Here is a 288,358-nt window from a genome sequence, read left to right as displayed (position 1 = left end):
GACAAGAGGATTGCAGCCAGCCGGGGAACCAGGGCTGAGGCGGGACCTGCAGCTGGAAGCGGGAGTGTTAAGGACGGCCTAGGGGCGACTGCGCAAGATGACGACCATATGCATATTCCTAGTGGTTAGCAATTTTTTGAATAGTCTTCTACTCTTGGCAAGTGTTAGGGGGATAGTATCTAACTTAAGACAACAGACTGCATGTTGTAAGGGGCTACTGAAAGGTAGAACAACTAAAGAATATGTACCTTGTCCGCCTCTATAGCAGTGCAACTTCCTATTGCTAGGGCCTAGATAGCGGCTATACATAGGCTCTTATGAAATGGGCTAGGGGCGATTGCGCAAGATGGGGACAATATGAATCTTCCTAGTGGTTAGGATATTTTCGGAGAAGTCTTCTCCTCTAGGCAAATGCTGGGGAAATAGTATCTAACTTAAGGACGGTCTAGGAGCGATTGTACAAGACGGCGACCATATGCATCTTCCTAGTGGTTAGGAATTTTTCTTAATAGTCTTCTCCTGCTGTACCGAGCGAGTTGGTCACGTGGTATGGGCTAGTTCATGAGGTCGGTTTCGATTTCCACACGCAACCTTCCTGTCAATAATTACAGCGTTGTGCTTGCACAACTAAGTAAGAATTCACGTGTCCGATTCCCGGGATTTTCTTGTAACAATATTCGCTAGAAGATGGTATCATTATACAAATAGGCTGTTGCGCTTGCCGGAATATTTTGAATTATAAACGAATATCGATAGAAGATTCAGTGGCAGCATTTACTATGCGCTAGTTCGTGAGGCCAGCAGAAGATGGTATCATCAATAAGGCGAGCAGCGTCTAGCGTAACAGAGTAAGTATATACCATTCTGTAAAAAAAAATCCTCTCAGCAGCGAGGAAACACTGTTCATAGTTATTTGTGTGTCAGATGGAGACGTCTTTATGCTAACCTCACTATGGTATTCGATAGATATGTGTTACTACCACCTCCCTTCCTTTCTCACATGTAAGTATCTAAGATAATCAAAATTGCTAAATGAAGTCTGATTTTGCACCTAGATGGGTAGCTGCAGTCGCTTAAGTGCGGCCAGTATCCAGTAATCGGGAGATAGTGGGTTCGAGACGCACTGTCGGCAGCCCTGATGATGTTTTTCCGTGGTTTCCCATTTTCACACCAGGCAAATGCCGGGGCTGTACCTTAATTAAGGCCACGGCCGTTTCCTTCCAATTCCTAGGCCTTTCCTATCCCATCGTTGCCGTAAGACATATCTGTGTCGGTGCGACGTAAAGCAAATAGCAAACAAATAGCGTGTTTTTGCGCGTGGTGATGTGTGTAAGGGCTACCTCAGATCATTTGCTTGTCCTACCATCAGTTCTATACATTTGTGTGTGTTCAGTTTTACGATAGAGTGTTGTGTGCGTATGACATTAAAGAAGTAGTGCGTTTTTCATGTATAGACTGTTGTTATCTTACACATCAGAGAATTTCAGTGTTCTTTTCCATGTATGTAATTCTTTTACGCTACCTGTATTATGAATCATGTGTAGACAGTATACAAAATTCGGAGTGAGGTATTTTTATTCTTGCATTAATTCAGTGAGATTCCGTGTATAAGCCATTTTTTATTCTGACGATGAACTGAGAGAACAGGGTTCAAAATTGATGTGAAGCTTGTATTATTCTAATGCTGAACACAGAGAGATCAGTTTGGATAATGATTTTTTCTGTTTGCATCATCAAAAGTTGATGTTTTATAGGAGAGAGATGTAGTTTTATTCCATGCACTCATCATCTGCCTGCGTGTCAATTTCTCTTATTTTTTATCAACAAGATACCGCGCGTTTTCCTCCTCCTATTATATAATCAAGGTAAGTTCTTTCTGTTCAGAACACGATAGGAATATATGCTGACTATTCAAATCTTTAGTGTGAGATAACAACAGACTATACATGTGTTATAAACAAAAAATTGTGGCTCTTAGTAGAGGGCCACATCATTTCCAGTCCTCTGTAACAAACATGTTTTATCTTGTGCAGGAGGGGAGGTCACTCGTCGGATGGTGACATAAAGCCTTAGCGATGGTGTAGTTTTGAGCTTCCTTCGATTAATAACATGTTTTATCTTGTTTAGGAATGGAAGTTAGTGTCGGATAGAGACGTAAAACCTTAGGAACGGTATAGTTGAGCTTCATCCGAGGGGAAGGGCATCAGTTCGTAAAACTGTAAGTAGGAGGAGGTGGGATTGAGCTAACCTCTGTAACTGAGAGGAGGAGGAGGAGTAGGAAGAACGCGGCTAGGTCCCGTCGGAGGAGGGGGAGGGATTCAGCTAACCTCCTGGACGTTACACTGTCGAGAAGGGCAGCTAGCCCAGAGACCTTAGGCCACCACTCTAAGATAGTGTCGAGAAGGGCATCTTACTATAAAACTATAACACAGGAAGGTTAGACCCCTCCAAGATAGTGTCGGGGAAGGGTCATGTCAAGAATGCAACTAGCCTTAATCATCTGACGTTAGGACCCTCCAAGGTGGTGTCATGTCGAGAAGGGCAGCTAGCGTTAAAACTATAATCCACTAAGGTTAGACCCTCCTCTAAGGTGGCGTTATCGAAGTGGATATCGAGAAGGGCAGCTACCCTTAATCCAGCCCACTCTACGATAGTGTCATGCAGAGAAGAGCAGCTTGCTTTAAAATTATAATCATTTCTGCAAAATGGTGTCAGGAAGGGTCAAGTCGAGAATGGCAGCTTGCAATAAAAATATAATCCACTGAGGGTATTTCAAAATTTCGCGGCAAAAAAGTGAACATGATTAGGACCTGTCAAGATAACAGCAGTGAGGTTAACCACACGTTCAAAACAAGTGCATGTGGTTAAAGATGGCAGTTGTCATCTTAACAGCTGTTCAAATCCGCGCCTCAACATGGTTAAGGTGGGAACAGTGAGTTTAGGGTCTGTTAAGGTTGTAGTAGTGAGGTTGTCCGCGTTCATTTATTCAAAATCCGCCCCCACGTGGATAAAACCTTTCAACAGGGCAGATGTCAAAAGCACGTGGATTTTAAATTCTGCGCCCTCTACGTCGTTAAGATGGCAGCAGTGGAGTTAGGCCCTGTTGATATGGCAGCAGTTAGGTTAGCGACGTTGACTTGTTCAATTTTCCGCGCCCACGTAGTTAGAACCTGTCAAGATGGCTGCTGTCAAAAGCACGTGGATTTTAAATTCTGCGCCCTCTACGTCGTTAATATGGCAGCAGTGATTTTAGGCCCTATTAAGATGGCAGCAGTGAGGTTATCCACGTTCACTTGTTCAAAATCCACGCCGACGTGCTTAGGACCTGTCAAGATGACAGCTGTCAAAAGCACGTGGATTTTAAATTCCGCGCTCCACGTAGAAAGCTGGCAGCAGTGAGTTTAGGGTCTGTTAAGATGGCAGCAGTGAGTTTAGCGATGTTCTCTTGTATGAAATGTGAGGTTAGGGCCCGTGAAAATGACAGCTGGTAAGAGCAGGTGGATTTTGTTTACAAACAATGTGACGTAACGGTCACGTGGTCATGGCGTCATGGGATCAATGACCTTGGCCGGGGTCAATGATTTCGGGTGCTGACTCAGCAGAAAAAATGCTGACGCCATGGTCCAGAACATGCATAACTCTACTACTGGTGTAGTGGCTATTTTCGTTCTGTCTTTATTACCTGTAAATCTATGGTGGGAATTAAAGATATGTATGTAATACTTGAATATGATGTTCTGATATGGGAATAAAATAAAGCAGAAGCACAGGAGAAACTATATATCTGGAATGACAATTTTAAATAATATGGACTAAACATCAGTAAAACAAAAACTGTTGAAAGCGCTATCAACAGGAAAGGCACAGATTCAAACATTTTGTTACAGTCTGTTTCTAACTTCAAACACCTTGGAACTATCATTTCAAAAGGTAATTTAGTAAACCAAGAAATACTTAATAGGACTCAGAAAGCTTCTCAGTTTTATTTTCAAGTGAATAATCTACTCTTGGTTGCTGAAATACCTCAGAAAGCAAAACTGGCCATGTTTTATACCTACTTCATTCCAATTCTCACAAATGGACTCGAAACTTGTACATTGCATAATAAGGCAAATAGTAAAATTCAGTCAACAGGAATGAAATTCATTAAAACCATGAACCAAAAGAGCAGGAAGGACAAGATTAGAAATGAAGCAAACAGAAAGGAGGCTGGCATCAAAAAATCTGTTACCGAGCTTTTATGAAGACGCAAGCTACAATGTGTTGGACATGTTATGAGGATGGACAGAACGAGAACAGCAAGGAATTTATTTGACAGAGAAGTGAAAGGGGAAAGGCCAGTTGGGAAACCAAGGAATACATAGATAGACACAGTGATATCGAAGGTCAGCAAGTAGAATGCCAAGCAGGAGGACATAGAGGAACATAAACCATACTTTAATAGGAAAAAGTGGAGAGCGCTTGTACACCACACACGGGAAACTGGAGCTGGACGGCAACTGGCACTTACGGGTCGAAAATTTTCAAAGAAATGTTTCATGCCGATAAAATAAATATAACAGACACAAAATCTGTGAAAATGGGAATAAAGGTATTAAAGTATTGGTTTAAAGAATCCTTCCTCCCATTCGCAGATGACAAGTGTTTGCTACTTTTATATTTATAGACTACTTGTAGTGATAAAGGCTGTCTTGAAAACATTCCTCCATGCATCAATGTAGATATTCTCCAAATTTCTCCCGGCACTACAGGGAAAATACATCCCTTTTACTTTTTTCGCCATTTGACAGTCATTGCGCTGGCTTGTGAAAACTTCCAGTTTAATGTTTATCAGAGAAACAGCGTAGTAAAAATGCAATCCTTCATTTATTTTCGATTTTCTTCCCCACGGTTCAAGGGCATGATTAAAAAATTCGTTGATCGCAATCAATTGCACAACGGAGAGATTTACCGAGTTCGAAGTGCTTGCAAAATATTGCTTTCAAACAAACTGTGAAGAACTATGTGGCATTAAGCCGTATATTTGTTGTACATGGTGCCAAAAAAGAGTTGTGTTTATATCATGCGATAAATGCGCCTATTTTAATTTTCACATCCGTTCCCTAACATTAAGGTGACCTGGGCGTGCAGTAGCCAGCCAGTTCGTTCTATTACTCTCCAGCACAACTGCAACTCCATCTTCTGTGTGCCGTGTCAACCAACTAGATGCAAGGGTTGTACAGTAGTTGCGTTGTCACACATATTACGTTTCAAGACTTCGAAACCTTCCAATTAGAAATGAGAGATAAATTTTTGTACCTCGCTATTTTATGGTCTCCTAATCCTCTCAGTGATATTTCATTCTCGGTTTCGATTTGAAACCCTACATTAAAATAAAGTACCGTGGCACATCATTAACCGCTGCATGCTAGACGGGAACGCTAGTACCTTCCCGTCGCCACACGCAAGTAAGTTCACACGTTAGGATAAGTTTTTAGCTACCTACCTTAGATGCTGCCCCAGCTCAAGTGCTGCCGTTTGAGAGGAAGATCCTCACTAGTCCGTGCACCAAACCAAATAGATATAAGGTCAGCCCTATTTATAATGAGCTGGGCTATGGATGGTTGACTTAAATTTGAAATTACAGCTTCCCGTATAATCTATAACTGTAGTGTTTAGTGTGGGCAGGAGCTCGAACAACTTAGAACACGACGTCATTACACGTCGATAGGGCGTGCTCAGCTATTACCGTACTGACTTGTCTGGCTGGTTGAGACGGATACTTAGTTGACGTTCCTTGATGCACGTACCAAAGAACCGACATGTTTGTCCAATGTATACCTTGCGGCAAGTACAGGGAATTTTATACACCCCAGAGTGTAATAATGGGGACTAGGATTATTACAGGAAGCTGTGGAAATACGTAAAAATCTTACCAATTTAAACAGGGACACTGGCTATCAATTTAGTAATACGTGGTTGCTAGCCGTTAAGGATTTACGTAGGTAGTTCTCTTCCCTGTCCTTTCAGTATTGTTATCTGATTCGATGTTTTTGAAATCCGTTCGTTCCTCATCATCAGATGGTTTATACCAGGCTATGTATTAAGTGTAATAACGTGCGTACACCTGTTATGCCTCCCGCCACACCAACCGATTCACATACAGTATCCTCTGTTTTTCTATGCGCATTCGTTCCATTCTTCAACTTTGTTCTATTATTCTGTCCTGTGAGACTTTCGTTGCATTTTAGTTTTTTATTATTATTATTTTAACTTATTTATTCTACCACATTCGTCCCTGAAACATACAGTGACCTGGCTGTTACTTCGCAACGCATATATGTTGTAACAAGATACACCTTACTAGAAGCTTAGTTTGCGTCACCATTTCTCACTTGGAAAGCTAGCGAATAGTGAGCCAACTGGTGACGAATGAGATTACCACTTATTATAGACCAACGATAAAGCATTCTTAAATTCAAATCATTATTGGAGAAGTCTTCCTCGTGAACAGTTGAGATCTCCTGAAGACGTAGAGAAAATTTCTCTGCGAAACGTAAAGTATTTCACCTTGTTTTTTGACACGGCAAAAGTCGAAATGCTTATTATCGCGTCTACAATTACGGGCCATGATTTATTTATTTATTTATTTATTTATTTATTTATTTATTTATTTATTTATTTATGTATTTATTTATTTATTTATTTATTTATTTATTTATTTATTTATTTATATCCTGATTCGGTATCATTTGTAGTTCTATAAACTCTCCACCTCCACTTGTTTCGTTTCGTGGACAATGTTCATGAAATTCTCACGGTACTAAACAGATATTTGCTTTCAATGTTTTAAAGTTTAGGTTTAGGGGTTTTGTTTTAGCCATAGTTGACTACAGTTACAAGCCGGAATCATGTAAGTTTTACCACGTCCAACAGAGGCCAAGGTGAAAGCGCGGGAGCTATCCGTGTATTCCTACGAGCTAGCTCGTTGGCGTATTCCGATGTGTGAGAACTTCATCTTGTGTTCCGTTTTATTTCCCGCGGATATTTTCGAGTATATTATCAACGTAATTGATCGAGTAAGAATACGTACAACCTGAGAAGTTTGATAGATTCAATCCTGACTCAGTCCGGTGATATTTTGAAGATGCTGAAGTACGTCAGCCTCGTGTCGGTAAATTTACTGGCACGTAAAAGAACTCGTACCGGACAAAATTTCGGCATCTCGGCGTCTTCCAAAAACTGTAAAAGTAGTTACTGGGACTTTAAATCTATAACATTATTATTTGTGAAGGCGCAGACTGAATTTGTATCGTAGCGACTATAGCATAAACAAGAAGGTTTTGTTACCTCGTTTCAGTTCCTTCAGACTAGGAATTAAAACAAAAATTTATTTTCCACTTTAAACGGGATAATTGGAGAACCTGGGAAGGATTCAGTAGTGTGAATAAAACATTTCACAGACGAACGTTTTTCCAAAGGGGTAACAATTTGTGATAGTAAAGGCACCGTAACTATCTACCACCCAAAACTAATTAGCTTCTTCCTGATGCATGCCCAATTATTTTCCCTAATTTGCCAATATATTTGTCATAAAAAAATTAAAAGAAAAGATCCTGAAGGTAGGAGACTGGAAATGAAGAGTTAGGAAAACAAGACGTTTGGATGATTTGCCAAATGTAAGCCATTTACTCAAAATTCACAAATTACAAACTCGTAGGCCAAAACCATCTTGAAGCTGTTCAGCTCGCCGCACATCTCATCATGAATGTGGCACCTCTAGCACAATATACTGAATATGTTGATAGTTATCAGGTGATAGTAAAAGAAATGACACTTTTAGCTGATGGTAAAATATCGAAGTGCTCTTAACTAAATATTTATTAAATTATGCATGAGCTACTGCTAGTCGTGTTAGTGTTGAATGTGTACGAAGAAATGTATTAAAAATGCTTTACACACCCTTAGGCCAAAACATCTTGAAGCTGTTCACCTCGCCGCACACCTCATCATGAATGTGGCACCTCTAGCACAACATACTGAAACATTTCTCCTTGCCACACTTCCAGCCGTTTAATAATTGAGTAATAATATTTAGTCAAACAGCGAACTATGAAATTGGAGCATATACAAAACAGAGCAATGGTGGAACTTTATGGAGCTGAGTAATTTACAAATTAGTGGAATATCTCACACTAAATATTCCTGCTGAAGAATTTCTCTCACGTTCGAATACGAGAAATTGTTGAAACCATATGCGCCCAAACATCTAGATGAAGAGAAGAAGCTATTTAATAAGAAACTGCCGGTGGCGCGAAAAACAGCGGAATGCAACTACGGAATTCTCTCCACGAAATGAGAATATTGCACAGAGCAACAGAAACGTCCTAGAACTGCAGAAGCTATTGTTAAAGCTACCTATTTGATTTATCCAAAATGCAGTAACTGATAGGAGAATAAAAAAATGGCATTGCAGAGATCCCATCCACCAGAATGATGTCCGAGTTCGAGATTCAGAGAGGTGGGTTAGGGGTTCCATCAGATTGCGCTGTGTGTTTGCGTTAAAATGACAGGAATATTTACCTTATTGGTATCTGAAGACTACAAGAAAGACTGCCTGGATTGTGAAAATCATAAAGAACTTCTCTCCTCTCTATCCAGAGCTGCTTTAGGAAGAGATGAAAATCAACAGTTCTGTTTTGAACGTGGTCATTGTGGGTGGGCAAATAATGGTCCGATAGATTGTTTATTGTCTATATTTTCCTATGTCGTATTAAATAATTATGGAAAATAGATGAACAACAAGTGTTATATCAGCAGTGCGGACAATAACATTAAGCGGAATAAGCTGTCAACCCTCCACAGTAATCGAGTCTGTGAGTACTGTTCTTAAAGAGTTTTGTTTTTATTAATGAAAATGTGTATTTTTAACTTCAGTGAATACATTTACTGATGTGTGTGTTTCTTACTATCATTTTACGAAGAGTGTGAATTTATCATAATCACCATATTGGTCTAAATGTAGTGAATATAGATGAAGTCATTCAAAGTCGGACACGCCCCCTTTTATCTTGACCTCCGCTCGACTGATAGGTACAGCGTTGCCAAGCATACCTTCCGGCTTAAACTGTAGATGCCTCTAGTTTTAGCCGTTGGCTGTACTGTATTTGGTTATGTTTGTTGATGCTTTTGTTTGCATTGTGCGCATCTACACAGGATATATAAGATGCAAAATATAACAGATATCTTGGATTCAAAAGGTCAAATGGTCTGCATCGCGATTGACTTAAGGCAACTGATAGGGTAGATCATGGGATACTATTGGCATAAATGAATGCAATTGGACTAGAGAAAATGGCACGTGAGTGGTGGCTATATTTTTAGAAAATAGATCTCAGAGAATTTAGAGTAGGTGAATCTTTATCTGACCCTGTAATAATTAGGAGGGATATTCCTCTAGTCAGTATTATTGGACCTTTATGTTTTCTTATATATACTTGGTAATGCTTGTTGTTTTAAGGGGCCTAACATCGAAGGTCATGGGCCCCTCTTATATATATAAATGATACGAGTAAAGAAGTGGAATCAGAGATAAGACGTTCTGCGGATGATGTTATTCTGGATAGGGTAATAAATCAGTTATAAGATTGTGAAAAACTGATTAATGACATCGATAATGTTGTGAGATGGACAGTAGGCAATGGTATGATGATAAACCGGATTAAAAGTCAGCTTGTGAGTTTCAAAAATTGATGGGGTGAAATTTCCTTTTGGGGATCATTGTGAGTACCTAGGTGTTAATGTAAGGAAACACCTGCTCTGGGGTAATCACATTAAATTTGATTGTAAATAAAGGGTACCGGTACAGATCTCTGCAAATGGCTATGAGGACTTTCATGGGCTGTAGTAAGGATGTAAAGGAGACAGCATATAAGGAGCAAACTTTTCGATCACATGCTTTACATGTATATCAACCAGAAACTCCACGACTAAAATCAAGGAACAGCTTCCTAAGAACAACAGAGGATCTTATCGGGACACCACAACATTCCCGAACTGATCTCTGGCGTGCAAGGCTTAACAGCCCTGAGGGTTGGCTCACATCCTGTAAAAAAAGTGTCCGCTGGATACACAGAAAAATGGACCACATGGAGATGACTCAAGAGATTACGGTCAGATATGCTAAATGCAAGAATAACTTAATGAAATGGGGTTTCCGTAAGGAGTCGCCGCTATGTGAATGTGGTGAAATGCAGACGTCCTCCCACCTGCTCCAATGTAGACAGTGTCCAGCATCATGTATTCTGGAAGACCTGATTTGTGTTACACCAAATGCAAACGACGTTGCTAACTTCTGGGTGGAAAAGTGTAAACGAACTGCCAATTTAATGTTATATTGTTCATGTATCATGTACATATGATACATTATTATTAATAATAATGTTATTTGCGTTACGTCCCACTAACTACTGTTACGGTCTTCGGAGACGCCGAGGTGCCGGAATTTAGTCCCGCAGGTGTTCTTTTACGTGCCAGTAAATCTACCGACACGGGGCTGTCGTATTTGAGCACCTTCAAATACCACCGGACTGAGCCAGGATCGAACCTGCCAAGTTGGGGTTAGAAGGCCAGCGCCTTAACCGTCTGAGCCACTCAGCCCGGCCATTATTATTATTATTATTATTATTATATCAACTTCAATCATTGTACGTGATTCTGACACGCATAAAAAGCATCTGATAAGACTCCAGCTAGAGTATGGTTGCATTGTATGGGACCCTCACCAGGTTTACTTGATTCAAGAACTTGGAAACATCCAAAGGAAAGTTGCTTGATTTGTCCTTGGTGATTTCCGACAAAAAAGGTAGCGTTACGTAAATGTTGCAAAGTTTGGTCTGGGAACACTTGAGAGAAAGGAGACGAGCTACTCGACCAAGTGGTATGTTCCGAACTGTCAGTAGAGAGATGGCGTGGAATGACATTAGTAGACGAATTAGTTTGAGTTTGAGCGGTTGGAATTCAAGAGGACAAATTGGGGCAAATATTCATTTGTAAGAAGGGGAGTCAGGGATTGGAATAACTGACCAAGGGAGATATTCAATAAATTTCCAATTTCTTTGCAAGCATTTAAGAAAAGCTAGGAAAACAACAGGTAGGGAGTCTGCCACCTGGGCGACTGCCCTAAATGCAGATCAGTAATGACTGAATGCTTACACGAACTTGAGTGACAATGCATTATCTTTGTGGGACTTGAATTAAAGCAGTGATTTGCCTACTAATAGCAATAGTACAGTATATTCACCAGCTGAATATTGCTCCTCTGTACGGCTCAATAGCTCCCACACTAGTCTGGTTGATGTCCAACTCCATCGCACAATGAGAACTATATCTGGTACATTGCGCTCTACTCCTATTCAATGGTTACCATTACTGAGCAACATTCAGCCTCCTTACATCAGACGGCAAAGCGCCCTTGTTAGACTGTGGACCAGGATAGCGAAGAATAGTTACCTCCCTATAGACCTACATCAGGATACAGACGAAAATGCCGTAATGAGACTCAAGTCACGGAAACCTGCCTGAGAGACGGTAAAATAATTAGTTAATTCACATTTCAAGCCTGATGAAATATGGAAACGCGAATGGTTTCAATCGCACCCTCATGATATTGTCAACATCAGGGATCCAACTATAAAGTTGCCTGGGTTCAACCTTCCTCGCTACACCTGGACCACAGTCAACAGCATACGCTGCGGGGTAGGAAGAAGTGCTTCTGCCCTGCATCACTGGGGCTGGGAAGACTCTCCAGCTTGTGACTGTGGCAGGCCCGGAACTAGGGCGGGGCAGGGGGAGCACGTGCCCCGGGCGGCAGATTTCAGGGGTGGCAAAAATTGAAAAGTTTATTAAAAATAATAAGAAGTTATTTAATTTTTCAAAATAATAATACCACAATTAATATTGTTTTATTTTATTTAATTGTGTTGCCCTATTCATCAACTTTATTACGCTGACACTGTATACTAAATTATTTTCTTCATTATAAGACACGACACAAGAATGAACGTAATTCATAGGTCTGGAGTGAATCTTATACTGTTATGCCTACTACTGATATGAATAATGAGTAGCCTGCGTACCCTGTTGTCTGCGTGTGTTGATACGAACCGACAGTTGTTTTATTTTATTTACATTTAGTATTTAGTTAGTATTAGTGTTCGGAGTGTTGATTATTTATTCGTGTTACCGTTTATCAGCGTTTGGAAAACGGAATTGTTTAGTACACTTTGAGCTGCGTTTTTATCAGTTTCCAAATTATGGATGGCAGAAAACGACTCAGTCGAGCCGCGTATAGAAAACTTGCCGAAGAGAAGGAGGAAAGAAAGAAAGCGATGTGCTGTCACAAACACCAAAATTAGAAGCATTTTTAAAAACCCTAATGTTAATGAAGATGAAAGCTCAAAAGAAAAATCAGGTAAATATTAATTTTTATTTCAATAATTAAATTATAGCACATTAGGGAAGAGACGAATTAATTGTGCCTTATCGGACAATTTACTACAATTTTTTAATACTTCATTTTGTAATATACCATATTACTGATTTAATTTTAACCCCGGCTTTTAATATTTTAGATGACTTTGAAGCTGGAAAGGAAGGCACGCAACATGTCGAACTTTGCAAGAAACTCAGTCCTAGTGGTGAAGCGAATGAAGATGAATTATTATCTCGTCCAGACCCTACAACTGGTATTCAAGAAACGTCCGATTTTTCCTTTGATTTTAGGGATCCTAGTTCATGGCCACAGAGTTTTTCAGATTCTGAAATGGGTTACATAACAAAAATGAGCTTTGAAAATCTGATTGAGCAACATTTAAGTAATAGCAGCAGAGAAGGACGTAACTTAACCAAAGATTGGTTTTATAAAGTTCTCAAAAATGGAGCAAAAGTAAAGAGATCATGGTTAGGCTATAGTGAAAGTAAGAAAGCTCTATATTGTGTTCCCTGTAGGCTGTTTCCACACTTAGCATCAAATCAAATGCCTTCCATAGCTAAAGAAAAAGGACATACTAATTGGAGAAAACTCAGTGAAAAATTGCTTGAACATGAAAATTCATCCAACCACACTTTTCTTGTGTTTGTGGAAAGCTTTAGAATCTTGTTTAGGAAAGGGAGGTATTGATGCAGAACTCCAAAACCAGATCCATCAAGAGTCTCACTGGAAGGCGGTATTGCGCTGCATCATCGATGCTATTCTATTCCTAGCAAAGCAAGGGAGTACATTCCAAGTAACTAAAGAAGACTGCGATTTTAGCGACCCATCCAGTGGAAAGTTCTTGAACAGTAGAACTTATATTGCATTACAATGTCCCTCTTCTACAATATATTGAGCGGCATAAGAAAGGGAAGATCTCGTATTTCTCACATAAAATACAAGATGAGTTCCTTGAAATTATTACCAATAACATAAGGCAAAAGATTATACAAGACATTTTGGATGCGAAATATTATTCTTTAATATTTGACTGCACTCCAGATATCAGCCACAGTGAGCAAATGACTCAAGTAGTTCGTTACGTCAAAACTAATACATCGGAGGTAGAAGAAAGTTTTATGGATATTTTTCCAGTCAGTGACAAAATAGGTGAAGTTCTCAGCCAAGAAATCCTAAAAAATTAGACAAAGATGGACTAAACTTAGAGAACTGTAGAGGCCAATCCTACGATAATGGGGCAAATATGGCCGGGAAGTATAAATGAGTTCAGTTCAGACCATTTCAGGAGAAAGAGCTAGCATATTTTGTCCCATGTGCTGCTCACACCCTCAATTTAGTTGGTGCTAATGCGGCCAGTTCTACTATTGAGGCTCAGAATTTTTTCGGAACTTGAACGGTATGTATTCTTTCTTTGCGGCTTCAACTTCACGCTGGGAAGTTCTCCGAAAATATGTGCCACTGACATTGAAACCTGAAAGCAATACAAGATGGTCTGCAGGATTAGATGCGATCGAAGCTGTGTATAAACATTACGGTAAAGTTGTGCAGGCTCTAGAGGATCTTAAAAACCACGATCTCTTAATCAATCAATCAATCAATCAATCAATCAATCAATCAATCAATCAATCAATCAATCAATCAATCAATCAATCAATCAATCAATCAATCAATCAATCAATCAATCAATCAATCAATCAATCAATCAATCAATCAATCAATCAATCAATCAATCAACCAATCAATCAATCAATCAATCAATCAATCAATCAATCAATCAATCAATCAATACTGATCTGCATTTAGGGCAGTCGCCCAGGTGGCAGATTTCCTATCTGTTGCTTTCCTAGACTTTTCCGAAATGATTTCAAAGAAATTGGAAATTTATTGAACATCTCCCTTGGTAAGTTATTCCAATCCCTAACTCCCCTTCCTATAAATGAATATTTGCCCCAGTTTGTCCTCTTGAATTCCAACTTTATCTTCATATTGTGATCTTTCCTACTTTTATAAACGCCATTCAAACTTATTCACACCTCAAACCAAGAGTGAGGCCAGCTCCCTTTTTAAAAATATTGGGAAATTTGACTTCATCGTTTTCACATGTTTTTGGCATGCTTTCTTCAAAAAGATCAATCATGTCAATGAGTTTTTGCAAAGAAGAGATGTAACAGTAAATTTGGCTGCCCAGAACCTTCAAGGCCTTTTAACGCTCTTGAAGTCTTGCAGAGAGTTTGCTCCATCTGAGGCCATTACTGAGGGTAAATTCTTAGCAAGCATGAGTGATCTACCGTCTGAGTTCTCGGAAAAAAGACAAACAAAAAACGAAAAAAATGTCTGATGAGCTATGTGGCGATGAAGCTCCGACAAGTACTCAGAATGTGTACCAAGTAACTATGTTAGAGGTTATTGACCAGATGATTACGGAACTCAGTGACAGGTTTAAGGCTTTGGACAACAAATTCAGCAAGTTTTGATTTTTGAATGGAGTTCGAATTAAATAAATGCAAACAAAAGATCTAAAAATGAAAGCAGAATAATTGGCAAATATCCACACTGCTGATCTCAACATTGAAGAATTCAAATTTGAAATAGAAAGTTTCAAGCACCACGCTTTATCAGTTGACGAAAATTTAAAGGAAGCCACATCAAAAAAATGGTAAGTCTTATTTATAAAAATAAACTAGAGGAAGGTTACCCTAACATTACTACTGCACTGAGAATGTTTCTCACGTTGCCGGTTAGTGTCATCTGGAGAACGAAGTTTTAGCAAACTCAGAATCATCAAAAACTACATGAGAAGTACAATGGGACAGGAGAGACTCTCTAATCTAAGTATAATATGAATTGAACACAAACGAGCATCCCTTATCAACTTTGACGACATCATCAGTACATTTGCAGTTAAAAAAGCTCGAAGAATTCAATTTTGAGGTACAATACATAATACATTTTTGCGTAGTTACAATTGAGTTACACTATAAACAAATTATTTGTATTAGTCATGTATAAGTGTTTTTTCAAGTGTCATGTATATATTAATATGTGTAAGTGTATAAATATAAGCGTTTTTTCATAAATAAAACTTCTTAATAGTATACCTGTACATATGGTGTGTAATTTCAAACGTCGCGTCTAAAAGAATAGTTTACGGAGGTATTATATTTTAGCGGTAGGGGGTGGGGTAGGGAGGCGGATCGGGGGATGGGGACGGCAAAATTTTCTTTGCCCCGCCTGACAAATCTCCTAGTTCCGGCCCTGCACTGTGGTGCTGAAGTGCAAACCATCCTGCACATTCTGAAGGAATGCCCTCTGCGAGCTTTTCACCAAGTGACCCCTGAGGCACCCTCTTGGCAGTCTCTAAGAGACTGAAAGACCCCCACATTAACCTTTTATAATGTGGAGTATATATATAACCTTCCAATGTATGTCAGGATGAGGTTGGTGAATACATTGGAAGTTTATGTTGAGAAATAATGTCAATGAAATCTTATGTCCGATCATCATACGTCCAGGAGAATCTGAACTCAGATGACTTGTCTAATTATGTGAACAGCATCGCTGAATTGAAGATATAGGCGGATTGATAATAAGTTCTAAACCCCGTGGTGCCTCGCAAATATTAGTAAATAATAAGATATCGTGAAACATAAGGCAGAACTAAATGAATATTACACATTCCTCAAGTAAAGTTACTGAAATGCGTATGAACGGCAAAAAATGTCAATGACAGAATGTTACTGAGGGCCATGAAATGTGTTGAATAATTTGGATTAAGCAAAGTTTATATGATAGGGCCATACCTTGTGCATCTAGTCTCGCACGATTCGACGATCGAGATGGAGAATAAAACTGTCGATTACTAACCTAAATACGAGGCAGCAAATTGTTAAACAAGTTCCTTTGCCGGTACAGCTGATTTATACGAGATCGTTACGCATTATGTGTCAAATGTTTTCAATTGTCAAGAACACATGGGAGCTGAAAGTACAGAAGAATTCTGAAAAGCAAACCGTCTGCGATTATTATATTGATGTAGAATTTGTTTTTTTTCTGAGGAAGTTGACTTTCAACCTGTGTGCCTTAGAAGGATCGGAATCGTAAAATTCGTGGAGAGAATGTTTTAAAGATATATATAACGTGATATTGGCATAATATAAACAAATATTATATTGTAAAACAAGATATCTTGTTATCAAAACGTAAAGGCAAGTGTGTTGGTTGAACTGTGAAATTGTATTAATGTGTATGACCCCGTCCTAATAGACATTTCTGAGTTTTCAGGTAACATGGAACCGATGATCATTGAATATAAATATGAGATGACAACATGTATTACCATGAACAACTAAAAATAGAGGGACCTCGAAGGATCTGGCCAGGAATGTGATGGACACTAATGGATAAATATTAATAATTTGAGAGCTGAACATGGAAGGTGACACCGTCGTGGAGCAACAACCCAGGATGAGTACTTAAATATCGTCTACCTATTCCGCCATGTAGTTGCTTTATTTTTAGATGGAGAGTAGTACTCATTTTTATGTCGATTTATGACATGTATAATTTTTCAACTTGAAGGCGACCGTTATTTATTAATCATTGCGTTGTGTTGAATATGATCGTTGCGTCTGGTATGGCGATTCATTCTATGTTGTGATAATATGCGGTGGGTCGTGTGAGTTTCTTTAACGTCTTCTAGCAAGGTTTTACGGAATCATTTTTGGCATCGATGGTACTTGTGTCGCAATAGTGTTATTGTGATGATCGTTAACCTAACTCATGGCTCAAAATACCTCGGAGGAGCTCAGTATTTGCGACGTGCGATTCTATGGTCTTCAGATATTATGTGCTTTACAGAATACGGTGTTTGATAATGAAATTGCGATATTATTGTGGTGATATGGTGTTAATGCGGCAACATATTTAGTAGTCTTTGATGTGAAATGCCTGAATAGATTGTTTCCTAGGTATTGTGAATTCGCCGTGCATGACGTTTTGAGTGACGTGATAAGGTGTTTGATACGGTAGGATCTTTGAAAATATGTATACGGATAATGAAATGTGGATGGTTATAGACGTGTCATTGGGATTGCGTATTTTGAGATGATGCGATGTGAAGGTCCTGATGAAGGTCTTGACGTTAGGAATTGTGTTGGTCATGCGTGAATTTTAATGTCGTTATGATGAATGATTTATTTAGGCACGATGCCGTATTTGGGATAATGTTATAGGATTTCGTACTCGTGAACACTGATAGATGGTCGTCACATTTATCCTATTTAAATACAATATAGACCAGAGCGCATAGTATCAAGGGGATGTTAGGATCTTCACAAAATGAACAGTAACATAAGAATATTGGGTCATGTCTTAAAGGGAATACGATCTCCAACGGTAAGTAAATCATTTCTTTGCTAGTTGAATATTTTTTGTAGATCATTTGAGTTGGTGCCTAGTGCTGATGTAGTTATTTCAGGCCGAACTTCGCAGTGGAATCCGGTGGCGCAGAATCAACGTAGTTAGAGAAGGTTATTGTAGATGTTGCAGATATCCATTATCTAGGTGCAGACTTCGATGAATGTCCGAGAGGATCGAGTTTGTCTCGTAAGTGCATGATATTGATGGATGATATATTATGCTACAATCCTGTGTCTTTCGTACATTTCTCTTGCATGTGCGATGATTTATGAATTTAGAATAACGGTGTTTTCAAGTTTACCGATAAATAATGCGATGATTTAAATGGGAATGACGGAATGCTATGACATATTTAAGTAGGAACAGCACTTCGACGTGGATGATTCAGCAGTTCCCAGTTATTTATTTTAAAATGTGTGATGGATGATAGATCTTTCACTGTAAGCCTTCAGCAGTGAGACACTTTGTCTCTTTCGTTTTCGATTTTTCTTGATTGACGATGTTGTAATTCCCTTTGTAACAAGAGCAAGATGTTAGGTATTTATTTCGAATTAACGTAACATTCATTTTTTTCTCCTATATCCGTTTGTGTTGCTGTTATTTTGTTCATTATGTAGCTGTTATTCGAAGTCATTTAGTAGTCATTAAACGGAAAATCCTTCCATAAATGAAACATTTTCTCAGAGTTCTCATTTGATGTAGTGTAGGAATACTAGGATAATTATTTAATTTAGGATGAAATGAAATAATGATCAATGTATCTTGATGAATATGCCAATATCTTAAATCTCTTGACATTCTGCTGCGGAATAATTACTTAATTTTGGGTAGGAAATGATGATTATTTTCTTCGTTTAAACTATACTGATACCAGTCCACTATATAAACCTGTGACCCAACTCGTCGAACTTGCACGTCCCTAGAGTGGAGGCTTCATGGATCACCGACTGTTTTGCTTTGCCGTGGCGTAACCCAACACTGAGATTCAGAATTGAGATGTGCGAAATGGTCACAGGGAGTGCTGTCAGGGCTCAATATATATATTGTATGTATATAAAGTCACTTTTTGTGCCTGTTAAGATCTTGTACATAGTCGATTGCCAACTGTAGCTTTATACGCTAAATAATAATAAGCCCACTAATATACCAGAATCATCCTCAAATTAGAATATACAAAAGTCCTTCGGACTTAGCTAAATTTATAAGCTATGATGAGTTTGTAGCAAACGCGTAGCGTGTGCATTTAGTGGAAATACAATATAATTTGTTGCTTCACTGGAGTAGGTGCCGTCTGCGCCATGAGGACGGAAAAAATACAGCAAAGCGTAAAAGCATAAAATTAAAAAGAACAAACCAGAAAAACACAATTATTTGAATATTAGGCGTTTTTATTTTTTATGCTTATTTCAAATAAAATTAAAAACCCAGCCGCAAGGACGAGTCGGATAAATAGGACTACTTTTGAACTATAGATTTCTTAAACCAAATAAAATTGCAGGTATATGAGAAACAGGATAACGGTATCCCAACAAGTTATTAACGGTCAGTTCAAATCTGAATCAGAGCAGTTCACATGGCTGAATACGAATCGTGCCAAAAAATATCACCAAGAGAATTACAAAGGGTTGATGACTTTCTTTCACATTATTTCGCGGCTGAAAATGGAAAATTTAATGTATTTTATGTCCAGAGAGTATTAATTTTGAAAAGAAGTTCATTGTGCAAACTTTCCTTCTTATGCATTGTTTGGTGCTACTAAGTGAGTTATTTGTACAAGTTTTAGAATGACATTCCAGTATACAATTTGGTTAAAGTTTGAATATAAAATAAACATTTATTCCTAAAATTCAAATAATTAATAAAGAGTTAAATGAGCTCTTTAAAACAATTACATCCCAATATGTATATGAATCGAAAGAAAATAAGGCACAACTTGTGAAGAGACAAAATAATAAAAATATAAAGAATTTTGTTGTTTGCTTTTATCTAAATATAGACAACGGAATCACGAAGTATGTAGGGATATAAAGAGTAATATCACTTCAATTTATCTACGGAGTTTTAAATAAGCGCTGACGTACGAACATTATTTATATGTGATCTTCCGATGATTCCTCGTAAACGGTCGAGTGAGTCCTATCAGGAAATTCAACTTGATCAAAACTGACTATATGATGGTCTTTGTTTACTATTAGAAAGTCGTCTGGGAGATATTCACCTATGACATCCAAAAGTTCATAGTGTTTGTACCGGTTTGCAAGCTGCAAAGGCGTTTGTCTGAAGCAGTTGCGAAGAAATGGGTCTGCACCAGAGTCCAAGAGCCGACGAGCTACCTCCTTGTTGTTGATTATAACGGCGAAGTGAAGGGGCGTGCGCATCCCAACCAGGTCCCTCATATTCACGTCCATGCCATAGCGGATCTGCACACACAGCATTTCCTCTTACTGGTCACTGAAGTAATCCAGCCAGTTGTTTGTTTAAAATAAAATTGAGTGGAATAGAGAGTGTTGGAAAATGAGGTGCTACAATGACAAAACTATACATCATTCCATGTTAAGAGAACATTATTGCTGTTATGGCCTGGAAGGAGTTAAAAAAAAACCCTCTTACACACCCATACTTCCTCGTGAATAAGGAATATCATAATGTATTTTAGTTTGTACACTGACTGACAGAGCAAATGCAACACCAAGAAGGAGTGGTTCGAAAGGGATGAAAGTTGGGGAAAAAACAGAGACGGCACGGACGAATAATTGATGTTTATTTCAAACCGATATGCAGGTTACACAATGCGCACGGCATCGACTCAGTAGGATGTAGGACCACCGCGAGCGGCGATGCACGCAGAAACACGTCGAGGTACAGAGTCAATAAGAGTGCGGATGGTGTCCTGAGGGATGGTTCTCCATTCTCTGTCAACCATTTGCCACAGTTGATCGTCCGTACGAGGCTGGGGCAGAGTTTGCAAACGGCGTCCAATGAGATCCCACACGTGTTCGATTGGTGAGAGATCCGGAGAGTACGATGGCCACGGAAGCATCTGTACACCTCGTAGAGCCTGATGGGAGATGCGAGCAGTGTGTGGGCGGGCATTATCCTGCTGAAACAGAGCATTGGGCAGCTCCTGAAGGTACGGGAGTGCCACCGGCCGCAGCACATGCTGCACGTAGCGGTGGGCATTTAACGTGCCTTGAATACGCACTAGAGGTGACGTGGAATCATACGCAATAGCGCCCCAAACCATGATGCCGCGTTGTCTAGCGGTAGGGCGCTCCACAGTTACTGCCGGATTTGACCTTTCTCCACGCCGACGCCACACTCGTCTGCGGTGACTATCACTGACAGAACAGAAGCGTGACTCATCGGAGAGCACAACGTTCCGCCATTCCCTCATCCAAGTCGCTCTAGCCCGGCACCATGCCAGGCGTGCACGTCTATGCTGTGGAGTCAATGGTAGTCTTCTGAGCGGGCGCCGGGAGTGCAGGCCTCCTTCAACCAATCGACGGGAAATTGCTCTGGTCGATATTGGAACAGCACATGCTGAAGAATGGCGGTTGACGTGGCGTGCGGGGCTGCCACCGCTTGGCGGCGGATGCGCCGATCCTCGCGTGCTGACGTCACTCGCACCCCTCGCACGTGCCACATGTCCCTGCGCCAACCATCTTCGCCACAGGCGCTGCACCGTGGACACATCCCTATGGGTATCGGCTGCGATTTGACGAAGCGACCAACCTGCCCTTCTCAGCCCGATCACCATACCCCTCGTAAAGTCGTCTGTCTGCTGGAAATGCCTCCGTTGACGGCGGCCTGGCATTCTTAGCTATACACGTGTCCTGTGGCACACGACAACACGTTCTACAATGACTGTCGGCTGAGAAATCACGGTACGAAGTGGGCCATTCGCCAACGCCGTGTCCCATTTATCGTTCGCTACGTGCGCAGCACAGTGGCGCATTTCACATCATGAGCATACCTCAGTGACGTCAGTCTACCCTGCAATTGGCATAAAGTTCTGACCACTCCTTCTTGGTGTTGCATTTGCTCTGTCAGTCAGTGTATATATTGTATAATATTATGAAAGAAAGCAAGAAAGATGATGCAGTTTATGTCTGTGAGTTATGAAAATAACTAGTTAAACTCTTCTATTTCATATCTACACTAGCAGGGAGGAAGCACAATAGCCATCTCTCTGTTGCCTTCGTTTGTTTTCCTTCTGAGTTTCTCTGGTGTATGTAATGCGTAATCCGTTACTTTGTGAATCGCCGGCAGCTTTTCACTGTTGAAGAAGACGTGCGTGATTCTTTCTTCAATATTAATACTGTCATCTATTTGCGTTGTGGCTGAGTCTGTTCATACAAATGAGCAGCGACTGTTACTTTGGAAGAAAGAAAATCTAACAGTGCTTAATGTACTTAATTATCTTTCTCTAAAGTATCCAGATAAAAGTCTCAGCTGGGTGATTACAAGAAACTGCTGAAGCAACAGATATTTCTGAGAGGAACCTTGTTGCTCCGAAATCCCTCTAAGCCCCCTGTACCCTACTGTGAGCATTTTCAGCATAGATTCCTCCCACTTTTATCTTGAAATGAAATAGTGTATTTCGCAAATATATGTAGGCCTACCGGTACCAATTTTCTCGTTATGCTATGAAAACCAATGAGAGGCCCCTCTAAACCCCCAGCACCCGTGAGTTCTTAAAAAAAATCAGCTTAGTTTCTGCCTCCTTTCAGCTTGTCATTAAATACTGAGTTTCACAAATTTATCTGCCACCACTCCCGTGACGTTGTTGAGCAAAGCCGTTCGAGATGGCAACCTTGTTGTCATAAGAGCAATGCTGTTTTCTTAACATGGAATGACCTATACGGATACTCATATTTTTGAACAATAATTTTAGTGTCCTTAAATAATATTGCAATCGACGAAGTCGATCACGTAGTAGAATATTTAAATATTTTCTGTACACTTGCGGGCGGAAAATGTGGCGATTTTAAGTTGGTAATTAAATACGTACAGTGTCGACCTCATTTGAGGGGTGTAGAATCAAAACTCACATTCTCCATTTTTCATTATTGAGTTCTGTGTGAAGGCATGTTCTCTACCTTAATGGGCATCATTTCCAATGAAACACTGTAGCGAAACTAACATTTTACTTGTACAAAATCATTCTGAAATTCAGAGTTAGTTGCAAAACTAACATTATCCACTTCCCAGCACGAAGCAAAAGTCACACTTTCTGGTTACACCAATCATGTTGCTACACTTGTTTCCGAGTGCATTGTGGGTATCCCATTTTACATTAGGTTACAGGTTATGTCATATTGTTAGGTGAAGGCTTCAGCAGTACATCAGATGAATCACAGTCAGGGAAACTTCTTATGTCGTACAATTGGAGCTCAAGGCCTCCGCAGGTTTCATGAGAGATTCTGTTTTCATAAGGACGAACTTTCCCAAGACAGCTATGTTTTAAAATTTACGGAGTCTGTAGGCACGAAAAGAAAGAGGTCCGCCACAGGAAGATACAATATTCAGTCTTACGGGACAAAATATTTCATTCCAACCCATAAGGGAGACAGCATTCCTGTATGTTTGAAGACATTTATGAATGCGGTTAACATTTCAAAATTTCGCATTAACATAGTGTTAAAACATTTTAGAGATACTGGCTGCTTGGCTAAAGAAAATCGAGGTGCCCGCGTAAGTTTTAAGTATACAGCAAATAGAAATAATATTATGAAGTTTCTGAATTCATTGACATGTTCAAAGCCTCATTACTGTTCTGGGTGTTCATCGCCAGAAATGATTCGGAACTGATTTAATTTGTGGGAATGTAGGTCAATCATGTTAACATCATGAGGTACATGTACTGCATTATCACTATGCATTAATGTTTTAATAAACTGTGTCTTTAATATTACTCTCCTCCCAGTGTCCGTTTTTCTTTTATTTATTTGCTTTTGTTCACTGTTTGAATCCTATTAGCTTCATATAGCCTACTAAACATAAGAATGTTTGTACCAAAACTTACAATATCCACAGCCTTGTGATGCATAACTCACATTATCCATAATCGTGGAGCAAAACTCACATTCTCCAAACTTAAAATGTAATTTGCCGTCTTCACGTTTATTTTCCACAAGAAAAGATGCTCTCCGGCATTTATTATCACATTCAAGATGTAAATAGAAACGTATATAGCGAGATTCATACAGGTGTGCACATCTGAGAGTTTTTTCAGCTTTGCCGTAAATCATGAAAAGTGGACAATGTGAGTTTTGCTTCTACACCCCTCATTTTCACTCTTGCAATCTTCCAGCAACATGATTGCCGAGTTACTTACCTCGCGCAATGGATGATATGACCACCTCCCTCTACAATGACGAGTCTCTAATAACTAGATCCCGGATTCATATGCACTAAAAACTACAAAAATATGCATGTAGATATGCACTAAAAATGTTGAAAATATGCACTAAAAATACAACAAAATGCACTTACCAAACGCATTGTTTAATTTTAACTCAGTGTTAAAGTGATACACATGTTTCATTCCTTGTAAAATGATGCATTGCAGTACATTATCTAGAGTTTTTTCAATGTTTTCAGGGATCAGTGGCTTTCTGTTGTCGGATAGATTAATTTATACGCTGAAAATGATTGTTCTACGTCGACGGACGTAACTGGGCAATACTTGTACACTGGCACTGACTGCCTGATTCCACTTAAAGTATGTATAGGGACTGAACCTTCTTCAGTCCTGGGTTTGAGTCCAACACCGCACTGAGTTTCCTTTTAACTTTTTCTTCAGTTTTACCAGGGACACCATTTAAAGAACTGGTGGTGTTTTGAATTAACTTAAAGGAATCGTGTAGGGATGCACCGCGAGTACCTAGGCCCTTAATCGCTTTGCAAAGTGACGAATAATGCACATGGATGAAACCGATATGTTTATAATACAGTTTCAGGTACAAATGCGCACTTTCCTTCACGAACACACGCAGCATGGTTATCATAAATACTTTTAACTACATAGTTCAGTTGATTAAAGTTCTCCTGGTAGAACGCTATTGCGGATAACCTAGATCCCCATCTTGTGAGAACAGGTTCCGGCGGAAGAGAAACCCGAGGCAAGTGAGTTCTATACAACTGTACATGAGCCGGTGCTTTTAGGAACAGTATTTTCCCCAGTTGAAATTGCTGTGTTGAAAGATAATAATAATGGCGTGTGGCCTCCCGAGAGACCTGCTGCAGGTCTTTCAATTTGACACCGTACAGACGACCTGCACGTCTGTGAGGGTGGGGCACTACCTTTGATGAATTCTAATGCTGAAGGCGGCACACACATACATCCCCCAAGCCATCGGAATTAACCAAATATGGTTAAAATCCCCGACCTGGCCGGGAATCGAACCCGGACGCTAACCATTCAGCCATTGAGCCGGACTGTTGACAGATGGAAAGAAGGTACTTATACTTTTCTGCAAAACGAGGCAATCCATGGGTCAAACATGTGACACTGGCGCGATTTGGAAGAAAAATGCTCGAAGAGACTGACAAGCTTTCATCATACACGAAGCTGCTACTGTGACTAACAGGTGCACTTTGTAACAATTACTCTCCGATTCACTAGGCCACATAAGTCGCAGGTTTTTTTAAACAAATCTTGCAACTGTAGCGTGGTGGGATTTTTCTAGCAATTTGCACGAAAGTAAATGAGGTTTACCGGGTTCTTTCGGACATAATTTACCCACTATGAAATTCGCAATGTATCGACCATACGAACAGGTTGCTTGATCTACCGATATGCAAACACAGTTCCTTGCTATTTTACAATCAATCAATACTGATCTGCATTTAGGGCAGTCGCCCAGGTGGCAGATTCCCTATCTGTTGCTTTCCTAGCCTCTTCCTAAATGATTTCAAAGAAATTGGAAATTTATTGAACGTCTCCCTTGGTAATTTATTCCAGTCCCTAACTCCCCTTCCTATAAATGAATATTTGCCCCAGTTTGTCCTCTTGAATTCCAACTTTATCTTCATATTGTGATCTTTCCTACTTTTATAAACACCATTCAAACTTATTCGTCTACTAATGTCATTCCACGCCAACTCTCCGCTGACAGATCGGAACATACCACTTAGTCGAGCAGCTCTTCTTCTTTCTCTCAATTCTTCCCAACCCAGATCGTATCGAATCCACGACAGAAGGGTGGAGTGAAAGTAAATAGTTCTTCCTAAGGGTAGATTCATCTGGTATCCTTTGACTGGCACAATGCTTTTAAAGAAACGTGCGTAGATGTGGATTAATCTATCTTCATACAAATGTTTTAGAAATATCGACGAAAATGTATTAACTTCACGCCGTGCTTCAACGTCGGTTTAAAAGTAGTGTTGCGTATTTTTACCCTGTTCTTTTGATCTAAGATGTGAAGTTGTTTCCGAATGCTGTTCAATTTTAAATTTTTTATCGCATTTTACACTCTTGTCGCGCACTTGACCGAACACTACATTGCCGCCACTTGTATAGTCACTATTGCCTGATATCCACAGTTTAATTAAAATTAATTTGGCAAAACTCTGAAAAAGACGTAGAGCAAGTTAATACTGTAGTTGAACGCCCTTGTTCAAGCAAATCTTGCGAGGCTACTGTAAGGAGGAAGGAATCTGAGGAAAAAAAGAAATAGCTGGTGAGAAAAGGAACATTATCCGTCTACCTGCTTCCATTGCGACACGAAAAGCGCTTTCCTTGCTCAGGGAGGGCTTATCGTGTTGCCACGGGGTGTACAACATATAGAGTTCATTAGATATTTCATTTCGTTCAGAAATCTTAGATAATTGATCACACATAAGAGAAAAATATATCTGTATATCCAATAACATTCAAAATATGCATCTGCATGTTCGCATATGAACTTTTAAATAATCCTGGCCCTGCTAACAACATTAGTGTGCTAGCCCTTTCCCCGCGAGTTAGGGATTGGAATAACCAAGGGTGATGTTCAGTAAATTTCCAATTTCTTTGAAATCATTTAAGAAAAGGCTAGGAAAACAACAGATAGACGTCGGCGACTGCCCTAAATGCAGATCAGTATTGATTGATTGGTTGATTGGTTGATACTCCAATCAGAGCAACTTTCATTACAGAAGACCGTGCCTGACTCCCCTTCATTTCACATCAGGGAATAAGTCCGTTCATTTGTTTATTTTTTCGGGTTTAATTAAAGCCAGCCGTGGAGTGAATCACTAAGGGCTGAATGGATTCAAGTGTTTAGATAAACGCGGAAATCTTATGGAAGAAAACTCATTATTGTAACCTACAGAAATGGGTCAGATTTTCTGCATGCAAAAGTAAATATAAATTAATTACACTATGTCCAAAATTACTGGATTTTCTGGCTAGTCGTTTAACATCGAAGGATTCTGGCGAAGAAAGGATGGGAAAGCGTTAAAATTGGGAAGGTAGCGGCAGTGGCCTTAATTAAGGTACAGCCCCAGCATTTGCCTTGTGTAAAAAGTGAGGAAAAAGGAAAGACTTCTTCAGGGCTGCCAACGGTGGGATTCGAACCCACCATTTCCTGATTGCAAAGACACAGCTATGTACCCTAGTCGCACCACGAACCCGCTCGATCTAGCTAAATTGTTCTAAAATCATTAGATGTACGGTCAGCTTAAATGTAATGGATGGAATAATGAACAAACAATTCACAACGGTACTGGTTTTTGATTAAATTTTGATTTTAGGAAGGGGTGTGACAAAGTCCAGGGAAGGACTAATGCAGCAAATGAGAAGTTGAAAGAGTAGAGAATTAGAAACTATGTGAAGAATAGGTACACACAAGTGATGGCAAGCGGAGAGTGAGAAAAAAATACTGGAGGAAATTTACTTTGTACAGTTCGCATATTTGCTGGGAGATCTTTAGAAGATAGGTCCAGCAGCCAATGTTGTTGCTTCCTTAGCACCATCCAGGGGTCAGGTGTAGGGCTTTTTAAGTTTTAACCTACGGACGTGTATTATTTCAGGTGTAATAAGATCAGCTCCTACCCACTGGCTTCCTGTCTTGAGCAACATCGTGCCTCCTTCATTCCGTAGAGCACAAGCACTGTTGAGAGAATATTCCAAGATAAATGAGAACCCTGACTTGCCCATCCACTCCAATATTCCTGACCTTCAGAGGAACCGGTTGAATTCTAGACATCCGCCAGTTAAGTTCGCTCAGAAGCTCACAGAAGACAATTTCAACCCCTATGCCCAATGGAAGGAAGATTGGATCTCAAAAACAGGTGAACACCTCTGGCCTTTCTTCCCACCTAATTCGAGGTCTGATCTCCCAAGAAGAACTTGGACCATCCTTAATAGGATTCGATGTGGTCATGGTGTCTGTGCTGCGTCCCTGTATAAATGGGGAAAGATACAATCCCCCGAGTGTGACTGTGGTGCTCCTTTTCAAACCATCGAACACATTGTAAAGGAGTGTAGCAGAAGAGCCTACCCTGGAGATTGGTTTGAATTTCTGGAGGCCAATACAGAGGCTCTAGAATGGATAACATCTTTGGACATTAAAATATAATGTACTTGCTTTCTTGTTTCTGTATATATGCCATACGATAAATAATAAATAATACTGGAGGAAAATGATATCCCAGCACCAAGAAGACATTAGTTTAGAGGAAAGCAATTTAGGCTAAGCTGTTATCTAGGTATTTTGTTTAAATTTCCAGGCCACGGGTTCAAATATGCGCTAGAAGACAAGTGACACAGTGATACATTAATAACCTCTGCAGTCACCATGAATTTGAATACTAGCATGCAAAAGTGCATGCATAGTTTCGGGGGGGCATCACGTATGCCATGTGTTGGGATGGAGTACCACGCTTGTTCCACTTGATCATTCAAATCAACAACGGTTATGGCTGGTATTGTATGGTGCTGGACTTGTCGTCCCACAATGTCCCATACGTGCTCAATGGATGAAATATCTGATGATCTCGCAGACCAAGGCAACAGTTTGACACTCTGTAGAGCACGTTGGGTGACAGTAGCGGTACCAGTCTGATGTACACATCTGCTGACCAAGTTCTTGGGATAACGACGAGAATGCTCTTGCTGTCAAAGGAAATCGCTCCCTAGACCATAATTTCTGGTTTAGATCTAGTGTGTCGACGCCAGAGTGGGCTTGGTTCCAAGCGCTCACCTGACCTCCTTCATACCAACCTACGGCCATCACTGGCACCAGATAGAAATGACTCTCATCTGAGAACATAAGAGATCTTCACTCCGTCCTCCAATGAACTCTAGCCTGACCCCACTGAAGCCGTTATTTTCAGTAATTTGGACTTAGTGACATGAACAGTACAGGAGATCTCGCTCGGAGCTGTCCCTTAAGTAACTGATTTGTTACAATTCACTGTGTAAACCTAGTGATAACTGAAGCTCTAATGGCTGCTGCAGATGCAGTACATTCACCACAGTCATGCGGCGAATACGGCGGTCTTTGCAATCCATACCGACCCGTGTTCGGTCAGACTCCGGTCTTCCTGAGGCAGTACCTTCCCGTGACCGTTGTTTCCAACACCGATACACTATGGGTACATCGTTGGCTAATGCGAACATTTGAATAGGCATCATCTTTGAGATGTGCATACCTGCCTCTCGAATTTCGTTTATCTTGCACTACTCCTTCCTGGTGTTTCGCCAGTGTATAAGCAACTGAAACTCAAGAGAAAGATAGTAAGTCGTGGAGAGCTTCAAGTACATACAAAGTGAAATTCAGAGTGAATTAAAGGTTAAATATGGGAATCATCTGGAGAAGACAAAGGTTGTCTCTTGTTGCAGAGTTTTAAGCTAATGTAGAAGCAAAACCAACGAATGGTAAATACTGTGAGTTAATCTGAGAAGAGCGTCAAACTCGGTTACGACTTAACCGTGGTAAAATGGATAGTTTACCATGGTTAAGTTGAATTTCTATTGCATCAAGCCCTATTTTGAAATTTTTGACGGTTAAAAGTATACCTGTCGTGTGCGAGCGGTTAAGCACCTACCTGAGCGTTTGAGGCCTACGTCCTCTACTTAACCTTACAAGTTAGTTGTATATTGTGTACATCGAAAGTGTCGCTTACCGGAAGTGAGTGAGGGATATAACCTCACATTGCGAGCATCCAAAGTGCCATGATTTTATCGTTAATATGGATTTGGCACCACATCTCGTAAATCTACATTATCTAGAGGATGATGAGCGGAGAAAAAGACGGGACAATCCATTTGAACATTGTACGGAATCCTCGTTTCAAAAACAGTTTTTGGCTCGAGAAAGAGCCTATGACATCCTTGTTACAATTAATAGTTGACCGACTTAAGTTCTCTACTCGTAGAAATAATCCTGCTTCGCCAAGAAATGTCTAACAAATAAATGAGCATTTCAGTTTCAAATGCACTAAAATTTGGCGCTCTTGTTCGTCCTTCGTTTTCCACATCGACTGATACTGATAACCTAACCTAACATAACCTAACGAAACAAAATTAACTTATTTTAGAAATAAGGGCCTGTAATGGAAGAGACGATAAAACTGACTACAATGATTCTGATAAGTAGAACATTGAACATTTTAATAAAAGTGTAAATACTATTCGTCCCAGAAATAGTAAGAAAAGACGGTACCATACAAAACGTAAACAACTTGATAAACTGGAGACACGTGTATTGCATTTTGGTTGGTATATATTATTACAGTTTGATGGTAACTGGGTAATTCAAAAGCTATAGTAGTCATATCTCATCGATCCCTCAAATGACAACAAGTATACCGACACCTTATAGAAACAAAAATTTGAAAGTATCCTTTTTTCTTTTTTCCAAATACCACGCCTCCGAAAAAAGCTGAGGCGAGGCTAAGAAAATGGTCTCGTAACACAGTATCCGTTTCAACACCATTCTCATAATATGAATCCACACCATGAAAGGGAAAAGCTAAATACAACGGTAACGAGCAGAGTGACAGGAAGCTATACTGGGATGGATAGGAATAGGTCCGTGGTAGGTATACAATAAAGAAAAGTGGGCACCATTTGATAACAATGATTAACAACTGTATTAGATGAAGTATAAATGACTTTCGACAATGTACATATGTATATAAAAGATTTGATTTATCACAGATAAACATAGACGTAGTCTATTTGTATTTCTATTTTCCCTCTTTGAAAAAATAGGAGTTACAACATTCACCTTGAAGGTGGAAGTATAATAGAGAATGCAATGAAACAACAAACTAGCCAAGTTAACAATTTAAAAACCGTGCATACATTATTCTTTTTTATTTTACGGGACGCACGAAACTCTTTCAAGGATAACTTTCCAACAACACTATTATAATAGGCCACGTATGAAATGCATCACCTCCAGGGTGTTTTATAAAAGCCTAAAAATATAAAGCTAAAGGCATCAAAACGGAGAAGTAAGGGTGAAAGTAACAGCTGAGGATAGCAAGGGAGAGTAGAAGTTCGAACACGACTGAGTAATTTAAAAAAAATTCTTTTACCCGTTTCTGCCAGTATCATCTCCACGAAGGTCACTCTCAGTCTACATTTAAAATTTCCGAAACTCGAGTCGTGAAATTATGAGTAACCTGCCGAAGGTAAAAAAAAATCCAATAGTGGAAAAGCTATTAAGGCACAGATCAAGGCCTCAGAAACTTGAATCTATGAAAAGCATGCCTGAAGGGTAAAATTAAGGTTCTCGAGGATTATGAGCAGTTTTTAACCCACCCAGATCCCATGTGGACGATTTAGAGTTCCAGTTGGACGAAAAAGTTTCGCATCGTACGGCCAAGTCGCACGAGGTCATTGCTCCCTCCACCCACACACACACACACACACACACACACACACACACACACACACACACACACACACACACACACACACACACACACACACACACACACACACACACACACACACACACTGTACGTAAGTCGATGTCAGATTGACAGGCGGAGGTTGGCTGTCCCTTATATATGCAAGAGGAAGCGCAGACTAGCTGTTTCCAGAAGTTTTGATGACGTAACTGGTGACGTAGGTAGAACCAAGGCCCCACACCGCTGGCTGCGCAGAAGCGTGTGACGGGGGAAGTCATGTCCATGCGCGTACCGCCATGTTGCGGGCGCTCTTCAGCTTGACGAGGAGATCGTGTGGAATTCATTCATGAAGTTACATTTCGCACATATGAAAACACCCGCCTTAGTAAATTAATGACAGCCTATACCGACTACCGTGTACACACGCAATAAATATACATAATGTCAAGGCAGTGGTAATATTAAAAGGTACTTCTGTATAAAAAACTGAACAATCTATACAAATCCTTTAGATAGCCCATAGGTGGCGCACATAGAAATGTAAAAAAAAAACCTTTCGAGACTGAATAAGAAGACTAAAAAATACACTACTACAAATATATATATATAAACACATATCTATTTGAATTTCAGTCCCCGAAAACAGAAAGAACAGTATACAGGCCTACGGGTACCTCATAAATGATAATGTCGCTCATTTTAATATAAGGGTCATGTTGTAACTGTTTTGTTTGAACATTCGGAACAGAAACATGTAATTGAAATCCAGACTCTACACTTTTGATTTATTGAAAATATGAAGACATGTTCAAATGACAGCAGTCTACAACTAAAGTACGATTACATACCGTGAGATAAAAATTGCCTGTCTGTTAGCGGACTGGAGGGCACATTAAATATTTACAAACTCCTGTACCGATAGCAATAATCTTCAATATCAACAAAAAGGAAACTTGTGAAATAACATCTTTCTATGAAAGGTACATAGCTTATGATTCCTCTTTTATAAGTCATTACAGCAAGTTTTACTCAATTCTCTGAACATATTGTTTAAAACGTACACGACTGCAGAAATCTTTCTAAAACGATCGGATACATTTTTTTGTCATTTTCTCAATATGAAATGTCGGCTCCGCTGTGTAGGGGTAGCGTGTCTACCTCTTACCCTGTGGCCCGGGATTCAATCACCGGTCAGGTCAGAGAGTTTTACCTGGATCTGAGAGCTGGTTCGAATTCCACTCAGCCTACGTGATTACAATTGCGGTACTTTTTTTTTTGCTATAGGCTTGACGTCGCACCGACACAGATATGTCTTATGGCGACGATGGGACAGGAAAGGGCTAGTACTGGGAAGGAGGCAGCCGTGGCCTTAATTAAGGTACAGCCCCAACATTTGCCTGGTGTGAAAATGGGAAACCACAGAAAACCATCTTCAGGGCTGTCGACAGTGGGGTTCGAACCTACTATCTCCCGAATACTGGCCGTACTTAAGCGACTGCAGCTATCGAGCTGGTGCGGTACTATCTGACGGTAAGATAACGGCCGAGAGGATTAGTCGTGATGACCACACGACACCTCGTGCAGGCCTTCAGGATGAGCAGCGGTTGCTTCATAGGCCATGGGGTTTGGTTTGGTTCGGATATGAAATAACATAATTGGATTAGTAGAAGTTAAATTGTCATTTCTATGTGATTTGGACTTAGGTAAATGCTGCCTGACATTCATTACACTGGCGCTAGTCTGCCTCTATTGTGTATTTCTTAAAATTAAATAAATGTCTGGGGTTAGTCTGAGTTTCTCTGAGTCGTTTAGGCTTAAGTAAGAAAGTTATAATTTAAGATGTGAAACCCTCCTCATAATATTATATTTTTAAATACCGGTATTACTGCTTTTACAAACTCAATCTGAATTAACATTATCTGAGCACAAATAAAAATTGAAAGTGCATTCTAATTTTTCTCGAATATGGGCACCATGATTTACACCAGAAAAAAATGAAGTTGAATGTTAAACACTTGCAAGAAGATTAATATCATAGTTAAACAGTTATTCTGATTAGCGTTTTCTAATACAGACTAGGATTGACAAGTTTATAATGAGCCTTATTTAGACTTTATATTGTCATTCCATTCCTGAACCGGTCGAATGACTGGAAACAGACTGTCGATTTTCATGTTTATTTTCATTGTCAAATTTTTATGGAACACCGTATTAACAATTGTATTCTTTTATTATAAAGCAAGTGTAAAAAAAAAACTGAGAACTTAAGACATACGATAATAATACATCATTTTTCAGATAATTGATATTAATTTGAAGCAGTACTTTACCCTAATATTAAAAGCGTTATATCAATAATAATAATAATAATAATAATAATAATAATAATAATAATAATAATAATAATAATAATAATAATAATAATAATAATAATGTTATATTCTTTACGTCCCACTAACTACTTTTTAAGGTCTTCGGGGAACCCGAGGTGCCGGAATTTAGTCCCGCAGGAGTTCTTTTTACGTGCCAGTAAATCTACCGACACGGGGCTGTCGTATTTGAGCACCTTCAAATACCACCGGACTGAGCCAGGATCGAACCTGCCAAGTTGGGGTTAGAAGGCCAGCGCCTTAACCGTCTGAGCCACTCAGCCCGGCAAGCGTTATATCAAGCTTTATCAATCATGTCTTACGGATTCTAGGCCCAGGTTTATCAAATTTGTAATAACGGTAGGTCTACACAGTCTGTATGAAAATCACATAATATTTTCCAGAACAGCTGTTTGGTTCCAAACAATTATCCCTGATGAATTGGAAAAGGGCAAACAAGAAAAAGAAAAAGTCTAAAAATTCTAAATTTCATGTCCTTCTGCTCTCTGAATCATCCACCCTATAACCTGTTCAGTTCTCGATTATGGCAATTAAAAGTTATTTTATAACAGTTCAATTTCTACTCGTATGTGAAAAGAAATACCAGATCCCTTCTGATAACAATCTGTACAAATGAAGGCTGCACACGAATTCACATTCGTGAATACCTTTCTATTTCAAACGTAAGGCCTAACTTAATGCCTAATATTACCGATCAATTTAACTACCGTAATGTATCAGCTCCCACATTTCTTGAAAATATTTGACAATATATTATCACTCCGTCGCATATAATACTACAACAGATCCACTAACACACATGATTAAAATCGAAAACATGCACGGGACTGTAAACATTATCACGTGCTACCCATGCATTCGAAGCTGAAGCGCCCGCAACATGGCGATGCGCGAAAGTGTTCAATATTCCGCATAGCATCAGCGCGCTCTGTGAGTCTAGATAAGTAATATTAAAGTCTTTGGGTAGAACAGGGTAGATAGCAGACAAGCAGTCAGTATACAGTAAGTTGCAGGAGCAGACGGAGAGACGGGAGATAGGTGAGCACACAATGCTCAGTATAAAAAGAATTGAATAACATCAAATGTTTAATATGTTGACGAAGTACGCAGTTGAACACGTAGAGGCGTAGTTGGCAGAAGCAGGTTGGAATATTAACGTAGACAGTAGATGATCTAGATGATCACGTAGAGGCGTAGATACGAAGATTATAGCAGGAGCACGTTACACGTGACTGTCGAATGTTTCACAGCTTTTGGATAAATTAAAGACAAGTGACTGTCGAACTAATCACTGAATTATGAATTCTACTTTATATTACTTCCAAGGGGAATGTAAACGAGAAAAACGAGCGTCAAGAAACAGCGGTCTCGAAATGAGGGGTTAGCACGCAACGTGTTAGTGACAATACCATGGTACTGGTCGGTTTCTGTATTGACAGTTATCTGTAGATGCATAGTATCAGTGACTTAACATGGTGAAACGTTTAAAATGAGTTTCCGAAACAACAGTTATAGGCTTCTTCGCAGTTACCTGCGCAACGACTGGTAACTGAAACTAGTGCTGTAGTTACCTCTATATTACAACGGATTCCAACAAATACCGATATGAGGCGCCACTTCATTACTGTTTCGTACATGGTCTTATATTAGTTTCGTTAACATTAGTAAGTGACAATGAACTGATTACAGTATATATACAGCCATTCATTATAGTTTAATGTGCTTTGGTGTGCTGGAGTTGACAATATTTTAGGCAGTACGTTTACTCCCACGTTATTACTTGCATCCGTAGTTACTGATTCCACTTGTATGGGGTCATCTGTCCCAGTTGTGTAGGTTACAATCTCCTCGGAGCATGACGCCTCTACTGTAGATATTTCTTCTAATACGGGAACTGAATATTGTTAAATAAAATAGAACTCAAATCAAACGGATTTTTATCGGGCTCAAATTGATCTTTTAACGCAGCTATAATGTTAAGATCTCTTTTGTCAGACTTTGAATCATGAGTCCCACCAAGCAGTTACGGTATCGGTAGTGAAAACCCAATCTGAAATTATGGAATATTTGCCGTTAATATTTACATTTGTACTAAATAATAAACATATTAGGTACTGGTATGCATTTAATATAAGCCTGCTGAATAATAAATAACGGTTTTCATTGTTTTTCAAATTTAATTATATCCTTTAACCAGTGACGAGTCTCATAAACTCCCAAGAAACATAAAAATCTGGACTCATTTAATTAAAAATCTTGCAGGGAGCTGTAGTTTAAGTTACCTTCTTATCTGTGTCAACACACTTCACACCCTGGGTCAGGGTTAGCTCGCTACTTCGATTGATATTTTCACGTCAGCAGTTACGAGAGTATTTATGCCAATGCATGTTGCGTGGTGAGCGTATGTAAAACATATCAAATGACTGGTCTGTTGCAGTTATTAAGAACTACAAAACCTCAGTTCGAGGAGTACATTAGGGAACTGCTAATGTAAAATGTAGTGATACGGCTATTTTCTTATAGCTATTGGAAATCGGAGTTTGTAACGCTTTCGTGTTGTTCAAGTTATATCCTGAAAGACCGGGTAACAAGAATTGAATTCTTAAAGGGTTTGGCAAATGATAAGGTGAAATTACATGTGAAAGAAGAATGATAAATGGGCGGTTTCGCAGAGAGATACGAGCAGGAATAAGCAACATTTTTCTCGCTGGACTCGGCGACGAGATACGGAAGAAAAACTGAAGAAAGAGCAATCTTGCCATACGTGTCCAGCCTGCTTAAAGAGGAGAACAGCATGTACGTATTTTAAGTGGGAGCTTCCGATTTTGTTTGCGGTCCACTAAAAAAAACTTCTACAGTTGCATCGAGGACGAATGAATATCACACCATCAGTGCAGAACTTCAGTGCCGGAATGATAGGTTCCTAAGTATACTGCACGTTTTCATTTGTATGATTATTTTTGTTTACGCTAGTTGTGTTCTGGAATACTGAAAAGTTATATGTTTGGTAATTGCTGTGTATTTGTATAATTTTGGTGACGACAACCATCCAGGTGAAATTTAAGACGATGCCTGCGCACGGTGAATAGGAAGAAGCGAAAATGTATCTAATTTTTGCATTATTAGATGCTACATACAGTACATGCATATTATGAGAGAATATTGCATGCTGAATCAGATTGACTGAGATGACTGTGCAAGTGATTGACAATCATTTTTTATTATATAACATTTCTGCTAGTAAACGTAAGTAGATATACGTAGCTATATGTTAATAAAACAACAATAAAAAATTTGAGTAGAAATATCTATTGGAGGACGAGAGATACTAAACATACGATAACTGTACTGTTTATTTCCAGGGCTTATAAATCTGGATTTAAGTTTCCGAAAACTCGTTAAAGTTAAAAGTTGAGTTAAAGTTACAAGCGAATTTAGGTAACACACAGGTAAGTGTGGTGTACCAGAAATCGTCCATTTTAAGAGTTTTACTATGGTTTCGTAACTCTTGATATTTACTGAGAATAGTGCACCCGCGCATAGATGTGATATTGATAAAACCTGCTGATATCTATAGAGAAACTGAAGTCATAGATGATAGAATTGTTCACGAAGCTGTTCTAGTCATAGTTAAAAATAAATGTGATAGAAAGGAAGGTTGTAAATGTAGGACTATGTGATTGATGAGAGAGGCACCAGGGACTTAAAAGTAATTATGATCGGTGGAAAATGTTGAAGCTAAAATGTAAACAGCCTATGGGACGGATTTGAAGCTATTGTTGCAGCGTGGGATAACAGGTAGGTATGTACATTTAAATGTGATAAGGTAGGCAAAGTCCAACTATGTTATTACAAAGAATTCAGGGGTTTGAGGAGGAGATACACATTAGAAAGAATATCAATAGGAATGATCGTGGAAGTAGCTATAGACTGAATTAATTTTCTAGTAAATTTAAGTGGAGATGCTATACGAACAATAAGAATAATTTATTTCTAACTGATGATGAACTTTACAGGCTTTCGGCCCAAATACACGTTCCCGTTACAAAGTAAAAATTCAAAATAAAAATGAACTAAATCCACTATGTGGACGCTCACAGGGGCGGAAAACCGAGCCACATGTAGGCGCCATCCTTATAACTACCTTGTTCTCGTTACAAAGAAAAAGATACAAAATAAAAATTAAACTAAGTCTACTATGTGGACGCTCACATGGGCGGAAAACCGAGCCACATGTAAGCGCCACCCTTATATCTACCTTGTTCCCGTTACAAAGAAAAGAATACACATTAAAATTAAACTAAGTCCACTATGTGGACGCTCATATGGGTGGAAAACCTATCCACATGTGGGCGCCACCCTTATAACTACCTTACTGACCAACCGTGCTGCCCCTCCTGGTGATGAAAGAAAGGAGTAGCTCTCCCTGGAATGACACGTCCGGCCCTCTACACAGTTGACAAAGCTATATCCTCACCATTCTGTTTGATTACAGGCCACACGCGTGCTGGAATCCAGCACAGCATGCACCCCTTCTCCCTCTAGACCTCCCTCTGTTAACCTTTGCCAACATTTGGGATAGGACCACCCTATCCCTCTCTCTTATGTCGTTCCCTCCCTCCTGTCCTTCCTAAAAACAACAAAAATTAAAAATAGAAGTATACAAAGTCTACTATCTGGACGCTCACATGGGCGGAAACCAAGCCTCATGTAAGCGACACCTCTATAACTAACTTATTCTAAACTCCTCTCCGTTAACTCTTACACACACTTATTTACTCAAGAAGTCAAGACCTGCCCGTGTTTACTCAATCCTCTTAAAATAAACATTTCGTCCTCAGCAGCATACTGTTTTCGAGCTCCGCTTTTTTAGCATTCCATAATCTGTAGCGCATGTGCCTTCATTCTTATTATCTAATTACCTTATTCACTTACTGATTTAGCAGTTCTTAATATTACATATGGATTAACCTAGAGTGTAAATTCCAGTTCACATGTGAGTCAACAGTTAAGTTATGAGTTTCATTCCAGTTCACATGTGAGTCAACAGTTAAGTTATGAGTTTCATTATCTAAATTACTTAACATTACTATTTCACTCATATGTCCATGTCTTGCCATATCAATATAAACACGACCTATCTTTACCACTTACATCTTTCAAATTACAGTATCTTGCCACTTTCTTAATCTTAATTACACTTCACAAAACTTCTCACATTTACCATGTAACTCCACGTTTTACAATGAGATATAACAGAACCCACTAACTTTTTGTCCTTAAATATCTTTCACTCACTCTTCACCTACACTTGTAACCATACTTTTCCTACTTAACCGCACTAATCAACCCTACTTCCTACTAATCCTTACATCTAAATATTTTGCTTATCACTTATACACACTCCTCTAATTCATTCTCATTTACACCCTTAGCTCTTTAAACTTTCTTTCTATGAACTTACCTCTTTTAGCTTTATTTCACAAACTCTCCTTACCGCACATAAATACCTGCTTAATTCTCTCCGCTCTCCCGGTCTTGGATTATCCACCCTACGATTTTTGCTCATCCCCCTTTTCTAATAATTCCCGATTTTTGGCACACAAAAGTTTATTTATTACCTTTTCCACATCTTTACAATAACCTATTAGGTGTAGATCATTGCCTGATATCCCACATAATACGCATAATGACTTATATTTACCCCTTCTCCAACCCTTATTATTGTATAACCCCATCAGCCACCATAGTAATTCTCCTCTGTTCAACCTATCTACATTCCTAATATTTAACACTGTTACTTGCATTACTTTATTAGAAACACTAAGCGATCCTCTGTTCCTGCGCTCTTCTATCAATTTCTGCCTTTGAATATTTCTAATCCTTCTCGAAAGTACCCCCCCCCTCTATCTTCGCTCTTCTTCCAAACCTCTTCCCACGTGTACCCTAGTCCCACGTTCTCCAAATGTAGGTTAATTTTTTCTAGCCAGCAGCAGTTGCTAGTTGCTTTACGTTGCACCGACACAGATATGTCTTATGGCGACGATGGGACAGGGAGGGGCTATGAGTAGGAAGGAAGCGGCCGTGGCCTTAATTAAGGTACAGCCCCAGCATTTGCCTGGTGTGTAAATGGAAAACCACCGAAAAAACATTTTTAGGGCTGCCGACAGTTGGGTTCGAACCTGCTATCTCCCAAATACTGGATACTGGCCGCACTTAAGCGGCTGCAGCTATCGAGCTCGGTATACATTCAATATCCTGCCGAATACTACTGATCTTAAGGCTAGCCTCAAGGTTTTATAGGTAATTCCCGGAAATATAGTCAATAAAATTTTGACTGAAGCTAAAGCAGACTTTACATGGTCAATAAAACTGTCAGTCCTGTAGAGTGGTCCGTATACTGACAGTTATACTGACCGTGTGAGTGCCCCGTCATTATTTTTGTAAGAATTAACGGAGCAGCGATGGACGAGAAATGCGTTTTTCATCAAGGCCAAGTAGAGGTGCCTGTGGAACTGCCAAGTAGGCGTGCTTGTGGAACCGCCAAGTAGGCCTATTACAAAAGTTTATCAAGCTATATGAAACGCTGCCAGAATAAACGTAACACAATACTTGACATGTTTCCACAACTGTTGTACTGATGTAAACTGGTGACATTATAGCGAAGAAATTTAAATCTTCAAATTTTCACCAGTTGCAAAGTACCTCAATGTCACCGCTGATCTCTCTGCCAGCGATAAACAGGTCCGAATGTTTGTATCTTTCCTTATCAGAAAATGCTCTACCATTCCTAGTAATTTCGCAAAAATGCCCTCACTCATTCGGAGATAGTTTCTTCTGATTCGGTGTATTGTATCTCCCTCAACAACTTCATAGGAGTTGAGCCGATCTTCAACCCATCATTTACGTTTAACACTGCGTTTCGTGCAAAGTGTTAATATGATAGCTACACATGCCCGTCATTTACGATCCATTTTGATAGAATACCGCAATTGCATGTTATAAATCTCATTCCGTATTGACGGTTATTGACTTCCTATTTGTAAAGTGAGAATGCCACAATGGTAAGCAAGTGCACTAGTACTGACCAAAATATTGACAGTAATAATGATCATGTAAGGTCGCTACAATATTGATGCGTACTGTCAGTATTATTGACTCAGTATTACTGATCAGTATTATTGACCGTGTAGGGTCTGCTTAAAAGAATACTGCTATTGTTCCTTGGTTGTGCTGGAAGCCATGTTTTATGCTTTCAGTTACGCGGATCAGTTGTTGTGCGGTGGAATGGTTGTTCTGAACCCGAAATGTTCGTGTATTAGGTTATTATACATTGTGTTTTAATGCGTGTGTATTGTGCCGTTTCCATGTGGAACGAGCGCCACAGCGCGAGTGACAATAGCGAACACGAGGTCCGGAAACATGGCGCCGGAACAGTCTGGACATGAACTCAACTACATACGACGAAAACGCGAGAAAGTGAGCGTGAAGATAAAGATTTTACATTCATTTTTGAGAGGAAATATGTGTAAAATCATGTATATAATGTTAGATTTAAGCTAAGTGTAAAATATAGAATGTATTAAGACGAAACCAAAGATCATGCAAACTGGGTTATGTTATGTAATGTAAAACAGCGAAAGTTGGTAAGAGTGACGGTGGCGACATCTATGTATCGATAGACATAAGTATGTACTTAAGATGAACTTCCACATCTAGTATGATACACTTCTGTTCCATGTCTTTGTTTGGATGAAAAAGGCGGAGTATGAATCTTTTCCATTGTTGTTGATGTAGTGGTAGTGTGCACTCGATATATGTGAAGCTCAAGGAAGGTTGTTGTTAAATAAGCAAATTAATGGTATATATTAATAGAAGTCGAAGCGTATGCAAGTTGAGTGTATAAAGAGAGTTGTAATATATAACGTACACAGTAAAGGGGTGTCAGTAGTGATAAATAGCAACGAAATATTGGAAGTTATGCAATGCCAAGCCATTGTAGGAAAATTAACGTGGTACTTGGAAAAGAATGTCGGTATCTTATGAATAGTTATATATAGCTGGAAGTATATGCATTGTTGAACTTAATGTGTGTACTTGATAATCTAATGTCAGCCTTTTTCAGGAGTGATCTACATGAGAGTGAGATAAAAATTACAATGATGTACCCAGGTAACAAATAAGCCCGCCTGGTGGCTATGATCGTTAAGGCGTTGAAGTCTAAAAACGGTCTAACACCGAGGTTAGCCGGTTCGAGTCCCGTTGGTCGAAAAAATTTTCACCATCAGAATGTTGGCCGGCAGGGTAGGGGAGGTGGTGGTATACAATTTCTAATCACTAGATTGCGTGCCAAAAGCCTGGATTAAATTCCAAACCTCTCCGCAGTGCTCATATGGAGTGAGGGCATATGACGCTGTTGATGGTGATTCGTCCGTCGGATGGGGACGTTAAGCCTTGAGCAGACCCATTGGTGCTATTCGACAGGAGTAGGCTATGTGCCGGCACCGGGTTTCACCCTCTCCCTACTATCATATATCACGTCATTCATTTCATCTCTCATTAACTCTTCTGATGAGGTTGACATCAGGAAGGGCATCCGGTCTTAAAAAACCGCCACGACAAATTCATCTCGCCTCATACCCGACCCCGCAGGGAAACGGGACAAGGATTGGACAAACAACAAACAACCCAGGTAACAAATACGAAAACATGGAGAGCTAAATTGTAAAAGCGGGTCCAGCTGAGACTATGGCGTGGTTACGGGGAAGGATCACATAGACCATGCACTTCCTCCACCCTGGTCTCCAAGTCAGTAATTTTCTTCTTAATAATAATGCTTTTTCATGTTTCATTCTATTGCATTACTTAGTAGTCATGATGTAGATAGTAGTGTAAATACATGTCCTGAAGTAGTTCATAAGACGCGAGAATGAGCGCACAATGAGCGATTTGATATTCAGTTAGTTGGCCTGTAGTAATTTATATACGCGTTTGGCGACACGGTGTTAGAAATCTTGTGAGTGTATGATTGTTTATGGTAGGAGTCGACGTCGGCATTGTTTACATTGTGTTGCATCGTAATTACTGAAAGGTACGAGCTTATGCGTGCATATGTGACATGTGTTAGAGCAGAATTTTAGCATATTTATTATGAAGTAAATACCGGTAACGCAAGGATACGAGATGTGATTTGTTTCCAGTAGCGAGATGGTGAACTTAGTGAATTCAAGGGCGAATTATTCTTAGAATGATTAAATGCAGCATGTTTACTATGATTATGATAATGAGGAGGAGGCTATGGCATATCGTGATATCAAAGAAGATATTGTACAGGTAAGTAATACAATAAATAATGAAGCTACGAGTGATAATAAGAATATGAGTCGATGTGAAGTGAATATAGTAATGATGATGCGAGTGCCAAGCGTGTATTGAGTACCTGCAATGGTGATGGTTATTGTGGTGATAAATAATTCAGTGCAGTGTGATATCGAGGTATGCTAATGAGGCGTGGGTGAGCTCACGTGTATTTAAGTGATTCATGTATTGAAATGTGCTGCGAAATGAAAGTTGTGAAATAATTTGAGATGTGGTAGTGAAAGTTCAGCGTGCAGTTCGTCACGAAGAGCGTGCCATTCAAATGTGTTATGGTTATTATGGAATTAGATCATGTAAATGGATGCGTAATGCTCATATATAAGTGTATGCTAAGATTGTAATGTTCATATATAAGTGTACGTTAAGAATGTAATGTAATAAGTGTATGCTAAGATTGTATAATAATTTCGTGTGGCTATTTCTAGCCGAGTGCAGCCCTTGTAAGGCAGACCCGCCGATGAGGGTGGGCAGCATCCGCCATGTATTGGTAACTGCGTGTTATTGTGGTGGAGGATAGTGTTATATGTGTTGCGTGAGTTGCAGGGATGTTGGGGACAGCACAAACACCCAGCCCCCGGTCCATTGGAATTAACCAATGAAGGTTAAAATCCCCGACCCGACTGGGAATCGAACCCGGGCCCCTCTGATCCAAAGGCCAGTACGCTGACCATTCAGCTCATATATAAGTGTATACTAAGATCGTAATGCTCATACTATATTGCGATGCGATGTTCGTTACTGTGATTACATGTATTACAACGACACTACGGATGCCGTATTTGAATTTTCACGTTCCGTTTTACGATTGTCGGCCGGTACGATAGCGATACGCTTGCGGATTAAGGAGCTTACCACACACATGGCTGCGAGGATACGTACCATGATATCAGCTAGGTTAAATGTAGAACTTCATTGGCATAGTAATTAATTTTAAGTAGTAGGGATATCATATGATGTTGATTGACACATGAGTGTAAATGTTTCTTGTTGTTCCATATGTTGTTTTCCTATCATTCATTTTATGCAATAGGGTTAAGTCAAGGTGATCCTCGAAGGTATGTGTGAGGATGAGCGTGCAGTTGCTGTTACGTTGAGACGAGCATCCTCAGGACAATATAATTTAATTACGATATAGTAATGATCCTTGATTTCAGTTAGGGTAATTAACACATGAAAAGGCATTATTGGCTAGACTCGTTCGACGCAAATAAAAGCAAAACTTCCTATAATGTATGCCTTGCACAAAATATGACATGAAGGTACCCATGTCAATGAAATTAAGCATCGAATATTATCTGATAGGTTGATTCATTCAGACGGAACAGGTTAAATGAGATCTCAAACATGGTTATCAATTCCAAGGTTAATGTAAGTTAATAAATAATTGTAAACTTGTGTTCGTGTTCACGACTAGCTCTTGGAGAATAAGAATTCCTTAAACCAATATCACTGCATTATGTTGAGATAGGGACAAATCAATTAACTGGTTTCGATGGAAACGATTTCATAAGTTAAAAGATTACACTATGGTTTCGTCTTAGTTAGCTAAGGTTTTTCAATGAGTAAACGGAATCCAACCCAGAATATCTCCATGCTTTCATTAATAATTAGCCGTAAATAACCTTACCTGTAAACCAAATCAAGGTCTAACCTCATGGTCACAATGAATTATGCGAAACTCTAACCAAAAAAAAAAGAGAACAAATTCAATTTTGCTACACGCATTGTATAACAACATGGAAATAGGAAATCCACACAGAAGAGCGACGAACTGGAAACCTCAATGCATAGACATGTCACGAAATTGAAGAGATACTCTGCGAATTAGACTCGGGAACTAGGTAGCCCGATATGATTCCCAATCCGACCTCCTATGACAGGCGCGATTCGCTACCACTAGAGCGTAGACACCTGAACCAACCAAAGTTACGCGCCAATCCAGACACTTTAGCTAGCCGAGGTACTGAGACTCTCTGAAATAGCCCCACAACGAGAAGAACTCGTCAAGACCCTGAGTGTAGACAGGACTCATCCATCCAAGGGGCGATGATGTTGCAGTATATTAGTTTTCAAACCTTGAGAGATAATACTTCGTAGACTGATTGGTCGGTAGTTGGCAAGGTTTTTGGTGTCTTGTCCAGGCTTGGGGAAACATATTATTTTAGCTACTTTCCACTAGCATAGCGTTAAATATCTGCGTAAAGAAGTTTACCATTTGTGTATTTAAATGTTTTAGCAGTGGTGGCCGGGGGCTTTGTTATTTACAGTTTTTAATGATATTCTTAATTTCGATCGGTTTAAATGGGGGAGCTGCGGATTAGTTTGGGGTGTGTAAAAATTTTATATTGTTGTTTACTTTATTGTCGTGTTGAGGATTTGTTCTGTTATTATTAGGTTTAAAGTTTTCTTTTAATGTATCTGCAAGTAGTTCGTATTTTTCTTGGTCAGAAGTACTTTTTGAGCCATCAGGTTTATTTAGTGGGGGAGTGGGGAGATCAGATTTAGTAAATTTTTTGGTAAGTTTCCAAAGATTAGTTTCATTGTGGTTATGTCTGAGTTTTTTTAGTCCAGGTGCTATTTTTATGTTTTATTAGTTCCTTTTTAGTTTTTGAGTGTAAACGTTTCTAGTTTATTTTATTTCGGAGTGTTTGAGTACGTTGAAATGCATTTCGGGCTCTGCTTTTCTCTTGTATTAGTTGTGTGGGGTGTGGTGGGAGGTTACTTGGAGTGGTTTATCGTGGGGTGGTACTGGCTTTGGCTGCGGTGAGTAAGTTGTTTGTGAATAGATTGATGGCTGCGTCTATGTCTTGTGTAGTTATGAGTGGGGGTGTGAGGTTGAGTTCTTTGATTAGTTCAAGTTGTGTGCTGTAGGTGTCCCAGTTGATGTATTTGGAGTTTATTTTTTGTGTGTGTTGCGAAGGTGTTCTTAATGCCTAAATCAAGTAGTATTGGTCTGTGGTCTGATTGTAACTGTTGCATTGTGTCAATTTTAGCATTGTAGGGAATATTTTTGAGGAGGGCAATGTCATTTGTGTCTGAGTGTAGTAGGTATGTTGTTGCGGGTCCAATAGAAGGTGGCTCTAGTGGGGCGATCAGGAAGTAATTGTGCTGGATGCTGTGATTCCGTAGTTTGGTGCCGTGCGTGTTGATTGTTTTGTTGTTGCAGTTTGTATGTTCACTGTTTAAGTCGCCACCCAGTTTTACATCTTGGAAATCTAGTAGTAAGTCGAAGTCTGAAGTGCAAATTCTTTTTCCCGCAGATAAGTAGGCTGATATAATTGTCATGAGTTCGGGTCCGTCGTCGAGTTGTATTGCAGTGACTTCCAGTGTACGTGTGACGGGGAGATAGATCTGGGAGTGAGAAATGCGCCTTTTGATGGTGATCATAGTCCCACCTCCATCTCCACCTCTGTCTGTTCTGTATGCAATATATTGGGGCAGTGAGAAACGTTTGGTGGGTTTGAAGTTTGTTTCCTGTATGAGTAGTATGTCAATGCCATGTTCTGTGAGATAGTGCTTTAGTTCGGCCTTTTTGCCCGGTTTTCTAGGTCATTAACGTTCCATGCGGTTATTCTGAGGGGTCGTCTAGCCATACATTTTGTTTCTGATTGTGAGTGTTAGCTGTAAGGGTGTGTTAAGTATCGAGTGTATTGCTGTTACTGTTGTAGATATGAGAAGGTTCATGTGTGCTTGTGTTTCTTCTATGTAGTATTTTATGTCAGGGGGAGTTTCAGGGGGGATTTTTAGTTTTGTAAACTGGTGTGTGATGGAAGGTGTGGTTGTGTTTGTGGGTGTGGGTGGGGCAGTGGATGTGAATTTTGGGGGGGTGGTGGTGGTGGTTGGTTGTGGTGATGTAGTATGCATGTTTGGTGTTCTAACTATGCATGGGGGAGTTGATGTTTACCTGTTCGTTTGGCGGCTTTACTGTAATTTCGAGATGTGGTGGCGGATTGAGTTGTGGTGTTGGCTTGAGGTGAGATGGTAGTTTTGTGAGTTGATTTACTGGTTAGTGCTGGGAAATCTTTTTCGGAGAAGTGAATCCCTGGAGCTGTGTTTGTGCCTGCAGGTTCATTTGCTTCATTTGGGTCTTCTGTTTCAAGTGCAGCAAACCTATTTTGGAGGGTGATGGGGGGGAGGGCGTGAAGTGGTTTTTTCCCGTGTGGGTGAATTGGGGTTCTGTGTGTTGGGATTAGTTTCTGTTACAGTTTCAGTTGTGTTTGTGCCTTGTGATGTTGCTGGGAAGCGTTTTTTAATGTAGTTGTTGTATGCAGGTCATTGTCTGTGTGACGCTGGATGTTGCTCTCCGCAGTTCGCGCATTTTAGTTCCTCGGTTTTCGTTATGGGGCATTCTTTCGGTTTGTGTGGTCCAGCGCACTTCATGCATTTCGGGGTCATGTGACACCCTACACGTAACCGAACCCTTGGCAGTTGAAACATTGTACGACTCTGTTTCCTTCTGTTGGTGGTTTTCTGTCCTTAATGCATATGAGTATTTTGAGGATGTGGGTGAGGTCTGTGTGCCCTGTGTTCACTTGTGTAGGTGAGTATGAGACTATGAATTGTGGGAAAGTGGTCTTTTTGGGTCGTCCTTCGCTCCGTGGGTGTAAAAACTTTGTCTATTAGATCTTCGGTTTTCTTCTCTGCGGTAGTGTCTATGGGTAGTCCTTTGATGATTATCTGATTCATGATGGGTTCCTTTTTGGTGGGGAAAGTGTAGTAGTTGATTTTTTGCAAGTTGCTTTACGTCGCACCGACACAGATAGTTCAGTTTTTCAGTTAGTTGAAAATGGTTCTTGAAAGTTTGAACCTTTACATTGGCTCCTTTCCTGGAAAGGGTGATCTCATAGTTCTGGTTTGTTACATGTTTGTGAATAAGTTCACTTAATTCCCTCCATCGTTTGTCCGCAGGGGCTTTCGAGATGCACTTCGTCTTGTTGGTGATTATCTGTTTGGTTGTGTGTCAGTATTATGTATTCGTGTCAGAGGTACCAATATATAAGAAATCAATTCAAATACAATTCAAAAAATTAAATAATAAAAATATGAAGTATGTTAATTACACAAAATGAAAGACATATGAACAAATTTATTATAAAAAAATAAAAAAAAGGAGAAAGGAAGTATTACATGAAAATATCTACACTATATATACATTATTTACACAAGTTGTGACCAGTATTTGGCTACATTGATGGTATTGTTTCCGGCCAGTGCCAATTCCAACCCTGTACATGTATCTGGGCATAGACGACAGTGCAAGAGGTGCGTAGAAGTCTGTTCCTCTCCACATTCGCATAATGAGTCCCCACCATGCACGATGCCCCATTTCACAAGATTGTCCTTAGATCTTGCAACGCCGGTCCGCAGTCTGTTTAATGTCTTCCATATACACCATCCCTCTTCGTGACAGGTGGCAACTTCTCTTCAATTTCAACACGTTCCGGATGATCTGGGTACCTTTGTTTCCATAGCTTAACCCTGGCCTTTTTTGGGGTCAGAATCAAGTGGAGCAGAAGACTGTGGAAAACTCTTCCTAGATTTCAGTCGAGCTGGAGGTGGCTGATGTTCATGAAGGGGGTGGGCTGAGATGCTGCAAACCTTTTGTCTCTCGATATTAGCGGCCACCTCACGTCTAATATCAGGTGGGGCTATACCTGCAAGTGAATACAACTTCTGTGTGGGTGTTGGTTTTAAACAGCCTGTAATTAGCCTGCAGGTTTCATTCAAGGCAATATAGACTTTCTTTGCGTGAGCTGATTTATACCACACGGGACTAGCATATTCAGCAGCAGAGTAGCAGAGTGCTAGGGCAGTTGTCCTTACTGTCTGGGGGTGGGCACCCCATCCAGAACCAGTTACCTTACGCAGTAGGCAGTTTCGAGATGAAACTTTTGCCTTGAGTTTGGTGCAGTGTGTGGTGAAGGTCAGCGAACGATCCAGGGTAACACCAAGGTAAACTGGAGTATTGCTATGTTCCAGCTCTATTCCTTTCCATTTCACACGCAGCTTCCGCCGGGCTTCTTTGTTCTTTAAATGAAAGGCGCACACACTAGTTTTCGATGGGTTTGACTTGAGGTGATTTTCCTCGTAATAATCTGAGAGCATCTTCAAAGCAGCAGTAAGGTTTTGTTCCACTTGCTCAAAGTTTTTACTCTGAGTTGCCAGGGCCAGGTCATCTGCGTACAGAAAGCTCCTTGTGTGAGGTGGAAGAGGTTGGTCGTTGGTATAAATGTTAAATAGCATTGGTGCTAGGACACTGCCTTGTGGAGACCGTTCTTCTGTATTCTCCATCTACTCCGCTGTCCTTGAAATTCAACGAAGAAGCGTCGGTTCTGCAACAACGTGGCAATAATCGTTGTGAGCCTGAAATCCATAGTAAGATGGTAAAACTTCCTTAGTACTATCTGGTGTTGTACAGTATCATATGCTGAAGAGAGATCAACAAAAGCCACTCCAGTAATATCACCACGTTGAAATCCATCTTCTATGTGCTGTGTCAGATTAAGGATCTGTGTACAGCAGTTCCTTCCTGGTCTAAATCCAGCCTGCTCTGGGATTAGAAAAGGTTCGACCACTGGTGTTATACGGTTCAGAAGTATTCTTTCAAAGTTTTTATATAGATGGCACAGGAGTGATATTGGTCTGAAATTCTTCGGATCCGTAGGCTGCTTACCAGGTTTCAGGATTGCAACCACCTTAGTCTTCCTCCAGATTTTAGGGATTTGACATCGTTCCAGACAGTTATTGAAAAACTGTAGGATCCAATGTTTGGTAGTATTCCCAAAGTGCTGTATCTGCTCCATACGCATGTCATCTAGACCGGCTGCCTTGCCAGTTTTGCTCATTTTTATGGCGTTTTCCAGCTCGTTCATAGTGAAGGGATTGGACAGACTGGATGTTTCTTGTTCGATATTTCTTTGAAGTTTTGGTGGTCTTTTTCGCTTATCTGTTTTGCCATTTATTAGGAGCTGATGAGCTATCTGGTTGGAAGTAATGTTGCTATGTAGAGGACTTTTCGTGGGGTCATTGTCAGACGTCTAAGTAGCTTCCAAGCTTCTGTGCTGTTTCTTGCCATGTCTAGTTCTTCCATCAGCTTAACCCAACGTTCTCTCTTTATTTCGCCCATGGACTGGATTAGTTGTTGACCAGCCTGATTTTCTTCACAGAGCAGTAGGTACTCATTTAATTTATCTACTGTACTGGCATCTAGACCCTATATGTACTGAGACCTACAGCCTCTTGGGATTGATGTGCGAGAGCATTCTTGCACGGCATCGATGAACACATCGTATACCTCTGGAACAGGTTCGATGTCTGCTACCATTTCATCTAAGCGCTTTGTGTACTTCAACCAGTCAGCTTTCTTAAAGTTGTACCGCCTTCTGAATGGCACAGATTGTGGGTGAACTGCTGAGAGAACTTGGCACATAATGGGTCTATGTTGTGTGTTGGGTATAGGTTCGCAGACAGACTTCACACACTGCTGTGATATAGCATCGCTTACAAAGATGAGATGTGGGTTGTATCCACGTCTCCATCGACGACTGTTGAAAGAAGCGGGAAGTTTACTGTCGTGTATTAAGGACAGTTGACTAGATTCTGACCACGTAATCACAGCTTCGCCGTCGTCATTGTCTTCTCTATATCCCCATAAGCAGCTATGGCTGTTGAAATCTCCCACGATGACACGAACCTTCTCCTCTAGTCCTACAGCTGAATCAGTAAAGTGGAATGGAACGCTCTGTGGTTTATAGACAGATGTTATGATACAGTTCGATAGCTCCACTGTTAAGATTTCTACATCACTGTTGTCTGCAGATGAGGTAGATATTACGTTCAGCTCTGGCCTTGTGAATATAGCACTACCACAGATTTCATGTGGTCTCTCGGCTACCAAACGCATTCCTAATACTCTTGGTCGTCTTTGGTCGCTACTTCTGTGAGTTTCTTGAACACAGAGAACGTCACACCTGTGTTTTTGGCAGAGTTGTTGTAACAGGGTTTCCTTGTTTGATGTTATGCCTTCTATGTTAACTGATACAACTGTCAGCTTTGGTCCTGAAAAGGACCAATTGTGGGGTTTATTAACCATTGAAATTGATCTTGGTACTTCTGGAGTGAGAGAATCAGCCGTCTAGGAAAAGTCCTAGTCCGTTGCCCAGGAGACACCCGGATGTATAACAATATCACATGCAAATACACCCTACTAGGAGGTTTCTCTCGTGTCCCCCTGTGTGTCAGTATACGTGTTATTAACATTGGCATTGCTGCTGCGCCTCGGGCGGCCCTAAGCCACGAGTTGGGCGCTGTGTCGGACCAGGTAAGGTTTTTAAAAGTGGTTTCCCCACGACAAGGTCCGAGACAGAGCTCCGCGTGGGTGGTAGAAGTCTGAAGATTAAAATAGAGTTGGCGGAGCCAGGAACGAGGCAGATCCTTCTGTACGGCAGTTGTAATTTGAATATCTCTGCAACAATGGACGTCGGGATTGTTGTAGCGTACACAGGGGCAACGGCAGGTTATAACTGGGCTAAGAAACCAAGGTGCTCATAGAGGAAGAAACAGTCGAGGTCTACTACACCTCTCCCAGTGACCTCAAACAGGGTAGGGCGAACACTCAGGTTCTAGATACCTAAAGGCTTCCAAAAGGCGATACAGTTAGTCAGGTTAGCAACGAGTCAAAAAGCACGCCCGTCCTGCTCAGCTCCAGAAGTACGGTAAAGAAGAAAATTTAAAGGAATTTAAATGAGAGTCCTCATAAAAGAATAAACTTAAAACGACAGTAAGTCAGGTGGTAACCCAAAATCGTTGCCCGGTAAAATAAATTCATAATTTCCTCCACCATTTTACCAAAACACTTCTCCCCAATTATCACAGAATATAACAGAGGGAGAAAAAGGAAGAATTTTGAGGTCGGAGTCCTACAGCCCCCTTGCGGTTGAGAGGGGAAATGCACATCGACACTCAAGAAACATGTGACTGCCATGGTTTCCCATATGACAGTTTGTAGGGGTGGGGGGAGCTAGACCTGTGGGTTTGTAGTATTTTTAAAGTTTTGGAAGATGAATGGCGATAGAATAACACCCACGGTATCCTGCCTGCCGGTTTGTGGGGAGCCGTACTACCACCTCTACGTAATACCGACTTTTAAATCATTTTCTTGAAAGAAAAACACATGACTACATTAGATTTTTGAGCCAAATACCAGAAAACAAAACATAAATGAACTGGGAGTTCTGGGTTTGGCTCAGTACGCCAAACCAATAGTTTGTTATGCCCCCAAAAGTTAAACCTAATATGACGCCGGTTGGATTGTACAATAGTAATGCTGTTACCTAATGAGGTATAATCCGTACTGAAATCGATAACGTTCGAAAGATCAATTATTGTGAATTTTTGTGTACAATATAATATGTGTAACTATACGTGTGTTTAGTGAAAATATACGAGTAGTCAGTGATAGTATTAGCTTTATTTGATTACGTCGCCGACATACCACAAATAAATTAGCGATCATGACAGGACGATTGTATTATTATTATTATTATTATTATTATTATTATTATTATTATTATTATTATTATTATTATTCAACTAGATAATCGTATCAGGCGCACAATATTTTGGATCAGAAACATTTTTTCAAACTCTAAGGTCCATCATCAATAATTCCATTTTCTTTAAAACATGCTCATTCATCTCGGGAATAGAACCAGCTTTTGTGTGGTTATGCGTTAGCCGAGTTTCGCCCACACGTGCCATTTGGGCTCATCAGTTGGACTGGTACAATCCTCCAAGATTTTGAGGCAGTGAAAGCCATTTTTGAAAATGCTAAATAATTTAGGTGTGTCATCGAGATAATATACAGCCAAGATTAAATAAACGTACAATCAATTAGAGAAACGAATGAAAAAGACCCTAAGTAACGCTATGCTATGCTATTCTTTTTAATGGATACCTGCGTGATTAAATTTTATGTTAGTGGTAATAACTAAATAATGCCTCTTAATTCCTAATTCTTACCAAGAGGTCCAAAACATCCATATCAATGTCAGTAGTCGCACCTAATAAGGCATCTATGAGGACACTTGTGCCACGGGCGTTCATTCTCTCTTTATTTGCACCTTGGCGAAGGAGAAAACGTGCTATTTCAGGACTCGGCCGATCCAGAATCGAAATGGCGAGAGGAGTGTCTCCAAATACGTCTGCTGCACTCACCTGTGAGGACAAGTGTTCATTTCATTATGAGACCGTCTTAGATAGAAAAGTGTTTCTAGATTAGTTATCATTAAAAAACGAAAAGCTCATAATAAAGCGGGTGAGTCAGACATCCCCACAGTGTGGGGAAGAATCATTTATCGCAATGTCACAAGCCTGCTTCCATGAAATCTCTTTCTCTCCCTTCTCTCTCTCCTGCGACGCTAAGCTTTTCGCTTGCGCAAGAGTGACTATGAAGAAGGTGACCTTGTAATTTGCACTTTACAAGTTTTGTAGTTTTACGGTACTTAATATATTCTTAGCAGAAGTTATGGGGTCTAGAGTTAACGCGAAACTAGAATAACAGACCGCAGTTTCCTCTTCAAAATCTCATTTGTATTAACGGCTAAGCCATTTGACTACCAACTCATTGAATCTGACCATGGCCAGACTACGCAAAATATTATGATACACCGCGTTAGACTTGTTTACAAATTACGAACACAGAAGACACAAGCTTGACTCCAAGCGACGTTGTCGGATCTCCAATGTCATAGCCTTATAGTGTACTCCGGCCATGCTCTGACACAAGTGTCATGATGCAATGAAGTGTATTTGTGGGAAGTTAAACAATGACTACCCCGATAATTTCTACGATTAACGATAACTAGAGGACACATGCTGCTCTGCAGAATTCGTTAAATAGATAACACGTCTTGATATGTCTATTGTAGTCATATTGATTTTCCTGCCTTATTCAGTAGCTTTATGAACATTTAATAAGAAGTGCGTTATGGTACGACGCATTTCGTAGTCAGAATTAATCCAATCTGACGCTATCATGCCGTCTATTTGGTAAAATATATATCTATAATTTCGTCTTTTATCTTGCAGTTCTTGGTTTAAAGCTTGGTATTGTGTCGCAGAAAGTAGTTCTTCTATATAGAATGGCTGTCTTGTGAGCTCATAGGCTAGCCTCGAAAAAGCGTTTTCCTGGCAGGCAGAGTACTTTTTTAAAGTATCGGTACATGGCCTTCACTCTTCTAATGTAGCTAGGTTATCCTTCGATAGGTGTTCCCAGATAATATCTAAGACAGTGACGCGCGGTGAACACATTCCTTAACCCAACTGCAAAATTTTAGGAAAAAAGTCACAGCCCCACCAGTCTCTCCAAAGCCAACATTAAAATTTTATAAACTCACTCGATAACTAAGTGGAAATATAGTTTTATTACACTCGATTTCATAAAATGCTATCTTTATTAAAAAAAAACCATGTGCAAGTAGCTATAGCATTTTTTCTTGTAGCCTTTGACATGTGGCGCTCAACACTTCAAGTGTTAACTGTTACAACTAACATTTACCCAAACTAGCTGCGCGGCCGCCGTAAGATGCTGTGAATCTGGACCGAGGGAGAGGGAAATAGCTATCGCCCCGCCTCCCGAAGAGCAAGAGGCTTAAAGTGCATCCGTCAACCAAGCGACTCGAATTTCGCTGGGGTAGCTCTCTATCGCGCCGGCATAGAAACCCAGCTCGCTGGAGAGACATACACTGCGGTAGAGCGAATGTGTTTTCAAGATAGCTGTGCTTGCCTTGACTTATCTCTTTGCGGTTTTTAACTCGATAAAGAAATCTTTTTTGGAATAATAAGAAAGTGTAAATACAAAATTATTTGCCCAGCAGCGCTTAGTAATAGCTACACGCGCTCTGTATTCCCCACGAATAGCTTTTCTGCAGCCTTTACATCATCTTTCCATCCAACAGTTTTAGTTTTCTCCTTCATTTAGTTAGGATATCTTTGTTTCACCATTCTGTACACGACTTTACTCGTGAAGAATAAGTTACTTGTTGCTTCGTTTGATATTATATACACTGACTGACAGAGCAAATGCAACACCAAGAAGGAGTGGTTCGAAAGGGATGAAAGTTGGGGAAAAAACAGAGACGGCACGGACGAATAATTGATGTTTATTTCAAACCGATATGCAGGTTACACAATGCGCACGGCATCGACTCAGTAGGATGTAGGACCACCGCGAGCGGCGATGCACGCAGAAACACGTCGAGGTACAGAGTCAATAAGAGTGCGGATGGTGTCCTGAGGGATGGTTCTCCATTCTCTGTCAACCATTTGCCACAGTTGATCGTCCGTACGAGGCTGGGGCAGAGTTTGCAAACGGCGTCCAATGAGATCCCACACGTGTTCGATTGGTGAGAGATCCGGAGAGTACGCTGGCCACGGAAGCATCTGTACACCTCGTAGAGCCTGATGGGAGATGCGAGCAGTGTGTGGGCGGGCATTATCCTGCTGAAACAGAGCATTGGGCAGCCCCTGAAGGTACGGGAGTGCCACCGGCCGCAGCACATGCTGCACGTAGCGGTGGGCATTTAACGTGCCTTGAATACGCACTAGAGGTGACGTGGAATCATACGCAATAGCGCCCCAAACCATGATGCCGCGTTGTCTAGCGGTAGGGCGCTCCACAGTTACTGCCGGATTTGACCTTTCTCCACGCCGACGCCACACTCGTCTGCGGTGACTATCACTGACAGAACAGAAGCGTGACTTATCGGAGAACACGACGTTCCGCCATTCCCTCATCCAAGTCGCTCTAGCCCGGCACCATGCCAGGCGTGCACGTCTATGCTGTGGAGTCAATGGTAGTCTTCTGAGCGGACGCCGGGAGTGCAGGCCTCCTTCAACCAATCGACGGGAAATTGCTCTGGTCGATATTGGAACAGCACATGCTGAAGAATGGCGGTTGACGTGGCGTGCGGGGCTGCCACCGCTTGGCGGCGGATGCGCCGATCCTCGCGTGCTGACGTCACTCGCACCCCTCGCACGTGCCACATGTCCCTGCGCCAACCATCTTCGCCACAGGCGCTGCACCGTGGACACATCCCTATGGGTATCGGCTGCGATTTGACGAAGCGACCAACCTGCCCTTCTCAGCCCGATCACCATACCCCTCGTAAAGTCGTCTGTCTGCTGGAAATGCCTCCGTTGACGGCGGCCTGGCATTCTTAGCTATACACGTGTCCTGTGGCACACGACAACACGTTCTACAATGACTGTCGGCTGAGAAATCACGGTACGAAGTGGGCCATTCGCCAACGCCGTGTCCCATTTATCGTTCGCTACGTGCGCAGCACAGTGGCGCATTTCACATCATGAGCATACCTCAGTGACGTCAGTCTACCCTGCAATTGGCATAAAGTTCTGACCACTCCTTCTTGGTGTTGCATTTGCTCTGTCAGTCAGTGTATAATATATAAGTTTCCCGCTGCACACATATCTGAAAGTTTACAGTCATAACTATTACTGACTATATCTTCACTTCTTCTACTTATCCTCATTTCCCACCCGTCTTCTTTGCGATACATTGGACTTTGCACCCCTATCCTCGCATTCCAATCCCCAAATAGCAACATACCGTCTTCTTCAAACTTCTCCCTTACAGTAGCGTAGCCAGGATTTCAGTTTGGGGGGGGGGCAATTCATTCAGAATTTTATTTTGATAGGTGTCCTAACTTCCAGAGTTTAGGTGGTGTAGAATAGCTAAAAAGGAAATTAGTGTCCTTCGATCCAAGTAAAAGTGGTGGATTCTTCTTCTTCTCTTCCCCGCTTTTCCCACATAGGTGGGTTCCGTGTGCAAACTGTACCGCACATGGGGATTTGCCCCTGTTTTACGGCCGATTTCCTTGCCGACGCCAACCCTATATGGAGGGATGTAATCACTGTTGTATGTTTCTTGGTAGTTGGTAGTGTAGTGTGTTGTCTGAATATGAAGAGGAAGTGTTGGAAAAACGCCTAGTCCCGGAGCCAGAAGAATTATCCAGGCGCGATTAAAATCCCCGACCCGGCCGGGAATCGAACCCGGGACCCTCTGAACCGAAGGACTCAACACTGATCATTCAGCCAATGAGTCGGACTCCGGAAGGTAATATTAATATACGTGATATATAAAATGCTTAATAAAAGTAGATTCGTTAAAACTCCTGGGGTGTCTGGACTCCTTGGACAACAAACCTTCCCCCCTCCCCGGCTATCTCTGTTACTCCTATCCAACATAACTGCAGCATTTCATATATTCTGAATACAAGTGAAATGAATGTAAGAATAAACAGTGTGTGTAAAGATGCAATATTCTGGTTTAGAATAAATACGGTAATGTTATTATAATAATGGTCATGAGATAAGCAATAATGAAGTGACATTTAATACAAATAATGCGGCAAAGATACACACACACACACACACACACACACACACACACACACACACAACACACACACGCGTGCGCGCGCGTCGAATACAGGTTTCTCGCCCTTCTTGTCCATGGCTAGATGATGAAGCCAAGAGAATGATGGCCCATCGTGACTCGCTATTTCGACATTATAAGCAAACCCTAGATGACACAGACTTCGAATATTACCGCATCTTAAAACATCGCACAAAGAAGTTAATCAGAAATAAAAGATGTATATATTTCCGGAATTTAGCTAACAAGTTTAATTCGAATCGCGCATGGGACCAACTTAGAGCTCTGGGAATAGGAAAACATCAACAGAGACAGACGACTTCTGACATTCCACTTGACGAACTGAACGATTACTTTAGTAGAATAAATATTCAACCTACCCCAATTAACTGCACCGACCCACCGCCCTCCCCTCCAGCCAATCCACCATTCACATGTCACAGCGTCACAGAAAATCAGGTTGAAAAGGCTTTGCATTCCATTTAATCAAAGGCTACAGGTGTAGATGATATTCCTATTACTTTTTATACATACCATTATGGGTGCTGTCCTGCCTATACTACTGACGCACATACTGAATTACTGTTTACTAAACGGAACTTTCCCTACTGTTTAACAGCCAACATTATACCGGAACCTAAGAGTTTAGACCACCGGGCGAGTTGGCCGTGCGGTTAGGAGCGCGCGGCTGTGAGGTCACATCCGGGAGATAGTGGGTTCGAACCCCACTGTCGGCAGCCCTGAAGAAGGTTTTCCGTGGTTTCCCGTTTTCACACCAGGCAAATGCTGAGGCTGAACCTTAATTAAGACCACGGCCGCTTCCTTCCCATTCCTAGGCCTTTCCTGTCCCATCGTCGCCATAAGACTTATCTGTGTCGGTGGGACGTAAAGCAACTAGCAAGAAAAGGGATTAGACCCACAATCACCCTCTGATTATCGTCCTATGTCTATACAACCTGCGCTTTCTAAAGACTTTGAACGCTTAGTATACGAGCAAGTTCTGGAATACCTAAATCAGAATGCTCTTTTGGACCCTTTGCAATCTGTATTTAAGAATGATCACAGTAACGCGACAGCACTTTTCAAGGTTACTGAATACATTAGAAACGCTATGGACAAACGACTGCTCACTATACTTATCCTTCTTGTTTTCAGTTACGCCTTTTACACTATAGTAATTCCGACTATGACAAAGACAATGAAACTGCTAAATATCGACCTGGCTGCGCTTAAGGTTTTTAGTTCTTGTTTGAGGAACCGCCAACAGTGTGTAACAGTAATAGACAAGGCCTCTAAATGGAAAATTAAACTTAAGTCTCGCCCCACAGTGCAGTATTCCAGGGTCTCTGTTTTTCTGTATTTATATCAATGACATACCATCTGTGCCAGGAAATAACACACACCACCTCTATGCTGAGGATCTTCAAATATATCGACACTGCAAGACAAGATATTAACAATGACCTCCGACGACTCAATACATATGCACAACGAAACACTCTTATATTAAACTGCACAAAATCTCAGGCAATCATAATTGGATCACGAAAATTACTGAGCTGCTCAAACATGTCGCAATCCCGCCTATCCTACTGACTGGTAATATTATTCCCTACAGTAAAACGGATAAAAATCTCGGCGTAATGATGAATGAAACAGTTGATTGGTCTATTCACACGAAAGAAGTATGTAAAAAGATTTTTGGAGTCCTTAACCCTCTAAATGGCAGAGGGATGTATTTCCATTTGAGCAACAGGCCAAACTCATACAGACACTCATTCTCCCTATTCTTGATTGTTGTGACGTTGTTTTAGTTGACATGACGAGAGAAGAAACACTTAAACTTCAACGAATACAATTCCTGTCTGCGATTTATTTACAATATCGTGTACGATGTTCATATCAGCCCATACTATCCGGTTGTCTCATGGTGATGTCTGATAAACGTCGGCAGCTACACACTTTAACGATGGTGTTTAGAATGGTAGCTGAAAGTCAGCCACTGTATATTTATTCTAAATTAATCTTTTTATCATCATTTCATAACTTAAATACACGTTCAAGATTCATTCTTTCTATTCCACTGCACCCCACAAATAAAATTCATAGAATATTTGTGGCTACTGTCGCCAGATTATGGAATTCCCTGCCAAGTCAGGTCGGAGAAACTAGCATTTTAAAATCACGATTTAAGGTCACCTGACGAGACTACCTGCTGAGGACGGCTGAGTTAATGGTTGAAGTATAAATGTGTGCGTGCCTGAGGATTAGTCATTTTTAACAGTTTTTAATATTAATTAGTTTTGATATTTAGTTAGTAATATATCTAAATTTATTTTCAATTCTATTTATTTTCAATTCTATTAATTTATCTAGGTTTAACTATTTTAAGTATCTCAGTATTTTATTTAATATTCTGACTAGTATGTGGTTAAGTATACGAGAGGGCCTGGAGCCCTAACTTCGCCACTGTACAGAAGGCACTAATAAATAAATCAATATAGAATGCAAAGCGTATGAGTATAGATATTTTGTTAGTTGTTAAAAAAAATACACGTCACAACATATGCTAGGTAGGGTTTACCTTGTCCTATTAGTTTCCCTCGCGGATAGTGTCGCGCAGCTGTGAGCTTACATACGGGAGATAGTGGATTCGAAACCCACTGTCGGCAAACCTGAAAACGGCTCCCAGTGGTTTCCCATTTTCACACCAAGCAAATGCTGGGCTGTACCTTAATTAAGGCCATGGCCGGTTCCTTCCCACTCCTAAGCCTTTCCTATCTCACCGTCACCATAAGACCTATCTGTGTCGGTGCGACGTAAAGCAAATTGTTAATTAGTTTCCTGCACAAGCCTGGGATGCAGAATATAGTAGTATAAAGTTACAGTTTTGTGACGCTTTTATTAACGCGCCAGAAACCAACGGCACGGAGCCGTTGCCATTTCAACACCGTTTTAAGGGCCTCCGGCCCAAGCCGGGATTTGAACTTGCGAACGCGGATTCAGAAGGACAGCAACTCAACCAACTGAGCCACATGAAATGGAGGCGTTTGTGATTATTGTTATAGATGCAGTTAGTATTTTTATAAAAGTTTTATGAGGAGCATTTATTACGGCGTACGTTTTCCAACTGTCCGAAATGCACGAGGCCGGACAGAAGAACTAGCTGGAAGCTAAAGAGCCTTTCAGAGTTGTCGCTTCCTTCTCTGTTCACTTTTCCAAACCAAACTCCATGATGTAATAGCCCCGACGGGCCATCGCCTACCAAGCGACCGCTCTTCAGCCCGGAGGTCTGCAGATTACGAGTTGTCGTGTGGCCAGCACGATGAATCCTCTCCTCCGTTTTACATGGCTTTCTATACCGGGTCCGCCATCTCACCCTCAGATAGCTCCTCAATTATAAACACGTGGGCTGAGTGTACCTCGAACCAGCCCTCAGATCCAGGTAAAAATCCCTGGCCTGGCCTGGAATTAAACGCGGGGCATCCGGTAAGACGCAGTTTCGCTACCCCTACACCGCGGAGCCGTCTGGTTACTTTTAGCTCTCCTTATTTTAGAATTTAACTTAAGGCATCCTGCATTCGATTCCCGGCACTGAAAGAGTTAAGAAAGGCACGGGATGAGGAAGACACAGCCTTATTTGTGGGTGCAGTAGAGTTGGCCTTGAGTCTCCCGTAATCGAAATATCTACGACCTGGGCACCAAAGTGGTTCCTTTTTATAAGAAGACAAATCAAATGAAAATTCTACTTCCTCACAAACGAAGAACGATATTATCAATTTTACGAACAGTTTCAATAAAGCAGCCGGTTTATTTTAAGAGTACAGAAGCTATGATTGTACATGGTAACAATCAAAACCATCAATATCTACTGAAGATCCGTCACCGCATTCCGTAGGACCGGCATTTTTATATCCACCAGACGAGTTGGCCGTGCGGTTAGGGGAGCACAGCTGTGTGCTTGCATGCGGGAGATAGTGGGTTCAAATTCCACTGTCGGCAGCCCTAAAGATGGTTTTCCGTGGTTTAAAATTGTCACACCAGGCAAATGCTGGGGCTGTACCTTAATTAGGTCCACGGCCTCTTCCTTCCTACTCCTAGCCCTCTCCTTTTGTCGCCAAAAGACGTACGGTGCGACGTAAAGCAAATTCTAAATAAAAAAATCTTTTCACAACCCCTTCCAAGGAAAGGTTGTATCCACGCTACTGGCCTCGACTTGACATGATTTTGTGGGTGCGCCATTGCATTCACTAACCATTTAAGGCACAAGGTAAGCCCGAAAAATAATTGGATACTCAAAATACACCACCATAAATGACGCGGTTATGGCTCAAAAGTATAAAGAAAGGTATTAATGGAACGTGACTTCCCATTTTAAAAATGATTCATGCATCGACTGCGATTCAAGCCTGGGCCGTCCTGATGAGAAGATAGGACCATTGGAACTGAGTTATCACGCCCGGCAATTACAAAATATTTACCCGCACTTTTGATGGTGCAATTTGAGGTTCCGATCAGTCGCCGGGCATTTGACAACTTAGGCGCGCATCCGCGATTGTCTTGCTACTGTTAGAACTTAAAAAACCTATTTCATAACTTACCGAGGATGTTCATAGTTTTGGCTTCTCAGTGACGAAACGGCCCTCTTCAAAGAAAGTTACGTATATGGCACAAAATGCGGGAAAAACGTGCAGCTCAAAATCGTGTCACAGTCTTCCCAACGTTGCAACTTAAACACAGCACATCTCTCAACCACGGTACCACCAGAGGATCCCTAGGACATTGTTGTTTCCTAGAACCGATGTGCAAAAGCTGACACCATGTTGTAAGCTTGCAACTGTTTCTGGCCGTGGCCCCAGTTATCTCGGTGGTCACGTTCCAGCCCCCAACTGAGTAATCCCTTGGTAATTGCCCTTTTACTGTCCGGCTCCATGGCTAAATAGATAGCAATTTTGCCACGGGGATCCCGGATTCTATTCCCGGCAGGGTTGGGATTTTTAACCTTAATTGGTTAATTTCGCTGGCACGGGGCTGGGTGTATGTGTCGTCTTCACCATAATTTCAACCTCATTACGACGCGCAGGTTGCCTACGGGAGTCAAATCAAAAGACCTGCATCTGGCGAGCCGAACTTGTCCTCGGACACTCCCGGCACTAAAAGCCATGCGCCATTTCATTTCATTTTTTCCCCTTTTCCTCATGTTTTGACATTAGTCAACACGCGGTTAAATTCCCAATATTGAGGCCTCTACAGAGAAATATCCCAGCGCATCACAATTCTAAGTGCTTTCCTTTCATTCAAGCAGTACAAATATGGAGAATTATGATTAGCCCTATTGAGCCTTGTTAGTAGATTCTTTTTCGCTGCGTTAATTTAACGTTTCGGCGTAAGTTTTTAAGTTGTTCGTACCGTACGTAAAACAACGGCTTATACTCACTCTAGTTTCAGGACATATTTGGGGAGGGGCGGCCCCACTGCCCCCCCCCCTTGGCTACGCCAGTGCCTTATAATACTAGTTTCCAACAATTACTCCTCCAAAAATTTATCATTTGCGTATAATGAGCTCTTCGGGTGGCAATACGCAGACGCTAAACTTACATTCTTTACCCTCCTTTCCGCCCTCCCCATCTTAAACCTAATCTAAATTACTTCTTCCAACTCGTTTTCAATATACTCTATTAGATCACTAACTCTTCTCTTATTAGCACCATTATTCCTCCCGGCGATCTCCCCTTATTTCGCTCCTTTCCTTTCGATTTATGCTTAACCACAACCGCTCCCCCTTCATGTTATTCCCTTCCCTAGTTCAAGCCACGTCTCTAAGAGTGCCACAATATAAAACAATTTCCACTACTTCTTTAACCTTTCTATTACTTAATTTATCTAACAGTCCCTCAATATTGACAAACCCTATCTTCCAGTTTAGCTGTAATTTACCCTCTCCCCTTCCACACTTCCTCCCTTATTTTTTCTCCCGTTTCCATAGCCCTCTCCCCTTCTAACTCCACCCCTTTTTTCCTTGACATATTGTGTCGCTCTCTTCCTTCTTTTTCCTCCGCTGCTTTATTCTTTTTAGCCGACAAGTCTTTTAGACTCATACTTCTCCCTTTGTTCATAATTTCTCTTCCTTTCGACTCACTCTTTGATCCTTCACCTTTGGTATTCACTTGTCCACTGCACCCTTCATTTGAAGATTCTTGAGACTCACCCTCAACCATCACCTCCCGGCTCCTCGTATCTATTCCCGCACTGCAGTGTCCACTTCCCCCTGGGTTGAGCTCCTCTCTTACCTCAGCTTGTTCCACCAATCGCTCTCCATCCTTACTTTCATCTTGCTTTGCCGTCAAGTCCTTCTCCCTCTTGAAATTCTCGTCCATTGCTTTCAGTTTTGACACTGGCCACACTCGAACCCAGCTTCCATTTGAAACCACTAGCTGTTGCCCCCTTATATGGGCCTTCAACCCCTGGTGTCTGGCCCTCCCTAGATGCCTCTTCAGAGTTTTCAGATTCCCATTCCCTTCTCTGCCTATATCTCTCTTTACATATTTTTGTCCTTGTAGTTTGCTCGCGTTCCTTATCACTATATCGGCCATTAAGGACGATAGTAACTTCACTCTGATTGGTCTACGCCCTTTTGTTCTACCCACTGTGCCACACCCACACCTAATTGTCTTCATATTTTATTCTCTGATATCGATGTCATAAGTCACATAATTGAAAATGGTAAATGTTCTCTAAGTTGACGTCTACTTCTTCCCGATGAGACAGATGGCACCACATGTAATTACGAATTGCCAAAGCATTTCTTTCAATATAAAACTTGCTTTGTATGCTCTCTGATTATAATATAAGAAGAAGGCTTGGGTAAAAAGGTGAAGATCGAAGGCTACGAGATGATTCTCGTTTATTTTAAATGGTACTACAAAAATATTTATGATTTTCCCTACGTGACTCTGCTTGGAGTCAACGTACATGATTACTTAATATGTTTGGACTCTTATCCTTCGAACTCCAGGTATTTGTTTAAATTTCCTTTTCCTTGGCTTGCCAGAGTTATGTTAGGTTAGTGTACTATGTGATCCCTGTTCTGTATTTTCTCCTTTATGTTTATTGTCGCGGACCTATTTACGTGTCTTCCCTTTTCCTTTATGTTTACTTGATATATATTCGTTCCTACATAGGGACGAAAGGTAACAATGATCCTTTTTGATAGGTGTGTGTGTGTGTGTGTGTGTGTGTATGCGCGCGCGGTGTGGTTGTTTGTGGATTCTTTTACACTTGAGATCTATTCACATCCTCTTCGACTGCGACGTCTGGCTTAAGCCCATGTTGTGTAATATGTTTGACACGCTAGTGCTCTACGGTTCATGTTCGCCATTTCATGAGATATGAATATGTTTCATAGCTTATGTGTTGTTTGGTTATTGTGGTGATTGGGGGAGCCTTTCCTACGTAGCGGCCACCCAGGTAATCTGATCTGTACTCTCGGATCAAGCTCATAAGCCTTCGACTGACTTTTATCATGCTTTTACGGTCATTATTCTAACGTGCCTTGATACTACATTTTATTCTACTTTGCACATTTGGTCTCTATGTCTTTGTGTGTATGTGCGTTGTGTGATTCTCGGATCGGTGTTATTTTTCGGTGCCTTATGAATGTGTGCCTTTAGCTTTATTATTATTATTATTATTATTATTATTATTATTATTATTATTATTTGATTATCTTATCGTTGTTCCTGGCTTGCTCAGCCACGTTACTTACCTAATTCGGGAGATTTTCTATTTAACTTATCATCTTTGACTCATGTTTGTTTTGGTTCGGTAACTATGGCAACGCCCTTTTATCCTCCTTATAACCTCCTAATGTTCTATAATTATTCCTTTCTGCCCGCTTTGTTTCTACTACTTTCATTTCTGAAGAGATTCTGACACTTTGGAATTTGTTGGATGCTTTAGAGAAGGTTTGACAGGTTGTGGGATTACTTTCGTTTTATCTGGAGCGGCGACAATATATCTTTCTTTAAAAGTCGCTATCTCTAATTGATGGTTCGTTCTAATGAAAGAAATGTTCGGCAACAAACCTTATGTACCACTGTCTGTTATTAACTGAAACAATTGACATTGCCCTTCCCTATGCCTCTGTTGAATACGATAAATGCAATAATTCTATGAGATGGTTATTCAAGAGTCGAAAGACTCGTATGTACAACGTATTTTAGAATACCTCCAGGACTATGAACGTAACTGTTTTTCTTATGTCTCCCCCTTTGTTTATTTTGTGCTCATCTTTTATTTTTTCGGTTAAACTTATGATAATAAATCCTATTTATCTTAACCTGATCTCTGCTTAGGGTTCACGCCTTGTATACTTTTAGTCATTAATGTAAGAGGCCTGGATTCAGTTCCTGGCTGTCTATAGCCAGTTTCGAACGGTCCACAATATTTCGTTAGTAGCTGAGGTGAGTAGGTAGATCACCCTTTCCGCATCATCTATGTCCACTTCACAGAAATTTATTTTCACCTTGTCCTTGATGACCTCAACCAATTTTAAATCACGTCCACTTTGCATTCTTTCATTTCTTCCTGAACACCATACATAAATATGCATTTCTTCATCCTTTCCCGGTTACTGACTTCTGTTTCTTTCTTCAGTTTCAGCACCTCCTCTTCTAGGTTTTGTACTTTCTCATTTAGCAACTCTATTTCTTTCTCGTTGCTACCCGCTTTGGTCATAGTTTCCTTCTGCTCTTTCCTGTAACCATTGCTTCATATCCCCTACCTCATTCGGTTGGTCTTTCATCATTTCTTTGATCTGGTCCCAAAGGTATGTTTCTTTTATTACCTCCTTCACTATTTCCTTAATCGCTTCCAAGTCTTCCCAACTGAATTTGTCACTGGTATTCGGGCCGGAGTTTAATTTCTCCCAACCCCCCAATGGCCAGAAGCATAGCTATCACCGCTGCTACCAAAACCGCCTCTCCCATCTTTCCCAGATCTTCCTTTCTCTCCAAACGTCTCGATGAATTCATCCTCAGCCTCAGTTTCCACCTCCCAAACGCTGCCTGATACTTTTCAACTCCCACCATACTTCACGGCACGCACCACTCAGCACGTCCTCACGCTCTGCTTACTCAAGCTAGACTGATGGATGTTGTTCCGTACGGAGGTTGCTATGTCAGAAGTACCGATTTTCGAGGGAAAGAATTATTCTTAACTGCTCTCCAATAAGGTATGCGTCGTCACCATAAGCCCTATCTGGGTCGGTGTGACGTAAAGCCACTGGCAAAAAATAAGATATGCTAAATTTTGATATAAATCTTCCTTCCTGCTTGCTTCCTTCCTTCCTTCCTTCCTTCCTTCCTTTCCTTCCTTCCTTTCCTCCTCCTATGTACGATAAACTTTGTTTATGTGTGTATGAAATAATTTTTCATCATTCGTCTACCCTGGAATATTAGTGTTACTTTTCAAAGGCCCGGCTAGTCAGAAAATAATTTGACTGGATAGGATACGTCCAGCTAGTGACAAAATCATTATCCTGGATAGGTTAGGTCCAGCTAGTGACAAAACGATTGGTCTTGATAGGTTAGATCTGGCTAGTGACAACCATTGGTCTGGATAGGTTAGGTCCGGCTAGTGACAACACCATTGGTCTGGATTGATTGGGTCCAGCTAGTGACAAACCCATTGGACTGTGATCAAGCAAAGGGGGACTGGGGGCGTAAGCCCCAGATTGGGGCTGCGAAGCAGCTTTAGGTCTGTTGACATCAGCACAATATACACCTTACTGTGTCGAGTTTTAAGTTACCGTCAGATCTGGACCACTTACAAATGCTACTGTTTTTGTATACATATAATTCTGTTTCCATTATTTGGGTCGTATGAATTCCAAGAGTGACAACAGCGTAACCTATGCTTTACAGTGACGAGATCTGCAGTTATTTTACCGCTAGCTCTGAATCATGTTATTATTAGTCTTTATTATTACATTAAATCATAAGTGGCGCAATCTATGCTTTGCAGTGTTGAGATCAGTAATTATTGCATCACTACCTCTCAACTATATAAATACGTTTTTATTTGTCTTTGTTATTAATATTAACTCATGGCTGGCGGTGGCACGAATGGACTCTGCCATTGGCTCAAGATTTGCCCTATAAAACGTCACTCCCATAATTCAAGACAGCGAGATGTTATTATTCTTTTATACGCTTACAAGGATTATTATTTTGCCGGTAATATTGCCTCGTCGTTTTACGACTTTTTATACCGCGTAAGTTGGTCATAACCTCTCGCTGTCTTGAATTATGGGAGCGACGTTTCATTGGCGTAATATTCAACCAATGGCAGAGTCCATTCGGCCCACCGTCAGCCATGATTATTACGTGCTTTATCCTGGTGAGGGTTATAAAAATGTTCACCAATACGGTATCTAACAGAGCCATCTACAGTTAAAGCATGAAGGTACGCTTGGCAATGCTGTATCTACCTGTCAAGCGGAGGTCGAGAGAAAAGTGGGCGTGTCCGATTTTGAATGACGTCACCTATATTCACTAAATTTAGACCAACACGATTACTACGATAAATGCACTCTCTTCGTAAAATGGTACTAAGAAACACACACATCAGTGAATGCATTCACCCAAGTTATAAATATACATTTTAAATGAATAAAAATAAAACACCTTAAGAACAGTTCTCACAAGCTCAATTATTGTGGAGCGTTAACAGCTTCCTCCGCTTAGGGGTTTTATCCTCACTGCTGACGTAACTCGTGTTCTTCACCTGCTTTCAGCACTTATTTAACACGACATTGGAAAATGTAGACAATAAACAATCTATCTCACCATTATTGGCACGCCCACATGACGGCATTCAAACCAGAACTGTTGATTATCATCTCTTCCTAAAGAAGCTCAGGATAGAGAGAACAGAAATTCTTTATAATTTTCACAATCCAGGTAGTCTTCCTATACGGTACCACTGTTCTGCAGGCACACACAACACAATGTGATGGCACCACTAACCCACCTATGAAGTTCTTCAAAATAGGGATCACCTGTTTCATTACTCTGCAGGAGACCTAAACAAGTGTCACAGCTTATCCTTCTGGATATTGTCTTTAGTATATACCCAGAAATGTACAGCATATTAGGCCTGACACTCTCAAATTTCCCACCAAAAAATTCACACGATAAGTGAGTCTAACTTGTTTATTACTTCCGTATTGAACCCAACAACATCTGTCTTGATGGAATCTGGCATTTCTAATTGGCTACAGCCAAACCTCACTTTTTCGTACCATCACCACCCACACAGCAACCCTAGAACACCCTTAATCCTAATTTTCATCTCACTTTCTAGGACTTGAAGTGCAGTAACATTGTAGTTACAACCAATAAGCTATAAGTACTGACCAAACATTCTTTCTAACTTTCTTGACAGTAAGTAACTTGATTTAACAGCTCCAAACGAAACTTTTTGAGTAGGGCCCAACTATTCTTCCTCTTAGTGAAAATAATAATAATAATAATAATAATAATAATAATAATAATAATAATAATAATAATAATAATAATAATAATAACAAGTTTTGGAGACGCCGAGGTGCTGGATTTTAGTCCCTCGGGAGTTCTTCTACGTGCCAGTAAATCTACCGACACGAGACTGACGTGTTTAAGCACCTTCAAATACTACCGGAGCCAGGATCGAACCTTCCAAGTTGGGGTCGGAAGGCCAGCACTTCAACCGTCTGAGCCACTCAGCCCGACCCTTTTAGTGCATAGTTCGAAATATTCCCTTAAAAATATGTGGCAAGACATGTGCTTACCTCACGATACTCTATGAGATTATTGTGAAGCATTTTAATAGATTTATTTGTACACATTTAACGCTAACACTACAAGAAGTTGTTCCTATATAATTTAATAAATATGCATTTAGTTGAGACCACTTTGGCATTTCACCATCTCCTAAACATGCCAATTCTTTTACCAACACCTGATAACTTAGAATACCTATATAGTGGCATTCATATATTGGTGAATTTTGAGTTAATGGGTTACATTTGGAATATAATCCATCTCCTTGTTTACCCTACTCTACACTTCCAGGCTCCTACCGTCAGGACTTTTTAACACTTTTCGATTACAAATATTTTGGCAAATATGAGAAAATAATTGGACATGCATCAGGGAGAAGCTCATTTGGCTTAGGTGGTAGTAGAATTACCGTACTTTGACTTTACTATCACAAATGTTATCCCCTGTTGAAAAACTTTCGTGTATGGCATGTTTTATGCATACGACTGAATCCTTCCCAGGTTCCCAATTATACCTTTTAAAATGAAAAATCCATATTTGTTTTCATTCCTCGTCTGAAGGAAAACTAAACGAGGTAACAAAACCTTTTTTAATGCTATAGTTGTTACGATACATGGAAACACAACATTTTCTGGGCATCTGCAAATACACGAAACATTTTATTTATAAGCCAAATTCAGTCCGCCTCTTCACAAATAATAACGTTATAGATTTAACGTCCTACCAACTACTTATACGGTTTTTGGGAGACGCTGGGATGCCGTAGTTTTGTCCCGGAGGAGTTCTTTTACGTGCCAGTAACCTACCGACACGAGGCTGACGTATTTGAGCACCTTCAAATACCACCTGACTGAGCTGGGCTTAGAAAGCCAGGTCTACAGTCCAGGCTATTCAGCCCTGCTTAGCCTTCACATTATTTCGATAATAGTCTCTACGTATGCTTATTCTATTACTTATCTTGTTATATATACTCGAATCTATCCGTGAAAAATTAAACGAAACACGAGACCAAGTTCACTAAACATAAATACACACGGATAGATCCCGCGCTTTCACCTTGGCCTCCAATGGACGTTGCCAAAGTTACATTACTCTGGCTTGAAACTGTAGTCGGCTATGGTATGTAACATTAAACTGAGTGTGGGTGAGGGAGTGTTTATTTACTTAATTACTTTTGAGTTTGAAAACCGACTTAATTGTGAATATCCTAAATTATCATTTACTTGGGTGAGGAAACTTTGATGCTAGTGTGCTAATGGTTATATCTCCTAATTTCATTATGTAACTAGTCAAGTTGGCAGCAGTAGTGAGCCATTAAAAAGAGAATAGGGAAGTGATATTTGGTTTTTTAAGATATAGCCTTAGGTGCCGAATATTTTACGCTAATTCCAGGTAGGCACCGTTCCCAAAACATATCCATGTTAAAACACGTGATCGCATATCGCGCGGGGAAATTGCCCACATGAAAAACACCACGTGCGCTGGAGTAAATCATAACTGACCATTCCGTTTATTAGCAATCAAGCGGCACGCTTATCTTGTGTATAAAAGTATAATAATATCCATATCTAAAATACTTACATTGGCTCCATTCTTTACAAGCATTTTCACTATGACTACAGATTTGATGAAAACGGCCTCGTGAAGAGGAGTTTTGTCCATCGTATCAATGCAATTCACGTCGGCTCCATGTGAAAGTAGAATTTTTATAACCTGTAAAATATATTATAATTTGTAATACTTAGTATAAATGTGATCTAAAGATTCTGTATTTCACAACAGAAAAAAACCGGTAAACTAGATAATGCACTTACGCGCCCATGGCTCATAGAAAAAGTGGGATGAAGTGGGAACATCCGAAATAAAAATATGTTCTGTAATATACAATGTAATTCAATAGAACATCCATTCATTTAATACTAACGAATCTATACGCTAGAATTTCGTGACCATTTTTATTCAATAGAACAGACGGTCACGTGTCGAACGCCAGACGTCTGTATACCGTGAATTTGACGCAGCGAGTAAGAATCTGACTACAAAGAAAGTGCGATTAGCTCTTGTTATGGATTTCTAATTTGTAAGATACCTACAGTATGTTCGTAAATACACTCGTAAGTAAATATGAACCTGTGAATGAAATAATACGTCACTATTTATTTATTCTCGTGGCAGATTCATTTTGTTCACAGCCTAATATTGTTTTGAAAAACCAAAGGTATGTTATACGAATTGTGACCAATATTTTGTTACATTAAGCGCATTCTGCATTGCCTGAAACAGTTTATCTACGGTACAAGAGGATGGACATACCGGGCATTGAAGCAAGTGTTTCGTGGTATGTTCTATCCCACATCCACAGATGATGTTGTCAGCATCTATGTAGCCCCATATCGCAAGGTTGAATTTGGACCTGCCCACTCCTGTCCTTAGCCTATTCAGAGACTTGTTTACAGTCCAGTTTTCATTGAAGCCAGTTGGTAAACCTTCCGCCATCGTCATCTGTCCCGGGATGTTAGACTCTTGATTTTCCACATTTCCTGGACTTGAGACTTTGAACTGGGGATACATAGCCGAGCAGTGGATGAGCACTTTCTTATTCTACACCAGTCATATCGTTTGCAGTGTTAATTTAGGGAGTGAGAATATATTTTGTAAATCCATTTTAATTATACATGTATTATTTTCAAGTAATTTACTGCTTGTTATATCATCTTTCATTGCCTTGATTCGTTTACTTTCCTGTGATGCGATCCTTGTTCCCTTTTGTCATATTCACTGTAGTGGTGTCTCTACTCTATGATTCATGTACCTATCACAAGATTTTTTTTGTTTGCTATTTGCTTTACGTCGCACCGACACAGATAGGTCTTATGGCGACGATATCACAAGTTTTACATGCGCCTACTTGAGGTCTTTTGAGGGACACGTGTAGGAAATCTGTCAAGAAGACACTCCTATAAAACTTGTAGCTCGTAATGCTATGAGGGTCCCTTACTCTGAAGTCTGTTCACATTCAGTTTGGAGCTCAAATGTTCATTTCCTTATTTTTACGATTTTAGTAACTTTCTTCTCTTTGGAAGCTGTTAATATGAACTTTAATCATGTTACGCCTGTCGAGAAGAGTATTGTTGAATATTTTAGGACCCCTGCATTTATCTTTAACACACTATTATATTGTTCTTGTTTTTTTAGAAGTGTCGTAATTTTCTGCGGAGAAGTCGCAAATATCAAATATACAAATTGCAAATATACTGGCATACCTTCTTCAAATTTCAATTTCCATCAGAAATGATGAAACTGAGCATACACCGCCTTCTACATTCTGAAAGTGTTTTATAATTGCCATGACGACTGTCATGTAAGATACGTAAAACAGACGACCGTTGTGCCACTAGCTCTAAAAGTCAGAGGGGCCTCTCTAACTTGAGGCAGTCGAGAGAATGCTCCTATTGTACGCAACCGGCATTCCGCATGACTAAAAGTAACTGCTGCCGATTGACGTCTGTGTGGAAATATCTCTTGCTTGTTGTGCGCTCGCTTTTGATTCACCGTAAACAAGGAGCATATCAAGGTATTCATCTGTTGAATACATAGCGAACGAATGAACAGCACTACTGAGACCGCACACTTCGGAATTCGATTGGAAGCAGTTAACGTCCACATCCCAATGAAACAATACTCTATTTGTCGACTGTGGCATGAAAAGGCGTTTGATAGCAGAAGCTCCAATTGCAAAACAAAGATGAACAAAAATCTTTCAAGCGATGTTCCAATCATCAGCTAACGGCACGAGGGACATGCAAAGCCGGAATTTTGTCCCGGAGGAGTTCTTTCTTTTTGGTATCCTTGGTTAATGTGGAAAATTATTTCTTCTCAATTTTGCTAATAATTTTTTCCACAAACTGCCTGTTGAGCCCGTTGCTTTTTCGTAAATCTACCTACACGAGGCTGACGTATCTGAGCACTTTCAAATACCAACTGACTGAGCTGATTAAAGAAAAGATGAGCGTTGTTGTTGGTTGTTTTAAAAGAAATTTTCATATTAAGTTTCTTAAAAACATTCGTGATTTCGTATTTTACTGTGACTATAGGTGAAAAGGGCGTAACTATCTTCTTTCTTTTTGGTATACTTGGTTAATGTGGAAAATTGTTTCTTCTTGATTTTGCTAATAATTTTTCCACAAAATGCCTGTTGAACCCGTTGCTTTTTGGTATAAATAAATAGTATTCAATTCATTTTTACGATCTAGTTCTGACATGGGTATATTATAAGCACTGTAAATCATACTGTAAAAGGAGGCCCTCTTATGTGCTGCCGGGTGTACGGAATTTTGTCTAATTACGTTCGCCGTTTGAGTGGGTTTCCTGAATGGTTTAAAACCTAAGTTTATTAGAGTCATTAATAATTGTAATGCCAAGAAAATTTAACGCTTTATTATTTTCACTTTCGAAAGAAAATTTAATCTGTGAATCCATATTGTTTAAATGTTCTAATACCTCCTCTCCATTAGCAATGCTATGATCAATTATTGTAAACGTATCATCTACGTATCTCAACCAGCTTATTATTCCCTTAGTGTTGTTGATTTTATTATTTTCAAGAAAATCCATATACATTTCCGCCATAATTCCCGAAGCTTGTTTTAACAACAATTTAATCTGTGATTTTAACTGGACTTCATGCTTCATATCATGTTCATGCCGCACCATTTTAACCCTGAAGATTGACAAGACGCCATCACGCCGCGTCACAGGTACGAAGACTTTTTATTCACTTTTTCCAACGTGTCCTTACCTTATTTTTCATGTTTTGTATTTGTGACTGAAGATGTTCCATAAGGGGACGAAACATGTATCACGAGTATAATCTAATGTAGCTTTTTAATAAAGACAATTACTGTATTGTAGAGGTGTAATTATAAATTCAAATTTTCTCAAGTTGATACTTTGACAGTACGGGCTCTAATATGAAATTTATAACGTGCACATCCAACATACAAATTAGGCCTACAGACTAAGCAACATAACACCAAGCAAAGAAAAATTCAGTTTTCCTCCTAACTTTCTAACTTAATAACACTAACACAACATACCCATTAGCTCATTATACACCCTTCACCAAAATATTGCAGTCGAACGAAACTAGCACTGTGCATATCCAACAAACAATTTTAAAGAAAGTTTCTACTCTAAAAAATGAACATTAGTTAATGACTCAAACTTAATTTATTACCTTAAAGTTACTTGCTGCTGAGTTTCAGTTCTTTCCTAATGTGCTGTTTCTACCTGAGAGTTGTTTCATCAGTCCTTCTATTTTCAACCTGCTTTTCAAGTTTCTTGGCAATTTCTTGGGAGATTTTCTTTCCATTGAAGACCTTTGTGTAATTTTTAATAAAACATTGGCCAGAATTTTCACACACTTCTTCATAATTCTGGTCAAAGGAACACCACACTTGCATACATCACCCTCATTATCAATACTACTTTCAAAGGCTTCAACTCCTAAAGCAACTATTGCATCTCTTTGGTTTTCTAATTTTGAAAATTCTCCTTCATAAGCACTACTTATGAGGACATGAATGAGCATGAATATTTTACAACACATAGAAACCATGATCGGTGATGGCCACTTCAAGACACCTCTGTTTAACTGCCTAAAATATGAGAGCATTTGGTCAACATCACAGTGTATCACCATTTCTTCTTTGGACTGTAGCATTTCAACACAATCAGCACAGTTGTTATACTTCTTAAGTTTCTCAATAAGCCATGTTAATCTAAAACATGTACATTACATTACATTCTAAAATTATACTAATAATATTAACAATAACACACGAACACAGAGATAAACAAACACATAACCTACACGTGACCACGTGTAAATAGCAGATAACCTATACTTAGTGTATTAAACATCCAAAAAAACAAAAGAACCGGACGACTCCTATACTTTCTTGTCACTATTGAAAGCTATAAAGCAGCCACAAAAGCAGACCCGAAATACTTCAGTCACAACGATTACTTTAAAGTGGCATTCACGAGCACACTGAATTCATTTGTGGCCCGCGCTCACCCATCTTGCCAATAATCGAAACCTGCTTTGAGGGTTGAGTATTGGAGTTGGTCTTGGGTAGACAAAGGAATTTAGAACTTCGGTGTTCTTGGCTTTGGAAGGGTAGTCAAAGATCTAAAATTATAGGGGGCAAAACTGGCTGTATATAAGAGCTTTACTCTATTTTGTCGCAATTCTTTGCCTCAGCCTCTTTTGATCTTCTTTCTGTTAAATTTTCGTCCTTTGCACCAGAATCATTCAAGAGGGAATAGTAATTTCGAAACCCAAATAACATCAATAAAAGTAAAAATATGTCACCTGACTAGGCTGATGCAAATCTTCAAAACGGAGAACATATGGGTGACTTGCAATTCAATGATACCATTCCAGTACCTCAAACCAGAAATAATGATGTACTCTGCGCGCCAAGGTGTTATAAATATGAAATCCAGATGAAGCTCTAGTGGTACTGGTATTTCACTGATAGGCTTTGGAAATCGAGGCTATGAAGCACTGGGTACTTACCACGAGCGTGCGATATCTTTGTTAAGAGTTGAAAGGAAGTTGGTAATATATTATTAGATTCTTGGAAATTTAAGTGACTAGAAAGCCGACGGAGAGTGATAAAACGGGGTGTTTGAAAAAGGACTCCGTAGATTTAATGTATCCTAGAATCTGTACAAAGTGACATACACTATTCTAGTTTGTGGTGTGTGATTCACCAACTCTCAAAGTTTGGCACCCCTGCAGTTGGCAGGTCTGCTTGATTTTGAGACGGCGCCAGTGCTGTTTGTTTTCTCTGTTCCCTCAGTTCAGTCCAGGCATGCGTGCAGTGCAGTGCAGAGCAACTCAGTAGCAATATGTACACCGCAACAGAAAGCGCAGTGTGTTATTTCGCTTGGGAAAACTGAGTCAGTTATAACAATGCAACGTAATTTAAGACGTCAGTATGGCGGTGAACCATCTACAGCAAAAACTATCCGTCATTGCCTAAAGTCTTTCGAGGAAACCGATAGTGTTTTAAAAGCAAAATCACCAGGTAGACCGAGAACTTCTGAAGATGTTGTTGAACAGATCTGTGTTTTGTGTGTTCGGAGCAAGAAGAAGAAGTCATTGTTTAGACATAGTCTACAATTAGAGATGCCTAAAGGTACTTTGTATGATGTTGTGCGTAAAAGACTTAAGTTGTGCCCGTACAAATTGCAACTGTTACCTGAATTTCTGATAAAATCGAAAGGTATAAGTTCGCTGTTGAATTTCTACACAGAAATGATGATGATGATGTCATTTTAAAAAAATCTTTTCTGATGAGGCTACATTTCATGTCAGTGGAAGAGTTAATCGTCATAACTACAGAATTTGGGGGACAGAGCATCCACATGAAGTTATTCAGCATGGACGTGACTCTTCCAAAGTTAATGTCTGGTTCGGTTTGATGGAAGATCGTGTAATTGGTCCTTTCATTTTAAACGGGGACATTTACTATGACATATTGACAGAGTACGTCTTTCTCCAAATGGGCGATATTGAGGCGGAAATGGGGCTTGTGTTTTCCAACAAGATCGCACCCCACCTCGTTGCAGTAACCAAGTACGTGCGGCTCTTAACACTCGCTTTCCAGGAAGGAGAATAGGCAGGGTTGGCCCAATAACTTGACCACCACGAAGCCCAGACTTAACCCCACTGGTCTTTTTCTTTTGGGGCCACATAAAAATGTTGTGTACGGTGAAAAGATCCGAAACATCAATCATTTACGGGAAAGAATCGTCGGGGCGGTTAGGACAGTTACACCTGAAATGTTGGTGAATACGTGGCGAGAAGTGGAATATCGTCTCGACGTGTGCATGACAACAAATGGATCCCACGTTGAAGTCTACCAACATTAAACAAAACTTGAAGGAACTCTATTTCATGGTATGTACCCACTGATGTATTTTTCATTAATTTCCGCATTAGATATAAACTTAAAACTAAGAGTAATTTTTCAAACACTCTGTATAAACTTGTGACATATCATTTTGTACAGTGTAATTTGAGAAGATGTGTACTATTTTTATAATTTGAGGGACATCAGGATATTTAGATCTGTTGTAATCGTTAGACTGGCCAAAGGCAGTTATGGCAGCGACTATTGCCTAAATTTAATTCATAAGTGGATCAGGAGGATATTATTCTAACAAAACATATAACTAAAAAGAATAAGGAAAAATAATACCTTCAAGTGCCTCTTAAAATAAATCAGTAATATACTATATCCGATCTAACTCTTATACCTTCAACTGACGGGTTTTCACAGCCATGTGAAGTGGACTCTGACCATAAATGGACCGGACGTTGATCTTAGCCTTCTTCGATTTAACCAGATGTTTCACAATTTCATCGTATCCGCACCGTGCCGCAATATGCAGGGCAGTCTCACCGTTCATATGACAATTTACGTCCACTCCCTGTTTCATCCATTGTTTCAACATGGGTAGGTTGTGCTCTTGTGCAGCATTAAGGAAACCAAGTTCCTTTGTGCTCAGTGTTTTTTCTTCCATGTTTAACTGTCCTCACCCTGGAGCAAACATACTTAGATGATAACATTTGTATTACACAACTATTGAACTGACTGAAAACATAATGTATTTGCAAGAAACTATATAGTGTGCAAAATTCCAAAAAATAAATTAACTCTTGGTTGTACAATAATAAATAATGATAGAACAGTAGTTATTAAATTTCACATAAGGCAAACAAAGCACATAGATTCTCCTTCAGTGAAATTACAAACTATAAGAAAATTAATGAATGGATTGAAAATCCACAGCCTGTTTCCAGTCATTCGACCGGGTCAGGAATGGAATGAATGAAACCCCATCTAGCGGCGAGGATAAAAAGTGTGCCGGCTGCCGAAGCCTATCGCACTCTTCTGGGGCAATGATTAATGAATGACAGATGAAGTGAAATGATATTGGTGATTGTTGCTGGAATGAAACATGACAGGGAAAACCGCAGTACCCGTAGAAAAACCTGTCCCGCCTACGCTTTGTCCAGCACAAATCTTACACGGAGTAACCGGGATTTGAACTACGAAACCCAGCAGTGAGAGGCCGGCGCGCTACCGCCTGAACCACGGAGGGTCCAAGAAAATGAATACTATATCGATTTTTCAGGATTCGTGGCTATAAAATAAACTAAAATGGAAAACTCATAACGCTGATAAGCCAACCAACACTAAATTAAAATTGGTTATGCAATCCTCCTACTCATTCCGTATCCCTTATCAGGGGTGTGATGACTGGGTGCAACACAATCTTTCTCCAGTTCTTGCGATCTTTAGCTGCATGGACTGCAGTTCGAAAACTGTTCCAAGTGGTTCGGTAGTGGTTCGGTAGTTCCGTGTTGATCAGCGTCTATGATTTCTGCCTCTGGGTCTCTAGCTATTTAATTTTACACCTTCCATGAAAAGTTTCAACTTGTTTCTTCTTACTACATGGCCAAAATAACATAAGAAAATCTAAGTGCTGTCACACAGTTGCTTCAGAATTCCTAGTTTCCTGAAGATTGACGCATTTGTGCATTTTTAAGTAAATTGGGAACATGACAGTCTGCGGTAGTACGGCATTTTAAAGGCATCGAGTTGATAGATTTTCATCACTGTCCACGTTTGTGATGCATACGGTTGAAAAGCCAGAGTTTCGTTCGTTGGTGATGCAGTGATATCTCCATATTTTTGTTAATCTTACAACAGCCGACCTCATCATTATAATCCTTAGTCGGATCTCAGGTGTAGCGTTTCCAGAGTTTGATATTAGTCATCCTAGGTACACAGACTTGTCTTTAACCATCACCACCAACTCTCCCTATTGTTGAGAGTTATCATCAGCTCGGACTGTTATCACCTCTTTGGTCTTGCTTTAATTACTTATACAATAAGAATATTAAAACAAATGCCAGTGCAGGCACCCTTCGATACCCACTTTCATTCTATCCCAAAATATGGAATAATTTTCACTAGCACCTCTCCACCCTGCATTCAAATCGTAATGGTGCCTATGAATTACAGACTTTTCTACTAGAGCTGCCCTAGGTAGAACACCGCAGTAAAAGCTTAAGAGTGTGCACGGTACTTAGAGCTGTCTAACGAATCATTGTCAAAATTCTAGCTAGTGTCACCAGAGAAAACTTCACATCTGTAGGGGAGCTAACTCTTACGCGGTCAAATATACCTCACGCCCTTGGAGTGACTCTATAATGTAGATGAAATGTGAGCGTGATGAGTGGAAAGAAAGAAATAATTATGTGGGAAAGGAACTGACTTGTCAACTGATTAAATATTTGGAGTCACGGCCAGAATTGTGGATTTTGTTTACAAGGAGAGGACCTACAGTGACAGACAACTAAGAAGATAAATCAATCGAGGCTATTGCGGGATCTTTGGAAGTTATTTCGTATGAATATACTACAAAACTGTATAACCTGCATGTGATATTCATTCGGAAAAGAAGAAGATGAAACAACACAAGACTGGTAATAGAGCAGAAGACGCAACGTCAAAAAGTGTACGTGGTAGGTTTTCCTTCATAATGTACGTTTTCAATGCAAAAGCACCATCAGCGAAAATAGCGAATGATATAAAATCAGATTGATCCAGTCAAAGTTTCGGATGAGATATACGGAGTAACCAGGGAGGAGAGGGTAATATTCTAGGATGTGACAGTACTGACCATTTTGATAAAAAATGTTCATAAGAACATGGGTCGATATGAGATGGTTGTCAAGATAGCCCTATTTGAATGTAAACATTGATAACCTGGTAAAATGAGTTTGATGTTTTAATTCCTTTTATGTTTCCATTTTGTTCCACAGCAGTAATAACAAGATTGCAATACACAATATTTTTGTGGTCCAGTGACAATTATTTCACAATAAGTTCTCGAATATCCCACCACTGACCTCAATGCGTTTGTCAACTCACTGTATAATACGACGTATTGGCCGTCGAAGTTCATCGTAACGTTCCAGTACGCCAGCAAAAGTAGCCATTATGCGAGACAAGCAGTTCGTCTCGTGTATTAAATTCTTCTCTCGACTTCACACTTCACCCAACCCCATAAACAATAATCATAGGAGTTGAGGTCGGGAGATATGGGTGGCCAGGGAATGGTACTACCACAAATACGAAGAGAACTGAAATAGTACATTTGATTTAACAGGGTATCAATGCTTACATTCAAACAGGGCTATCTCAACAACCGTCCTATATTGACCCCATGTTTATATAAACATTTGTTGATCACAATGACCAGTACTATCACATCCTAGAATATTGCCGTTTCCTCCAGGACCACCCCGTATACAAACGATTGTTATCAAAAATATATCTTAGAGCTAGGGGTCATCCGAAAATTTGTGTAACGAAATAATGTCATGTTACAAAATGTGTGACACGATGTTACGTAGCAATAGTACAATAGTACAATAGTACAATAGCTGCATAGGCCATGGATCTGTATGTCATGACTATCCATCAATACTTCACATCACAGACTGCATAGTTACCAGGTAACATTGCGTGAGATATTTTACTGAGAGGCATATTTATGATCAATTTATTTTCACAAAGGGAAATTTTATAACATTTAAGAGACATTAAATTTTTTCCAGATATTTCGACAGCGAACAATTAGAGAATTAGCCACCTTATGGTAAGAAACCGTTATACCTTACATCAGTTTACGAAAATGTATTACCGTTTCCTTTTAAACAAGTTGAGTACTACTATACCTGCTCTATTTCCGCTCTGTCAAGAGAAAATCGTCATCCAGTGAACAGGCACCACCTAGATAGAGAGCAGTCGAGTTAGACATTTCTCGTCAGTGTACAGGTGACTTGAGTGGTAATTACATTACAAACATATGCACCACTACAGTATTTCCAAGTATGAACGTATTCCCTCTCTCTCTCTCTCTGTCTGTCTGTCTGTCTGTCTCTGTACACTAGAATCTTCGTTGTTTCTTAAGAAGATCTCACTACGATACTTGATACTCAAATATTAAGAGGAGTCATGAGTGAAATGTTGAACTTCTACAATTTACCGCTTATCAATAAAAATTTAAAACACGAGCACATATTGATAAGAAATAGCTCCACACTAAATTTAGAGCAGATTAGTTACTTGGTTGTAAAGTTATTGACAAATAACTTTTACTTTGATACGTTGTATGGAAAATGTTCCTTACGTCAGAGTTTTCACTTATTTGGGCTATTATTTGTCAGACTTGTCAAAAATACTCATATATTTAAGAACAACTCCGGGTTTTGAGTCTGGTATAAACTAGTGGAGATTCAATTTTCTCAATTTAACACTATTCATTCAATAAGGGAAAAATCTAGTTCCATGCTATTTCAGGAGTAAAAAAATATGAAACTAATATTCAACTGATACGATAATAAAATACTGAACTACTTTTAATTCCTTTACATATTCAAACATTCTCTGAAAATTTCAGAAAAGAACCTGTCACATGGCAAAGAGCTGAAAGAGTTTTAAGGCAGATAAAAGCATTTGAAAGCTTTAGAAAACATACTTGCTTTAAAACTGCCCTTGACTGTAAATTACTTCCTCAGATGTCTTTCTCCCCTTACGCACAGCGTAGGCCTAAGATGAGCTCTGTATAGAAACCGAAGTAATAGATGGCATTAGTGATCATGAAGCTGCTTTTGTCGTAGTTAAAAATAAATGTGATAGAAAGGAAGGTCTTGAAAGTAGGACTATGTGGAGTACCATATGGCTTCACGGTAAATATATTCCTGCGGTATTATTGAAAATGGTAGTCCGAAAGAACTTTGAAGCTAATTTTGCCAACAGCGTGAGAGAAAGTGGCGTGGACTCTTGCTCTATACACGGAATTTTTAAGGTAACAATTGAACATGTCATTCTTTGATTAATATTTATTTACAGGTATATTGTAGTATTATATGTGTTACGATTAGTGCTTGAATACGACATTTAGAGCATTAAAAATGGCGTTAGGAAAAAGTGATTACGGGACTTGAAAGAGAAAGAATGGGGGGAATTTAAGGTAAAAATTGAACATTCGAATTTTTTGGTCAAACATAGTAACTTTTCAGCACGACCCCCTGTAAGAGAAAGTACGTAGATTACATACAGCGAAGAAGCATCTGACGCAACATTGCTTTTACACAGTGGATAGATACCTTTGTAAGTAAAAGAGGCTGTTTATAAAGCAGGTAAAAAGTTACTTACAATACCGTATATTATTGTATGTATGTACGTATGTATGTATGTATGTATGTATGTATGTATGTATGTATGTATGTATGTATGTATGTATTGTACCTTTCCAAGGCATCAGTACGTGAACCAGTTACCATTGTTCATAAATATGACGTTAGAATGGAGCACCATCGGTGAGCCTCGAACTCAGCCCGGTCGTCGAAGCCTCACCCTTCCCTACTAGAATAGTTCGCTAGCCGAGTCGGTATCGCATTTTCAGGTCTGTAGACTGTCCGATGGGGCGATACGTTCTTTAGTAATAGTCTCAATAGTAGGGGGAACAGTTAATTATGAGAGGAATACCATTTCATTACTAATGAGAAGAGAGACAATATCTTGTATAAAAAAAATTTTACTTTACTAGTGAAACACACTTTATTTACATGGGTATGCCATACAACTCTATACATGTAATATTGGAGGTTATCTTGACGTTAAAATGTTCGGTAGTCTCTTTTCTACACTTCATTATACGTTTAAATATTCAAACTCAAGAAGCGTTCCCTCTCGAACTATTTACACCATCTCAGACTTAGAGAGGCGTTTGCTCTCTAATTATTTCACTTTACATTTTACACTGATCACTTTACACACAAATCTATTCAATCAGTATGGACACACCCCGCTGTAAATCTGTTTACCTGCCGAGAATTAATGTATTCAATTTGCATCAAATTATGATATAAGTCTGCTAGAATCGGATGAACAGAAATAGGCAATTTACACTCCCAATCCTTTGAAAGTCGCGTTACATCACTTCCTTAAGTTAAACGTTGCCAAATATGCAGTATAATAAACACGCTCATTTCATTAGGATTTTTATCAACACATATATAAGGACATTATTTACACAACGTTGCTACCTATGGACAAGCACTTAGCGACTTCAATACCAGACATCATAAACAAAGTATCATAGCACTACCTGCAATAACTGGGCAAGAATATATACATTTCACACACACACGATGAATCACAGATGGTACAAGCCACCCGCTGTTGGTAACAGTGAACATAAACTTTCACTGTCTCCTGGAACGAACCCAAGATCTTCTGAGACGGGGTATATCTGACCTGGAATTCCCTGTACGCTATAAGTAATTAAGAAAAGAAATTGGGGATCCTTCCTTTAATGCTCATTTGGGATCTCTGCGACGTTGGCTCTATTTAAATTAACACACGTAATCTCTGTGCCGAAAGGAGAGAAACTCGCCACTTGTATCTGTTCTATTTCACTGAAGAAAACGCCTTCACTCCCCCGTTTAAAGGGGCTCATAAAACTCCAGCTGTTAGCTGCCCGTGACATACTTCCACAAAGCGGTCCACTAAGCCTTCTCGGACAATGGTTTCACGGCAAATAATCTATTCACTTCTTTCAATAATGGCCACCATGGCATCACAACAAATCTCGGCCCTATATCCGACCGTACTCAACATATTCACATCGCGATATGCACCTCGCGTATCTTAATGACAGATTCCAAGGGAACTTCACATTTTCATTTCACAATATATATCATGGCTACAGCCTGTCCAGCCATCTCGTTTCTCCTTTCGGTACATCGACCACGATGCATATATAATGATGAACTCCTACCACACGGGTCCAAATTACCTTACGCATTCGCGAACTAATTAATTAACGATGAAAGATACCCACTGTCTCGATGTCTTGTTCCAGGTGCCTTAGTTACTAATTAGGAGGGATCTCTACCAGGTGAAGCGCACCCAAAAAGTGAACCACTGAAAAATCTTGATGACTCGTATATGCTATGGAAAGATGTTAACTGGAGTCATTTTTACAGAATATTTAAGCCCTCTCTACTTGACAACGCTTCACACTTAATTAAGCCCAGGTCCTTATAATTACGTCATGCATTACTAACCCTTATATAAGGATGGAAGTAAAATATGGTCGTCCCAAAACCATGATGAAAGTATTCTATAAAAGACCCAAATAAAAATGAAATTATTATTATTATCCCTCTGAAATGGCGTGCTTGCAGTCTACGTTACATCTATGTGAAAAATCTACATATTTACAATGGGACACGACCTTCAAAGATATAAATACTTGGAAATGTACTCAGCCTTCTGGATACCACGTTCACAGCTTTACAGGGAGGCAACCATGGTTTACTCGGCTTCCATCACGTCATCAGCGATGCAAAGACCTATGATGACTTCCTGGCAGGTCACACTCAATACAGCGACGTCCAGACGTTCTCTGCTACCAGGCGAAATTTCGGCGAACAGTTGGACGACTCGTTCACTCCGGTACACAGGCAAAACTCTGGCATTCAGCTGGATGTCGACGTTCTCATAGACATATAAATGAGGGGAAGTTATCTCACGTGAATGCGTTAGTTTATTACACATCACAATTTGAATATATGGTTGGGTATACTCATTAGCACGAGCATTCCAACATGATGTCGGTAATGTCCCAGAAACCCGATATTAATCCCTTCTTATTTATCTATTCTTCTTGTAGGCAGCTATTATAGGCCCAGAAATTTTACTAGTTTCCCTAGAAACGACAGTGGTTAGGCCACTAATGTATTAGCATTCTCGTATTTCATGATACTAGTTCAGGCCTGTTCTATTGCACTTAGCCGTAAGTCGAGCTCTCAACTGCACTACGGATTACTTTAACGTGGCACTGTCCTCAATTTGGTCGACAATGAGCCGTTCACTGACTTTCTTGGTAATTCACATTTATATCGAGCGCTCCACACACTTCGCTAAGTACATCCCTATATATGTTAACAGAGCCGTATTAGCTTAGATACATAGGAGGCTCGATGTACGACCTCTTCTACACACGGACATCGGTTATTGCGGTTTCGCACCGTTCCTATTTTATTAATTAGCGGCACACTGTACACGCTAACATCTCACTCAGATGGTGATTATTTCCACATATATTCACAGACTTTAATAAATCACTGCATTACACTTCTCAAATTACAAGATTATTTCTTCACACACGACTCATACACAAACCACGACGAAATACTACCGTACTGGCGTTGCATTGAAAATGCACTGGAGTGTCTGTCTCTCAGCTCTTGAATATATAGGCAAGCTACGCGAGAGGCTCGAATGCTGAGGGTGGGGGGAAAACGCAATTTCTTCTCAGAATTCGGTCCGGTAATATGCAACCTAGAGTAACGAACAGGGTATCAAAATGTAGCTCCTGTATTCCCATCTCCACTGAGTGACTGTTTTTGAAATAGCTTCGTAGATTCACAAGCAATCTCAAAAGCGTCCTTTTGTCTCTGGCGGTGAATGATGACGAGCACAGGGGATTCCTTGTGTTCGCTGGCACGGTTGGGGTCCAACATCTGTTAGTCATTAAGACACGCCCTTGTTTACAGCGTAGTTACCGCTCTGTCAGTTAAGTAGAGTACTTCTCGGTCTCATAATTATGCGTAAAATTCCCTGATTCAAATGAATGTTTGCGCTTAATTATCAATTGGGTATTTTGCGATTTACAAAAATTAACAGAAATAAAACAGCTGAATGCGATAAGTTGGCCGTGGTGAATGAGCGAGGAAAACAGGGTATAATATTAGTTTTCACGTTGGATATACTCTCTGGGCTCAGCTAGTGACCAAGATTCTCTGTCACGTGATAACGCGTCTCTCTTCATCTCGCTCGCGGTTGGAGTGAGAAAACTTCGAGTACAACACTCTTGCACCGCCTTGCTGCTAATTACCAGCAACTAGAGCTGGGTCGCGCGACTCTGGATACTGCAAATCGAGTCCTGGAGCGGGTGGAAAAATTCTAACTTGGGCAGTTTTTATCCTAGAATGACGCGGGAAACGGCATATTTCATCTCCTGGATATCATGACATACCATAGGTGACGTTGTGAACGGTCACAGTATGTATGTATGTATGTATGTATGTATGTATGTATGTATGTATGTATGTATGTATGTATGTATGTATGTATGTATGTATGTATGTATTGCAACCTTTCCACCCCACGCCATTTGCCCCATAGAACCAAATGACTGCATGATAATCCCTAAAATATCGGGATACCGCCATATAGCCCCATACGCCAAGGCGTCTGATGGAAAGGGACCTTTTTAGTCTAGAGTCAAATGCCACCTCATCTGGAAAAAACGAAAAATAACATTTTCAGAATGATGGGTGAGCAAAAGCTCTTCCGACCGTGCAAGGATCTACTGCACCCTTCCGTTCCATAGAATCAAACCACCGACCTCCCAGGGCCATGGTGCGTTCGCAGCAAAAGATCAAAGAAAATAACACATAACTAGCTTAAAGGCATAAATGAAGGGAAGGATACTTGGGATACAATGTTTTCCGGCAAAATGACAGGCAAACAAAAGTTTATTATTACCTATTTATTACGCCTTGATAAATCAAATTAATAAAAATTGACCCTGAATACTTATAATATAATCATAATTGAATATGCAATGTCCAATGGACTAAATACAAAATTGTAAAATGTCAAAGTTGATTTTTCCTTTCCCTCTTTCCGACATGACGATAAATATTACATTAAAATTTTTATAACATATTTAAAAAAATCAGAAATATCCTCATAAATGCGACGGTTATCATTAAGAACTTTCGTCACTATCAGAAGAAACGATTATCTATACAACAACAAAAATTGAAGATAACTTGAAATGGTCACCTATCTAAATTAATTATATTACATATAAGTAAACAAAAAATAAATGAATACTAGTCGATGAGATCATAATCATAAAATAAATAACAATGACCGATGTCGGGTCCAGAACTCGAACTCACATCCCTAAGAATCTAATGACAAATAACGAAATAGAGCTCGTTTTGTCATCCAAATAAAAATGTAAAACACAATTGAAAGAACGTATAAAAGAGGAAAATATGTACACAAAATTTAAAAAAGAACAATTAACAATATACGCATGCAATTGGCTGTATAATGGAAAAGAAAAATAAATCATGTGACAACAAAAATCCATGGTTGCCTCAGAACTCGAACCGATGATATCCAGGATGGCATCAACAAACGGGTCTATAAAAACTCCCTTTCCTAATTAATCATAGGGTCAACAAATACATAATAATACTGGCGTTCCGGTTATGTTATTTCATTATAAAATTAAACATGAAAAAGTTAAAAGAATCCTTTAAACTATAATCGGTTTTGTGCAGACTTCATTCTAAGTGGAATAGCTCGAACAATACAGTATACAGTAATCCTCTACAAGGGACAAGCTCTCTCGTCCCCCTTCAAGTCGTAAATCTTTCGACGTCAATGCCATAGCAAGTAATGGCCTGGTGTGGCAGAAATAACTTGTCAACAGCTCAAGGCGAGACCAAATCGTCTCCCTTAGAATCCATCATTGTCAAATAATCTCATTTCAATACATATTCTCATATCATATTTCCAAAGCTTCACTGGCTAATTAGTTCACTGCCTTATCACAATTCTTTAACTCAATATCAAGCCACCTTTTATCTTATCATATTCACATCCTTAGAATTAGAATGACCGGGTTCCTATCCATCCGATTACAGAGGTACACAGCCTAGGTTTTCCTACATTTTAAACTCAGACAAATAAAATCAAATATGGATTTTAAACATATCCATAATGTTATTCTCATATACAGAAAGGGAAAACATTCGACATTAAAGGAAAACACTAACCTCAATGGGAGGGCATTTGTTCGTTATCCAGGCTTGCACAAGTTACGCAAATAATTAATACAGCCATCTACAAATTTTATCATACACATTACGTGGAAATAAGAGTGCCTTCCTATCTTGATATAATGAACCTATAGTCCATTTTAAAGAGAATATCACCATGCATTATCACAATAAGCTAGGATATCTCGTACATAAAATATACATATCACGGTTTGGGATCAGTACAGATACAAATCTGCATTTTTATTTTTTTATCTAATCTAAGCACTCTCAGACTAACTAATATTTTTCATCAAATCATGGACATGCATTACGTTAAATATATATTGAAGCCTATGTAGTAGACTATTAATTCCATCTAGATGAATATAAACGATATGAAGACTACTCACAAGTTCTCTCTCTAATTCAAGAACACATGCAATTTACATTTCTAATCTAATTTATCTAATCTATATGTTAAATAACCACGTATTTATTTAGAAAAATTATTCCATTTTAGTACTTATCATCATGTCGTGAAATCCAAGGCTAGAGCCCAGGAAAAGGCCCTCATCTTCTTTTTAAGCTTCCATGGCACTGAGGTTGGTCAATGGTTCATGTCCACTGCTACTCCTGCTGAGCGCGGTCATAATCCATGGTCCTCTTCTACACTTATAACAACTTTGATGATGTTAACAACAAAAATAATACTGTAACACTTTAATGATATTAACATATATTGCGTCACTTTTAGAAAACTACAATAACACTGTTCTTGCGGTCACATTACTTCAACACTTTTAATACTACCATTTGTAGATAATTATAATAGTCTCGAAGATGTAAAATGTATATTTCCAGTCTGAAATACTAATAAAATCAGAACACCAGCAAACCGTGGTACTGCCTTGAATCCTTCGCGTCAAGTGGATACTGGTGTCATCACCGCCATTCCTTTTAAAAGATTTCCCCCACTCACGCCAGAGACAGTGGCAAATCCCCACTACTTTTATTTAATTAATAGTTCAACGTGTCGTATGACATCGGTAATGCACTCAAACGTCTGACTCAGATTCTTAAGCAGTCTAGTTATGTGCGGAACCTGCGTTGATCAGCCGTTTATTTACAATTAATTATTCAAATATTTCCCCTACAGAGTCTTCCATGGTAGTTCTGCGTACATAGTAAGCGTACTGACGCTAAGCTGTTATATAACCCAGATGATCGCGTATTTTTCCACACGTTAATATATTATAAAAAATTGGAATTTTGGCAGAGGTCTATAATGAAATCATATAACGTCCCGAGGTTTCCCATACTAATTGTTATCCATATCTCGATATCTTATCATACAAATGAAGCTCGCAAGCTGGCATCGTCGCGTTCGGCCATTTTTTCAACGGGTGGAGGTATCATTATCGATTTTTCTGGCTTGACATTTTTCATGTCTCTCTCTCTCTATCTGTGGATTCTTTTAGTTAAGACGGAGTGGTGTTTACCAGGCTAGAAAGGTTGTGTAAGCATGTGCAACGTAATGCAACTTTCTGTAACATGTACGAGGGAGCTTAACAAAGGTTTTTCACTGCCTAAAATAATAAATAAATAAATATGTACATGACCGATACGGTCACATCATGTACGTATGTATGTATGTATGTATGTATGTATGTATGTATGTATGTATGTATGTATGTATGTATTGTACCCGCTCAAAGCCTGAGTCCCAACCAGCATTTATCTCAGGGAGTGTTACGGTCCGAATCCATCGCAACTAATACAATCAAAAAATATTTTGAGATATAACATCTCAAACTAAATGTAAGGGCGCCATCCAATCAGTACTACAGGGTTGAACGGGACACTCTAATCTTTAACTTTAAGGCTCATCATAAAAACACACAAATTATATATATTCAGATCAAAGGGAAATTATGAAAGCTCCGTCCTAGGAATGGGGACGGATATTTAAACGGTCACCAAGGGTTTACTATTCTACAAGAACAAGATCCTGGAACTGTTTCCTTGCAAATGCTAAAGGAGCATTTTATTTAAGTAAACAAATTAAATTTTACACACAATCAAAATCTGTTGACCCTTGATTTGCCGGTAATATGGCAAATTATTCCTGAAAAATGATTACATAATATTTATCACCTTTGACCACCCTTCCATTTGGGTGGTAGAACCGTTGATGTCTGAAGGTATCAGATTTACCTTCGTTAACACCATGACCATATTTGATCATGGACCAATTACCTGTTGGCTAAGTAGGCGCGATCACATGGACCATGTTATCGCCTCCACTTTGATTGAGATGAGACCAACCCGGGAAACTACAAACTCTCCCCGGGTTCCTAACCGAGATATGCTAATCGTTAGTTGAAGGAATACGACAAAGGAACTCTAACCTAATGGTCCAGATGTAGGGATTTGCCTTCACTGTACACACATTAACTTAACTTATTATTTACAACCAATTGACATTATTACGTTAATTCGCCAGCTGACTTCCCTAGTATCATCCATCATCATCATCCGAATAATAAGAAAAATAAATAAAATAAAGAATATTTTAATATTATTATTATTATTATTATTATTATTATTATTATTATTATTATTATTATTATTATTATTATTATTATCATTATGTTTTGTGGAGATCATGATTATCGTAACCCGTAATCATCCTCGGATTAATATTTCAACTTTTCGCGATTTTTATTTTCATCTGAAATCAATAAAAGTAGCTTCTTTGATTATTCTTCTTCTCCTTCTTCAAATATTCTCATTATTATTATTATTATTATTATTAGTTAAAAATCTCAAAATTTTCATTTCAACTCCCAACATCATTATTATGTCCAAAATATAAAAAAATTAAATTCTTCTTCAAAAAAGTAGGTTTTTTATATTTATTATTATTATTAATTTAAAAAAATTAATTTCGCCTGTTACACGGTAGTCCACTCTTAATATGTTTAACGCATAACCCCTTTTACAATTCCGATTTATTTTGGCACTAATCAATCCAGATATGATTTTCTTGGAATATTATTATTATTATTATTATTCTTTCGAGAATCTTTATTTTTATTCCCCATTTTTATAATTTAGTCACATACGTTCTCTCCCAAACAGAAATCACCAAGATCCGAATTCACATCGGTCGGGACATAATAGTGTTCGAACCCGCAACCTTATTTTCGTACTGTCGTTAATTCATGGAGACCATATGCTCCTAAGACAATTCTCAAATCCCATAACACCTCGCGGTTGGGCAAATACCTCCAATCTCTGCAAGTATTAAATTATTCCTTCCTTTTCCATTTTGAAGTCCATTTATCCATTGGAACTCTTCAAAACATTTTCACTAATTAACCCTCGGTGTGTGGACTCTATTCTGCCACTCAATACACCGGTATATAAATACAACCTCTATGCAGGCCTTAAGATCCATCTATTTCTTCGTCAACATCAGTACAATTCACTTTCATTTCGGGCCGGATTTCTGTCCCACAAAACTCCAAATCTCCACCTTTGGCTCAAATCACTCTGGGCTTCAAACATAGCGTGACCATATTATCAAAATGCCTATCTCGTTTCTACCACAATTGTTTATGATTATTATGGAGTCCAAAAACGTTAAATCAAAAATTAGTGTTAAAACCGGATTCACTGCACAAATTATAATTATTCACGACACATATGATCTCCACATTTAAATTACTTTAATTTGCAATCATTCTATCCAACTAGGCCCATGCCTTTATTTTCAAAGATTATTATTAAACACGCCTTTACACATTACCAAATTTTAATGTACTACTTCGACACTTGTACAGATTATTATTATTTTGTCCACTGGCGAACTTCGCGATATTTACAAACAAATCAATGGACTTCATTCCGTCCCACAACAATTTAAATCACTTGGCAATCCTACCTCTGGATTATCTTAACAACATGCCTTAATATCTATAAAAGTTCCGATAACGGAAAAACACTTTGGAAGCACTTCTAAATGAATTTTAACATTATCTTTACGTGAAACGTGCTCCATATCATATCAAACAACTCAAGCACTTGAATGAACAACTCAACCCTACTATACTCTATTTAATAATCAAAATTTTGATTGAGTGCTCGATCTAATCATGTACATATTAATTTGTCCCTTTGTCTATCTATCTTTGAATTTATACGAGCCGTAAACGGCTCGTTTCACAATCAAGTTACCATGATAAAATAATATGATTTCCTCCCCCTAACGATAGCAATCTACAAATATGTTAAAAGGCTACTCATCTCTGCCATTGTAGTCTGCTAAAACCGGACGAGAAGCCATAGCCCCTCCGGTTTTTAGCAATGCATTCCACTGGTATTCATGCCAGCTTGAAGAATTAATCCTTGACCATTTTCAACTTTACACATTTTGAATAAAACAAATAAATTAACTGTTGCACTTTGGAATAATTTCCACCCTAAATTCTACTCACAAATTTTACACTCTCGGCCTTGTATCTAGCCCACTTAAACGGCCCGTTCGCGCACTTGAATTTCCCGTCTCACGTTCGTGTAGCAGACCAGGTATCAGTTTAGAATCGACTGTTTAATAGGTGACAAACACTCGTGACCGTTCTCATGTAACGCACTTCCTAATCTGTTGGTAGAATCTCACACTCCGTAAGTTATGCTTTACTGAGTCCTGTCTATTTGAAACACTTCATACTAGTATACTGCTCAAGACTGTAATATGAGCTACATCATGCCATGAATCACTGTTCTATGTAACAATATAATACTTCGAACCCTACTCCACGAGTAAGTACACACTCGCACCTCTGTTGTAATCACGGCTCGAACAAAATATCAGAAGTTGTCACGCACCCCTAGCGTGGTGACCGCCCGAACACACTGTCAAAAGTAGTTGCGCACCCCGGGCGTGTTATCAGCTCGAACACACGGTCAAAAGTAGTTGTTAGTCCTTGTCCACGACCTCATATTTATACTTGTATCCCCTCTCTTCCGAATTCAACGGAGTTCCTCTTCGGACGCGCAGTCCCGATATCTTCATACGACACTTTGCGGTTTGGCCCGTGGCTTTAATATATGATCCAATGATGTAATTATGTTCTCAAATGCTCTATACCAATTCTCAACTATTATCGTTCGCTGGTAATGGATATATTCGCGAATTTAGCTGCCGTATCCCGGCTCGGGATTTCGCGCTCTTTTGTGGCTTCCTTTGCCTTCAGCCAATCAACGAATAGCGTCCATGAATTCTCAGAATTACCCGCAATTATTTACTTTTTATAAGATTTATGGTATAGTAAGGCTCCTAAATTCCACTTTATTCTGAATCGATACTTCACTTCCTTCTATCAGTTTAATCCACGGAGTTAGCCTCGCTAGTGCTTCTTACAATACGAAGTTGTCGCCTTGCTTTGGTCAAGTGAATTTTTCCATTGGTCCACCTTAACCACGTGACCGGGAAGGCTCATTTTTTTCTTCCAGTGCCAACCCCGCGTTCAACTCCCGCTAGTTACATGGAGATACCCGGCCATCATTTCTCAGAAATTTGCACCCGGCTCCCTGCGCTGTTGCTACTACCTAGACTGCCCGGGGCTATGAAAACTTTGGCAACAAATTATCCTCTCTCTTTCCTCGTTGTCACAATTTCTGAGAAATCTAATTCTGTCACTCATTGTGTTTGTTAATCTCAATGGAGACAACAGTCTGTGGTATGGTGAAACCTGCCATCTCGGCCTGGCCTGTTCTTACTGTATGTACAGTAAGATACTATTTATTCTGTAAATGAAATATATATTCCTCAATAATTCATCATAATTACAATTGCATCGTTTCGTTCCTTTGTCACGTTGTTCACAGTTACGCGAAATACGGAATGCACGGACCGAATGACGAACTGACGCAATGGTTCTCAAGGGTACCCTCCCAAATGAACGTTCGGCCGGAATCTGGAGATCAGATCGTGTCTATCATCTCTTTGACGGGCATTTGCGAGCTGTGTGAAAAACCTATGCCTCCCAGTGTATTGCTTCTTATCCGGATGACGTTGATGGGCGATTGTATGGGCGTTCAAACATCTGTTATTCCCAGATATCCACAGTGCAACTGAAGGCTAATATCTGTTTTGACAGCGGTGGCATATGATTCCAAGGCAAAATACCAAACTTTTTTTGCTAGTTGTTTTACGTCGCACCGACACAGATAGGTCTTATGGCGACCATGGGACAGGAAAGGGCTAGGAGTGGGAAGGAAGCGGCCCCAGCATTTGCCTGGTGTGAAAATGGATAACCACGGAAAACCATTTTCAGGGCTGCCGACAGTGGGGTTCGAACCTACTATCTCCCGAATACTGGATACAAAATACCAAACTCTGGCACAATTGTGGACGTCAGGAAAATCTTACAAAGACGCAAGGATCAAGATTTCTCAGTACTATACGCGAACTTTTTCTTGAGCCCGATTTTTACGGGGCGAGGGGTAAGGAGGGAGCGCTGACGATTCCGGTTATACTGCCAACTGGATGGAAATGAAATCTGAGTTGAATCCATAATATGATCGATCGATATGAATTTTCTAAACATTTATTATCTTACGCCAACAACTCTGCCACGCATACATTATTTAACATTATATAACATTTCTCGATGCGAATCTTGTTCCTAGCATGAATTATATAGTTTGGTTTTACTGTGTAAACAACATCAGTATTAGTTCGTAAAGTGTACGCCAGATGTCGCACAGCGATGCATAGTTTGTGTTTCAAAGGTTGCCAATATGGTTGTCGAAGATAACCGAGGTCTACCGATTCAGCACTAGAGAGCTCGGGGCTCAAGAAAAGGTTCGCGTATAGTACATGTGGCTTAACAGATTCCCGATGAATGTCTTTCAGAAGGATAGAATGTGTTTTATTCGGATATAATGGGGTAAGCAAAGTCGCTCAACACAATATAATGACGACAAAAATGTAAAATTCGTAAGCCATCCCAGGGAGAAATCTGTAAAATATCAAATTGTAAAGGCCAAATTGAAACTCTCTTGCTTCTCAGCTTTGTAGGAAGGGGAGAAAGGCCAGTCATCCTGAGAGTACTTTAAACCCTTTTCTTTGCTCTTTTAGTGATATTCCTTTGAAACTGTGGATTGAGTAAATTGCATGTGCGTGAAATTAGGACAGTTTTTTAGGCATTTCATTTGTAGCAATATAAATAGAGCACTAGATATCGATAATTTCGTGTATAAAGAAGTTGAAAGAATGGAGGTGATGACTATTAATTTAAGAGGAAGTACAACTGGGCAACCATACTCTCTTAACAATAACCAGGATGAAAATGGAAGCAGTGCGGTACGCCGAAGAACACATTGGTTACTATTGAAGTAATGGAACAAATTGGTTTCCTGTTGGGCTTATGTTCTGCCGCGAGTGACTGGCGACAGTTGTTAATATCTGAACAGTACTGTCGCCAATTTTTGATCGAGTTTATTTTATTCCTGCTATAATTATTCCTGAGCGTGCAGTCTGTATTTCTCCTTGACTTTCGTTTTCGGCTTTAGACTGGTGCTTGCTCCTCTAACTCTGGTTTTCCTTGATAGGTTGGAACTAAGAAAACAAACCATTACTGCTGCAATTTATACAAAAATCGAATCCAGCAACGCGGGCTACAAATGATTGCTGGCCTCGTAAATTATGCCAAATTATACACTCACCTGTGCCGCTGTTATATCGCGCCTTGGCGCGTCGAAGAAATCCAACGGCTGGCTTCATCCGTGACGTTCACCAGTTACATCCTCTATACCATTGCTGGAATGATTAGTTTTGGCATGGTTAACATCAATGTTATCGATCCCATGACATACGGGCACCCGGACGTGAAAAGTAATTAAAAAGTCACTTTTTCACTTCTATGAATAAAGCAAACTTTCCTAAATGCAAAAATATCTATATATATAGATATATATGTATATATATATATATATATATATATATATATATATATATATATATATATACATTGCTCAGAATTTAAAAAGGATGGTATTTCTGTATCGGTCGTGTCCATAGTAGCAAGGAAATGCACTTTTTAATTTTCCGTAATTTCTGTCTGTCTGTCTGTCTGTCTGTCTGTCTGTCTGTCTGTCTGTCTGTCTGTCTGTCTGTCTGTCTGTCTGTCTGTCTGTCTGTCTGTCTGTCTGTATGTACACGCATCACGAGAAAACGGCTGAAGAGAATTCAATGAAAAACGGTATGTAAAGTCGTTAAATAAGTCGCTACAATCTAGGCCATAAATAATCTTATTCACGCTGAGAGAAATGGTAGTTTAGGGAAAGGCCTAAAATTTAATTCTCAAATATTTATGTTATTAGTGGTCCTATCTTAATAAAAATCGGTATGCGAAGTCGGGAAATAAGTCGCTACAGTCTAGGCCATAAATAATCTTATTAACGCTGAAAGAAGTGGTAGTTTAGAGGAAGGCCTAAACTTAAATTCTCAAATGTTTATGTTATTAGTGGTCCTATATTAATGAAAATCGGTATACAAAGTCGGAAATAAGTCGCTACAATCTAGGCCATAAATAATTTTATTCACGTTGAGTGGAATGGTAGTTTTGGGGAAGGCCTAAAATTTAATTCTCAAATATTTGTGTTATTAGTGGTCCTATAGACAAATACTACGTTACTAACGTTATACAGTATTAAATTTCCTATCATTTATGTCTTATGCATTTTACCGTACCGGCTATGATAACAGAGATATTCATGAATTTGAATTTTTGTTGCTAAGTCCATATCAGCGTCAAGTCACGAGAAAATGGATAGACAGAATTGAATGAAAATTGTTGTGTAAAGTCGGGGGATAAGGAAGTACAGTCTACGCTATAAATAATTTCGTAAGACGCCCTAGTATCACAGAGTCGAAAGAAAACAAAATGTGAAGGCCTACAATACGGAAAACTCATAACATTGAACAACAATAACTTTACATTGACCATTGTTTGTTGTGATGTGCTTTTTGTGTCTTATGTTGCCAGTCATGTCCGATAGATGGGATTACTGCTGTATACCGAGTATTTTTTATTTGCTTTACGTCGCAGATATGTATTATGGCGACGATGGGATAGGAAAGGGCTAGGAGTGGAAAGGAAGAGGCCCTGGCGTTAATTACGGAACAGTACCAGCATTTGCCTGGTGTGAAAATGGGAGACCACGGAAAACCATCTTCAGGGCTGTCGACAGTGGTTTTCGAATGGAAACTCACAGCTGCGCGCCCCTAACCGCATGGCCAACTCTCCCGGTCGTACCGAGTATAACAGCCTGCCTGAATATTGGCGGGAAGTAGCTGCGAGGTTAGATAACTTTCTTCTTAAGCATGCCATTCCTCTGGTTTATACATTTGGCACTGATTGGAATGAGCAGTGTGTGTATTTAAAGGAACAATGGCAAAGGAGTGTCTATGTCTGTCTGCGGCCTGGTCATTCCAGCACTTGAACTTTCCAGCAACAGCTTTAGCAATTTTGTGGAAGATGACATAACGAAAAACAATATGTGACTATTCACACTTCTAGTAAAGATATGTTTCCGTATTCGTTAAAAGTGAGAAAATGTGCGGTTTTTTATTTGAGCTAGTATTTTATATGATAACATGGCTTTTAATCCCTACATTCCTTCTGACGTTTTTGTAATGACCTAAGTTAACTAACAGTAGTTAGAAAAACCACAAAGACAGTCTTTCTTAGAAACCCGTAGCGAAGCACGGGTACATCAGCTAGTGTATGTATAATACTACAAAAAATGGTAGCCCACCTGGTGGCCATAATCGTTACGGCACACAGAGGATTATATCACGCAAAAAGCTGGCCAAAAGTCGAAAACATGAACTTGGTCAGATACCGTAACAAATTATATCCCCTTGAAGGTCAATAAATATTACTCCACACCTAAGATCTTGCCACACGAGCAGTCGGAAGTGCGTCATCGTCTGATATGCTCGTGTTCGCTCTTGCTAATGTGACGAACAGTATGAACTACTTTCATGTTCTGAAATTGTGATTAGAAGTGTTTTATAATGAGGGCTATGGATGAGGAAATAGAAGGTATGTACTTCATTTTAACATGTAAATATTACTCCTATCGATTACGGGCACATAAGGAAACAAGGTGTACAAACCGACTCAAAGTTTGATGAATTCAAACTATTGCAGTACTTTTGAGTGTGAGTTCAGCCGAGTGCATCTATAATTATTGTGGTATTATAAACTTTAGCATTTTCTGGAAAGATTCAAGAAGAAAAATGTCCCGCATATGCACGCCTTTTCTATTAGTGTGATTTCGAAGTAAAGTGGGGCGAAGAAGGCTGAGGTGCATAGGCCAGTAAAACAAACGTATAGGTTTAATTCACCCAACATATATATAGATTATCATACATATTCCGCTTTATTATTTCCGGGGTCGGCTCTGGAGATGTCCAGAAAATCACATTTTGGAGCAGTGTCCAAATCGGAAGAAAGACGAATTTTTTTCATTTTTGAAATTACTAACTGTCCAGAAAGTGTGAAGGGTTCCCTTAGACAGGCTTTAAAATTATTCAAGTTTCACTTTAAGCAAAAGTGGATAGCTGCCAGTGATAAGGAAGAACGGTTTTTGGAGAAAAATGAACAATGACTCAAATCGAGCATTAAACTACCTACATGGAAGTCACAAAAGCCAGGTCGACCATCGAAGGTATTTGAAGCGTCCAGTGAGCCAGCAAACGCCGAAAAAAGGATTTAAGAGAGCAGATACCTCATGATCAGTTGACATATGCAGCGTAGACGAGTCAGCGTGTTGCAGGAAATACCGATGCTTCCAAAATTATGAAAGACATGAACTCATCACCAACAAGAGCTACAAGGTACAGAAAAATCCTTACGTCTACTTCCATAAATGCCATCCAAAAGCACATTCCAGCAACAGCTTTAGCAATTTTGTGGAAGCTGACATAACGAAAAAACAATATGAGACTATTCACGCTTCTAGTAAAGATATGTTTCCGTATTATTCACTTGTGAAGAAAGCAAAGAAAGCTTGTTACCCGCGAGAAGAGTCCATGACAATGACCGAAACCTGTATCGAAATCAATCTTCAGGAGCTCCTGGATCACACGTCTTTACGTTTATGCGATTACCTGAAGGATGTTCTGGAAAGTATAAATTTAAACAAGGAAAGCATAATCTTGAACTCTTGTCCAAATGGGGTTGCGATGGATCACAACAGCAACAATTCAAACAAGTGTTCCAGAATTGTTCGGATACTAACGCAAATATCTTTCATTGTGCCCTTGCGACTGGTATGTAACACAGGACACCAGAGAAAGACTATATGGCAAAACCCAGTGCCGTCATCTACGAGATATTGCAGGCCAATACGTATTCGTTTTGTTCATGAAACAAGTGATATTACTGTACCGTGAAGAACGTTTTCTCTCCTCCCACTTCGTCTTATTTTATCTGTGTTCTTCGTTTGTGATCGTGCTTGCAAGCTGTGTTTTAATTGTGTTCTTGTTTGTACGTGTTATATTGTATAATGTATTCTTTGGATTGTCCTTTTCTTCCTTAAATAAAGTCTGCTCCTCATCCCCTTATGGCCTCAGGATAAAGGGAAGTTTCTTCCCATCCTGGGATATTTACCCGCCTTAAGTTGGCTATTTTCCTCTTGACTCCACGTTCTGGTGAGAAACTTCCCGCCCCTGTTGGTGCGCCACTTGCGCGTGCCTTTCCCCTCCGGGTACGCATCCTCCTCTACATAACTGTAACTCAATCTCTTTGCTGTAACCTATGAAGACGTCACGTTCTCGACCTGTATCCCTAGTGTTTCTTGAGTGTTTCTATAAGTGTTGATCAACTCTATCCGTCATAAGAAAAACTCAGTCTGTTTCTCTTGAAGATTTGTGATAAAATAAGTGTTGCGACTGGGTAATGGCTTTTTAGCAGCGCCCAAGAAAATACCAAGAAGAAGAAGAAGAAGTCTCTCCGGATAGGGTAGCGCTCGCTTCACCCCCTCTCCAAAAGGAGACTTGGCACCAGGGACTGCTGGCAGCTGGGCAATGGGACGAACCTGTGGCCCAGAGCCCAGACGCTAGCAAACTCGAGCCGCACCAGGCAGTGACAAGAAGGACTGATCCCCATAATAACAGAAAATGGCAAGGAAATGGTTATGTTTGCATGACACATATTCCTAACTAACACAAACTCTGGTCTATCTCCAGCCCACATCCTTGCATGTGCTATCAAAAGAAGTCAGGTTTTACATGTAGGCTCTTTCTTCTTTCTGCCTATGTGGTTTTTCCCTGACCCTTCAATACCATACCTTAATATTATCCAACCAACACAATCTCGCCTGGTAACGTGTCCGACATGGAAACAGGCAGATACTCCTTTGTATCACTTCCCACTCTACCCAGCTATCTCTTTCTTCTTAGAAATTAATAGCATGTCGGAGGCCGTGTAGATTGAGTCGATGGTCACGGCGGGGGACCGGGCTACTGGGGCCCCCAGTATACATATAAAAAAAGCTGCACCGTGTTGTCATTCTGGATTATTAGCTCGCTCGCTGCACACTTGCAGGCGGGTCCTGCCGCAGCCTCGAACCGAGTACTCACCAGACGTGGAGGTAAGACTTGTAGATTTTTCCCCCTTGTGTAGCTCGTTATGAGGAGTTTGAGGAAGCGGTTCGCAATCTTTAAGCTATGCATATGTTGAGTAGGTTCAAAGCCCCAGTTAATGAAAAGTTTTAATAATTATTTGTTTTACGTCCCAGTAACTACTATTTTAAGGTCTTCGGAGACGCCGAGGTGCCGGAATTTAGTCCCGCAGGAGTTCTTTTACGTGCCAGTAAATCTACCGACACGGGGCTGTCGTATTTGAGCACCTTCAAATACCACCGGACTGAACCAGGATCGAACCTGCCAAGTTGGGGTTAGAAGGCAAGCGCCTTAACCGTCTGAGCCACTCAGCCCGGCATGAAAAGTTTTAAAAGGCTTCTCTGCCCGTGTATGCTTCACTCTTAAACATGGTATGGATGTTAGATTTATATTATGGTCTTACGGCCTGTGTTTCGATTAGCTATGTTGTCTCTTGAATATGGACAGATCACTTTTAATTGTTGTTTGTAAATTTAAAGTTCTGTAAAGTCCTTCCTTCTGAGAAGTTTAAAGGAGCTGTGTAAATGAGTATAGTTACTGAGTATGAGAAACTACCAGAATGTTTTGGTAAATAGGGTGAATATTTCGGTATTTCCATTTCTAGTTGTAATGTGGTTACTTTCGAGGCATATGCTTTCGCGCAGCATTGCTTAGTCTAAGATTATTCTGGCGTGACCCAGAACTATCTGGTACTATCCCGGAAATCTCGGATACCAAGAGACCCTAGAGTGTGGTGTTTTTGAGAAGGCGATGTCTTATGCTTTCAGGGCTAGGCCCCGATACTAGCGAATATTAAGTTAACTAGTAAATTGTGCTGGGCACATGTGTTTATATTATTTTAGTAAATTGGGTTTGAAATGGGACATGTCCCTGTGCTGTTTAAAAGATTGTGTATCGAAACAATGCAATTGCTTCCATTTATGTAATAAATTGTTAACTGCCAAACTCAACGTGCCTTTACGCCCCATTTTCTCGGCCCACCGCTTCTTCCCATAAAAGCTATCGGGTATAAACCCAGTACAATTACAAATTAAGAAATAAATTATATTGAGAACCAAAAAGGAAGACCAAAATACCTTCAGCAGGTGGTGTTTTACTTCACATAAAACATACACTAGTGCCCACCATGGTAGACGCAAAAGTATGTAATGCTGTGACAAAGAATCTTCCACTATGAGGTGCTAAATATGTGGAGACAACCTTCAAAGGTGTAATAATTTAACGAAGGAACAACGCACAGAAAACTCCGAAACTCTCAAATTTGGACTATCAATTATTCACGCAAGGATACCATTTTTTGAGTCACTCCTGCATTTGTCTTACAAAATCCCTATTCTAAAGTGGCAAGCAAGAACGAATGCAGACAAAGCGGTTATAACAGACACAAAGAAACGTGTTCAAGCAGGTTTGAAAGAAGAAATGGGCCTCTTGATTGATGTTCCTAAAGTAGGATTTGGCAACAGTAATGATGGAAGCACCTCGAGAAGATTCTTTGCCGATCAAGATACCGCTTCCAGAATCACAGGAATAGATATAAATGTCATAAGGAAATTTAAGGTTATTTTGGAGACTTCGTCGAGTGGACACAGAATTGATGTAAAGAAATTCGCGAATTACTCACAAGAAACCGCAAAACTGTATGTAAAATTGTATGGGGGGCACCCAATGACACCCACAGTGCATACATTTCTGAGACACGCTGCCACAGTTTTAGAACATGCAATATTGCCCATTGGCCAACTTTCAGAAGAGGCAGCCGAAGCAAGAAATAGACATTTTCGCCTATATCGGCTACAATTTTCCAGGAAATTCTCTCAAGTTCGGTGTAACAAAGATATACTGAATAGCCTTTTGTTAACATCAGGTCCATTGCTGAGCAGTAATAGACAAAGGCGACAATAGAAAAGTAAATCCTTTTCATCGGAAGCCTTAGAAATCTTACTTCCAGAAACACCTAACGTACTTCTACCAGAGGAAAACAATGAAGAGACAGAAGAAACCGATAGTGATGAGTTTGATTAGGAACATTTCTACAGTCATATTTTTATACACATTGGCACTAGACCGATTCGAAGAAGATACTGTATATAACTATGTTTGCTTATTTTCGTAAATTATGAAAACTCCTGTAGTATATTATGATTATGAATAATTTGTAATAATTTTTTATATGAAATGATACGAAAATGATTCGGAGAGGATTCCAGATACACTTTGTATATAATTGTTTCATTAACTCGTCATGTATTATATATATATTAATATTTATGAATATTACAAGTGTGTACAAGTACTAAATATGTATTTGATGGTCAGATTTCTTGTGTTATACAGAGTGAAGCGAAATTCGCGCACTCGGGCGTCGCAGCGCGACTTCTCACATGCCAGCAATAAAAAAAAGTCTCTCACAAAAGTTCGTCCTGCGAGTATATCCTGCAGAAAAAGAACGTTGTACAGTGACAATCTGGCAACACTGTAACCACATGTAGGGTAACTACCTCTGTCAGCACATACTAGCCGTGCTATACAGTTGGTGCAGTGGATAGAGTTTTGGGTTAGCATGCAGGAGGTAGAAGGTTTTATCCTGGGTTGAGGCGCTTTTCTTATTTACTAATTTCCATCGGACATTACATACTGTAATACAGTAAGACACCGTTTCTTAGGTCACATGTATCCTACATTTACAAAATTTAGTAACGCTGAACACGTTGTAACGCATCTAGTAGATGAAGTGGTTCGAATAAATTCACGCCCACGACGTGGAAAGGGCGTCTTTCAAAGCTGACCAATGAAAACGAATGTTCATGCATTTCTAGGATCGTAATATGTAAGTGCAAATCGTTTCTAGAGGTCCCGCTCCAATCGCTGTTGACATTTAAGATGCCACATACCACCTGGACTAAATTTACGAAATAAAAAACATACGCCTCAAACCAGGATCGACCCCCTCGACCTCCTGCATGCTAACCCAAAACTCTATCCACTGCACCAACTGTACAGCACGACTAATATGTGCTGACAGAGGTAGTTACCCTACATGTGGTTACAGTGTTGCCAGATTGTCACTCTTCAACGTCCTTTTTCTCCCGGATATACTCGCAGGACGAATTTTTGTGAGAGACATTATTTTATTGCTGGCATATGAGCAGTCGCGCTCCGACACCCGAGTGCGCGAATTTCGCTTCACTCTGTATATGAACAACATACTGACTATTACATTAAATCACTTTTTATTGCTTTTTATACTAAATGAAACTCCTAAATAATTTTGGCCAGATTTTGAGGTGAAATACTCCTCTGTGCGGCGTCAAGACTATCCGTTCTGACACCGTGGGTAGCCGGTTCGAGTCCCGTCGAAAAATATTTCGTTTTCAGAACGTTGACCTGGAGGGTAGGAGAGGTGATGATATACATTTTCTAATCACCAGACTACGTGCCAAAAGACTGGAATCAATTCCAAACCCCTCCACAGTGCTCATATGGAGTGAGGGCATATGACGCAGTTGATGGTGATTCGTCCGTCGGATGGAGACGTTAAGCCTTGAGCAGACCCCTTGGTACTTTCCGACAGGAGTAGACTATGTGCCGGCACCGGTTTTCACCCTCTTCTTTCCTACTATGATATATCATATCATTAATTTCATCTCATTAACTCCTGTGATGAGGTTGACGTCAGAAGAGCACCCTGTCATAAAAAAAAAACTCGCCACGACAGATTCATCTCACCTCATACCCGACCCCGTAGAGAAACCGGACAAGGATTGGACAAACAATTATTATTAGGCCTATTATTATTATCCGACTCGTTGGCTGAATGGTCAGCGTACTGCCCTTCTGTTCAAAAGGTTCCGGCTGGCTCGGAGATTTTAATCGCTTTTGATTAATTCTCCGGCTCGGGGACAGGGTGTTTATTTCTGTCCCAACAATCTCCTATTCATATTTGGACAACACACCACACTACCAATCACCACAGAAACATCCCCCGAAATTGGGTTGGCGTCAGGAAGATAATCCGGCCTTAAAACACGGCCAAATCCACATGTGCGAAGCAGTTCGCACACTCGAATCCACAGGTGTTGGAAAAGCGGTAGAAGATTTTTATTATCATTATTATTATTATTATTATTATTATTTTACAATTTTGCTTTACGTCGTACCAACACAGATAGGTCTTACGGCGACGATGGGATTACGAAAGGCCTAGGAGTGGAAAAGAATCGGCCATGGCCTTAATTTATTAAGGTACAGCACAAGCATTTGCCTGGTGAGAAAATCTGAAACAATGGAAAACCATCTTCAAGGCTTCAGACAGTGGGGTTCGAACCCACTATCTGCCGGATGCAAGCTCATAGCTGCGCGCCCCTAACCACACGGCCAACTTGCCCGGTTTATTATTATTATTATTATTATTATTATTATTATTATTATTATTATTATTATTAGCCAGCCATGTAGTGTAGAGGTAGTGTGCCTGTCTCTTATTATAAGGCTCTGGGTTCGTTTCCCGTCCAGTTAACGAATTTTAGTTCTGAACTGAGGAATAGAATGGGGTTCACTTGATAGGAAAATTTTTCAAGAGTTACGGGAAGAAAGCGCACAGTGAGAACATGACGTTAACTGACATAGTGTAGATGACGAGCACTGGTTGCCATGGTTACAGTTAGAGACATACAGGAAATAGCAGGCAGCGCCGTATCTCGTAGTATTGGTGCTAGTGAAGCCGGAAACTTGCGGCTGCCGCCATCTTACGTCACTACACATTCACTCTAAACATGCATGTTATTATGTTACGTACAGTTTTGCTTTATGTTGTTTTTATGTACATTTCACATTATTTTTTCGGAAAACTACTGTGTGGCAGAATGATGAATACCCGTGCAGTGCTCGGGTGTGGTTTGTCTTATTCACGAAGAAGGAATGAGGAAGGAATAGGAGTTTGAATACATCGGTAAGTGGCGTACTTGTGCTCATGTACACTTGTTGCCTACTTATTAATGCAATTAAATTTACGATTAAAGATGCCTAATTCATTTCCTTCCTAGCCTACAACATTTGGTTACAAGTGAAGTTTTTGTTTTGCGGGTGTTAGTAATTGAATAACAGCGGTCTCAGTCTCTTCTAATCTTTAAAGGTATATTATAAGGATGTCAAAATTACTATTGAAATTAGAGTGCAAGCATTGGTAAGCTTGCATCAATCGAAATGTGTTAGGTTTATTATCACAGAATATTACTAATATATCTCAGGATTTATGGTAACGAATCTTAGTCAATTCTCTACAGTGTGATAATTGTAAGGAAGCTGCTGTACAAAAAGAAAATCCTTAGCCGGACTGAGTAGCTCAGACGGTTGAGGCGCTGGCCTTCTGAATCCATCTTGGCAGGTTCGATCCTGTATCAGTCCCGTGGCATTTTAAGGTACTGGTATTCAAATATGTCAGCCGCGTGTCGGTACATTCACTGACACGTAAAACTCCTGCGGGACCAAATTCCGGTATCTCGGAGTCTCCGAAGACCATAAAAGTAATTAGTGGGACGTAAAATAAATCATATAAAACATTATTATTAGAAAATTCTTATCCATTCATTTCTTTCCAGAATAGAGGTAATTTGTTTCCTACGAAAGATGCCCATATGTGCAAACTTACTGAGATGTATCTCGGAGACGATACATGTAATGGTTTACGCTCAGTCATGAAAGAGAACATACCAAATGAAGTCACAGCTCAGTTGTATGTAACATTTTTTAAAAGTTAAACCTCACATACTATAGACCTAATCTCAAAGGACACGTACGTTTATCGCCTTATTAGTGTAATTTAATCACTGTACCTGAAAATACGTGGGAGATCCTGCCTGGTGGCCATGACCGTTAAGGCGTTGAAGTCTAAACGGTCTGACACCGTCGGTTGGAAAAAAATTTCACCGTCATAATGTTGGCCGGCAGGGTAGGAGAGGTGTTGATATACAATTTCTATTACTAAATTGCGTCAAGAAGGGCGTCCGGTCATGAAAACTCGTGGCGGCAGATTAATCTCACCTCATACCCGACCCCGTAGAGAAACGTGGTTTAAGCTTAGTCATGAACGAGAACATTCCAAATGAAGTCACAGCTCAATGTATGTAACTGGATTTCACAAGGACTGGACAAACACACAAACCTGAAAATATGTGTGAATCATGCTGTGAGAGAGTTGAATGGAAAGAGATTTGACCAAAGATCGGTCTAAAACAGGTTGGTTACTTTTAAGCATTTCTTCAACAGTAAAATAAAGGACCTAATAGGTCTAATAAATCAATGTTATTGTTATTAGGGCCGTACGCTACCGGCTTCGGAATCCTGCTGCTCACTGCCAGTCTATGCATACAATGGTGTCGGAAAATTGATGACGGTAACTCCAGCAGACCTCAAGCCGTAAGACATACTCATGTAAATAAATAAATAAATAAATAAATAAATAAATAAATAAATAAATAAATAAATAAATAAATAAATAAATAAATAAATAAATAAATAAATAACGGAATCGCATCTTAGTGTTCGTCTTGCAGCATCGATACTTGACCTTTTATTATCAGTATATAATAAACACTTATCCATCCTACAACACAAATTTAAAACCATTATTTCACTTAGACCGGTCTCGAAAGCCGAGAGGATCCGTCGTGCTGACCACACGACACCTCGTAATCTGCAAGCCTTCGGGCTGAGCAGCGACCGCTTGGTAGGCCATGGCCCTACGGGCCTGTTGCGCCATGGGGCTTGGTTTGGCTATTTCACTCAGAAACAAAAGAAGTCAGACTGAAACACATCAACTACGATTTGCACGGATACCGTAAGACAACAGTAGTAATGCTCCAAGGAAGTTGAGACAGGGAACAGACGAAAAGCTTATACGTTGTAGTTTGTTCATCTTCCGAAAGGTGGCAGACTATTGAAGATTTTCTCATTAGGTATTAGAGGTCATGAATACAATCTAAAATGAACACTTTCTAGTTTCATTTGAAGGTTTAAAATTTGTAAAATATTTGTTTTACTATTTGCTTTACGTCTCACCGACACAGATAGGTCTTATGGCAACGATGGGATAGGAAAGGGATAAGAGTGGGAAGGAAGAGACCGTGGCCTTAACTAAGGCACAGCCCCAGCATTTGCCTGGTGTGAAAGTGGGATATCGCGGGAGATCTGGTTTTCCCTGGGGAAAAGGACTCTCAATTCTCTTTTTCGTCGGCCAGGTGACGCCTCACCTATAATTTCTCACCCCTGACCGTAATAAAGCAAATAGGCTGGCACCGAGATGGAGGTCGGCCTGCCCTATACGTACACTTGCCTCGTTTGTGATGTCCACCTCGACATATTCCCACTGCCCTTCGACCCTCTGGAGTCCACTGTGCTTCCCGGCTCTTCGCCGGCCCAGGTCCTTCAGACGTAGTACTGCTATATTTGGCCTCTTCAGCCGACCGGGACCACATCATTCATCATGGCACACTAATCAACAATCGTCTTCATCGAGTGGTAGCTACGCCCCCAAACATCACGGCACAGCTCCCCGACAGCGACCAAGAAACGCCTGCATCAGTCACTTCGTCTCCAGCAACAACGCCTCCTCCATACCGCTCACCACCTCTACCTTCGCCTTCTCACTACACCTCCCCTGTCATTACCATCACTACTACTACTACCACCACCACCACCACCACCACCACCACCACCACCACCACTTATGCCCACACCTCCCCTAAATTTCCTCCCACAATTTCCGTACTGTCCCATCCTTTTCCCCTTATGACGTTTCCTCCCTCCGCTTCTCCTTCCCCTGCTCAACATCCGGCTCAGCTCCAGCCGCCGGCCGAGGAAACTACAGCACGTCGCCTATCATCGCCACCACCACCGACAGAACAACAGCCAACTTCCAGCTGCATCGTCCGTGGGGTAGACCCTGGTCTCCTTTCTGACTTCATCGCCCATATCCTTCGCCAATCAGGACTCCCGGTACAACGCGCCTCCCGAATGTTCAACGTCGATGGACCTACATATCTGCTACGGCTGCATCTACCGACGCCCGAAAACGTTCACCGCCCCGTCAATCACGGCTTATATCCCTACGGCCGTCACCACCGCGTTGAACATTCCCGCTCTCCACCCCCAACCCTTGAACCGACCTCCCTCACCTCGTTGACGTCCCCGGCCTACCCCTCCTCCCCAATTTTCTACTTCCGATCACCATTTTCCCCCACCTCAATCCAGTTCCTATTCCCACATCTGCTGCCCTCCGACAATCTTCGCCTTCTCCTTACGTCACTTGCACACTTCTCCTCCTTTTATCACCCCTTCGCTCTCCACTTTTTCCATAGCACAACTCTTAAATCTAGTTTCTCTGTATAGCTGTATGATTCACTTGTATTGTACTTAATTCATAATCTAATAAAGGCATATGTATCATTACACCTCACTTAGCCAAGAGGCCCCTACCTCCCATATTTTTTCACATCGCCTTTACCCACCTCCCACTTTCCACACATCTCCTCCACCCCACCCAAGCTCCTGGCCAGAAGGAGGGCGTAACCCTTCAGGTGGCCCACCCCACCCCTTCCGGGTGGGGAATGAAAACTTTTCGAACGCACCCACGGAAATCGCGAAAAAAAACATCTTCAGGGTTGCCGACAGTGGCATTCGAACCTACTATCCCGAATGCAAGGTCACAGCTGTGCGACCCGAACCGCACGACTAACTCGCTTAGTTTGTAGAATGTAAAGATTGTACATAACAGCCGTTTTAACTTTTAAAGCCTGAAACGTATTCTGAATAGCAATGCAACTCCGTTAGCCACCTCGCTGCGTACCATGGGACAAAAACCTCAAGTACCACAAGTATCACGTACCACCGGTTGAAGAAAAAACACGCAGTCAGTGGAGACACAGTAAGTTTCGGCCTAGAAGTGAACACTGCTCTACCATGGCTCTACGCCCCTACACTCGGGAGACGGTGAAGGGCTGGTTCCCACCTTAGGCTGTCCTGAGAATGGTTTTGCTGGGTTTTCCATTCTTCTGTACGACGGCGAATATACAAAAGTGTAGTAGTCTTAACGCTGAAACAGAGCTATCAAACTCAGTACACTTCTCTGATTGCCCAAATTATACAATAGAGATTCACCCCCTAAAACATATGTAATATGGCTTAAACTACCTCCAATTTTTAAAGGAAAAAAATATTTTGTTTTCGAAAGTCCATCTTAACAGGGTAAAATTCTTTTGGGATACATTTGTAAGTCCTTATTGCAGATGCTAGTGTTATTAGTAGAGTATTAAGAAATGTTTTCGAGTTGATATTAAAAAGGTGAGCAAAATTGAGTATTTATGGAACAATCCGTTTCTTATATACTGTATGTTCGTACAAAATGACCTTTCAAATATGCGGGTTTCACGTCCAGGTACCCTTAAGCCGGAAACTAAAGAAAGAAAGAAAGAAAGAAAGAGAAAGAAAGAAAGAAAGAAAGAAAGAAAGAAAGAAAGAAAGAAAGAAATTAACCAAATTCCCCTCTACATGGACAAGCTTATTATAAGCATGGATATGTTGTTCTTGTCTTGACGTGCACCGGTTTCTATGGTTACCGTGGCGTCGGAAAGCAGTCGACGGAAAACTGTTCACGCTAAGTCTAGGTCCCCAGTCCAAAAACATGTTCATGTTAAAAGACTTCGAACCCATCCAAAGAAAGAAGGTTCGCGTAAATAGCAAAGAGAGACTAATTTAGCTGGAAAATCATGTTTTTAGATCTGTAGAACTTAATAGTTTGGAGTGATAGGGGAAGTAAAAATGGTGGAAGTGGTATTGGTGATTGTTGCTTTCAAAGCCAATGATGCAATATGGCACCATGATATTCATCTCTTTCTTTCTTTCTTTCTTTCTTTCTTTTTTTCTTTGTACAGAGAATTTTGTCGATGTCCTTGTGTTGAGCTGGTCCAATGCTACAATCTAATTCCTGATGTCATATGTGCATACAATGTGACAAAGATTTTTGCTTCAATAAAGACAGGAACGGTTTCATGGCATACCATGGCATAGACTGGAACAAGTACCTAAGTGGAAGATATGCTGGAAGCAGCCAAAAACATTTAGTTTCTATAAACATCTCTTAAATTCAGTGGCGGTGGGCTCTCAGGAGCACGTGAACACCCAGTTTTAATACATATTTACGCATTCATGGATAATTTAAAACTTTCCTTTCTTTCGACCTGATTTCGACAATCGATCGAAAACACTCGACTTATATCGAAGCTCCGTTACACCGACAGTTGTTCGTTTTGACTGACAGTGCAGCGAGCACACTGGATAATGCGCTATTGTGCTGAAGACTATACGCATGCGCAAAGCAGATGACGTCATGGTTTTCTGCACTGATATTCCCATTAGCGAAGAGCACGGCAAGGTACGTGCCTTCTCGTCTAGAGCCACCCTCAATCCAGTGGCAGTATGGCAGTATGACAGTTGACCACAAGGGACCTCCCCTATTACCGTTAGCCACAGCCTCCCAGGAACTACTATTGCATTACATTACCGGCAGATTTCGCTAGTACCCTAATTCTGAATAGGCATTTTCTAGCTCGTTGTGAACAGGTGTTTGTAATCGCGGGAAGGAGTTTGCTTTACCTTGTGACTGGAAAATCTTTTCAAGTGAAATTAATTTAAGTGTTCTGTTCTGCTTCTGTGTTTGTATGGTTTGTGACCATTGTATTCTTTGTGTAAGAGGAAATGAATTCGGTTCAGGTAATTTTAACCGGTGAAATATTAACCTATCAGGATAAGTTAGAATTTAAAAGGCTTGGACCGAACAGACCAGATTTGATTATCGAAAAAATTTTACAAAAACTGTCAAACGCGAGTATAGGCGTAAGTTTAAGAGAGAAGTGTACGAAACACGCAAGTGGCTCTGTGGATGTAGATCTAGGAACGCGCTTTTTTGTTTGCCCTGTTTATTGTTCAACAAAAAAAGAAGTGAATGGAATTCAACTGGGTGCACAGACCTTGCTCATTTGAGTGCAAAAATAAATAAACATGAAAATTCTCATGCACACAAAAACGCCAGTATTGAATTCCCTACGGTAGTATTGTCTATAATTTCCAAGACGAGAATAATTAACATATGACACAGTAGAACTCTGCCGGCCCCGTGGTGTAGGGGTAGGGTGCCTGCCTCTTACCCGGAGGCCCCGGGTTCGATTCCCGGCCAGGTCAGGGATTTTAACCTGGATCTGAGGGCTGGTTCGAGGTCCGCTACAATTGAGGAGCTATCTGACGGTGAGATGGCGGTCAAAAAAGCTGGTAGACCATGGGGTTTTGTTTGGTTCTACACTAACACCCAGGTGAAGTTCGTGCTATTTAAAAACCAAGAATAGTGCTCGCATCCTTCAATATTCGCAGTGTAATAAAGTTATTGTGCATTTTACTTCAGTTCTACACTAACAAATTAGTCTCGTATAAAATTTATCCACGGTTACAGGGGTTCTACCAAATTATTTGTGAAGAAGGAACCGTACAAGGAACTGTTAGTGAAATAATTTTTGTACCTATGTTAATTTTTTGCTGATTTGAGACATGAACAAAAATGTTGTTGTGAACACCCTAAAAATTTTGTCACGAGCCGCCACTGCTTAAATTGTAAGAACGCACATACACATTGGTCGATACATAATTATAGGTTTTATTAGCCCTCAGGGTCCAAAATGTCCGTGCAGAAAAAGAGGGTACGTTCGCAGAAACGACACTAGATCAAGATTACCTCAGACAACAGAGAAAGTTAAAAGAAAGTTCTATTTACATTCCCTTCACACTTTGTACGTAGCGAGTGAAACGAGCTCCTGGGAATATATTAACGATGTCATATACAACAATTGAACAAAGAACGACGCTTTAGCCCTGATATAAAAATTAACAGAATAATATATTTTACCTCATCAAATACACAGCGCTTGAACTGAAGTAAGCAATGGCGGCTTTTTCTAGAAATCACAAAACACGTATCATAGCAAATCACAGAACAATGAGAAGAAAATTGGTATCCCAACAATAAAGCATATGCAAAAGTATTTTTTTAATATATAATTGCCACATCTCCCAAAACATTTGCACTTAGGAGACAAGTGTAAAAACTCGCAGCACTGGCTGTCCTGGTTCCGCTCGTGCCAGAGTCCACTCTGCTGGTGGCCGTGATGATTATTGTTTCCAGGGAACATACAACGAGATATCGTAATCATTACCTCTTAACTCTAATCAGAGGCGACTATTAAAGATTTATGATCTTTTCAAGAATGACAATATCGGAAAGTGAAAGGTCACGCAGGGCACAAAAATGAGACTCTCAGTGCCTTGCAAACCCCGTCGAAGCAAAAAGAAGACCGAGTCGCGCAAGGGAGGGTGGATGGAATTGAGGAGCCCCAAGTAAATGGAGGCAATCTCAGACTCAACCGGAATCAAGTGGTCGTTACTCGTTAACAACAAAAGAGTCTTCACAGAAACGCTCATACAACAGTCATAGAATACCATGGATGGTGGATGCATTCTCTCTCCAACACTCATTATATCTGCCTAATTTCCTCTGATGAAGATCAATCTCTCCAAAATACAAGTATATCTGCTCATTTTCCTCTCATGACCTTAATGTCTCGAAGATATTATTCATTCATTTCCCGTACTTAGTTGCTCTTTCCGTACCTCGGAAGCAGAAGAGCAACAAAGTTTCAAGCACAGCGCGGGCGATTTCAATCTTGCTGAGTCAGCATTTTCCCACGGGTCTCCAGTTACACCAGATGTCATTGACCTCTGACTTATCGATGGCGTCATTTCCTAACCTAACCGAACGGCCTCGTCAGTGACCAGTTTTGCGGGAGCGGGTTCTAACCTATCTCAACCTAACTTAACATTACGGTCGAGTTAGCGACCGGTTTTCGGCGAGGGGGCCAACCTCCCTCCTTGGATCAGTGAGCGTTCATCGGTCCCCAATCTGTTGAGTAGAGTCCTCTAAATGAATGAATAAGATGGATTTGAGATGCAATAGTGTGAAGGCAGGGGATATTATACTCGTAAAATGTTCGAGATGACAGATGACAAAGAATTAGAATAATGATAATTTTCGCTACGTACTGAACTAGGCTGAATATGGCCAGAATGATGATGCCAACCAATGGCTCAGCCGGTCACCGGTTCCCCAATAAACTGAGAAGTGTGAGACCGCTGAGTCCAGCAGTCGGCTATCCGCCCGAGAGCGAACTGCGAGAATTTGTTTGTTTTCTTTTCCACTTCGGAAGCGGGGTGCGGGGAAGGGCGAATTTCGCTCCCACCACATGGCGATCAACACAAGTTACATCGCCTCGGACATGCTGTTAATTCTAAGAAGAGAAAGAGACAACAGACATGATAATAGTGATATTAAAGGAAGTATCGTGAATGTCCCCGTGTTGCACATGCTACCCAGCAGATTACGATATTAAGGTGTGTGATACTGGAGGCGGGTGATTAGTACCAGGAGAAAATCAGTAGTTTTCAGGTCTACCCGCTAGAGAGAGCTCTAATAGCTGTCCCTCGATATCTCGCTGAGTGTCTCTACTGTATTTGGTTTTAGTTTGTGTGTATGCTTTTAACGTGTTATTTTAATTTCTAATTTGAATGATATATATTACTGTACTTTAAGGCAATGCCTTATTCTATCTCCTATCATTTTATCAGAAAATAAGGCATTGAGAATTAGATCCACTGATTATTTTAATTTCATAATAATTTTTCATCATCATTTGTTTTGATTCTACTCAGTGGATACATTTTTCAATTTTAAGTATCATTACATTCGTTCCACCTCGTACCATTCGGGGCCGATGAACTAGATGTTAGGCCCCTTTAAACAACAAGCATCATAATCATCACCTTTTGCAAACGAATTGATCTTATTACCCCATGACTTCGTGTATATTCTGAGTGTTTGTTTTCGTATACGGTGCTTTATTGAGCAGACTCTCGTACTTTGGTTTAAGTCCGTTGCCGGCGTATCCAAAGGGACTTAGCTGCTGCTCGTAGGCATTTTGTTTTGTATCCTTTCAAGCTTATCCAGATGTGTCACGACAGTGTATTCCCATGCTGGGGTTGCATACATGATAATTGACCTAATTAGGGCCTTATACATGTTGACGGCTACCTTGTTGTTTATACTAGATATCCGATTCAGTATTTGATAGAGCTTGATGAGTCGTATGTGTCTCTTATGTTACATTTGATATGGTGCAGCATGGCGAGCTTCTTATATAGGACTAACCCTACATATTTAGCTTTCTCGTTCCAATCGATTTGTTTGTTGAATATTATTAGAGGTTTTATATTGGCTAGATTATATAAGCGTCTGCTTTTCCGTGTAAACATCACTACTGGGCACTTGTTTACATTAACCTTTATGCGCAATTTAATTAACCACGACTCGAGTGTGTGTAGCGCTACCTGTAGCCTCTTTCGTGTCCTCATGAGTTGAGGATGCTGCCCTGATATTGTTGTATCATTTACATTGAGGTGCATGGCAGTGAGTTCAGCTGTTGACATATCATTGGATATAGAACAAACAGAATTGGGCCTATGAGTATGAGCGAGCCTCGGCTATGCATGCTCTGATCCTGCACCTGCTAGAGAGTGCATTATGTATATTCACCTAGCTCAGCACTCCAGATATGACTTGATTAGTCTTGCGTATCCAGGATGGAATTAATAATCTATTAGTTTCGTCAGCAGGCCTTCATGCCCGACTTTATCAAAGGCCTTTCGAATGTCTGCGAATACTGCGCCCGTATCTCATAATTTATTAAAGCCAGGAATTGCATGTTGTAATACTCGCATGAGCAGATGCGTGGAGGAGTGTCCGTTCCTGAATTCAAACTGTTCATTATGGATAATTCCTCTTTCTTTATATGTGCTACTAGCTTCTCAAAGAGTATTTTCTCGAATACTTTGCTGAGGGTATCCAAAAGGTTTATTGGTTGGTAGTTGCTTGGATCCGATCTGTCTTTATCTGGTTTCCGAAACATTAGTGTTCTTGCCATCTTCCACTGTTCAGGGCAATATTCAAGCCTGAGCATTGCGTTGAATATAATTGTGAGGAAGGTTGGAGTTTTTCTAGTTGCTTTTCCAGTATTATGTTTTTGTATTTTTTTCGGTTAAGGTGATCAGTAAACCATCTGATCTCTAGTCAGGAATTCCTCTATATTTGCTTCTGTTCGCCTCGTGAAGTTTGGGTCGGACGGTTCCCCGCTGGGTGTGAACGCCGCCTCTAGTGTGTTTGCTATGACCTTGGCCTTCTCATGGATCGAATACTGGACCGTTAAGTCCCCCCTTAAGGTTGGGATTACGTGTGGCTCTCACATGGAAATGTAGGCCTATTGCTTAGTTTCATACCGATCTGGTATTTGTGTCGAACATACTTTGTTGTTGCATTCGTGCGAGCTGTTATTGCAGAGATTCGGTTATTCAGCCGGATTTTCATTTCTCTATCGATATCGTAATAATTGTATCGCGTCCTGCTCCTCTTGTGTCTGTTGCGCCTTCGTATTGGTTCTTTGACGTGAACTAGCATTTCGTTGGCTTGGTCTGCTTTTGAGTGAAGACCGGCACGCTCGCATTTGTTGTGTCCTGGACCTCACGTACGAGTGTTCTGCTTCGTATATCTGGGCCGGGATTTACAGCTGAGTGTTTTTGGTCACCTGAAGTAGCGTATCCAGCCTCCTTTCAAATTTAACCCATTTGGCTGCTTTACAATTACGCCTTCTTCTGGGCATCACTCTCTTTGCCACTACACCAGGAATTCTGCCATCCGTCACAGCAGCGACTTCAATCAAGAAGACCAGCAAGTGTCACTGCAGGGCAACTCATTGCGGATGGATTTGACCAAACTGAAAGTTGGAAGCATGAGTGGTCAACAAAAACGTTGTATAAAATCACCATACGATTAAATAAATAACCATGTATTCCTGAGATATAATTTGGTTATATAGTTTGGTACCTTGTGTGTTAAGCGTGAGACAATACCAGCAACCCACAAAGAAGCCAAACGGTTTTGATGTACCGAGGAACCTCTGGTGCCGTATCAACAGGTTAAGGACTGGGCATGGTTGTTGCAATTATTTCAAGTACAAGTGGGGTTGGATCAGTTCACCAATGTGTGATTGTAACCTGGAAGAACAGACGATTGAGCACCTGGTCCAACGCTGTCCTCTTCATTCGTACCCTGGCACTCCTGATTATTTGTTCGCTCTCACACCTGGTTTATCTGAATGGCTGACAAGGATGGACTTTAAAGTTTGATTTTGCCTTGTGTATATATATATTGTATAAAATCACCATACGATTAAATAAATAACCACGTATTCCTGAGATATAATTTGGTTATGTCTGTTACGCGTGAGACAATCCCAGCAACCGTATTTTGAGCTGAGGTCTCCTCCCAGTATGTTATTCCTAGTTAGCCCTAGGACTACCTCTATGTTTTGTGTGTTTATGCTTCTCTCGGAGTGGAGTATGCAGAGATGAGCGTCCCTTGTACCAGCAAACTGAACCAAATGCTTCTAGCGTGACAAGTGCCAGTCAAGGAATCGAGTGGATTATTTGGAGGCTTTTGCGTTTTAAGTTCAGAAAGACTATTTTCAGGAATTCACCGAAGCCTTAACGTTCCCCCTACCGTACCGTCTCTGGCGGGTGGCGTCTCTCTTTGTTGCTTCGTCTCCTCGTGAAAAGTGCGGGTTGTTATTCTTGGGTTCTTCGCATTCTTATTCTGCTTTTGTTTCTTCCAGTGGGGAGTGGAGCTAGGCACAGGGCGACCCTGGGTAGCTCGAGCTCGCTGTGTGTTGACTTGTTTCTTTGCTTTCGAGGAGGCCTTCTTGGGCACGGGGCCGGTAGAGATTTGGGATTAGGCTCACCCTCCGTCCTTGCTAGTTTCAAGTTGTTGTTGTTGCCTACAAAACTGGAGCGCCTCCACCTTCTTGAGAATATACTAGTCTCAGTGGAGTTGTACCATACCTCTGCCCCACCCCACTCCCCAGTGTGTAATGTGTCAGAGGTATGGGCTATTGCCCTCACGGCTACGAACCGTCGCACTCCGTGTGTGTTAAATAGCGCTGTGAAAAGGAGATGGCACTCCTGTTGTTTGAATCGGATAATACGATTACAGCGCTCCTCCGGTGATCTCCGCTACTACCGACGGAGGCAAAGCGGTTACGGAGCTTCGGAGGTTGACCGGAGGGTCGCAGTACTAGTTCCGACTTTACGCACATATTGGGCTGTAATTTCAAACTAATGTCCATGTATGTTGGCACCCTACAAAAAGCGTTACCACCTACACAGAAATTGATCTATATTACTGATATTCCATACAATACCCATTAACAAAGGACGTATAGTTATTCAGAAGAATGAATGCATTTTCTCATTAAAATCTCTTACCAAAAAAAATATCATGTCGCGAGATCCGAACTCGCAACGCGCCTTTCCGCATAAAACAGGAGTGAGCGAATTGAATGGGATTCAATCTGAGACCTCCAGGGTAAGATCCAAGAACTTTACAAGGTTTTCAATCTCATCTATATACATAAAATAACTTGTCCTGACTGATTCATCATCGCCGAGCTAAAACAACTGAACATAAAAAATGAAATTTTGGGAATACATTTATATTAGGATGTAGGTGCTCACTAAGGGAGGATTTTTGAATATATCGTTGCTAAGGGGGGTGAAAATGGGGGTGAATTTTTAAAATGAGTGTATATCTCGAAAAATCAACAGTTTGCAGACATGAAAATTGGTATTTGGAATTTCCTTTAAAATTAAAGAAACATGCATTCTTTTGTTTTTGGAAAATCCTGTTAAGGGGGTGAAAAAGGGGTTGAATACCTTTCATGTGGATACTTATACCTCAAAAACTGAAGATGATACATTCCTGAAAATTGGTACTCCTTTAAAAATTAAAAAACACGTCATTTTTGTTTTTGGAAAACAGGGGTGGTGAACAGGAGAGACAAAGGGGTGAATTTTAAAAATGTGTATACTGTACCTCAAAATTATAACATGTTACAGACGTGAGGATTGGTATTTGGAATCTCCTGTATTAGTAAAGGAACACGCATAATTTGTTTTCAGAAAATCCACTTAAGGGGAAGTGTTAAAGGGGTTACATTTTTAAAACGTTTGCAGAGCGGCCGCCAATTTTGGTCTGTTCGTGGGTGCAGGATCAATGGCACGGAGCCTGCGTTCCAGGACATCCCATATATGCTCGATGGGGTCCATATCGGGGCTCCTGGGTGGCCATGGTAGTCGTTGGACCTCCGCTGCAAGTTCCTGCAACCATTCCCGGGCAATGTGGGAGCGATGTGACTGCGCGTTATAATCTTGAAACACCGCAGAACCGTCTGGGCGCTGGAAGGCCAAAATTGGGTGGATACGGTTTCCGAGCAGCTCAACATACCACCTACCATTCAAAGTCTCTTCCAGAACAACTAGGGGGCCCATTCCATACCAGGAAAATGCACCCCAGATCATAACAGACACCAGCGCGCTGGACCACACTTTTGAGGCAGGCAGGACCCATTGCTTCATGTGGTCTGCGCCATACACGGTGCCTCCCACCGACAAGGTGCAGTTGAAATCGTGATTCGTCCGACCATATCACGTTACGTCATTGTTCCCTGGTGACTGGCGACAAATGCGCGTCGTTGTGCCCGATGGCTTTGGGCTAACAGTGACACCCGTGTGCGGCGCCGCTCCCATACCCCATAGAACCCATGTTCCTACAGTGCACGGTTGCCCTTCTGTCACTATTGACAATGCGTCTCAGATGACGCCGGTCACGGTCATCGAGGGTGGCTGGACGGCCAGTCGTTCGTTTGTTGTGGACGGTGACACCCGCATTCAACTATTCACGATACACCCTGGACATGGTTGATCTTGTGAAGCCGCAATTCCCGCACCACTTCCGAAATCGCACTTCTCATCCGTCGGGCACCGACTACCATACCCCGTTCGAACGGTGTCAGCTCACGACGACGTTCCATGTTACACCTGTCACATGCACAGCCACTGCTCACAAGGTCTCCTATACAACTGCCCCTGGTACAGGGGTTGTGTGGTGCGCAGACAACACACCTGCACATCAGTGCTCCGTTAACCCATGACATTTGCTCAGTCAGTGTATATAGAACATGTCCTGACTGACACATTCATCATCGCCGAGCCTAGGATATCCATGTTTTATTTTCACCTAGTGTTTAGCAGTGCTACGCTTGATCAAGTCTTTAAACATTTGTTAATATCTTCATTCATTTTATACTTTGACCAACAAGCGCATAACTTGTTCATATTCTTTTAAGCATTGTATTTTTACTTCATCCTATTAATGTCACTTATTACTAAGGGTCTATTATATGTACTACATAATTGTATATCTTTGTTCATACGACCTATTTCAGCTGATGATGGTGTCCATGGACACCGAAACCGGTACTGAATTAAAAATGTGATCATATTAACAATATATTATGTATTGAAAAAAGGTGGATCAATCAAATTTCCCTCTATTGTATGTTATCTCCTTTCAATACGGACCAGATATGAAGGTTTTTAATGTTGAACTAAACATTAGAGTAAGAAGAACAAAGATGGGTTACAGTCACGATAGACAGTCAATTGCAAAATTTAAACGAAAATGGTTTAATAAAGTATATATTATACTAGTAAGATAAAAATTACAAAAATGTATTATAAAATGTTAAATTCTTATGTAAGGTCACACTGTAATGGGCCAAAACTGAATATAGTTAGGAATTGGATTATCTCATGGTTTGGAATGGCCTAGTGTCGTTCGGTGAAGAAAATTTCGGGTAGTCTACCCAACCGCAAGCACAAATTGAAATAAATTAAAATATTTAGTAAGTAAGTTCTAGATTTAATTATGTTCGCTTAAGTAACTAGAGACAATCTAGACATTCTTAGAATATCAAATCAAATTAGAGAAACAATAAAAATTAGAAATGGCAAACCTTAGCCAATTCAGAGCTCAATTCAAGGAGTATCAAAAGGAGCAGGAATAAGAACTGCAGAAGAGGGACGAAGCAATAAAGAATAATCAGGAAGAGATACAGAAGACGAAGGAAGAGCAAAGAGGAGTATTAGAAAGCCTGAAAGAAATTATAAGAAAGCAGGAAGAAAAACAGCAAGAAATGATAAAGAAGCAAGATCAAATGATTGAAGACATGAGAAAGGAAAGGCGAGATCAAGAAAAAACAAGAAATTATTGAAGAAATCAGAAGTATAAGAGGACAGCAGGGACAGGAAGAAACGAACAAGGAGATAGTTGGAAACGTGAAGGAAGGACGGCAGAGGCAAGAAGAATTTCAGCAAAGTCAGGAAGAAATGCAACTGAAACAGATAGAAGAAATCAGAAATATGCAGGAAGAATGAAATCAGATGGAAGAAATGAGAAACATGGAGGAAAGACAGAAGGAAATAATCAAACCAGAGATTGGAAAAATTAGGTTGGAAGTCACAGATATTAAAACTGACATGGTAAACCTGCAGACTGAAATGACGGAAATAATGGAAAATACAAATAAAGAGGTTTATGAAGAAGTCAACAAATTTAGAGAAGAATTATCCGAGAGCCAAAACTACATTCAGGGACTGAAGGAAGAGAAATAAAGAAGTTGACAGAAAACATCGAGGGATTGAAGATGAATTCACAAGATGGGAAGAATACCAGGAGAGAAATAATAAATTGAATGAAGGAATTGAAATTACAAACCAATCGATGGAGGCAAACTTCATCGTAGCCCGAAACCAGATTGCAGACAAGTTAGGCATTATGAAGGAAGAAATGGAACGTAATAAATATGAGGCCAACTTAAGGATTGATAAGACGGAAGGAGGGTTACGACAGATAAGAAAGGAAATCCAAGATTTAAGAACGGAAAACCAAGCAAAGAAATCTGTCATATCTAATTATAATGAGAGACTGAGAGCAATGGAAATACAAATTAACGAGAGGCAAACAACACCTACAGGTACAGCAGAATCAAACCTGAACACTAACGATGTAACTATATGGAGCAATAACAACGGCAATCCAGCAATTATAAATATCATTGAGACATACGGTGATAGACCTAAACACTTTAATAATACTGCGAGTATGTCACCAAAACAATTCCTGAGAGATGGAAGAATATCTCAGGGAGAACAGATTTCCTGAAGATAAGAAATTACGAATAATTGAAAAACACCTAGACTCAAACCCGACGTATGGTACCAAGCATTCAAATAGTTTCCAATACTATGAAGAATTCAAAATAGCATTCCTGAGATGATTTTGGAATTCGGAAGAGCAACAACACCTAAGACTGGAACTGTACTCAAGAAAATACGCATCATCAGGACAGACTAGATTCAGCGATTACTTCGCATATCAATTCCACCGATTCCATGACTTGGATACAACACCAAGCGAACTAGAAGCGATCAAGCCGATAAAAAAACAATTACCGCCCGATGTACAAAGACCGTTAGCAGCTACAAACGTAGAATTAGCAACAGACATGGAAAACATACTAAGGCAATTGGACATGACAACAGTACAGCCTACAAGTCGAATCATTCGAAACTGAAATAATGAACAGGCAATACATACGTTATCACAACAAAACACTGGTAAAAACATACCAGAGGAACAAAGAGGCATTAACATAAATTACAAAAGAGAAGGAAGGATAGCAAAATAGATGCCAATACAGAAGATAGAATGAATCGTACGGAAGATAAAATACGAATGACAGATTTGTACCGTATCACAAACCAAATAACCGATTCAGAGTAAACAGGAAACGATACAAATATAGAAGAAGACCGATGTACGAGGACAGGCAAGAAAGAGATTTTTAAGGAGAGAGAATATACAAATAAAAATATATTCAGGATCTGCGAGAGGCCACGCAAAATAGAGATGGGAGCAAGCCTCCGATACCGAGACAATAATGGAGACATAGAAGGCGCAGAGAGCTTAGAACTTCAGAGATATAAACGCAGAGAAAGAGAAGAGCGCAGACTGAACCCATGTGCTCCAAGCTTCAATGCAAACTCAGAGGCGTCTGAGAAGTAAACAAACACAAACGTTAGAATAGGTCAGAGCATAGAGAATCTTAAGGAAGAGAAAAAATAAAATTTAAAGTTGAATAATTGTGGAAGTTGATTCATGGGAAATAGGACAAGATGAATTAGTTGATGATATCACAGAAAATGTAAATATTTCTAGGATGGTTTGCGCTACCTTATCAATTACATTGCCAACAATACCTGTGTCAGGAATAAAAGTAAGAGGGATTGTTCCAGACAAAACTGTGGAATGTAAGATGCAAACGCACCTTAAAATTGGAATAGGAAGCAGAAAATTTGAACACCCATTCATAATAATGAATAGAATAAAATACATCATTTTAGGCATTGATTTTATGAAGAAATAGCTGAAAGAGTTAGATTAAATAACAACATGAATGATAATGAACACATGAGAAGAATATGACAAGGAATAAATAACATCTGGAAAGAAGATTTACATCCAGATAAAATGTAGAATGATATCGACGATATGGAGGTAGAAATGATCAACACAATTGAGAAAATCGTGAGTATTGAAGAAGAAAAAGAAAATTCGGACATTTCGAAGGGTACTGCAAAAACTGAAATTTCGTCAGTGGAAAGGATGAAATTATATCAAATTTTGAAGCAACATTCAGAGGTTAAGAATAAACCAGGGCAAATCCCAAACTTTAAATAAATTTACTGGTAAATGATTGGAATCCATATAGGAGAAAAATATGGCATTCCGGAAAAATATTTCCATGAAGTCAGGGAATCATTCAAGAGATGTTATCCGATGGAATAATAACTAAAACAACTACTCCGTATCTCAACTCATTGGTGACAGTAAAGAAAAATAATGAAAGCCTAAGAATATGCTTAGATGTCAGGAAATTAAATGAAAAACTAATCCCAGAATATGATTAAGTACCGAGGATAAAAGACATTGTTAATAAATTTAGGAATATGCGATACTTCACTAGCATGGATTTCACATCATTTCATCATGTTGTGTTGGAGAAAAAATCAAGGTTGCTTACTGGATTCATGTTTAACAACCAGACATATGCCTACTGCCAACTTCCATTCAGTCTAAAAATAGCTGTCCCATGCTGATAAGGGCCTTGGACAGAAACCTAACATCAGAGATGAAGAACTTTTTTTTTGCTAGGGGCTTTACGTCGCACCGACACAGATAGGTCTTATGGCGACGATGGGATAGGAAAGGCCTAGGAGTTGGAAGGAAGCGGCCGTGGCCTTAATTAAGGTACAGCCCCAGCATTTGCCTGGTGTGAAAATGGGAAACCACGGAAAACCATTTTCAGGGCTGCCGATAGTGGGATTCGAACCTACTATCTCCCGGATGCAAGCTCACAGCCGCGCGCCTCTACGCGCACGGCCAACTCGCCCGGTAGATGAAGAACTACGTAACATGCTATGTAGATGACCTGCTTTCGCAACTCAAACTTTCGAACAGCACTGTGAAAAGCTAGCAAAACTCCTAGAGAATCTGAAGAACATAGGATTTAAGATCAACCTAGCTAAGTTCTGTCAAGCACAGATATTATTCATAGGACACGTTATAGATGGAGAAGTGATACGATCTAACCCGATTAAGATAAAAGCATTATGTGGCATCCCATATCCAACGAAAATAAAGCAGATAAGGCAATTCCTGGGCATGACGCAATTTTTCGCAGACCATTACGAAGAATATACTAAAGTAGCAGCACCATTGCAAGAGTTCTTGAAAATAAACAATAAATGGAAGTGGAATGAAGAAGCGGAAAAGGCATTTCTGGAAATGAAAAAGTTAATGTTGAAGAGCATACAACTAGGATACCCAGACTACAAAAGAAAATTCATCACACAGTCGGATGCATCAAATATTGGAATAGGAGCTTGCCTATGTCAAGAAACAAGATAACGATCCTAAAAGACATACATATTTCGCATTCACCAGTAGAAAATTAAGCAAGCATGAACAGCATTACACCACATCAGAACAGGAATTGTTAGCAATAGTCTATGCATTGCAACAATGGAGAAAAATCATATACGGATACCCTGTAACCATTCGAACAGACCATAAAGCGTTGATCTTTGGATTAAAGGAAGCTATGACAAGTGAGAGGTTGACAAGATGGATGCTATTCACGCAGCAATTTCTACTGAGAATTGAACATTGCAGAGGCACATATAACATCTTAGCAGATGCGTTGAGTAGAAACCCAACAGAACAGGAAGAGACTATCCATCAAATAGAGTTAGATCCACAAGATGAGGACTTGTTGAGTAAATTGCGAGATCTAAGTACATTACAAAGGTCAGACTAAAACCTAGGTCGAATTATCAGAAAACTGGAAGATAAAGTCAGAGAACTGCGAGTAACGCAGATGTACCTGATGAAAAGTGGAATTTTAACCAGCTACATAGACAAGAACCAGGAGAAAACGTGAATTGTCATACCAAAAGAGCGGCAAAAATATATTATGTGGCACAACCATAGGATTACTGGACATGGAGGCATTGATAAGGTAGCGCAGACCATCCTAAAAATATTTACATGGAAAGGGTTAAGAAGAGCAATTAAGAATACAATCAAGACATACGACATCTGTCAGAGGACAAAACACAACACTTACTTAACCAGACACCAACCTATTGCCATACTACCAACTACGCCGAAAGAAATGTAAGCTATCGACATATTCGGTCAGCTACCCACTATAAGAAAAGGGCGACAATTTATTGCAGTAATAATGGATGTATGTTCAAAATACATATCATTGCAACCAATCCAGAGGGAGAATTTGAAACAGATCTTATGATGCCTACTGAAAAATGTATTACCAAGAATGGGGAAACAAAGTAAAATATTAACTGACCAAGGTACACAATTTGCATCTGTGCAATTCCGTGCAGCTATGACGGAATTAGATGTTAGACATATCCTATACCCAATTATACATCTATCATCAAACCCAGTTGAAAGATGCATGAAGGAGATATCAAAATTCTGCCGAATCTATTGTGGAAACTGTCACTGGAAGTGGACAGATGCTATCAAAGTAATCGAACAGAGCATAAACACAACAATCCATGAATCTACAGGACAAATTCCTAGCGTAGTCCATAACAACGGATATCGGACTAGACCATGGGACGCAATTCTGGGAGAAATGTATGAAACAAGGCCTAGGAACCAACAAATAAATCAAATGGTCAGAGAAAGAATGGAGGAACAGTCTAAAAGGAGGATAAAAAGGATCCAGAATAAGAGATTTCACCCGCCATTAAAAGAAAATCACCTCATAATGATAAGGAAGTCATCAACTTCAAGCATATCGACTAAGATATTTGCTAAATTCATGCATTTATGATGGAGCGTATGTACTTAAAAGAGCATTCGGAAACAATGCATACGAAGTCGAAAACATGAACGGTACTTATAAAAGCATTCACAAAGCAGCAAATTTAAAATTATACAGTGAGGAAGACCAGCAACAGATACCAAATTACGTAGTAGAACTTGCTATTGGCTTTACGTCGCACCAACACAGATGTCTTATTGCGACGATGGGACAGGAAAGGGCTATGACTGGGAAGGAAGCGGCCCTGGCCTTAATTAAGGTACAACCCCAGCATTTGCCTGATGTGAAAATGGGAAACCACAGAAAAGCCATCTTCAGGGCGGTTGACAGTGGGGTTCGAACTTACTATCTCCCGAATACTGGATACTGGCCACACTTAAGCAACTGCAACTATCAAGCTCAGTGGTAGAAATAACTAATGGAAAAAGTTATTCAAATTTGGACTATGAGACAGATGACAGCAATGAGTAAAAATAAATAAAGGAAAGCAAGCAATAGAAAAATTTAAGCACTGAGACGTGATCATAATGATTTTTTAAAACGCATACAAATTGACATTATAAATCACTGTACATTCAAATATCATGATATGCCAGGGAGTAAAAACAAACTTGGAATAGTGCAAAGCTACACTGAAAGAGAAAAGAAATACATAAATATATTGCAAGCAATATATTTTAGCCAAAGTGGGAGGAGAAATGTACTGTTACACTATCCCAAAAGTGAAGTTTCAGTCGAATCGGAGTAAACGTGACTATCCGTGACAAAGTTAAACAGACTGAATAATGTCACAGTAATGTCATTGAAGTCCAGATTAACACCATACCGTAATAGGTCTAATCATGGTGGTGGTGCAAAAAGATAGACATGAGAGTTAAATTTTAGGGAAGATACAACCCTGAAAAAAATGACAAATTGATTGGCAATCTTAGTGCACAGACATATTCAAGATAAGAGACAAAGTTATTTCAAAAAGAAAAATTAAGAAAAGGAAAGATTTGAAGCAGAAAATCATATTTATTATTATAGTCCAGTGATTTAGCGCAAAACAAATCGAAAAAGAACAAAAAAACACACACTTTCTTTTCAACTGCCAAAAAAGGACTGAAAACCACTCAACTATGAAAAGCCAATTCAACTACAATAACCACGAAAGAAAAAGATAATCTTGATAAGGCTTATAAAACAAATCCATTTAATATAAATTATCTGAATACTGCCAACATAATGAAGGTCTAATAATAGTAAATTAGAGATGAGACCAAGCACTTACAAAGAATAATACTTCATCAATTAGAAGGCCTTAAGTATAAAGTGAAGATGTATCAGTTGATGTTGACTGTATTTTCCAATTGTATGAATGAGATTGCCAAGATGGACTCTTTCTAAGAAGATGGGGAAATGGACAACCCAAGATGGACTAAGCCAAACCACGACGATTCAATACGGTACTACAGATGACCACATAGCCAGATGCCAACCAAGAGGGTCGCTCGGAGATGAAGGGGCTGAACCAAACCTAGACCAGTCCAGAAGCAGCGGAGATAAGCCAAGTTTCTTGTGTTTATGTAGTTTGATAGATTATATCCATGTAGACCATAGGTATTCAGTGCATAGTTGATGTGACATATAGATCACCAAAATAAGCAATGACACGTAGATTCTCGAGAGTGATTTCTGTATAAAGTAATGTATAAGGAGTTATATAGTCTTCTACATGTATAAGCAAATTCCAGCTAAATAAGGAATGACTCTTAGATCCAAATAACATTGTGCCATAGTTGAAGACAATGTTCCTACAAGAAGAATATTTAGAGATTATACAGATTCCAAGTAGCAAGTTAAGATAAATGTAGGTTATATATATTCATAGTAGAGATGTAGGAGATACATCGTTATTTATGGAAATAGTTTATGAGATATGCATACATTACCGGTACCAAGCAAGAGGAAGGTTATGAGGAAGACATTGATCCAATATTGAAAAGAGGTATGAAGGAAACCATTTATGCATCAAGAAAGGTTACTGTTATTAAGAATTGTGGATAATTCAAGAAATACAAGTTAAAATAAATTATTTAAGAAGATAATGAATTGTTATGTGAAGGAAATGAAAGATGAAGTAAATGAAAGGATATTCTATGATGCGATGACAGAAGAAATATAATGCTTAGAGTAATGAAGATAATAGTTGATGCAAATTAGGATCACAGATGTACTAGTTGGATAACACTGTATGTTTTGAGAATCCGTATGTTATAATTGCAACGTATTTAATCGAGATCTGCACAAAAAAAAAATTTTGCTTGAATTTGAAGATTAATGGTATATAACTGACCTATAGGTTGTATGATGATCCCCAATGTTAAGTATTTCAGGACCAGGTACATTCCACAGACAGGAGAGGGTGTCCTATAAAAAGGACAGTGGGCAAAAGGGGTATGATAATAAGAAAAATGTTTATGTCATTCTAATGTTACATTATTTTTAATTCGAATCTAATACAAGCAGTCTGCTTACAGAATGAATTGTTAGAGTTTGAACTGAAGGGAATACAGTAAAATGTATGACTCCAAAGGACCTTGGTGCTTCTACACGGCATGGTGGTACTTTTCAAAACACTTCACATGTAGCGTTATGTTGCACTTTTTGCACCTCATAGATGCTTTTTTGTTGCATACCCTGCACCTTGTTTGCTTCCCTTGGGATTCAATCATGTGATCTACGTGGTCATACAGGGAATCAGCATTTTCTAGCAGCGATGGACGACTGCGCTATTTTTGCCGTTTCAGTTTCCAAGTCATGTGTTATACACACGTATGCAGTTTTAGAAGACATGGTCAATTTCGAGTGGTTTTCCTCAGTAATGTAGCAGTTGGAAATGTTATTTACAACTTCTTCATCAACTACATCATCTTGTTCATGATTCATCATTTCAGCATCAACACGTAACTGTAATCCAGGAAAATGATTCACACTCAAGTCATCCTCTTCACCAGATTCCTCATCAGTAACAATGTCATCCATGGAACTAGGTGGTAATACGGCAACAGATGCCACTCTGCAGTCTGGTTCTTCCTCCAGAATTGACAAAATCTTGTTCAGAGACAAGCTGGAATACAGAAGAAAAACTATGTAATAGTACCCCTTATGCCCACTGTCCTATAAATAGGACACTCAAATATAAATATAAATCACAGAGTCAATTATTTGCCACCAAGAATGAAGAGTTCATATATTCATTACTTGTACCTTGACCAACATATCACACCAATTGGATTATAAGTATCAACAAAAGGTACTGCGTAACTCACCTTTCTTTCCTCCGGGGCACGAGCTTTTCCATGATGCCAAAGTCTGGTTGTTATAAAGCTATCAACAATGTACAGAAACTTCTTTAAACTGCTTGAAACCAAAACAAATGACAGTTTATATCTTTAGTGTGCTACCAACATAACAATTAGCACCAATTTTTGCCTGATGGCTTAGGCAGTAGTAAAATATGGTGGGTATGTCTTCTGTCCTTAAAATAGGACAGTGGAAAGATCTGGGTTAATCTCATATGAGATAGGAATAGATCACAGTCATCTGAAAGCATATCGCTATGAGAACAGATCCCTAGTATACTTGGACATATTAAAATAGAACTTGTGGTAAATATCTACATTCATTTAATTAGACTATGGCACAAATCAGTGTTATAAAGACCATAATTGCTACTGCATGTTGCAATATAATTGGGCTGATATTATACTGTCTTCAAACATGAGTTTTTCCTAATATCAGCTGTTTCACGTGAGACTTTATTATGCTAATTAGATTCATTTAAGGTTACATATGACAGTCAGATGTTATAATCGCTATATTATTTTACAGGAATGATGTTTTTAAGATTTAATTATGAATGATAGTGTTATAGTAGTTTATTGTCAGCATTTTTTGGGCTGAAACCAAACAAGAAACTTAACTAATCTTCATATGCTTGCAAGAGGGAAGAAAAGAACATGAGATAATGTAATATTTAAAATTACCAAGTAATATTTCAATGAACTGTGATTGTACCATGTAAAAGCATTTTAAACAGAAAGGTAATATATATAATTTCGTGTGGCTATTTCTAGCCGAGTGCAGCCCTTGCAAAGCAGACCCTCCAATGAGGGTGGGCGGCATCTGCCATGTGTAGGTAACTGCGTGTTATTGTCGTGGAGGATAGTGGGTGGTGTGTGAGTTGCAGTAACTTGACAAAGTGTTAATGTCACTCTATCTACGATTTCCCAAGAAGAAACTGCGGGCCGATGACCTTAGATGTTAGGCCCCTTTAAACAACAAGCATCATCATCATCATCAAGAAGAAACTGGAAATATTTATAATTGTAGTCTATTTCATTGAAGACTAACAAAAATGACAATTAAGATGTGATCTTCAGCAGATGGCTATGATGGACTAGATTTTGTTTATCAACCAATTTCTTTTTGAATTTTAAAGACTTTACGATATTATTATTCTCTTCCTAAATTTTATTTCCTTTTTCTTAATAAATTGTAATAAGTTAATAGGTAATGGAGGTTTCATTTAAAGATTTATCAGTAGAATAAGATACTTTGGATATAAGATGATGAGTTCTCGAGCATGAATATTGGTCAACAGGTATGTCGGATGGAGACGCCTCTCAAACTTACTGTCAGACAGATAATATAAGATTTCGGTGTATCGATTCTTTCCGGATCCCACGTTAAACAACAAGATACTTAAACACCCTGAGAAGCTGGCCGGGATTCTTTTACGAACACTGACCTGGACGCGGGAAGGGCTTACTAGCACAAGTTATTTCTGGCTGTGTGACTGTTTTATAATGTCTTAATTTTGCTGCTATAGGTTGCATAAAGGCAGACGAAGCTGAATGACAGATTAAAAGTGCTCTGAAAAGCATTGAAGACATAGCAGACGCAGGAGGATACATGAAAAAGGAAACGAAGGAACAGCTGCAGGAAGCGGTGAAGATCATTCGCGAGTACTTTCAAACAATTAAACATGCCTTTGAAGATAAGAATAATGTTCAAGAAATAAATGTCGAAGAGGTTATGAATGTAACAAACGCAGGTCAGGAGACAAATGATAGTTTCATAGCGTGACAACTAGCGACATCTCCCGGCCTCACCTATGAACCTCCAAGTAGCAAGCTGGCAATGGAACAGTCTCCGCCAACTGGCAGCAATAGTTTCACAGCAAAACAACTAGTGACATCTCTCGGCTACAGCAACAACGACATCTCCAAGATACAAAGAGATCAGCAGGCAACTAGTAGTGATGAACAAGGACTGACTAAGGGAAATGATGACGAAGTGGTGACTCGTAATGGTCAGTCACCTGACCTGGCTAGAAATACACAACACCAAACACGAACGGATGAAGGTATAGAAGGAATAATAATAGAAAGGATGAACCAACAGATAAAATACATGGTTGAAAATCTGACATATAATATAAAGATGATGATAAAAGAGGAAATGAAAATAATGGTGACACAAAGACAGGAACCAGCTCAAACACATGGCATAACAGAGACAAAGGTAACAAGACAAGAGTGCAGGGGTCAGCAAGAATGACCCAACGACGTCGAAATAAATATAATAGAAGAGAAAGAGTGGAAGCGAGCAACAAGGCAACCTAGAACACCAGTAAATGATAAAACTAAACTAGAGAACCAGGATAGGGAGTGGACAACAGCGGTGAGAGGCGGGAACAGACAACGGGAAAACGAGACAGGAAAAGAAGTGAACAGAAGAAAAATGGGAATGAGACAAGGGGAAAGTAAAATAAAGGCAGCAGAACGATACGCCTGGTTATACATGGGAAAACTGGACAAAGATATGACGGAGGAAGCTATCATAAAATACTTGAAGGAAAACTGAGTAAAAGGGAAAATATACTGCAATCTGGTGAATGACACAATAGGAAGCAGAGCCTTCAAAATAGGCATTCCAATGCAAGACCTAGAAACAGTCTACGATGGAAACTTCTGGCCAGAAGATGTAATATGTCGGCTCTTTCGGCAACCCTGGAAGTTCAGAGGCCCGGCAACCAGGGACTAATATAATAACATGGAATGTAGAGGGCCTGAGGGAAGTCTTGAGCCTGCTCCTGAGAAATATCATGGCTGATTATGACATTGGAGTACTCATAGAGACAATGGTAAAAGAGGACACAGAACTGAACATCCCAGAATTCTACAATTTTCATGCCTATGCGATACAGTGTATGAGAAGTGGAAGACCAGCGGGCGGTGTGCTATACATCATCAAACCACAACTGACCCCCTTCAAACTACTATAAAGAGAAGAAAACATGCTGGTTGTCAGGACAAAAATTGGAGTTATAGTAGCAGTCTACTCTAATCCAGTCTACTTTAATCCAGATCACACCACGACAGACATAAGAGATAAACTAGGGATGGCCTTGGATCACAGTAGAAGTATGGATAAGATAATCATTGTGGGAGATCTGAATTGCGGAATAAATAGGCAAGATAGAAAATGCAAAGAATGGAATATCTAACAAATGAAGGCTTAACAATACACAACAGACAGGAGGACTGGTCATACACAGGGCATAACGGAGCTAGCACAATAGACCTAATAATCACAAAGGGCTTTAAATCAAAACACCTTGCCACCACAGTGAAAAAAGAAGCAGCAGTCATCCGTAAACACATTCCAGTACAATTAAATATAGAAAGCGGTAGAAGTAGCAAATAAGAAGAAAGACGAAATATAACATTTGGCAAGATCCTGGACATGGAAAAAATTAAAGGGAAAATGAAAGAAAAAGAAAGAAAAGGTTGAAAGAGCAATAAGAGCAGGAAATATTGATGAGGCCGCTACATGGCTGAAATCAACTATAATAAGTGGGGCCACCACACAAGATTCAAATAGGAAGGCGAGGCCATGGTTCGACAGAGAATGTTATGAACAAAGAAAATTGACACTGAAAACACTACATAAAACTAGAGGACAAATGGCAAGCACAACCACCGAAGAATACCAACGAAAATGAAAGAAATACAAGGACCTAATAAAAAAGAAGAAAAAAGCAACACCTGGAAGAAGAACATAAGAAAATGGTAGAGGAGGCAGAAGAAGACCCCTACCAAGCTCTGAGGCCGAAAGGGCAGAAAATACAGCCCAACATACCTATGGAAACATGGATAGATCATATCAGAATAGTAATTTGCTCAAAAGAAACAAGACCCATGATTAAGACACCTATGACTCTACAAGCTGATGAGATCTTCACCACGGATGAAATTGCGAAAGGAATACAGAAAATGAGGAATAACAGAGTACCAGGAGTAGATGGAATAAGAAGTGAACACTTAAAGCAGACAGCACAAGAATACCTACCAATATGGACCTCCCTTCTAAATAAATGTTTAGAATTAGGAAGTATACCAGACGAATGGAGAAAGTCAACAATCAAGCTATTATACAAGGGAAAAGGAGACACAGAGAACCTAAACGTGTATAAAGGAATAGCGTTGGAATCTACATTACTGAAACTCCTAACAGGAATCCTCGCCAAAAGGCTGGCAGAGAAGCTAGAACCCCTTCTACCAGAGGAACAGTTTGGTTTTAGAAAGGGAAGGTCCACGACTCTGGCAGTAGACAACCTGTTGGAACAAATAAAACAGACGATAAAAAGACCAAAAGGAAAACTATATGTGGTTTTTTTGATTACTCAAAAGCCAATTAAAAATAGGAGAGAATTTCCACCAATCGATACTTATTTATTGTATATATTAAACTACAGGACCGGTTTCGACCTCATATTCAAGGTCATCTTCAGCTGAACCATACATACATATTTATATAATGAAGCTTTGATTAAGATTGTGGTGTTGAAGGAATGCCATATGATGATGATGTACATTTAGTTACATACAAATGGGGCACGTCTTAGCGTGAACTGGCGTGTATGTCATTCTGTACAATATTGCAACTGTATGTCTAAAATGTTGAAGGTCTTAAAACTAGTGTATAAAACACGTCTTTTCCTAAACTAACTTATATATATATGTGTACAAGATAAAAACAATATATAAAAACACTTCATGCATATGAACATTCGTTCTTGCTTGGTGGTCAATACATCGACTAACTTCCGTATTTAAGTCTTATTCACAGTTGTACACTTCAGCTGCTATTCTTGGAGTTTGTAAAATTGCATGGATAAAAGTTTTGTCTTCCTGTGCGTATGTGAGATAAAACACTTTCAATTTAAAAAAAAAAAAAAGTTGCCAAATGTATGGATGAAATTCAAGTAAAATATGTTCAGCTCTGCTGTGTGTGTTGCCCCTTTTTATTAGAACCAATTCATGTTGTCTTTTTTGGCGTCCGTAAATTTGGATGACATTGGTTTCAAAGTAGTGGCTCCTTTCCCATTTGTAGCTGTGCAATGATGTTATGTTTATCTGTGGAAGATAAGATTGAGTTATAAGTGATATTGTGTGGAGGAATGTCTAAGGGTTATGTGTGTGAATTGGAATATGTACTTACTGTTGTTGGTGTAGCTGAGTTGTGTTTGACATGCGAGCTTGTAATGTACTACTTCGTGTTCTTCTTGGGCTTATACTAGCTGCTGTGAGGGGAAGGGAAGGAGGGGTAGGGAGAGTTGTTGTTGTGGGGGTAGGGATGGAGCTGGGTGTGTTGTTTGGTGTTTTTCTGTTACTTGTTGCGTTCTGTTTATCGATTAAAGGTAAGGGTTTTTTAGGGCGGGGATAACTGTATTGAACATGATGTTAGTTTTTTCTGTGATTTCATTTATGTTGTAATTTGGATTGGTGTACTGATCTAGAGTGATGTAAAATTCTTCTGTTATGTTGAGCAGGGGGCCTTTGGGGTTTATGTTTAGGATTTGCATATCGTTATCGATGTTTGTAAAACTGTGTTTATAGTCTGCAACATGTTGTCCTATTGAGGAAAAATGATTGTGTTTCACTGCGTTTATGTGTTCGTTATATCGGGTTAGGAAGTTTCTACCGGTACGTCCGATATAGCTGGTCTCGCAGTTATTACATTTGATACATTCCTCCACACAATATCACTTATAACTCAATCTTATCTTCCACAGATAAACATAACATCATTGCACAGCTACAAATGGGAAAGGAGCCACTACTTTGAAACCAATGTCATCCAAATTTACGGACGCCAAAAAAGACAACATGAATTGGTTCTAATAAAAAGGGGCAACACACACAGCAGAGCTGAACATATTTTACTTGAATTTCATCCATACATTTGGCAACTTTTTTTTTTTTTTTTTTAATTGAAAGTGTTTTATCTCACATACGCACAGGAAGACAAAACTTTTATCCATGCAATTTTACAAACTCCAAGAATAGCAGCTGAAGTGTACAACTGTGAATAAGACTTAAATACGGAAGTTAGTCGATGTACTGACCACCAAGCAAGAACGAATGTTCATATGCATGAAGTGTTTTTATATATTGTTTTTATCTTGTACACATATATATATAAGTTAGTTTAGGAAAAGACGTGTTTTATACACTAGTTTTAAGACCTTCAACATTTTAGACATACAGTTGCAATATTGTACAGAATGACATACACGCCAGTTCACGCTAAGACGTGCCCCATTTGTATGTAACTAAATGTACATCATCATCATATGGCATTCCTTCAACACCACAATCTTAATCAAAGCTTCATTATATAAATATGTATGTATGGTTCAGCTGAAGATGACCTTGAATATGAGGTCGAAACCGGTCCTGTAGTTTAATATATACAATAAATAAGTATTGATTGGTGGAAATCCTCTCCTATTTTTAATTGTGCAATTGTCAATACGGAAATGAAGATTATAGATTACGATACTCAAAAGCCTTCGATATGGTCAACAGAAAGGTATTAATAGATAAACTGGAGGAACTAATTGGAAGAACGAGCACAACGACCCTCATATCGAATATACTGGCAGAAAACTACATACAGATAGATGATGGAATAGGCATATCTGACTGGCTGTCACAGACGAACGGTGTCCTCCAAGGCGAGCCACTCAGCGCTATCCTGTTTAATGTTCTCACGAACGATGTCACCAAAGGAATGGCAGGAACAAGCACATACGTATACGCTGATGACATGGCCGTCGCAGCGACAGATATAGATAAACTGCAAGTATCGCTAAACACACTATGTGAATGGGCGGAGAGAAACGACATCCAGATAAACGAAGAGAAGACGGAATTGGTAGTATTTAGGAAAGGAGGAAGACTCACTGAAGCAGAGAACATCAAATGCAATGGCAAACTACTCAAGAGGGCTAACAATTTTAAATATCTAGGTATCACAATTCAAACAACGGGAAAGAGTTTCAGTTTACATATAAGATCTAGAGCAGTGGCAGCCACTAGGGCTATGAATGAAATCAGAAACATCACAAAACTATCAATTAGCACAGCTATGGACCTGTTTAGGTTAAAGATACTACCTGTTCTGACGTATGGTCTAGAATTAATGGGAGAATACCTCACGTACAAACAGCTGGAAGAACTGGAGCGAGTAAAGGCTAGATACCTGAAGAGAATTTTAGGAGTCCCGCAGAATGCAAGATCGAGACTAGTGTATGAACTTACCAGGGAGACCTTCTTAATAGAGGATCTGAGATGCAAGCTCATACTTCCAGCTAGTACCAGCTTCAAACAGCTTATACAAGATCTGCATGAGAAGAAAAACAACATACCGGAGGACTTCTATGCAACATCTATGCAAGACAGGACCTGGATGGAAGCTAATCATAATATGCCACACGTGACGACGAGATTGGCGATCCATGGTTTCCACCACAAGGTGTTCTGCAACAAACTATTTCACGAACCAAATGACGAAGGTGTGTGTGAGTTGTGCTTGGAATTCTGTGATAGATACCATATTGTAAAATGCAGGAATAGACAGAAATCCATCGTAGCTTATAGCAAAGAAAAGTAATGTGTATGTAAAGTAATGGTATTCTGCACGGCATGTGCGCATTTTTCAATAATAATAATTTTGCTGCTATCGATAAGCTTTTTTATTGTATGTAGTCTTGGTAATATAATTTGTTTTGTTTATTTATTCTGTATGCAAAGCTACTTTCTCATTAAGATTATATGTTATGATTTCTCTGTAAATATTTAAATTTACCAACAATTTTGATTTCTTGCCCATCAATTGTTATTTTATTTACCAGTGGGGATGTGTATACATGATCTCAGGTTTTCAAAGGATACTGTACGACCTACTTTTTTTATTATTTCCAGTAGAGCTTTAATTTGGTGTCGAGTTTCCTGAATATTGTTGGACAATAGAGCAAGGTCATCAGAAAATCCTAAACAGTTTAAACTTTCATATTTAACCTGAATAAATTTCATAGTTTGGCAAAACTTTCTTAATATTGTGCCCGTCTTTAGTCATAACACTGCAAGTTAGCAGTCTCAAAGAAAAAGATCTTGAGGTGCATGATGAAGTCCGTTATACAGTGAAAGGTAGAAGCAACCGCTGTATTGACATAATTACAAACAAACAAACAAACAAAAACAAAAAATAAAAAAGCAGAAATCGTTGAGTTAATGATAAGGCTTGAAGATTCTCTTTCCCAGTTAGATGACATAAAGAAAAAAGGGATATACCTGCCAACAATAACCTACTTCCAGAGTGCCTACAATGGCATCAACATCCGAGTCAGAGGACTGCATCTAGGTGCAAGAAGGAGGTCTATCACCAAAAGTTTTCCTGAATGGTGTAAAGTTAAAAGCTGGACAGAAAATTGCAAGATCAGATTGTTACCACATTTATAAAATTGTTAGCAGCAATAATATGGAATCATTTGAATGGGAAGCATTGTACTTAATTTTCTTCAGGTAATATTTCTTTTAAACATTAACAATCTTCAAATTTTTAAGTTCATTGATATTTTCACAATACCTACATGTCAACTATTTTAAAATAACGTGAGCTATTCTGTGCCTTTTGGCAAACAAAAATGGGTGTCAGAATACAGAATCCATTTCCAGAGAGATGATTTTGAAACAACTTTTTGATTTACAAAATAGGCTTTGTATTCTTAACCACACTCAAACAGGATAGTAGAGAAACAGGTATACAATTCAGTAATAAAATATATTTATTAACATAATGGTAAGAACATTAAATGTTATACACTTTCCTTGTGCTGTTTGAATTGAGCCTCCCCCACCCCTCAACAATTCCCATCAGGAAAACCTCAAACTCTTACACTTCATAATACTGCTACAGTATTTACACTATTATTTATCATCAGACAAACATCAAGAGTTTGTTGTATACACCAAAGATTTAACTAATGTATATAAGTACTCGAAACAAAAAAGCTTAATTTTGTAATATCAACTGCAGTAGTAATAATATCTGTATGGTCTCAGTTACCAGGTTGCAGACTCTCTGAAGTGGTGCCATGTAGTCAGTCTGCTTACCAATTTCAGTGTTCCAATTATTGTGCTGCTTTCTAGAAGTGTAAAGGTTGGTTCACATTGTGTTTGCCAAACCATGGTGAGCAATCGTGATCCAGACCTGGTAAAAATTGCCTCTTATGCATTTTAAATGAATGTGTCCCCACAAGATTTTGTGTGCCAAGGAAGTCAAGTTCTGTTGATTGTCTCGTAGCTTTGGGTGCAATCTATGACCGGTGGGGCTGGGCATGGCTTGAGCGAGACCCTTTAGTGAACACCCCACGTGCAGGCATCAACAGACTCAGTTACTTCAAATATTCAGCAAGTTTTTCAGCTGTCGTGATGAATTCCCAAAACAAAGCGTTCATCTTCTTAGTATCTTCAATGTAGTATCCCAAAAGACTGAGAGGGTTGGCTTGGTTTACGTAACTGTGAGTTTACGGAAGATGGTGGGTTCGACGCTAACCGTTGACAGCCCTGAAGATGGTTTTCTGTCTGATTTTCACATCTGGTAAATGCTGGGGCTGTACCTTGATTAAGGCCATGACTGCTATTTTCCCAATCCTAGCACCACTGAAAACCTTCTACGTTAGTGTGACATAAAACTACTGTCCAATATAGAAAAGGTGCACAAAGTCACAGTGGAACATGAGAAAATATTGAAGGAATATATCAGTTTGTTGTCTACAAGTTTTCCCATATAGAATGAAAATAATTATTCTATTATTATTATTATTATTATTATTATTATTATTATTATTATTATTATTATTATTATTATTATTATTTTAAACCATTTTATGTACCAGAAGTTAATGATGGGAACAATTTTGACATATATGTCTTAGGACTGGGGGTAATCTGAAATTAGCGATACAAAATGTGTAAAGCGATGTTGCCTAGCAACCATTGATGCGTGGCCATAACTGAGAGACATGTAAGACATATTTATGATCATTTGATTCTCCCAAAGGGAAATTTGACACCATTTTTTAAAATAATCTTCCCATCCTTGTACAAAATTAGTGCTATTTTTATTAAATTGTTTGTTGAAATTGGCATGGCAGCTTATTACAAAAACTGCTTAAGTCACGTTGGAGGTTAGGACATTCCTGCTCAGAATGCACATCATGACTGTTAATTTTCAGGTATGATCTAGACCCTGGATATGAACTTGGTCAGCAAAACACAGCATGGCACGACATAGCACATGTAACATGATCTGGCCTTACGTGGAACTCTTCTGGCAAGCTCCTATAGCCAAGTTTATCTTGTCATGTAATGCTGAGTTTATCACCAGATGTCTTCAAAATGTGGGAATGGAAGCACTTCTGTTTATGTGGATCTTGCCCTTCATCTACCACCCCTGGATTGTACATGAACAATTTATGAAATGAAAAAAAAAAAACACAGATGCATTAAAGGGGTCGACAGCCATCTCCAGAATCCACACCTATAGACAAATACCACCACCTTGAAGCTACCCTGTTTTCATTTAAGTATTAAAAATCTTTTGTGAAAAAATATCTGTTGGTTAAGTTACTCTTTATCCTAGTAGCAGGAAGATATCTAAATAAAATAATACCTCGACAGCACGGAACCTGTACAACTTGGTACCATGAAGTGCAAACTACACAACGGATCCACTGAGGCAGCTCTTGATTAAGGTACAGGAGGGGGAATTAGGAAAAAATCATACTATGACCATTAAAGATGTAGAGCCCTTCCAAAAATTATAAATGCACATATCAATGCTTGTACAGAGATGTGTAATCAAAGTTTAGATTCGGTCAGCCAAGCAAAATTCTGAGGCTTGCGGTCAGCTGATGGATTAATCATGACATTTATAATACTGGGGTGATCCTTAACCTGAAACAAACCATAATGAGGGTGATTAAATATACTTCTGCACATATAACTCAAGTATATTGTATTAGATTTTAAAATTAAATTTTAAAAATTATAATTTAACCAACCAACAACATACAAAACAAATTATCCCACAGTACTACCCCTTCAAACACCACTCACCACCACCACCACCACCACCAGAAAAGCAAGCTACTACTATATTCAGTTATGAAAGAATGGGCAAAATAATACTGTATTTACAGTATTACCCCGCATTTATGTTCCTGGCTTTTACATTTTCCTGTCTTTTACAACATTTTTTTGTTGGTCCCCTGAGATTTCCTATACTCACAACTTATTAAAATCCTCAAATTTACGGTTGCGACATTTTACGCTTCCCGCCATTTATGCCACCACAGGTTGGTCAAGAGGAAAAACATTTGAGGTAAAATGGCATCACAGCTAATCTAAAATGCTTTGAGTAACCATGGCATGATGACAAAATCAAACAACCATGGTCTATAATAACTCTCAGTATTGAACTTCCGCTTAACCAATGCAGCGCATTCTTTGATATCAGGTGTTTTCCACGATGTGCTAAACCTTATTTTCAAATCCGACAATGAATTGAATTAACTCTCTAAATCTCACAAAAACACAAACTTTGCACCATAATCCTATGTCTTTTGAATGCAGGTAAACAAACCCCCATAGAAATCAAAAACATGTATAATACCGCACATACAGTATCTGGGTAATGGCAAAATGCAGAGCCCAACAAAATGCGCTTACTAAAATTCAAAACTCTCAAAATTAAAAACCAAAAGCTGATAAATAAATCTCCAAATCAAAATCACCCCCCTTAGCCAAGAGGTCAAAAAATCTCACCTCAATAAATAATTCCCTTCAATCCCCATCCCAAAATAAAAATTCCCCAACCACACCAATTCCCCCGGCCAGAGAGAGGGCAACACCCTTTAAGTGGCCCGCCTCACTTCGGTGAGGAATGAAAACACCCCACCACCGCACCCAACAAAACCGCAAAGAGGAAGAAGATATCAGGTGTTTGCTTTGTTGCTAAGTACAGTATAAGCCACAAGAAGGAGATGTTATTAAGTGATTCAGTGTTTGTCTTGCCCGAGTTCGCTATTTCACGGTTATTGTCTTACACTTGCGTTTGTTGTTGGAGTTGTTAAAGTTATTGTCGCTGATTCGTCACATTTATTGTATTTTTGTTATTTGTTACGTTTTTCGTTCTTGTTATGTGAGTCAAGCGGTCAAAGTGAATTGCTGCGATCTTTCTTTGCCGTCGTGCGTATTTGTTAATCCTTCTTTGTTATTGCTTTATTGTTTTCCTGCTAATAATGGAAAGAAAAACTTTCACTATGGATGAGAAAGTTCGAACATTAGAAAAGGCTGATTCATACCACGGAAGACGTGTTTCATTGGCATGCGAATTGCAGCTTCCTGTATCCACGCTAAATACATTTGTGAAAAACAGAGGAAGCATTACATCAAGTGCTTCAGAATGCGGACCGAACTCCAAGAAAAGGAAGGGGAAAATGCAAATCTGTAATAAATTTGTGTTAATGTTGTAAATACAGGTACAATAGTAGGAATTAAAATGTTTCATTCAGATAAAATATTGCATCTTAAATAATTCTAAAGCCATTTTAAGAAGTAACTACTGTATATTATAAGAATGTATTACACAAATTTTTAACCACCTACCGGGAACCTCCTCCTGGGCAAAGGATGAGCAGAATTACAAAGGCAGTGTAGTCAACAGTTAATACAGTACAGTAATTAACTTACATGGACCTTTATTTGAGGTAAGTACAGTAAATCAGTGTAAATTTTAACAGGTAAAAATCAAGCCTTTCGAAACAATGTGCACTGAGAATTCTACAAGTGCATTACACGATCAAAGTGTGTCTACTAATTCACATTCTCACTTTGACAACATTCGAATCAATAATGTCTTAGCGGACTGCCAGATTGTTGTTCAGGGATTCGAATACAACTGTTAATATGTCTTGCCGTGCATTGGCACATGGACGGACCAGCCAGAGCTGTATACCAAGTGATTCCAATAGGTTCTTGACATTTTGTTTGACACATGGCGTATATAGGCGTTTTAATGACTTTTGGCATTGAAAATATGTCAGAATCTTCTATTAACTTTGACTGTTGGGAGAACCATGTACATATCTCGGTAGTCACTACACTGGTTCTAATTGTTATTTTATTACCACAAGATGTGAATGGGCGTATAAAGACTTTTATGCTTTGATAACATAACAAAAACCTTCTTTTGATCTTTGAATGGTGAAAAACTATGTACATGCTTCGATGTGTCACTATGCCAGATTTAATTATTATGCCACTGCTCATTTGTTTGATGGTTTGTTTGACACATGATGTAAATAGGCAGGTAAAGATTTTTATACTCTGATAATATGTTGGAACCTTATATTAACCACTTGACGTACTTTGACGGATCTCTCCGTCCGCGCGTAGTGTTTATTTCCGGACCCGCTCCAAGCCGGTTTCCTTTGTGAATGGATTTGATATTAGTAAGATAACCTCTTGACAGATGGAATCCCAGTTTTATTCGATAAACATGTCTGTGCAGTTATTTCGCGGAAAGAATAACCAGTATCTTAGCAACCACATCGTAAGCGAAATCATGGCTGCCTCCATGTTGAGTGACGAAGCGATTATATGGGAATTTTTAGAAGAGAATGACATTGATATAGAAATAAGCGACGAAGAATTTAGTGGATATGGAAAGTAGTAAAAGTAGTTCATTTGATAGAAACTTTAGCGCTGGTAGGGGTGAAAAAAGTGCTGTTTTGCCGTCAAATATGTCACTGAATTTTAGGCCTACAACTGATGCCCCACCAGCGCCTTCTAATCATGTTTTACACAACAGGGAATGGAACTGGGAGCACGTAAATAATACTCGAGAGTATCACTCATGCATCGCAATTGGTGAAATAGTGTTTTCGAAAGGCACATAGGACAATGCCCAAATGAACTACAAGTTGTGAACGAATTTCTAACAGCAGACTTTTCGGGAACATCTAACCAATGAGGTAAATGCTTATGCAAGAAAATGTCTTTTGTTGGCTGCCGAGGATATAAATAGGGTAATGTCATTTGGAAAGGAACACTGGTTTTCTGTATCTGTGGATGAAATAAAGGCCATATTACTTTGAAGTGGTAATGTATGATGGAAAAAAGACGTTCACACCCAATCTTGTTGACTACTACTCTGGAAAGGGTGGTGTTGATTCCCATGACCAGAGACTCGCATCATTCCCCTTGATGAGGAAGTATGTAAAATGATACAAAAAATATACTTCTACATGCTAGACATGACACTTCTGAATTCCAACATCATTCATTCCCTCCTCAACCCTGAAAAGAAGCGAGTAGGCTTTACCACCTTCCGGATCAATTTGGCCGAACAGCTGTTGGCAAGTGTGACCTTGCCTGACTATCCGAAATAAGGCACCGAAGCCCTGGGGTACACCACTGAGACTTCAAGAGAGGCACTGGGGACACTTCCCGACCAAAATACCCCCAACAACGAAGGAGGTTATCCCGTCACGGAGATGCAAAGTCTGTGTGACACGGGGTCTGAGGAAGTAATCTTCATTTGAATGCCACCGGTGCAAGGTGGCGATGCACGAATATGACTGTTTTATGATCTACCATGTTCATAAAGAGTTCACAAAGTACATCTGACAGTAGTATGGATATTTCCTCTCATTACGTTGCTTTTTCAGTGTCGGTGATAATATCATGTAAAGTAATGAAAATAAATTGTACACCAAGGCATAAATAAGTTCAGCTAAATGGTATGTGAATGGTTTAATCTTTGATTAATAAGAAAACATTGTACATATCTCAATGTGTCACTACGTCAGTATTAACATTAGGTATGAATGGGCGTATAAAAGACTTTTGTGATTTGATAATATTTCAAAACCTTCTCTTAATCTTAGAATGTACACATTTCAATGTGTCACTACACCAATTTAAATTATTATGTCCTTGCTCATTTGTTTGTGATTTGTTTATGGCTGGCAACATTTAAATGTCAAAACCAGTCCATGTTAAATAAATGTTGTAAATAACATCTATACAACAAGTAATTAGTATTGAATAGGTTGAACCTTATAAATAACTCATCTCTGTGATCTCAGATAAATAACTCATCTCTGTGATCTCAGTTCAATACAGAAACAACAATGAAGCTTATATCCTTGAATCACATAACAAGAACAAAAAACGTAACAAATAACAAAAATACAGTAAATGTGACGAATTAGCGACAATAACTTTAACAACTCCAACAACAAACGCAAGTGTAAAACAATAACCGTGAAATAACGAACTCGGGCAAGACAAACACTGAATCACTTGATAACGTCTCCTTCTTGTGGCTTATACTGTACTTAGCAATAAAGCAAACACCTAATTTTTTCCTCTTCCTCTTCTTCTTCTTCTTCTTCTTCTTCTATTTCTCTGTTGTGGTTTTGTTTATTCAACTCGTTGTCGGATTTCTCCTTCTCCTTGAAAGATTAATGGGCTCTTTATTATTGTCGGGTTTGAAAATAAGGTTTAGGACATTGTGAAAAACACCTGATGTCAAAGGATGCGCTGTGTTGGTTAAGCGGAAGTTCAATACTGAGAGTTCTAAGAGTTATTATAGACCAAGGTTGTTTGATTTGGTTGTAATTTCATTGTTACTCAAAGCATTTTAGATTAGTTGCGATGCCATTTTACCTCGAATTCTTTCCTCTCAAACGGCCTGTCGTGGCGTAAATGGCGGGAAGCATAAAATGTCGCAAACGTAAATTTGAGGATTTTAATACATTGTGAGCATAGGAAATCTCAGGGGACCAACAAAAAATGTTGTAAAAGATGGGAAAACGTAAAATCCAGGAACATAAATGTGGGGTAATACTGTATTACACTGATAGGACACCAACGGCAGAGGTCAGCAATTGACCCTACGACTTTCATATGTATTACACTAGTTAAGCCATGCAAAATGTAAGTTCTTCTTCTTTCTTTGTTATGCCCATTCAAAGGACACGTTTGAACTTGTTCATTGGCCTGATGGTTTTTGTGTTCTTATCCTCCCAAAATGGGTATTCAGCATATTACTTTTTTGGTTAATGGACATGGTTTTCATAAAATGTGATGTGAATAAAGCAGTTTTTCAAGGAAATTTTCTTCACTGGGAATCAATCAATCAATCAATCAATCAATCAATCAATCAATCAATCAATCAATCAATCAATCAATCAATCAATCAATCATCTGCATTTAGGGCTGCCACCCACGTGGCAGATTCTCTATAAAACTGTTTACTTAGCCTTTTCTTAAATGTTTTCAAGGAACTTCGAAATTTACTGGTCAATCAATTATTCAAATTCCTATATAAATGGAATAAACTTTCCAACTCACTCATTCTTAGCTAATTATCAGGTTGAGCCCTAACAGGCACACTGGGGCAAAACACTGGCAACCAAAAATGAATTAAGGTGAGAATACTATGTTTCTCCCACAACCCTGCAGTGAGCTAAATAACAAAGTGATGTAGTACCATATATAAATATAAATAGCTCTTACCAACAGACATTTGCGAACAGCTTCTTGAAGTTGAGGTACCGTGGTGCAGAAATACCCTTCATGTCCAGCCAAACTCATCATACGTTCATAGTGAGAATTAACAAGCAGAGTCGAAGGGGGTGTCCTGTAAATGGAAATTAACTCCTTACATGCTCACCAGTAAAAAAATCCTCTCCTCATCCAATGGCTTGCTAAGGAGGGTGACACTCAGAAAGAATCAACATGGCACTGTTTAAGCCTAATTTTTTGAGGAATTCCATATTGCAGGTATGGAATTCTCAAGCAACTACAGAACAAACAACCATTTTTAACAAAGATTTAGATTTCTGTCAGGAAAATGTCAGTGCCTTCACTTTTTGCAAACAAGTTAATTGTTGTCATATCATGGTTACAAGGATCTTTCTTCCTGCAGTCAGCCCCACTATGTGTTTTGATCAAGTGCAAAACTGTGTAGAGTAATACTTCTCTTTCTATATATTCAAAAGGATCTATGGGACCATTCACAAATCCAGAAACTAGCATGCATCCTATTATGGTTGGAAAAAATAATGTAATCTCGAAAGAAAGAGCATTTTCTTGAATGTATGTCCACCCCTTGTCCCGTTTCTCTAGGGTTCAGATCTCTATATCAATATTTCCAATGTTCAAAGATTAGATTTTAAAAGAGAAGAAGTATAGCCAAAAGAAAACAAAGAAAAAGGAATTCACAAATGTGAAACTGGAGAGAACAGAAAGAGGAAATGAATCAAGAAATAGCAAAACCTTTTTTGTGGTGCGGAAATTTTGTTTGGCTGACATATGCAGCATTATAGTTTGGTTCTTGCTGAGTTCATATATATTTGATTTGGAATAAAAGATAAATATAAAGTATCTTCTAAATGCTACTTTTAAATACTGCTTTTTTTAACATGTACCTTGTACGTGTGTTTTGTTTGTAAAATTGAGAACTAGTATTTATTAATCTTGCATTAGTTTTGACACACTGGAAAACTTAAAGGTTACTAAGTAAAAAATATAAAATATATATATATATATCTGTCATTGATAATTACTGTTATCACTGCTCAATTGACAACAGCATTGAAGAGCAATAATTATACTTCCAAGCATACTTACACTCGAGTGAGGTCTCCAGACTGCTGAATGTCATCGAATACTTCCTTCTCAAATCCTCCATAAATGCCATTATTGTTCACAATAATTATGATGATAGGTAATTTGTATCTAGAAGAGGAAATAAATCAATATTCAAGAGAAAAACCAGCATTATTTACACATAATATCTATACATATAATCAATATACTGTATATAAAAAGCTAAGGCTTTATTCATTAATGCTTATTTCTAAGAGTTAAACCAGGACAATTTTAAACATTTTTATGCAATTCAAAAGCTCTAGCTGAGTGCATTTAAAAAGAAAGGTCTTAAAGAGGTGAGTTTCTTGAAAAATCTAGGATAAATGAAAAAACCTGTAACTCTTTAACTGTCACAGATATTCAATTACCCGACCCAGAAAACTAGAGGCATTTTGTGTCAAAATGCAAATTTCTTAAACTTTACTCCACACATTTAAAAAACTCAAACTAACAATAGCCGATTCGAAGAAAGCTACTACTAAAAGCGTTCCCTCTGTTGTCAGCAGAGCCAAGCTTCACGAGGGCCATACCTAGTGATGTAACATCACTTGAATACAACGTAACATAAGATATTAGGAGCCTTCTTCAGTCAGAATGGTTTGAGCTGTGCTTAGAGAAGAATGTGATCTGCGTATGTTTCAGTTTAGCCAAAAAAGTCATAAATATCATGTAAATTACTTTAAAAATGGAAAGGGAAAAATTGGAACAGAATCCACACATCTTTCCTCATTAGGAAATCTTACAACCATTTGTGCATTTTCGGTTTTCAGTAAAAGGAATTGGCAAGAACTTCCTTTTCTAAGAGCCCCTTGTAAAGTTGTAGTGGGAGTGACATATATGCATTGATTTGTTTCGCTGTTAATTGGGAATGGCTGGAGACATATCAATGAAATTTGGTTTATGTATAAGTGTTTTCTTACCTTGAATACTAGGCTATATACTAAAAAGATAACTCAAATTAGCCACATGCAGTAAAAACAAAATGCACAGCAAGTCAGGAAAATAAAAGTTTGACCTTCACCTGTAAGTTCTGACATTCCAAAGAATTGCAGACAGAAGAAAAATGGTAAGGAAATAATTTTTAGATCTTAACTAGATCTACAAAAAGTAAGCGGAAGCATGGTCTATATCGTACAGACAGCTCACATAAACGTTTTTTGGTTTCCGTTTTTACAGTTTATAGAACAGTAAAATGTTCACATGATTATTGTGAAAACCTGAGACACTACTTCACAATAGAGTAGAGTAAGTTTAATGATGATGAAAAATCTTTTAATGGGAGTATTTTGAATGAACATTTTTCAAGATATTGTCTTTGAAAGCACCTAGTAAATAAACTGCCCAGTAACAAGAAGGCAGGCCAGTCGAGTTACATTCATTTGATGGAACACATGGACTTGTTCAAAAGCAAGGCACACAGCTCCAGCTCATTCAGAGCCAGCATGCCTTCACATTGTTGTAAGTGATATAGTGGTCACTTCAACTTTTATCATAGGGCAAGTTTAACTCGTAGTCTATGTTGTGGGAGATGGGCAATGGCATGAAGTAGGGAATTGCCTGTACGAGTGAAGTACAGTGGGGATTATATGCCATGTGACTGCTACTATAGCGGTAATGGTCCTACAGGAACCTTGAAAGCTGATGGCTTACAAAGCTCTGGTGAAGGAAGCCATATTAGGTGTATCTGGCCAATGGTGGATTAAGTGTGCTTTTACGACAAATATGAGCCTCCGATCGAAGAACCCAAGAAGACAACAACAGCTAGGTGTGTATGATGGCTTACAGCCCGAAGCTTCATCAGATATGCTGGGTGGGAATCTTGAATGTTCTCACAAAGACAAATACAACTGAAGGGAGAACCGATTTGATGAAAACGAGGAAAATTCTCATCATGGGGATGAGATAAAATGGAAGGCAACAGGAATAAGACACCTCCAGCTAGACTATACTAGCCTGGAAGTAATTTGGAGTCAGAAAACAGGATTGGCTTTATACATCATACAAATTAAGACAACTGTAGCCAGACTGAATTTGTCATGATTAGAGATGAGAATCATAGGCACTAAAAACAGTTAAAATAGGCAGTCATATAAGCTCTTAAATTAGCCAAAATAGGCATGTAAATAGGCATTAACATGTAAAATAGGCAACAAAATAGGCATGAAAAAATCCTTTAACACACTCAATTACTATAAAAGGAATTTACATTCAAGCAACTTGTCAATGTTTTTTGGTAACAATCTTGTTCTTCTGTCGGAGAGAATGTTTTTTACTGAGAGAAAAATTTCTCATCATCACAGGAAGTGATTGGACGAAACTTCAATGAAGCCACTTCATCTGGTTTTAGTTCAACTCATCTACCTCACCTCGTAGAAACACGGTGTGACATCGTCCAAGCTGTGCCATCTTGTGTGTCTAGCCTCTGTTATATTGTCCTAGCTGCACCACATTCGATCTTCAACCTATGTTTCACAAAGACCTAGCGGAAGCGTAATAGAGTTCACTAGAGCCTACACATCTTTTTAAAACCTACAACCTATTTTCCAATCATTGACCAGGTCAGGGATGGAATGAATGAAGCCCCTATCTTGCGGCGAGGATAGGAATTGTGCTAGCTGCCGAGGCCTGTCGCACTCCCCTGGGGCAATGATTAATGACTGACAAATGAAATGAAATGATATTGGAGAGTGTTGCTGGAATGAAAGATGACAGGATAAACCGGAGTACCTGGAGAAAAACCTTTCCCGCCTCCACTTTGTCCAGCACATATCTCACACGAAGTGACCAGTATTTGAACCATGGAACCCAGCTGAGAGAGGCCGACGTGCTGCCGCCTGAACCATGGAGGCTTCTCACTAGAGCCTACACACAGCACTGGTGAAAGTTACTCACGATTTTTAAAAACTACATTTCAGTTGTAGTCCGCTTCTGTGGTGTAGTTGTTAGCGTGATTAGCCGCGACCCACGGAGGCCTGGGTTCAATTCCTGGCTCTGCCACGAAATTTGAAAAGTGGCACTAGGGCTGGAACGGGGTCCACTCAGCCTTGGGAGGTCAACTGAGTAGAGGTGGGTTCGATTACCACCTCAGCCATCCTTGAAATGATTTTCTGTGATTTCCCACTTCTCCTCCAGAAAAATGCCGGGATGGTACCTAACTTAAGGACGTGGCCACTTCCTTCCCTCTTCTTTGTGTGCTCCTTCCAATATTCCCATGCCTTCACAAGGCCTCTGTTCAGCATAGAAGGTGAGGCCGTCTGGGCGTTGTACTAGTCCTTCTCCCCAGTTGTATTCCCCGACCCAAAGTCTCACGCTCCAGGACACTGCCCTTGAGACGGTAGAGGTGTGATCGTTCGCTGAGTCCGAGAGAAAAACCTACCCAGGAGGGTAAACAGATTAAGAAAGAAAGAAAATATTTCAGTCATAAAACACTATTTTCACAGGAAATGAATCAGAGTTCAAAATACCAATTTTTATTTTCATCTACTCTGTGACAAGAGACCACCGGCGTTCTAACTCCTTGTTCAGTAATTTAATGATTATTTACATTTCAGCAATATAAATTATTGAAAGTTCACGACTAATACAGCATTGCAACAAAATAACTTCCCACAATACGTAAATTAATAGACCCATAAATACTACAATGAATGCGATCGTAGTTCAGTAACAAAAAAGGATAAAAGAAACAAACGAACTTACCTCCCTACAGCAAGCTTGGCTGAAGACTACCCTTCCATCTGTAGTGAAAATGGGATCCCCTGTGATCCACCGCTTCAGCCAGTAGAACGACGATTTTTCTATGCAATTACAATTTTTTTTTACATCACGCCGACACAGATAGGTCTTATGGTGACGATGGGATGGGAATGGCCTAGGAGTGGGAAGGAAGTGATCATGGCCTTAATTAAGCTACAGCCCCAGCATTTGCCTGGTGTGAAAATGGGAAACCACAGAAAACCCTCCTCAGGGCTGCCGACAGTGAGGCTCGAACCCACTATCTCCCGGATGCAAGCTCACAGCTGCGCGCCCCTAAGCGCACAGCCAATTCACCAATTTGGGCAGTGCCACAGATACACTTCTTCACAATAAATCACAACACGTTCTGAAGATATAGCGTACGCGTACAACAGTTCACATCAATGAGGAGGTATAAGGGATATGGGTTGTGCAATGTAGTTCGAGGTTGATTGGTTCTTGTATATGTCTTAGAAGGTTGGAGTGGTTGAAGGCTTCGAGGTCAAATTGTTCCTTGTTTCTCCTGACGGAAATTTCCCAAAAACTATTTCTGGTGACTTCCGAGAATTCCCATTTTTGTTTGTGGGGTAAACAGATCTTGAGAAATGAGAAGATAATACTGTCAAGCACATCAGTTACAATATAATGCACCGGAAGAAAATCAGCTTCCTTAAAATAGATTCAAAAGGTATCAAATTGGCAATTATATTAGGCACAAACCCCTGAAATAGGCATTATTAGGCACAATAAAACCAACGAAATCTAGCTTGAAGGGACCTAAAACGGATTTATATCTCAAAAGCCTATGTTTCTGAACACAGGAATAAAATAGGCAAATTCCCGTCTCTAGTCATGATATAGGGTGCGGAAAATGACATTTGGCTTACCTAGCGATTGATTCAATGATATAAGTAGTTCATTATAAAATTCAACAGATGGTGTTAGAAGGCTTCTTCATGCTTGAAGCAAATCACTTACAGTTCATAGCAGGTACGGCCATACTGCAGCTCCGATGACATCACACAAATAGGTGACAAGTTTCATCCGTCCAACCTGAGCAATGCATGCACGCATCAAAGTCATCCGGTACTTCTGCGTTTCATAGTTAAGACAGCCACCTCCGTAGCGCACCGTAGTTCCAATGATGTCACATAAATAGGTGAAAAGTTTCATATGTCCATCCCACACATTGTAAACATGCATCAGTTATGTGCTTACGTGATGTGTCTGTTCTTGTAGTTAATAATGACCACCTTCACAGTGTAATGGTTAATACAATTAGCTGCAGTTCTCAGGGCCTCAGTTCAATTTCTGGTACTGCTAGAGATTTAAGAATGGCAGGAAGGTTGATATGTGGTAATATAGTACCTCGGGATGAAGCACAAGTTTACTTACTTTAGTTAAGAAATATTCACAAATATTGCTAGTAATATAGCAGGCTTTCTGTAGCGCTGCTTCTGCATTCCGATGGTACATCATTTGGCATGCCAGTCCTCTTATGCTATGAAAGAACCCTTCCATTACTAATTTCATGGCTTTTCCCCCCACCAGCTTCTGTTATCTGTCATCCTAAGTGAGTGTGAACTTCATTAATACCAGTGGCTGACCATTTACTTTCACACACCCTCTTCCATTCCTCTCCTTTCGTGTTACTACAGCTGCCTTGCTTTTCTCTTTAATAATTGTTTCACTATGCCTAGTAATTAGTCTTACATGCAAACATTAATAGGTCCACGTCAGTGGAGTATATTTAATGAACAAATGCATATTCACAGAGATGAGATGAAGCTCATATCTTTGAAATACATATTCAGTCAAAAAAAAATCTAGTCTTGATTTTCTATATTTCAACAAGACCAACAGAGGAAATGAAAAGAGAGGTTGTAATGAAAATCACTCCATACCTAAACATTGTCTCCAGTTCCATTCCTGAGAAGCCAAAAGCAGAATCACCTTCCACACATATAACTTTGTTTGAAGGGGCGTAGTCACGGCACCACAGAGCAGCAGCAATGCCAAATCCAAGACCAACACCCATGGTACCAAATGTACCTAAAAAACAAACAATAAATAGTTATGGTTAATTATTAAAGAGAAACAGTGAATAATTATTCACCATTACTATCTCAAAAACACAACTTCATTATCTGAAATGTTCACACTTTGTTTTAAAATAACGTAAAATCTCAAGTTTATATTCACATAATTTAAGTTTTCCTTCCAATTACATAATATTCCATTATTATTATTATTATTATTATTATTATTATTATCATTCTCTCACTTTTATGACCACATATGATCACTTTAGTCAGTCTATTATCGAAGTCTCTTCGAAGGGACTGTTCGGGCCTTGCAGTCCTCCCAGTACTTTCTCATATTCATTCATTCATTATTTATTTACCATAAATCTTTACAGTATCTATGGAAGGCCAGGGGAAAAGGACAAGCCCCCTACACGCAGTGCCCCCTGACCTTTGAAATAGTTACCTAAATCCTAAAGTAAAACAGTCATATACACTATTTACAGGTAACGTAACAAAGTATAGCCTAATATATACATATTTCACATTTATACAACCTTTCACTCCCTCGTTCATTCTTCCACCTATTCACATGCATTTTCTCACCGTATATGCTTCCTAAAATAACATTTAACTATATTTACTTTTCTACATTTAATGTTGGCGGGTAGATAATTCCAAAGCCGCGCTGAACGAGCAAAAAAACCCAGTTTGTAGAACTCAGTTCGCGCAAAGGGGGGTATAAGACACACCCCTTTGCCTCTACGGACGGAGCTGTAAGATGAGGAGAGTCGAGGGAATGGTGAAAGGTGAATGGCCCCTGTGAGGGACTTGTGTAAGAAGGTGATGTCACTTTGTTTACACAAGGAGGCGATTGACGGGAGGGAAGACGGGCAGCTGTTCTTGTTAATTCATATGTTCCGATTTCCGTGTCCTTTCTGATGTTGAAACTATTCATGTTGTGAGTTTCTTTCTTGTGAGTGTGAAGCAGATGTTTGACCTGTTTTTGTTTAATTTTATCTGTGGTTTTCAGGTGTAAGGCCAATTTCCTTCAGATATTCTCTTATTTCTCTGATCCATCTACATCCTGTTGAGGTATTTTTTGAATTGAGATTATACTGTACCAGTTCTTTTAGAAGTATCCAATCCTGCATATTATGTGTCCAAAGAATCCCAGTCTTCTCTTATTATTTATTTATTTAGTCTGATCCAGGACACCCTAGATTTGCCATAAGACACAGAATAATACACAATAACAATTTTGAGGGAAGATAAAAAGATTAATGTTTAAAAAAATGATAGGTTACAATTAACCATGTTAAATGGCATGAACTCCATATAAATGGTGACGAAGAATCGAAACGGAGTACTCTTTGTACAGGACTTTGTTGGGCACTATCCACCAATGACCATCTTTCAGGTATTTTTTCTTGATGCAGGTTCTTCCCATTCTTCTTTCAATCTTCTTGATTCTGTTGGTCTTTGATTGTTCATTCAAGTGGAAGAGTGTTTCTGCTGCATGTGTGGATTCCAGTTTTATAACTGTGTTGTTCTGTTTTAGTTTTGCATTTATGGATAGGCTTTTTTCTTTCTTTGTCCCAGGTTAACTTTTGTGCTTTTGCCAGCCTGTTTGTTCTTATCTAGACTGAGGTTTTTTCAATTAGGTTATTTGTTATTATTCCTCTGAGGTATTTGAACCACAATAATATTCTTTTTCCAACTTTAACAACATGATTTTGGCATTATTTCCTCTAATTTTTAAACTCACTTCTGCAGACATTACTGCCTCATATTTATGTTCCTGGATGGTGTTGCTTTCAACAACAGTTCTGTTTCCACATCCCAACAGATCACATACTTGCAGTCAGCTCAGTATATAGTATAGTGCAGAATTTCGGCTGTGAAATTTAATACCGTACACGTAGTCAGTAGTAGCGTGTTATAACCACTTTGAGCCTTAATAGTGGGTGATGCCTGGTAGTGACATGGAGAAAGAAGATAAATGTATTTCTGTCCAAGAAAGGAAAACAATTCTGTGATGTAAATTCTTCTTGTCTCACAATTTACATTTTCCAGTTACTTATATCTCTTTCCATTAGTTCTCTAAAAAGCGTTTTATTATTTTTGTTATTGTTCTAAAAAGAAGTTCTTTAAAATGGTAACTAATTTGTAAGCTAGTGAAGAGTTTTAATTAAATCTGTACAACTCAATATGGAATTAAATATCCATAGTGGTGACCCCAACGTTTATCGTAGGGTACCAGTGCAGTGTAGATAGTGTGTATCTAATATTATTCCATATGTATATTATTGTCATGTCAACCAATGAAACCACAAATACTGCAATGCCACATGACAACATGCATACAGACAATGAACAAATAGTGCAAGTTGCAGTTAAAATTCCGCCTATATGGCGTAAAAACGTTAGAATCTGGTTAGTCCAAATAGAAGCTCAATTCGCTACCACTCGTATCACTGCTGAGCTTACAAAATTTAATTACGTTATAAGCTCATTTGAACCAGACATTGCAGAACTATTGAGTGATTTCATAACCAAACCTCTAACACACCTTTCACAGACCTTAAAACACGCCTAATAGGAGAATTTGAGGAATCTGAAGACGGAAGGTTACAAAACTCTTAACAGAACTTGAACTAGGGGACAAGAAACCCAGTCAACTGTTAAGAGAAACGAGTGTCCTCGCTGGAAGCCAAGTAAAGGATAACTTTTTTCGCACAATTTTCTTGCAACGATTACCCTGAAACATAAGATCTATATTAGCCCCATCAAATGACACACTAGACAATATGGCTATTATGGCTGACCGCATATTAGATTATTCTAACCCCACATCTTGCATATCTGACGTACAGTCAACCTCATCTATTACAGAATCATCTTTGCCACAACTAAATCGGATCTCCAGTTTAGAGGCACAAATCAAACGAATGTCACTATCAATCAACAGTATGCTTGAGAATGAAAATCGATTCTGTTCTCGTCCAAGATCACGTTCATCTCATCGTCAAACACAACAACCAGATGGTATATTATGTTGGTATAATTTCAAATACCATGAAAAGGCAAAAAAATGTGTCGCACCATACTCCTTTAGTGCACAGCTTCCTTCTGCTTCGGGAAATGCTTAGGTTCCTCGTTATATGCAGCACCATAGTGATGTGGGCCAAATTACTTCTCGCCGCTTATATATCACTGACCGTTCTACTGGTACACGTTTTTTGGTGGATACAGGAGCGGATATATCTGTGATTCACCCTGCTGTTCAAGACAAACACAGGACTTCTAAACAAATTCTATATGGTGCAAATGGAACACCCATTCAAACTTACAGTGAACGTTTAATCAAAGTTGATTTAGGTTTGAGACATTCATCCACTGGCCATTCTCTATCGCTGATGTCCAACAACCACTTCTTGGTACCGATTTCCTCAATGACTACGCATTGCTAGTTGACATCAAACAAACACCTCATTGATAGTACTACCTACTTTTCAACAATCGCAACTTCAGCACAGAATTCAACCCCAGAAAGTATACTCGTGTCAGAACCTCATAACAAATATTCAGCCATTCTTAAGGAATATCCTACCAAGCTTGCTAGCTGCAGTCGCTTAAGTGCGACCAGTATTCAGTATTCGGGAGATAGTGGGTTCAAACCCCACTGTCGGCAGCCCTGAAGATGGTTTTCTGTGGTTTCCCATTTTCACACCAGGCAAATGCTGGGGCTGTACCTTAATTAAGGCCACGGGCACTTCCTTCCCACTCCTAGCCCTTTCCTATCCCATCGTCACCATAAGACATGCGACGTAAAGCAAATTAAAAAATACTCGGTACGCAACAGTAATCCCATCTATCGGAGATGAGTGGAACAGAAGACACAAATCATATCACAACAAACAATGGTCAATGTACTGTTATTTTATGAGCTTTCTATATTGTAGGCTATCGTTCCGCGATGTGATTGTATTTTACGTAAATAAATATTACACGAGAACACGTTCATTTCCTTATATAATTTACTTTATTCACACTGTATGTCACAACACACAATTATACAGTCGCATATGACACTATATATAACACTCAATAGCGGAGTGCCCTGAAGTCGATTCTGACCAGTACAGATATCAACAACACTGACTCGTGCACTCTCCTGAATTCCCCACCTCACTCACTCGAGTCCAATACTCTGACTCCACCTCGGAGCCCAACAGTCATTCCCAGTCCATCACTTGCCTGAGTCCTAAGAACTAAGAACTTAGAACTAACTTCACTGACTGACAGCTCGATATTTATACTACTCGATCAACCATCTAGAATGATCGACTTCTGGAAGAGTTCTTACAACACTCTAAGGGAACACACTCGAAACATCGAATGTGTACTCGGACATTCCTTTCCTATTTAAAAATGTACATGGAAATATCTACAACATTCGTAATGTCTCTAAATGTATCTGGATAATAAAACACTTGTAACATACTTTGTATTTACGTACATTTCAATACGGACCTAACATGAGAATTATAACATGTAATAAAACCTTGCCGTAAGTTTCCAGAACCCTTCATATATACCAAATTATAGTACAATAAGTCTAACATACGAACATTATGGAATTTTCTACTGCTTTCGACTCTATAGATTTTGAGGTTATACACAATACGTATTTGAGGTTATACAATTCTATACTACGTATTTACAGGGAAATCATATATTAATCATATTTCACATTTAATAAAAGATAATTTAGCCTTAAATAAACTATAATTGAGATATATTAAACGTAATAATTGAAAGTTTTACACCAGTTACAGCGTCGTACGTACGACAAGGCCTTCACACTTAGTTTTCTTTTGACTCTGTGATATTAGGGCATCTTATAGAATTATTTATAGCGTAGACTGTAGTTTCTTATTCCCACCTTCGTATACTGATTTTCATTAAATTCCGTTCGCCTATTTTCTCGTTGACTCGGCGCTGATGTGGACTTAAGCAACAAAAATCCAAATTCATGAATATCTCTGTTATCATAGCCGGGACGGTAAAAATATATAAGACATAAATGATGGAAAATTTAATACTATATGACTTTAGTTATGTAGTATTTATCGACAGGACCACTAATAACATAAATATTTAAGAATTACAGACAGACAGACAGACAGACAGACAGACAGACAGACAGACAGACAGACAGACAGACAGACAGACAGACATTACGGAAAATTAAAAAGTGAATTTCCTTGTTACTGTGGACATAACTGATACAGAAATACCATTCTTTTTAAATTCTGAGCAATGTACAGACAAAACTCTTATTTTACAAGATTTGGCTTGTAATTTTATTGAGTACTTCCAGACAAAATCTATTAATATGACAAACAATGAATGCACTCTTCCTTAGCAACATATATATGAGAAACTATGAATATGTAAAGGGATTCTTTTGGAGAAATTAAGAACTTAGGTATCTCTTTTTATTTTATTTTTTTGTTTTGCAATTTACTTAACTGGTGATGATGCGATAGAAAAGGCCCAGGAGTGGGAAGGAAGTGGCTGTGGCCTTTATTAAGGTACAGCCCCAGCATTTGCCTGGTGTGAAAATGGGAAACCACGGAAAACCATCGTCAGGGCTGCTGACAGTGGGATTCAAACACACTACCTTCTGGATGCAAGCTCGCAGCTGCGCACCCGTTACCACCTGGTATTTAGGTATCTAACTTGCATGAGAAATAAGATCCAAAATTTCAAAGAAAGAGAATTCATGATTGTAAAAATTAAACTAATAAACAACTTAAACGAAGCGTTAGTGACTTTACTATAAATATCTGTTGAGATAGAAAAGATATTCAGAATGGAGGTTTCTTTTATTTTATAGGACATTTCCATTTGCCAGGACAGAAAAAACAGTTCTTCTGACAACTAATAATTAAATTTCAGAACCAATATTTTTAGACTGGGTTATTGACTAGCATATTACAGATCAGAGTGATTATGGTTCTAAACAAATGGTGTGGTTTGTTTTGGTTCAGTTCTGCTCTGTTTATAAAGAAAAGTGACAGCCAACACTTGAAAGGATGAAAATACTAAGAAGACAAAGAATTATTTAGGATATCAAATACCTTAACCCTACAAGAGCCAACATTGTATGCCTGTCTGTAGTGCCAGGATTAAAAAATTGATGTTCATAAAAGTCGCGATGAAGATACATAAGACACACATTAAGTTGTCAAGCATAGTTTGAAGTTAACTTTTACTGCCGTATGGAGTTCCATATCTATGTAAGTATTCCATGTTATGTATCCTCTTTGCTTTGGATTTTCAATGTTTACATGTGATTAAGATGGCGACTTGAGATGGCAATATTGATCTTATTGCGGAATTAATAGATGAAGAAAGGGATTTTAGTGATATGGAACATGGTGAAACTAATAGTAATAACACAAGTAGTGACAGAGGTAGTGAGCCAGAGCATACTCAAATGCCGGAAAAAAGGTGATTGCGTGACTCCAAGGATGATGTACAACTTAACCTATCCAAACTTCCTGTTTTACATGTCTACTCATATTATTTCCTATTGTGACCTTAGTTCTGCAAATATTCCAACCGAACTTTTACTAGTGACTGAGAACATATCAAAGAACAATTCGTATATATTACATTTTAAAACTTAGATAAGTGTTCTTCTAGCAATTTTGCCTTGAGTTTTGAATTGTTTCAAATTTTATTTCGTTTTTCAATGAAAACTATTTGATTACTTTTTGAAAAATAAAATCAATAATAATTGGTTCAAAGAAGTTCAAAGAATTGGGTATAACTCGGCAACAAATAAAAGACAGAAAAGAGAAGAGGATTTTGAAGAACAAAAGCATAAGTCTCAAACTAAAAACAATGGAATAGAAACAATATACTTCATTGGACACACAAAGGGCTTCCAGGTCGGAGAGGATGAGAAAGTTCTGGGAGAAGAAAAAGAAGAAATTAACTCAAATGTATTGATTTAAGTGCTCCAATGTGGGCGTAAAATATATAAATAAATAATAAATAAAAGGTTGAAAATACTAACACAACAAAAAACTATTTAGGGTATCAAATACCTTAACCCTACAAGTACCAACAGTCGCGATAAAGATACCTCAGGTGACATCTACTGATGTAAGACACATGTGATTGTTAGGTCTTTCCATTTCCTGAATAATGTATGGCCTAGAAAAAATTAAACAACAGAATTTGCTCTAAAAATTCATATATGTAACATAATTTTCAGAAAAAAAGATTGTGGTAACGGTTAGCATTTAATCCATAGGCTACAAATTGCAGGTTTATGTGCTGGCACTACTGAATATAAAGGTGTCACTTGTAGGGTTAAAGAGCAGAGCCTTACTATTTTCCCTACATTACACACTGACCGATCTCTTGCACCTCCTCCTTGGAAAGTTAAGTCTGCCTACAATCTACCTGGAACTAATCAACAATGCTAAACATCAGACATATAAATCTGTTTATCAACAATTATTTATAATGAGTAGGGCTCGGATGTTTAGGAAAAGACATATTTTTTCTTTGTCTCTATTTTCTTGCCTGATTGAATTTTGGTGCAAATCGGGTGATTATCGTCACAATTAAATGATTTTTGTCATATAAATGCATATTTTGGCTACTTTTTGTCATAAGGTCATATTTTGAACTATTTTTGTAGAAACGTCATATTTCGGTGGTTTGGGGATAGCTGTAGCTGTGTAAAATCATCGTCAACTCTCCGAATGAGAACTCGTATTCACAAAACTGCTTTTCTGTATCACATCTGTAGTTAATACAAGTGGAATACTCTGCCTCTTCTATGAAAATTGCACAGGAATTGTTTTCCAACAGTTTGTCAGAAAGTCTGGCGTATATTAAGTCGAACTCTGAAATTATATCGAGTGCAATTGCTTGTTTAGAAGTTGGTAGCTTAGAAATTCATGCAAGTATTAAAACTGTGAGAAGTATTGAACTTTCAGCACAACAATCACATGGAATAGTTGGCGTTAGTGTAAACGGAAACTTCAAAATGGGCTTAATCCAAGTGACGGTTTTTGCTGTGTGTGCAAGATAAATGTTCTTAGAGGAGAAGGTACCAGTACATTTCAAGACTAGTACATAATCGACAGCAGTGATTTAACATTATTTAAATGTGCACTAATAATGTCTTGTGACGTAAAAAGGAGCTTCCCTTCTTACAAGAATGTGTTAAGTGATAATCGGAGGTCTTTCGCGCCTGATGCTTTGAAGATGAATCTTGCCACATACTTCAATACCACCCACAGAAAAGAATGAAAAAGTTATGTAAGTTTGCACCATTTTCCCTGCTGCCCTACAATAATGTTGATATACAATAACAAAGTTTTATTATGAATCCACCTGTTCAATACATTATGTATTGAAACACTGTGGGCTATTTTTTGGTCTTAAACATCCGAGCCCTAATAATGAGATTTGTGGTAGACCCCCCCCAAAACACAGAATTTATAATGATGCATCAAATCCACCTGTTCAATACATTATGTATTGAACATTATGTATTGAACAGGTGGATTCATAATAAAACTCTGTTACTGTATATCAACAGATTTCAATATGGATTAAAACATGAGATTAGTCACTTGCAACTACCATAATGTATCGACAAAAATCTACTTAATTTGTTTCGTGGTGCTCAATTTAAACTTTAACGCATTTGAATAGTATTAATGTAATCTGGGCTTAAACGTTCCAAAATATTTCTTTAAAAATAGATTGATTACTAGTTTTCTCGTATTTCAAACCTACAATGAAGGGTGCAAACATGTTTTGCCTTTTAAAATTTGTGTGATCTGATAATCTTAGCAAACTTAGTACTTTATAGGTATGTATTCACAAATGTTTGACAAGTGAATCGAGGACAATAGACTGTGAATAACTGCTAAACATGCATATTCAGAACATTGATTTGAAAGTAAGAATAAAGAATTTAGTTAACAAATACGTATCAAAGGAATTGCAGTTTCGATTTATAACTTATTTTAAAATGGATATATTTAGATTAATCATTTTTGGGTCATATTTTGTAATTTTTACATCATATTTAGTCACTTTTGACGTCATATTTGCTTGCTTATTTGGGCTATTTTTTGGTCTTAAACATCCGAGCCCTAATAATGAGATTTGTGGTAGACCCCCCAAAACACAATAATTTTTAATGATGCATCAAAATGCAATGAAAGAAATGGTTGTGCCATAATATACCTTAATCATAGCATGCTCTTTAGACTGCCTGACTTCTACAGTGTCTTTTCTAATGAACTCTTTGCATTGAAACAGGCTATGCTACAGATTCTATGAACTATTCCAATTAATTTGTAATTTGTTCTGTCTCCAAAATTCAATTTCAATTAAAAACTCCTCATTGGCCCTTATTCTCACCAAGGAAATTCAGTTCTTGACTCAAAAAAAAAAAAAAAAAAAGAATGCAGGAAAACATGTTAACGTAATGTGGATACCTTCACACAATGGAATCAGAAGTAACGAGTCTGCTGAGATCAGGCAGTGAAAGAGGCTACAAGGCATCCTCTGAGTGACCCAACAATACCAATACCACACAGAAACATAATCACATATGTTAAAATATTGTTATGTCAACAATGGAAGATGGACAAACCAGCCATTTCAAGAAGCAAATTTCATGAAATAGCATCCAGTTCCATAACACAGTATCCAGCTAAGAACTTTAGCAGGCAGGATCAGATTTGAATGTCAGGACTGAGGATAGAACACTCAAAGCTGAACCATAGTTATCTTCTATGAAAGGAACAACACACTATCTGCAATGTATGTAACTCACCATTTAAGCACATAGCTGCTGAATGAAAACTGTAAAACGAATGGCAAAAGTGCCTCACTATTCCTAATGAGCTTCAAAATATACTTAATACTCCTTCACTTCTTCTTCTTTCTTCTCCTTCTTCATCCATTCCCTTTTCCAGATTCTCTCTGGGTAGGGTGGTGTACCAAAGCCCTCCACCTTACTCGATCTTTCCACCATTCCTCTTCTAGTATATGACAAGTGTACTCCTTCACTATGTCTCTAAATTATTAATTTTTTTAAAGATTCTTTTTTTATTACCAAATATAAAGATTGTATTTTCACAGGTTGTACATTTAATGTAATCCTTTTGTTTGTGTAGAACTTCTTGTTATTTTAACATCTGATGTAAGTCGCAACAAGATTGAGTTAAAGAAGTGGCTATAATGTTTTAAATTTTTCATGAAAAAGTAAACTCAGATATAACAGTAGGTAATGTTGAAATTACCTGCATCGAGTCTGTGCCTTGGTAAAGTGTTCAGCAGAATGGTTCGCCCAATGTCCATTGTATTGGCTCCTTCACTCACTATCATACAATCTGTAAACACAAAAGATGCAATTTTAAAATTAATTATCTACTAATATAGAAATGTATTTTTCACTATTCATAAAAACTGAATAGAATATCTTACTGTTTCACAACTATATTTTGGAAGAGAGGAAAATAAAACATTATTCACAAAAATATAAATATGTAAGAACACAACTCGTTCCCCAGTGTACAAGTGTTTTTGACTGAAATTCTTCACCCATGACCCTTATTCACGCGTATGTCAGGTATTCAGCCTGAGGTCTGTTTGCTCCTCAACAGCTCTGCCAGCAGCTGTCAGAGATGGCTTATCAGAAGCCTATTTATGAGGCACAGTCTGATAACTGCATACGGGAGATAAATCTCTACAATGGAATTAAATAAGCTCACCTGCATACACCCAGCGTCAGTGGGTAGGGTCTGACACATCCCACTCTGACGAGTCTAGTGTCAGACCTAAGACGAAACGCTGGTTAATAGAGCAAACGCCTGAAAAGCCTTACATCTGATATGTTTTTGACATGCTCTATTGGTGAAAAATATCTAATTCCCTCCATGGGAATTTAGAATTTTCCATAGAGATGGCCTAGGTATCACTAACGAGGTATACTAGGGAAATGAGAAGTGAGGTAGTTTCCTGTTGCTTTCCTCACCAAGCCAGAAGTTGCTACACATATCAGTCTGACAAGCCCAACGAAATGCATGTGCCAACCAACCATACAAGCGACATTTTCACACCATTCATAACAGGAACTGGCTCCATAAGGAATAGTATAACTAGCATTGCTCTTACGTCAATCACCTTCATGATATCAAAGCCCAGGACTGAGACAGGTCAATGAAATATCTCAACATGTTTCACAGAATAATAGTTGATAAATTCATCACTGAAGACGAGGAGACTGAATATCGACAATCTTATAATCAAGTTATTCTGTGTCTGGCATTTCAGAATTACTTCTCTTATTTGATATTAGGATTAGAGATGTGTTTAGCGATAATAATAATAATAATAATAATAATAATAATAATAATAATAATAATAATAATAATAATAATAATGGCATGTGGCCTTCAAAAAGGCCTCGTGCAGGTGTTTCAAGTTGACAACCATTTAGGCAACATGCACATCAATGAGGATTGGGCCCTACCTATGATGAATTCTAATGATGAAGACGGCACACACACCCAGCCCCTGAGCCATCGGAATTAACCAATGAAGGTCGGGAATCGAACCTGAGACCCCCTGGACCAAAGGGCAGTATGCTAATCATTTAGCCATGGAGACAGACTGTATAGCAGTAAAAGGATGCTATACGGACTTTTAAGAAGGAAGTGAAAAGAGTTTATATAAAGCAGGTGAAAGGGAAAAAAGGAAAGATAACAATACAACAAAAGGAGATGGGGAAAAGATGGTAGAGATTGATTGTCAGGAGACAGAATCCAAGAGTGAAATCCCAATTAAAAAGGGGGAAACTGCTGTCAAACTAATGAAAATGGGAAAATCAGCATGACTGAATGAAATTAAACTGTGTGTGGAAATGATAAAAGCAGCTAGACTCACTGATCTACAATGGCTGTACAGGCTACCGTATTTACTCGCGTATTAGACCCCCCCCCCTTTTTTTCCATTTTATAGTCAAAAATGTAAGGTGGGAGGGTCCAAAATGCAAAAACTTCACATTTTTGCAGTGATCACATGGCTTCTAGGCTATAAAGAGCTATAAATTATAAATGTAAACATTTTACACTATTCTTTAACAAACTTATGAAAGTATCTGAATTATACTGGATTTTTTTCGTTGGAAGGCATTATTTCTAAACGTAAAAAGACAATAAATGGTGAACACAACTTTTAGGACTACATATAAAGTAAATATAGTCAGTTTTTGTTACTCATATCACGTCATTCGTTTCATCTCGTTAATTCCTCTGATCAAGTCGACATCAAGAAGGGCATACGGTCGTAAAAACTCGCTAAGAAGATTCGTTTTACTTCATACTCAACCCCGCAGAGAAAAGGGATATTATGCAATACCAATACAAAAGAACTTAATGGCCAGTCATTTGTCTCTGTCATCTGAGCAGTACGCCTACCACACAGTAAAACCGAGTAAACCTAATCACTGCTTTCATTTGAATTATTGTCTTATACCGCCAACTTCCCTGCTACTGGCATGTCGTCATTCCAAATGACATCATCTTTACTGCCATCTCATCAGCCATGCACTGTCATCGAGAACATTCAAGGTCCCATCTTTTTGAAAAATTTTAAAAATAGTTTTGTTCCAGACTATAGAGTCCAAATGGTGAGAATCTATTTCCTAATGGTTTCTGGAGATGGCCTCTGATATTCCCAGTTGGTATATGTGTAGCAGAAGCCACTCCTTTCGAATAAAGCCGTGCTGTAGAAAGCGTGCCAAACCACCAGCTGATAACTAGTGTATGTTATGAGTTGTACTTCTGAATGTAATACATAGTGACTGGAAGAGTTCTTTGGATAAATGCGACTATTGAAAGCCAAACCCTTATCTTTAAGTATATTTCATGCTTGTTCTCCACATTCATCACTATCAGGATTTACCTAAACAGCTGTAAATGAGATAAGAGAAACCAGATTGTTTAGGTTATGTATACTACCAAGTGCCTGGATAGTGCCAGACGTCCCACGACGGAAAGGTTAAAAATAAATAACAGGAAAGTTTTCCGCATTTATGGATATATACAGATGTGGCGGTAATGCGTTTTATTTTCATAATGTTTCATTTCATACAATCGTAGTCTCCATTCTCTTATTAACATATAGTATGTTTTGTTTGGCATCTCCAAAAATCGTTAAGTGGGGACAAAAAATTATTATTATTATTTGTGAGGTATGTTGGCAAGTAAAACAATCATTGTGATTGGATTGCTTTTATAATGTTTTAAAACTACTTCTCTCCAAAATAACCTATATTGGCCCGAGTTACGAGATATTAAACGATTAAATGATCTCGCCTGCTATATTAATATCAACAACTTTGATTATTTCTTAACTAAAGTAAACTCATTTCCTCATCCTGAGGTGGTGCAGCTCTTTTTAGACAGGCCCCCAATGAAGGGGAGTTGAATGTACCATTTTTACAGCATATCAACCTTCCTGCCATTCGTAAATCTCTGGCAGTACGGTACAGGGAATCGAACTCAGGCTCCCGAGAATGGCAGCTAATTGTGCTAACCATTACGCTGGCGGACATTCTTAACTGCAAAACAAAGACATATATACATGACTGAAGCGTGCTTGCAATGTGCAGGTCGGAAGAAAACTATTCACCTATTTGTGCAACGTCATCAGAGCTGCAGAAGGCCTATGCTACGGAGGTGGACATTTCTTAACTACGAAACACAGACGTACCGCAAGACTTCGACACATGTTTTCATTCCGTGGGGCATACGGACAAAACTATTTGCAAATTTGTGTGATGTCATCAGAGCTGCAGTAAGGCTTGTACCCATTTCGAAGTAGAATCATTGTTCTTCTCCGATGAATTACGTTCAGGGGTCTTGCATGCGAGAATTTTTTTTTTCATTTTCTTTGTCTTGAAAATCCAGGGGGTGGGGGGCTCTAATACATGAGTAAATATGGAATTTAGATGTACATTTGGAAAGAATAATCAATACCAAATGACTGGAGTAAAGGAGTAATAACACCTATATTTACGAAGATATGGTGATAATTAACAAGGGATCACACTCATATCTCAGGCAGCAAACATACAGTAGAAGTCCGCTATAGCGAGTACAGCATGTAACGAGAATCCCGCTATAACGCCAATTTTTTGCTGTCCCTTCAAAATTCCTATATTGAACTGTGTATTATCCTTCGGTTACAGCGAGAGCCCTATCACTGACGCATCCGTTAATACGAGCGCTAAAGCGTGCGTGATTTTTTCCCGTAACCAATATTTATGCACCCCAGCGATTATGTTACATGCGATCGATTACCTTCGGTATAGTTTCCTCGCTATTTCCACTAGCAAGTTCTCTCGTTGACATTCGAAGGCAATATCGGGGTCGATTAGTAATACCCGTCGACTGCTGTTCCATAAAGAAAATTCGAAATGAAAGAGAGTATTTTCGTAATAAATGCGTAAATAACGTGTCTGATAACTGTTGTTAACTCATTAAAAGTAAAGACTGACTAAACGATCACTTAATTTTAATGCTAAATACTGCAATTAAGTAAAAATGGGATAACCTCGAGATGTGGCAGAGTGCATAAATGATTTCAGAGGTTAGTTTATATTTTCTCGCATCTGGTTAAATACTGGCACTTGAAGCGTGTTTTCATCATAAGTTAGGATAGGTGACGGATGCTGTTTGAATAAGAAAACTGACACGTTTGCCACAAAATGCGATCAATAATCTTCGGTACGGTAGGCTATAGTTTTCTCACTATGTGCATTTGCAAGCTCTCTCGTCGAAATTCGAAGACGATGTTGGAGTCGATTAGTAATATCCGTCGACTGCTGTAATCTAAAGAAAATTCGAAATGAAAGAGCATAACACGTTTTCGTAATTAACGCATAAATAACGTGGCCAATAGCAGTTGTTAACTCGTTAAAAATGAAGGCTGAAGTTAAGCAAGAATGTGATACACCTTACAATTTGGCGGAGTACATCACTGATTTGAGAGGATAGTTCATATTTTCTCGCGTCTAGTTACATTTTGGAAAGGCTATTCACATGTAAATTTTTAGTGAGGAGGTTATCATTTCTCTACATGCATTACAAATATGTTTTCATTATACATATACGGTTAGGTTAGGCAACACCGTTTGAAGAAGAAATCTTGAAATGTTTGCCACAGAAGCCTCTAAGTGATACCGTATTTCTCCGAATCCAAGACATCGTTTTTTTCTCCGAATTTCAAGCAAAAAGAATCAAGGGTTGTCTTGCATTCCTGGCCTAACAGTAATGAATACCACTGGCAAACTACTGCGGTAACCATGCTGCTTCTTTTCACTTCCGCACGCGCACGCACGCACAAAATTCACTGACAATAAACGACCGCCTCTTTATTATACATCGTTAGCTACGACAACCGGTTGTAAAGGCCTGTGTAACGTCACTGGATCTTGGGAAATAATGAAGAGAGAATAACGTTCTATTATCCTCTACAGAAACATTTCTCAAATCTGTAGAATGGCATCAAAACTGCGAGCTTTCGAATTCTTAGAAAGGCCATGGCTACTCAGTGGCAGAGTTATAACGCGTCTACTGTACCTTTAAAGATAAAAATTTCATTGTTCCGTATTGAAAGTATTAACGTTAAAATTGAATAATTGAAAAAGAGGTTCAACCTATTCAATACATAAGAGAAAGAAATGTAGTGATTACATTCTTATTTAATAGTAATTAGAAATGGGACCGGCTTCGACCCTAGTCCAGGTCATCATCAGCCATTCAAAACATAAAAAACAAGAAAAACAATGCATATGAAAAAGAAAAAGATTAAGTGAACTCTGGATCGGTATAAGATGAAATATAAAATGATGATGGGGATAGAAACTGTGAGTCACTTAAAAGAAAACAGTACGTAATATTATAAATGGTAGTACGGCACACGCAATGATAGGTAAAGTCTCACAATGTTTATGAACAGTGGAGAACGGTCAAATGGGTCAGTTTTTACACACCGTCAGGTACAAAGTCACAACACTATCGAACAACATATGAAGATCTATAAATATGTTGAAGTCGAAGACGAATAGATTTATAGAAGCAAACTGCCAGCTCCCGGTGATCAGCGCAACACACTCAAGGTCATGCGCTGTGGTCTCGAACGCCAAAGTAGAATGGAGAATACCACTTTTTCATATGCATTGTTTTTCATGTTTTTTATGTTTTGAATGGCTGACGATGACCTGGACTAGGGTCGAAACTGGTCCCATTTCTAATTACTATTAAATAAGAATGTAATCACTATATTTCTTTCTCTTATGTATTGAATAGGTTGAACCTCTTTTTCAATTATTCAATTCTACTGTACCTGACTCTTGGTAAAATTAAGTTTTATAGATAGGAGGAACATTTTTGTGATGGATAGTCGTTTTGTAAAGATACACGGAACAAGTATTGCTGGCAAATTAACAATGGGTTCTCGTCGATATTATGATGCCAATTTTAAGTTAATGGTTATTAAACATTCGATAATGTAGAATAATTGTGCATAGGCCTAACTAAAGCCAATATTTGACATTAGCGTGAAGACAAAGATAGCTAAAAAAAACGCGTACTGTACAAAAAATGCGACAAGGACGCTTTAAAGAAGTCGAAGATGAAACTGTGAGGTACGTGCATGAAAAACTCAAGGGCAGAATGGCCATACCGTGGCACAATACTCTTTCCTTGACCTTCAACGTCCGCGATTAGGCCTATACATCGCTAGCCCCTGAAGTTGGCCAAACCCGGCAAGCAAGACGTGCACGTAGTGGTTGCTGGTTATATCTGACGCTGAATAAAAGTAACAGTTTTATAGGCAGCAAGAATATTTTCCTGATGGATCATCGTATTGTAGAGACGCATGGAACAGGCACTGCCGGCAAATTTTCGACGGGTTCTCTTCGGTATTACGATGCCAATTTTAAGTTAATGGTCATTAAACCCACATAAATAAAGAATAACTGTGCAGCCGCAAAAAAAAAAAAGACGGCATAATGACAGCCAATGTTCAGCATCTAAAATGCGTACTGTACAAACAAAGGTACAGTGAAACCTCGATTCTCCGTTTTTCGAGGGACCATGAAAATAAAACGTACAACACGGGAAAACGGAACATCCGGGAATGAATGAAAACCATCAACAATTTGGCTAAACATCACAAAAATGAAATATGTATAATTATAATCTTACAAAAACTCCTAAACCAAACCAAACTACAGCCCCAGTGGGACTTTGCCTGCCAAGCGACCGCTGTTCAGCCCGAAGGCCTGCAGATTACGAGGTGCACATGGTCAGTGCGAGGAATCCCCTCGGCCGATATTCCTCGCTCTGTAGATCGGGGTCGCCATCTCACCATTAGATAGCTGCACAATTAAAGGTAATCACGTAGGCTGAGTGGACCTGGAATCACACTTATATCCAGGTAAAATTGCCTGACCTTGTCGCAATCGAACCCGGGCCCTCTGGATGGGAGGCGGGCATGTTAGACCGCGAAACCGCATTAATTACCGATACGCGAGTTCAAAATCTCGAGACTTTATATTCAGTTTTACAGGGGAATCTTCGTCAGTTTCCCGTGAAAACAACTTTCAGTTCAGCAACTTTGATTAGCCTAGCCAAACTCTTCGAAAATTCTAATAACACCAAGCCAAACGACAATCGACCACAAGTAGTTTTTAATTCTCTCATCTAATAAAATAAAGCACATTAGATACAAAAGCACCCAAAATGATAGCGAAACCCGTTCATTTCTTAATCTTTCATTGTAATTTGGTCCCCGGTATACTGTTCGTAGTCAGTTTCTGAAAATCTCGTACCGCGCAAATTAGGTCTACATCGACTTTTTAAAGGTTATGTTGAACTCGAAAACATGGTTTCAAGTATCAATTCTTAAAAGTTCTCGAATGCATTATATTCAATTCTGCGCGTCACAAATCCAATCAAATTGGAAAGATAAAAGAAATATCAAAACTTCAGAAATTACGGTTATTCGTGACCTTGAGGTCATCTGTAAAGCGCGCTCGCTGCACATGTCAGTACGAGTTTGAAATGATACCAACCATTTAAAATGTAACGTGCGCAAATAAAACGACTGCGGTTTTTTGGTATTTTAACACGAAAACGTAAAATTTCCAGTCTTACAGTAATAGGCAATCCCAAAACCTCCCATGGCTTTCTTTTTTTAATTTTTTATGTAAGGTGCAACATCTGTTTTGGTCTCGCTAACATAATCATGTAGGATAATATCAAAAATACTGAATTTGTTTTAAGAAGGAGCAGTTTCGATTCCTGCCTGAAAGCCCAGTTACTCTGCAGTGCCCTGAGCAAAGTGCCGAAAACCTCTTCGGCAGTACGAACGAAAAAAATGTAAAAATATAAACATCTAACCCTGGACATAATATGGACGTTTTATAAGTGCGAACATTCGACGAAACTCGTTCCGTCTTCAAGCAGAGCTGTCGAATGCGCCGTGTCTCCTTGCAATTATTGTTGTGGCCACTTTCTGCTTTATGATTTTCCGAGATTCTCTAAACAATACCACCCGAATGCGATGATAAGGTGGTCCCTTATGCAAGTTCACCGCCGATCGCTTTTCCAGTACGGGTAGGCCTACAGTACTCGCTTTAATTACGCCAAGATCTATAAATATGCCATAGCCGTCCTTTCGTGAGATACAGTTTATTAAAAAACGATTGATCGAGGATTTAGCGTTGATGGGACTGGAATTTCTGGACGGTTGATCCGGGAAATCGTTTCTTCGAGGAACGGATAATGCGGGACTTTTACAACGTGATTTAATTACGATGCTCGCGGGACCACGTAATTTGAACGCATATTCCGGGAAAACGTATTTCCCGGGAACGGATAATCGAGGTTCCACTGTATTCGTATGATTTTACAAAGCACTTTTTGAGCCTGATTTACATTTCTGAAAGAAAAAGTGGGGTTCGACTTGGATTCGGAGAAATACGGTACTATAATTTTTACAGAATGAAATTAAACTCTCACTTTCATGAAAAATAACTAACAAGTAAGCCGTAGTGTGGATATCATCCACGGAAACATACGTTTTGAACAAACTGATTGCCTTTTCATACCGATTTTAATGTGTATGGGGGTTCCTCCGACTTTTATATACAAAATCGGCTATAACGACAATCCGCTATAGCGAGTAAATTTTCCGCCATTATCAATTCTCGCTATAACAGACTTCTACTGTATTTGAAAGGGTATTTGAAAAGAGAATGAGAAGAAAGGTGGAAGGACATGGCTTCTGAAATGGATAATCGACATTAGTTAGACCCCATCTTCAGTATGAGGCAGGTAATGGTAAAACACTGGGAATATGGAAGAAATATGGTTGTTACACTCCTTGACTAAGAAAAGGCTTAAGATAGTGTACCCAGAACTGAGGAATGGAAAGTAATGCAAAAGGAAGGATTTGGAAAACAAACGACAATGGGTTAGGAAAGGGCCAGGAGTGAGAAGGAAATGACTGTAGTTTTAATTAAGGTACAGCCCCCGCATTTGTCTGGTGTGAAAATGCGAAATCATGGAAAACCAACTTCAGGGCTGCCAACAGTGGGGTTTGAACTCACTCTCTCCAGAATGCAAACTGATTGATACTTGACTCAAACCACACAGCCACTTGCTTGGTGATAAACATTTAACCAGCACTAAATTCTAGGGTATTCACACTAAATTATGTGGTAGCACAATTTATGGCCTCTTCAGTGTATATAATTTTCATGGCTTGTACATATTTCAGTTCCAATGTTTCTTCTCACCTTTAGGGATGATCTCTTGGATGTGATGGAACACAGTGTAGTAGTTCAGAGGAGTCCTTGTGTCCTGAGCCATAGCCTGATGACAGAGAAGTTAATTTTTTCATTTCATTCCAATACTGGATAAAAACATACAGAAATACCTATAGGGATGCTATTAGAGATTCTAGGATGGAAAAGAGTAGTGGCCAGTAAAAGACAACTATAACTTAGCCCAATTATAAACGGCACAAGGCTGATAAACTGCAAAAAATTCTGCGGGCATTAAAAAAATCATATGAAATTATTTGCATATGAATCTATATTTTAAAAATATTTTCTATTATATTCGAGGAGCATATTGCAGATGGAGGGTGTATTTTAATTTGTTTTCTTTTAGGAGTTTTTCTCCAACAGGTAAAGCGAGAACTAATCATCGTAGCAAGGTGTGGATCCAAGTTACATAACCTGTTCAGGAACTGTACTTTTGGCCATCTCCAGAGTTTCTGTTAATTCTCACGTCATTTTGGACAGAATTTAATGCATACCTTTCAAAGATATTCATTTCTGGAGGTCTTTCACAGCAATCTAGCTTAGCTAAGCTGAGAGGGTGGTAGAATACATCCACAGTATCCCCTGCCAGCCATAACAGGTGACAAAGTGGACCCCGGAGGATCTTGACTTGGATGCATGGCTTGGCAACCCAGGGCCTTAACTGAGTCTGGCACTGCTTTCATTTACCTGTGCCAGGCTCCTCAATCTCTCCTATCCGACCTCCCCAGATCAACTTTTGTTCCCTTCCAACCCCGATTGTATTAGGTTTCTTCTTAAAACAATTATCATCAACCACCACCTAACACGTCTGTGCAGGAATCATATATTATTTTAGAAAATAATAGCATCGAGTGGAAAAAATGCTACTTCTCCTCATCTAATTTTAAAATGTAACCATTCATCTTGATACATTTAATACCATCTTGTAGGTGTTAACAACTTATTTTTCAAACAGTACAACTACATACAAGAATACACATACAAGGATAAGGAAAAAGTAAGCAACCATACACTATCTTATTGCTCAGAAACAATGAAAAGGAAATCCTCTAACTGTCCAAGCAATAGATGCCAAGCAGGTGCACAAATCAGCAATACTGACACTTGGCTTGCAGACAGTTGTAAAATTACAAAGGCACTAAATGGATGGTAAAGGAGGGATATCTGAGCAGTTATCCATTAGCTGCAGGCTGAAAATATAGAACATGTCCATGTTTAGAGGAGCTATACATGGAGAAAAAGTGATACAGTGGAACCTCAAATCTCCTTTTTTGGAGGGATCACGAAAAAAAACGTACAACACGGGAAAACTGAAAATACGGGAAAGAATGAACCATCAACAATTTGGCTAAACATCACAAGAATGAAATATGTATACTTATATTCTTACAAACGCCCCTAAACCAAACCAAACTACAGCCCCAATGGGCCTTCCGCCTACCAAGCGACCACCCTCCGTCCGAAGGCCTGCAGATTACGAGGTGGCACGTGGTCAGTGAGACGAATCCTCTCGGCCGTTATTCCTGGCTCTCTAGACCGGGGTTGCCATATCACCATTAAATAGCTCCTCAATTAAAGGTACCGTAATTGTAGAATGACTGAACCTGGAACCAGCCCTGACCGGGCCAGTAATTGAACCCAGGTCCTCCAGGTGAGAGGCAGGCAAGTTAGACCGCGAGGCTGGCTTCAAACGTTTATTACTGGTATGCGACTTAAAATACTCTAAACTTTACATTCAGTTTTACCGGGGACACTTCGTCAGTTTCCTCTGTAAACTTCCGTCAGATTCCTTTGAAAACTTCTTTCAGTTCCGCAACTTTGATCAGCCAAACTCTTCGAAAAATCTAATACCCGTAACGCCAAGCCAAACAACAATCGACCACAAGTAGTTTTTCATTCTCTGATCTAATAAAATAAAGCACATTAGATACAAAAGCATCCAATATGATGGCAAATTTTTTTTTTTTTTAATCTTCCATTGTAATTTGGTCACCGGTATACTGTTCCTAGTCAGTTTATGGAAATCTTGTACCGCATAAATTAGGCCTACATCGACTTTTAAAGGTTATATTGAACTCGAGAATATGGTTTTGAAAGTATCAATCCTCAAGTTCTCGAATGCATTATATTTAGTTCTGCCCATCACTAATCACAATCAAATTGGAAAGAGAAAAAATATCACTAACACTTCCGAAATTACGATTATTCATGACCTTGAGCTCAGGTGGAAAGTGTGCTCACTGTACAATACCAATATAAATGGTCCGTTATTGGACATTATACATTTTCCAGCTAACTTATTCCTGGTTGCCAGCATTTCGCCCTCGTGTGCAAGGTTGGGCTCATCAGTTGGTACCTATCACACCTACCAAGACGCTGGCCAGTGCATACCGTGGAGGCCACTGCATAGGCTACTTGGACCCACTGGCAGTGCCAATGCACTATGAGAGACTGTCTCTTTACCAAAAATTGATGCCTGCTTGGCCATCAGATGATATAAATGGCATTGGTATTATAAATTTATTCATTCGGGACAAATATTTCAGATTCCCTATGGGAATCAACATCTATATCTCGCTGTACAATTCGGTACGAGTAAAAAATGATACAAAATTTTTAAATGTAATGTGCGCAAATAAAATGACTGTGGCTTTAATAACATTTTAACACAAAAACATGAAATTCCAAGTCTTACATTAGGACGAAAACAGTAATAGGCAATCCCAAAACCTCCCATGGCTTTATGTATGTAAGGTGCAACATCTGTTCTGGACTGGTCTCGATAACATAATCGTATACGATAATATTAAAATACTAAATCTGTGTTACTTAAGAAGGAGCAGTTTTGATACCTGCCTGAAAGCCCTGTGACTATACAGTGCCCTGAGGGAAATACCGAAAACCTGTTTGGCGATACACTCGAAAAAAGTAAAAAAATATACATCTAACCCTGGACATAATGTAGACGTTTTGCCAGTACCGTATGAACATTTCACGAAACTCGTTCCATCTTCAAATAGAGCTGTCGAAATGCACTCTGTCTCCTTCCAATTGTCGTGGGTACTCTCTGCTTTGATTTCCGAGGATTCTCTAAACAACACTACCCGAATGCGATGCTAAGATGATCCCTTATGCAAGTTCACCACCGATCGCTTTTCCAGTACAGTACTTCTTCAAATTACCGCAATGACGGGACGTCAACACCAAGATCCTTAAGTTTGCCGTGATTTAGTGATGATGGGACTGAAATTTCTGGACGGTTGATCTGGAAAAACGTTTCTTTGAGGAACGGATAATGCAGGATTCTTAAATGTGATTTAATTAGGATGCTTGCGGGTCCACGTAATTTTAACGAATAATACGGGAAAACGTAGTTTCCGGAAACGAATAATCGAGGTTCTACTGTACCTGTCTACAGCGTGTGGAAGTGGAGCCATGAATTTGCAGAGGGTTGAACAACTGCGAAAGACAAACAGCAGAGTTGCATTCCATCAAAACCAGAGGGATTCAGTAATGCTGTTGATGAAATGCTGCAGGAAACAGCCATGTGACACTGAAAAAGATGAAGAATTCGACGAGCACGACGCCACCCTCCATCTAAACCTAGGAATTTCATTTTTGTCCGTATTGAACTGAGAAAGGATGATAGGAAAACTTAAAACGGTCCACCTTTTCAATACAAAAATGTTATAGTTTATTTATAACATGTATTTGTACTTGGAACTAGTTTCAACGCTGATTTGCGTCATCATCAGCCAAAATGTGGGAATAGGCAAGCATGTAGGCATTTATATTACACAAGGCATTACATTAAACAATACACACCTTACAAGATCAAAACAGGGACGAGTATAGAAACAAATGAATCGTTGAGAAAACAAAAGTTATACATATTAAAAACAACCTTAACCACACATCCTGCAGTGCGAAAGCGTTCTTCTTGAATGATTCCTGAATACAAAACACACGTGCACACATTTCTGAAGAGCCAGCAGGCAGGACAAAGCAAAGTGAAACCTTAAGAGTTCTCATTTTTCTATGTTCTGACTAACCAATGAAGTCTCCCTTGAGTTCCTGACAAACACACAAAACAGGAAACTCTCCTTCACTCTCAACAATAGCCATAAAGACCAACGGTAAAATTTCATTTTAAATATTGTGCAGAGACGTGAAAGCATGATTTTGAACATGATATAACTCCTTCATATAACCCAGTTTTTTACGCAAGGTGTTACTTTAAACAATACACATCTTACGAGGAGACAAAAACAGGGACGAATGTAGAAACACATGCATCGTTGAGAAAGCAAAGTTATACATATTAAAAATAAGCTTAACCACACAATTTGCAGTGCGAAAATATTTGTCTTGAATGATTCCTGAATACAAAACGCACGCGCACACACTTCTAAAGAGCCAGCAGGCGGGGAAAAAGTAAGGTGAAACCTTAAGAGTTCTTCTGAGAAGAGTTCATAATTCTTTCTATGATCTGACTAACTAATGAAGTCTCCCTTGAGTTCCTGATAAACATACACAACAGGAAATTAAACAATACACATCTTACAAGGAGATGAAAACAGGGAAAGTTATACATATTAAAAATAACCTTAACCACACATCTTGTAGTGCAAAAATATTCGTCTTGAATGATTCCTGAATACAAAACACACGCGCACACATTTCTGAAGAGCCAGCAGGCAGGAAAAAGTAAAGTGAAACCTTAAGAGTTCTTCTGAGAAGAGTTCATCATTTTTTCTATGTTCCAACTAACTAATGAAGTCTCCCTTGAGTTCCTGATAAACATACACAACAGGAAATTCTCCTTCACTCTCAACAATAGCTATAAAGACCAACGGTAAATTTCATTTTAAATATTGTGCAGAGACGTGAAAGCATGATCTTGAATATAATATAACTCCTTCATTTAACCCAATTTTTTACACAAGGTGTTACATTAAACAATACACATCTTACGAGGAGATAAAAACAGGGACGAATGTAGAAACAAATGCATCGTTGAGAAAGCAAAATTTATACATATTAAAAATAAGCTTAACCACACAACTTGCAGTGCGAAAATATTTGCCTTGAGTGATTCCTGAATACAAGACGCATGCGCACACATTTCTAAAGATTCAGCAGGCAGGAAAAAGTAAGGTGAAACCTTAAGAGTTCTTCTGAGAAGAGTTCATCATTCTTTCTATGTTCCGACTAACTAGTGAAGTCTCCCTTGAGTTCCTGATCAACATACACAACAGGAAATTCTCCTTAACTCTCAACAATAGCTATAAAAGACCAACGGTAAATTGTATTTTAAATACTGTGCAGAGATGTGAAAGCATGATCTTGAACATGATATAACTTCTTCATTTAACCACCTTTGAAAGTCTCTCTCTATATTACATAGCTTCATTAACACACCATTCTGTAGATGCACAAGATAATCTTGTAATCTTCACAGGTCCGGTATTCAACTCGACAAGAATATAAAATAGGTATTAAGGAATACGTTGTTGAGAGTTTGGAGGATGATTACCCTCCATCATCAGTGAATGGAAAAACTCATACTGTGCTACAAGAAATGCTCCAATAACTTTTGTGATTTTGTTGAAAAATATGAAAAATAAAGGATTTGTAACAAAACAGAATAGTGTTCTTTGTCATGACTTACATTTACTTGTTTACGTGCAAAAATGTGGGGAACTTATTTTCTGACTTACCCTCATACACTCAAGGCTTAACAATTAGAAAACTTTCCAGACAATACAATCATACCCACCGATTGCTTCAGGGGTATATACAGTGGAACCTCGATTATTCGTTCCCAGAAACTATGTTTTCCCGGATTATTTGTTCAAATTAAATGTTCCTGCGAGCGATGTTGCACCTTGCATACATAAATCCATGGGAGGTCTTAGGGTTGCCTGTTACTGTTTTGGTCCTGTTTTATTTGCGCATTTTACATTTTAAAAGTTTGTATTGTTTCCCAGTCGTACTGACTTGTGCAGCAAGTGCACTTTCCAGCTGAGCTCAAGATCATGAATAACCGTAGTTTCTGAAGTTTTGATGATATTTTTTCTCTTACCAATTTGATTGTGATTAGTGGTGGGCAGAATTGAAAATAATGCATTCGAGAACTTTTGAGAATCGATACTTACTTTCGAAACCATATTCTCGAGTTCAACATAACCTTTCAAAAGTCCATGCAGGCCTAATTTCTGCAGTACAAGATTTCCAGAAACTGACTATGAACAGTATACCAGTGACCAAATTACAATGGAAGATTAAGAAGGGATTTCACCATAATATTGGATGCTTTTGTATCTGATGTGTTTTATTTTATTTTATTAGAGAATTAAAAACTACTTGTGGTCGATTGTTGTTTGGCTTGGCGTTATTAGATTTTTTGAAGAGTTTGGCTGATCAAAGTAGCTGAACTGAAAGAAGTTTTCACATAAAACTGACGAAGTTTCCCCAGTGAAACTGAATATCAAGTATCAAGATTTTTAACTCGCATACAGGTAATTTATGTCTGAAGCCGGTCCCACGGTCTAACTTGCCTGCCTTTCACCTGGGGGGGCCCAGGTTTGATTCCTGGCTAGGACAGGAACTTTTAACTGGATTTAAGGGATGGTTCCAGGTCCACTCAGCCTACATAATTACCTTTAATTGAGGAGCTATTTAATGGTGAGATGGTGACACTTATCTGGAGAGCCAGGAATAACGGTTGAGAAGATTTGTCACACTGACCAGCGTCACCTCGTAATCTGCCGGCCTTTGGGCTGACAGCGGTCGCTTGGAAGGCAAAGGCCCATTGGGGCTGTGGTTTGGTTTGGTTTGGTTTGGTTTGGTTTGGTTTGGTTTGGTTTAGGAGTGTTTGTAAGATTATAACTATACATATTTCATTTTTGTGATGTTTAGCCAAATTGTTGATGGTTTTCATTCATTGCTGGATTTTCTGTTTTCCCATGTTGTACCATTTTTTGGTGGTGTCCCCCCAAAAACAGAGAATTCAGGTTCCACTGTACATTGTTTTAAAAAAGTACAGTAGAAATATAACACATACGGTATTGTGAGAATTATATTTTCGGTGAACACAGAGCATAATTCTAGTCTGACTCCTTGGCTGAATGGTCAGCTGAGTCCTTTGATTGCTCTACCTGTTGATGCTAACAAGGATTATCCATGGACAAGTAATGAATGTTTTATAAATTCACTGACCCAAGATTTGTGAAACCCACTTCATTGGTAAACAGGTAGAACTGTAATGCATTCTCTGTTAATGACCATTCACAAAAATTCACTCGATTATGATAGTCATTTCCATGTTATTCCTGATGAAGCAACACATGATATGGGTAATATTTGTGTTGATGCAATATGTGCATTACACCTGTGCAGCACAATGGATGTTTTATGTCCGGGTACCTTTCTGCAAATAGGTTTGTGCTGCATTTTTCCTACACTCGCTGCAGATGAATATCATCTCTGCCTTTTTAGAGTATGAAAATATCAATTTCTCAGCATAGTTCATACAACACTGTACACTTTGTACTCCACCCACTGTTTAAAAGAAAAGTTTTCTCAGTTTGCTATGTTATCAGAGGGAGTAAACGTTCTTACTTGTGTACAGTATCACAGATGTCTAGTTACTTTGTGGACTGTCCTGAGTACAAAGCCAATGCAGAATAGCAACAAACACAAGCGCTACGTACGGAATATGGGATAGCTAAACCAAACATACACAACATGTAGCCTATGTATGTTGAGTATTCAACCTGCAGGCTGGTTTGATCCTGAACAGTTCTGCCATCAGCTGTCATAGATGGCCTAGGCATCACTGATGAGGCATACTAGATAAATGAGAAGTGAGGTACAAGCCCAGTGAAATGCACATACCAACTGACCCTATGAGAGACTTCTTCACACCATTCACAGCAGTGACTGGCTACATAAGGAATGGCATTACCAGATTCGCTCATACCTCAGTCACTTTCATACTGTTAAAGGCAAGGATGAGACAGGCGAGGTCAATGAAAGTAACAAATTTGTTCTAGCCTATACCAGAAGATATAGTGCACTTGTAAACACTAGGTCTCACAAGATAAGACACTTTTACAGCCAAAATCGGAAACACTACAGTCGTCTTACACATAGCCGCGTGCTTCTCTCTGATCATGGATCACGTTTGTTACAGCATGCGAATGAACTTCTGAGTTATTTTCAAGCATCAATGTCACATTACAATTACTTGGGGCTGAATTTAACAAACGGTATTACATTGTAACAAACACCGTTATTGATCTCTTCTTTCCAGCTTTCAATTGTGCTGAAGATAATAGGGGTTTCCATTCAAAAATAAGTTTGTATTGAAGAGTATTATACTTCTGAACATTTTGGAATGAACTGTATTTACTAATTTCATTACCCCCTCTCCTGATATTCTGTCTGTGAAAGGCGTTCTTCAAAAGAACTTCTTGTGCAAGATATATTACCAGCAGTAATGTTAGGTGACTCACCTTGTATTTTTTTTTTTTTTTTTTTTTTACAATTTGCTTTACATCGCACCGATACAGAAAGGTCTTATAGCAATGATGAGATAGGAAAGGGCTAGGAGTGGGAGGTACAGCCCCAACATTTGCCTGGTATGAAAATGGGAAACCACAGAAATTCATCTTCAGTGCTGCCAACAGTGGGGTTTGAATTCACTATCTCCTGAACACAAGCTGACAGCTACGTAACCCAAATTGAACATCCACTCACTTGTCTCTTTAAAATGTCAACAATGACTTAAGCAAAGTATCTATACTACAGTATTGTGTTCTTAAATATTATAGCCTAGATATTGTTAATAATACATCCAAGGCTCATTCTTAGATTGAAAGCAACGCATAATAACACTCTTCTGCTGACCTGCTAAGCCTAACGCATCAGAGGATTTTCTTTCAAGGTTTACTCTCTTAGCCTTTGAGAATCCCTCTTCTTCCCACAAGGCAGTGGGTTCCTTCTATACTATCCCCACATGGCTCGATTGCCTCCTCAGCCAGTTCAGCTGCACTGAAAACTTCATTTTATGCCTTTACTGCCGTTAAGGTCTTTACAAGTATCCCTGTGCAAGGGGTCCATGTTATGGACTGTCCTGAGTGCCCATCATGATGTATAGACTGGAGAGTTGCATCATACATAAAAGAGAAGTAAATCAACTGCAAGCTGTTGAAATGAAGTTCCTTACATCAGCTGTACAGAAAACAAGGAAGGACAGAATTAGGAATGATCAGATACAAAGAGACCTGCAGTTCAACCTGACCATGGAAGAAAGGCTGAGTGTTGCAAGGCCAAAGTGGCTAGGACACATTAAGCAGATGCAGGAGACTCGAGCACCAAGTATCTTGAAAAGATCGTTCCAGGACGAAGACCAACTGGACGCCCTAGAAAAAGGTGGTTAGATCAGATAAGAGGAGACCTAGAGAAGAGAGGAGAATCATGGGATGCCCTAGAGAGAAAAGAAGCATACCAGGACTGTAATAAATGGAGGCACATCGTTCTTAAACATCCTACCTGGCTCGCTGGAAGAAATGAATGATGATGATGATGATGATGATGATCATGATGATTGTAAATAATACAGTATTTATACATACATACATTATCATTATAGACCGTTATGTCTTTCAGCGTTCAGTCTGCAAGCCTCTGAGAATTTACTAAACGTCGCCACAATCCTCGATTTGCAACTAGTGTTGTGGCCTCATTTAGTTCTATACCTCTTATCTTCAAATCGTTACAAACCGAGTCTAACCATCGTCGTCTTGGTCTCCCTCTACTTCTCTTACCCTCCATAGCAGAGTTCATTATTCTCCTAGGTAACCTATCCTCCTCCATTCGCTTCACACGACCCCACCACCAAAGCCGGTTTATGCGTACAGCTTCATCCATTGAGTTAATTCCTAAATTAGCTTTTATCTCCTCATTCTGAGTACCCTCCTGCCATTGTTTCCACCTGTTTGTACCAGCAATCATTCTTGCCACTTTCATGTCTGTTACTTCTAACTTATGAATAAGATATCCTGAGTCCACCCAGCTTTCGCTCCCGTAAAGCAAAGTTGGTCTGAAAACAGACCGATGTAAAGATAGTTTCGTCTGGGAGCTGACTTCCTTCTTACAGAATACTGCTGATCGCAACTGTGAGCTCACTGCATTAGCTTTACTACACCTTGATTCAATCTCACTTACTACATTACCATCCTGGGAGAACACACAACCTAAATACTTGAAATTATCAACCTGTTCTAGCTTTGTATCACCAATCTGACATTGAATTCTGTTGAATTTCTTACCTACTGACATCAATTTAGTCTTCGAGAGGCTAATTTTCATACCATACTCACTGCATCTATTTTCAAGTTCCAAGATATTAGACTGCAGGCTTTCGACACAGTCTGCCATTAAGACCAAGTCGTCAGCATAGGCCGATTCACAACCCGCTTACTACATTTCCACCTAACTGAATCCCTCCCTGCCATTTTATACCTTTCAGCAGATGATCCATGTAAACTACGAGCAGCAAAGGTCTAAGCCTTGTCTAACCCCTGTAAGTACCCAGAACCAAGAACTCATTCTACCATCAATTCTCACTGAAGCCCAATTGTCAACACAAATGCCTTTGATTGATTTTAATAATCTACCTTTAATTCCATAGTCCCCCAGTATAGAGAACAACTTTTCCCTTGGTACCCTGTCATGTGCTTTCTTTAGATCTACGAAACATAAACACAACGGCCTATTCCTCTCGTAGCATTTTTCAATTACCTGGCGCATACTGAAAATCTGAACATCTGGTTTTAAACAGTATTTATTATTTTAAATAAAACTGGACACTTGTTACTCACTGACATTTTATAACACATAGTAATGACAAATCTTCTTCTTCCTTTTCTTCCTAGCCTTTTCCCAATTAATTGAGGTCAGCACGTGATGTGGATTTGGTACTGTTTTACAAACACAGATGCCCTTTCTGCTGTCAACCCTACGTGGAGGGATGTATTCAGTACTGTGTGTTTATGTAGTGGTTGGTAGTATGGTGTGTTGTATGTGATGGAAACGATAAGTAGGTACGGAAACAAATACAAACCACCCAGTCCCCAAACTAGAGGAATTAACCATACACAGTTAAAACCTTTGGCCCGGCCAGGAATTGAACTCTGCATCCCCTGAACTGAAGACCAGTACACTGACCATTTAATCAAGTAGCCGGACACATAGCAATGGATATTTAGATAAAATATTGAATCATATAAGCTTTAATTACTCTTTTTTTGAAACCTGACCACCTTATTCAATACCAACAGAAAAACTACAATAATACTAACAGTTACTGCCTTCCTGTTGGCTTCCATCTTGTCCTTGAGCTGCTTCCACCATGGACCTGATGTTGAGAAGGACCACGAGTTGTCCTTCAGGACTTTAGCCAGCTGTGTAGCCACCACTTTGACATCAGCATGGATCGCTACTTTAGCATTCACACTATTGTGCAGCTCCTCTGGACACAGATCAACCTGCAAATCACATCATCCACACTACTTATTCTGCCTTCATCAAAACTTGCACTACCATCCAACACAAAATCAAGGAAAAAATAAAAATGTAAACTAGCCTAATCAAGAAAAGTTTTTCCAAAGAGAAATTTGTTCACCTTCACCTCAAATGAAGCATTACAAAGCCAATTTAGGCTTTCATGGCCATGTTGTTTATTCCCAATTCTTGAATCAGAGAAAGCATTGTTCATTGTCGAATTGTCAAAATATAGTAATAAGAAGAATGTTGAATCAAGATGATCACAATTTTATAACCAAGTATTTGCATTCCTTCTTGGAATTTATTCTTTCTGCTTATTTATTGTTACCGTATTTTTGTGGTAGGTAGAGGTGAAAGAAGGTGCGGGGGTGAACGGGTCTCAACCTACGAAATTAAAGTTAATGTAAAATTTAACAAGGTTATATTCTCTTTTCAAAATCAAGAAATAACAAGCATGGAAGGTACAGAGTAGCAAGGCAACAAAAGAGCAACAACAGTATTTACAGGCTTTGGGCTTCGAGCCCCGGACTCACAATTCTTGAGCAGTTAGCCCAAGCTTACATGTACATAAGGTTTAACAAAGGGGCAGAAAACCCCAATCACGCCCAGGAGCACTTGCTCCAAATTACACAGTAAGACCTCCTAGAGGCACGCAGAAACAAATTTCAAAAGAGCGATCCGCTCTCAAAATTTTAAGCCCATCAAAAGGCCACACCTAACTCGACCTTCAAGCTGTCCTCTAAGGACGTAAACACAGGGGTAAAATACCCAACCTACTGAGGCCTATTAAGCGAGAAAAGGATAATTACATGGCCTCTAAAATACCAATGTGAGAGGAGGCGAACTGCACTCCTAATACATTTTGTTTTAAAACCTAATCTGGCTCTAGGCCACAAATGCAAGGGCTAATCCCATACTAAAGAGGTGACTTTAGAAAAGAACAATTTACATTACATTAAGGAAGAATCGGTTGTGAGAAATAAGTTCACCTCAAAACAATATGAGTGGGAGCTCGAGAGGGTTAAGCACTCTCTATCCCAATATGTAGCTTAAAAGAGAATAGATACTAAGAGTCTTTACATTTTAGGGAAAAGTTACATGGTGGAAAAGCTTCGGACCCGCCCCGAGAGTTAAACTGCTGAGCTAGCAAGAAAAGAAGTTATTAACCGGCCATTACCTGGTTGTTGAACTGCTGCCCGAAGAAAGAGGCGCTACCCGCCCCCTGCTATGTACTTTACACACTGAAAGATGGTACTGAAGTGGCGCAGAGACCCTAAAATCAGCAGTTTATATACTCTCGCGGAAAGTTCGAGGCGTTTCAGGAAAGAAAACACCCGCCCACAATCATTTATTGGTTAGGGTTAAGCAGCATATCCAATTTGAAGAAGAAACACCTTATTGGTCGTAAATTAATTAAAGAAATTCAGGATTGGCTAAATTCAAAACAAGGGGAAAGAAAGGGGAATACAGCCAACTTAAACAATACCAGAAAGAAATTTAACAAGAAACAAACTTTTGAAATAAAAATTTCTCCAAAAAACAGTTCCTTCACCTTGCACTAGGGTGCACTATTGTAGTTCTTCAGTAGTGTCCTCTAGAAGAGAAAGTTCACACTTCTTACTACAAGCAAAACAAAAATACGTCGAAAACGACCCAGTTCAGAAACTTCAAAATTTCCAAGTAGTGACATCTTCTGGGTAACTTGAAAATTAATACATTAGATAAAGTTCGGACTTCCTCCAGCAGAGGATTTTCAACTGGCGCAAATTTTAAATTAGCGGTGTGGAGGTGTATCGCCCGGTACATTTATATTTTATTTACACAGATCATTTATACTGAAGCAATATGATGAGCGCATGATGGTATAATTCAGTCGCAATGGGTGCAAGCAGCTCTTAAAATGTAAGTCACAATGTTTTGGGAATAAATTTGGACATTACGTACTACAGCAGGATGCCTGATAAACTTTGAAATACACTAAAGTAAAAATCCCACATCAAATCAAGTGAATGAGGAAAGTTTTGGAAAATGTGCAGCTCAACAGTTGAATATGATGATTTTGAGCCTGATGTTCAGCAACTGCCTTTAAAATCATTTTATTTGACAATTTAACCGGTCTTCCTTTACTAGCCTATTTGGCTACTCAGAAATAAGAACTATCGCAATTACAGAATTCCTAGAAACTGTCCACTCGAGAACAAGGAGACTCGTAAGAAAAAGCCGAGAGGTTATTGCACTGCAGTGAAAATGGAAAGAACTGACATATGTCTGACTAAATGGGTAGATAATGTCATAATGAATGTTGTATCAACAACATACGGAATGAATGGTAATTGAAGCAAGAATTTGTGGAGCTGTATCCTTACTTGGCTGATCGACATACGTGAGCACAAGGTGTGGCAACTACACAGAGCAGCTCATCCTACTATGCCATAGCTAGAATTTAGGCGACAAACTGCAATATACTATTGTAACCAATTCGGTGAGGATCCTAAGGGACCTGGACCATCAAGCAAATGGAAATCAGAGGGAACACCTTACAAAACTCTGCACTACGGTGGACTAAACCATTGGTCGATTCCCACAGACAAGAAAAGAAGATGCGCTGCTATTGACTGTTCCACAATCAGTCACACTGCATGCAAGAAATGTGATGTAGGTCTTTACGTTAAATGCTTTTAGCACTACCAGACAAAGGAGTGACTGAAGGGAGTAATGGAACATATGGTGACACATCATGCTATAATACCAGAGTCAAGATCTAGTGCCAGGTTACAATAGACAACACTAAACACTTCGTAGAAGAAAAGAGCTGGACAATGTAATAGTTGGGACTAAAAAAATGTTTAATTATGACAAGGAGTCCTTCGGATGTGCATATTTGTTCTAAAATCACCACAGAGGTAAATACTACAATATATGGTATTATCCTGTGAATTTCAGCCAGAGTACTTCCCAGTATGACCCAGTATGGCAACACCTCTATGAAAACAAGATCTTCGCTATTTTTATATTGTTAGTGTTTTCCTTAGCTCACCTATGATATATTTTGCGTTTATTAGAAAATAATCATTCCAGGACATACAGGCACCAGGTTTATGACAAAAAGATTTAAGTCAGTTGTAGGCTGCAATGGCTATTTACAGTAGAAATGGGAAGGTTTGCAGATGGCATGGAGAGCTGTGTCAGACTAGTCTCTATAAACAGTTCCGCTAGTGATGAAAATTACAACGTAAAACTACATTGTGTGGAACCACCCTTCTGCAATATAATATGGCTCCATAATATACCTTGCACTGTACAGGTACTGGTCAGCTAAGAGCATACTACGGACTCTTATGAGCTTTTACATTTCATGGAGTCCTAAAGAACATGCCATTTGAGCCCACTGAGCCCATTTGAGAAGTTTAAGTGCAATAACTGACAAAGACTGTTAATCGTGACAATCACAACAGTCCACCAACACAAATTTGAAAATGTCAAAACCTGGAGCTCTGCACAGCTTTGTATGCAGTCCATTTGTCCACATGTTTTCAACACATTTCCATTGCCTCAGTAACGGGTATTAACACCTCTAGCCGCATTTACAGCTGTGATTCCATCAAACATGCTCAGGATGCAATCTCGAATGTTCTCTTGTGGTATAAGCTCCCATTCTGCCTGAAGTGCAGCCTGAAGTTGAGCCAGTGTGTCAGGGGTACGACTTCTCGCACGTCTCTCCAACATATCCCAGACTGCTCTATCGGGTTTAGGTCGGGGCTACGAGCAGGCCACACGATGACCTCAATTCCAACTTCATCCAGGTATTCACGTATACAAATGGCAACATGTGAGCGAGCATTGTCATGCATCAGGATGTTCTCACCGATGACAGGTGCAAAAGGCACCACGTCATCCACTAAAATCTCCTCGATGTACCGGTGGACAGCCAGACTTCCATTCTCGGCGAACATAAGTTCCGTGCGTGCATCAGTGGTAGTCCCAGCCCAGAGCATCACAGAGCCTCCATTGAACGGTGTCCTTGCAGAGATAATACAGGGTGAATAACATTCCCCGGACCTTATTCATACTCTCTCCCTTCCATCTGGTGCCCTCAAACAGAATCTGGATTCATCCGTAAACAGCACTGAGCTCCAATGCTCCACAGTCCAGTTACGATGGGAGTTAGCAAATAGCATCTGAGAGGTGTGGTGCTCACGTAGCAGGTCTCTTAGACTCTGAATCCGCTTCATACAACCTCCTTTTTACTGTCCTTTCACTGATGTTTGTGCCCCTTAATTACTGCAAACAATTTCTGGCCTACACAGCTGTCGTGTGTCGTTCAAGCAAAACTTGCCATTACAAGAAAGCAGTCATCGCGCTCAGTATTGCTTCTCCTATGACGAGAACTGGGCCTCCTGGTGTAGATAGTGTCCTCTCTGTACTTTTTAACAGTTCTGTACACGTTTGAACAAGACGTGCCTATAACGCAGCTACATAATGTATACTTTTTTTGCTAGTGGCTTTACGTCATACCAACACAGATAGGTCTTGTGGCGACGATGGGATAGGAAACGCCTAGGAGTTGGAAGGAAGAGGCCGTGGCCTTAATTAAGGTACAGCCCCAGCATTTTCCTGGTGTGAAAATGGGAAACCACAGAAAACCAGCCACTAAAGCTATGACCCTTGCTGCGTTTTCAGGTGAAAGAGCCATTATGACCCAACTTAGAAGCGAGACTGTTGTAGACAAAAACTTGATCTCCTCCTGTATCCAAACCTTATCTGTCTTTAATTGAGTGTTTCTAGTTCTAGTGGTGTTCCTGTGCATCTTTTTAGTGATCTTCAGCAATTTAGGTGTTACATCATTATTAAGACATCTCTTAATTTCACTTTCATGTTACAGTAGAAATAAGCTTTATTTCTTGCCTGGATGGCATTCCCATTACAGACTATAAATCTCATGTTAGATCTGTATTGACGGCTGAACTTCTTACAAATTGTACAAAATTGTGTTAATTATCCTCCTAGTCAACACTTAATATTAGGTCCAATTAAGATGAAATTTCAGACGTTTCGACCAAACATAGGGTAAACCTCAGTAAAATATATTCCGTATAATAAACTAAAAACATTAGACACACAATATGAAGTGTTTGTTAAAAAAATTTCCCTAAAAATATGAAATGGTAGTTATTACAACAGTTTTTGAGCTGAAGTTCTTTTTGTTGTCATATTCTCGTCCCCTGATGTAGTTGAAATGTATGTGTACACTACTGACTTAATTATCGTGTTCAGTCATAGGCTGACATTATGTAAGTTGTTATTGAATTCTCTCTCTCTCTGACCCTTATTTTTATATATTCCCTTTAGTGCCACACCATCCCTCTAGGAAGCCTTTCTCTCTTTACAGCCATATTTTGTATAATGTTACAAAATTCCAGCAGTGTCCCTTTAGTTCTACATCCTTCCATATATGTCTGCTTCTCAATATCCTTCACTCTAACCATTACTTTCTTACTGAATTCCTTATGTTTATTCTGAATCTCTTTACCCCAGTAACTTCCCATTCCTATTCTGTCGAGCATCCTTTTCACTTTTGTTAGACAAAATCATCCTTTAAGTGTTCCATCTGTTGTTGGTTTGCTAAATTCAGTATTTCCCTCCCTTCTCCCCTCCTTAATCTTAACCAATATTGTATTACTTTCCTGGCTGTATCTTCTTGAATGCTTACATCCTCATAGTCTTCTAACTCCGCTATTGGCCATGCAATCTGGAAGCCCTATTATTATTTTGCAGAATGTATTACATCTAATTCTTTTCTCTCTACTTTAATGCTCCATACAATGCTCTTGAAATCACCAGTGCATTTAAAATATTTGTATGTAACTTGTATTCAGTATTAGGCATCTTCCTCTCTAAACATCTTGCGCTGGATAAAGCGACCAACCCTTTCTTTCATTTTAGCACGTCTTATTTGCTCATTACACACCCCATTCTATGTCATTATAATTCTTAGATTTTCTATTTTATTTACAACTTCTAAGTTATATACACTCTAACCTCCAGCCTCTTATTTTTCTTTAATTTGTTTCCTTTTTTACTTTTGTTTTCTTAACATTTATTTTCAAATTCCATATTCTGCAATATTCAGCAGTTGTATTAAGATAGTTTTGCAAACCAGCTGGTGTTAGAGAGAGAGCAGAAGTATATCATCCGCAAAAACTAGGCCAGGAATTTCTTTATTTTTCATACAAGGGCTTGTTCTATTCTCCTTCCCTTGATTATCCAACATATCATTAATGAAAAGTAAGAACAATACTGGTGAAAATTTACATCCCTGTTTAAGTCCAATATTTGAGTGTATCTCTCATATGTTAAATCTTCTTTTACTTTAGTCGTAAGATCTGAGTATAGTTCTTCTATGGTCCTGATCATTTTACTTGACAACCCTATTCTAGCCAGCTTTGCAACGACAGCCCGCCTGCTCACTGAATTAAAAACATTTTGGAGATGCCTGCATTGACACAGAGGGACACCATTTCGAGCATTTGTTGTAAATGGAGTAGCTTGTGAAACTTGTGCAGGTACACAGGCTTAAATGAGTAGAATTTTGCTTAACTTTTGACTCGATCATTTCCGGAATTTAGTTCCTTATCTCAAATTGAACAATTTGCCGTCCTCCATCATCCCTGAAAGTTTGTAACATCATCATGGGTACACTCTGTATAATCTTCCACTTTTTCTCTTTAAAGATTTGTTTTAATTATAAATATATTATCTGTGGTTATCATTCCTTTCCTAAATCCCGAGTGGTACACTGAGAGTATTATTTATTTATTTATTTATTTATTTTATGCCTTGTATGTGGCGAAGTTAGGGCTCACGGCCCTCTCTTACACTTAACCACTACGTACAGTACATAATCACATACTTTAGTAAAATAACATTAGCAGACCCTAGAGCTACTTAAATTTATGGAGTAATATTATAACAGATTATAATTGTTATTTTTAATGATTAATATTATCTAGCCTATCTACATCTACATCACCTAACAATAGTTCTAAATCATAATTGCACTCATGCACACTAACATTCATACAAGCTGGCCACGTATTTAAGAGGAAATCTCGACAAGACCGTTTAAATGAGACTGTTGAAGTGCTATTACATATACTGACAGGGAGTGTGTTCCATAGCCTTGCCCCAGACACTTGGAAAGAGTGGCTGTATACAGATGAATGATTAACAGGTATCATAAGGGTAGAAGTCGATCTGGTATAGAGTATAGAGTAATCTTCTGACCATTTCATAATTCGTTTTGCCAAAATCCCGGTATAAATCTTAAGTGTATCCAGCAAGGTAGGTAGGTAGGTAGATAGATAGATAGATAGATAGATAAAGAATGGGTGAGCCCTGCCTTCGCAGGGCTCCACACGTAGATCTGTGAAGACCCTTTGTGTCCCTTGAACGGGTTTGCCTAGTCCAGCCCTAGTGCTCCTATAAAGGGTACCAGCGTCTGGATGTTGGCATTCCTGATGTCTTCCAGGCTCACAAAATGTGAGCCAAGATATCAATGTCTAGTGCCTGCAAGAGCCTCGCACTGACACAACACATGCGCAGAGGTCTCTTCCTCCCAACCGCATCTTCTACACATAGAATCCTGACTGATTTTCATGATGTGTAGGTGTCTCTGTAAGGTTTTGTGTCCTGTCAACAGTCCAACTACCATTTGCATTCTGGTCCTATTCAAATTTATCAGGACCTTTTTATAACTTTGGTTAGGCCCTTGGATAAGTTCACGTGCCTGCCTTGCTGTGGTTAGCCTCTTCCAAATGTCTGAGACTGGTGTGTCCACTGGGATATTACCAGTTTCACGCTTCGGAGTGACACTCCTAGGAAGGGCTCTGGTCCTATGAAAGGACCTTTTGAGCCTTGTTTTGCTAGTTTGTCAGCTTTTTCATTTCCACTGATACCTGTGTGCCCAGGGACCCATAATAGGGTAACTGAGCTAAGTTCACACAGCTGATCTAACATCCTTTGGCATTCCCATACCATTTTTGATGTTGCTCTAACTACACATAGTGCTTTTAACGCTGCCTGGCTATCACTGCAAATGGTGATGCATCTCCTATGTCCAGGCGTGTTCCATATATATACAGCACAGGCCAGTATTGCATATAGCAAGGTAATACCCCTATACTTGTTGGTATTGGATCTTTCCCCTTTCCTTTTGTATACTGGACATATAATTCCTTCTTGCCAAGACCCTGTAATTTTTCTACCATCAAAGATGGTGTGAAATATTTTAGTTATTATTTCCAGCATTTGGCTGTTTTTACCGAACTCTTTCCAGAATTCATAAGTGATTCCACTGATAGCACTTGCTTTATCCCCCCCTTTACTGTTTTCAAAGTGTCTACTATTTCACCTGTTGTTACTGGGTCGTCTAATGCAGGCAGAGTGTACCCCCACATGTCTAAGTATACCAGTCTGAATTTCGTTCATTTTCCATTAATCCCCTAACAAACCTTTGAAATATACTAAAAACTGCTTATTGCTTACGCTTGCTTGATTATTACTTCAATATTCTTCACAGATTCTTCTTATTTTGTTCCGTATTTTCTTAGTTTTGCTTTCTTTACAATACCTATTTAATAATTCTACCTCTTTCGCCTGCCATTTATTTTTATTTTCACTCAATAAATCTTTGTACTCCTTCCTCTTTCTGCAGAAACCTATTCTCAAGTCTCGAGATCCCTCATTTCTTTATATTATTAGTGCCTTTAGCACTTCAGTTTTCTTTTTCTGACACTCATCATTGTACCATAAATACTCTTTCGCACAATAACTCTTTTGCTTGCTACTGTTATTGATCTTTCAACCATTTTTATTGCTTCTTCTATGTTGTCATTCTCTATCATGTTCTCAATACCCACAGTTTTCCCCCTATAATAATTTCTAAATTCGTCTCTATGTTCCTCCCACCATCTATACCTAACCAGTATTTTCTGTATATAGTTAATGTGCTGTTTTTCTTTTGATTTTCCTTCATCACTAATTAATCGAATAACAATGGGATATGATGTATGCTGTCCAATTCTGTACCTGAATGTCTTTGATACAAGTGAGTGCTTCCCGGGACGCTATTACTAATCCTAATATAACAGAGTTTGAGGGATGTTCCACCATTCAACACAATGTAAAATATTTGAAATTTATTAAGTGAAGACCGATTTCAACTCCCTTGGAGACCTTCAAGCAAAAACTTCCATTAAAAACATTAGAATTTTGCAACACCACCAAAAACCTCAAAATTCAATCTTACCATTCACTAGCATCCTTCGACATCAAGGATATGTACCCGAGTATTCCTTTAGATGAGACCATTTCCATTATACAAAGTAACTTGCAACAACATAGTAAACTGAGTAAACTTGAAATACAAGAATTCATTAGTCTGGTTACATTTACATTTAATAATTTTATTTTTAGAATAATATATCAACAAAACAGCCTCCCAATGGGATTCCCCGCATCGGGCATCATAGCAGATATTTACCTAGACCATCTGGAACATACACACATCAGCAAAATAAAACACTTTTTTTTTTTTTCTGGACTAGGTTGGTCGATGACCCCTTCACAATTTTAGATGGAAGAGACACCAACAGCCTAACCATTCTTGAAGATTTGAACAAACTGAGTCCCCAAATACAGCTCACATTAAAACAGAATCCAACCGTTCTCTAAATTTTCTGGACTTAAAAGTCACAAGAGATCAACACTCCATCTCCTATGATATTTACAGGAAACCTACACAAACTATCAATACTATAAAACAACATTCAATCCACCCTAGCTCCCACAAAAAAAAAGCAGCCTTTTATAACTTTGTCCACAGGGCTTTTAAATGTCAGCATTTTCCGGGCTTGTAGGCCATGGTTCAGGAGCGAGTGAATGTCCCGACGTTTCACCGAGCCTCCTTGGCTTCCAGATGATGAAGAGACTCAACTTGAGAATATCAAAGAAACAGTCGAAGAAGAAGAAGAAGAAGAAGAAGAAGAGGAGGAAGAAGGTGTTGATAATGATGGTGAAGAAGAAGTTGGTTTGGGAGTAGAATTATTCTGGAGGAAGATTTATCGTCGTACTCCAAACTATCCAACTTAACGAAACCTGAATAATTCGACCAACAATAAACATAATCTTCTCCACCGGACAGTAACGAGATACAAACAAGAAAGGTCTAGCAAACAAAGAGAACGTTATACAACCAAGACAAGTTTGCAAGAACATCAAGCTAAAAACCGTCAATTTTAATAAATAACCAGTGCAGTGACATAGAAAGTAACCAAAGAATTTTTAATTCAAAAAATAGGTTTAAAAAAATTTGTATAAGTTTTTAATCTTTAATTAACAACTGCCCCCCCACCCTTCATGTATCCCCCCCCTTCCCCCACCACCTAACTGTTCCTTACTAACATAATTTTTAATCTTAATTATGGAATTGTTTTATTACTATTTTTTACCTAAGCATTATGTGAAACAGCTGATGATGATTGCTAAGCAATCGAAACATGTACTGTAAGTTTTAATGGCAAAAATTTAGCCGAAGGCTAAATAATAAAAAAGGATCAGGTGGAACCTTTTTCATTAGTTAACTTGATTCGAATGGGGTGGTATCTATCGTCAGATGTATGAAGCTTATTTCGATTGCCTTATTTTCCTGTGCTTGCATCTGTTGATTATCATCAAAAAACCTAATAAGGGTGAGTCTTAAGAGTTATGGACAATGATTTATGTCAAGCTGTCATGATTTTAATCTATGAGCTTCAAAATCAATACCTAATTGTGATTAAAATCTCGAGATTACATTTTCTTATGCCAGTTATAACCTGTCATTTCAGGCAGCATTTTTGGATAGTATTCTCATAGTAGATTAGTCAAGTCACTTGCTCCGTAATAGAAGGTACGCAGGTTTTCATCATTTTTCTAATTTACATTTAAAAAATTATTTTCGTTCCCTGCCGCTGTTCTTAACTCTTTTTCACGCGCTTCCATATACGTATATAAACCCACATCTTCCTTACGGTCTTATTGCCTTTGAGCATTCTATCTGCAGGCTTCTGTGAATTGATTATCTCCAAGATGCTCTATTTTCAACTAGCTCAGTGGCCTCATTTAGTTCCACATGCTTCCATTTATTGATAATGCATTTCATTCTAATGTTTAACTTTATGAAGATAAAGTTGGAAGGTAGGCCTACTGTTAAAGAACTAATCGGGGGAAAATATCCATCATAGAAAGAGGAATTCAGGAATGGAATAGTTTCCAATTTCTTCGAATCCATCATAGAAAGAGGAATTCAGGAATGGAATAGTTTCCAATTTCTTCGAAATCATTTACAAGAAGACTATGTAAACAACTGATAGGGAATCTGCTACCTGGGTGACAGTCCTATATGCTATATTAATCGTAACATCACTTTCTATAAGTAGCACACATATAAAGCATTTTCCTAGTAGACATAATATTGTGATTAAACATTTCAATGAAATATATTCACAAAAGAACGCATGTAAAGAGGCATACAGATTAATACAACGCTAATAATGAAATAAAAAAGATTCGTCATAATGAAGACTCGAACCTGCAAACCTCGTATTAAAAACTGAGCACGTTAGCCATTACGCTACGAGGAAACTTCGGTATTTGGAATACATAGGACTAAGTTATAGCTGGTGTCTGAAAACTGAAAAAGTAGAAAATTAAATCCCATTTGAAATTATTTCCAAATAGGTTTTGTTTTTATATCCTTTTAGAGTTTCTTTACGAAAGCTTGATATATAAAATGTGTTCCCTACGCTACCGATGCGAGAGGCTGGCGTGACCGTTGCAACTCAAAGGAAGCATTAATGTTCAAAATCCTGCAATACAATATTGATCACTGTTACAGTATAAAGCTTTTTTCAGAATACTAAGGTAATTTGAGTTGTATGTCACCAGAAATACAGCTAATAATGTTCAGCTCTCAAAACTTGCCCGGCAGGTAAAGTCTTATCGGGCCCTCGAAGTGGCCAATAAATTGCGCGCCAGTTAACGACTATTAATGCTGCCGATAGCGCTGCCTGGGAGTGGTTGAACGGAAACATCCTTTTACGCGGCACGCAAGTTACGTGCTACTTTAGCAGTAGGTGGTAGAACCGGCCCTGAAACGAAAACATAATTTGAATACGGAAGTGAGCGTTATCCGAGATAGACATTATCCGAGATAGACATTATCCGAGTTTTGAAAATTTAAGATAATAGCAAAAGTAACTGACGTTGGTGAATATGAAACACTTCTCACAGATGGTCTGTTTTTACTGGACAGTAACACGACCGGTGGTGAATAATTCTTTTTGTGCAATGTAAACACTTGAAATAAACACACCTACAAAATCTGATGTTAGTTTTGCGATACAGTAAAACCTCGTTAATTCGAAGTCTTTGTAATACAGAAATCGGACTTCCAATTACGTGATTTTGAATTAACAGCCATCTTGTAATTCAGACACGACAACCCTCGCCAGATTTCACGGATTCTGCTTTTCCGCGTACTGCCTGCTACACGATATTGTGGCATTCCTTAAAATGCTGAATACAAAAGAATTACTATTTTACTCTATTTTCAACTATGAAACACACTATAGACACACCGAAGTGAGTGAAAGTTCAGAAAGCTACCCCTGCACGTTCCTGAAGACGCGTTTTATCGTGACGCGGAGAAATTTTGAATTTAAATTACTCTGTAAAATACGGTACTATTTAAAAAAAATGTAAAGCGAGTTTTCTTCCATCTAGGGTTGCACAAAGCATAACTATACACTCAGCATCGAAAACTAGGTAAGCCAGGAGCGTGTTGGCAACCTTGATGCAAATAAAACCCGCACCCCAATTTCGTGCCTCAACATTTTTTTTTAAATACGCGGGGATTAGTTGTGTAAATACGGTATTTTAGGTAATTGCCACTGTGTGTATAATTTTGTCATGATTTTTTGTCAACCTATGGAGATGTATGTAAGCAATCCCCATGATGATTGTTATCAGATTCCCATTGATTTTATTATCTACAAGAACTGATGATTACTCCAAGGGAGTCAAAACTGGTCTTCACTTAACAAATTTCAAATATTTTACATTGTGCTGAATGGTGGAACATCCCTCAAACTCTATTATATTAGTTATACGTCAACATAGAAATGAAAATCAATACCTATGATTACTAATCCTATCGGGCTTCCTCCTGACTCAAAAACCCCCCACCCACAGTTCAAAATGTATAATTCCTCTATTGCACACATTTTTAATAATTTCTCACCATTCTTATTACATACCTTATCTTTGTTTCTCCTTGCTTCTATTAAAATTTTCAATATATGTTCCGACAATGAATATTTGTTTACTTTATTTCATCTACATGAATATTCACTTTCAGATGCACGCAGTGTAATAGTGGGTAAATTTCTCATCATTGCCATTAAGGACACATTGACAAATTTTTGTGTCTTATATTTCAGGGCTCCATGTTATTAAATAAACAGCACTCTATATTTAAATTATTTATCTATCTTATCTATCTCACCTATCCATTATTATCGCATCTCAGATTAGTTCTGTAGTTACTAGTGTTGAGTGCTGCAAAATAGCCACACTGCTAGACTCGCTACATGTGGCAACACTTGCATCATAAGAGCTACTGTACACTCTTTAACTCTGAACAGACTATAGCAACAGATACGGTTTCTGGAGAATGTACGGAAATTTAATATCAGTCCTATCTACATGACAAACTTAAAGAACAGGCAATGCCTAATATTTATATTAAATTATAATACATAAAAGCTTGGTCAAACCATCATGGTCTTTCAATTCTGTCATTAAGGCCAATTAGAAATGCAGGTCAAAGCTACAAATGTTCCTCTGTATGTATGTTGAGTGCCCAGCCCGGAAGGTGGTTTGGACCTTAACAGCTCAGCCATGAGCCGTTAAGATAGCCCGGGCATTACTGAAGAGGCACACCAGGGAAACAAGGAGTGAGGTAGTTTCCCGTTGCTTTCTTCACTGAGCCAGAAGTTACTATTACATCTCAATCTGCCAAGCCCACTGAAATAACCGCATCAACCGACCCTATGAGCAACATTTTCACACCATTCATTACAGGGACTGGCTGCATAAGGAATGGTATTACTAGCATCACTCATATCTCAGTCACTTTCACGTTGTTGAAGCCAAGGATGAGACTGAGACAGGTCAATGAAAGTAAAAAATATGTGGCCTACGAAGATGATGGCTTCCCAGCCAGATAGTCTGCAGATATTGAAGTGTCACGAGGTCAACGTGATGAAGTCCTCAGCCATATTACCTGGCTTTTACAACTGGATCCGCTGCCTCTAGTATCACATAGGTCTTCAGTTGATTTCATGAGGCTGAGTGAACCTTGTTCCAGCCCTAAGGCCAGAATTAAACTTACTGGATTAGCTGTGAATCTAACCCTCAGGCCAAAATTAAAATCCCTGGACTAGCTGAGAATCTAACCCAGGACATTCTGTACAAGAGGCAGGCATGCTACCTATCCACCAAGGGGCTGGCTAACTGTATGAATTCACCACACATTATTTAACTCAGAATGAATTAAATATAGAGTAAATTTATAGTAAATTTAAAAATAGAAATCATATCACTTTTTATTTTCTATTTTAAACTTTATATACTACTGAAAAATGAACCGTGTGAGCTTTACCCCTTTCAGACCTGAAAGAAAACTGGCGGTGTGAATTTTTGTTTCTACATCAAAAACTGACCTAAATGCTCTTAAATACATATATTTTTAGTTTATTTTACAAAATAAAAATTAACATTGAGAAAAAGCACCCACACAATTGTGCGTGTCAGGACTTAATTCACTACTTACAAAAATGAAAAATTACCTCAATGCATGCGAATATACATAGGTACATGATCAAATGTTCTATATTACAGTGGGGAATAATTTAAAACAATTAAATCTTCGTTCAAACACAAGTAAATATTACATTTTCTACACTGAGGACGAGTGGAGTGGTGCTTTTTTTTTTTTTTTTTTGCTAGGGGCTTTACGTCGCACCGACACAGAGAGGTCTTACGGCGACGATGGGATAGGAAAGACCTAGGAGTTGGAAGGAATCGGCCATGGCCTTAATTAAGGTACAGCCCCAGCATTTGCCTGGTGTGAAAATGGGAAACCACGGAAAACCATCTTCAGGGCTGCCGATAGTGGGGTTCGAACCTACTATCTCCCGGATGCAAGCTCACAGCCGTGCGCCCCTACGCGCACGGCCAACTCGCCGGGTGAGTTTTGGCTTTACTGCCCTTTTGGTAGCAGCACCCTTTCATCGAATCTGAAAGAAAACTGGAGGTGTGAATTTTCGTTTGTACATCAAAAACTTACTAAAATGCTCTCAAATACATGTTTTTACAGTTTATTTTACAAAATGAGACCTTTCAGCTAAAAAACAGAACCCACAAAATTGTGTGTCAAGACTTGATTCACTACTTACAAAAAATAAAAAATAAGAAAATTCAGCTCTGTACATGTGAATATACACATGTACATGATCAAATGTTCTATTTTACAGTGTGTGGAACAATGTATTTTAAACAATTAAAATCTTATACATTACATTTCTCACGTAGAGTAAGAGTTCTGCCTTCACAATCTTATGGTGGCAGCACCCAGCATTCTTGCATGCACTGACTGCAGGGAAACCTAGCCCGCATACTTGTGCGTATCAACATTCAAAACCTCATAGTATCACGTACGATGTTGTAAGTTCACAATTTACATTCGCTAAACAATTTACACACTTCATTGATTATATTCTGATATTCAGTACAGCTTGTAGATTAATATGAATGCAATAAATAAATACTTATTTTAGACATTACTGCTTCCCACCATCTTGCCGATGAACTGTATTTTAAACTCTTCTTCCTGCCCCCTGGTGGTCAACCGCTAAATAAAAACAATTGAAATAAATGCCACGTGTCCCGCACAAGCACTGCAGTCCGGTCTAGTGCCAAGAAAACATCAGATAAGCTCAGAGATAAATAAAATACAAACCTGCACAATTGTGCGTGCACGGTCTGAAAGGGTTACAGTAATACATATTAATAAAATGACAGAGTTAAATGACCAGCTCTTATTTTACACTTTATCTTTAATACTACTGACGTGGGTATGGCTTACTTCTTTAACCAGTTCAAGGCTTACGTAGTTATCTTATGCTGTTACACATAATACACCACAATGCTCTGTGTGTTATTATAAATGCCTGGAATATTTTCCTACCTGAATAATATTAACATTTGGGTCAAAGCGAGGTGGTCGTCCAAAGTGTAGCATCCAGTTGAGCCTAGCACCCAGTAAGAGAATGGTGTCTGCATACTGCAGGGCAGCTGTGCGGGCAGGTGATACACAGTGCACATCATTATCGCTAACTACTCCTTTACCCATTGGTGTTGGTAGGACTGGAAGGGATGACACCTGCACCAGATGACGCACAGCTTCCTCAGCTCTGCCATATGCCGCTCCTAGAAGACAGCAGGAACATTCAAAGGGAGAAGTGGAAAACAATACTTGCACCACAGTATAGGGCACGTTTTAAAAAATGAACGTCAGAATGGACAAGACTACGCTGGATGAACGAGTGCAGTGTTTCTGTATTTACTGCATTTGATATCAGCATTAAAAGGGGACATGAAGTATAAGAACAACTTGATGATACGATTTGTGTGCCTATAATAATGCACAACATTGTAGACAGTAGAGGACATGTTTAAAAGTTAAGTATCAGAGTGAGCGCTCCGAGTTAACGAGAGTGCTTTTACGTCTATAGCACTGATGGATATAAATGATAATAATGGGATTGTTAATACTGAATAAATGAACCTCAAACTAAATCGCAACATTTTATTTTGCCTTATCACACAGATGTATTCACGCCTAAAATGCTTGTGGCTGTATCTGATACAGCATAACTATGAATTTTTTCACAGTCTGGAACATTACCGGTACTACATTTTGCCTTGTGTACACTGAAGTAACAAATACACTCTGCCTTCCACAGGATCCTCCATGACTGACCAAAACAGGATACATTAACACAATGGCGCCAATGCAAGAAACAGCAGGTTGAAAGTCACAAATTGAAAAAAACTGTCAAGGTTCAAAAAATTTCTGATTACCTTGATCCTGAGCTCAGCTGTAATACACATGGAGACTACCACCAAGCAAGTCACTAAGTCACTACAGTAGGTGAACGATACAAATAGGCCATCACAAGAATGGCTTAAAAAGTTAGGCTGTGCATACAAGACGAGTGTTTTTTTTTTTTTTAATGAATTTTAATGCCAAAAAAAAAAAAACCTTGTCCTATATTCAGACCAATATGGTAGGTCGGGACCTGTTATGCCTTCTACAGAAATATGGTAATAACATTGTTACCAGGTGAGCAGATATTCTAAATTTGAGGAAAAGCAATATGGTTCTGGATGAGTTACGGAAAGAATTAGATGTCACAGAAGGGTGCAAAAGACCAATAAACGTCTTTTCCTATTATGAAGTCTATTATACAGTGAACTTTCTTAAACATTAAACTCTAGCACTGTCAGTAGAACCGCACAGTGGTCACTTTCGTAAACTTCAAAGAGACATTTGAATCAATTGACCGCAGCACACTGTTTGATGAACTATGGGAATATGGCATAGATAATAAAACAACTGCAAGAATCAACAGACTTTGATAAACACAACATCTAAAGTGAAATTCATGGGCAAAATCTCTTAACCAATTTAAAAACAGAGCAGGAGCAAGACAAGGCAATATGTTGTCCCCACCCCTGTTCAACCTGGTACTAGAGATAATATCATTAAAACATGGGAGAAAGAAATACCACGAATAAACATGGGAACAAAAGGTAAGCGGATCAACATAAAATTCCTTGCCTTCGCTGATGTAGCAACAATTACCCAGACTCCTGAGGAAGTTAAACATGCCACTGAAAAGCTTCACTAGATTGCCATCAAAACCGGCCTCTAAATTTCTTATGAGAGAACGAAGTACATGTACTCCAAGAACCCAAACCTGGGATCACTTGCAACAAAACACAGCAATATCAAACTTTGTCCAAGTTAATTACTTCAAGTACTTGGGCAAAATGTCAAGAAGAACTGGCAACAAAAGAGTAGCCAACAAAACCTATGCAGAAAAATTATGTAAAGCCTTCACAATCACCTGGAATATCTATTACAAAAATCATTCTCCACCGAAGACAAACTCTGTCACTACCATACAGTCATTCTTCCAGAAACACTCTACAAAAAAAGAAACATCATTATTAATCACCAAAGTAAAAGAAAATGGAATGGTAGACACTGACGAAAATATTAGGACTGAAGGTCAAGATGGTATGTGGATGCACAAAAGCTTGTAAGAACTTTATTCACTGACTGAAAAATTCACTTTAGTAGCAAGGGAAAGACATACGAAATTCTATGGACATATAGCACAAATGGATGACTCGCAATTGACCAAAAATATCTTCCTCATTATCAATGGAACCAAACAAACCACAAAGTAGTAGACACCCAAAAGGATCTCGCAAAAGTCAATATTGACCCCACTGGCAATTACACTGACTATGAAATTTGAAACTCAAAAACATAAGAAAGATGGCAGACTCATAGCGAAAGGATAAGGAAGTTTTCAGAAAAAGACCAATGCTAACTAATGGTTCTACGTGCTCCTTAGAGGGCAAAACATACAATAATGGTGATGATAATAAAGTGACCGTCAAGAACATCAGTAGCGGCAAATAATGAAAACACAGTTAAAGCACAAGCACCGTGGTCCACAGATGATCCAAATAAACTTTTAAAAAAAGTGACAAGGAGAATCAAAATACTTCAATATCTGTAAATTTTAAGAGATGCACAAGCACAGAAACTTAACCCTGAGAATGGATTCTTTATCCCATCGGTAAATCTTTAGATACAGAGCTCTCGTATTTGAGCACTCTGAAATAATAATCTACTCCACAGAAATTTTATCTCTGGTCGGTAACTGCCTATATCTAGAAAGTTTCCTTATCATATGAATTACAGTTTAATATTCATTCAAGTTTGAGGAAAAGAAGCAGAGTACATATGTTTTCCATATGGTACAGACAATGTGGCGGCGGTAAGAATTATTATTAGGCAACAATTCCCATGGTACAGACCGTAAAGACAATCTAGGAGAAGCTTGCAAGTCCAGGTAACAAAATAAAAATTTACTTCACTGCAATAGCATGTCATTCTTCTGTTGCTAAGTAATGAGATGCAGGAATTTAGGAATATAGAAAATGATCTTGAATTTTGGAAATAAACAAACAACTGCTAAAAGAATCTGTAGTTCTTTTGGAGTGCTGCAGTAAGCAATTAAGGAAAAACATGTTGATTTTTAAAGAAAATATTTACAGAAAAATGTCAATTTCCATATGAACACAAAAGTGTATTATGGAAGCTAGCAAGAGCAGAGTATTGCCTCCAGGAGAAGGAATGTTCAAGTGCATCTGGGCTATTTCAAGAGCTGAAAGTTAGCAAACTGTCACAGTAAATTGTGCTTCCGCTTCAAATATTTGACTACAAACATTTTCTGGTATACAATAATGAATGGCATTTGGCCTTCAGAGAGGCCTGTTGCAGGTCTTCTGAGTTGACGCTCATGGGCGATCTGCATGTCTGTGAGGATGGGGCCCAACCTATGATAAAAACTAATAAGTTACTGGAGATGGCACCAACGCCCATTCCTCAACCCATAGGAAATAACCAATGAAAGTTACAATTCTGACCCAACCAGGAATCAAACCTGGGAACCCTTGGACAAAAGGCCAGCATACTAACCATTTAGCCATGGAGCCAGACATATTTTATGGTAAGATAAGAAGAGGTAAATCAATCTACTGAACCCTTAAATGACATCACAATAAAAGATACCTGTTTTGTTCATTGTAACCGAGTGAAGAGATTATGCAAAACATGCACCTTGTTTCTTCATATCCAATTGTGAGCAATAGTATGTACACAGCATACGTGCCTATATTAGCACTACTTCAGTATATTCCAGAAAACATTATTTAGATTTTACAGCCCTCTTTCAGTCAGAAAGCTTCAAGTTAATTACTTCCCCCGTACTTTGCATGCAAATTTCATCAAAGTATTTAAATTACTTACCCTTCCCTACAATGATGAGAGGTTTCTTGGCTTTCATCAACAGCTGTGCAGCTTGCTGTATGAGAGCAGGATCAGGGAATGCAAGAGGTGGTTCTGGACAGGGATTAACGCTTGCCACCTTATCACTGCTAACTCGCTGAACTAAGATATTAGCAGGGAGGTCCAAGTATGATGCACCTGCAGAAAATGATAGTATATATCAGTTCAATGCATTTTCCTATGCTTCAAATACTACCAACAAAGGCATCAGTAACGACCTTTATTTTGGAATAAAAGTTCACAACACACACAAAACGAGTTTAAAATGTTACCTTAAGAAAAGTAGATTGGGTTTCTGCTTTTACCTCATCCCTTTAAAATTCTTTACATCTTTTCCATATTTTCTGCTTCCACCCTCTTTCAGACTTACTTCTCTCTTCATAACGATTTTGATTCTATTCTATTCTGTCTTCTTAAATCTTTCTTTCATTGCTTTTAAATTTATATTCCTATTGCCCTCCCATCTTTAATTAGTCTGGCAAGTACCACAGGCCATTGCATGGGAAAAATATAACAGGCTCTAAGTAAAAATGTTCTCCAACTGAAAGCTGAAAATGTTTAAGTGGCTGTAGGTTTTCCTAATATGGAAAGAGGTGTGGATCCAATTTTCACCCTTTCTCCATTCCATTTTTTTTTTAAATTTACATTATTCGTATTATTTTGTTTTTTTAAGTTTTATCATTTCTTAGGTCTCTGAATTGAGGAGTATGCAAATTAGATCCTCCTCTAGGCACAGCTCAAACCATACTGACTGAATTATGCTCCTAATATCTTGGGCGTATTTTCAAACTCATCGGATACTCATGCTCATCCACCAACCCATTCTTTAACTCACTGCTTTAACTTCACAATGTCGGCCCTGCGATGTACAGATAGTGTGCCGACCTCTCACCCGGAGGCCCTGGGTTTGATTCCCAGCCAGGTCATGGATTTTTACCCGCATCTGTGGGCAGGTTCGAGGTCCATTCAGCCTAGGTGATTACAATTGAGGAGCTATCCGATGGTGAGATAGCGGCACCGGTCTAGAAAGCCAAGAATAATGGCCGAGAAGATTTATTGTATCAACCACACTATACTTCGTAATCTGCAGGCCTTTGGGCTGAGCAGCAGTCACTTGGTTGGTCATGGCCCTTCGGGGCTACTGCGCCATGGGATTTTTCTAACTTCAAAATGCATTCTTGTTTCCAGCGCACTCCAACTCTGTATGAGTCAGTTCAATCAATCTCTAAAGCCAATGAAACACATGCAACATGGCCACCACCAGTCATTAGACAGAAAAGACTTGTAATGGAGGTTATGATATGATATACAGTATTGTCAGTAGAAAATTTACTCCAGATTCTTTGGACTGAAATGAAAGCCCTTGCAGTGATATAAGAGGGATGACCTCCTAATTGTAGGTTGTCAAAATCACACAAACATACGTAATTATTCATATGTAGTGGCACCGCAGAGGGATGACTCCTCTCTTCAGGCTTTCAAGAACTTCAGTAGAGGTACAAGATAATTTATTTAGCATAATATGACCAATATTCTTGGTGAACTAACCAATGACCCTCTATTTTAACCTATTTCAGTACAATACAGACATCCAACCCATCATTCATTCTCCAATATATTGTTTGTATTCCAGTGATTCATCAGATCCATCGCATCCATCAGACATAAATCAATGTCACTGCAAAGTACAGTGTACAATTTGCGACGAGTTTAAAAACATGTCCCTTATGTTATAATCATGTGATAATATAATGGTGAGTGGTCTAGTGCAGGTTTTTTATCTTGACACCTGATAGGGGACCTGCACGCCTGAAAATTGGACCCTACCTACGATGAAAATTCTAATGTTGAAGATGGCACACACACCCAGCCCCTGAACCATCGAAAGTAACCAATGAAGGTTAAAATCCCCAATCTGGCTGGGAATCGAACCTGGGACTCCTTGGACCAAAGGCCAGCACGCTAACTATTTAGCTGTGGAGCCAGATATCACATGATGATATGTTATAACTATCTGATATATTACATTACCGGGCGTAGCCTTTCGGATGTTCAGTTCTGCTGTTAACTCACAACTGATTGCTTTTAGGAGCTTTCTTTAAATCAGCCATTACTGATTCCAGTTACTTTTTAAAACAGCATGCAGTAATGTTTACAAAATGTACTTTGATATAAAACATGTCCAGTTCTCTGCAACAAAGAATCCTATAATAAATGGCCCAACTCTATATCTTTAATAAGATGGTTTTTTTTTAAATCTCACCTGTTTAAGATTTTTCCTGTACTGTACTTGAAAACTGTCACCCCATGACAATTCTTCACTTCTTCTAATATGGCATCTTAATAGCATGGAACTTGCCACATTTTGTGAAAAATCTGTTTCTCCCATATGAAGTACAAATAGGTGTTGCTTCTCCTGAAAGGATCTAACTTTGAGGCTACATCTCCATTGAAATAAAGAGAGACCTGGCACCTTGAAGGAAGTGTCACAGAAGGAAAGCAGCAGAACCAAGGGGGGGAGGGAAAGAAAAAATCACTGAGGTAAGAAAGAAATAAGTATTCACCAAGGTGACAAAGATGACAGAGAATGAGTTTGACAAAAGTAAGAGGCAGCCTATCACATCTAACTCAGGACAAGCTAAAAACCTTTGGAAAAGTAATTTCAACAGATCAGAGCTAAAAACAAATTTCTCACCAGGTCTGCCATAGGTGGCACAGCGGACAGCCTTCTCTACATGCAGAGGGATGAGTGCAGCACCAGGGGGGCGAGCACTGTATTTACAGTAAGGACGGCTCAGTTCTACCTGAGGACATTCCTGAAATCCTCCAAGCCCTTCATGATCCTCAGGACAGGAACCTCCTATTACAAGCAACGGCCTGCAAATTATCATCAAGAAACACAACCACGTTTTAATAAGCAGGGATATTACAAGTTATATCCTCCACCTTACATGGGTATGAGTATGATGACTCCAGTGCTATTGTGCAATGTAAGAACTCTGACAACACACAAAAGAAGATATACTACGTTATTAACTGTACCTTCCATGAATATGATGATTTGATGACTCTAATGATAATATTGTGCAAACATGAAAATTTGGACAACAATTTTATTGGTTTATTCAAGGATGATTCCAGAGTAATACCTATTTCAGGAAAGATACACTGACCTCTCATGTATCCTTGGATTACAGTATTACTTTTATGTTGCAGGCAGCTGTACATTTCATTGATCAGTATGCATGCTTCTCTTCCCATCACTTGAACATCTTGAAGTTTCCAGTGACTAATGGAAAGGTGAGGGCTAGGACTGTGAAAGTAGCAGCCCTGATCTTAATTGAAGATATAGACCAGCATTTACCTGGTGTGAAAATGGGAAACCTTAGAAAACCGTCTTTAGGGATGCTGATGGTGAGGCTTGGATCCATCATCTTCCAACACATGTTTATAGGCATACCACCCATATCAAGTAGCCAACACTATTAGACCATTTGTTTCTTTTACACTCTTACATATCACATGACCAGTCTCGTAAGAAACTTAATATTTACCAGATTCCAGTTAAATTAAATCTTACAAAGATTATTATTATTTATTCAACTTTGCTAATCGGCCAACTAGGGACCACGATAAGCCTCACTTTACATTCTGGCATTTGTTCATTTTTCGCTTGATCCACATCCGTCTTCATTAGCTCACTGTGTTTAGCACGACGTTCTTCTGTCCACTTAGCACGAGTTGCCCGTTTTTCGTCCCGAAAAGTCCCAAAAGTCTTGATGGCTGCTCTGAAAAGATTTCGGTCTTGTGCATCTTCTACTTGTAGGCCCAGTTCTTGACATTAACGTACCATGACATTGCCGTTTTTGGTTCTGAGTCAAATATATTGAAGATAGTTTCATCCATCAAGAGTCGATCATCTTGTGATACAAATTCTTATAATTTTGTTAATTACCACCTATTCAATACAATAAAAATGTAGTACAAACTTACATATTTATTAAGATGTTTATATGGTACATGTTTCGCTCCTTAATGGCTTATTGACGCAAACAAACTCAACTCCTCCCCTTACTTCTCCTAGACAATCCCCTCCACAATCTACTGCAGCTATCAATGCACCGCCTACCTTAACTTCACCTTCCCACTCCCCACCAAAACGTAAACTCATCCACACTCACTCATATAATACAAGAAGTGCAAACAGAACAACAAATAGTTCTCAAGAGGCTAGGAGTAACACTAAACAATTACGCAGCAGAAAGAAAAGTAAGTGACAATTCTTCCAATAAGAAGTTATACAGAATTATAATCAAAACCATAAACATATGATTTTTTTTCTGTTTCATTACAGATATACCAACAAGCCATTTTGGAACATACGAGAACATTTTAAATCCAATGTCACATTAGAAAGTGTTTCATCAACAAGTTTGTTCACGAACAATATTATCCTATTGACAATATAAAATTAATGCCAATACAGTTGTATAAATGTTACTCCAGCAACGAGAACAAGTCAAATGTCCATAACATAGACATTTATTAACTGCAGAAAATTGTCAATATAGTTTATGAAGTTTTAACGACAATCATACAAGTTAAACAACATGAATCAATACAATTAGCCAGATCTCGAAAGTTTTTTATTTTTTATTTGTTAAACAATTTAAAAGATGTTCACCAGATGAGTTTCGTCAATAAAATGTTAGACTTAGATAGATTTTAGACAAAAAGTTTTAACTTAAAGACATAATTTTATTGTTATATGATTTGTAAAATATTATAATATTTGTCAATTAGTTTTATAGGAATAATCTTAATCCAAAAGGATTGTTTCATGATCTTACACAACCTTAAGTGAATAATAGTTGGCTGATGATGCTCACGAAAAAGGAGCGAAACATGTACCATATAAACATCTTAATAAATATGCAAGTTTGTACTACGTTTTTATTGTATTGAATAGGTGGTAATTAACAAAATTATAAGAATTTGAATCACAGGTAGATCTTCAATACGGACAAAAAAGATGAAATTTATAACCTGCAAAGTCGATCATCTGTCGTATATGACGGTAGAAGCAAACTCTGCCTTTACGCATTGTGTCCGTGATCTTATCTTAGAGTACACTTCTTGCCTGGATTTTCTAATATAGTAGATGCCATTTTTGTAGTTTGAGCCAAGTATGGTGTGTAGGATCTTTCTTTCTTTCTTTCCTCTCTCTAAATCTGCAAGCAAACATTTCTCAGACAGGATAAGGCATTCATATGCATACAGCAATACTGGTTTGATGACAGTGCTGCCACTCCTGTATTACCTAAGCAGTTGAACAAAAGAGGTGACAGCCCATCTCCCTATCGAATGCCTGTCTTGATCTCAAAGGGTTCAAAGAGACATCCTTGGAATTTTACTTTGGATTTGGTATTAGTTAGTGTTGCCCTTATTATCACCAGCAGTTTCTCATCGACTGCCATTTCTGCAAGGATGTTAAACAACACATCATGGTCGATGGAGTCGTATGCCTTCATGAAGTCTACAAACTTAGATATATAGGTTCGACCTATCAGCATACGGTATCTTATTATGGTTTTTAGGTTAAGTATTTGTTCTGCACTTGATCGGTCTTTCCGAAAACCTGCTTGGTATTCTATTCCCTGAGTATGTGTTCAACTTGCTGTTCTAGTCTTTTAAGGATGGATAGCAACAGGATTTTATAGGCTACTGACAGAAGAGAAATTCCACGGTAATTGTTCACATCCCTTATATTTCCTTTCTTGTGTAAAGGATGGATCAAAGCTAGCTTCCGGTCATCTGGTAGTTGTTCTTTTTTTTTTTTCCCATATATCAACAAAGGTTTGGTGTAGGATGTCAACTGCTTCTTCCGGGGCATGTTTCTTTTTAGCTATCGGCTTTACGTTGCACTGACACAGGTAGGTGTGAAAATGGGAAACCACGGAAAACCATCTTCAGGGCTGCCGACAATGGGATTTGAACCCACTATCTCCCGGATGCAAGCTCACAGCTGCGCGCTCCTAACCGCATGGCCAACTCGCCCAGTAGGGGCAAGTTTCCATAGTTCTGCAATCATGGAGTCTTCACCAGGAGCCTTGTTATTTTTCAGTCTCTTTATGTGGCATTTGATTTCACGATTTGGTGGAGAAGATGGCAGGTTATGGCTCACTGGTTTGTTTGTTTTGATGGGGTTGGCTGGTTTTTCACAGTTTAGAAGGTCGTTAAAATACTTTACTAAGATTTTGCAGTTTTCTTCATTTGATGTCGCAAGAGTTTCATCTTTCCTTAGAAAGCAAAGGGAAGGTGCCTTGTATCCTTGCACCTTCTTTTTAAAATTTCTGAAGTATTCATGGGTCTCACCTCTATGAAAGTCTTGTTCAATCTTGTCCAGTAGTTCCTTTTCATACTTGCATTTCTCACTGCGCATTATTTTTGCTGTTTGTGCTTCTTGTGTTTTGTACATCTTCCAATCTTCTTCTTTTTTCGAGGTGTAATACTTTTTCCAGGCATTCAGACGATCCTCTAAGGTCTTCTCACAACTATCGTTCCACCACGTGTGCTTCTTCCTCTTCTTGATTTCGGCCACTCCTTTTGCAGCTTGTATCATCTGCTTTCTCGTGCTGTTGAAGTCGTTTTCCACTGGTTGGGAAAGTTCTTTGAATTCATTCTCTCTTTCTCTGAGTTTTTTTTTTTTTTGTTGCTATTTGCTTAACATCACACCGATACAGATAGGTCTTATGGCGACGACAGAACAGTAAAGGGCTAGGAGTGGGAAGGAAGCGGCCGTGGCCTTAAGGTACAGCCCCAGCATTTGCCTGGTGTGAAAATGGGAAACCACGGAAAACCATTTTCAGGGCTGCCGACAGTGGGGTTCGAACCTACAATCTCCCGAATACTGGATACTGGCCGCACTTAAGCGACTGCAGCTATCGAGCTCGGCCTGAGCTTTTTTGTGTCAAAGCAAATTATGGTAGGTTCTTTCTTATTTTTATTGAGAGGGATTGGCCAAAACTTGATTACTGATACGTAGTAATCTGAGTCTTTGATTATTCCCTTTTTTACGGTAATGTTCATGATTTCTGGACTGTATCTTAGAGATATAACAACATGGTTTATTTGGAATTCTCCTATTGTTTTGTTTGGGCATCTCCATGTCTTTTCTTGGTAAGTGACAAAAGTGCGTTGACATCAGTTGGAGGTTATGGTTATCACATAGTTCAACGAGGCGTTCCCCATTCTTGCTGGTTCTTTTGTGTGCTGGGTAGAGCCCAACAACTTTCCTGTGTTTCCGTTCAGGTCCTATCTGTGCATTAAAACCACCCATTAGGATTTTGACGTGGTGTTTTGGGATTTTTGCTAATCTGGCATCCAGGATGTTCCAGAACAGGGGTTTCCAAAAGACGAAGCCATATTGTGCGGCCCGCGAGAGCGTTAGAAAAATTATATATATTTTTTAAGAAATTTGAATAAAATGTACCAAAAAATATTTCATAGCTTGTTCAAAAAATTAGCCCAAGTCAGGACTAATTAATTATTTAATAATCTTTCCTGTTTTTAAGTATTCACTTGATCTGAATAGATTATTTTATTTAAAAAATGAAAAATCCTCTTTCTTGCAAGAGCATATATTTTCGTATGGATATCATCTTTACTTGCATGTATATCTTGCCACAATTAATATAAAATCAATACCTAAACATTTGAGAAAATTTTTCAATAACTTACGTTTGAATATTGTCATATATATCTTAATGATGACATAAAAACATTTGAATTGTCATGCAGACATATACGATGTGCAACATTTAACTGTTTCATAATTTCCAAACTGTCTAAAAATGGTTTCGTAGAAATACACTGCCTAATTGATACAAAGAATCTTCACATTCATGTGAAACCGGTCCCAACTGCAGAGAAACTGAACTCTAATAGCTAAGGTTAATGAAATGTATAAAAGAAACTCATAACAGCAAGGGGCTGGTCTGAAAAGGATGCAGAAAAAATGAGCAAACGAAGTTGATAAAGAATTTTCAGTGAGCTGTTCTGCGAGCGATGCGGCGTATCTCATAGTGCAGGATGCGGCAAGAGCGGACGTGGCCCCTCCACTGACCTCGATTCCCGTTACTCACGCAACAATAGACTTGCCCAGCAAGGCTTGCTGGCTATTCCTCCCGTCCCACACACTTAGTCGCTCTTGCTTGACGTGTTGTGAAACTTCACAAGTTACAGTACTGTCCATTTTGGAGACTTTGTTTAGTGTTGAGTGTAAAGTCTTTTACGTGAATAGAAATGAGCGGAAGCTCAGTGAAACGCAAGATTGAAAATGAAAACAGAATTTACAAGGAAAGCTGGAGAGTGACTATTTAATTACTAACAACAGTGGGAAGCTTCAGTGTTTGGTTTGCATGCAAATAGTGTCTGTGCCGAAAGAGTACAATGTTAAACGACATTACTCAACAATGCACGAGAAAAAGTATGCAGCATATAAGGAAAAAGCTCGACACGCACTGGTTGCAGACTTCAAAAGGAAATTAAAACAGCAAACAGGTATGTTTGGTAAAGTCTTACAAAATCAGTCGTCTTCTCTGTACGCATCCTACGCAGTGTCGCTTGAACTTGCAAAGGCAAAAAACCCTTCACTGAAGGCAGTCTTGTTAAAAAGTGTGCTATGGAAATGACAAAGGCTTTTGGAGATGATAAAGCTGAGAAATTTGAATCAGTGCCACTTTCCAACCAAACAGCACAGAGAAGGGTCACTGATATGGGAGAACAAGTAGAAAATGCGCTCATTAAATTGGTTAAGAAAAGCACATATTTCTCGCTATGTCTTGATGAAAGCACTGATCAGTCAGCGACTAATATTTGTATGCACCATCTTCGAAGACTTCAGTAGTAAAGAGGAGCTATTTGATGTCTGCTCTCTTCAAGGAACAACAAAAGGGAGGGACATTGATGATGCTGTTAAAAGAACTCTCAATAGAGTTGGAGGCTTTAGAAAATGTTCAGCCATTGTGACAGACGGAGCGCCAGCAATGACAGGGGTGAAGACAGGACTGACGGGATTGCTAAAAGAAAATGGCGTAACACATCCAATGATCCACTCTCTCATTCACCAGGGAGTGTTGTGTGGGAAATCAATTAAGAAAATGGAAGTTTTTGAACTTGTGGTTACAATTATTAATATGTTAAGAGGTGGAAATCGAACCATTTTGCATAGAAAATTCAAATAACAGTTTTTGCTGGAAATTGACGCAGAATATGGAGACTTGCTGCTGTACAACCATGTAATGTGGCTGAGTGAAGGAAAGTGCCTTCAACGTTGTTTTTTTTTTTTTTTGCAGTTCGCAACGAAATCCCCGAATTTCTTAATAAGTTTTTATCGTCAGATACCTCAGAACTAGAAGAGAAAATTCAAAGCCCAGAGTTTTTAAAGCAGTTAGCTTTCCTAACAGATATGACAAATTACCTTAATGCCTTCAAACTGAATCTTCAAGGAAGAAACCATGAGGTGTCAGGAATGGTGGGAACTGTAAATGGATTTCGAAACAAATTGAAAATTTTCAAACATTCTTTAGAAAACAATGAATTGACTCATTTCCCCTGCTGTCTATAATTAGCGGCGGAGAAGGACTAAGAAACCATACATTTTTCAGATTTCAGTTCACACATTCAAGAGATCATCGAAGACTCCAACACAGGATTCAAGGAAACTGAAATTCTGAAAAGCAGTATACAATTTTACATGAATACTCTTGGTGCTGCAATCGAAGAACAAGAACCAAAACTACAACTTGAGCTGTGCGATATACAAGCCGATACGTTCCTACAGACAATACAAGAAAAGGATCACGTTTTTTAAACTGCTACCCAACGAAAAATACCCAAAGTTAAGACAATGTGGACTAAAAATTATTTCAATATTTGGGAGCACAGAAATATGTGTAAGTGTTTTTTCATCTATGAAATTCATTAAAAATCAATACAGAAGTCGACTTTTAGATTCTTCCTTGCTGCATCTTTTGAGATTGATGATGATGATGATGATGATGATGCTTGTTGTTTTAAGGGGCCTAACATCTAGGTCATCGGCCCCTGATGGTACGAAATGCAACAAAATAAAAATCCAAAATCCTCCACTGACCAGAATTCAAAACGTGAGAACAAAAAATGAACAGATGGATATGAAGTTAAAACAATCAGTGGATCCGACCTGCAATGTCTCAGACTCAGAAACTGACGGAGAACAAGAGTAATACTGACCAAGGGACTGCTTCCGTAGCTCAATACTGCATCAATGATGCTTGTAAGCTAAAGGAGTCCAAAATTTAGGTTATCGGCCTCTCATAATGGTACTTATCGCTTGGAACGTAGAACCATGGTATTTGACATGGTGCGATACTACTCAACAGTATCGTAGACTCGCGGTATTCCACACATTATGGCACTACTCACAGGTAATGAAATTCACACAGGTAATACAGACCTATGGTGTTTCACACATAGCGGCGCCATTTACAGGCAATGCAAACCTATGGTTTTCATCATGTAACTGTACTAACCACAGGGACTCGTACTATTCCGTGGTGTTCCTTATACAGTGGGTACTAATCATAGGCAAGCCAGAACCCTGGTGTTGCTCACATAGTGCTACTAATCACAGGTACCGTAAAAACATGACCGCACGGTGCTCCTGATTGCTACAAATCACAAACCTATTTCGTACCTAACGTAGTAATACGCGCAAATAATAGCGACCCATGGTGTTCCCCGTGTGGTGGTACTAATCACAAGTAGTTTCATGATTCTAATCCAACCACCCCCTTGGTCGCCCCCTTTAGTGGCCTCTTACGACAGGCAGGGGATACCGTGGGTGTATTCTTCGTCTGCGTCCCCCACCCACAGGGGGTTGTGTGTTTGGTCCGCAAGAGGTGTTTTATTTCCCTCAAGTCCGTCGGCAAGCCAGTTAGGACCCCCCTATCCGCCACCTGGGACGCGCCACGTGGGAGAATCACCTCTCCCCCTGCTACGCCAGCGTAGTAGGTTCGTGGTCTTTTGAGATTAGCAACAAAGCTGGAGGTAGATGCAGCTGATCAACCACTAAATTATGCTTATTTAAGTTTTGTTTTGACTACATTATTCATTTCAGTTATTCTTAAGGTATTTTTTTTCAGTTTGCAATTCGTCAAATATTAATTCAAATGTACTGTCATTGTTGGGTACTCTTCTTCAGAATTCAATTGCCCTGGGTATAATAGTGTTAATTTTTAATTTCACTCCTTTATGTTGATGTACAATAGTGTTTTATGCAATTAAAATTATCAAACCTTCATTTCAATTGAACTATGAAAATTATTTCATACTGGTACCTCTGTTCTATTTGTAGAATTTTATGAAAATTGGCCTAATATTAAAGTGCGGCCCACGATCATACCTAAGGTTTCCAATGTGGCCCTCGAGTCCTTACTAATTGGAAACCCCTGTTCCAGAATCTATCTGTGTCTTCCAGGTCTTTTTTGTTTTGTCAACAACTTGAAGCATGTGCATTGACTAGTGTATGTTTTATTTGCACACCGCAGGGATAATAGGCATAACCTATCATTGACAGCTTCAAAATTTGAGACTGACCTAAGGATTCTGGTGTTGACAGCAAAAGCTGTACCGAAGATAGGGGTGTTTTTCATTACTCTCTTATGGGATTTGCTCTTGAAGAACCAATACCCTTTAGACTGAAACGTATCTTCGTCACTGAAGCGAGTTTCTTGCAGAGCCATTAATGCGATTTTATTTTCGAGGAGGGCATTGGTCAGCTGTTTCATCTTACCAGTTTGTATTAGACTGTTTGTGTTGAATGTTGCCAAAAAAGTCTTACATATGGGTTTCAGCTTTCGTGACTGTCCAGGATTTCCAAGACGCTCTGACTCGTCTTTAGCATAATGTTGCACCCCCCCCCAAGAATCCGAACAGGATGCATGTGTCGCTTGTCGGCGACAGTGGATTTCTTTGAAAAGTTGCCACCTGGGGTATTAACTTCATGTCTTTGTTTTACTATCATGCTTGAGAAGCTTTAGCTTAGCTTGGAGCAAATTGCTCATTCTGAATACAACCAAGGTTGTTAGCCCTGGAGGGCCTCAAGATGTTCTCCGGCTGCAGGCAGGGATTACCTCCTTACCCGAATAGTTACGGTTTTCCCGCCAATACTCAGGTGACTGATTGCAGTGGTTTATCACTGGGCGAAGGGATAGCCTCATCCCTACGCCACGATTATTATTATTATTATTATTATTATTATTATTATTATTATTATTATTATTATTATTATTATTATTACAGCTGAGGTTCAATCCTGAGTTGGATTTTCACTTGAAAAAATCATGTGGTGGCAGGAAGGATCTTTTACCTTAAACCTCTGCCTAAAATCCAAAATGAGCCAGGGTGGCTTCAGCAATCCTAGAAAATGCTGTGGTGGTGGTGGTGGTGGTGGTGGTGGTGGTGGTGGTGGTGGTGGTGGTGGCAGTGGTGATTTAACAACCCACTAACTATTCTTATGACTTTTGAAGACACCAAGGTGGCCAGAAATTTGTTTTGTTGGTAAATCTACTGACAACAGGCTGCTGTATTCAAGCACCTTCAAATACCACTGGACTGAATTGGGATAGGATCGTAACTACAAGCTTGGCTTCAGAAAGCCAGCGCTCTACCATCCAGGCCACTTAGCCATGCTAATGAAGAGCAAGGAAGGCAACAACCTGGCATAAGAACTATGCAAATAAGGCAAATATGAAAACACACAAATAACATTTTGTTCTCTAGAACTAACATTTATACATTAATTCTTCAACTGCTCATTTTTATTTTTTATTTTTTTTAATTTTCCGTATTGAATATTATGATGTATAGTTCTCCATATTACAGAGCAACTAACCAACAGTTGATCTGGGCATTGGCCATGCCACCAGTAACATGAAGTAGTCCAGGTCCAGACACAACGAGGCACACGCCTGGCCGCTTAGTAAGATAACCCACAGCTTGGGCAGCATAGCAGGCAGCTTGCTCATTCCTCATTCCTACATATTGCAGGCCAGCCTGTTGTAAGGCCATACTCAGCTCTATCACAGGAATCCCCACGATACCAAACACATACTCCACACCCTGAAAAGACAAAACAGCTATCATAAATGAACAAAATCAACATAAATATGAACTACAGTATTATACATCAAGCTGAAGAGAGTTTAGTGTTCATTATACAGATATAAATATAAATCAGTGGTGGAATAATTATCCTTCATTGCTAATTCTCATCATAATCATCATCATTGGCATTCACTATCTGGCAAGTATACACTGATGAGTAATTAATTTAGAGGTAACTGCCATTTCAGAGTAAAGATGCTGTGATCAACTAAGTGAACACAATACAGTAGTACAGCGTGGAAGATGACTACAATGTCGGGAGGCCATGTACTGGTAGTGTAACAACGGAACACAGGTGGGTTAGACACAACATCTCAGCGAATTTGATCGCAGCCACATTTCCATTGCCATAAATATGGGCCGTTCGATCTCTTAAATCATGCAGGCAAAGGGCTTTCCACATCACATGTCAAAAGTGAACCAGAGTACGTGGATTCAGGTTAAACCACCGTTACCACAATGTGCAATGTATTGATGACGAGGGTCACTGTCAACTAGCTTGGGTGGTAAGAATAGATAAGCAGGCTGCAGTGCATCACATCACTCTCACTGGACAACAACAAAGTGTCAGCAACCATACCATCCAGATCCATCTCCTCAAAATATGACATACAAGCGTAAATATGCTTACTTCACATCATAAGACACATAATTGACTTGGGCAAGGGGACACTGCCATTGGACTCTTGAGACATGGTAAAATGCCATCTAGATGGATAAGTCAAGGTACCAGTTGGTACATACCAAGGTAGTGTATGAGTGCATGACCAAGAACAGTGTTCTCTCCAGAAATTTTTGTCAGCGGATAAAATTTCAATTTATTCCCCTGAGGGCATTAACAATATTATTGGATAGGTATTGATTGCAAAATCGAACTATTTTTTGTGTTATTATCACAAACTAGACATAACAGAGTATTTTGAACTTCTCATTCATAATCATGAAACATGGGGGGCTTACTACCCAGTTGCTGTGGAGAGCCATACAGGTTTGTGATGTCATTCGAAATCGAGTGCTCGCATGCGATTCCATGCTAATGAAGATACCGCTCCCAGATGACATTACGCAACAGTCAAGCTAAACATTTAAACTCGGATGTAATTGATGCAATTATGCTGACAATAATGATTTATCATTTTAATCTGGAGCACACAATGACTCAAATATGTATTAATATTATGTAACGAGCACACATTTAGGTTATGTTAGCTGGGCGATCTGCAAAAACAGCAGGACGGTGCGCACATTAAAAAGTTCCTAGGGAGAGCACTGAAGAATATGAGGCACAGAAGCCCTCTTTATCAAGAGGGTAGGGTACCAGGGGTACACCTTCCCCGGCTATTTAAACTGCAAGCCTTCTTTAAGGCCATCTATGGCAATGGACGTGAACTTGTATATAAACTTCCAAAGATTTTGTCGTCTACCGTTAGATGGCTAGACCATCAATTTGTAACTACTTAATAGGGCATTTTGTAATTGGTAAATCTGGTTCTGAGGATTTGTTTTATGTACCGAAGTTGTCAACCCTTCAGCTGGTTCCTCCTCGATTATAATCTACCTATCATAGAAATATGTTCTCTTAGCCAATTAAAACCGTAGGTGTGTACAGAAATCCAGCCTATCAGAAAAGCGTACTGGAAGCTTCCCCTTATGGAACTATAAAAGCAGGGCACTTTAGGGCCATCTTGTCTTAATTGCTCCAGTGCTTGGGAATGCGACTTGACCTAAGGAAGGCAGGGGCGAGCCCTGCGTGAGGAAGATCCAGCGGCACAAGGTAATGGCAGATTTTACCTAGACATCTGATCACTCCTGCGGGTAGTTTGATGGGAAGGTTTCAACCTCTTTCTTTTAATGTAATTTTGTAAACTGGGTTTCAATGTAGAATTTTTGGCAAGTATGAGGTCTCTGGTTTTATTCCCTACTGGGAAATATGTAATGTAAGGGAACAAAGAGTAATGACCCTTTGTTGTTCCCCATTCAACCTTTCACTGGGTGACTAAAGTTTTCAAAAATTCAAAATTTTGTAAATCTTGTCTTGGTCTTAAATGTTTGTCCTTTAGTCGCACCTTATACTACAGGATTAGCCTCTGTATCATTGGCCATAAGCTCACTTAGGGTTTTAACAATTTCTATAAGATGTTCAGGTGTTTTGCCTCCTTGCATTTTGTTTAAGGCCAGTTATGTGCAACCATTTTCTTTTTCCATTTAGACCATGTAGTATGGGCAATTATGCTCCCTGTTTATTCGGTAACTGTTTCTGCCTCTTGGTTCCCTTTAGGAACAGTGCTTAATGTTAATGTAATTGTGGAGTAATTGATGAACACTCTAAAGTGAGGTCACCCAATCGGTTTCCTAGTATAATTTCTGTGTATCAAAGGAAAATGACTCCCTCTGCGAGGCTAGACTATGGTATTTCGGAGCTCAGACTCCTGAGTAGTGTAATTTCTTGGAGAAAATCATGCTCTTGTAAAATACTGTACCTGTCAAGAGCAATAATGCCCTTTTCCATGTAAATGAACTGCCTGGTAATTATCACAAGTTTTTGTACCTGATTTTCGGACTTCTAAGTCCCTGATATTGTTAGAGCTGACAAGCTCATTAATAATGTGTTCTAGTTGTTTGTTATTCATTCACATTTCCTATCTCTCAATTTTAACATACATACATTATCATTATAGAATGTTATGCCTTTCAGCATTCAGTCCCCAAGCCTCTGTGAATTTACTAAATGTCGCCACAATCCTCGATTGGCAACTAGTGTTGTGGCCTCATTCAGTTCTATACCTATTATCTTTTAATCGTTAGAAACCGAGTCTAACCATTGTCATCTTGGTCTATCTCTACTTCTCTTACCCTCCACAGATGAGTCCATTATTCTCCTAGGTAACCTATCCTCCTCCATTCGCCTCACATGGCCCCACCACCGAAGCCGGTTCATGCGTACAGCTTCATCCATCGAGTTCATTCCTAAATTAGCCTCTATCTCCTCATTCCGAGTACCCTCCTGTCATTGTTCCCACCTGTTTGTACCAGCAATCATTCTTGCTACTTTCATGTCTGTTACTTCTAACTTATGAATAAGATATCCTGAGTCCACCCAGCTTTCGCTCCCGTAAAGCAAAGTTGGTCTGAAAACAGACCGATGTAAAGATAGTTTCGTCTGGGAGCTCACTTCCTTCTTACAGAATACTGTTGATCGCAACTGTGAGCTCACTGCATTAGCTTTACGACAGCTTGATTCAATTGCACTTACTATATTACCATCCTGGGAAAACACACAACCTCAATACTTGAAATTATCAACCTGTTGTAGCTTTGTATCACCAATCTGACATTGAATTCTGTTGAATTTCTTACCTACTGACATCAATTTAGTCTTCAAGAGGCTAATTTTCATACCATACTCATTGCACCTATTTTCAAGTTCCAAGATATTAGACTGCAGGGTTTTCGGCACAATCTGTCATTACGACCAAGTCGTCAGCATAGGCCAGACTGCTTACTACATTTCCATCTAACTGAATCCCTCCCTGCCATTTTATACCTTTCAGCAGATGATCCATGTAAACTACAAACAGCAAAGGTGAAAGATTACAGCCTTGTCTAACCCCTGTAAGCCCCCTCGTGTGTGCTTCTACAATTGTAAGGTTACCCTCTTCAATTGAAGATCCTCTGCGTGGTGAGGGAGACAAGTAGCTCCTTTCTTGAGATGCCGAATGGAGCCCTATTGGATAACCATTCGGTATACAAGGAGGAGGAAGCTAAAGCACCACCCAACCCTAAGGTGTAACGCGATCCGTGCCGATGATGGGAGATGTATCTTGAACGGAGCCTTCGAGATACTTGGCGCCCTCTCGAAGTAAGTAGCTTTACCCTGGTATATGGGGCTCTGCCTGGGCAGACATTATATTTCCCTAGCTACTCGTGGGACCTAAATGAGTACCGTAGCTACCCATAAACTGGAGAGCCTCCAAGAGAAACACCAGTACAGCAACAACCGATGGGGACTCTTCGGAGATACCCTCGGATAGTACGACCTCGACAGTAAGAGAGCTCACTCTAGAGGTGGGCAATCTACTACACCAGAAGAAGAAGAAACAGCGCTCCGGCGCTGAGAAGAGGAGGTATAAGAAGGCTTTAAAGTCCCGGGAGCAGGCCAAACAGGGCCTAACTCCTGGAGCTGAGAAGCCTTCTACTGCCACGACAGCGACGACTGTGGGGGGATCCAATGGGCACAAGAAGTGGGACCCTGAAAAGGGCTATGCTTCTAGGGCACAGAGGACTTCAACCACCAAGACGCCAGTGGAGAAACGACTTCTGTCGGGGGCAACCCCAGAAGAAGATCGGCAGGCCCACAAAAAACCCAAGGTGGAGAATGCCAGGATAGCTAAAGCTGGGATCAGGATGGCCATAGTGCCTGTAGGATATCCTCACCAGCAGCTAACTGAGAAACAGGTGGAATCTGTGGAGGAGGCTATCACCAATCCGATAGACGAACTTCCGGAGCAGGGGCCCATTAAGCCTCAGTTCCTGGACTGCTATCTGTCGAGAGGTGCAGTCATCATTATCGCAGAGAATGATGAGACTGTAGCATGGCTTTCTAGTCTTGTTACAGTTATACAACCGTGGGAAGGAGCCAGGCTCACAATTGTGGGCATGGATAAACTCCTTTCTTATAAGAGGGTCATGGTCTGGATACCAGGAAAACCAAAGGACAATAACGTCCTTTTGGGAAGATTGGCATGCCAGAACCATGGCTTAAATCCCAACAGCTGGAGGGTCTACGACCGCAAGGAGGAGAAGAGAGATGTCCGACTTGTGGTCAGCATGGACTCCAGAGATGTGGAAAAAGTGGTAGGGAAGAAGATCTTCTGCGGGGTGCATGTTGCTACCTTCACCTTGGTGGAGGGCAAACGTGACAAGCAGAGGACCAACCCCACCACAGACAACACTGAGACCAGCAGGGGCGAAGAGCGGGAGCCTGGACAGGAATGGGGGCCAGCCAAGCCTCAGAATTCATCACGGGAGACGGAGCTGCACGTTCCGGAGACCGCATAAGGTAAAGTATTGCATGAAAGTAAGGAATGATTACTTTCATACAAGCAAACATACAACATTGTATAGTGGCCTCTAGGGTACTTATTAGAAGTATCCAGAAAGGCAGGTTTTTGGTCACCCTGATACAAGAACCCTGGCTTAGACAGGGGCTTATCATGGGACTAAAATGTGCAGGCTTCCCTCTATTCAGTGGAGTAGCGGAGGAGAAGCCTAGAGCATGTATACTAGTTAAGGATCATAACGCTTGGGCTATACCAGGCTTCATTACTAGAGACCTTGTAGCAGTTCTAGTGAGATATGAAGAGGGTGGACAGCCAAGAGACCTGGTTGTCTGTTCTGCATATTTCCCAGGAGACTCTGAATCTCCACCCCTGCCGGAGGAGTTCAAGAAACTGGTGATATACTGTAGGAAACAAGAACTTAACCTCATAGTAGGATGTGACGCCAATGCTCACCACAGCATTTGGGGAAGTAAACACACAAACCGAAGGGGAGAGCATCATAGAATTTCTATGTACAACTGATCTTGAGATCATGAACATAGGTGATACCCCTACCTTCATCAATAACAGGAGTGAGGGGATCATAGATCTTACCCTGGGTTCCATGGGAATCATACAAGAATTTAAAGACTGGAAAGTTTCTTTGGAGCCTTCCTTGTCGGATCATAGACACATTGTGTTTCATATAGAGGGCTCCTTTGAGATCCCATCTTATAGAAAACCTAGACGAACCAATTGGACGTCTTTTAGGGAGGACGTGATGAGGGGACTGGAAGGAGGACCCTCAAATATAATTAAGAACAAAGAGGAGCTGGAGCTCAGTGTGAGCTTTCTCACACAGACACAGGTTACCTCTTATGAATTAAACTGCCCAGTCATCAAGGCAAAAACAGTAACAGGAAGCTTCAAGTGGAACAGTTATCTTTAATATCTGAGGAGTCACACACGAAGACTCTGGAATAAATACACGGAACTTCAGGATCAAGAAAGCTTAGATTCTTATAAAAATCACAAAGAAAGTACAAGTCAGAAGTCTTAAAAAGACTTCTAAGAAATCTTGGAGACAGTTTTGTGACTCCATTGAAAGTCAACATGAAGAGGCAAGGCTTCATAAAATTCTAACCTTGGATGGAAGGGCAAGGCTGGGCTCATTGGAGTTACTTTCGGGTGGATATACATCCACAGAGGGGGAGACCCTGAACTTATTGCTTGATGCCCACTTTCCAGGTTCAGTAGTCACGAATAGTGAAGTAGAATCAAACGGATCCTTCAGACCCGATAGAAGTGGCTGGAAGGAAGCCGCAGAGTTTGTTACCCCAAGAAGGGTGAAGTGGGCATTAGAATCTTTTGCCCCTTATAAAAGCCCAGGAATGGATGGGATCTTCCCAGCACTTCTTCAGGTAGCGGACACGGTCCTTATACCATACCTGGTCAGAATTTTTAGAGACTGTCTCACTATGGGGTACGTGTACTCCTTGTGGCGTCAGGTGAAGGTAGTGTATATACCCAAACCCGGAAGGTCTTCATATACTAGACCTAAGGATTATACCAACATCTTTTCTTCTTAAGACCTTGGAAAGACTGGTGGATAGACATATCAGGGAGAAAGTATTAAGAGACTGTCCCCTGCATCCTCATCAACATGCATATCAACAAGGGAAGTCGGTTGAGACGGCACTACACCAGCTAGTTTCTAGGCTGAAGAGTGCCTTGGATCAGCAACAACTTGCTATGGTTGTATTCCTAGATATAAAAGGGGCCTTTAACTACACATCTTTGGGCTCCATAGAACTTAGTCTAGAGAGAAGAGGAGTGAGCAGGATGCTCATAAAATGGATTATGGCCTCACTGCAGGGCCGTCAAGTTCTGTTTACCCTCAACGCAGTAATGTTGAGAGCTAATATAGACAGGGGGTGTCTACAGGGAGGAGTATTATCACCAACATTATGGTGTCTGGTAGTGGATGAACTACTAACCAGGTTAAATGTTGGAGGAATTTACGCCCAAGGCTAGGCAGATGACATTAGCCTGATGGCGGTGGGAAATTTCCCCAGTACGGTTTCAGAGCTCGTACAGAGCTCCCTACATAGGGTGGAAAGATGGTGCCACGACACGGACTTGTCGGTTAATCCCGACAAGAATAGAGCTCGTGGTGTTTACCAGGAGGAGGAGGAGGCTAGACAGACTGTCAGAGCCTTTCCTATTTGGGAAAAAATTAGTTAAGACAACCTCAGTTAAGTACCTAGGGGTAATCCTTGAGGCAAAACTGAGTTGGAAGAAACAAATAGACCATAAGGTGGATAAGGCTCGCAAGATTATGTGGGCCTGTTGCAGGGCCGTCGGGAAGACTTGGGGCCTAGGACCTAAGGTGGTCCAATGGCTCTATACGGCCCACGATCACCTTCGCATCTTTAGTCTGGTGGCCAGGTTCGGAGAGTAAAACTGTGACCACCAAGTTAAACAGTGTCCAAAGACTTGCGTGTCTAGGAATAACAGGGGCACTGGATACTACACCATTATGTGTAATGGAGGCCATCTTAGGTCTTCCCCCCTTACATTTACATGTTAAGGAAATAGCGGGAATGAGTGCTTACCGCCTCTGGTCACTCGGAGGATGGTCTTTCAAGAATCCGAATAGAGGTCATGCCTCTATTCTTACAAGGCTTCACCAGATGTGCCCTACGACAATGATGATCAGGGACCTGATGAAGCCTAGTTTTAATTTGAATTATAAGTTCACAGTGGTGATACCCACAAAGGAGGAGTGGGCCGCGGATGCTGGGGCCCGTCTTAGGTCTGGGGGCTGTACATGGTACACAGATGGCTCGCGGACAGAGACTGGCACAGGCGCCGGGGTCTGGGGGCCTAAGACAAGGCTCTCCCTTCCCATGGGTAAATATGCTACTGTTTTCCAGGCCGAAGTATACGCAATACTGGCCTGTGCTGTATATATATGGAATATGCCTGGACATAGAAGATGCATCACCATTTGCAGCGATAGCCAGGCAGCGTTAAAGCACTATGCGCAGTTAAAAACAACATCAAAAATGGTATGGGAATGCCAAAGGATGTTAGATCAGCTGTGTGAACTTAGCTCAGTTACCCTATTATGGGTCCCTGAAGAAGCTGACAAACTAGCAAAACAAGGCTCAAAAGGTCCTTTCATAGGACCAGAGCCCTTCCTGGGAGTGTCACTCCGAAGCGTGAAACTGGTAATATCCCAGTGTACAAACCAGTCTCACTTAGACATTTGGAAGAGGTTAACCATAGCAAGGCAGGCACGTGAACTTATCAAAGGGCCTAGCCAAAGTTATAAAAAGGTCCTGATAAATTTGTATAGGACCAGAATGTGAATGGTAGTTGGACTGTTGACAGGCAACAATACCTTACAGAGACACCTACACATCATGAAAATCAGTCAGAATCCGATGTGTAGAAGATGCGGTAGGGAGGAAGAGACCTCCGCGCATGTGTTATGTCAGTGCGAGGCTCTTGCAAGCACTAGACATCGATACCTTGGCTCACATTTCGTGAGCCTGGAAGACATCAGGAATGCCAACATCCGGACACTGGTATCCTTTATAGGAGCACTAGGGCTGGACTAGGCAAACCCGTTTAAGGGACAGAAAGGGTCTTCACAGACCTATGTGTGGAGCCCTGCGAAGGCAGGGCTCACCCATTCTTTATCTATCTATATATCTAACCCCTGTAAGTACCCTGAACCAAGAACTCATTCTACCATCAATTCTCACTGAAGCCCAATTGTCAACATAAATGCCTTTGATTGCTGTTAATAATCTACCTTCAATTCCATAGTCCCCCAGTATGGCGAACATCTTTTCCCTCGGTACCCTGTCATATGCTTTCTCTAGATCTACGAAACATAAACACAACTGCCTATTCCTCTCGTAGCATTTTTCAATTACCTAGCGCATACTGAAAATCTGATCCTGACAGCCTCTCTGTGGTCTGAAAGCACACTGGTTTTCATCCAACTTCCTCTCAACAACTGATCGCACCCTCCCTTCCAAGATGCCAGTAAATACTTTTCCTGGTATACTAATCAATGAGATACCTCAATAGTTGTTGCAATCCTTCCTGTTCCCTTGCTTATAGATAGGTGCAATTACTGCTTTTGCCCAATATGAAGGTACCTTACTAACACTCCATGCTAATCTTACTACTCTATGAAGCCATTTCATCCCTGCCTTCCCACTATACTTCACCATTTCAGGTCTAATTTCATCTATTCCTGCTGCCTTATGCCAATGGAGTTTATTTACCATCCTTTACACTTCCTCAAGCATAATTTCACCAACACCATTTTCCTCCTCCCCATGAACTTTGCTGTTCACAACACCACCAGGATGATTTCCTTTTACATTGAGAAGATGTTCAAAATATTCCCTGCACCTCTCCAGTGATTCCCTGGGATCTATTATGAGTTCACCTGAATTACTCAAAACACTGTTCATTTCCTTTTTCCCTCCCTTCCTAAGATTCTTTATTACTGTCCAAAAAGGTTTCCCTGCTGCTTGACCAAGCCTTTCCAGGTTGTTACCAAAATCTTCCCAGGACCTTTTTGGATTCAACAACTATTTGTTTCGCTCTGTTTCTTTCATCTACATAGAAATCCCTGTCTGCCTCGGCCCTTGTTTGGAGCCATTTCTGACAAGCCTTCTTTTTACGTTTACAAGCTGCTCTCACTTCATCATTCCACCAAGATGTTCGCCTTTTCCCATCTTTACACACAGTTGTTCTTAGGCATTTCCTTGCTGTTTCTACTACAGCATCCCTGTATGCCACCCATTCACTTTCTACATCCTGAACCTGCTTACTGTCTACTGTTCGAAACTTCTCACTAGTCATATCCATGTACTTCTGTCTAATTTCCTCGTCCTGGAGATTTTCTACCCTTATTCGTTTGCAGACAGATTTCACTTTCTCTACCCTAGGCCTAGAGATACTTAGTTCACTACAGATCAGAGAGTGGTCTGTATCATTAAAAAATCCCTGGAAAACTTGTACATTCCTAACAGATTTCCTGAATTTGAAGTCTGTTAAGATATAGTCTATTATGGATCTGGTACCCCTAGCCTCCCATGTGTAGCGGTGAATAGCCTTTTGCTTGAAGAATGTATTCGTAACAGCTAAACCCATACTAGCACAGAAGTCCAGCAAATGCTTCCCATTCCCATTAGCTTCCATATCTTCCTCACATTTACCAATTTGTTGTGTTAAGTTCTGTTCTAGTTAATTACTTGTCCAGCCATTCAACTCAGGTGTTTCTAATCCCTCTGTGAACCACAGAAACCCCATAACAGGTAGAATTCAGACTGGTGGTAGTGGTTGTATCCTCATATTGGGCCTGTTTACATCGAATGAAATGGGGCCCGTGGTACACCTGTCAACATCCTTCACCGACAAAGACAACAGAAACCCAGTCAGATCATGTCCACGCATTAGTTTGTCTTCAGCACCCTGCAGGAGACCTATCCATACAGTAAGACTATGCACTGGTTCATCGCTCCTGAACTATGGCCAATTCGTTCCATGAACACTCCACACACAGGAGGACGCTTACCTAGCTTCCAAAGTCAACCGGCCTTGATCCTCTTGAGTACAACTGGGATGCTGCCGAGAGGAATGTGCGCACACTGGACTCTCTTCCAACTATCTCTGTGCATTATGCAAGGCTGTGCAGTGGTCATGGACCAGCACCTCTCCCCAATGCTTCTGGTGTCTTGTGGGGTCCATGCCACGACATATCATGTCATCAGGTCAAAAATGGGGTGCTATACACTACTATCCAAGTATATCTAACTCCATAGAAAATCACACTGTGTAATCATCCTTCATAGGTCTCTTAATATAATTCCCATAGCATATCAGAAAACACCATAAACGAGGTGTGGAGGGAATTACTTATAAAACCATATCTCAGAGGCTCATCCATTTGTTATGGATACAGAGCATTCATCAGCTCATTCTTCTATTGTCAGACTGCTTTATTAATTGCTTGACAAGAAGCATCACAACCCAGTTTCAGAACCCAAAACCATTAAAATTGGTGTGAACTCTATACACAACTTGATCACAACTACAGGAGACTTGACTCCCTAGATGTATGAGGATTAGTGATGGGATATTCGATTCATATTACCGAATCGATTCATTTGATTCCGTTCATGTTACTGAATCGATACAGTGATCCGATTCACGGCATGTTAGAGTCATCGTTCCTATTGCATCTGTGTAGTGTGTACTGTTAAGAAAGCAGCAACAACATTCAATGCTTGCTGCTGCCATCTCGTGTTCAATCTATGAACTGCTTTCCTACACATCATCTAGCTTTCAGATTCAGATTTCTCTATCAGCCACTTCTTTGCATCAAATTTTTATGTTACAAAGCCTTTTCCCCACAATGACCACTCCATTAAATAATTTCACAGAATTAGATGGAAAAATATCTGTACATGCAATCAACAGTGATCTGTATTTAGAGCTGTCGCCCAGTGGGAGATTTCCTATCAATTGTTTGCTTAGTCTTTTCTTAAATGATTTCAAAGAACACGGGAATTTCATTTGTATTCACGGTAAGTAGGCCTACATAATACAAAACAATTAAGTTAATATATGAAATGCAGGAAAAAGTAGGTACTTGTGCAGTACTATACATGTTCGTTATATTCATCATCATCATCATCATCATCATCTGTTTACCCTCCAGGTTCGGTTTTTCCCTCGGACTCAGCGAGGGATCCCACCTCTACCGCCTCAAGGGCAGTGTCCTGGAGCTTCAGACTCTTAGTCGGGGATACAACTGGGGAAAATGACCAGTACCTCGCCCAGGTGGCCTCACCTGCTAAGCTGAACAGGGGCCTTGTGGAGGGATGGGAAGATTGGAAGGGATAGGCAAGGAGGAGGGAAGGAAGCGGCCGTGGCCTTTAGTTAGGTACCATCCCGGCATTCGCCTGGAGGAGAAGTGGGAAACCACGGAAAACCACTTCCAGGATGGCTGAGGTGGGAATCGAACCCACCTCTACTCAGTTGACCTCACGAGGCTGAGTGGACCCCGTTCCAGCCCTCGTACCACTTTTCAAATTTCGTGGCAGAGCCGGGAATCGAACCCGGACCTCCGGGGGTGGCAGCTAACCATGCTAACCACTACACCACAGAGGCGGGTTCGTTATATTACAGTACAAAAATTATGTAGTTAAGAAGAACTGACATCACTCAAATTTTATACACTAACTCATGGTTTTCCAACAGTTCTCTGAAAGTCACAACTCTATATGTATACAGAATTAGATGTAAAAATACCTGTGTTCGCAATAATTAGCCTACATATTAAATATAAATGAAATAAGTTGCTTTACCTCGGACCGACACAGACAGGCCTTATGGTGACAATGGGCTAGGAGTGGAAAGCAAGCGACCGTGGCCTTACTTAAAGTACAAAATCAGCATTTGTCTGGTGTGAAAATAGGAAATCATGGAAAACCATCTTAATGGCTGTCGACGGTAGGATTCAAACCCACCATACCGCAAATGCAAACTCATAGCTATGCAACCTTAACCACACAGCCAACTCGCTCGGTCATCTTTGAAAATATGCCTCTTTCTATCAGCAGGAAATTTTTTAAATCATCATATTTTGTAAGGGCTACCCAAGATGTACAGTAGCTCTGTGCTTTTCTGTTTCAACATCTTTTTATTTAAGTTATTGCATCAGTCGGCTCACTTACTGACTGTCTACATACACCAGTGATCTTGTGATTTGATTATTGAAGTCTTGTGCAATGATGTGACATACAAAGTGAGAAAGTACAGTACTGAGCGGTTCTTGCCCATATTAAACAGACAATTTTGAGTGGTCATGAACATGACTTATAGTCATAAGGTAGGCTGCAGAGTTGAGAATATTAATTAATTGTCAAATGTCAACTACGTTATAATACTGATTCATTAAACTAATAAATAGAATAACCTAATAGCCTACCTATTTACTGGCTAGTTACTTTGGAATTATGTTCTGACTACCTTTTAAACATTGCAAATAAATCTATCTATTATTTAACCTCCCTGTAAGAAGAGGACAGTGAATGCAAGTGTGTATTATTTTCAAATAAGCTGAGAGCGGCAGTCCGTTATAACATACGATACTTTCACTGTGCCAAGGCCCTGTACATATTGCTGCAGTGTAAGTTCACCTGCCCGTCAATGTCCAGTGTACTGTTAATGAACCACGTGTAAGTTATGTGTGTGTGTGTGTGTGTGCGCGCGCGCGCGCATGCTTATGTTGTGACTCCCTGATCCATGATTGTGTACGATTCTTTCAGTGTGCTATGGCTCTGTATGTCTCGCTGCATTGGAAGTTCGGCTCCTTGCCAATGTCCAGTGCGCCATTCAGCACTGTCTGCTGCAAGTCAGCTGAATCGTGTGCCGTGAGCTTGACGTTCCTGTGAATCGATTCACTCAGACACTTGAATGAATTGATGCACTGCTTCGAATCATACACTCAGTAGCCAACACTAATGAGGTAATGAAGAAAGGTGACCATGAATGACTGAGGCTTACGTTTTCAATAGCATCAGATCTAACACACTACTGTTCTTCATCTATGTTGATAGGAAATGAGACTCGCATACGTGGAGCAACACAGGACAATTATGATGTTGCAGCTGCAATCAACATTTCGCCAGTTATTAATCTTGAAGACGAGTAAAACGTGCCAAAGAAGAATCTGAAATCCGCCTGAAAAAGCTTGTGCCAATCTTTATTTCTTCATTGCTGCCCAAAATTTAAAAGGACACAGAGAATAATCATAACTCCATAATCAACTACAGGTAAGGATGCCATATGTCCTCATTTTTTCCCCGGATATGTCCTCTTTTTAACAGCATGAAAAGAGTCCGAAGGGACTTTTTTGGGAGGGGAGGTTAAAATATTATTTAAACTTCAGGCGGTATTATGTTATCGACTTCATCGCCACATTTAAACAGGCAGCACTTTTTGTTTGCAAGTATTGTTTGCTTCCATTTTCTTTCTAGGTCAGCATTGTTTAGATGTTGTATCTGTACGTAAATTGACATCTGAAAGTTTTATCAAATATTAATTTGCCGTAAATACAAAAGAATATGCCGAAACGAAAGTGAATGGACAGCAATCTGTACAAAGTACAAAGCCTTTAAGAAAGGTCGAAATGACGCAGAAGCTGAAGGTTTAATCTGCCCTCCTGGAACGTACATCTCAGTTGCTAACAAATGTATGAAATCAATATTTATTGTTTAACACTAGAACTGCGACTGGGTCATTTGTGACTTTAGTTCTTTCTTCCCAATTTTCTTTGTCTCTCTACTTGGAGTACTAGATTTTTAAGACTTTTCATAAATAAGGGTCTTTAACAACCACACATAATTTTCATTTTCAAGGGGCAACCAGCTGTTTAAAATATCCAGATTTACCTAGAACCATGGCTGGGTCAGATTTGACATGTCATTGATAATAATGTGTTAACACCTGTTCTTCCATTTAGCTTCTTATACCTTTTAGTCCATGTGTCACTGGGATTCTCCAAGCATATACTGTGCCCAAGCTGGCAAAATCGCATTTGCTGTGGAGGAAGGGAGAGGTACGAAACCATTTAGTCACATCTGAATAATCGTGCAGTAGGATACTATTCACACTTTGTTGTGCAATAGGTTGTTAGTTTTGCAGTATCAGTGTGTAAACAGTGTGTGAATAGTTGAAAATGGTCGCATGTCAATGACTTACTACTGAACAAAATATTATTGATGCCATAAATGACATTTCCGATGAGGAATCTGAAGGGGAACCCTTGGATTTTTCGTCTGATGAAGGATCACAGCTTGTACCTTCAGATTCGTCATCAGAAGATGATGTCATGCCATTTGAAGATGTAGCGAATCCTGATAGAGCAGGTATGCATTTCTAAACTTTCATTTTATAATTTATGGACTATAATTTAGATTATTTGCAAATTTCAGACCTGGAAGTATTTAGTTTACAGTTTCTTTATCACTGTGATATTTATGTTCGGGCTATTAGGTTTATACAGCCCGGTGCATTTTTACTTGTTGTAGATATTATTTTCGGGTGGAAAAACTAAAAACAAACTTTATCTTTGTATCTAATCAGGTCTTGCAATGCCAGGGACTTGTCAGTGGGGGCGTGGCCAGCAGCACTGTTCAGTTCCTTCATCGGGAGAGGAGGGCATCGCTAACAGTCACGGAACTGTACAATTTGACGACAACAGAGAGGATGTGCCATCAATTAAACAAGGTAGGTTTTGTGTTGAGAGCCTGATTCAGCTTCCATCAGGAACAGAAATTGTATCTCCAGATAGCACGACCTGGAAAGTTGGGGTAATTGGTGACGTTACAGCTGGTAGACGTGGAGCTCAAAATGTGTTCAGAGATCACGCTGGACCTACTGCACATGCTAAACGTAATGTGAATGAGACTTGTGTAAGTGCTTGGTGACTTACAATCGCGGAGAAGATTTTGAAACATATTGTGACGTACCGAGACAGAGGCACATCGTGGACTGATGTCAGATGATTGGGGTCTAAAGATTGAGGAGATGGAAGTCTTTCTTGCTATACTGTACATTCACAGTGCCATAAGAGCTAAAGGCTTAAAACCGGACTCATTGCGGTCGGAGAGGTGGAGCAATCCTATTGTAAAATCAGCAATGGCTTGTGATAGATTCAGAGAAATTATGAGATTCTTGAGATTTGACATTCAATCTACAAGGTCAGAAAGACTAAAAGAAGACAAATTTGTGGTATCACAAATCTGGTACACTATTTTTTTTTGCTATTTGCTTAATGTCGCACTGACACAGATACGTCTTATGGCGACGATGGGACAAGAACGGTCTAGGAATGGGAAGGAAACAGCCATGGCCTTAATTACTTTTGCCTGGTGTGAAAATGGTAAACCACAGAAAACCATCTTCAGGGCTGCCGACAGTGGGATTCAAACCCACTATCTCTCGGATACGAGCTCACAGATGCGCGCCCCTAACTGCACGGCCAAATCGCCTGGTAATCTGGTACGCCTTCATTGCAAATACCCAACGTAGTTATATACCTGGAACATATACTGTGTAGTCCACAAACCCCTTGCGATCCAGTTTCATGCATTTACTATAATTCTGAAAGACAACATACTCTTCGATCTATTTATCACTTTCCTCAGAAACAATAATGCAGCCAACCTAAACTCAATCCTAAATTTAATCAAAGGTACTTTTCCAAGACAATTACACTTTCTCCCGCACCCTTCAGCCCCACCTTAAGCCCTCTTCCTAAGCCATATTTCATTTCAATACAAGAACTTACTGATTTCCATGATTATAATTTTTACAACACCCCATTTATACTTTATTCTTTGTTAAAAACCTCTTAGTATGTATATTCCTTGTATTATTAACTATTACCATAACATCTCATTTCACTTGTTATTCTTTAAAATAATATTGTCTTAGGATTTCGCCACAAATGATCTTTGCTCCAATACGGCTGATGATGATGACCCCTAGATGGGTCGAAACTAGTACCGTATAATTTTGTAATTTTGTGAATATATTGTATTGAAAAGGTGGAAACATTTACGTTATTATTATTATTACTTATATATTTTTCTCTCTCCCTAAGCTGGGGTAATATAACGAGATGTGTGTGTTTGGACTAGAAGATGGCAGGAATCATGAGCGCCACTATTAATTCATTATGGGTACCTCGACTGAATCCGTAAAACGAGTACAGATATGCAGAACACATACTTTAAAACAGGAGGTGGATGCACAAACCGGGAGCACGGTACTGTATAGGCTGGGAAGTGGGTGCCGTACGTCAAGTATTGCAGTAGCTCACATGGCAAGCGAGCGGGGAGATATGTGGTACTGGACAGTGCTCGAGGAAGGAGGTTCGAATCCCACATAAGAATTTTCTTTTTAAAGCCAGTTGCCTGGGATGTGGTAAAGTTGCATTCTTGGTAGCCTTCAACGACTGATTTGTTTATTTGACCCTGAAAAGAGCCGTTGGTATAGAGCTGGGTTGATAGAGGCTAGGAAACATGACAGTATTTCAGTTGTCCACATCGTTTAACGCAACACCTGCTCGAACTGATGACCTCCGTGGTTGATACAGAGCTGCACACGATGTTGTTAGGACCATCTGGCCCGTTGCAACATCTCTGGCAAAACGGATTGGCATGCCTCGGTGATGAGCTGTCTAAGGTGACAAGGACTGGCCAGCTCCTGTGCATACACCAGTTGTTTTACATGGTCCCACAGAAATAAATCCAGGGGCATAAGATCTGGTGATCTGATGGGCCAGGGGACAGGTCCTTCCTTCCCTATCCATTTATCAGGATACATCACATGGAGATGGTTCCGGACAACCACCACCATGTGCAGTGGAGCTCCGTCATGTTGAAACCACATCCTGCAGCGGTTAAGGAGTGGTATATGTTCCAAAAATTGTGGTAGTTCATCTTGGAGAAACCGCAGATAGCGCTGGCAGGTCAGATGGCCCTCAAAGAAATGGGGACCGATTAGATGAACACCCATTATTCCCCACCATACATTCACACCCCACTGTACCTGAGAGGCTGTCTGTCACACCCAATGGGGATTATCCACACTCCAGTATTGCATATTATGGCTATTAATGGTTCCATTGTTGTGGAATCGTGCTTTGTCCGTAAATAAGAGAGTCGCTAGAAAAGCAGGATCAGTGTCCACATGCTGTAGGATTCCCGACAGAATGCCACTCGGGCATCGAAATCATGACCATGGAGCTGCTGGTATAAGCGCAGATGGTACGAGTGAACTGGTGGGTATGCAATATCCACATAATGACGCTCGGCTGATGTTCGTCTCCTGTGCAATGGCCCATGTGACAGTATGAGGGTTATGCCAGATAGTGTCAAACACGGCCTCTTCATTGTCAGCAGACGTCACAGGATGATCTTGAACAGGCCGCATCCTTCCCAGGGATGCAGTATCCCGCAAGCATCTTTCCACACTCCAAAATATCATGCCGTTGGTTGTCGTCTATCCAGAGAGCATTCTTGGTACAAGCGTTATGCCTGGTATGCATTCTGTCTAGCTTTTCCATAGATAAGTAACATATCCACATACTCGTTGCTGGAATACACCTCGAGGCAGTGAATAAACTTTGTGTTGTGAATTGTTTCGAAGGAGGAGAGTTCAAGCAGCTACATACTTACCTGCCACCACATGTTATCTTTCCAATGGGACATATTTTGCCCTACCTGTGGTCTACGATGCTTGGAACAAATACGGCATAGTTAACTGACCACAGACCATCATCTGCTCATCCTCGTCCAAACCAGCACCGTATCAAATGCAACGATACACACGGTCTTTTACAGGGTCAAATAAACAAATCAGTCCTTGAAAGTTATCGAGTATGCAACCTTACCACATCCCAGGCAACTGGCTGTTAAAAAAAATTCTTATGTGGAATTCAAACCTCCAACCTCGAGCACTGTCTACTATCATATAGCTCCCTGCCCGCCCGCCATGTGAGCTACTGCGACACTTGACCTACGACGCCCACTTCCCCAGCCTATACAGTACTGTGCTCCCGGTCTGTGTGTCCACCTCCTGCTTTGAAGTACGTGTTCTGCATATCTGTACTTGTTTTACGGGTTCAATCGAGGTACCCATAATTAATTAATAGTGGCGCTCATGATTCCTGTTGTCTTCTAGCCCGTAAACACACATCTCGTTATATTACCCCAGTTTAGAGAAAAGGACCGATGTCTTTCAGAATTGTAGTAAATGTGAAGGGATGCATAAGACTGGATTGCAAGGGGCTGGTGGACCATCTGGTATAACTGTTGACGAGTAGCTTTTCCCTTCTAAATGCACTGTAAATTTACACAGTTTATGGCGTCAAAACCTGATAAACATGGGCACAAGTATTAGATGGCAGTAAACAAAGACTCCAAATATGTCGTTAACGCTTTCCCGTATCTTGGAAAAGATGATGCTAGGCCAAATAATGAGTGCCTTGGTGATTTTGTAGTAAAGAAGATGATAGAACCTTATATGAAGAAGGGAAGAAATGTCACGTGACAATTTTTTCACCTTCTTATCTCTCCCCAAAACAATGAAATCAAACGCAACAAGTCTTGTCGGTATCTTGAACAAGGCTCACAGGGAAGCACCAATATGTGTGAAAATGGCAAAACACAATTTGCACAACACAGTGCTGCTGAAAAGAACATGATACGTTGTTGACAATCTATCAGGGAAAGAGCAACAAAAATGTTCTCGTTCTCAGCACTATGCACCCTGATGTGAAAATAGAGCCTGGTAACAAAATGAAGAAGCCAGACACAGGCACATTTTACAACGGCACAATATATGGAGTAGATGTGGTCGATCAAATGGCTCGCAAATACTCAACCAAGGCACCATTCACGTGCTGGCCAGTTCATATGCTCTACAACTTGCTGGATTTGGCAGGAATAAATGCCTGGGTAGTGTACAACACACTGAATGAAAAGATACTGAAACGCAGGGACTTCATTTTGCAGCTGGGTGACGAGCTCGTTGAGAAATATGCAGCACCTAAGATTGAAAATGCCCGCACCATTATTCCAGGTGAGATTCCTGAGAGACAGGAAATGCGCACACGTTGTCAGATAAAGTCCAATTGCAAAGGAAACAAATCGTTTGTGAAGTGCCATTCCTGCAAAAAGACTATTTGCAGCAAGTGTACATCCAAGGAGTATTGTGTTCTCAACGTGTGTTGTGTGAAATTACTGCAAATAAAGTATTTGCAGCATACTGTACATAATTGACATTTGCCAGTTAAGTTATACAGTTGTCTACATGTTCCTTATTTGTATTCTTAATATTCTAAATTTCAAATAAATTATCTAACGCATGTACCGGTATATTCTTTGGTTACTAAATCGCCATCCAGTCATTAATAATCACAAAAAAGAGAGGTAGGTCATAAGTGACCCAGTCGTGGTTCTAGGGGGTATAACAATCGTTGCAGTTCTAGTGTTAAATATCAAACTATGGACTGCCATAATAATAATAATAATAATAATAATAATAATAATAATAATAATAATAATAATAATAATAATAATAATAATGAGCTAAATTTCAAAATTAATACATACAGAAAGTTTTGTGATTTTCAACTAACCTAATAAATCCTTTTCTTTCACTTTTCAGCTGGTCTGGACTTGGAAGCACATGAAAAAAGTTCAACATACAAAAATTCTTCAATCTGTTGCCACCTCTTAAAAGATTAACATGTTTCTCGCTCCTAAAGATAGTAAAGTGAGCGACATGGCCTGCGCAGTAGAAGGTGCCCTTGCTTTTCGTGCAGTAATACATCATCATAGCTTGAAGTCCAAGAACTGCACCAGTAACCTGCAAAAAGTTCTTTCTAAAGAGTCTACTGTAGCAAAAGGAGTCTTACGTGGCAGAACTAAAACTGAAGTGATCATCAATTCTGTTTTATCGCCATATTCAACTGACATTACTGTGCAAGTGATGCTTGTTTAAAGGGGCCTAACATCGAAGGTCATCAGCCCCTAATGGTACGAGATGGATGACATGAGATGATGCATAAAAAATTAAAAGATTAAAATGCATCCACTGACTAAAGTTTAAAAGAAATGGTGATGAAAAAATGATTATGAGATTAAAACAATCAGTGGATCTAATTCGCAATGCCTTATTTCTAATAAAAGGATATATCTATATAAACTAAGAGTTATGTCTGTACATTGCTCAGAATTTAAAAGGTATGGTATTTCTGTATCGGTCGTGTCCATAATAGCAAGGAAATGCACTTTTTAATTTTCCATAATTTCTGTCTGTCTGTCTGTATGTACGTACATGCATCACGAGAAAACGGCTGAAGAGAATTTAATGAAAATCACTATGTAGTGTCCGGGAATAAGTCGCTACAATCTAGGCTATAAATACTCTTATTCACGGAGAAAGAAATGGTAGTTTAGGGGAAGGCCTTAATTTAAATTCTCAAATATTTATGTTATTAGTGGTCCTATCTTAATGAAAATCTGAATGCAAAGTCAGGTAATAAGTCGCTACAATCTAGGCCATAAATAATTGTATTCACGCTGAGTGGAAAGGCAGTTTAGGAGAAGTCTAAAATTTATTTCTCAAATATTTGTATTATTAGTGGTCCTATTGACAAATACTACATTACGAAAGTTATATAGTACTAAATTTCTGATCATTTATGTCATACATTTTTACCATACCGGCTATGATAACAGAGATATTCATTCATGAATTTGGATATTTGTTGCTAAGTCCATATCAGCACGAAGTCACAAGAAAATGGGTAAACAGAATTTAATGAAAATCGTTATATAAAGTTGGGGAATAAGGAACTAGGCCTAAAGTCTACGCTATAAATAATTTCGTAAGATGCCCTAATATCACACAGTCGAAAGAAAACTAAATGTGAAGGCCTACAATACAGAAAGCTCATAACATTGAACAATAACATTACATTGACCATTCTTTGTTGCGAAGTGCTTTGTGTCTTCTGTTGCCAGTCATGTCCGATAGATGTCATTACTGTTGTATACCGAGTATTTTTTAAATTTGCATTATGTTGCACCGACACAGATAGGTATTATAGGATAGGAAAGGGCTAGGAGTGGAAAGAAAGTGGCCCTGGCGTTAATTACGGTACAGCCCCAGCATTTGCCTGGTGTGAAAATGGGAGACCACAGAAAACCATCTTCAGGGCTGTCGACAGTAGTTTTCTAACCCACTACCTCCCGGATGCAAACGCACAACTTCGCGCCCCAAACCGCACGGCCAACTCGCCTGGTCGTACCGAGTATAACAGCCTGTCTGAGCATTGGCGAGAAGTAGGTGGGGAGTTAGATAACTTTCTTCTTAAGCATGCCATTCCTCTGGTTCATAAAATTTCTGATACTACTGGTACGTAACAAACTGGTTCATCATAGCATTCGAGCTATTCCATCCCTACTCTGAGGCACTGATTGAAATGAGCAGTGTGTATATTTAATGGATCAATGGCAGAGGAGTGTTCACGGCTGTCTGCGGCCTGGTCATTTAAGCACTGGAACTTTGGACTGTTAGATCGGCATCGTAGTACTGTTCGTTAAAAGTGAGAAAATGTGCGGTTTTTCATTTGAGCGAGTATTTTATATGATAACACTGCTTTTAATCCCAACATTCCTACTGACATTTTTGCAATGGTTTAAGTTCACTGTAGTTAGGAAAACCACAAAGACAGTCTTTCTGAGAATCCCGTAATGAAGCATGGGTACAGCAGCTAGTATACATATAATTCATGGGATGAGTTAAAATAACACATTAAAATACGCAACACGAACTAAAATAGAGTCAATGGGACCAAAGCGCAGTCAACAAAAAATACACTAAGAACAATATTACACATGAGAAAAAAAACCACTGTCCCTCATAAAACGGATGTCGAGGTCTGCAGACTGCTCATCATCACGCAGGATGAGGGAGATGGTACACAGGAGTTTTAGACTACGGCACAGATCGACCAGGTCCACGCACTCCGTAAAGATGTGTACCACGGTAAGATGATCACCGCAAGTACACACTGGAGAGGATTCTCCTTTCAAAAAATGGGAGTGCGTCAGGATACCGTGGTCGATCCGAAGACGACATAATCCCACTGCTTCCCTCCGAGAAGCCCAAAGGGAAGTTCTCCATACCTTCATTGTACCTTTTATCGCTCTCAGCTTATTAGGAAGAGGAGTGGCCTGCCACTCCATCTCCCAATGGGACATAACCAGATGTATCAGCTGAGAGCAAATACCACTTGCTGGAACCCTGTACGGCAACGGGGGCAGTGTTACTGCCTCCTTGGCAGCCTGATCTGCTAGCTCGTTCCCCTCTACACCCATGTGGCTTGGGAGCCACAGAAACATGATTCTGGTGCCGGCTGTAACGGTTTAAATCCCGCTACAAGGTGATATCTGTATTTTTATTTTTTTATTTTTATTTTATCTGTGACATTATTATTGAAAACCTATTATTATCGTATTATTATTATCATCATCATCATCATCATCATCATCATCATCATCATTACTATTATTTTTATTATTATGATGTCCATATTATTATTTTATCTGTGAGATTACTATTATTGTGTTATAATTATTATTCAATTCAATTCTGCTATGCTTGTCGCTTGCGTGATTGTAGTTAACTGTATGCATATATACGTGTGTGTATATTAACACTAAATACATGTACAGTAAAGAGTTGATGTATGTCACATGTGCAATACTGCTGGCGTTTCTGCCAAGTCATTGCTACGTCATCGTGAGCATTTAGCGGTGCGCTCACTGCTGGGAGAGACCTACTGGGAGCCCCAGACTATTTCACCGTTGTATGTAATATCTGTCGCAAGGTGGGAGTATATCATAGTTATTTCTGGAGATTACGTAGGTGCGTCAACCTAACATCTATAAAAGGTGGCTGCATATTGTAGCGTCAGTCATTATTCAATTGGAAGCAGAGGCCTAAGTCGGTCAGTCAATGAGAGTCAACAAGTGTGAACAAGATGGAGAAGACTCAGTGAGCCATTAGTCTTTGGTCATTGAGAGAGCGAGGCCAAAGTTGGTCAGTCACTTAGTTGAAGATACGGACGGGAAGGCTTACAACGAAGTACAACGAAGTCATAGAAGGATACACTTGTAATGATGTCATACCATACAGACTTACAAAGAAGTCATATGATATAGAGAAGAAGCAGTCACATGGATACATCACCAAATTAGGCGTGACACATCTACAGTAAACTCCAGATCTAAGGAATACGTTGTAATTACACTCAAAGTGTTGAAGGTACAGTCAAGTGAAGCAGTGAGGGATATATTTTGTATAAATTATTAAATGTCCGGTCAAGAAGAATTCAAATTCATGCCTAGTTTCTTTCAGTTGCAATGTCATAATTTCATATTCTCATCTGTTTTATCGCAACAAGACTTACTATTTTTATATATAATTTCAAGAACATATTTTGTTCAATCAAATTAATCTTTCGTTTCATTTATACAGTAAAATTCCTTAACCTCAAATTTAATGGGGAAACCGAACGCCAATCTCCTTTTCCCAGAACTTATATGGTATGTTGTCAAAAGTAAGCTTATTACCCCACACCCTGTTAGTTTAGTATTAAATATTCTCACGGCATCCAAACACGCGGCCAGCAGGTCCCGAATCTGCTGCACCAGAGGGTGCCGAGGGAAACAGGTATCAATAGACTGTAGCGAACTCAAGGAGTCAGTACACACAAGAAAGTGTCAGTGCTCATTGGACGGTGCGTACCACAGATCTTCACAGATAGCATAGAGCTCTGCTGTGTACACACTACAGGTTTCCGGGAGAGCAAAAAGAAACCTATCAGTGTCGACAAAGAACACACAGCCCACTTTAGTGTCTGTTCTCGATCTATCCGTGTAAACGACGACTGAGCCTGGATACCGGCCAACAACGGACAGAAAGAGCCTCCGATAAATTGAAGGTTCCGTGTTTTCCTTTGGGCCAGTGTGCAGATCCAGGATTATTTCAGGACGTCGTACTACCCACGGAGGTACCCCACTTGGTTGTCTAACAAGGCAAGGAACCGAAGGTACATGAAACAATCTGTGACTGCTATCTAAGCGTATTCCAATCGGACGCGTTGCTCGAGAACAAGCAGCGTACAGCAAATGGTTGCCATTGTTGAATACACAAGGATAGCTTGGATGAAGTGCCATCTGTCGAAAGTTAGTAACATACGAAAGTAGGAGCTGCTGGCGCCTCAGGTGTAAAGGCGGCACACCAGACTCAGCGAGCAGGCTAGCTATGGGGCTTGTACGAAAAGCTCCCGTAGCCAACTTAACCCTGCTGTGGTGGATGCTATTCAGCTTCGCAAGCACACTTGGTCTTGCTGAGCCATATGCCGCGCTGCCGTAGTCTAGCCGAGATAAAATATGTGCCCTATAGAATCGTAGGAGCACCGTGCGGTCAGCACCCCAATTAGTGCTGCTAAGAAACTTCATGATATTCAGCTTCTTAGTGCGTTGCACTTTTAACTGCCGCACGTGTGGCTTGCACGATAATTTGCTATCGAAAAGGAGCCCAAGAAATTGGTGTCAACAACAGGAAGAATGACATTTCAGTTGTGGGTGAAGAGTACAGAGCCGACAAAAGTGGACAACAGAGGACTTTGCGGTGGAAAACCGAAAGCCATGTTCTAAGGCCCACTGTTCCACTCTCCTAATAGCTTGCTGTAATTGTTGCTCCGCAACTGCCATATTACGCGAGCTATAGTGCAGAGCAAAAGTATCCACATATAGCGACGGTATTACTGCTGAAGCAGCAGCAGCAACAATACTGTTTACGGAAATCACAAACAGAATGACAATAAGGACCGATCCCTGTGGAACCCCATTTTCCTGAACATAGTATTGCGAATATGTCCTCCCTACTCGGACATGGAATAGTCGGAGGGACAAAAAATTCGCAATAAATACGGGCAAGTGACCTCGGAATCTCCACTGATGCAGGACTGAATGGATACCATATCGCCATGTGGTATCATGGGCTTTTCTAAGTCAAAGAACACAGCTACCAAATGCTGTTTGCGGAGAAATGCATCCTGGATTGAGCTCTCCAGGCGTACCAAGTGGTCAATGGTCGAGCAAGCAGCTCAAAAACCACATTGGTACTTGGACAGGCCGTTCATTTATTTTTTGCAAATAAGTTATTTAATTTTTAATTTCATTTTTTCCCCATAAAGAATGGCTAAGGAGCGCGAGTGTACTTACTGTGGGTGTAGCGAGGCATTGAGGGGTATGAGGGAGGAGTTGGAAAGTTTGAGGGAGATAATTAGGATTCTCACAGAAGACAGGAAGGAAGATAGGACTCCCTCAAACAATGTACAGGTTACAGTAGGTGTACAAGAGGGAGGGGAAGGAAAGGGAGGAGTTGTAGAAGACAGGTGGTCTAATGTTCTAAGGGGAAGGAGATTGCAGGCTAAGGGCTCTATTCAGGATCAGAATTCAGGACAGGTGTCTGTGCGAAATCGGTATGAGTCACTCCAGGTAGAACAACAGAGGGAATATGAGGGACAGGGAACTGTTGGTGAGATGTGTGGAAGTAGGAGGAAAGGAAAAGGTAGGAAAGGAAAACGTAGAGTAGAGGATAGGAAAAGACAGGTGGAACAGGGTCACGGGAAGGAGAAAAGGGAGGAGGAAGTAGCTTCTGCAGCTATCAGGAAAGATACGGCTGACCAGGAGGGGAGGGGATCAAATGAGGTGGGTAGGGTTGAGGCTCTGGTCATGGGGGATTCCATCGTTAGACACGTGGGGAAAGTGTGTGGAGGAAAGGGTACCAGGGTAGAGTGTTATCCAGGAATTAGGTTGAGGCAGATGTTGAGGAAAGTAGAAGAGAGGGAGGAAGGGAAGGAGAAGGTGGTAGTGTTTCACGTTGGTACCAACAACGTAAGGCAAGCTGATATAAGTACCAACATAGTTGGAGATGTGTGGGATCTGGTAAATGCAGCACGGGTGAAGTTTAAGAAAGCGGAGATTGTTATTAGTGGAATACTGTGTAGAAGGGACACTGACTGGAGGGTGATTGGGGATTTAAATGAGACTATGGAGTGGGTATGTGGGGGAGTGAAATTTCTAGATCCTAATGGGTGGGTAGGAGGTAGGGATCTGCGCTCAGATGGCCTTCATTTAAACTGCAGTGGTATGTATAAGTTAGGAAATTTGTTTGGAAGGGTAATAGGGAGGTACATTCAGGGAAACGGGATGGCCTAGGGAGCGGTGATAAGGGAACAGGGAACTGGAAATCAAGTAGGGATGACATAAAATTGTTAGTGTTGAACTGTAGAAGTATTGTAAGGAAAGGAATAGAATTAAGTAATTTAATAGATATATATTTACCAGATATTGTAATAGGAGTTGAATCATGGCTGAGAAATGATATAATGGATGCAGAAATTTTCTCACGGCACTGGAGTGTGTATCGTAGAGATAGGATAGGAAGGGTGGGAGGGGGAGTGTTCATTCTGGTGAAAGAAGAATTTGTAAGCTACGAAAAAGTTAAAGATGAGACACATGAAATTCTAGGTGTAAGGCTCATTTCTAAAGATAATACGCAACTTGATATATTTGGAGTGTACAGATCGGGAAAGGCTAGCACTGACGCGGATTCGGAATTATTTGATAGGATAGTCAGCTATGTGGGAAACGACATGGAAAGAAATGTGATTGTAGCGGGAGATCTGAATTTGCCAGATGTAAATTGGGAAGGAAATGCGAACGACAGGAAGCATGACCAACAAATGGCAAATAAGTTAATATGGGAAGGACAGCTGATTCAGAAAGTGATGGAACCAACCAGAGGGAAAAATATCCTGGATGTCGTGCTGATAAAACCAGATGAGCTCTATAGGGAAACTGAAGTAATAGATGGTATTAGTGATCATGAAGCTGTTTTTGTGGTAGTTAAAAATAAATGTGATAGAAAGGAAGGTCTTAAAAGTAGGACTGTTAGGCAGTACCATATGGCTGATAAAGCAGGCATGAGGCAGTTTCTAAAAAGTAATTATGATCGGTGGAAAACTGTAAATAAAAATGTAAACAGACTTTGGGATGGGTTTAAAGAAATTGTTGAGGAATGCGAAAACAGGTTTGTACCATTAAGGGTGGTAAGGAATGGTAAAGACCCACCTTATTATAATAGAGAAATAAAGAGACTAAGAAGGAGGTGCAGACTGGAAAGAAATAGAGTTAGAAATGGATGTGGAAGTAAGGAGAAATTGAAGGAACTTACTAGAAAATTGAATCTAGCAAAGAAGGCAGCTAAGGATAACATGATGGCAAGCATAATTGGCAGTCATACGAATTTTAGTGAAAAATGGAAGGGTATGTATAGGTATTTTAAGGCAGAAACAGGTTCCAAGAAGGACATTCAGAAATAATTAATGAACAAGGGGAGTGTGTATGTGAGGATCTTCAAAAGGCAGAAGTATTCAGTCAGCAGTATGTAAAGATTGTTGGTTACAAGGAAAATGTCGAGATAGAGGAGGAGACTAAGGCCAAAGAAGTAATAAAATTTACATATGATAACAATGACATTTACAATAAGATACAAAAGTTGAAAACTAGAAAAGCGGCTGGAATTGATCAGATTTCTGGGGATATACTAAAGACAATGGGTTGGGATATAGTACCATATCTGAAGTACTTATTTGATTATTGTTTGGTCGGAGGAGCTATACCAGATGAATGGAGAGTTGCTATAGTAGCCCCTGTGTATAAAGGAAAGGGTGATAGACATAAAGCTGAAAATTACAGGCCAGTAAGTTTGACATGCATTGTATGTAAGCTTTGGGAAGGCATTCTTTCTGATTATATTAGACATGTTTGCGAAATTAATAACTGGTTCGATAGAAGGCAATTCGGTTTTAGGAAAGGTTATTCCACTGAAGCTCAACTTGTAGGATTCCAACAAGATATAGCAGATATCTTGGATTCTGGAGGTCAAATTGACAGTATCGCGATTGACCTGTCTAAAGCATTTGATAGGGTGGATCATGGGAGACTACTGGCAAAAATGAGTGCAATTGGACTAGACAAAAGAGTGACTGAATGGGTTGCTATATTTCTAGAAAATAGATCTCAGAGAATTAGGGTAGGTGAAGCTTTATCTGACCCTGTAATAATTAAGAGGGGAATTCCTCAAGGCAGTATTATCGGACCTTTATGTTTTCTTATATATATAAATGATATGAGTAAAGGAGTGGAATCGGAGGTAAGGCCTTTTGCGGATGATGTTATTCTCTATATAGTGATAAATAAGTTACAAGATTGTGAGTAACTGCAGCGTGACCTCGAAAATGTTGTGAGATGGACAGCAGGCAATGGTATGATGATAAACGGGGTTAAAAGTCAGGTTGTGAGTTTCACAAATAAGAAAAGTCCTCTCAGTTTTAATTACTGCATTGATGGGGTGAAAGTTCCTTTTGGGGATCATTGTAAGTATCTAGGTGTTAATATAAGGAAAGATCTTCATTGGAGTAATCACATAAATGGGATTGTAAATAAAGGGTACAGATCTCTGGACATGGTTATGAGGGTGTTTAGGGGTTGTAGTAAGGATGTAAAGGAGAGGGCATATAAGTCTCTGGTAAGACCCCAACTAGAGTATGGTTCCAGTGTATGGGACCCTCACCAGGATTACCTGATTCAAGAACTGGAAAAAATCCAAAGAAAAGCAGCTCGATTTGTTCTGGGTGATTTCCGACAAAAGAGTAGCGTTACAAAAATGTTGCAATGTTTGGGTTGGGAAGAACTGAGAGAAAGAAGAAGAGCTGCTCGACTAAGTGGTATGTATGTCTCAAGTATTATTACAATATTATAAGTCCACCTGTTCAATACAATACAATATGATCCACTATTTCATAAGGTTGTTTTAGATGTTATTGTGTAATGTTTTACGAAATCATTTTTCAACATTTTAACCTACAATTTATAAGTATATGTATTATTTTTAAGATTGATATAGGCTGATGATGCCCGTAAGGAGGGTGAAACATGTACCTTTGACTTTTATGTATTATGTATAAAAAAATATTTGACCATATGAAATAGTGGATCATATTGTATTGTATTGAACAGGTGGACTTATAATATTGCAATAATACTTGAGACATACGTCAACTTCAATACGGAACCAAAATGAGAATAGTTACTTGTAAGTGGTATGTTCCGAGCTGTCAGCGGAGAGTTGGCGTGGAATGACATTAGTAGACGAATAAGTTTGAATGGCGTTTATAAAAGTAGGAAAGATCACAATATGAAGATAAAGTTGGAATTCAAGAGGACAAACTGGGGCAAATATTCATTTATAGGAAGGGGAGTTAGGGATTGGAATAACTTACCAAGGGAGACGTTCAATAAATTTCCAATTTCTTTGAAATCATTTAGGAAAAGGCTAGGAAAGCAACAGATAGGGAATCTGCCACCTGGGCGACTGCCCGAAATGCAGATCAGTATTGATTGATTGATTGATTGATTGATTGATTGATTGGAGTCCCTGTTTCTCCAGACACCACACAAGTCTGACTTTTACCATCCTCTCAAATAGCTTACATAGGCAGTTTGTAAAACAAATCAGTCTGTAACTTCCTGCATTCTTAGGATCTTTGTCAGGCTTGAGGACCAGAATAACTATGCCCTCTCGCCACTGTGATGGAAGCTCGCCCTCTATCCAGATTCGGTTGAACACACTAAGGAGACATAGTAGACTATCCTCACTATGGTGTTTCAACACCTGATTGTGGATATTGTCTGGTCCAGGAGACGTGTCCTTGCAAAGTGCTAAGGTGCTGTGGAGTTCCCACTCCGTAAAAGGCACGTTGCAGTCCTCTGAAGCTTGAGTGGCAAAACTAAGTTCTGCCTCCCACTTCAGAGTGAGGAAGTCATGATGGTAATTCCCGGAGCCAGATACATCCAAGAAATGACTAGCTAGATGGTTACCAATCGAGAGTGGGTCAGTGACGAGACTGCCTGCAATGGAAATTCCCGGTACAGAAGATGATCCTTAAATACCCAAAATACGTCAAAGTTTAGTCCACACTTGAGATGATGGAGTATGTGACGTTATAGATGACACATATCTCTCCCACTAAGCTTTCTTACTTTGGCGAATAAGAACTCGCGCCTTAGTGCGGAGTTTTTTAAATGTTACCAAGTTGGCCACAGTAGGCTGTCTACGGTAATGTTTATGAGTGCTACGGCGTTCTTTGATAGCTGCTGCTATTTCTTTGTTCCACCAAGGAACAAGTTTTCGGCAAGGAGTCCCCGAGAAGAACGGAATGGACTCCTCAGCAGCAGCAAGAATAACTTGGGTGATGTAAGTTATTTCCTCGCCAACGGTCCGCCTGATATCATTGTTAAAGACAGCTAGTGATGTGTACTTTGGCCAATCAGCACGTTTAAGAATCCATCGAGGGGGAGCCTCGACGGATTTTTGTTTCAACAAAGTAAGGTTGATTGGAAAACGGTCACTGTCACAGAGATCATCGTGTGTATTCCATCTAAACAGCGGAACCAACGTTCGGCTGCATACACTTACGTCTATGCGAGAATATGTACAGTGAAGCGAGTTGGTTCCCCTGTCTTCAAAATACAGAAATCCAGCTCTCCTCCTCGGGGGCTAGGCGTCTCAGAGCCCCATATGGAGTGATGGGCGTTAAAACTGCCCAATAAGAGGGAGGTGGAAGCTGATCTATAAAATCAGTGACATCATTTATGTTAAGAGGCTGGCCTGGTGGAAAATAAACGTTACACACTGTTGCTATGACAGGCAGCAGTGCCCGCACCGCAACTGCTTCCAGTGGGGTCCTTAGAGGAAACTCTTCGCTATAAGAATCAGAACGTACAAAAATATCCACGTCACCAGACGCCCAGTGGGCATAATATCGTTCTGTCGAGTACTGTCTGAAATTTCTCAAGACCATATGATGACCTGTCCTTAGGAGTCTTTCAACATGGCGGAATGTTGCAGCAGCCAAGTGTCACCTGTCGGGATACAGTTCTTGGTACAGATGTACTGCCTCGCACACGTTTAGTCTTGCTTCCCCACAAATGAGGAGCATGTCAATGTATTCCTCTGTGGAAAACATGCCGAATGACAGAAGAGATTACAGTACATTCAGGACCTAACCAGCGGAGTATGCACAGGGCACAGGACAAACAACAACGTTGTTCTACTGTCTGAATGTGACAAACATGGACCTGTGTTTATGTATTCAAACATCATACCGATGCAAAAATATTTGAACAATGCAGGACTTGAACTGCCAAAGGCACATTCCGTCGATTGCTAGGCTGACGTCTAACCACATTTGCTACACTACACTGCTGGGAACATGCTGGTAGTACGACGGGAGTGGAGTACGTACACCATCCGGTCCAGTGTTTATGACATTAATTACTGCACTGTTACCTACTTTTATGCATTGATTTCCCTCTCTGTCACACCCGGTCACGAGGCTCGACACATGGTCAAAGGACGTCCCTACATGATTTCAAGGTCATGTTTTGTGAACGGACGACATAACCTGTCGGTAGGGTTCAGAATTGTGTGAAAAATGTGCTCACTGGACATTAGTACCACACCTAACGTCTGCAGGGGAACAGTCACCTTGTAACCATGTTGTATGTTAGTTGGATTGCATAAAAATACATTGGAAGGGACAGCTGAATTACACGGTATATACTGTTCGTATTGACGAGTTAAAACTGTTTTGTGAATATGTAGACATTATGTTCAAGAGGCTCCTGTACTATTTGAAAACTAACTGGCTTTATTTGTGTCCATGTGCTGAAAGACCAATTCACATGTTCCCTTCTTTGAAGTCTTACTTCTGTTCACAGAATTCTATCGCCATTATTATCAAGAGTTTTCTTGAGATGAGATAAGATAAGATTAATTCAGATCAGATGAGTGAAGCAAGGTTATTATTTGTACATTCTCTGATGACCAAATTTAATGCCAACATTCTTGAATTAGAGAAGGAAACAAATTATGTACCTGAAACTATCTCTAAATTAGAATCTACACTGGAAAAACAACAGGAGAAAGACAGTCATACATTTTAGTCTCTTTAAGTGAAAAAGATTCTTGAAAAGAAGAGGGAAGGAGGTAACAGTGCAGAGTGTGATAAGTTTGCGAAGGAAGTCGGAACTGTTTATGCCTCAGCAGTGGAGTACCGAAAAAGTGGCTGTCTCAGTATGAACAATTTCAATCATTTAAATGAATGAAACTCGGTAATATTCCAACATGGGAAGATGCAGAAAAAAGTACACTGACTGAGCAAATGTCATGGGATAGCGGAGCACTGATGCGCAGGTGTGTTGTCTGCGCACCACACGCCCCCTGTGCCAGCGGCAGTTGTATAGGAGACCTTGTGAGCAGTGGCTGTGCATGAGACAGGTGTAACATGGAACGTCATCGTGAGCTGACACCGTTCGAACGGAGTATGGTGGTCGGTGCCCGACGGATGGGAAGTGCAATTTCGGAAGTGTTGCGGGAATTTGGCTTCACACGATCAACCGTGTCCAGGGTGTATCGTGAATGGTGTCACTGTCCACAACAGACGAACGACCGTCCGTCCAGCCACCCTCAATGACCATGACCGGCGACATATGAAACGGATTGTCAATAGTGACAGACGGGCAACCGTGCAACAAATCACGGCTTAATTCAACGCAGGCCGTGCTAGACACGTCTCCCAGTGGACAATCCGTAGGAACGTGGGTTCCATGGGGTATGGGAGCCGGCGCTGCACACGGGTGCCACTGTTAACCCAACGTCATTGGGCACAGCGATGCGCATTTGTCGCCAGTCACCAGGGATGGACACTGGAATAATGGCATAACGTGACAAATCACAATTTCAACTGCACCATGCCGATGGGATGCACCGTGTGTGGTGCTGACCACATGAAGCGATGGATCCCGCCTGCCTCGAAGGTGTGATCCAGAGCGCTGGTGTCTCTGTTATGGTCTCGGGTGCATTTTCCTGGTATGGTATGGGCCCCCTAGTTGTTCTGGAAGAGATTTTGAATGGTACACGGTATGTTGAGCTGCTCGGAGACCATCACCACCCATTTTTGGCCTTCCAGTGCCCACACGGTACTGCAGTGTATCAAGATGATAACGCGCCGCCACATCGCTCCCACGTCACCCGAGAATGGTTCCGGGAACATGCAGCGGAGGTCCAACGACTGCCATGGCCACCCAGGAGCCCCGATATGAACCCTATCGAGCATATCTGGGATGTCCTGGAACGCAGGCTCCATGCCATGGAGCCTGCACCCACGAACAGACCAGCACTGGCGGATGCTCTGCAAACGATTTGGTGTCAGCTGCGTCCAGAGGACTACCAGGGACTTGTCGACTCACTTCCACGGCATTTCACTGCAGTTCGCAGGGCCAGAGGAGGCCCCACACGCTATTAGGTGACTATCCCATGACATTTGCTAAGTCAGTGTACATTATACCAGTACAATAATACAGATATCAAAATTGATGATGTTCTGTGTTTCAATCAGTTTTGTAATTCTCTAAATTTTATGAAAAACAATGAAAAGCAACAGGGATCAGCAGCTCAATTGTTGTGGAAATATTTAATAAGTTGCCACAACCAGCAAGCCATTCAGAACTCCTGAAGTTAGCTAAATTTTTCTTTTATATTTCAAGTCAGAGAGTGAATATTTTCATTGCTTAATTCACAGCGGACCAAGTAAAGAAACAGGTTTACAACTGAGACTGAAAGGTGTAGTATATTTCAGTTGCATTCTTTTTCACCACTAGGCTATTTGTTGGAGAACAAAATAATGTTATACAAGATTTCATCTTCAGAAAAGTACGAATGGCACAGGAAAAAAAAAAAAAAAAAAAAACAAACCATTATGGCAAAGGTGATAGGCCAATGATCTGTGATGAAGGTGAAGCCGATAAAGTACCGGTAATTAACCTGCAGTGATTCCATCAGTACACTGTGTCCTCTTTTTTTCAGGTTTTTGGCCCTCTTTTCTTTTGATTGGTGCTATGGCATCCCTAACTACAGGAAGGTAGATTACTGGCCCAAGTTCATTTCATATCAGGAACATTAATGTGAAGGAAATATCCATAATAAAACATAGCTTCATCAGCCTTTTTCCTTGGATCCAAGCCAACCTCAGAATTATTCGTCCAACAAATATTTCAAATTTATGGGAAAGGAGACAAACTAATGTATTAATTTCTCTCTCAAATAAGTCGACACGGGTAAACAGAAACATATTTGTACTCCTATCCATGTTATACAATATTTCCGGATCGCACGTCAACATAGCCTATGCCATTATGTAATGCCAGTGAAATTCTCACAACGATAATGATTGTCCTTAAAAGGTTAAGTTTGTCAAACATCAGAGTACTTAAGTAAATAATTATTAAAATACTAACTTGAGCTTTTAAAGCTTCCGCAAGTATTTGATTGCCGTCCAATTCTTCCACAGTTTCACCCGACATTTTTAGTACTCTAAAATCTTCACACTCGTCACTGCGATGGACGGAATAAAACAGGTCAAGGTGCAAAAGTACGAATCAGTGCAATGACAAGGCACAAATCATAAAGGAGAACTGTCATTCAATGTCATCACTATACATACAGTAATTAAGTGATAACGAAATGTTTACCAATGAGAAAGGGAATGACAAGATTTTTATCTCAATCGCAATACGCTGCGTTAATGTTGCCAATATTCAGGATAGCCAAAAGCTTAACCAAAAATGAACCATAGATGTGCAGGGAAAAACCATTCTACTTGTTTGTATAGTTGGAATTCTGAGATTCCACTGCATCGACTTCTCGTCCTCAGAAAATACGTCTAGTTATCAAATTCCTATTTAAATCAATGTTTCATAATTTTATTCGCGTCCAACGATCAAGTGGCTCTAAAGAAGCTGTTGAAATACCATCAGAATTATAAAAAACGTAAACTACCATCATGAAAGACATGTTGTTGCTGCATTTTAAGCAAATACAGTAGAGACAATACGCGACACTCTGCGAGATATCGAGGGACAGCGATTAGAGCACTGTCTAGCGGAGTGACCTGAGAGTTACTGATTCTGTCACAAGAGCACGTGTACATGTTTGTGAAGTTTTTGGGGTTATTTATGCGTTTGCATTAAGTTGAGATAAGTAAATAGTAGCGTGTGTCATTTCTTTATATCTCTTGTCGATATGAGTGGAAAGATATGTGCTGCGTTTGGCTGCAATAACTATGAAGTGCAGAAGGATTCGCAGTCTTTCTCCGTTTCCCTTGTGACAAGAAAATATAAGTCAGTACTGTGTATGCATATATATTCTTCCAGTTACAAAGATATTTTTATAGAAGGCCTACTTAATAAAATTTGACGTGCGTGACCCATATTTTAACTGGCTTAAAATAAGTTACAATAAACTTATTTTATTGTATTAGTGCAGCAGTTAACCTTCAATACCGATGTGTTGCTGTAGGAGTGATCTGTGGGGTTTGATTTAATTCAGGAAAATGCATATGCATATGTGTGTGTCTGGTTGTGTTCCATGTTACCCCATTTGGAATGTCGTAATGCGTTGTTAAGCACTGAAGAAAATATGAGATATTTAAGAAATGTGATGATGACGATGATGATGATGCAAATTTGCTTTACGCTAATGTAATAGCAAGTATTGCTTATAAGGAAATTTTGAATGTTTTTGCGGCTAAATTGATAGATTTCTTTCTGTTAATAGGATTCAAGTTAAAAGGAAAATTGACCAGCTCTTAAATGTAAATTCATTGAATAATTTGTGTAAGGATTGTGCCGATATTTTATTGACAAGTGTCCTAATGTGATGCACAATGCTTTTAAATGAGAAAAAAAAGACAATACTAGCCATGAGAGTTCAGGAGGTATGCTAAAGCTAAAAAAGTAATGCATAAATGAAAGATCAAGCCCTTTCACAGCAGTCCATTTCACATCTTGACTATATGTCTAATTTCATTCTTTAAATAATAACCTGTTAAATAATTCTTCATTCATGTATCCAGAAATGTTTTAGCAACTTTGAAATCAATATTTTAGCAACACTTTCTTTCTAGACATAATTTATTTATCCATTTCCGTATCTACATTTCCACTGATATTTGAATTTAGCGCGAATTTTAGGTCACGCCACTAGGAGCGCCACTTGCGAATTGTCTCCCATTTTAACAAGGCTAAATCCGGAAGTGTCGCGTATTGTCTCTACTGTATTTGTTTTAAGTACCGCCGTAAAAGAGATTAAATGAAAGGCGTATGGCTTTTAGTGCCGGGAGTGTCCGAGGAGACTCGCCAAATGTAGGTCTTTTTGATTTGATTCTCGTAGGCGACTTGCGCGTCGTGATGAGGATGAAATGATGAATTGTACCGGGAGGTACACCCCAACACCGCGCATTTAAATCTAGCGCCTAAAAGAACTCCTCTACTGGTGAAACAGTGAAATTGAACCTATTCCAATTATCCGCACACTTTACCTTGGTGCATTTTTGTACGGGGGTAAGGACAAATACAGTAGAGATAATACGCGACACTTACGGATTTCGCCTTGCTAAAATGGGAGACAATTCGACTGTGGCCCCAGGGGCTCTGAGCTTTGGAGCGTGGGTTGGCGACCACGGGGCCCTCAGCTGAATTCTGGCATTTCTTCCACTTACTTGTGCCAGGCTCCTCACTTTCATCTATCCTATCCGACCTCCCTTGGTCAACTCTTGTTCTTTTCTGACCCCGACGCTATTAGGTTTGCGAGGGCTAGGGAGTCTTTCATTTTCACGCCCTTCGTGGCCCTTGTCTTCCTTTGGCCGATATCTTCATTTTTCGAAGTGTCGGCCCCCTTCAATATTTTCCCTCTGATTAGTGTTATATAGAGAATGGTTGCCTAGTTGTACTTCCTCTTAAAACAATAATCACCACCACCACCACCATTCGACTGTGGCGTTCCTAGTGACGTGACCTGAACAAATCGCGCTAAATTCAAATATCAATGGAAATGTATATACGGAAATGGATAAATAAATTACGTCTAGAAAGAAAGTGTTACTGAGATATTAACTTCGAAGTTGCTAAAGCAGTTCTCGATAAATGAATGAAGAATTATTTAAAAGGTTATTATTCAAAGACTGAAATTAGACACATAAACAAGATATGAAATGGGCTGCTGTGAAATGGCTTGATCTTCCATTTATGCATTACTTTTTTAGCTTTAGCATTCCTGCCTGAACTTTTACGGTTGGATTTGTCCTTTTTCTCATTTAAAAAACATTTTATCATCACATTAAGACACTAGTCAATAAAAATATCAGCACATTCCTTACATACACGATGCAATGAATTAACAATTAAAATCTGGACAATTTTCCTCGTAATATGAAGCCTGCTAACAGAAAGAAAATCTATAAAATCCCAACTTTAATCTGAGAAGAGGGATAAAAGAAAGAAAAGTATGAAAATGTTGTCGATAGTGATGCTTTAAGGAATATTTAAGTACAATTAGAGCAAAAATGTAACATACGATACCCTTGGCTGTATTGTTGAGGATTTCTAAAGTCGCTGGCCTGGAAATTATCTGAACAGATCTTATAATTCTTATATAAGCGTAACGTCCCTTCTTTCTTGTACACCTTATCCAAATCGCTTCTGTGACATTTCAAAACCCACGGATCACACCTACAACAACAAATCGGTATTGAAGGTTAACTGCTGCACTATAGAATAAAATATGCGTATTACATTTTATGCCAGTTAAAATATGGGTCGAGCAGGTCAGAAGATTATGAAGTACTATAAAAATCTCTGTCACTGGAAGAATATATATGCAAACACAATATTACTTACATGTTCTTGTCATGAAGGAACCTGAAGAACGACCGCGCATTTTTCTCTACTTTGTAATTACTGCAGCCAAACACAGCACATACCTTTCCCCTCATGCTGAGAGGAGATATCAAGGAATGACACACGCTACTATTTAATTACGTCAACTCACTGAAAATGCATAAATAACACCAAAAACTTCACACAAAAATACACGTGTTCTTATGAGAAAATCAGTATTGTTCAGGTCTATCCGCTAGAGTGTGCTCCAACAGCTGTCCCTCGATATCTCGCTCAGTGCCGTGTATTATTTCTACTGTATTTGGTAAGGAGTAAGGACGGAGCTGTCCCGGTATCGATAGTGCTGCCTGGTGCTGCCAACTGAATGAAAATGAAAAGTGAATTGAATCGAGAATATGATGGATCGATATGAAATTTCTAAACCGTTTCATATTAAGCCAACAACTATGTCACATACACATTAGATATAACATTATAAAACATTTCTCGATGCGAATCTTGTTCCTAGCATGAATTCTATACTTTGGCTTTGTTGTGTAAACAACAACAGTACTAGTACGTAAAGTGTACGCCAGATGTCGCACAACGATGCTTAAGCGATTCATAGTTTGTGTTTCAAAGGTTGCCAGTAAGAATCTCGAAGATCGCCGAGGTCGACCGATTCAGCACTAGGGTGTAAATGCACCAAGATAAAGTGTGCGGATAATACTTAAAACTTTACTCAGAAGATGTCACCACTAAAATCTGATATAATTTTGTTATTGTGACGTTTCCTGAACTGACTGTATTTCTATATTTTTTTGCCATGCATCAAGAAGTTTGGACATTCTTCCACAGATGTCACTACTAAAAACTATGATCATGCACCCTGGTGCGAAGTGAACGAACTTTTGATTTAAAGAAGTTTGGTATTCATAAGTTTTTTCCGATTGATGTTCATTTATTTTTGGGTTGGCAATGTTTATCTTTTCTTTCCGCCAGTTTGAATCTGACCAATCCCAAATTTCTGTAATTAATTTTAAACCTATCACAGCCTTCTTCGATTTTGAGTGTAACTTTTAAACTGACCAAGAAAAATGAGAGAGTGTGGCTAGTTTAACCTTGAATGGTCTCGAACTTTCTCAGAAGGTTTATAAACTGCGGATTTTCACGTTTCTTGGCCAATTGATCGTCATCTTACTGAGTGTGTGTGTCAAAGCAGGAGGTGGGCGGCCTCTTCGTCAGCAGCTAGAACATCGACAAGGTAATGGCCAATTAACACCTTTCTTTCTTCCTTTCTTGCTACCTCCGCAGTTTAACCCGAGGGAAAGATCCGAATCATCAATTGTGTAACCTTCTTTTCTAAAAATATAACTTTCTGCCGGCTAATGTAATAACTTCATAAAATCTTCAACTGTAAATCGGGGATAGAGTTTGATGTGTCTTCTCGAGCTCCCCTTCATCTTGCTTTGAGGTGCCACGTTTTGTTTCTGCAGAGTCTTAAACTGATTTCCATACGTGCTACCTCAGTAGTTTAGGAATAGCCCCTGTTTTGTCAGCCAAGCGCCATATAGGTTTTTAAATTTTTTTTGGAGCTCAGTCTTCGACTCCATTCAAATTGTACACGGGCCGTTTATTTAACCTGTTCTTTTTCACTAAGACCCTGTAGGTTGTGTACTAAATACCTCTGTGTAATAAGATTTCTACTTGTAATTAGTGCATTGTAAGGCCAGAGATTATTAGAGTTTCATGCTATGTTGCCTTGAGTAGGCTTGGAAAACTGAGAGCACGTCAGCTCTTTTTCAAGTGTTGTAAAAGTGCCTCTGGGAGGCCTGACACTGTAATTTAGGGAGCAAGTGCTATATGTATTGAGGGATTTCTGCCCTTGAATAATTGTGTGCTCTTTGTAAATTTGAAGTAGGAGCTCAGGTAAAGTGAAGCGAGGGCTTGAAGCCCATGATCTGTTAAAACCACTAATCTTGGAGTTTTTCCCAATCTTGTTTAATGTTTGCTACTTGTAGCTGTAAAAATTTGTGAAGTTGAAAATTCTTGAAAATATAACCTTCAGTTTAAGTTTTAAATTCAATTCTTGACTTTGTAGTTAGACCCATTCATCCCGGCACCTTCTTTCACCTCTGCGATCTACGATAAACCACGGAATAATAATAATAATTTAATGTATTGTCTTTAACATTCATGGTTTGTGTATTGCAAATTTCAGTCAATTCCTGAAATCTAGCTGGATGTTATCAAAAATTATCTATGATTTGAAGTTAATACTCTCTAGACTGGGCTTAATTTCCGGGGGTGCTAAACAGTTCAACGAACACATTTTTAATTTTCTCACAAAAAAACATTTGATTTGGCTGATTATTTCAGTACAATGGAAATTAGGCCTATATATCGGTAACACGGCCAATGGTCACAATGTCGCAAGTTGACATTAGAATCTGTCATTTTGGTAGATCGGAGCATTTGATTCAGTATCTGTCATCTGATTGGCAACACTCGCATAAATATTCAGTCAAGGTACAAATAGCTTGGGGTCAATCAATCAATCAATCGATCGATCGATCAATCAATCAATCAATCAATCAATCAATCAATCACCACTGGTCACCACCCCGGTGACAGATACCCTACCATTGTTTACCCAGTCTTTCTTAAATGATTTCAAAAAGGTTGGAAATTCAGCGAATGTCTCCCTAATTCATCTTCCTATAAACTAATATTTTCCCCAGTTTGTCCTCTTGCATTCCAATTTTTTCTCCATATTATGAGCTTTTCTACTTTTAAAAACTCCATTCAATCTTATTCGTCTACTAAGTTAATTCCACGTTCCACGCCATCTCTCCTCTGACAGCTTGGAACATACCGCTTAGTCGAACAGTTCATCTCATTAACCCAAAGTCTTCCCAGTCCGAAGTTTGCAACATTTTCGTAACACTATTACTCTTTTATCGGAAACCATTCAGAACAAATCGCACTGCTTTCTTTTGGTCATTTCCTGTTCTGCTTATCATTCGTGTATCAATTGTAACAACTAACAGAAGAGAACGAGCAAAAACTACACATTTAGACCAAGAACGTATCCCTGAATCCAACAACACATCGGACAAGTTCAAAGTAAATACAGATGGCAATCCTAGTGAATCTATTCGTTTTGATAACTGAATCTATTGTAGTGGCCATGCAATTTGAAGCTTCCGTAGAGGTTCCGAACCTTGCTACTTTGAAACTCGCGAGAAAATGCAGGTTTGCCTTCATGCTGGCCAATATCACAAAAAGTAATGATTTGTGGTGAGGGAACAATTGTAAGCTCAAATCCCTAGCACGAAGGAGGTTCAACGGGTTGCCCGGTCCTTTCAGACTAGGAGGACACGCTGTTTCCTCCAGTGTAGCGCGCGTGCGGCCCAGAACATCTAAGGGCATCACAGACCTGTTATTGCTCAATCTCGTGTGGCTAGAAGCCGCCTGTCCCTCTAAGATGTGTTGTCGCCGGTAGGACAAACGGATACCGGATGCGACTATTTAGCAGGCTAGAGTCTCGTTCGTTATCGGAATTAACCAGACAAAGCGCTCCACCAACTAAGAACGGCCATGTTCCACCACCCACCGAGTCAAGAAAGAGCTCTCAATCTGTCAATCCCTCCGGTGTCCGAGCCTGGTGAGGTTTCCCCTGTTGAGTCAAATTAAGCCGCAGGCTCCCTTTGCAACCATACTTCCCCCGGAACCCAAAAGCTTTGGTTTCTGGCTGATCGTGAAACGAAAGCAACTTGGACGTAATTCATACATGCCTGTTGGTGCTTTGGGTGCTGACGAATCGTGAGGAATGAAAATTTCACAATAAAGGTTCGGATGCGAAGTTTGATATACAGTGATTCTAAAGAGAAACAATTGAAATCATTGCACAAAAACGTGGCAGAATGGTGATAGTTTTCCTCATAAAGCTAGAGAACATATTTTAATTAAAGCTCAAAAATGCAATGAAATGAAATGGCGTATGGCTTTCACTGCCGGGGGTGTCCGAGGACATGTTCGGCTCGCCAGGTGCAGATCTTTTGATTTGACTCCCGTAGGCGACCTGCGCGTCGTGATGAAGATGAAATGGTGATGGATACGACACACACACCCAGCCCTAGTGCCAGTGAAATAAACCAATGATAGTTACAATTCCCTACCCTACCGGGAATCGAACCCGGGACCCCTGTGGACAAAGGCCAGCACGTCAAAAATGTAAAATTACAACTAGTCGTTAAGTCTGTATCTCGAAACATAAGGGTGGCCGAGATGTCCCTTTACATATTATAGCATAGGACAGTTAGTAGGTATTTATTATTAATATTATTTATTGTTACATATTATTGAGATAAAAATTTTCCACTATAAGCTGAGTCCTGCACTTGACACATTCGGTTCGGTTAGCGTGGGAAAGTAGTGCCACGTGGTTCGCAGCGTAGCTCGCTGCGTAGTTTGCTGCCTTCAGTCGAAAGAGATACTACTACTAAAATGTTTTCATTCCTCCCCTAAAGGGGGAGGCGGGCCTCTTAGACAGTGACGCCGTCTCTCAGGCCGGAAGATTTGTTGCGGTGAAGGGAAGGAGATGCTCGGAGAAGGTGAGGGGTTGGCGGCCGTGGCCTATACTAGGAACTGTCCCGGCATTCGCCTTAGTGCAGGAGAACGGAAAACCATTCTCAGGACAGCCGGCGGTTGGGGCCAGCCATGAGGTCCAGCCCTGTCCCGTCTCCGGAATTCAGAGGCGTAGAGCCGCGGTAGAACCGTGGCTACCCCTCCTCTGCTTGGTTGGCCGGTCAGAGTGCAGAGCTGTTGGACCACGAACCGTGGACACCCGGGTGCCGAGACCCACTCTGCATCTACCGACCCCGAAAGAGTTAAACCATAGCGGATACAAGTGCTTTCACTGTTGAGGAGCGTTTGGTGGCTTCTGGTCTGGGTTCATGAACGTCAGAATACGAAGAAGACAGTTCCAGATATTTTGAAGGACTTCGCTGTGAGGTTTGGGAAACCACCGCCATCACGTTCAACGTCATTCGCGTGGGTGAAGCAAACCTTTGCGACGGGAAGTGTTCTCGATGCACCACGTAGCAGAAGGCCTTGTGCTGCTGTGGCGGAATCGATTGAACGATCGACGGTAAAGTCAACCCGTAAGCAATCTGCGGAATTACGCATCCCGCGATCGACTATGCAAGACCATATGCGGAAAGTCTTGAAACTTTCATGATTTCGGCCATCCTCAGTGGACGAGTTAAGTGAACCTGACTTGGAGCAACAAGTGCATGCATGCAAAATGCTGCTCGCACACTTCCCGCATGCAGATGATAAGAAAAACGGTATGTTCTCTGTCGAGTGTGCGATTTATCGTAGCTCACGGAATCGTAACGTCTTTATTTGGGCAAAAAGCAATCCGTACTTTTATGAGGAAATCGAGTGCAATCCGCGGCATGTTATGCTTCGGGCAGGGTTAAAGGAAGACCATCTGCTTAGACCATATTTCTTCAATGGTCCTGTGATCCAGCACAACTACCTTCACATGATTAACACGTGGTTGCTTCCAGAATTAAAGGCTAAAGGTATAACTGATATCGTGACACTTCAGCAAGACGGTGTTCCACCACATTTTGCTGTGAGTGTCCGCAACCGGCTAAATGAACTTTTCCAAACCTCTGGATTGGACGGGGATCACGAGACTTTCCGGCACCGTTGCCATGGCCTCCTCGAAGCCCAGACCTCAGGACACCGGACGATGCAGTATGGGACACAATAAAAGAAGACGTTCGTAAACGACGATACGTGAACAACCATCAACTGAAAGATGGAGTTCGCATGACATTTGGAACGGTCGCCCCTCACATGCTGCAGCGGATGCACACAAGAACATGGCGACGCATAAACCTCTGCTTCGAACTTGTAGGAATATATACTGACGTTGTAGATCAATGAATTGAATTCTTAATGTTAAACAGACATTGTTTATTCAAAATAAATTCTGAAATCAAACAAATCTTCTTTTATTCATAGCAATGTTGTCATGTATATCTGTCCTATGCTACAAAATGTAAACGGAATTCTCGGCCACCACTTAGACATAAGTATGAAGATATTTGGACCACAATATAAAATTGCAACAACAAAAAATCTTACAGTTTGAATCACACCTCCAGGAAATGTATTTGGATATGGGTCTAAAGTGTCTTGTTCGATATTGTTGTTCATATAGAAAAATCTTTAGGAAAAATACAATGAAACGATCTTGGAACTAAGTTCTATATTTTTAGTTCATTCAGCACAATTTTCAGCCCTCATGGTGACCATGATCTTTAAGGCGCCCAGTTTATATGGTCTGACACCGCGGTTAGCCGGTTCGAGTCCCCTTGGTGGGAAAAATCCATCAGAATATTGTCCGTCGGGGAACTAGATTGAGTGCCGAAAGCTGGATTTAATTTTAAACCTCTCCGCAGTATTCGTATGGAGTGAGGGCAGCAGAGTTGAGCAGTGTGTTATTCGTCAGGATTAGGTTACGTGCCTAAATCCTCATCATCATTATCAACACACACACACACGCACACATACATACATACATACATACATACATACAGATACACAGTTCACCAATGGTCGTCAAATAGAAAGACCTGGACCAGATGAGTCGAAATTGTCCTCGGACAGTCTTCTTCTTCCTAGCGTTTTCCCGCTATTTTCCGCGCCATGTTAGAGGCATCGTCAGGTTTGACACCCACGACCTTCTTGTCTTCCTTCCGACAATAATTCAGCCACCGTTTTCACGGACCTCTTTCACTAAACGCCATATGATAAATAAATATAATAACACAATTTCCACTTGTATTCTGTGTTTAATGGTGAATATTGATGACTGATATGCTAGCGCCTGATGATTTGTTTGTTAACTTAATATTATGTATAATATTAGAAATAAGAAATGGAAATGTTCTGTTAGTGGGCAGAAATACTGTTGAACAATAAATAAATAAATAAATAAATTAATTAATTAATTAATTAAATCAGTTTACCTAATATAACTGTGAAGAATACTGTATACTCAACTCCAATGGAGAACTAGGAATCCCATGGATTCGCATATAGCTTTGTAAACAGTAACTGATAGGCCTAATCCTGTTTAGTTGCATGACGTGGAGCCGCTGTCTGTTGGGAATAGGCCTACAGAAAGGAGTAAAGAAACTCGTGCACGATGAGTTTTCTGATGTTTCTTTCTGGCACTGTGCATATCACAGACTGAATTTTCAATGGGTTGTGCTCTAAATGAAGTGATAGGAGTTTAAGTCATTCATGGACAAACTGTACGTTCATTATCCCCTCAGAAATTCCAGATATCTTCAGTCATGTGGTAGTTCGCTGGATATTCAATTACTTAAAATTAACAGAAGACTCAGCACACGCTGGGTTTCTTCATTAACGGCCAACTAGACATAGGCCCACGCTACGTTCTATATACCGCATAGACAATTATTTGTAAAGTCTTTTATGAAGCTGAAATAGGAAAGTATATCCGCAATGGCGTTAGAACACTGGTTGCCAACGATATAGGAGCCAGGTTAGTGCTCGCCTTTTTAAGAGCAGTTCAAAATAAAGCCCAGTGACGACTGTTGCCGATGTGTGAACAGTAGACTAAATGGTAAATGGAAATGTTGGTAACTTATAATGAAATGAAATGGCGTATGGCTTTTAGTGCCGGGAGTGTCCGAGGACATGTTCGGCTCGCCACTTGCAGGTCTTTTGATTTGACGCCCATAGGCGACCTGCGCGTCGTGATGAGGATGAAATGATGATGAAGACGACACATACACCCAGCTCCAGTGCCAGCGAAATTAACCAATGATGGTTAAAATTCCCGACCCCGCCGGGAATCGAACCCGGGATCTCTGTGACCAAAGGCCAGCACGCTATCCATTTAGCCATGGAGCCGGACGTTGGTATAATACCGGAAGTACATAATATTAAGTTATAATATCTTTAATCATATCTGCGCATTATTTAACAAATTCCGTATCATTTTCAGCGCCACCACTGCGACCATTAACAATGCATGTCTAGGTTATATTGGTGGCTACACAGTGTGGACGGTAGAAGAAGAAATTCATTGTAAGGAATGTTGGATTGCATTTCCCAGAATTCCAAAAATTCGCATTTAGTGAGCCATTCAACTCGAGACTTAGGAAATCTGCGTTATCCAAAACCTAAATGTGTAACAGTAGGCCTTTATCTTTACCTCCACTTTTTTTTGTAGTAGTAGCAGAAGAAGCAGTGCAATACCTTCCAAGCGAAAATGTGTTGGAAATTGTCATTGTGTTAGCTAGGTGTCCACTTCTCCAGTGCCAATATTTTGACAATTCTGACAGGAATGACTTGCCGTCATTAATGCTGAGAAGTTTTTCAGACCGCTCTTTGACAATAGAGCAGAACAATCTTGTTTGATAACAAGGTACGATTCTTTTCATTAATGGAATATAATAATAATAATAATAATAATAATAATAATAATAATAATAATAATAATAATAATAATTGTACCGGAGGTACACCCGCACCTTGCATTTAAATTAAGCGCTTTTGACAAAGCAATCTAGAACGTGGGCGTCAAACTGTTTGATACAAGAAGTTTCGACATTTTTTGACAGATGTCTCTACTATCTACTTAGATGCGCCCTCTGATGCGAGAACGAACACTTAAATTTTGAAGTAATTTTGTGTGTGAAGGTTTTATAAACTGAATTGTTCATAGTTGTTTTTGTGTGTGTGTGTGTGTGTGTGTGTGTGTGTGTGTGTGTGTGTGTGTGTGTGTGTGTGTGTGTGTGTGTGTGTGTGTGTGTGTGTGTGTGTGTGTGTGTTCAAAAGGTGTCAACACTTGTATCTCTTCCCGCCAACTTAATACGTTACACAATAAGAAAATACATTTATTGAAGTAACCAATCACGGGTTTTAATATTTATTAAATTAACCAATGGAAATTGGGGGTGTCAGGGTTTCGACCCAGAGAAATCTGGAACCTTCTTCCCCGCTATAAAAGCTGTGACATTTCGGGTCATGTTGCCTTTGTGATCGCTCCAGTCTAGAGTGTGTTCGTAAAGGAGACATGGGGAAAGGGCTCCATAGCCTATCTTCGGGAGGTCCACCAGCTAGAGGGAATGGCAGATTCCGCTTAATAATGTGGTAGTCTTTCAAAGCTAGCTCGAGGGGAATGTTTCAAATTTTTTGTAATGTAACTATTATTTTCTCAAATGTACATTTCAAATTTTAAATGTAAATTCTCCAACTAGTCTAAAGAAATTACTCGAACTGAGGGAATAAAGAGTGAGGAAACCTCTTGTGTTCCCTCTCAACTTGATATTGAGCTGACTATGATTTCGTAATTTGTAAACTTTCCTTCCATCTAGTCACCTCCGGAGTATAGGCTTAGCCTCTGTAACGTCGGACCATAAGCCCACATACAGTTTTAAGTATTTCCATGTGAATTTCAGGGAGTACAAATGTTCGCCAGTAGTATAATTGGATGGTCAGCTGTCATCCGCCATATTTAATCTACAGAGCACCGTACTGCCCTCTTTATGGCACGTAGTAGCGGGCAAATTGAAAAGTTCCGTTAGCTGTCATCCGCCATCTTTAATCAAGAGAACACAGTGCTGCACTCTTTAGTTGAAATGTGGTGGTGGCAAATTCCATGTTCTCTTGTTTGGAAACAAATCCACGTGCTTTTGACAGCTGTCATCCGCCATCTTTAATCAACAGAGCACAGTGCTGCAATATTTAGCTTGATACCTTTGAAATGTGGTGGCGGTAAATTCCACATGCTCTTGTTTGGAAACAAAGCCACGTGCTTTTTTGACAGCTGTCATCCGCCATCTTTAATCAACAGAGCATTGTGCTGCTATCATGCGGGCAATTTCGTCAGCTGTCATCCGCCATCTTTAAACCACAGAACACCGTGCTGCCCTCTTTATGACTACTACCTTAAGCATGTAGTAGCGGGCAATTTAAAAAGTTCTGTCAGCTGTCATCCGCCATCTTTAATCTATAGAACACTGTGCTGCCCTCTTGCGAGCAATTTCGTTAGCTGTCATCCGCCATCTTTAATCAACAGAGCACCGTGCTGCACTCTTTAGCTAGATACCTTTTAGCGGGCAATTTCATCAGCTGTCATCCGCCATATTTAATCAATAGAGCGCAGTGCTGCACTCTTTAGTTGAAATGTGGTGGCGGCAAATTCCACATCCGCCATCTTTAATCTACAGAGCACCGTGCCGCACTCTTTAGTTGAAATGTGGTGGCGGACAATTTGACAAGCTGCCAGCTTTAATCAAGAGTGCATCGTGCTGCCATCTTTATTCTTTGACATGTGGTGCTGGGTAATATGCTTAGTAGCCAACTTTAATCAAGAGAGCACCGTGCTGCGTTCTTTATCGTAGTAGCGGACAATTTAAAAGAACGTGTCAAGGAATACTTTTGTTCTAAGAGAAAAAAAGAAAAATAATAAGACTACAGTTCTGAAAAGCTTGCGTAAGATAGCGATTGTTTGCTTAGCATAACTTGCACCTAACATGCTTTTGTAAATTAGCGAAAAAATAAATTTTAGTCTTGTCACATTAGGAAGGTTAACTGGCTAAATCCCCGTCTTTTAGCGTCAGGAGGGGCATCTAGCTGTAAAAACAATGGTTCATGATGTAAAACACTAGATACTGTGATTTAAAATCCTAAAAGGGTATCCGGCTGCAAAAGAGATTCTTGCGTTAGGAAGGGGCATCCGGCTGTGAAACAGGTTCTTGTGACTTAAAATCTCATGTCAGGAAGGGCATCCGGTTGTAAAACAGGACTAGGAGTAGGAGAGCAGCAGCTAGCTGCTTCCTAGTGTAGTTTAGGCGTCATGCCTTGCGAGTAGGTATGAACTAGCACCGGGTTTCGAATAAGCAGACTCTAAAGTACCTGAACAAGAAAATCCCGTATAACGTCGCGTATTACATCAAGTGTAGTTATGATAGTACGCTTAACAAGTTAGAGCTGTATCGAGGACCTGATGCTGCTAAAGTATTTTTAGAAATACTTGAAAGTGATGCAGTACGTCTTGGTAGTATTCTAAATACTAATGCTCCTATGAAACCGCTCACTGAAATTCAGTTACATGAACATGAACGTGCTACAAAATGTAGTATTTGTGATGGGGAATTTTCCGAAAATGACCCTAAAGTTTTCGATCATGATCATTTAACTGGGTTGTACAGATGTCCCAGTCACAATAGCTGTAATCTTAAGTATAGAGTTCCAAAATTTATCCCTGTAATTTTTCATAACTTATCTGGTTACGACTCACATTTTATCGTATCACAATTTGGAGCTTCAGATGAAAAAGTAGATATAATCCCTCAGAACAAAGAGCGGTACATTGCATTTACAAAGTGTGTAAAAGTAGATGAGGAGCATTTTATAAAACTGAGATTCCTTGACACGTTTCGCTTTATGGCGAGTAGCCTCGATAAACTTTCTAGTAATTTGCAGCTAGAACAATTTACAGAAATTCGACAAGTTTTTCCTGAAGAAGCGCAGTTTAATTTACTTCCGCGTAAGGTCGTCTTTTGTCATGAATATCTTGACTGCTTAGAACGCCTCGAAGAACGTGCTTTACCATCAAAACAATCCTTTTACAGCTTGCTGAATTCAGCGGATATTAGTGATGATGACTATTTACATGCACAACATATCTGGGAGCAGTTCCACATTCAAACGCTAGGTGAATACTCAGACTTATATTTAAAGACGGATGTACTTCTGTTAGCTGATGTTTTTGAAAATTGTTGCAGTGTTTGCAAGAAAACCTACAGCCTTGATCCATGTCAGTATTTTACAGCACCTGGGTTAATTTGGGATGCCATGTTAAAATACACGCAGGTGAATTTGGAACTGCTAACTGATATTGATATGGTGCACTTTATAAAATCGTCTATTCGAGGCGGTCTAAGTCAGTGCAGTGGGCGGTATTCTAAGGCAAATAATAAGTACATGCCGAGTTTCGATTCTAGTCAGGAATCTCAGTATATTGTTTATCTCGATACTAACAATCAGTATGGATGGGCGATGAGTCAGCATCTACCGGTGAGTGGTTTCTGCTGGCTAACGCAGTGTGAAATTGATGATTTACAGCTGCACGCCCTAGAAGATGAAACTAATAAAGGCTATTTCCTCGAAGTTGACTTACAGTATCCTAAAGAGTTACACACTTCTCATAATGACTTACCGTTCTGCCCTGAAAATATGAAGTCCCGTACATCACATCAACGACAAAAATGCTAATTGCTAATTTGTGTGATAAATCTAAGTATATCATTCATTACCGAAATTTAAAACAGTGTTTGCAGCATGGTTTGAAGTTATCCAAAATTCATCGCGTACTAGAATTTAATCAGTCACCATGGTTAAAGCCATATATCGATCTCAATAATAATTTAAGAACAAATGCAGGTAACGAGTTTGAGATTTCTACAAGCTCATGAATAACAGTGTGTTTGGTAAGACTATGGAAAATGTTGACAAACGCGTTGATGTAAAATTGATTACAAACTGGGAAAATATTAAGAAAAGGTATGGTGATAACTATTTAATAAGTAAACCGAATTTCCACAGCTGTACTATCATACATGAAAATTTAGTTATTATACAGATGAATCGCGTTAAGGTTAAGTACGACAAACCTACCTACGTCGGCTTTGCAGTACTTGAATTGGCTAAAACACTCATGTATGAATTCCATTACGATTATATTGAACCCTTGAACTTACCATTCCATCGTTGGTCGGCCACGGCTGCTACAGTAGAACAATCTAGAACTCTTAAATCATAGGTCGTTGCGGGAATAAATTCGGTCACGATCTTAACCAAACGATGGGGTTCAGAAGAGAGCCTAACTACTTGAAATGAGGAGCAAAATGTGCTTACTAACTTTTATTAAATCGAAATAGCAAGATAACATCATTAATTTAATATACATTCTTGAAATAAATAAAAAAAAATTATTTATTATTGAATGTTTCAAACAAAGTCACATTGCATAGCGTTGATTTATTTCTTACAATATCGAAGAGTTGCTTCGGAGAAGTTAGTACATTAGTGGACAGCGAAACTGAAAAACTGAAAAAGAGGGAAGACCTGAAAACCGGGCACCTATTATCCAAACGGGAACTGAGAGTTAATCCACACGATCCGTGGAAAATCTGACTTTCAACAAGTAGAACGCCTGATTTTCTCTCAATTAAGGTTATCCACCAGTCGAATACCCTTTACGGATACGGAACACCCGCCGAATGGACCCTTAATCGAACCAAATTGACTATCAGTTGCTTTAGATAGGTTGCGAAATATTATGGGAAAGCATGGTGTTCACTACGAGTTAACAGCATCATTCACAATTGAAATAAAATTCCACCATGTATTTGTCATTCATGACACCCTTAAGTGATAAGGTAATCCCGATGCTAAATGTGCATCACCCAAAACAGCTGTTCGGAAGGAACCAACAACAACATGATCCGTGAGGATCTTACGTTATGTCGTTCTAAAGGAACAAAACTGCGAAATGCAGGAAACACTTATTCATCATGCATTTAGAAGAAATGCCAAACACTGAAGTTAATTAAAAAGTGGAAAGTCACTTGAAAAGTATTATTATTGAACCGATTTTCAGGTTAGAAATGGTTTTGTTACGCTTAATAAAATTACCAGTCCACATTGAAAAAATATTACAACTTTAAGGAATTCTTTCCCTTGGAAAACAATGACTACCATTACAGATCTATCTATTTATTGTCTGTCCCAACACACTACTTATAAAGTGATTACTTAATTAAATTCAACTACAAATAAAATGAAAGTACGACAAAGATTGAAAATAAAATAGTGTTACTGGCTGACGAATCGAAACCGCATTCGCAACTCAAGTCTCACACTAATACACTGAGTGTCAATATGCACACTATCAAAACGAAACGGACGTCAGAACGATAAAACAATTAAGTCCGTGGAATAAATTAACATATCGAAGTCATTAAAGCTCAACACGCACGGAGAATTACAGTAAAAATATATAATCTCCATCAGGTCGATATCCAACATTTGGGCAACCCTCATTCGCCGATAGCGGCCCCGTTATCTTAAGGAACACCAACAGCTGTGGGAGCTACGTACTAGTTGGCCTCATCATAACCAATCTGACCCTCTTCGTAATTTATATTTTACTGTAGGTGCTAACTTCGTCCAGGCCACTTCGCAAAAACAAAAGAAACATCTAATCTGAGACTTGAGTGTGTACAGCTGACTTCCCAGACCTATCGGCGGGCTCACTTAAAATCTGTGCATCCTAACACTAATCTCTATGTACATGATACCTTCCAAATTCTATCGTCGGGCGTGAACTAGGACGTCTCATCATCAGTACCTCCAAAGATAACATGTGACGTCCTAAATCTATCGTCGGGCGTGAACTAGGACGTCTCGTCATCAGTAACTCCAAGGATAACATGTGACGTCCTAAATCTATCGTCTGGCGTCAAAAATGGGTCGTACTACGCATCCCTTAACATATCAGGCGAACTAGCAATTTCAAACAAACTCTGACATTTCAATACTAAACCTGGTCAGACTAATAACACACAACGGAACAACGTCTCTTACTATTAAACGAAATGCAAGTCGAAAAATACAGTAAGTCTCTATATCGTTATAATACGTGAACTCGAAAATAAATATACGCGACGAACAATTCTCCACCTCAAACACAATCTCAGCCTGTGCAAAGAAGTTTAGGGAAGCAAATGATAATTCCCAACACACGTCTACCATTTAGTGGATGCCTTCAAAATAATAATCATCACTACCACATTTGAAACTCTCAAATCGCCTATCGTCAATTCCAACTATTCATATCAATGACATATCCAGTGTTCGAAATTCAATACAACACCAACCATGTGTCCTAAATTCTCTTTTATCCTTGAGGTCACATTATCTTAATATTCATACGGGCTTTACGTAACAAACCACTGGACGTTTACTACCAAGATTTTAACCTTTTACTAGAGTCGTTTTCAATGGGGATCTTACTAGAAATCTACGGTGCTTCACACAGTAGTCGTCTCAAATTTCGGATTGGTAGCGGAAAACACTACAGCCTGTCTCAATACAGCCTGTTTCCTAATTACTTCCTCGGCAAAAATATAGCCTGTCTCAAACTCATTCTCCTCGCCTTATTCCAGCGGTATCACTTAAAATCCAGGCTTCATTTCATCTTCAATATTCCTATCCCCCTCATCTCCACATACATATAAATTCTTCGCTCACAATCCCCTTTTCTTATATTTCCAAGACCCTTTTTCATCATTCAATCCTCCGGCGAAAACAACAACCACTATAAAACACATCACTGATTTTACTGTTATTACGACTTTCGGACCTCGAGAACCCAAGAACACACCGCGATTTTTTTTATATACACGATGTCCCTAAATTTGACTTCCCATGAATAAATGTAACTCTATCGAATTTCACTGAAATTTTCTAAATGCCTGCGATCCTTGTAAAAATATAATGGTTAAATGCACTTTTAACATAGAAAAATTTCCTTATCCCGCGGTAGACATTATTATTATTATTATTATTATTATTATTATTATTATTATTATTATTATTATTATTATTATTATTATTATTATTAAACATTTCCGAATTCAACTGATATTTGAAATTTAGATATTCGCCACGACTAATTTACACTTATAACTTCCCAAAAATTCCATGCTTTGGACAACATCTCATCGAACATTAACACCAAATTTTAAACGTCACATTTTACAGTTTCTTGACGTGAAATTTACACACTGAAATTTTCACACGCTGACCAAAAATTACAACGCTTTTCGCCTGATAATTACCAATATCAACCCGACAATCATCTTGGAAAATTGTTGGGACAGAACAATGAAATCTAACTACGACATAATACAAATATAGACAGACCTGCACAATGGAGTCATTCCCAGTATTCTGGCTACATCGTCGCCAGCTGACCTCGCGCCTTTAGCCGTGCATTTTCACAAATAACATTATCATTTCCAACATCTCACTCTTACAAACACTGCCTTTTTCACACAATATAAAATAACCACACAAATCACGCACTTTTCTCTATAATTTACACCACAAACTTCCCTCGTTCTGTAGTCGACTGCGACTGTCTGGCTCGTTCCCAGAGTTGTCTCTCTTTGTTACTCCAATAAAACAGGTGTTCAACAGATAAAGGGAACAGAACTACTCCGAATAGCTTCCCCAGCTCTCTTACCATTTTCAAACGTACATGAGATGATATAATAAAATCTGCTGTGTATATTTTAACCAACGCCTACACTTTCATAGTTCGTCGGCAAACGTTCAGAACTTTTTCAATCACCTTTTCTTCCTAACCGAGTATGTGGACCTCAGCCACGGACATGTATTTAGTTATTTGTAGATCAATCTGGCGCAATTTTCCACTGACGACGGGCGTAAGCTCCCGCGGCTTCAAGACCCAGATCGACACTGAAAAATATACGGTGGGGGGTTCCTTTTATAATCTCAGGAGGGACGCTACCCACACTATTAAGCTTGATTGCGTAATCTGCCAATTTCAGTCAATCATCATTCAATACTGATCTGCATTTAGGGCAGTCGCCCAGGTGGCAGATTCCCTATCTGTTGCTTTCCTAGCCTTTTCCGTCCAATAGACCGATTTTTATGAGACTTGTCCCAGAATTCCGGACAGGCTTGGAATTATTTTAGATGTTAATCTTATAATTTTACCACACTCACAACAGGGGAAATAAATTATTTCTGAACGTGCGTTTCGCGCGTTTTCTTCATCCATTGACCTTGGCACGTGTAGCTAGTTCACTGATCTGACGCTGACATGTACTTAGGCCTAACTGCATTTATGTTTTTCCCTGGGGGCTCTGTCTTCACGTAGGGTTTACGAATAATTTAACTTATTTCTTTCTTTATTTGCTGTATTGCCAAAATCCCTCGTTATATAGAATTCCATGAATTTAAAGAATTATCGGGCACTCGAGGTTCGCCGAGTTGTCACGGTATTTCACGAGCTTGCCGTGAGTGAGATCATTCCCACGCGACATCGGGGCTCTTAGGAGCGCAACATGGCTGCCCTCAAAAATAAACGTTGTTTGTTGATACCAAATAAATATTGAGAAAAATAAATTTTTCTCACCGTAGAATTATGGGTTCAATATGATGAAAAAGTACACTCATAATGCGCAATTGCTCTACACAGATACCGATTCGTTTATTTACCAAATCAAAACTGATGACTATTACAATAATATAAAGCTAGACTTGGGTAGGTTTGATACTAGTAACTATCCTGCAAATAATCAGTATCATTTACCACTAGTAAACAAAAAGGTTCTAGGTAAAATGAAAGATGAATGTGCTGGAAATATTACCGATTCAATTATAGGTACGACATCCAAGTCATATTGCATAACTCTTAAATGAACTACAAATAAAGAGATTGAAGGGGAAAAAAGAATGTAGTTCAGAATCAGCTAAGTTTAGAAAATTATAAAAATTGTATTAAAAGTAATCCACCTATTCTCCATAAGCAAATGTCTGTCATTAGAAGCAAGAAGCATCAGTTGTACACTCATTTAATTAGTAAGATAGCCCTTAATAATGATGATTGCAAACGGTTTTTCATTCCAAATTCTACAAACACTCTAGCCTGGGGGCATAGTAGAATTGATAGGTACTATTTTACATAAGGCAGAATGTGTGTGTGTGTGTGTGTGTGTGTGTGTGTGTGTGTGTGTGTGTGTGTGTGTGTAAACGTTATGCTAGAGGTGTGTACTTTGTAATACATACGTTAAGCTATCTTACATCACAATTCACTGTACATATTGTATAAAGATAGGGAGAGGTACGCTGAGAGCGTAGTACGGCAAATGATTCAAGGTTAAACTTGTACATACAAGAATTGCGTCGAGAATAGGAGAAGTACGCAAACATCACTACGGTAAAATGATTCGAGATAAAACTTGTACATACAAGATGTAAATAAATAATGTAGAATTGGCATATTCTTTCATTTTAGATTAGGTATTACCTTCTCCTCTTCCTCCCGCTCCTTATTTGCAAGATAGAGTCTTGTTCAACACTATATCACTCAAGGAAGAAGAGTAAGTATGTCAAGAAGGAAGGTGTTGAGCAGATTCGTAAGTATGTTATCGTCTAGCTCAGTAAGTATGTTGAGAAGAGAATTTTTTCTGAACAGCGTTTGATTCTAGTCTTGCAATGCAGTGTTCAACAACATCGAACTCTAGTATGTATATATGTTTTTGAACGGTAGTAGGTGTTCAAGTCTAAACCTGCACACTCTTGCTTTTGCAATGAATGTTCGATATAGATGTACCTTGGCAGAGGAGGTAGAAGAAGAGCAGCTTAGTAAGTATGTTGAGAAGATAAATATGTTGAGAAGATAAGTATGTTGAGAAGATAATTTTTTTTCTTTCTAAACAGTGTTTGATTCTAGTCATGCAATGCAGTGTTCAACAACATCGTACTATAGTATGCGATTCCAGTTGTAATAGGTTTTGAACAGCAGTATGTGTTCAGGTCTAAACATGCATCACTGCAGGTACGCGATATGTGTGCTATCTTATGCATAAGATCGCGTTGTATGTTCGATAAAGCTATGCCTTGACAGAGCAGGTAAAAGGAGGTTATAACAATCGCTATCTTACGCAAGCTGTTCAGAAATGTAGTCTTATTATTTTTCTTTTTTCTCTTAGAACAAAGGTATTCCTTGACATGTTCTTTTAAATTGTCCGCTACTACGATAGAGAACGCAGCACGGTGCTCTCTTGATTAAAGATGGCTGCTAAGTATATTATCTAGCACCACATGTCAAAGAATAAAGATGGCAGCACGATGCTCTCTTGATTAAAGCTGGCAGCTTGTCAAATTGTCCGCCACCACATTTCAACTAAAGAGTGCGGCACGGTGCTCTGTAGATTAAAGATGGTGGATGTGGAATTTGCCGCCACCACATTTCAACTAAAGAGTGCAGCACTGCGCTCTCTTGATTAAAGATGGCGGATGACAGCTGATGAAATTGCCCGCTAAATGGTATCTAGCTAAAGAGTGCAGCACGGTGCTCTGTTGATTAAAGATGGTGGATGACAGCTGACGAAATTGCTCGCAAGAGGGCAGCACGGTGCTCTATAGATTAAAGATGGCGGATGACAGCTGACAGAACTTTTTAAATTGCCCTCTACTACATGCTTAAGGTAGTAGTCATAATGAGGGCAGCACGGTGTTCTGTGGTTTAAAGATGGTGGATGACAGCTGACGAAATTGCCCGCATGATAGCAGCACAGTGCTCTGTTGATTAAAGATGGCGGATGACAGCTGTCAAAAAAGCACGTGGCTTTGTTTCCAAACAAGAGCATGTGGAATTTACCGCCACCACATTTCAACTAAAGAGTGCAGCACTGTGCTCTCTTGATTAAAGATGGCGGATGACAGCTAACTGAACGTTTCAAATTGCCCGCTACTACGTGAAATAAAGAGGGCAGCACGGTGCTCTGTAGATTAAATATGGCGGATGACAGCTGACGATATTATCTGCAAGAGGGCAGCACGGTGCTCTCTTGAATAAGAAGGCGGATGACAGCTGTCAAAAAAGCACGTGGCTTTGTTTACCGATTGAAATCTCGCGCTAGTAAGGTTAAGTTGGCAGCACTAAGGTTTAGGCCCGTCAAGATGGCAGCACTGAGGTTTGCGATACGTTGTTGTCTGTCAAAAAGCACGTGGATTTGTTTACCGATTCAAATCTCCGCTAGTTAGGTTAAGTTGGTACCACTAAGGTTTAGGCCCGTCAAGATGGCAGCAGTGAGGTTAGCGATGTGTTTTTGTCGATGATAGCTGACAAAAAAGACCGTGACTTTGTTTACCAATTCAAATTTCGTGCTAGTAAGGTTAAGTTGGCAGCACTGGAAGAGGCCCCTGGCTGCGGTGGAGGAGGCCCTTGGGAGGCCCCCCAGTGCGGTGGCGGAGGCCCCTGGGAGCCCGGCGGTGGCGGTGGCCGCCGAACCATCCAATTATACTGCTTTCGCCTCCTAACATTTCTTTTCGGTCAGTGAAATAAAACGGTGTATGGCTTTTAGTGCCGGGAGTGTCCGAGGACACTTTCGGCTCGCCAGATGCAGGTCTTTCGATTAGACGCCCGTAGGCGACCTCTGCGTCGTGATGAGGATAAATGATGATGACGACGACATATACACCCAGCCCCCGTGAAGCAAAATTAACCAATTATGGGTAACATTCCCGACCCTGCCGGGAATCGAACCCGGAACCCCTGTGACCAAAGGCCAGCGTGCTAAACATTTAGCCATGGAGGCGGACTTTCGGACAGTAACTTTAACCTTTTGTTTTTTACCAAAGGCCAGGTAGAATGGGTAGCCTACTTGTTACCCCCGTTAAAATCAATTTCATTCATTATTCATTTTAAGGCAATTAGACCCTTGAGCCGATAAGACAGCGAATACTGTTTGTTCTGTTAAATGTAGGTTGTGCCTTTGATAGGCCTGGAACTTGTAATTTTCGAGAAGAGTCTCCTAAAGTGTAAATTTATAGAGCAAAGAAGCTCTTCCATTGGTGTAAAAATTGGGAGATCCGTCTCCTTGACTGTTGGTTGAAAGGAGCAGTAGTGCTCATGTAATATTCGTAATTAGGGAGCTTCAATCTCAAGATTTTTAATTTATTATTAGTTGATTATTCTGATTTCTCTAATACTATTATCCAAGCTCACGAGCTAGATTTTGTACCTGATCTTGTTATTTGCTTAGCAAAGTGTAAAGTTTAAAAAAGAAAAGAGGAAAAAAGGAAAAAGAAATATGGCTCCAATTTTAAAGTATTAAATTAATCTTCTGACTTTTCTATATCCACCCATTCATGCCCACAGCTCTGCGCTCCACAGAATCCCCGGAATAATAATAATAATAATAATAATAATAATAATAATAATAATAATAATAATAATAATAATAATAATAATAATAATAATAATGATAATAATAATAATAATAATAATAATAATAATAATAATAATAATAATAATAATAATAATAATAATAATAATACTCTTTCTTTCTTTCTTTCTTTCTTTCTTTCTTTCTTTCTTTCTTTCTTTACCGTCCAGGGTTGGTTTTTCCCTCGGACTCAGCCAGCTACTCTACCTCTACCACCTAAAGGGCAGTGTCTGGAGCGTCAGATTTTGGGTCAGGGAATACAACTGGGATGGAGGGCCAGTACCTCGCCCAGGCAGCTTCACCTGCTATGCTGAACAGGGCCCTTGTGGGGATGGGAAGACTGGAAGGGATAGGCAAGGAAGAGGGAAGAAAGCGGCCGTGGTCTTAAGTTAGCTACCATCCCGGCATTTTCCTGAGGACAAGTGGGAAACCATGGAAAACCACTTCGAGGATGGCTGAGGAAGGAATGGAACCCCCACCACAGTTGACCTTCCGAGGCTGAGTAGACACCGTTCAAATTCCGTGGCAGAGTCGGGAATCGAACCCGGGCCTCTGGGGGTGTCAGCTAATCACACTAACCACTACACCACAGAGGCCGACGTAATAATAATACCGGGCTGAGTGGATCAGACGGTTGAGGCGCTGGCCTTCTGACCCCAACTTGGCAGGTTCGATCCTGGCTCAGTCCTGCGGCATTTGAAGGTACTCAAATAGGCCTACGTCAGCCTCGTATCGGTAGATTTACTGGCACGGAAAATAACTCCTGTGAGACAAAATTCCGGCACCTCGGCGTCTCCGAAATCCATAAAAGTAGTTAGTGGGAAGTAAAGAAAATTATAATAATAATAATAATAATAATAATAATAATAATAATAATAATAATAATAATAATAATAATAATAATACATGACAGTATTTAGAACAGATTGATCAGGATTTCCTGAAAAACAAATCCAGAGACTTCTATCAAACATTCAAGACTAATTTGAGAGGGTACCAAGCCCCCAGCCTTTGTTTTAGAGATGAAAATGGAAAGCTGGGCTTGACCAACAAAGAAAACTGTTCGTTCGTAATCTCGGTATTTTGAAAACCTTCTTAATTGTGATGAACCAAAAGAATGATTCCCTGTGTGCGACCCGACCTACAAACTACCCATCTCACTCCCTCCTTGTAAAGAGGAGATCAAACAGATTATAAACAGTTTAAAGAACAATAAGGCAGCTGGTGAAGATTCAATAGTGGCAGAACTACACTGAATCTGGCAAATGAAGAAACTCTAGAAGTAGGCTACTAGTCGAGCTGGTATGATACCAACTGAATGGCTGTCAGCACTAATCCACCCTCTGCACAAGAAAGGTGATTAAGAAAATGTCAACAACTATAGGGGCATTTCATTGGTACCTGTTCCCTATAAGATTTTCTCACTGATCTCTATATATGGATGGCTGGTAGCTTGGGTAGCAGTAAAGCCGAATAGAAGATGACTGGCGTAGTAAGATGGCGCGAGCGTACGGTGTAGTAGACCACGAGGAGCGCGCTAGCTTTGTTTATGCTTAGTTCATTGACGCCAGGTCTCCTGATTGTAGTTCCACGGGTGTTCTGTGCTGTGTTATTGCAATATCCCACATATTTACAAAGGAATTAATATTAAATACATCAATGAAAAATCTCTAGTTTAGATATTTCACTCGCTGAATTGAAACTACATGTTACTTCTGCATGTTAGTAAAATATAAACAAACAAGGGAGCCATTCTTGTACTACTACAATTAACACAAATACGAATTCCGAAATGTAAATAATACAAATACATAATATATTTAAACTATCAAAGTATACATGTGTTGCAGATATAAAGTGAGTAATATTTGGAAGAGGTACAACATTCTTTCCGTCATTTCAAATTACAATATTTCCAAACATAACGTAATTGTATTGATTACGTAGTAAACAAGTGACTGTCAGCATGCTGAAGTGTACTTCTACGGCCAATACGCCGCGAAATACTTGAATATCCAGCGAAAAGCACACAGTAAACTATCATTACGCCGTTACAGGAGAAGTGGGTGTGGTTCCGGGCTTTTAAATGTACTGCGGGCTTATATTAAATGGCTTCTCAAGCTTTAACAAGCCGGAATTACTAAAATAAAAACATTTTTTGAAAGAGGAAGAATTGGTCTATTTTTGTATGAATAAAAAGATAAACCGAGTTTTGCGCTCAAAATACAAAAAATTCAGTCATACCTCCCCTTAAGAATGCATAATTTCGTGGCATACATGTATAAAATTTACAGCAATGTTTCCAGAAACTGTTTTTCACTCGTATTGTATTACCGACCGCTAACTGCCTGTATTCAGCACCTAAGTTAATATTTGTCGGTCGTTATTATACACTCATGTCTATTGCTATCCCGGAAATTTACTGACCTCGGAATGACGTGTCGGTGTTCCCAATGTCCTTATGCTTTGAGTGAACATATCCCTATATTTTTAATTATTCCAATGCGCCATTAACTGCGATTTAAAATTGATTATATTATCATTGCTTCCCCATACGGACAGCTCTAGGATGTGTACATCAACATCGCGGACCGCGCGCTCAACTTGGCGTACTTTCTCCTGCAGCGGAGAGCTACCATCAGCGATCCATGTATAGAGATCAGTGGATTTTCTCCAAAGCAGTTCAGAACAGAATAGAAGCTCACCTTGACCAACAGATTGGGGAATATCAGGCTGGCTTCAGAAAAAGCCGTTCGTGCCCAGAACAGTTCAACCTGAAGAGCATCATCAGGTACAAGAAGACAGGAGGACATAGCTACGTGGTTGTGTTTGTTGACTTTCAGAAAGCATATGACTCCATTGACCGCGAGTCATTAATGAATATTTTTGGAGTTTGGAGTCGACGATACATCAAGAAATTTGATCAAACTCTAACCAACACAGTGTCGAAATCAAAATTTATGGGTGCGATCTCAGAACCGTTTACAATCAGAACGGGTGTCAAGACAGGGAGATGGACTATCCCCACTCCTCTTCAACTGTGTTTTGGAAAAAGTCATTCGAAAGTGGAGGAAGTTGTTATACCAAGAAGAAACAAAGGAATATCAGTTCAGACCTGGCCCTAAGCACAAAGGGGTATTCGTTGACTGCCTGGCGTTTGCGGATTATCTGGCCATTTTTGCTAACAACATAGATTCAGCAGTCAACAAGATCAATAGGCTGTCAGAAGTTGCTGAAAAGGTAGGACTCCAGATTTCTATTCCGAAGACAAAATATATGACAAACATATGTGATGGACCTGAATGGATGAACATTAATCTTGGAAAAATCGGTCGTGTCAAGAATTTCAGGTATCTTGGTGAAGTCATCCAGCAGAATGGATTAGAAGAGGAAGCAATCAATGTCAGGATGAGGAAGTCGGACCAGGCATACCAAATGACAAAGAATATCTATAACAAAAAGCCTATGAGTATAGGGGCCAAGTCCCGACATTAGAACACAGTTGTAAAACCTGAGAGTTTATATGCGTCTGAAACTTTGACCTTAAGTAGTAAAGGTCACGCTGACCGGCTGAAAGAAAGAGAGCGCAGGATACTAAGAAAAATCCTGGGTAATAGGTGGGTTGGTGGACAGTGGCGAATGAGACCAGATGAGGATTTGTACAGGAAGACAGAACCTCTCACAGCGTCAATTAAGAAGAGACGGCTATTATTTTACAGTCATCTCGTGAGGGTGACTGATGATCGACTAACAAAAAGAATATGGAATTTTATTCAATCTAAGGCAACAAGGCCGAGATGGTTCCAGGAATGCGAAAAAGATCTGAGGGAAATTTGCATTTCAGACCAAGAAATTCATGACAGGAACGCATTCAGAAGATCGGTGAACAACTATCAAGGTTTCAAAATGGCATCAACTTCCAGAAGACGGAAAGGACCTTTGTCTGAAGAGCATAAACAGGCACTCGTCGCTGGGCTCAGAAGATACTGGCAGGAAGTCAAAGCCGGAACAAGAACAAGACCTAGACACTAAAATGAAGTTGGTTGTTACCAAGCAGTCCATAGAGGCTCAACCCGATATATATATAAAAAAATAATAATAATACATGGCCTCAGCTACTGCTTGCAGACATTTTGGTTTGGTGCCATCTAGGCTTCTTGAGCGTCAATATCGACGTTCCGTTTTATTCTACTAGATGGGAGAGTAATCATGAAAATCCACAGCCTGTTTCCAGCCATTCGACCGGGTCAGGTATGGAATGAATGAAGCCCCCATCTAGCGGCGAGGATAGGAACTGTGCCGGCTGCCGAAGCCTGTCTCACTCCTCTGGGGAAATTATCAATGAATGACAGATGAAATGAAATGATATTGGAGAGTGTTGCTGGAATGAAAGATGACAGAGAAAACCGGACCCGGAGAAAAACCTGTCGCGCCTCCGTTTGCCCAGCACAAATCTCACATGGAGTTGCCAGCATTTGAACGATGGAACCCAGCGGTGAGAGGCCGGCTCGCTGCCGCCTGAGTCACGGAGGCTACGGGAGAGTAAACATATCTCTGTTAATTGAAGGGCTCGGAACAAGATAGTGCTATGCCACATTTTCCTCTTAACTGAGTTGGTAGTTTCCTCATCGTCACTTGGTGCAGCACCAGTAGCGGTGACTAAGAGGGGCGAGGGGGGGCAGTCCCCCCCCACACACACACTTTGTAGAGAAAACACTACATTTTTATTCCATTTTAGCCGGCTGAAACTAGAAATTACAGGAATTATTAAAACAACAATTAGTGCAAATTTTTAATTATGAACAAATTTATTATCGAAAATATGCACAAAATGTCGTTCGTCGCGGCTAACAGATTTGTATAGCGCTACAGTTAAGTAGTGGAGATTTCGCAAATGCTATGAGGAAGGGTAACAGGGATATATATATTTGCCAGGGTCGTGGGCATTGAGGTTATGATTCACCTGCTTGCCGCGTGCATTCGTCAGTCTGGCAGTCTCTTTAATATTGTCTGTTAGTTTCTTAGACGTGGGTTCGAATCCCCGTCAGAAAGTCGTAAAATTTAAGAAACGAGATTTCCACTTCCGGCGGTGCATATGGCCCTGAGGTTCACTCAGCCTACACAAAAATGAGTACCAGGTTAATTCCTGGGGACAAAGGCGGCCGGGCGAAGAGCTAACCACTCTACCCCATCACGCGCCGAGGTTAACAATGGTGGAAGCCTTTACCTTCCACTCCTCCAAGGGCCTTCATGACCTGTACGGAAGTGACTTTGCTTTGTTAGTTTCTTACAGTGTAGTGAAGTCAAATACTAAATGATTTTTTAATTTTATAATCACGCCGTACTTCTATTTAATTGTAATACGTGTGTAATATTGTTTCTTTGGTGAAAGTTTTATTGTATAGTATTGAATCAAAATCTCAAAAAACTATTATTGCCGCACTTATGTTAGTAAACTATCAACTTTTGAATCTGTTAGTTTCTCAAATTAGGCTACAGAGAGCAACAAAGGTACTCAAGCGTCTTATTGCCTCAAAGAGATCACACTGAATATTTCAGCAAGAGTAACCAAAGCCACACAGTTTCACAAGAAGGCGTCGCCTGATTGTAGCAGTGGAAAGACATCAGTACGGGAAAAAAAGCATTATATTTCAGGAACAGTGATTCGGAAGCTGTTTTCCTATATTCTGAAGAGAGTATATTCCTCGCCCATCTGAAGAAGAATCTTCTGAGAAAGACTCATCTGGGGTACGTATTACATTTTCTTTGATATTATGGCATTGCACTGTATTGCTGAAGTGTTTGCCCAGTTAATGTTGCATTGTGTGCTATAACCAAACGAATTTATCTGACCTTTATGGAATATTAGGAGGTGCATATTTGTATATTAAGCTTATACACCATGCTAGATTAAACGTAGAACACATAACTCTTGAATATGTATCAAAGTATTCTGCAGTGGTCATAGCACTGTACTGCCAAAATTTTGTTCAATGTATTTATAGTTTCTCAAAGTCAAGGTTTAATTGCTATGCAACAATAATAACTACATGCAGATTGTTGACAGTCTGTTTTACTTACTAATTGACACAATATCTTCATGAAATATAATACAATTTAAAACTGTTATTCTGTACCATTTAACCTATATTTTTGTGGCCTTTTTAAAGAAATAATCAAAGTGGCGATGTTCATTTTCAGGAAAAGGATGAAACTACCATTAGACCAACCATCACGACACTCATGAAGATTAAGAAAACAATGTATGTGAAATTTTCTGCGCATGGTGAAGCAGCTCCAATCACAATTGCGAAGCGAGGACGGCCAACAGATGTTCAGCTCATTCTGAAGTACCTACAAGGAACCAATTTCAGTTGACTCAAAGAACATCAAGGATTTGCAAGATCAACTGCAGTTCATCCCACCAGTGTACCATTCATTTTATAATAGTATTAAGTGCAAAGAGACAGGAGGCGTAGAAAGTGGTGATGATTATGACTGCCCTCGTAATGTTGACTGAACAATCTGTGCTTACCATTGAGAAAGAATGTTTTCATTTGCTTGACATTTGTTGCATATATCATATTATAACATATTGATTTTATATTGCCAAATATTCAGTATGCAATAGATAATTAAGAAATATCATTCTTTACTGATATATTGTGCCAAGTTCTGAGGCAAGAAAGAGCTAAGCCACCATTATTCATGCATGCCTTCATGTAATTGCAATTTACGTCAGGTTTTTAAGATATACATGCCACTATGCAAATTGAAAACATGTAATATCTGACATAAACCAACATAAGTAAAAGTACTTAAAGTAAAATACAAAAATCTGATTTATAGAATTTTTCGAATCTTTAAAGTGCATTTTTCTCAGAAAGACAGAAGTGTGGCAAGCACTATCTTGCTCCGACCCCTTCAATTAATGTTGTTTGGTCAACACCAAACGTGTCACCGGATATTTTATACGTGCTAACATCGTAAGACGTGGAGTTTATAATTTACTTTTTCCGCCCTTCAAAAATCAGACTACCTCTGCCGAGTTTACACCCATGATCTTCGGATGTGGAGGCCGACACTCTACCACTTATCCACAGAAGGAGCTGTTATAACTACAGTAACAGACAAAGCGTTAAGTCATTTTGTGTGGACAACATTACTTTACCCAGGTTCTGCAGATCGAATGTAAAAACGATCTAGAATTTTAAAACTCCAATTGAACAATGATGATTAATCTCAAGATCAAGACTTACCTAACATCAGGCGGCAAATGTATTGATCGGTGCCCTTGTGGTAAGTTCTACTACTTACCTATCTTCTTTCTTTCTTTCTTTCTTTCTTTCTTTCTTAATCCGTTTACCTTCCAGGGTTGGTTTTTCCTTCGGACTCTGCAAGGGATCCCACCTCTACCGCCTCAAGAGCAGTGTTCTGGAGTCTGAGACTTTGGGTCAGAAATACAAATGGGGAGGAGAACCAGTAATTCACCCAGGCGGCCTCACCTCTTATGCTAACAGGGCCTTGTCGGGGGGAGGGGGGATGATGGGAAGATTGGAAGGGATAGAGAAGGAAGAGGAAAGGAAGTGGCCGTGGCTTTTAAGTACCATCCCGGAGCTAACTATAGCGACGCATCTAGTCGATTGTACTTCTAGTTACCAGTCTGTATAAGAGGTCTGCCAGGATTATGATTCACTAGTTCATCATTCTGAGATTACTTCAAAGGACTCGTTTCACAGGAATGAGGGAGAAATCAGTATGCATGAAGACTTACTTAGAAAGATAAGTTCAACAGGATTAGCATCAAATTTAGCATTTATGTTTGCATGAATTGGCAGAGTTATCATTCGAAGTCAAATCTCGAGAAATGTCTGTGTATCAGGCAACTGAAGCTATCAAGGAGCAGTATATTCCGTTTGAAAGCAGAATAGATAAACCGGGCCCGTATCGGTACGACAATATAGCAGTAAATTCTGTGCTCTGAAATTTAAAGTATACCTTTTTTGGGATCTCTTCATTGATGTTACGTCTAGAGGAAGTTTTCAGTACACGTGGAAAATATTTCGGAAGCCCATCATAAACACAGAGCCAAGAGTGACGTACCGTACAAGAATTATCTTAGCCCACAATGGGGTAAATTGTGAATATCTGTAGTGTTCTTGAATTGCAGGGGAAGTTTATGCGAGTTCTGTGGTACCGGTATTCTTGTTGAATTTAACGGTGATATCCGTCGTGAGGAATATTTGATAACTGCGAGTCAACTGAAATCCCAAGTGGTGCCTTTATTGTTAGCAAGGCTGTTGATCTGCGACGAGACTTCCAGTGGTAAATAGTTCCTAAGTTTGTTGCTTGTTTTTGAAGTCTGGAGTTCCCTCAGTTTGATTAGATATTTTGGTGAACTGACTTGACCATTTAAAGATTTTTCTCTGTAAAAATGTGGAAAATATTGGGGAAAATTATGTTAATCGGGCTCGTTACCACCTCTTATCTTTCATACGTCGATGGCTGCGAATGGTTATTGTTCTCAGTGGTAATTGTAGCAAAATATAACATAACATTATTTAACATGAGCTTGATATCGAATTGCATTGTGTACTTTGTAAGCCTTGTTCGAATTCATTTCATTGATACAACTTACTGATTAGTTCGGACAATTTTTACGACGTTGAAGATGGATCGAAGACAACTGTTGGCAAAGGGCGCCCATACCCGGGGGCAAGGTGGGGCCGCACCCCCTCCCCTCCCCTATCTCTCAGGGAAGGGCAAAAATCTAGTCTAGTCAGGTGTTTTCCTTTCAAGAAAATGATTTAAAACTCAGTATTATGTAGAAGCGGTAATACCGTTCCCCACCAACAGACAGGGAACACCGTGGGTTATTCTACTACAGAATACAAGTCGCCATAATCTTCCAAAATATTAAAAATACTACGTACCCCCAGGTCTCCCCCCCCCTCCTACAAACTGGCATATGGGCGCTGATGCTGTTGGCAATATTGGCTGTAGGCTATCATAATTCATAATGGCTGCCAGCTGTGAGCAGTAATATGTGAGTTTTTTCTGGTGCAACGCTTGAGTCACCTGTAAAACACCTTCAAGCCATTAAAATTGGCGATAAATTAAGTATGAAATCGAAGCACATTGTTTTGAACGTGTACAGTAGCTTGCGGGATGAGAATCCGCAGTGAACAATGGAAGAAATGGTGAAAATGCCCGCGCACAGTGTTTACTCGGCTCGCGTTGAATTTAAATTGTACGGAGAAACCAAGTCTCCAGTGAAAGATCAACTATCGTACACGCATGCACAGAAATTGTACCCCGATATAAATAAGGCATAGTACCTCCCACCTCCTCGCTTAACGCATTGCTGCAGCTAGACAGCCCGCTACAAGACTGTTGTGATTGAAACGGGCACAGTGGTGGATGTACAGCAATACACACACAGTGCCTTCAGCACTACCCGTTCACTACCCTCCCTCTCCTTATCGGCACTGGAGTGGCCTTCAGTACTACCCCTTTACTCCCTTCCCTCCTTTTCAGTACTGAAGCGGGGAAGTCTAGATTGTTTATGTCGGGACACCATTCCTGTGCATACGTGTACAAAGCGAAGAGAGTTCACAATGTTCTTTTTAAAATGTAGTGACTGCTCTTTGTCCTATAAAGGGTTACAACAATTATCACCACTACTGCACTTCTATAACTCTTTCTACTCCATCGTGAATTCTTTCTAGG

The 288,358-nt window shown here is 39.7% G+C and overlaps 2 protein-coding genes across 3 annotated transcripts; both read right to left on the bottom strand.

Annotated features, from left to right (window-relative positions):
- Positions 1 to 129,486: 129,486 nt before the first annotated feature.
- LOC136874110 (piggyBac transposable element-derived protein 3) lies at positions 129,487 to 133,198 on the bottom strand. The gene is made up of 2 exons (XM_067147664.2): positions 130,327 to 133,198; positions 129,487 to 130,124 (listed from the first exon to the last, which is right to left on the bottom strand). The coding sequence occupies exons 1-2, from the start codon at positions 130,356 to 130,358 to the stop codon at positions 129,755 to 129,757; spliced, it is 402 nt and encodes a 133-aa protein (XP_067003765.2). The 5' UTR covers positions 130,359 to 133,198; the 3' UTR covers positions 129,487 to 129,754.
- A 5,980-nt stretch (positions 133,199 to 139,178) lies between these two features.
- On the bottom strand, positions 139,179 to 254,359 carry Hacl (2-hydroxyacyl-CoA lyase). Of its 2 annotated transcripts, XM_067136416.2 has the most exons (12): positions 254,103 to 254,359; positions 218,676 to 218,902; positions 208,434 to 208,615; positions 205,700 to 205,876; positions 201,776 to 202,017; positions 185,223 to 185,408; positions 173,824 to 173,899; positions 164,252 to 164,341; positions 153,777 to 153,924; positions 148,117 to 148,224; positions 147,001 to 147,124; positions 139,179 to 141,369 (listed from the first exon to the last, which is right to left on the bottom strand). In XM_067136416.2, exons 1-12 carry the CDS (start codon positions 254,166 to 254,168, stop codon positions 141,274 to 141,276), a joined length of 1,722 nt encoding a protein of 573 aa, XP_066992517.2. In that variant the 5' UTR covers positions 254,169 to 254,359; the 3' UTR covers positions 139,179 to 141,273. The 2 variants fall into 2 exon arrangements, with proteins under 2 accessions (XP_066992517.2, XP_066992518.2); XM_067136417.2 differs by lacking the exon at positions 208,434 to 208,615.
- Between the last annotated feature and the right edge of the window lie 33,999 nt (positions 254,360 to 288,358).

The sequence above is a fragment of the Anabrus simplex genome, chromosome 1 (genome assembly GCF_040414725.1).
Source record: "Anabrus simplex isolate iqAnaSimp1 chromosome 1, ASM4041472v1, whole genome shotgun sequence".
In the NCBI taxonomy this organism is placed as follows: domain Eukaryota; kingdom Metazoa; phylum Arthropoda; class Insecta; order Orthoptera; family Tettigoniidae; genus Anabrus; species Anabrus simplex.
Note: the sequence above shows the minus strand (reverse complement) of the source record. Positions and strands in the feature narration are given on the sequence as shown.

Excerpts from the sequence above, each read along its gene's own strand:
- LOC136874110 (XM_067147664.2), bottom strand. The coding sequence starts at position 130,358 with ATGGAAAAGCTCGTGCCCCGGAGGAAAGAAAG. Across the intron at positions 130,125-130,326 it reads GTGCCCCGGAGGAAAGAAAG|CTTGTCTCTGAACAAGATTT; the intron begins GTGAGTTACGCA and ends TCTGTATTCCAG.
- Hacl (XM_067136416.2), bottom strand. The coding sequence starts at position 254,168 with ATGTCGGGTGAAACTGTGGAAGAATTGGACGGCAATCAAATACTTGCG. Across the intron at positions 153,925-164,251 it reads AAGGCACAGACTCGATGCAG|GTACATTTGGTACCATGGGT; the intron begins GTAATTTCAACA and ends TTTGTTTTTTAG. Across the intron at positions 141,370-147,000 it reads CTGTTCGCAAATGTCTGTTG|GTTAAGGATCACCCCAGTAT; the intron begins GTAAGAGCTATT and ends GGTTTGTTTCAG.